Source organism: Dasypus novemcinctus, chromosome 4, assembly GCF_030445035.2.
Source record: "Dasypus novemcinctus isolate mDasNov1 chromosome 4, mDasNov1.1.hap2, whole genome shotgun sequence".
NCBI lineage: Eukaryota > Metazoa > Chordata > Mammalia > Cingulata > Dasypodidae > Dasypus > Dasypus novemcinctus.
In genome coordinates, this window is record NC_080676.1 from 78,005,256 (window position 1) to 78,260,757 (window position 255,502).

The 255,502-nt window shown below is 38.7% G+C and overlaps 6 protein-coding genes, 1 long non-coding RNA gene, 1 other non-coding gene and 2 pseudogenes across 11 annotated transcripts; 4 read left to right on the forward strand and 6 right to left on the reverse strand.

Moving 5' to 3' along the window:
- Nucleotides 1–6,345: 6,345 nt before the first annotated feature.
- LOC131278244 (uncharacterized) lies at nt 6,346–9,299 on the reverse strand. Its single transcript, XR_009185543.2, has 4 exons — nt 8,957–9,299; nt 8,434–8,601; nt 7,552–7,618; nt 6,346–6,690 (listed from the first exon to the last, which is right to left on the reverse strand). It is a non-coding gene; the product is annotated as an uncharacterized lncRNA (long non-coding RNA).
- On the forward strand, nt 9,260–93,341 carry KPNA1 (karyopherin subunit alpha 1). 2 transcript variants are annotated; one of them, XM_004467159.4, is made up of 14 exons: nt 9,260–9,465; nt 29,948–30,081; nt 50,341–50,448; nt 57,791–57,890; nt 59,261–59,355; nt 65,914–66,045; nt 67,121–67,209; nt 67,563–67,662; nt 68,094–68,257; nt 69,429–69,507; nt 74,291–74,416; nt 85,661–85,788; nt 89,010–89,188; nt 90,762–93,341. In XM_004467159.4, exons 2-14 carry the CDS (start codon nt 29,953–29,955, stop codon nt 90,947–90,949), a joined length of 1,617 nt encoding a protein of 538 aa, XP_004467216.1. In that variant the 5' UTR covers nt 9,260–9,465; nt 29,948–29,952; the 3' UTR covers nt 90,950–93,341. The 2 variants fall into 2 exon arrangements, with proteins under 2 accessions (XP_004467216.1, XP_004467217.1); XM_004467160.4 differs by having other exon boundaries at nt 9,260–9,406.
- A 7,394-nt stretch (nt 93,342–100,735) lies between these two features.
- On the forward strand, nt 100,736–107,465 carry WDR5B (WD repeat domain 5B). Of its 2 annotated transcripts, none has more exons than XM_004467167.4 (2): nt 100,736–100,922; nt 101,135–107,465. In XM_004467167.4, exon 2 carries the CDS (start codon nt 101,212–101,214, stop codon nt 102,334–102,336), a length of 1,125 nt encoding a protein of 374 aa, XP_004467224.2. In that variant the 5' UTR covers nt 100,736–100,922; nt 101,135–101,211; the 3' UTR covers nt 102,337–107,465. The 2 variants fall into 2 exon arrangements, with proteins under 2 accessions (XP_004467224.2, XP_071070850.1); XM_071214749.1 differs by having other exon boundaries at nt 100,749–100,922; nt 101,109–103,321.
- On the reverse strand, nt 103,817–135,558 carry FAM162A (family with sequence similarity 162 member A). The gene is made up of 5 exons (XM_004467166.4): nt 135,343–135,558; nt 116,745–116,867; nt 114,520–114,628; nt 111,005–111,113; nt 103,817–105,619 (listed from the first exon to the last, which is right to left on the reverse strand). Exons 1-5 carry the CDS (start codon nt 135,374–135,376, stop codon nt 105,527–105,529), a joined length of 468 nt encoding a protein of 155 aa, XP_004467223.1. The 5' UTR covers nt 135,377–135,558; the 3' UTR covers nt 103,817–105,526.
- An 815-nt stretch (nt 135,559–136,373) lies between these two features.
- On the forward strand, nt 136,374–171,730 carry MIX23 (mitochondrial matrix import factor 23). Of its 2 annotated transcripts, none has more exons than XM_004467169.5 (5): nt 136,374–136,441; nt 158,463–158,588; nt 163,833–163,979; nt 168,856–168,915; nt 171,431–171,730. In XM_004467169.5, exons 1-5 carry the CDS (start codon nt 136,391–136,393, stop codon nt 171,479–171,481), a joined length of 435 nt encoding a protein of 144 aa, XP_004467226.1. In that variant the 5' UTR covers nt 136,374–136,390; the 3' UTR covers nt 171,482–171,730. The 2 variants fall into 2 exon arrangements, with proteins under 2 accessions (XP_004467226.1, XP_058151692.1); XM_058295709.2 differs by having other exon boundaries at nt 136,437–136,557.
- A 1,227-nt stretch (nt 171,731–172,957) lies between these two features.
- Nucleotides 172,958–173,377, forward strand: LOC101418812 (zinc finger protein 580-like). Its single transcript, XM_004467190.2, has one exon. It carries the CDS (start codon nt 172,958–172,960, stop codon nt 173,375–173,377), a length of 420 nt encoding a protein of 139 aa, XP_004467247.2.
- A 4,114-nt stretch (nt 173,378–177,491) lies between these two features.
- On the reverse strand, nt 177,492–180,257 carry LOC101419265 (ATM interactor pseudogene; annotated as a pseudogene).
- Nucleotides 180,258–184,359: 4,102 nt separating this feature from the next.
- LOC111766241 (U6 spliceosomal RNA) lies at nt 184,360–184,465 on the reverse strand. Its single transcript, XR_002798335.2, has one exon. It is a non-coding gene; the product is annotated as a U6 spliceosomal RNA (small nuclear RNA).
- A 19,718-nt stretch (nt 184,466–204,183) lies between these two features.
- CSTA (cystatin A) lies at nt 204,184–225,722 on the reverse strand. Its single transcript, XM_004467172.3, has 3 exons — nt 225,627–225,722; nt 207,040–207,141; nt 204,184–204,421 (listed from the first exon to the last, which is right to left on the reverse strand). Exons 1-3 carry the CDS (start codon nt 225,690–225,692, stop codon nt 204,293–204,295), a joined length of 297 nt encoding a protein of 98 aa, XP_004467229.1. The 5' UTR covers nt 225,693–225,722; the 3' UTR covers nt 204,184–204,292.
- LOC139438781 (dnaJ homolog subfamily C member 16 pseudogene) lies at nt 211,349–213,928 on the reverse strand (annotated as a pseudogene).
- Nucleotides 225,723–255,502: the final 29,780 nt, after the last annotated feature.

Sequence of the window (255,502 nt, forward strand, 5' to 3'; positions counted from 1 at the left end):
ACGCAGGGGTGTCCCTGCATAGGGGAGCCCCACGCGCAGGGAGTGCGCCCCGTAAGGAGAGCTGCCCCGTGCGAAAGAAAGTGCAGCCTGCCCAGGAATGGCGCCGCACACACAGAGAGCTGACACAACAAGATGACGCAACAAAAGGATACACAGATTCCCATGCCGCTGACAACAACAGAAGCGGACAAAGAAGACGCAGCAAATAGACACAGAGAACAGACAACCTGGGTGGGAGAGGGGGAAGGGGAGAGAAATAGATAACTAACTAACTAAATAAATAAATCTTTAAAAATAAATGAATAAAAGAGAATGGAGAGGGCAGTAAATATGGCTCAAGTGGTTGAGCACCTGCTTCCCACATGGGAGGTCCCAGGTACATCCCCGGAGCCTCCTAAAAAACAACAACAAGCAAACAAAGGAAAAGACCAACTCGGGGGGGGGGGGGGCCTGTGTGGTTCAGTAATTGAGTACCAGCTTCCTGGGTTCAATCCCTGGCCCCGGTACCTCAAAAAAAAAAAAGAGAGAATGGAGGCCCCTGGGTAGGTTGATATACATGAATACTCACTCAATCCTGCCATGTGACAGAAAGGAGAAGGCGCAAATAGTTAAAGCCCCAGGAAGAGAGATGAGCCGTTTGCCTGATAGTTTGCAGCTGAGAAACTCAAGTTTCTGAGCCTTGTCAGAGACTGATATAGGAACCCCTGAGAGACCAAGTAGAGATCATCCACCATCTTGCTTCAGCACGTGGCAATAGACTTTGATAAGAAAGTAGCCTTAGGTTGGATTCTTTAGGGCCTTGTAACTGTAAGCTTCTACCCCAAATAAATACCCTTTATAAAAGCCAACAGGTTTTTGGTACCTTGCATCAGCACCCCTTTGGCTGACTAATAAAACTATTAATACAACTTGTGAAATAAGGCAGAAAATTAATGAGCTAACCATCCAAATCCAAATTAAGAAAATCAGAATAAATTCAAGGAAAGAATAAAAATGAAAACAAAATAATGAAATAGAAGCTAAAGCATACAATAAAGGCAATAAAGTCAAAAGCTGGTTCTTTGTAAAGAACAGAAAAATATACTTTTGGTAAGAATGATCAAGAAAAGAGGTGAAAAGGCACAAATAAACAATTTTAGAAATAAAATGAGGATGTAACTAAACAGATTTAAAGGTAGTAAGACAATACTAGAAAAATTTTATGCTAATAGATTGAAAATGTAGACAAAATGTACACTTTCTTAGAAAAATACAACATAACAGAATTCACTGGGGAAGAAAATAGAGAACCTGAAATTTCCAATACCTATTAAAGAAAATTGAATCAGTAATTAAAAACCTATGTACTTAGCAAACAAGTAAATATAAAAAGTTAAGATGGTTTTATCAGATCTTCAAACAGTTCATTCTAAACTTACATAAAATCTTCTAGGGAACAAAAATAGAATGAACATACATCAACTCTTTTCAAGGCTACTATAACCTGTCATCAAAAATAGGTAACTGGGGAAGTAGATGCGGCTCAAGCGATTGGGCTCCCGTCTACCATATGGGAGGTCCAGGGTTCGATTCCCGGGCAGGCTGGCCCACACAGGTGCTGGCCCACACAGGAGTGCTGGCCCATGTGGCAAGCTGGCCCAACTGGAGAGTTGGCACAGCAAGATGTTGCAATAAAAAGAGACACAGAGGAGGGACAATAAGAGATGCAGCAGACCAGGAAGTTGAGGTGGTACAAAAGATTGAGCACCTCTCTCCCACTCTGGAAGGTCCCAGGATTGGTTCCCAGTGCTGCCTAAAGAGAAGACAAGCAGACACAGAAGAATACACAGCAAATGAACACAGAGAGCAGACAATGAGGAGAGGGGGATGAGTAAATAAATAAATAAATCTTTAAAAAAAAAAAGATAACTGTATAAGACTAGAAAATATAGGTCTATTTATAAAAATAGAAGTATGAATCCTAAATATAATATTAACAAATATGTCAGTTGTGTATAAAAAAATAAACACAATCAAGTTGGGTTTATCCCAGAAATGCAAGTATAATTTTTGAAAATCTATTTATGTAACTTACCATATTATTATATTAAAAGGTATGCTTGGGGAGCAGATATGAGTATGCTTGGGGAGCATTTGAGTGCTGTTTCCTATATGGAAAGGTCCCAGGTTTGGTTCCTGGTGCCTTCAAAAAACAAACAAAAAAAAGCAAACAACAAGCAAACAAACGAGAAAACTAACTCAGAGAAGCCAATGTGGCTCAGCTGTTGAGCGCTGGTTTCCCACATACGAGGTCCCAAGTTCAATCCCCAGCCCTGATTAAAAAAAAAAAAAAGGAAAAAAATGTGTGCTCATCCCAATAAAGAAAAATAATTTGATAAGTAATTCATAAAAGTATTCCTACAAAAAACCTAGAGCAAGCATTGTATTTAATGGTGTTTTAGTTTGCTAAAAGCTGCTGGGAGCAATATACCAGAAATGGGTTGTCTTTTATAATGGGAATTAGGTTAAAAGCTTATAGTTCTGGGAAGCGGATTTGGCACAACAGATAGGGCGTCTGCCTACCACATGGGAGATCCAAGGTTCAAACCCAGGGTCCCCTGACCCATGTGATGAGCTGGCCCACCTGCAGTGCTGATGCGCGCAAGGAGTGCCATGCCATGCGTGGGTGTCCCCCCGCGTAAGGGAGCCCTATGTGCAAGGAGTACGCCCCGTAAGGAGAGCTGCCCAGTGCAAAAAAAGTGCAGCCTGCCCAGGAATGGCTTCACACTCACGGAGAGCTGACTCAGCAAGATGACACAACAAAACGAGACACAGATTCCAGGTGCCGCTGACAAGAATATAAGCAGACACAGAAGATGACACAGCAAATGGACACAGCAGACAACTGGGGGGTGGGGGGTTGGGAAAGGGGAGAGAAATAAATAAAAATAAATCTTTTTTAAAAAAAGCTTATAGTTCTGAGTCTGTGAAAATGTCCAAATTAAGGTATCATCAGAGATGCTATCTCACGGAAGGTTGGCTGCTGGTGATTCTGGGCTCCTTTCATGTCGCAAGGCTCATAGAGGCATCTGCTTCTTTTTGGGTCTTCTTGCTTCAGTTTCAGGCTACTACATCTGTGGCTTCTTCTCTCCCAGGTTCCTCTCTGAGCTCCTGGGTTCCCTTCTCTCCATCTCTGCAGCTTTTTCTCTCTGTACCTCTGCTTTCAGTCCTCTGTTTATAAAGGACTCCAGCAAGAGGACCAAGACCTATCCTGGGTCACACCTCACAGAGGCAATCCTATCAAAGACACCCCCAACTGAATCCAGTCCAATCAAAGGGTCCCACAACCACAAGACTGGATTAGGTCCAAGAACATGATCTTTTCTGGGATCCACAAAAAGCTTCAAACTGTCATAAATGGTAAAACATTAGAAACATTCTTTATAAAATCAGGAATGAGACAATAGATGCCCTCTATCATCACTTAACTTCAGCACTGAATGGCAGGTCCTGTCCAGCACAGTGAAAAGAAAGAAAGAAAAAAAAAAAAAAGAAAAGACTAAAAAATGAAGAAATAAAGTGTCCTTAATCATAGACAATATATTTGTCTAGAAAAATTCAAGAATTTGGAGACACATAAGTGCACTCAGCAAGGTTCTAAGTTGAAGTTACACATAAATAAGTGCATTCCTTTACATGAAAACAGTAAATATTGAAAAAATTTTTTTAGAATTTACAACAGCCAGCAGTCACAACAACAACAAAAATAAGCTAATAAGGAACAAATAAACAAAAGACATACAAAAAATCATGAATAAAATGACAAAACTTTTCCATGTCCTCCACTGAAAGGAAGACTCAGTAAAGACATCTAGTCCCCAAAAATTATTCTATCAATTCAACTGTAATTTCTTTTTTTAAAACTTTTATTTTGTACATTTAATTATGGAAAACATAAACAATAATTGGAAAATACAAAGAACACGGTTGAATACAAACATTTCTCAACTAAATGTACTGGATACTGTAAGTTTTTTTTTAATCATACAATGTGTTACACAATGTATTTGGTTCATAGTAATGAATTCGTACAGTATTTGTCCTTTTGTGTCTGGCTTGCTTCACTCAGCATAATGTCCTCCAGGTTCATCAATGTTTTCTTATGCTTTATGACTTCATTTCTTCTTATAGCTGACAATGGAATTTCAATCAAAATCATAACAAGATTTTTTTCATAGAAATTGATGGGGTGATTCTAACCTTTATACAAAAGAAAAAGGCAATTTTAAAGACGAAAAACCAAGTGGAGGGGATAAATATACCAATTGAATAGAAAAAAAGCTTCAGAACAGACCTGTACCATAGGGAAACTTGAGAAATCCATGTCCATAACTTTTTCTGCAGTATTTATGATGCACATTTTCACACTGCAGGCTTTATGATGTCAATAAATTTATGGTACATTTGAAATTTCTCAGCAAATATTTGCAATTAGAAGCTAATTACCATTTAAAAGTCAGAATTAATGTGATAAAGAATACAACTGATTTCTTATTCAGGTTTCCATGCTCAAGTCGAAACTGTTGTTTGATACTTGAAATTTTGCTCACTGGTCCCTCTGTTTATTTTCTTAATATCGTGTGACTATATTCATACTTTTCACAAATATAAACATATATATATATATTCATATATATATAGGATTGACAGAGATGAAATTGCAGATCACTAGGAAAACAATGGACCAATCTCAATAAATGGTCTTGGATAACTGGCTAAGGAAATGGAAAATAATAAATTTGAATCCTGTCTTAAGTCAGTTTCCCTAGAAGCAGAGATTCAGATGGGGATTCTAGTTCAAATGATTTATTGGGGGAGTGATCTGAAGAGCATGGGAGTAAAGCAGAAAGGATAGGGCATGAGAAAAAGCTAAGCAAGAGTATGGTCTAGGCTCATGGGTTAGTTTCAGTCTGATTCCAAGCACAGCTCTAGAGCATAAATTGTACCTTTAAAGTAAGTCACACCCTATGGCAAGGTTTGGCCTTTTGAACCCTGATGTAAGTTATTGGCCTTGGGAGAGTGGGGTGGGAGGTAAGGTGGCTCCGGTTAAGCCTAGGGCAGTGCTTCAGAGAACTGGTTATCAGCCAACACTCATAGCATTTGGGGCATGGGTATAATGGCCAGATGAAGGAAATCTGGAAAAGGGTGAGCAACTGTCCCAAATTGCCTGAACTTTCCAAGTGTTTTTTGTTTGTTTGCTTTTTTCAGGATGTAGTGGAAATTGAACCCTGGACCTCCCACATGGAAATCAGATGCTCAACCACTGAGCTACATCTGCTCCCCTGAACTTTCCAAGTGTTAGCATCTAAAGTTCCACATCCTGGGAACCCTCCCAGTCTGGGTTTTCTGCATTGGGTGCAGAAGGATAGGGTAAAGTACAAACACATATGATAGCTTAAAAAATTGGGCCTGAAAGCAATACTGTTTTTAACATTAAATGGATATGGCATAGGTTATCCACTTTCTGTGGTCACTGTTGCTGTTTTCTCCTCTGACCACAGATGTTGGGTACTATGATGTGCAGTTCACAATAATGGATCATCATCCACTTTTGAATCACTCCAACAGATCACTTAAGTGTGAAGTTTAAGTGAGTTGTAATCATAAGCATTAACAGTTCATCTTTGGCTTTGTGGATTTACTGTTGTGCTTCTTATCAGTTGATTTTTAATGAGAATATTATGAACACATTATGGGAGTTCAGATAATGAAAATGAGAATGGTTGTAATACTAATACCAGCATGTAATACTAATACCCAGGCATAACAACAACAAAAACGCTAAACAACTACCTAATGTTTATGACAAATAGAAAGTCAATACAACTGGATTAGGGAGGCAAATAACCAAAACAACATACTGTACAAAATGCAGAAAAAATAATCTGGGATTGAGTATGGTGGAAAAAGGGATGTGAGACCATGTATGGAGAATGAATCTCCATATTTGGAATGAGACAGTCAGGTACTTCAAAATCAGAGGTTTTTAGTAACCCCAAAAGACACCAAAGCACAGGTGAAATTAGTGGCTGCTGCATTAATTTGGGTTTATCACACTAAGAATCATGCATTATTGTATGATGCCCTTGATTGCCCTATGAAAGTAATAACACAAGTTTATTATTTATTTTGCCATAAGATTGGCAAAAATAAAAATAGACATTTCCAAGTTTTAGCAAGGATGTTTAGAAAAGAGGGTCTTATATATTGTTTATGGGAATATAAATTGGTACAACCACTTTGTGAAATAATCCAGCAATATCTAATATATTAGTTTTCTATTGCTGTGTAACAAATTACCACAAATTTAGTGGCCTAAAACACATTTATTATCTGACAGTTTCTGTGGGTCAGGTGTTCATATATAGCTTACTGGGTCCTCTGGCTGCAATCAAGGTGACAGCCTGACTGTGTTCTCATCTGAAGGCTTGACCAGTGAAGAATCTGTTTCCAAGTTCTTAGGTTGTTGGCAGAATTCATTTCCTTTTGGTTCTATGAATGAGGGCCCAGCTTCTTATTGGTTGTCAGCTGGAGGCTGCCCTTAGGTCCCAGAGGCCACTACTGGTTCCCTGACATTGGTCTTCTCTTTAGACAGTTCACAACCTGGCAGCTTGCTTCTTCAAGACCAGCAGGAGAATCTCTTGCTCCAGTCTGCTAAGGCAGAGTCTTATATAGTGAAACGTAACCAGGGGAGCGACATCCCATCATCTTTGTCAGATTCTCACTCAAAATGTGAGGATTATACAGGGCAACACCATGAGCTAGAGATAATGGGGACTATCTTAGAATTCTGCCTAAGACATCTAGTAAAGTTCAAGATAGGATGTTCTAGGATCTAGGGCTTTCCTTGTACCTAAGTAGAGATGTACAAGAATGTTCATTGCAGCATTGTTTGTAATATTAATAGCAAAAGTATTCTATAATTTTTAAGTTTCTCAAAATACAGAAAGATATGAGATATTAGCTTGTAAAACACCATATATGTATTATAACACTTCAGTAAAATTAATATATAAAGGAATTCTGCTTCCAGCAATAGCATACTGTTATTTTAGATTAACTTTTCCACTGAGAACAACTAGACAAAATATTAAAAATATTAAGGCACTGAAGAGCTACCAGAGCAGTAAGAATCTGTGGGTCCAAGATCTGGAAGAAAAGGGAAGCCAGGAGAGGTGAGTCTGACATTTGCCACCTCTCTTCTACTTGATTGTGATTGCTAATTCTGAAATAAGTGGCTGAAAAACTGAGCAGAGCCTTAGACTGTTTCAAAGAGGTGGGAAGGAGGGGCCAAGGAGGAGAGGCCCTAGTAAATACTCCGACATTTGCTTGGGCCCTCAAGGGCTATACGATGGCTTGGGGTAAGAGTGAACTGGAAATAAACTAGCCTTCAAAAAGACTAAAGTCCAGCTTTGAATAATCCAAGTACCTGATTGGAATAAGTTGATCTGCCCTTAACCTAGCTTTGGTCAGGTATACTAACCCCTAAGTCTTTCTCACAGAATATCTTACCTTTCCAGACCCCTTGCTCAGATTTCACTTCTGATCCTCATGAACACACCATCAGTGGGGAAGGCTCCTATGGCAGCGAGAGATTCAGGTCATATGAATGTTGCAGACTTAGATTCAGGTAGTGCAGTTCTTCACAGTGCCCACCCTTTACCACCTACAAATGAATTAACCTACCCATCATCTCTTTTTCCTAATTTCTTTTTTTTTTTAAAGATGTATTTATTTATTTAATTCCCCCCCTCCCCTGGTTGTCTGTTCCCTGTGTCTATTTGCTGCGTCTTGTTTCTTTGTCCGCTTCTGTTGTCATCAGGGGCATGGGAAGTGTGGGCGGCGCCATTCCTGGACAGGCTGCACTTTCCTTCGAGCTGGGCAGCTCTCCTTACCGGCGCACTCCTTGCGCGTGGGGCTCCCCTACGCGGGGGACACCCCTGCGTGGCAGGGCACTCCTTGCGCACATCAGCACTGCGCATGGGCCAGCTCCACACGGGTCAAGGAGGCCGGGGGTTTGAACCGGGGACCTCCCATGTGGTAGACGGACGCCCTAACCACTGGGCCAAGTCCGTTTCCCATCTTTTTCCTAATTTCTTAACATGTGCTTAAAATTGCTTTGATAAACCATGTTAGTTGTGAGACTTTCTATTTTGTGACCTCTGTGTGGTTGTCTTCAGTCTTCTTTTGGAGACATTGCTCCCCCAAATTTAACAGTAAGAATTATTTGGCCCAAATTTTCTTTTGAGAGCACTTAGAGTAAAGCAGGTATTTTTGTTTCCATTAAATTTCTGAACTTTTTATTCATTTTTTTTAGATTATTTATTTCTCCCCCCCTCCCTCCATTGTCTGCTCTCTGTGTCCATTCCCTGTGCATTCTGCTGGTATTCTCACCAGGTGGCTTCGGGAACCGATCCTGGGAACTTTAGGGGTAGGAGAGAGGCTATCACTCTTTCGCATCACCTCAGCTCCCTGATTTGCTGTGCCTCCTATTCTCTCTCCTCCGTGTCTCCCCCTGCGGTGTCATCCCACTGTGCCAGTTCTCTGGATGGGCCAGCACTCCTGCGGGGTGGGGGGAAGTGGGGAAAAGCACTTTGTCACAGGCCAGCTTTCCACATGGGCCAGGGTGCCTCCACTAGGAGGCCCAGAGCATCGAACACTGGACCTCCCACATGGGAGACGGGAGCCCAATGGCTTGAGCCACATCTGCTTCCCCTTAATGTTTTTTTATCCTATTCATACATTATCAGGCAAAGGGGATGGGAAAGAACTAAGAATGGAATACCCAGATTTCTGCAAACGTGGAGCATGTGGACGCATTCTTACACATGACCCCACTCACTTTTAACACTTATAATGCTCCCCCGTGCTTCAATCATTCCATCATTCATATAGTAAACATGTATTAGGTACCCACTATGTTAGAGGCTAGGTAGAGATAGAGGTGAGGGAGGCTTGATTCCGCCCTGGAAGAAGAGTTTAGTGAACACAGGTTTGTAAACATAATTTTTCAATTCAGCGAAAAAGCACCGTCTCACTGTCACTCTTCTACGATTCTCCAACCCTTTCCACTGATTGCGAACTTCGTCGTCAGTGAGACCATTCCTGGATCCCCGACTCTTTACTGGTTTGGGGCTAATGGCGAGCTGCTGCCGGTGAGATCGTTGGAAGACTACATCTCCCGGCAGTCCCTGCAGCGGGGCAGTGGGAGGGCACGCGCAGGCGCGCTGGCTAGTCCTTGTACGCAGGCGCGCTGCGAACGCCGGCTGAGCTGAATTTTGCTGTTCGGTGCGCGGCGGCGGAGAGTGAGGCCTGGTGAGCACCGCTGAGGCGCGGGGCCAGCTCTTCGGGGTTGTGCACGGAAGAGGTACGGCGGGCGAGCAAGCGGCTCTACTAGTGGCACCGGGATCGGTTGCCTTGAGCCTGGTGAGTGCGGGGGCCCTGTGTTCCCGGCCCCTCCCCCTCCCGCCGGCGGATCTGTGCAGTTCTCTGCGGGACCCGGGAGAGGCCCGGAGACTAGGGCGGGCGCCGGCTGAGGCTAGAGCTCGGGTTCCTGAGCCTGGACCTTCTCGGCTGGTCCGTGCGTCACGAGCCCCGCTGTCCTAACGGCCGCAGGGTCGGCTGTGGGGGTGGGGTGGGGGTGGGGATAGGGAGTGCGGTGTGATCGCCGTCCGGAGCGCGGGTCAAAGCCCCGTGGCCCGGCAGCCGCCGCCGGGCTGGAAGCGGCGCCGGGGACTGCGGGGCGCCGAGGCGGCCGGGCGGGGATGAGGCGCGCGCGGAGCCTGCGCGGCGACCGGGCACGAGCTGGCGATGGGGCGGGGGTGGGCACCGCAGAGTGCTGTGACAGAGACGGGAAAGAACCCGGGTGGCGTGTAAAAATTCTACCGACACAGGAAGGGACCGTCTTGGGACTTCAGAAGCTCGAGCCGGAGGTTGGGGTGGAGGGTGGGGGACTGCAGTTTACAGATGTCTTAACAACATGGGCTTGAAGCGGCTGACAGGGGTGTGGTAATTATAGGAATTACGGAACTTCGTGTGTTCATAGCGTGTGTAAGTGGTGATATGGGTGAAACAGCGAAGTAATAGATTAAGCTCAGAATGTGAGGAGAAAACTGAAGGATGACTGGAGTGAGGGAAGTCGTCATGTCACGAAGGAACGTTTTAGGGTCGAATGGAAATAATGTTCCACCTTTTAAACGAAAGATTAAAAAAATAGTTGGTGTTTAAGTTGTAAACTTAGAGGAAACAGTTGCAAAGTATTTTTAAAGAACTACTAAATGATATTAATAACTTTTTAATCTTTTTTTTTTTTAAATAAAACTTTCCTCCCAAACCCCATTTCTTACCAGTAGATGGTTAGGTGGTTCCTCTCCTCTCTTAACTCTGTTAGTACTCTTTTTTTTTTTTCCTCTCTCCTGTTAAATTTTTTTGGATTTTCTCTCTCTCTTTTTAAGGACTCATTCTTGACATTGTTTTTTCCTTAACTTGTTTTTGCTTTTGTAATATTTTGAAAGTAATCAAAAATTGTTCCCCCCCTCCCATTTTAGAGATTGAAGAGTTGAAATTTTGTTTTATTTTTTCCCAAAAGAAAGTGCGAATGAGCTCCACTGTGTTTTTACTAGAAAAAAAATATTCTTGGAAGGGACTGTTTTATATGTAACACATGATTTTAAGATGGAGGACATGAGAGAAAGTAAAGGAATTAATATTTTTTTAACTACTTTCCAGGTATATAACATTTTAAAACATTTAACACTTACTGTAACTCTGAAATAGATATTAACTTTTCCTGTATTACAGATGAAAGCATTGAATGTCAGGGAAATTAATTGACTTAACCAAGGTCAGTCATCTCTTATTGGAACCAGTTTTAGAAACCAAAGTTACTGCCATTTTAAGAACTCTTTCTGGGAAGCTGATGTAGCTCAGTGGTTGAACCCTGCTTGCCAAGTAAGGTGCTTCCTTAAAATAACAAAAGAACTATTTCTCTTCTTTCATACTTCTTGATTATATTTTCTTTATTTAATTCATTCACCATATACTTAGGAGTGATTATATGCTTGAGGCTGGAATAGTCATAATAAAGACATACTGTCTGTTTCCTCATGGAATTTATAGTGTAGCAGGGAAGACTAACAATACAAATAATAACCACATAACATTTTATTAAATAGCAATGGAAGTTCAAATAGAAGCAGACAGCATAAGCCTTGAGAATCTCACAGTCTGCAGGAATACAGAACATTACATTTGTAGAAACGTAGGATAAACCAAATGCCAGAAATAAACCTGTTACCTGAAATCTTTATACTTTTTGCATTATGGTACTTTAGCTCCTCATAGACATTTCTTCACAGAACTCTGATTTAATATTATGTAACATGACATTTATCTAGAATTAGATATGTAAGGACAACATGAAAAAAAAATCTTGTTCTATTGCTAACCAAGATATTGTTTCTAATTTATTCCTTATAAATCCTTATATAATAGAGACCTTAGAGACAAATCCTAAAGAGGTCAGACAAATTCTAAAAGACCTTTTTCTTTTGTTTTAAACAAATAACTGCTTTTTATTAGAGCAAAATTGTTTTATAAGTCCTCGTGTTTTTGTTTGACTGTCAGGAGGCTCAGAGCTGACTTCTCTTCAATTTTTGTAATATATTTTGCCTCATCTATTATAACTTACGTTAGATAGTGTGGAGTTGTGCTCAATTGTTTCTTGGACTATTTCCTTTGTTCTCTATTGCTCCTCCATGTTTTATTCTTTTATCTTTTCATTTGAAGACAGGAGTTATATAATTTTCTTTTTATTTCCAGTATCGTAGCATAATGGTGAATTAATGATAAAGTCTTGCTGTTTTTTTTAATGCTCATTCCTTTCAGTCCATCAGATTGTTTTTAGAAGTATATAAACACTGTATAAAATCAAGTATGACTTTTGATTGACCATGCAAGTAAAGATAGTGATTAAAAAATAATCTATTACTGTTATTTTATTTGCTTATTTATTTATACATACACATACATACATACATATATACATACATACATACATACTGGGGGCGGGGGATTAAACCTGGGAACTTGTATGTGAGGAGCCGATGCTCAACCACTAAGCCACAATGGCTTTCTTGAATTGTTTTTTTTGTTTGTTTTGCTTGTTGTTTGTTTTTTTTGCTTTTTCAGGAGACACTGGAAACCGAACTGGGACCTCCCATGTGAGAGGCGGACACTTAACTGCTTGAGCCTTGTCCACTCCCTCTGTTTAGTTTTAAGATCTCTGTCAGCCATCTAAATGGAGAAAACATTGGAAATGTAAACAATTCAGTTAGCTGATTTGGGCTGATTTCACTCTTTTGCTGCAGTGAGGAGGAGGTTGCTTTAGACCAACTGAGTAGGGAGTTGAGGACAGAAAAGGCTTGCATTAGAAAATTTTGAAGTCAGTGAAAGATCAAGGATGAAGTGTGATGGAATGTACAATTGTTGCTGTTTTTTAAGGTGTTACAACCTTACAAAACAGATCTAAGTGAAAAAATAGTTCTGATCTATTGTTGGAGACTAATTGGGACATTTCTTGAGAGTAGATGATAATCCAGCATATATATAATGAGAATAATCTCTTTCACATAGCAAGAATAAGGCTGTGCGTCATGTACAAAGATAACTCTGCTTACTCATTGTAATTTATTAGCATAATTTGCAACATGAAGAGGGATATATATTAAATTGCTCATGAGTCTCTACTGTGTAACTAACAAGGCAGCCTGCAGTCCAAATAGGGGTTTGTGTTAGAGAACAGAAAGGCAGATAGAAAATAATGTCTATTGAGCACTTTTTTCCTAAGAACTTTTCATCTTTTAATACTTTTCTTTCTCACATTAAAAAAAATACAATTTTACAATTAGAATAATATCCAAAAACTATCCTCCCAGCGCTCTAGAGCCTACCATTTTCCTTTTGCCTATTTTATCTTTAGTTTCATATTTATAATTTATTTGCTTTTATTGTTATTTCTTTTTTTTTTTTAATTTATTTTTAATTTATTTTTTATTTAATTCCCCTCCCCTCCCCCGGTTGTCTGTTTTCTGTGTCTTTTTGTTACGTCTTGTTTCTTTGTCCGCTTCTGTTGTCAGCAGCACGGGAAGCGTGGGCGGCGCCATTCCTCAGCAGGCTGCTCCCTCCTTCGCCCTGGGCGGCTCTCCTTATGGGTGCACTACTTGCGCGTGGGGCTCCCCTACGCGGGGAACACCCCTGTGTGGCACGGCACTCCTTGCGCGCATCAGCACTGCACATGGGCCAGCTCCACATGGGTCAGGGAGGCCCGGGGCTTGAACCGCGGACCTCCCATGTGGTAGACAGACGCCCTAACCACTGGGCCAAAGTCCGTTTCCCTGTTATTTCTTGATATATCAGTTTAGCTATTAATGAGATAAACAAGATGTTTTGTAGTGTTCCATACATACCCATTTCACCTATCACTTATATACAACTGCTTCTCCCATCATCCTGATATTATTGTCATGGGTTTTTATTAAGTCTGTATTCAGTATTTACATTATTATACGATGTAAATATTCCCAGCTGAACCATATAGTGTACTATAAGGTCACTTCCTCTTGTAAACACATTTTTGTTTTCTATGAGTTAACATGGATTTTTTTCTTTCATTTCCTGAGATAGCTATCCTGGAACCCTCTGTCCTCTGGAATCCTCTGTCCTATTGATACAATTTAGATTTGGTTACTTTGTATGTCTGCCTCCTAACTGTAATTGTGGGGCTTTTATTTATGTCACCCTTCAAATTCCCTTTGCCCACTTCTGTATTGGATCTTTCCTTTTCCATGTTTTCTTTCTTGGTTTACTCATTTTCTTAGAATATATCTTCCAGTACTTTTCTGAGAAAGGATGCATGGGTTGTAAAATTTTTGAGATCTCACATATCTGAAAAACAGCTACTTTCATATTGATCAATAATTTGGCTGGGTATAAGATTCTAGACTGAAAATTATTTTTACTCAGGGTTTTAAAGCTATAGTTCTATTATTTTCTGGCTTGCACAGTTACTGTTGAAATCCAAAATCATTGTGATTCTTCTCCATTTTTATGTGACCTTCCCTCACCTTCTCCCAGGTTTTTAGGATCTTATTTTTTACCCCTGAAATTCCCTAATGATATACCTTGATATGGGTCTTTTTCCAGTTAAAGTACCTCCCTGGGCCCTTACAAGAGGGGAATTTATGTCCTTTATTTCTGGGAAATTTCTTTTATTATTTTTTCTTTTGGATCTCAGGTGAAAAGAGAGTTAATTATGTTTTTCAGTTCTTGACATACTATATCAGACTAGAGATTCCTTAAAAATTTTGCCTTTCATTTCTGAGCCCTACTTTCATTTCATTATCCATTCCCATAGGTATCCATTCCATTAATTATATATGTATCATTGTGAAAAATATATGGTGTGTGTATGTGTAGTTTAAGTATTGTGCTGTAGACATTGTCTTTTTTTTTTTAAACTCACCATTGGTTTGGGGACCTTTCCATTTTGTTGTGTGTACATTTGGTTGTGCCTGACATAGAATTCCATGATGTGCATCTACCACATTTTACTTCCTGTGCTCTAATGATTGACACCTGAGTTGCCTTTCTGCCTTCACAAATACACTATAGTAAATATACTTTTACTTGTACTTCCTTATGCACCTGTGTGAGAAATTCTCTAGGATATATACCCAGAAGTGGGATTTTTGCATCAAAGAATGGGTGGACTAGTATATGTGCCTACTAGCAGCACAGGAGAATTCTACTAAAGAGTTGGAGCATGTCTTACTCATGTGAGTTTTCCCTTTTGATATTGCCTATTTTATCCAACTTTCCTTTGAGTTTCCTGTCTTTCTTATTGGGTCACAGAAGTTCTGAGTGTAGGTTAAATTTGAATGGTCTATCGATTTTAGACTTGGAAAATGTCTTCTCCCAGCCAGGTGTTTTTCCGTTAATTTTGTCCATTATATCTTTCATTGAATAAATACTCTAAATTTGATACATTTTCTCTGCTAATCTCTTCCTCCTCAATTTCTTTGTTCTCTTTGTATTTGGAACTGTAGGTTGATCTTTTTTTTTTTTTTTTTTTTTGAGTGATTTCCTCAGTGTTATCTTCCAGCCCTTCTACTGAATTTTTAAAAATTTTCTATCTATATTTTAGATTTCTTCACATTCATTCTTTTAGTATCTTTACATTGTTTCATGGATGCTGTGATCATTCCTTGGATATTAATAATTATATATACATACAAAATTTTTCTTTTGCTTCCCTCTGTATTCCATTTCCTCCTTGTCCAACTTTGTTTCTTTCCATTGCTGTCTTTCCTCTCTAGAGGCTGTTATGAGTTGAATAGTGTCCCTTGAAAAGATATGTTCAAGTCCTAACTCCCAGTATCTGTGAATGTGACCTTATTTGGAAATATGGTCATTGCAGATGTAATTTATTAAATTAGAATGAGGCCATACTGAAGTAGGGTGGATCCTTAATCCAATATGATTGGTGTTCTTATAGAAAGGGGAGAGGGGCAAAACCCACAGGCTGAATCTGGCCCACAGACTTTTTTCTTTGGCCCATGATATATTTTAAAGTTTTGAGTCAACTGCCTACTGATATAAATCAGACAGAAAATAAAAACACACCCCCAAGGGGAGGCCATGTGAAGACAGAGTCAGATGTATCTACAAGCCAGGGAATGCCAAGGATTGCAGGTAAATTTCAGAAGCCAGGAAGAAACAAGGAAGTGTTCTTCTGTATAGGCTTTAGATGGAGCATGGCTCTATTGATATTTTGATTTTAGAGTTATAGCTTTCAGAACTGTGAGACCATAAATTTCTGTTTTGAGTCATCCCATTTGCAGTACTTTGCTCTGGTAGTCCTAGAAATGAAGATATAAGTTTTTCTGGATGTCTGGTAATCTCTTGGCTGTTCATTCATATTTAAGAGTCTTGGAAAAGGAGCTGAAATTCTCATTGTTAATTATATTCGTGTAATCCTGTGTTAAGTATGGCACTTTACTCACATCTTCATGCTCCCTCATGTCCCCCATTTTACAGCATCTCTAGTTAAATTCCCTTGGAGTAATCATCTCAACTTGTGTAGAAATTGGGAAGAAGAGTTGCCCAGTTGTGCAGAATGGCGGAGGAAATCTGAGTATCTAACAGCTGTTAGATAAAAGAAAAATTTTGTATGTATATATAATTATTAATATCCAAGGAATGATCACAGCATCCATGAAACAATGTAAAGATACTAAAAGAATGAATGTGAAGAAATCTAAAATATAGATAGAAAATTTTTAAAAATTCAGTAGAAGGGCTGGAAGATAACACTGAGGGAATCGCTCAAAAAAAAACCTCCAGTTTTTACTTAGCCCTGCTCCTTACTCTACCTTCAGTATACCTGGGGTCTCTTGCTTCTGGGCAGTATGAATTAGCTTGCTTTCTTAGGTGACTTCTCCCTTTGCAGGTGCTTAGGCTTCTGAGTGCTTCACATTGCTAAGTATAATATCTTCTGGCCATTTCTTTTACAGCTGCTGTAAAGGTTTTGGCATTTCTCATTTGTGATTCTCTCCTATGCTCCTATTCTCGCTATTCTTATAGCTGATACCTTAAAAGAATTGTTTCTTATAATTTTAGTGCAGGTTAATCTACTATGTCCATTATTTTATTTCTTTACATAAACGCTTTACTTGCTGGTCTGTTCATTCTTTCCATAAACAGCATTTTCTTAATTTTTCCCCTACAATACCACCTTATTATTAGCACTTTGCATTAGTGTGGTAGATTTGTTACAATTCATGAAATAACATTTTAAAATTGTACTGTTAACTATATTTCCACAAGCATTTTGAGTGCTGTATGCTTAGTACTGGATTAAGTAGTAAGATTAAGATTAAATTGATGCCTTTGAGTTAATGTGATTTAGGAGGAATGATACGTACTGTATGTGCTAATTCTGAATTTGAAATAGGAAAACCCTTATAAGTATAGGTATATTACAGTGCTTATTAAATTCAGTAATCAATATGCATTGGGTAGAGACAATTTTTTGCAGTTTTACCATGAAGGAGCACTTTTTTGCCTTCTTTTGGAAAGATATGTCTATTAAAAAAAAACTCTAAAGGAAATTTCCTCCATTACCTAAGATAAGAGTAGTTCTCTTTTACACAGCTTTAAAGTATTCAGTCAGAACTTTTGATGAAATAACAGCATGTTGAAATTGATAAAATTCTAGCCAAAAGTAAAGAAATTCAATGATTAAGGAGGCTGGGAAGCTTCATTATAGTAAATATATGCTTTCAGTTCTACTTTTTGAAATTTTTTCTTATTTTATAACTAGTATATTGCTATGTAGAAAATTTGGAAGGTAAACAAAATATTTCTTTTAGGCAGTTTTATAAGTTATGAAATATTTAAACAGTGCTTTTTCTTCACTAATTTTTATTAAAATCTTTTGAAAGGACCTCCCACCGTTTGACTGAAATCAGATGATAATAAATGAGTAATGTTTACAAATAAACTTGAAAATAGCATTCATACTTAAATTTATAACTTGGTTATTTTGTACTCATACTTTCTTGTGGTTTCTTTTTGAATAAATTTTTCTTGATGTCTATAATGGAATTAATATGTTAGCATTTCATGGTGTTCCACAGAGCATTGTGGATGTTAAATGCTTAGAAAGTGTTTGTGATTTTACTGACTGGGTAGGCTGATTCAGAAAACTGAATTTTCACAGTCTTGAATGTAATAAGGTTATAAGAAGGCTAATCTCAGTGTGTTTGGGGTATAGGTTGGTGGAGAATGGACAGAAGAGTAAATACTGAATGAATCAAGAAAAGGATCTTGTAGAACCAAGAAGTTCATACTTGATCTGAGAGGTGGTAGAGACTCATTGTATTGAACTAACTACAATGAAGAATGGACTGAAATTAATCTAAGAGCTGTATGAAGGATAACTTCAACAGCAAAGAATCTGAGGTTAGGAAGGATGATTTAGAGCTGTTGTAGACACCTAGGTATAGGATGGCAAGGACCTGGGCCAGACTGGTGGGAATAGATAGTAAGAAATAAAACTAAACAATTGGGGTGGAATAACCAGCAAAATTTGATAATTGACTAACTGAAAATGAAGAAGAAAATGGAGGCTTTCCTTTGGAAAAATGTACTGCATTTCTATTTTAATAACCAGAGAGTTGCATCTTGCTTTTAAGTTTAATGCTTTTTTTCTTTTTTTTTTTTTTCGGTTTGTTTCTCTAGAAAACAAGAATAGGCATAATGCTTTAGTTTTTTTTAAAAAAAAAATGGCTTTAGTTTTAAAGGCTTCTGGTTCCTGAGAGGATCAAATGAGAAGTTGTTGACAATAACTTACAAGTTTTAGTTAACTGCTTAGGTGATACCTAAAAATATTTGTTTAGACTACCCTATATTTTCACATAACTATTGTTTTGTTATTCCTTTTATAAACTTCTATAGATTAAAATTCCTTTCTACTATCAGAGCTGTCTTCAGTCCAGTTTAAGCCTATACTTTCAGCTGTATTTTGTATTGCTTTCTGTGTTAGCCAAAAGGGGCGTTGATGCAAAGTACCAGAAATCTGTTGGCTTTTATAAAGGGTATTTATTTGGAGTGGAAGCTTAGAATTCAAGGCCCTAAAGAGTCCAACTCAAAGTTACTTCCTCACCAAACTCTGCTGCCATGTGTTGAAGCAAGATGGTGGGAGATGTCTGGAAGGGTTCAGCCTTCCTCTTCCTCCCAAGGCTCCTTGGGCCCAACTTCTTCTGATCTCAGCTGTAGGTTGGAGGACTCATTTCTTTCTGGGCTCAGCTGGTCTGGTCTCTTCACAAGGTCAGCTGTAAACTGTCAGGCTCATCTCTCTTCCTGGGGCCTCTGCCCTGTCTATGGAGCTGTCTCTCTTCCTCTGTGGTGTTCTCTGCGTATCTACTTCCATGTTCTTGATTGAGTGTCTGTTTTCTTTTTTTTAAAGATTTCTTTCTCTCTCTCTGCTTCTCTCTCTCCTCACCCCCCCCCTCCATTGTCTGTTTTCCATGTCTACTGATCCTAGGACCTTCTGGAGTGGGAGAGGAGCAGTCGTTCTCTTGCACCACCTCAGCTCCCTGGTCTGCTGCATCTCCCATTGTCTCTCCTCTGTGTCTCTTTTTGTTGCATAGTCTTGCTGTGCCAGCTTTCCATGTGGGCCAGCATTCCTGCGTGGGCCAGCACTCCTGCGCAGGGCAGCACTCCGCACAAGCCAGCACTCCGCACAGACTAACACTCTGCACAGGCTAGCACTCGTGTAGCTCGCCACACGGGCCAGCTTGCCTTCACTAGGAGGCCCCGGGCATTGAATCCTGGACCTCCTGTATGGTAGATAGGAACCCAGTTCCTTGAGCCACATCCACTTCCTGAGTGTCCGTTTATATAGCCTACCAAGGGGGTGGGTATTCAACCCTGTTCACCCTAATGATGTTTTTGAATCAAAGTCCTTATCTTGATTTAATGGAATAAAAGTGAAACCTCTGATTTTAATACAATCAAAGAGGTATCAGTGCCCAGCGGAACAGACCAGTTTACAAACATAATTAATATTTCTTTTTGGAATTCATCAATCTCTAACTGCCACACTTTGCAACAAAATGTTTGCTCCATTATAGTGATTTTCAACTGCACTTGTATATCAGAATTTACCTGGGAATCTTAAAAAATACAAAACAAACAAATAAAACCCCAGAGACCTAGTATCTTCCTCAGACTATATAATCAGAATTTATGTTAGAATAGTCAGGACATGTGTTTTTCAGAAAGTTCTGCAGTATGGCAAATAGAACACCACCCACAAAGGGGAAACTGTATTATTTATGAATACTAGTGCCAAAATCTTTAAGAAAATATTAGCAGATAAAATTTTGGAAAGGATGCTATACCATAAGTATGTTTACTCCAAGAATCAAGGATTACTCAGTATTGAGGAATACATTAATATAACTAACCATATTTAATAAGTCAAAGTAGAAAAAGAGTGAAAATTTCAGTAACTGCCAAAATAATTCCACATACATTTCAGATTTTAGAAACTGTGGTAAAATAAAGTATCTGAAAACAATAGCTGGCACCCAGCTGAAGCTATCAAACATGGCTGGTAAGAATGCATGATGATATTGCCATATTTGAAATCAGTTTGGCAGATTCTTATAAACTAAATATACTTACCATATAACTCAATAATCTCACTTTTAGGTATTTACCCTAGAGAAATGAAAATATTTGTCCACACAAAAACCATATGTGAGTGTTTATAGGCTTTTATTCATAATCACCCGAAACTGGAAACAACCCAAGTTCCTATCAGTTGGTGAATAAACAAATTGTAGAATAGCCATTCAGTGCAATACTTCTCAGCAATAAAAGGAATGAATTACTGATACATACAATAATGTACGAGTCTCAAATGCAGTATGCCAAGTGAAAGAAGCCAGACTCAAAAAGGTACATTCTGTATCGTTCCATTCATTTGAAAATTCAAGAGTGTAGGGACAGAAAACAGATCAGTGGTTTCCTGTCCTAGGGAGTGTAGATTTTTTTAGAAAGAGGACTGATAGAACTTTTGGGAGTGATGAAATGTTCTATATCTTAATTATGGTGGTGTTGATATGACTATGTGTTTCTCAAAAGTCAAAGAACTTGAAAATTGTAAATTTTAATATGAAAATTATATCTCAGTAAACCTGAACTTAAAAAAAAAGACAATACTATAGTTAATATAAAATACTAGACATAAATCAAGATCAGAAATGAGACCAAAAAATGTCAGTTCTTTCTTTTATATTCATCTTTGACCTGGAAGTATTAGTTTATAGTTTAAAAAGGAAAATGAATTTTTAAAGTAGTGCTTCCATAATTTGTTAAGCACTTTTTGTCTATTATTTTATTTTTGAAGTTGAAATAAAGTTTAAAAAAAAAAGGGAAATGAAATGGGATACAAACAATGCCATGAAGAAGGCAAAAATTATCTTTTTTTTTTTTTTTGATATATTAAATACTAAGGTGTTAGCTGAAAGTATTAGAAACAGAAGTCAGTAGCTAGTTTAGTGACTGGTTTAAAAAATTAATATATAGTAATGGGTAATTTTCCTATATATAGACAGTAGACAGAATGTAATGGAAGGAAATTCACATTTATCATTGTACCAAAAAAAGATAAATAGAAATACATATTTAATTCTTGACTGAAAAGACACCGTATTATAAAAATGTTAAATCTCTAAACTATGAATTGAATACTTTCTATCAAAGGATTATTATTTTTTTAACTCAAGAAAACAAATTAGACCATTGGTTCTCAAGTTTTTTTAGCTAACAACTTCTTTACATTGTTAAATTTTTGAGGATCCCAAATGCCTTTTGTTACATGCATTATATCTATCAGTATTCGCTACACTAGAGGTTAAAACAGACATTTTAAAAACAGGAACACAGGTATACATTCCATTAGGAATCAGAGCGATGATGCCATACACGTCTTGAAATTCTTGAAAACTGTGAGAGAGTGAACATGAAAAAGATATATAACATTTTAGTAGTATTATGAAAATGGTTTTGACCTCTTGGTACCCCTGAAGAGTCTTAGGGAACTCTTGGTAATTTCATATGTTTTGGTGGCAGATCAGATCGGTGTGGAGAGATGGATAATGACTAGCTGTCTGAGGGAAAATTATATTCCTGCTTCTCTCTTTACATCAGTATAAATTCTAGATGGATCAAAGACTGAAACACAAAAATAAAACCATAAAAGAACTAATTAAAAATTGGTGATTGTGGTTTTCTGGTTTGTTTTTTTTTTGTTAATTTTTGTTTAGGGAAGTCTTTTATAGGCATGACACAATCCAGATTGCATTCAGAAAAGCAGTCATTCTTTTGACAATACAAATATTTAAAACCTTTGTTGTCAGGGAATAAATAACCATAAATAAAAGTTAAGAGATAAAAGGTTTTAATATGACAAAGGACTTTTTAAAAAAGTTTTAAAAATATGACAGAGTTCTTAGAAGTCAGTTAGACAGAAAAAAAAAAAAAAAAAAGAAAAATTGACCTAGAAAATTAACAGGGGCTTTCTCTGCCTAGAGAAGCCTGCATCAAATCTTGGTGTATATTTGTCTTTCTCTCCCCTTTCTCAGCAAACTCTGTTCCTTCCCCCAGTTCCCAAATTCTTTTTACTGGCCTAAAAAAAAGAAAAAATTAATAGGATGTTGAGAGAAAAGTAAAAAGGCCTGATAAACTTAGAAAAAGATGCTAAATTAAATGCATAATTATAAAATTCCTTCCCAAACAGGGAGAAACATTTTTTTACAATCACTCTATCAAATATGGTAAAGTTGGATAGTGTCCTGTGTTAGAAATGAGGAGGGAAACTGGAGTATTCATATGTTGGTATGTTGGTGCAGCATTTTAGAGGATGGTTTAAAAATATCAAAATTTTAAGTTCATTTGTCTTTTGACCTTGAGATTCTGCTGTAAGAATTTATTCATGGATATAATTGCATAAAAATGCATATATATGAAAAAGAATATTTGTTGGAACATTTCGATAGAAAATTGGAGACAAGCTTAATTGTCAGGTCTGATTATGGTGGTATAAAAATTAAATACTGGGAATCAGACATGGCTCAATTGATAGAGCATCTGCCTACCATGTGGAGGGTCCAGGGTTCGATACCCAGGGCCTCCTGACCTGTGTGGTGAGCTGGCCCACACGCAGTGCTGCTGGTATGCAAGGAGTGCTGTGCCATGCAGGGGCATCCCCGCTTAGGGGAGGCCCACGTGCAAGGAGTGCACCCTGCAAGGAGAGCTGCCCTGCATGGAAAAAAAAAAGTGCAGTCCACTCAGGAATGGCATCGCACACACAGAGAGTTGATGCAGCAAGATGATGCAACAAAAAGAGACACAGATTCCCAGTGCCACTGCCAAAAAATACAAGCTGACGAAGAACACACAGCGAATGGACACAAGAGAGCAGACAGTGGGGAGAGGGGAAAAGAAATAAATAAAAATCTTAAAAAAAAAAAATTAAATGCTATACTAGTTAAAAGATGATTTAACTCTGTAGGCAAGTGATAAGGAAGGTTCCCCGAAATTGAAGCAAAAAGTTCAGAACTGTATATATAATTATCTTGTCAGTGTATAATAAAAACAAAAGGATATGCATATACTTGTATAACAGTTTTTGAAAAGATATTCAGAGAATTTGATGGTTACCTTTGGAAACCAAGAGAGGGACAAACCAGGGAAGGTACACTTGGATTTTTTTGTTTATATCCTTCGGTATGGTTTGGGTTTTGTATTGAAATTGTGAGTTTTTTGTAATTTAAAAGGAAAAATAGTTCAAAGGCACAAGGGCACACTGTATGGGTGGTAGAAAAGATTTGAGTTTTGAAAGCATTTGTGAGTTCTTTGATACAATTTAACAAACATAAGAAAGAAAAGAAAAACCCAAGATTTCTCTTGGTACTTCTCGAGTCTGTGTATTCCTGTTAAGGAATGACTGCTCTAATAATAGTGGGCCTACTGCTGTTCCTCTTCAATTGCTCTTTCTAACTTCTGTGTGTTGCTTTATACTCTTTGTTTTGCAGGTCTTTCTCTTTGAACTGCAAGTGCTGAAATACTATCTTTCACAACCTAGCTGAGACACCATCTCCTCTCTGAAGCCATCCCTGATCAGCTTAGTTCAGAAGATATCATTTTTTGAACCATTAGAGTTATTTACAGCCATTTTTTCATTACACAGACATCAAGTATGTGCTATATATGGGCCAGGCAGTGGGAAGAATGCTTTTACTACTTCTCTTTACCTTATGGGGTAGCTTTATCTCCATTGTGCAGATGAGGACACTGAGGCTCATAGAAGTCTAGTATCTTCCTTATATTATCCTACTGAGAAATAAATTTGAACACAGGGCTTCAAGGCCAGGCCTCTTCTCTGGACTTTATTCCTATGGCACTTTAATAAAAAGAAGTGAGTAGTTAATTTTTGTGTAAACATGTCTTTCTAGAATTTCTTGTTTTTTGTATTTTAATTTTGAAACAATTTCAAACTTATAGAAGAGTTTCAGGAAGAATATAAAGATCTTCTGTATACCCTTCATCCACATTCACCAACTGTTAACACTTTACCTTTTACCCCATTTACTCTCTCTCTGAACTGCTTGTAAGTTGCAGACATAATTTTTTTACCCCTAGTTACTTCAGGGTTTATTTCCTACAAATAGCAATAATTCTATTCCATACTTACATTGCGGTTTTCAAAATCAGAAAATTAGTATCAATGTATTAGTCTGACTTATAGAACCTATTCAAATTTTGATAACTGTTTCACTAATGTTTTTTATAGCAAAAGAAATCTGATGTTCATGTGTTGTACTTCATTATTAAGTTACTTTCATTTCCTTTAATCTGGGATGGTTCCTTATTTTCTTTGTCTTTCATGTCTTTGGCATTTAGAAAGTTTAAACACCGTTTATTTTCTAGAACATCCCTCAGTTTGAGATTATTTCTTGTTTCTTCACTTATTAGATTTAGGTTATGCAGTTTTGGTGGGTGTACCACATAAGTGATGATGTGTTCTTTTCAGTGCATTGCATTCGGAGGTACTTGATGTCCATTTGTCTCATGAGTGCTGATGGCAACTCTGGCAACTTTGTTAAGGTGGTATCTGCCACCTTATTTGTTATGAATATAGACATAAAATTCCTCAACAAAATTTTAGCAAGCTGAATCTAGCAATAAAATAAAAAGAATTATATGCCATGAAAAGTAGGGGGTTATCCCAGGAATGCATGGTTGGCATCACACTTGAAAATCAATGAACGTAATGCATCATATCAATAGATAAAAAACAAAAGTCACATGAAATGCCAATAGACTCAGACATTTGACAAAATGCAGAATACTTTCATGATGAGAAGACACAACAAAAGGAATAGAAGGCAATTTCCTCAGCTCATAAAGGCTATTACAAAAATCTCACAGCTAATGTCAGACTGGATGCTTTCCCTCTCAGATCTGGAACAGCACAAGGATGTTTGATCTTACCAATTCTATTTAACTAATATTCTAGCTAGGGCAGTTAGGTAAGATGAGGAAATAAAAGGCATCCAGATTGGGAAGGAAGAATTAAAACTATATTTAGGAAAATAAAATTTTTAAAAAAATTGATGAAACTGTACAAAGCAAATAATGAACTGTAGTATAAATCAACTTATATTAGCTATAGTTAATAGTGCAATTACAAAAATGTGTTCATCTCTTGTTAACAAATTTACCATACCAATGCAAGTTGTTAATAATAGGGTGGTATGTGGGATTCCTGTATCATACATGATTGTGTTTTGTAAATCCACAACTTCTCCAATTAAAAAGTAACATTTGACCTTTCTATGCATGCCTCTTCTGTTACTTTTACTGGACCTGTGGTTGGTGTTGGGGTTGGTGTATACTCAGGAGACTTGGATCTCTTGACTTTCCATGTGACAGCCAGGCCCTGAGCCTCAGCAGACTTGCAACTCCTACCCTCTGGTTTATTCGACTTACCCCAGCCAGCTACAGGGAGATGAAGAAGGTCAGCCACCACACCAGGGAGCCAAGAGTGCCTACAACTGCAAGCAGGAGAATTTCATCCATCATCCATGTGGAATCTAAGCCCTGTCTTGATGTAGAGGGAGACTGAATATAACCATCCCTTGGTCCACAGGATGACTAGAGTATGGATTAGAGTAGATTTACTGGTGTTCCGCTGTGGAACTGTTGTGATTAGTAATGGAAGAAATTGTAGCATTGATGTGGAGAAAGTTGCCATGGTAGCTGCTGATGGTAGGGAGAGGGAAGAAGAGATATGATGTGGGGGCATTTTTATTTTTTTATTTTTTAAAGATTTATTTATTTTATTTAATCCCCTCCCTCCCCCGGTTGTCTATTCTCTGTGTCTATTTGCTGCATCTTTTTTCTTTGTCCGCTTCTGTTGTCGTCAGCGGCACGGGAAGTGTGGGCGGCGCCATTCCTGAGCAGGCTGCACTTTCTTTTGCATTGGGCGGCTCTCCTTACGGGTGCACTCCTTGCGCGTGGGGCTCCCCTTGCACGTGGGGCTCCCCTATGCGGGGACACCCCTGCGTGGCGCAGCACTCCTTACCTGCATCAGCACTGCGCATGGGCCAGCTTCACATGGGTCAAGGAGGCCCGGGGTTTGAACAGCGGACCTCCCATGTGGTAGACGGATGCCCTAACCACTGGGCCAAGTCCGTTTCCCTAGGGGGGCATTTTTAGAACTTGGAGTTGTCCTAGGTGATGCTCCAGGGACAGATGCTGGACATTGTGTGTCCTGCCATGGCCCACCGAGTGGACTGGGGGAGAGTGTAGACTACAATGTAGACCACTGCCCATGTGGTGTAGCAGTGCTCCAGAATATATTCACCAGGTGCGGTGAATGTGCCACAATGATGGAAGAGGTTGTTGATGTGGGAGGAGTGGGGTGAGGGGGGGTGGGGGGCCTCATGCTTTTTTAAAAGTAACATTTAAAAGAAAATGAAGAAGAAAAAAAAAAGTAACATAAAAATCCTTTCTGTTTGCATGTGACATGATCCTAAGATTGCCACTTAAAACCTATCATAACTAGTAAACACATTCAGCAAGGGTGCGGAAGTTATAGAAAAAAATTCACTTATACTATTAATACCATTAAAAAGAATAGGGAAGCAGATGTGGCTTAACCACTTGGGCACCCACCTACCACATGAGAAGTCCTGGGTATGGGTTCCAGTCCCTCCTAATACAAGACAAGCAGATGCGCTTCCTACCACAACAAGCTAGATGTCACTTCCTGCTGCAGTGAGCTAGACTCCACCCCGCTGCTACAAGCTAGACTCTGCCCCACTGCAACAAGCAGGTGCCGCAAGCCAGCAGACGCTGCAGCCCACAAAGAGCAGATACGGAACATGCCATTGGGCATTCCTCTCTCATGTGGGAGGTTCCTAGGTTTGGTTCCTGGTACCTCATGGAGAAGAAATGAGCAGACAGAGGAGCGAACCATCTTGGGGAATGGGGGTATAAATAAAAATAAAATAAAGAATAAAATACTTAGGAATAAATTTAACAAAAGAAATGTAAAAGTTACTCTCTGAAACTGTAAAACATGGTTGAAAGAACTTAAAGAAGGTCTAATATAATAATGTCCTGTGTTTATGGTTCAGAAAACAATAATTGTTAAAGATGGCTTTACATATTGATCTACAAATTCTACCTAATCCCTTTCAGAATCTGAGCTGACTTACTTGTAGAAATTGAGAAACTTATTCTAAAGTTCATATGAAATTGCAGAGGATCCAGAATTGCCAAAACAATCTTGAAAAAGAATAAAGTAGATGGACTTAAACTTCTGAATTTCAAAACAATACAAAGCAGCAGGAATCAAGACATTGTGAATTTGGCTTAATGATAGACATATTAATCAATGTAATAGAATTGAGAGCTCAGAAATGAAACAGTGTGTCTGTGGTCAACTGATTTCAAAAAGAGTGTGAGGATCATTCAGTGGGAAGGAATTGTGTTTTCAGTAAATGTTGCTGGGACAATTGGATAATCACATGTAAAAGAATGAAGTTGCACCCCTATGTCATACCATATCCAAAAATTAACTAAAAATGGATCAGAAGCATAAATGTAAGAGCTAAACCTATACAAATGTTAGAAGAAAACGGATAAATCTTTAAGATCTCAGACTTTGTAAAGAATTTTTAGATATAATAACATGAGAATGAGCAAAAAAATAGAAAAATTGGAAGTCATCAAAATTTAAAGATTTTATGCTTCAAAGGACATTTATGATATAAAGGAAATGAAAAGACAATTCACAGAATGGGAGATAATATTTGGAAATCATGTCTCTGATAAGGGACTTTTGTCCAGAGTATATAGTACTTTATAGTGTAAAGTACTATAAACCCAATAAAAAAAAGACAATCCAGTTAAAAAAATGGGCAAAGTATCTACATAGACATTTCTCCATGGAAGATATACAAATGGCTAAGAAGCGTATGAAAAGATGCACAACCTTTTTTTTTGTTGTTTAAGATTTATTTTTTATTTCTGTCTGCTTCTCCGCCCTCCCTCCCCGCCGTTGTCTGCTCTCTGTGTCCATTCACTTTGTGTTCTTCTTTGTCCACTTGTATTCTTGTCAGCAGCACCTGGAATCTGTGTCTCTTTTCATTGTGTCATCTTGCTGTGTCGGCTCTCCGTGTGTGCATTGCCACTCCTGGTCAGGCTGCACTTCTTTTTGTGCTGCGTGGCTCTCCTTACAGGGTGTACGCCTTGTGTGTGGGACTCCACTATGGGGGGGACACCCCTGCGTGGCATGGCACTCGTTGCATGCATCAGCACTGTGCATGGGCCAGCTCATCACACGGGTCAGGAGGCCCTGAATTTGAACCTTGGACCTCCCATGTCATAGGCGGATGGTCTGTCCGTTGAGCCAAATCCACTTCCCTCAACTTTTTTAGTCATGCAAGAAATGCAAGTCAAAACCAAGAGATACTACTTTACTCCTGCTAAGATGGCTAGTTATCAAAAAAGTCGGATAATAACAAGTGTTGGTGAGGATATGAAGAATTTGCAACCCTTGAACACTTCCAGTGTGTAAAATGGTGCACCACTTTGAAAAACAGTCTGGCAGTTCCTCAGTTGATTAAACATAGAGTTATCATATGACCCAGCAGTTCTACTCCTAAGAAATTTCTAAGAGAATTAGAATCATATGTCTACCCCAAAAACTTGTCCATAAATGTTTAAAGTGGCAATATTTTTAATCAAAATTGGAAACAACCCATATATCCATCATCTGATGAATGGATAAACAAAATATGGTATATCCATACAATGGAATATTATTTGGCCATAAAAAGGAATGAAATACTGATACATTTTACAACATGGATGGAACTTTAAACATTATGCTGAGTATAAGAAGCCCGGCATGAAAGACCACGTATTACGTGATTACATTTGTATGAAATGTTGAAATGTCCAGATAGACAAATTCATAGAGTCAGGAAGTATTAAGAGAACAGTGGTTGCTTAAGATGGTAGAGTGTGCAGTTGGGTAGATAAAGAGTAATAGCAAAAGTGTACAGTGTTTTTTTTGTTTTTTTTAAGATTTATTTTTTATTTATTTCTCTTCCCTCTCCCCCTCCCCCATTGTCTCCTCTCTGTGTTCATACGCTGTGTGTTCTTCTTTGTCCGCTTGTATTGTCCGCGGCACCTGGAATCTGTGTTTCTTTTTGTTGCATCATCTTGTTGTGTCAGCTCTCCATGTGTGCGGCGCCAGTCCTGGGCAGGCTGCACTTCTTTTTGCGCTGGGTGGCTCTCCTTATGGAGCTCACTCCTTGCATGTGGGGCTCCACTATGTGGGGGACACCCCTGCATGGCATGACACTCGTGTGCATCAGCACTATGCGTGGACCAGCTCATCACATGGGTCAGGAGGCTCTGAATTTGAACCCTGGACCTCCCATGTGGTAGGTGGACAGTCTATCCATTGAGCCAAATCCGCTTCCCCAGTGTTTCTTTTTGAGGTGATGGAAATGTTCTAACATTGAGGTGATGATTGCACATATCTAAATACACTAAAAGCATTAAATTGTATGCTCGAAAGGGGTGAATTGTATAGTTCGTAATTTTTTGTGTGAATAAAAGTATTTTAAAAAAGTAACTATTCCTGGGTTTCTGTGGTTTGGGGTTTGGTATGTGTATTTTTAAAGGCTGAACTCTTAGAATAACAGAACTCATTACAGTCTGTTCATCTCTTTACCCACCACCCCCAATTTTGTAGAAATCATGACTACCCCAGGAAAAGAGAACTTTCGCCTGAAGAGTTACAAGAATAAATCCTTGAATCCTGATGAAATGCGTAGAAGAAGAGAGGAAGAAGGACTTCAGTTACGCAAGCAGAAAAGAGAAGAGCAAGTAAGTCCTTTACCTTTACTGATTTATTTAAAATAAATGGTTCATTTTAAACCTGAAATCAACTTCTTTTATTTATTTATTTTACAAAGTTTATTATATTTACAATCCGCAGTAGAAAATCTGTGCTGTTTTTGGTGGGGGAGGGAGGAGGTAGAATAAAAGAATAAGGATCTATCAGGCCCCCATTATCCCAATATAACCACTGTTTAACATTTTGGCCTATTTCTTTTAAGTCTTTTTTATTTTTCTAAAATTGCACCATCCTTAAGATTTTATGAAAATGTTTCTTATAGAATTCTTGAATGGCCAATAAAAACATTGCATTACTTTGTAAACTTTAATTTGAAAGTTTTCAAACAGACACAAAAATAAAGAATAGATAATGAACATCATAAACCCAGTTTTTGGATTTAACCATTGTCAGCATTTTGCCACATGTGCTTAATGTCTGTTTATCTTTGCATTTCTTTCTTTTATAGTATTTTAAAGTAAAATCTTAGATAATGTATCATTTCAAACCTCTAAAGGACATTTAGCCATCATTTTTAAAATCTTTTCTAACCCAAGAAGGTCTATAGAAATACCTAAGATTTACCCTCAACTTATTCTCCTCTGAAAATGCTTAGGACAAATGGTCCATCACTTCAGTCAAAAATAATTAAAAGACAAAGGGCTTAAATGACTCTTTTTTTTTTTAAGGAGAGGATTTTGAACCTGGAAGGACCATTGATCCCACACTGTACAAGCTTATAATGAGGCATATAAATGAATTATCAGGTCATAATAGTAATTCTATCTATAACTTTCTGAGGAACCCTCATACCTGAGAAATAAACTGTCAAGAATTTTTTTTTTTTTTAAGATTTATTTATTTATTTAATTCCCCCCCTCCCCTGGTTGTCTGTTCTTGGTGTCTATTTGCTGCATCTTGTTTCTTTGTCCGCTTCTGTTGTCGTCAGCGGCACGGGAAGTGTGGGCGGCGCCATTCCTGGGCAGGCTGCTCTTTCTTTTCGCGCTGGGCGGCTTTCCTCACGGGCGCACTCCTTGCGCGTGGGGCTTCCCCACGCGGGGGACACCCTTGCGTGGCACGGCACTCCTTGCGCGCATCAGCACTGCGCATGGCCAGCTCCACACGGGTCAAAGAGGCCCGGGGTTTGAACCGCGGACCTCCCATATGGTAGACGGACGCCCTAACCACTGGGCCAAAGTCTGTTTCCCAAGAATTTTTTTTTATAGCTATAATGGGAGATCTTCAACACTACTCTTCTTTTGAGAAACACTGTAATAGAAAAATCTAGTTAATTGATGTCTAAGAGTATATTACAATCTTAGTGTTTTTATTAGGGCTGTAGATGTTTGAAATATTTTATTATTATTTGGCATGGTGTGGGTGAGGCAAGGAGAGTTTGTAAAAATGTAATAGAGTTTATATGGAATGAAGCAAATTAAGTAAGAGTTCCTGACATTTTGCTTTATGATCTTTGCAGAAGAAGTAGCCATATATTCATAAAATGAACTGCTTTTGCCTTCTTATTGCCTCTTTATTCAACGTGTTTCACAGTGATGGAATAATAATAACCTTTGTCATCTATTTAGAAAAGTTGCTGACTTATGCCAAATGAACTGCTAGAATTGAGGATAGCGATAGTAAGGGAGTTGATGCTGTCAAGGATAACTGCATCTTTTTGGGGTAGGGTTTCTTAACCTTTTTTGTTCTTGGACCCCTTTGCCAGTCACTTGAAACTACAGACCCCTTACTGAGTCCACACTATACTGTGTATTATTTAATAGATATATCATACCCACACTAACACGTCCCCACAAGAATAATATTTTTTTGAATTTCACTTCAACCTCACAGACCCCTGGTTAAGAACTCCTGTTTAGGGCTATGCTGTTAGCAGACTGACACTTCATATCTGTTTCAAGGTAGCACTGAATAAATACCTCTATCCCATTGGCATTGACCAAACTAAAGTTACTTTTGGCAGAATAGTTAACAAATTGATGTTGTTCTTTCCAAATGCTTGCAAATCTTCTTTTACAAAATGATGAACATTTTACATTTATTGTTAAAATATTGTGAATTAAGTAGACTCTTGCCTAATTCAGTGTGAGTAGGTAATATAGTGCTAATAAAAAGTTTGTAAAATCCATAGTGATAAAGAATGGAGGCTTGCTCAATGTGTTGATAGTTATAGGAAATATCTTCTGGAATGAGAAAGTTGATAAACTTACAGTTAACTCTACCCATCATTTAACTTGGTTGACAAGGTCAGTCAATATGAGGTCTATTAATGAGGTATACAAATTATAATTATTTAGGCAATTTAAAAAATAAAAACCTTAATTTTTGTCAAGTAATACATGCACATAGGTGAAAAAGGTAGTGCTAAAATACTTGAAACTAAAACCATCTATATTCCTGGTCTCCTTCTTGAGTAAATTTAACTGTTCAGTATGGTTTATACTGCTATAGTTCCAAGTAGCATGCATAGGTGGAAGGTGAATATGTAACTCTTATACCACTTTTCCCCTTACATTCATTCTCCTAGTATAGTTTTTTTTTTTTAAGGATTTATTTTTATTTCTCTCCCCTTCCCGGCCCTCCCCGCCCTCCCCCCCCAGTTGTCTGCTCTCTCTGTCCATTCACTATGTGTTCTTCTGTGTCCGCTTATAATCTTGTCAGTGGCACTGGGAATCTCTGTCTCTTTTTGTTGTGTCATCTTGCTGCGTCAGCTCTCCATGTGTGCGGTGCCACTCCTGGGCAGGCTGCACTTTTTTCGCGTGGGGCAGCTCTCCTTACGTGGCGCACTCCTTGCATGTGGGGCTCCCTTACACGGGGGACACCCCTGTGTGGCACGGCACTCCTTGCGCGTATCAGCACTGCGTGTGGGTCAGCTCATCACATGGGTCAGGAGGCCCTGAATTTGAACCCTGGACCTCCTGTGTGGTAGGTGGATGCTCTATCCATTGAGCCAAATCCGCTTCCCCCTAGTATAGTTTTATTACAACATGTAAGTACTGTTGATTGCTGAGCTGAGTTACATGTGCTATGGTTACATTTCCTTTCTTGTATTTTGTTTTTCCTGGAATTAATTTTTCATTTTTCACCTGCTTGGCTTTCTTTGAATTCCTGCCTATGGCTTCTCATTCCCTCCTACAGCTGTTGTATTACTTTTTGTCTGATTATCCACTTTTGTTAAACTTCTCAGATAATCACTCAATTCCATTTTTTTCCTCTGGAGATGATCTATATCCTACATTTCTGTTCTCGTACTCTAATTAGTAATGGTTATCCTATGAGCTTGCTGTACAATTGTAATCCTAGGACTCCCCTTTGCTGGGAATTTCACTTCTCCTCTGATGATCCTCTACTCCCTGATCCTGTTTTCCTCTCTCTGATTTACTTCCTTTTTTTCTTAAGCACATCCTTTAGTTGATTTCTCAGAAAAGGCATGTGGGAGACACATTTTTTGAGCCCTTGCATAGCTGAAAATTATTCTACATTCCATTTTTTATTTTTATTAAAAAAAATTTTTTTTGAGGAACTGGGCCAGGAATTGAACCTGGGACACTAAGTAGGAAGTAAGTGGGAAGCTGGCGCTGAACCACTGAGCCATATTGGCTCCCCGTTCCTTTTGTTTTTTTAGTTATGTATTTATTTTTAATTTTGGTTAAATACACGTAACATAAAAGTTACTTTAACCATTTTTTAGTGGATAATTCCTTGACATCAAGTACATTGACAATACTGTGTAACTTTCACCATTATTCCAGACTATTTCATCATCTCAAACCAAAACTCATACTCATTTAACAATAACTCCCCATTCTCCCCCATCCCCCTAATCATGGTAACCATTATTCTGCTTTCTGTCTCTATGAATTTGTTTATACTCTTTCATATGAGAGAAATCATATAATAGTTGTTCTTTTGTGTATGGCTTATTTCACTCAATGTGATATCTAAGATTCATCCATGTTGCAGCATGTATCAGCACTTCACTTTTTTTTATTGCTGAATATTTGATTGTCTGGACATAACACATTTGTTTATCCATTATCTCTTGATGGACACTTGGGTTGTTTTCACGTTTTGACTTTGGTGAATAATGCTGTAATGAACATACAGCTACAAATATCTGTCCAAGTCCCTGCTTTCAGTTCTTTGGGGTGTAACCCAGGAGTGGAATTTTTAGGTCATACGGTAATTCTATCTTTAACTTTCTGAGGAACCACTAAGCTGCTTTCCATGGTGGTTGCACCATTTACATTCCGTGTTTCTCCTACTTTCCAATACTTGTTCTTTTTCAGGTTTTTTCTAAGTAATAGCCATCTTAGTGGGTACAAAGTGATAACTCATTGTACTTTTAATTTGCATTTCTCTAAGGGCTAATGATGTTGAGCATCTTTTCATATACTTATTATTTGAAGAGCTGCTTTGGAGAAATGTCTGAGTCCTTGGCCCATGTTTTAATTGGATTGTTTGTCTTTCTTTCATTGGGTTGTAGGAGTTCTTTATGTATTATGGATTTAAAACCCTTATTAGATCAGAAACATGGTTTCCAAATATTTTCTCCCATTCTGTAGGTTGTCTTTTTACTTTGTTGATAATGTCCTTTTTATCTGCTTTTTTTTTATTGCTCATACTTTTGTATAAAATCTAAGAATTCATTTAGATTTTACAAGGTCCTGCAGATATTTCCCTACATTTTCTTGTAAGAGTTTTATAGTATTTGTGCCTCTATTTAAGTCATTGATCCATTTTGAATTAATTTTTGTGTATGGTGTGAGGGTAGGGGTCCACATTCTTCTTTTGCAAGTGGATTTCCAGTGTCTTAGCACCATTTGTTGAAGACACTATTCTTTTCCATTGAATGGACTTGGGATCCTTGTTAAAAATCAACTGGCCACAGATGTGTGGAATTCTCTCTAGACTCTCAATTCAATTCCATTGGTTTCTATATCTATTTTTATGGCAGTACCACATTGTGGGTTTTTTTTGTTTGTTTTTTTTTAGGCCCTGAGAGCCAGGGATTGAACTCAGGACCCTGTATGTGGGAATCTAGTGCTCAACTACTGAGCCACATCAACTTGCCTGTGTTTGTTTTTTCATTTGTTTTGCTTGTTGTTCGTTTCTCTTTTTTTAGGAGGCAGTAGGAACTCAACCTGGGACCTCCCATGTGGAAGGTGGACGCTCAACCGCTTGAGCCACATCCACGTCCACATTGTTTTAATTACTGTAGCTTTGTGGTAAATTTTGAAATCAGAAAATGTGAGTCCTCCAACATCGTTCTCTTTCAGCTTGTTTTTGGCTGTTTGGGTCCCCTTTCAATTCTACATGAATTTGAGGAACGCCTTTTCCATTTCTGCAAAAAAGACTGCTGGAATTTTGATAGGGATTGTGTTGAATTTTCAGATTGCTTTAGGCAGCTTTGCTATTTCAGCAATTTTGTAGTTTTTAGTGTACAAATCTTACCTCTTTAAGTTTATTCCTGGGTATTTTATTTACATAAATGAAATTGTTTTCTTGATTTCCTTTTCTAGGTTGCTCATTACTGGTGTATGGAAACCCAACTGACTTTGGTGTGTTTATCTAGTACCCTGGAACTTTGCTGAATTTGTCTATTAATTTTAGTAGATTTCTTATGTATCTTTGGGATTTTTATATATAGAATCACATCACCTGTGAATAGGAATAATTTGAGTTTTTCTTTTCCAATTGGGATGCCTTTTATTTCTACTTCTTGCCTGATTGCTCTGGCTGAAACTTCCAGTACAAGTAACAGAGGTGACAGCAGGAAGTCTTATCTTGTTCCTAATCTTAGGAGGAAGGCTTTCAGTCTTTCACTACTAAGTATGATATTTGCTATGAGTTTTTCATGAATACCTTTTATCATGTTGAGAAAGTTCCCTTCTATTCCTAGTTTTTTAAGTGTTTTTATCAAGAAGGGTGTGGATTTTGTCAGATGCCCTTTATGCATCAATTCATATCATTATATGGTTTATAATCTTCATTATAATAACAAGTTATATTTATTGATTGCTTTTCTTATATTGAACTACCCTTACATTCCTGGAATAAATCCGACTTGATCATGGTGTATAATCCTTTTTTTTAAATTTTTTTTAAAATTTTTAAATTTTATTTATTTCTCCCCCCTCCCTCCATTGTCTGCTCTCTGTGTCCATTCACTGTGTGTTCTCCTGGTCTGCTTATATTCTCATTAGGTGGACCTTCTGGAATGAGAGAGAGGTGATCATTCTCTTGTGCCACCTCAGCTCCCTAGTCTGCTCTGTCTCATTATCTCTCCTATGTGTGTCTTTTTTTTTTCCCTTTTTTTTTATTGAAGTGTATCATTCATACATGAACGCACATAAAAAATAAGTGTATAGTAAAGATTGTGAACGTACAAAATAAACATACATAGTATCACACAGGAGTCTCATACATCACCCCTCCACCAACTCTTTGCATCGGTGTGAAACATTTGTTACAAACTATACTATACAAGAGCATCGTCAAAATATTACTACCAACTATATTTCTTAGATTTCCCGTACAACTCCACACCCTGGTGGGAATATTTGTTACAGATTATGAGATAATATCATCAGACTATTACCACCTATCATGGTCCATAGCATACATTTGGCACACTTTTTCCATACACCTCTATTATCAACACAGTATAGCTTGGCATTAATGCAAGAATATTATAGTAGTTCTGTTAACCACAGTGTATAGGTCACACGACTTGTAGTTTTCCCATGTTTCTCCATATTCCCATCACCTGTAATAGTGATGTACATCTGCTCTAGCTCACAGAAGGACTCTTTTGCATTTGTGTCCTTAACCACAATTCTCAACCAGGATCACTGTGTTACTGGATCCCTAGATTATTCTTTAGCTTTCTTTCTATTGACATTTACTTCCCCGACTACATTTTTCAGTCACAATCCCATTTATAAACCAGTTGTTAGTCACTATAATCTGTTACTATCAACTCTATCCATCTCCACACTTTTACAGTCAAGTTAATAAAACTTCCACATACATTAAGCAGCCATAGTTCTTTTCAACCCTCCTCTTATCTCCTTGTAGCCTATACTCTAGGTTCTAATTCCATGTGTTTATTATTTGTATTTAGTTCATATTAATGAGACCATGCAATATTTTTCCTTCTGTGTCTGGCTTACTTCGCTTAATATAATGTCTTCAAGACTCATCCATGTTATCACATATGTCCCAATTTCGTTTCTTCTTTTTGCAGCGTAGTATTCCGTCGTACGTACATACCATATTTTGTTCATCCATTCATTGGTGGATGGACACTTGGGTTGTTTCCATCTTTTGGCAATTGTGTACAACACTGCTTTGAACATTGGTGTGCAGGTGTCTGTTTGTGTCATAGTTTTTAGTTCTTCTGGATATATTCCTAGTAGAGGAATTGCTGGATCATATGGCAGTTCTATCTTTAGCTTCCTGAGGAACCGCCAAACTGTCTGCCACAGAGGCTGCACCATTTTACACTCCCACCAACAGTAAAGGAGTGTACCTATTTCTTTACATCTTCTCCAGCACTTATTGTTGTCCGTTTTTTTAATATTTTAATAATGGCCGTTTTGTGTAGTGTTAGCTGATATCTCGTTGTTTTAATTTTCATTTCCTTAATAGCTAGTGCTATGGAACATTTTTTCATGTGCTTTTTGGTCATTTGTATTTCCTCTTTGGAGAAATGTCTATTTAAATCTTTTGCCCATCTTTTAATTGAATTACTTGCTCTTTTATTGTTGAGTTGGATGATCTCTTTATATAGAATGGAAATCAAATCCTTGTTGGATAAGTGGTTTCTAAACATTTTCTCCCATCGACTGGGCTGCCTTTTCACTTTCTTGATGAAGTCCTTTGAATCACAGAAATGTTTAAGTTTGAGGAGGTCCCATTTATCCATGTTTTCTTTTGTTGCTCGTGCTTTTGGTGTAAGCTTTAAGAATCCACCACCTACCACCAGGTCTTGATGATGTTTCCCTACATTTTCTTCTAGGACCTTTTTTATACTTCCTTTTATATTTAAGTCTTTTATCCATTTTGAGATAATTTTTGTATAAGGTGTGCGGTAGATGTCTTCTTTCTTTCTTTTGGCTATGGATATCCAGTTCTCCCAACACCATTTGTTGGATAAACTGTTCTGCTCCAACTGGGAGGGCTTGACAGGCTTGTCAAAAATCACTGGGCTGTAGATGTGAGGATCTGTTTCTCAACCATCAGTTCGGTTCCATTGGTCTATGCGTCTATCTTTGTGACAATACCATGCTGTTTTTACCACTGTAGCTAGGTAATATGATTTAAAGTCTGGAAGTGAGAGTCCTCCAATTTCACTTTTCCTTTTTAAGACATTTCTGGCTATTTGGGGCCTCTTACCCTTCCAGATAAATTTGTTAATTATGTTTTCCATTTGCTTAAAAAATGCAGGTGGAATTTTTATTGGGGTTGCATTGAATCTGTATATCAATTTGGGTAGAATTGACATCTTAATGATATTTAGTCTTCCAGTGCATGAACATGGAATGTTCTTCTAATTATTTGGGTCTTTTAAAATTTCTTTTAGCAATGCATTATAGTTTTCTGAATACAAGTGCTTTGCATCCTGGTTAAGTTTATTCCTAAATATTTGATTCTTTTAGTTGCTATTTTTTTTTTTTATTTTTTTATTTTTTAATATTTATTTATTATTATTATTTTTTAATTACATTAAAAAAAATATATGAGGTCCCATTCAACCCCACCGCCCCCGCCCCCCACTCCCCCGACAGCAACACTCTCTCCCATCATCGTGATACATCCATTGCACCTGGTAAGTTCATCTCTGAACATCACTGCACCCCATAGTCAATGGTCCACATCATAGCCCAGACTCTCTCACGTTCCATCCAGTGGGCCCTGGGGGGATCTACAGTGTCCCGTAATTGTCCGTGAAGCACTATCCAGGACAACTCCACGTCCCGAAAACGCCTCCACATCTCATCTCTTCCTCCCGTTCCCCACACCCAGCAGCCCCCATGGCTACCGTTCCCACACCCATTCCACATTTTCTCTGTGGACATTGGATTGGTTGTGTCCATTGCACACCTATGTCAAGTGAGGGCTTAGATTCCACATGGGTACTGGATGCACTCTTCCCGCTTCTAGTTGTAGACACTCTAGGCTCCATGTTGTGGTGGTTGACCTTCTTCAACTCCATGTTAGCTGAGTGGAGTAAGTCCAATAAGTCAAAGTGTAGGAGCTGAAGTCTGTTGAGGCTCTGGGCCTGGGTGTCATATTATCAGTCCAGAGATTCAAATCCCCTACATATATCTTAAACCCAGCACCAACTACAATTCCAATAAAGTAGCATGCAAGTCTTGTGAAAAGAGATCCCCTCTGAGTCCATTTCCATCACGCAGAAACACCAGCTCCAAAGAAGGGCCATCTGTCATGGCAGTGAACCCCTTCTGCCATGACCATTTTAGTTGCTATTGTAAATGGAATTTTTTTTCTGACTTCCTCCTTAGATTGTGCATTATTAGTGTATAGAAACAACACTGAGTTTTGAGTATTGATCTTGTATCCTGCCACTCTACTGAAATCATTTATTAGCTGTAGCAGCTTTGCTGTAGATTTCTCCGGATATTCTAGATATACAATCATATCATCTGCGAATAGTGAAAGTTTTAATTCTTCCTTCCCAATTTGGATGCCTTTTATTTCTTTTTCTTGTCTGATTGGCTCTAGCTAGAACCTGTAGCACTATATTGAACAACAGTGGTGACAGTGGGCATCCTTGCCTTGTCCCTGATCTCAATGGGAAAGCTTTCAGTCTTCACCTTTGAGTACACTGTCAGCTGTGGGTTTTTCATCTGTGGCCTTTATCGTGTTGAGAAAGTTTCCTTCAATTCCTATTTTTTGTAGTATTTTTATCAAGAAAGGATGCTGTATTTTGTCAAATGCCTTTTTGGCATCAATTGATAAGATCATGTGATTTTTCTTCTTTGATTTATTAATGTGGTGTATTATGCTGATTGATTTCCTTGTGTTGAACCAGCTTTGCATGCCTGGTATAAAATCCACTTGATCATAATGGATAATTCTGTTAATGTGTTGTTAGATTCGATTAGCAAGTATTTTATTGAGGATTTTTGCATCTGTATTCATTAGAGAAATGGGTCCATAATTTTCTTTTTTTGTAATATCTTTACCTGGTTTTGGTACTAGGGTGATATTGGCTTCATAGAATGTGTTTGGTAGTATTCCTTCTTGTTGAATTTTTTGGAAGAGCATAAGTAAGATTGGTGTTAAATCTTCTTTGAATGCTTGGTAGAACTCACCTGTGAAACTATCTGGTCCTGGGCTTTTCATTTGGGAAGCTGTTTGATGACTGTTTCAGTCTCTTGTGATTGGTTTGTTGAGGTCTTCTTTTTCTTCTAGCATCAGTGTAGGTTGTACATTCCTAGGAATTTTCCCATTTCATCTACATTGTCTAGTTTTTTCACATAAAGTTGTTCATAGTATCCTTGTATTATTCTCTCTTATTTCTGTGGGGTCAGTAGTAATGTTCCCCTTTTCATTTTTTATTTCATTTATTTGCATCTTCTCTCTTTTTCTTAGTCAGTCTAGCTAAGTGTTTGTTGATTTTGTTAGTCTTCTCGAAGAACTAACTTTTGGTTTTGTTAATTCTCTCTATTGTATTTTTGTTCTCAATTTCATTTATTTCTGCTCTGATTCTTGTTATTTCATTTCTTCTGCCTGCTTTGGGATTAGTTTGCTGTTCTTTTTCTAGTTCCTCCAGCTGGTGTGGTTAGGTCATTGATTTTCACTCTTTCTTTTTTAATGTAAGGATTGAGGGCTATAAATATTCCTCTCAACACTGCCTTCGGAGCATCCCATAGTTTCTGATCATTTGTATTCTCATTGTCATTCATCTCAAGATATTTATTGATTTCTCTTGAAATTTCTTCTTTAACCCACTGATTATTTAAGAGTGTTTAATCTCCATATGTATGTGAATTTTCCCTTTTTTTGCCGCTTGTTGATTTCCAACTTTATTCATTATGATCAGAAAAAGTGCTTTGTATAATTTCAATTTGGTTGAATTTATTGAGATCTGCTTTGTGACCCAGCATATGGTCTGTCCTGGAGAAAGATCCATGAGCACTTGAAAGGAATGTATATCTTGCTGTTTTGGGATGCAATGTTCTGTATATGTCTATTAGGGCTAGTTCATTTATCATATTATTCAAGCTCTCTGTTTCTTTATTGATCTTCTGCCCAATGCTGAGAGTGGTATATTGAAGTCTCCAACTATTATTGTAGAGATGTCTATTTCTCCCTTCAGTTTTGTCAGTGTTTGCCCCATGTATCTTGGGGCATCCTGGTTAGGTGCATATATATTTATGCTTGTTATTTCTTCCTGGTGAATCGTCCCTTTTATTAATATGTAATATCCTCCCTTGACTCTAATAACAGTTTTGCTTTTAAAGTGTATATCATCTGATATAAGTATAGCTACCCCAGCTTTATTTTGGTTGTTGCATGCATGGAGTATCTTTTCCCAACCTTTTACTTTCAATTTATTGGTATCCTTGGGTCTAAGGTGAGTCTCTTGCCAACAACATATGGATGGCTTATATTTTCTCATCCATTCTGCAGTCTGTGTCTTTTGATTGGCGAGTTTAATCCATTAACATTCAATGTTATTACTGTAAAGGCACTTCTTATTTCATTCATTTTGATCTTTTCATTTTATCTGTCATTTTATTTTTGACATTTTAATTACTGTTACTGATACAGTTGTCATTTCTAGACTTTCTTCCAGGCCTCTCTCCTGTAGGTTCTTTATTTTCTTATTCATATGTTTAGTTATTCTGTCAGTTATTCATAGTGCTGTATTGAAGTGTCTTATATTCATATTTGATTGACAGTTTGCCTGAGACACAAGTCTTACTGGAAATTATTTTCCCTCAGATCTTGAGAAACAGTTTTTTGTGTTTTAACTTCCAATGCTATTACAATTTCTTTGTAACCTTTCTTTTGAAAGCTGTTACGATCTTTATTCCTAGTTCTGATATTGTATAATGATGTGCCCTTGTGGTTTTTTTCATTTTAAAGACAGTTTTCATTCATTGTGCTGGACTTTAGAAAGACACTTTCAATCTGAAGACTCAATTCTTTTTTCCTCTATTATTTCATTGAGTTAGACCTCCTAGACTGGTCCTTTTAATTCTATCTTTTCCAAATGAAACCCATATTTTCATTCTTCTTCCTCATCTCCATCCTTCTGTTCTTTTTTTTTTTAAGATTTATTTTTTATTTATTTCTCTCCCCTTCCCCACCCCCCCGCCCCATTGTCTGCTGTCTGTGTCCACTTGCTGTGTGTTCTTCTCTGTCTGCTTCTGTTCTTGTCAGCAGCACCAGAAATTTGTGTCTCTTTTTGTTGCATCGTCTTGCTGTGTCAGCTCTCCGTGTGTGCGGCACCACTCCAGGGCAGGCTGAACTTACTTTCACTCTGGGCAGCTCTCCCTACCGGGTGCATTCCTTGAGCGTGGGGCTCCCTTACACGGGTGACATCCTTGCGTGGCACGGCACTCCTTGCGTGCATCAGCACTGTGCGTGGGCCAGCTCCACACAGGTCAAGGAGGCCCTGGGTTTGAACTGAAGACCTTCCATGTGGTAGGCGGACGCCCTATCCATTGAGCCAAGTCCGCTGCCCCTTCTGTTCTTTCTTGATCCTCTGTTTCCTGAACCTTGCAAGACTCTGCTTAGGTGTGTGGGCTTGCTTCTTAATAGTATATTACTCCATAGGTTCTTATGTTTGTTGCTTCCTCGGTTCTAACTCTGTGCCATTCCTCTATGTTTGCTAGTGTCACAGATACGATTTAAGATTACTTGTGTCTCCTAATTTGAACAAAGATGAATGTTTTTTGTTTCTTGTTCTTTTTGTCATCAAGGGGTAGTCTTTCTGAAGAGAAGAGGATAGAAAGGCCCAACTCTACTATTTTTAATCCTTAAGTCTCATTAAATAAGGTAAAATGTGTTGATTATTCTAAATTGACAAAAAATCTTACTGACTTTGGGGAAAATGATAAATATGTATATTTTAATTATTCTATGTATAATTAAGATTTAGTTTTCTGTTGCGAATAAGAGTTATAAGTTCTAGAATAGTAAAATGCGGTGAGTTAATTTGTAATTATGGGAAACGGATTTGCCCAACTAATAGGGCGTCCACCTACCACATGGGAGGTCTGCGGTTCAAACCCAGGCTCTCCTGACCCATGTGATGAGCTGGCCCACACACAGTGCTGATGTGCACAAGGAGTGCCATGCCACACAGGGGTGTCCCCTGCGTAGGGGAGCCCCACACGCAAGGAGTGCGCCCATTAAGGGGAGTTGCTCAGCACGAAAAAAGTGCAGCCTCCCCAGGAGTGGTGCTGCACTTATGGAGAGGTGACGCAGCAAGATGACGCAACCGAAAAAGAGGCACAGATTCCTGGTGCTGCTGACCAGAAAACAAGCAGACACAGAAGAACACACAGCGAGTGGACACAGAGAGCAGAGAACATGTGGGGAGGTGGGAAAAAGGGGAGAGTGAAAAAAATCTTTAAAAAAATTTTGTAATTGTAGGTTATGGATAATAATTAACTGTTTAGTGTATTGTTTGTGAGGCTTGGTTCTGTGTACTTTACACACTATTGTTTTTAACCCTTATAACCAGCTATGAGTTGTAGATTATTATTTTATTATATTTTGATGCTGTAATTATGTGTGTATTAAAGTGCCCAAATGATCCTGGGTAAGATATAGTTAAATATCTATATAAAACATTGAAAAGGAAAAATTGCATATTTTCATCCATCTTTTTACTTTCGTTATATTTGTGTCTTTATATTTAAATTGCAGCTCTTAAAGACAGAATATAACATGACTTAATCTATTTTTTAGTGGTTGCTTTAGAGGTTAGAATATGTATTATACTACTCCATATTGTTATCGGATTTTGTCTAGATTCTTGACTGTGCTGCAGAATTTATTCGGGTAGGCAGGAAAGAGAAATGAGAGAAAATAACAGGTCATGGGTCCCAGGTAGGAAGGAAGGGGCTGAAAAGTGATAAAGTGGGCTGATTTACAGACTACAAGTCCCCATTATAGGTTATAAATGCCCAGGTTTTACTTGTGTGGCGACCTTGGCAGGGGAAAAAAGGTGAGAGTAGGGTGCAGAGGGCAGAAACAGGCACAGAGGTGCAGAGGGCAGGAACAGGCACACGGACTGGTACCAGGACTGGCACTGGGACATGGTGAAGGCAAGAGAGAGTGTTCAGGCTTTGTGCCTGCTTTTTAAAAATTTTTATCCCCTGCCTTTGCTTTTGCGTGCTGTCTGCTCTCTGGCCATTCACTGTGCGTTCTTCTGTCTGTATTTATTTTTTAATTTATTCCCTCCCCCTCCCCTGCCCCCATGGCTTGCTTGCTGTCTGCTCTCTGTGTCCGTTCGCTGTGCACTCTTCTGTGTTTTGGCTAGTTTCCCTTTTAGTTGTGTCACCTTGCTGAGTCGGCTCACTGCAGGGCTTGCGAGCTGGGTAGCACTCCGCAGCACCCAGGCCGGTGGCTTTCTGCAGCATGCTGTAGAGCCTGCCTTCACAAGGAGGCCCTGGGACGCAGACCCAGGGACAGGAGCCCAACTGATTGAGCCACAGCCCCTTCCCTGTGCCTGCTTTTTGAACCATTAATTATTTCACCCTTTTGCTAATGGCAGGGAAGGAGTTCCAGCTGTCTGCTGTTTTGATTGATTATCCCACCCATCAATCCCCTGGGAGGGTCCAGTGATAAAGTCCTTGGGAATATCCAAGGCTTCTCCTGGCTTCTGGAGGAAATCTTGTTCTGAATGGCAGAACCTTGTGTGTGTGTGTCTGTGGGGGGGGGGGGCATTTTCCAGGGGACATCTTCCAGTACCCATCTTGGGGCTGTTGGTGTCCATGTGGACTAATTGCCAGGTCCCAAATCTATCTGTTGATTTCCTGTCTTACTAGCTGGCTTCAATGTTGTCTTAGTTTTTACTTCTACATTTACATTGTTTTCCCCCATCTGTTTTTACTTTTGCTTTAAATGGTCAGGTGTCTTTTTTTTTTTTCCTGTCTGGTTGCATCATTTGTCTGGGATGCCTTTTTTCTTTCTTTTTTTTACCAGGAGGTCTGGGAGATTGAACCCAGGTCCTCCATATGGTAAACAGGAGCTCAATTGCCTACGCCACAGCTGCCTCTCAGGTATCTTTTTTAAAACAGCTTTATTGAGATATTCACATATACACACTTCATCTATAGTGTACAATTCATGGTTTTTATTGTGTTACAGAATTATGCAACAATTACTATAATTAGTTTTAGAACATTTTTGCCACCCTAAAAAGAAACCCTGTATCCACTAGTAGTCACTTTCTATTCCTATTCCGCTGCCCTTCCTCATTCCCCCTAGTCTACTTGCTATTTTTATAGCTTGTCTATTCTGGATATTTCTTATAAATGGAATCATAATGATATTTGATGTTTTGTGATTGGCCCCTTTTACTTATCCAAATGGTTTCAAGGTTCATCCATGTTGTAGCACATACTATTACTTCATTTCCTCTTATTATCAAATAATATTCCATCATGTGGATATACTACTTTTTGTTTACACATTCATCAATTGATGAACATTAGTGTTTCCAGATTTTGACTATTGTGAATAGTAACTATGAACTCTTATGTACATGTTTTTGCGTGGACATTCATTTTCATTTCTGATCCCCTGAGTAATAGACTAGGAGTGGATTGCTGGCTAATATGTTTAATATTTTGAGGAACTACCAAACTGTTTCCCAAGAAGAGGCTTTGTCATTTTACATCCTCACCAGCAATGTTTGAAGGTTCTAAACGTTTCTCTCCTTCCTTGCCGACAATTGTTATTATCTTCTTTTGATAGTAGTAGCAATCCTAGTGTGTGTGAAATGGTCACTGTCTTCAGAAGAGATTGTTTTAAACATAAGAAAAGTTTGAAAAGTATATCACCACATACGTACCATTTCTGGTGCTCTTTATTCATTTTTTTAAAAATATATTTTTAATTCTTAAAAGGTGCTGCGTACATTGCATAATAAAAAATTATAGGGGATTCCCATATACCCCACTCCCCACACCTCCCACTTTTCCCCATACTAACAACTGTTTTCATTAGTGTGGTACATTCATTGCAATTGATGAACACATTTTGGAGCATTGCCACACAGCACAGAGTATTGCTTACGTTGTAGTTTACACTCTCTGCCACTCCATTCTGTAGGTTATGGCAAGATGTATAATGGCCTGTATCTATCTTTGCAATGTCATAGGCGATTCCAAGTCCTGAAAATGCCCCCATATTACACCTCTTTTTCCCTCTCCCTACTTTCAGCAACTCTTATGACCATGTCTCCACGTCAATGGTATAACTTCTTTCATTGCTAGAATCACAACAAGTCTATAGTACAATATCAGTAAGTCCATTCTAGTCCTTCTTTCATTCCCCAATCCTGAGGATTCTGGGATGGTGATGCCCACTCCACCTCTAATTGAGAGGGGGCTTCCATCCCATATGGAAGAGTCCCATCCATCTGATGAACTGATGGATGGGGCTCTTGCTTTCGGTTGTAGACTCTCTTGGTTCCTTGGTGTGGTACTGTCCATACTTGCCTCCTTGTTAGTTGCCTTGGGTGAGTACAATGAACTGGAGAGTAGGTGTTGCAACCTCACTGAGGCTCAGGGTCCAGCTGGCACATGGACAGCCCAGAGATTCAAGTCTCTTGGGCATGCACCTACCAACTTTGGTGCCAACTGTAGGTTCAATAAAAAGGAAAGAAGAGGCATGTGTAGAGAAGTTATATCTGAGTCCAACTCTGTCACACTTGGGAGCACAAACTCCTAAGTAGGGCCCACTGGCAAGGCACCAAACTCTGGAGCTATCTGCCATGACCATAGGACCTGAGTATCTCTGTAGCCCTCAGGAGCCCCACTCTTTGGGATAGTATCTACTTTGGCTGTTTATGAAATCCTACTGAGACGTGCTTAAGTGTTACCTCTCTGATGACCTCCTGACTCATTTTGAAGTCTCTTAGCCATATGAACTCATTTGTCTTTATCATTTCACCCTTTTATTCAAGGTCTTTTTCCAGTTGCATCTTTATTCCTTTTTGTAGATCTGTATTTTTATCTGGTATTCTTTTCCTTCTGTCTGAAGGACTTCCTTTAACATTTTTTTTACAGAGCTCATCTGCTGGCAATGTATTCTTTCAATAATTGTATATCTGAAAAAAGTTTTTATTTCATCTTCTTTTTTAATGGTGTTTTGTTTTTTCTCTTTAGTACTTTAGATATGTTTAATCCACTCTCTGACTTTTGAGTTTCCTTCTGAAGTCTATTGTCATTCTTATCTTTTATTCTTTGTCATGTAAGATGCCCCCCCCACCCCCAGCTGCTTTAAGATGATCTTTCTGTTGCTGCTTTTAATCAATTTGATTTTGATGTACTTTTGTGTTTTCCTTCATGCTTCATGCTCATTGATGTTTTGGATTTGTAGGTTTGTATTTTTCACCAGATTTGGAAATTTTTCATCTATTGTTTTTCCAAATATACTGCCCCTTTCCTATCCCAGGGATCCAATGCAATAAGCTGCTTCAAGTCCCACTGTTCACTGGTGCTCTGTATGTATTTGCTCAGCATTTTTTTTTCCTGTCTTTTATTTTGGAGTTTTTCTGTTGTTATATCTTAAGTTCACCAATATTTTCTCCTGTAGTGTCTAACCCGTTTTTAACACTATCCAGTGTACTCTTCATCTCAGACATTGTTTCTTTCATCTCTAGGTGCTCACTTTTTTTTTCATGTTTCCCGTATTTTTCCTTTGCATGGCCATACTTTTTCCTACCTTTTTGAATATGTGGAATATATTTATAACAGCTGTTTTAATGTCCATGTGTACTAATTCTATTGTCTGTGTCCTTTCTAGGTGGTTTTGATTGATCTGATTGATTTTTCTCTTCATTATGGAATAGTCTCTTCATGCTTGGTAATCACTGATTGAATGTAAGGCATTGTGAATATTATCTCATTTACTGTTGGTGTTTTGTATTCTCTTTTTTTTTTTAATAATAGATTTATGTGTTTCTCCCCACCCCCTTTGTTTGCACTTGCTCTGTCTGTTTGTCCTTCCTTGTTTCTTCAGGAGGCACTGGGAACTGAACCCAGTACCTTGGATGTGGAATGGAGGCACCTAATTTGTCTCTCTATTATGTTTTCCTTCTTGTGTCTCTTGTTGCATCATCTTGTTGTGTCAGCTTGCCACGCCTGCCTTTTGCTTCAGCTTGCTGTCTTGCTCATCTTCTTTAGGAGGCACCAGGAACCTCTGCTCCCTGCTTTGTTATGTCTCTCATTATGTTTTCCTTCTTGTGTCTGTGTTGTGTCACCTTGTTGTGTCAGCTTGCTGTCTTCTTTAGGAGGCACTAGGAACCCAGGCACCGCAGAACTCCCATGTGGTAGACAGAGCTCAGTTGCTTGAGTCACATCTACTTCCCTGTATTCTCTTAATACTTAGCATTTGAGTTTGTTATTGGATATAGTTAAGTTACTTGGAACCAATTAGATACTTTTGCAGCTTGCTTCTGTGCTTCATTGTTCTGGACCAGAACAGCTTTTAATCTAGAACTAATTTAGCCCCATTACTGGGTCAGTATTCTTCTTAGTATTCTACTCAAAGCCCTGCTTATTAGAAGGTCTTTCTGCTCCAGGTAGTGGGACATGAACTATTCCCAGACCTCTTTGACCATAAGGAATTGTTTTGTATGCTCTTTTAGGCAGTTCTTTTTCCAGTTTTGGATATTTTCCTTATACACGTGTATTGATCAGTACTGAACTGAAGACCCAAGGGAAATCCTCTGGAGGTCTTTGAGTAGTTTTCTCTATTTAGATCTCTCCTCTTCATTACTCTGGCCTGTGAATTTTAGGTGTCTTTACATGCCCACTTCTAGATTCTGTCTTCTCAGGGAATCTCTAGGCTCTGTTTGGGTTCCCCCTCTCTGTGCTATAGTCTAGAAACTGTTCTGGCAATAGCCTGGGGCAGTCATGGGGTGATGTTATTTCTTCTCTTCTCTCAAGGATCACTGCCCAATGGCTGAAACTTTTATTTTTTAAAAATGTATTTGGGACGGCAGACTTGGCCCAGTGGTTAGGGTGTCGGTCTACCACATGGGAGGACCGCGGTTCAAACCCTGGGCCTCCTTGACCCGTGTGGAACTGGCCCATGTGCAGTGCTGATGCGCGCAAGGAGTGCCGTCCCACGGAGGGATGTCCCCACGTAGGGGAGCCCCACGCACAAGGAGTGCCACCCCATAAGGAGAGCCACCCAGCGTGAAAGAAAGTGCAGCCTGCCCAGGAATGATGCTGAAACAACAAGATGACGCAACAAAAAGAAACACAAATTCCCGTGCCGCTGACAACAACAGAAGCAGACAAAGACGACGCAGCAAATAGACACAGAGACCAGACAACCTGGGGTGGGGGTGGGGAGGGGAGAGAAATAAATAAATAAATCTTTTTAAAAAAATGTATTTGGTTTACTTTTTAGTTTAAGATGGGAGGACAAGTTTTTATTACTCCATCATGGCTAGATGTGTAAATATTGCCCAGGACTCTCAAGGAAGTAATATAAGGCAGCTTAGTGGGCTGCCTTTAAAAAGCATTATTCTTCTTTGTCTGTACAAATTAATGAATGCTGAAAAGATAGTGTTCAAGCAGTAGTCATTTTGTTGTCATTGTACAGATTGAGAGCAACAGGAAGCCTCAGTCCATCACCTCTGAGGGTTAGGAGGAAAATATTAAGTCATCCTAATATCATCATTCTAAATTTTTCTGATGTATTAATAAGATACTCTTTCTTGCTTCACATAGAGGAAAGAGGGAAATGACTAAACATGTCCCATCCCCTTTTTCCAGCCTTCTTTTTATGCCATGCAGTATCAGATAAGTTTTACCTCATTGAGTGTTGACAACAGCATATTGTGATAGTTAATTGGATTATAAGACTGGATGAAATCTGAAATAATCCCTCATTAGGTAGTAGGCATAAGCTTTGGAATTTTTAAAATGTGTTTTGAATCAATCCATCCCTATTGCTCTTTAAAGGGGTGCTTATAACTGTCCTTTTTTTTTCTTTTCTAGTTATTCAAGCGAAGAAATGTTGCTACAGCAGAAGAAGAAACAGAAGAAGAAGTTATGTCAGATGGAGGTTTCCATGAGGCCCAGATTAATAACATGGAGATGGCACCAGTAAGTAAAATAATGAAAAGAGCTCTTTAGGGAAACGGACTTTGGCCCAGTGGTTAGAGCGTCCATCTACCATATGGGAGGTCAGCGGTTCAAACCCCGGGCCTCCTTGACCCGTGTGGAGCTGGCCATGCGCAGTGCTGATGCGCGCAAGGAGTGCCCTGCCACGCAAGGGTGTCCGCCGTGTGGGGGAGCCCCACGCGCAAGGAGTGTGCCCGTGAGGAAAGCCGCCCAGCGTGAAAAGAAAGTGCAGCCTGCCCAGGAATGGCACCGCCCACACTTCCCGTGCCGCTGACGACAACAGAAGCGGACAAAGAAACAAGACGCAGCAAATAGACACCAAGAACAGACAACCAGGGGAGGGGGGGCAATTAAATAAATAAATAAATCTTTAAAAAAAAAAAAAAGAAAAGAAAAGAGCTCTTTATATTTTCTGGTGAAGATGTGAGGTGTAGCTCTCTTTTGACTTGAAAAAGAAATGTTAAAGGGCTACAGAAATTTCTTGGCATTTCATTTTAAAAAGAAGCAATATACTTACACTTAATCTCATGGTTCATTAAATGTTTATTATATTTTGAACACATTACAGTTAAAATTTAATTATGAAAATTGATTATAAAAACAGTAATAATTATAAGATAAATTTATTCCTTAAAGTTAAATGGCAAGAGATACTTTAAAGGAAATCACAGCTTGTCATTCATTTCGTTTACAAAATTGGACATGTTCTGTATCATGATTACTGAAATTTTCTGTTGTAACCTATTTTGTAGCTTTTTTGAGATTTTAAAAAGATAAAAATTATACTTTATATGCCTCAGATCTATCTAGATTTCCAGTTTATTGTAATTTTGTCTTTTCATAATGATTATATATATACAGGGTTTAAAAAAGGAAAGAATATGGTGAAAAATAGCTTTCTTCCCCTCAGTCCTTTGTTTCTTTCCCCGGTGGCAACCACTGTTATTAGATTTTTATTTTTTTAAAGATCTTTTGTATATTATAGAAGATAAATTTTCTCTTTCTATCCCCACCCCCTTTTTCCCAAATGGTAGCATATTTTTACTATTTTAAGTTTTTTTTTTCTATTTTTTTCACTTTCTGCATCTCCAGGTTATCTGGATGAGCTCTCTTTTGGAATTGGGAGGGGAGTAATATAATTTACTTTGGATTAGAAAGGATATAGACATTATACCTAACACTCATTTTGCGAGGAATTTTATTTTTTTATTTTTTATTAGAGAAGTTACAGGTTTATAGAAAAATCATGCGTAAAATAGAGTCCCCATATATCACCCATTATTAACACCTTGCTTTAGTGTGATACATTTGTTAAAATTCAGGAAAGAACACAAGGTATTTTATGAGCCCTTTTGGTCTCTAACTTTCTTATTTCAATTTTTATTAAATGTCCTTAACTACTAGGACTCTCCATGGTATCTGCTATGGCATCTGATTTGTCCTTTGGAGGTGTTTCTTTGGTTTTGCTTATTGCTGCATTTGGGATACTCAGCATATTAACCTTTCAGGTTCTAAATGTTTAGAAAAGGTATTGAAGTTTACAGCATGGTGATATGGTCATCTTAAAACACTGGGGATAGCTTTTAAATATCCTGACTTTTTTTTTTTTTTATTGACTTTGTAATAATATTACATTAAAAATATATATATATGTGAGGTCCCATTCAATCCCACCCCCCCCACCCCCCCTCTCCCCCCCCAACAACACTCGTTCCCATCATCATGACACATCCATTGCTTTTGGTAAGTACATCTTTGGGCACCTCTGCACCTCATAGACAATGGTCCACATCATGGCCCATACTCTCCTCCATTCCATCCAGTGGGCCCTGTGAGGATTTACAATGTATCCTGACTTATTTAAAAAGAGAAAGAGATTAGAGAGTTATAGAGACTGGTATAGTCTTAACCATTTGCTGATAACTTTGTTCTAAGAGCCTAATGAGCTTACAATCACTGCTGAGATTAGTGCTTTCACTTGCTTATGAAAAAAAAACCTTTAAAATTTAATCTCTGTAGTCATTTAAAAACCTCTAAGGATGAGAGTGTATTAAAATAAAAAGGTGACATTAAATAAATTCACAAGGGGAACATATTCAGGAACCGAGGTAAATGAGAACAAGAATTAGTCAGTGTATTAGAGTCCTACCTGCTAAAACAAATACCATACAGTGGGTTAGCTTAAACAATGGGAATTTATTGGTTCACAGTTTTGAGGCTAGGAGAAGTCCAAAATTAGGCTTCAGCAAGGCTCTGCTTTCTGCTTGAAGACTGTGGCATTCTGGGGCTGGCTACTGGTGATACTTGGTCTTTGGCTTTTCTATCACATGGCAGTGTACATGGCGACAGTCTTCTTTCTCTTCCCGGGTTCATTAACTTAGAGCTTTTGGCTGTTCCCCATGACTTCTCTCTGTGTGACTTTCTCTATAAGGCCCTCAGTAATAGGATTAAGACCCATCCTGATTCACTTAGGCCACACCTTAATTGAAGTGACCTCATCAAAAAGTCCTACATACAGTGGGTTCACACCCACAGGAATAGATCAAGATTAAGAACATGTATTTCTGGGACAGATAACTCCAAGCCAGCACAGTCAGTATCCCTTTAGTGTTGTATATCAGTCCTTGTTTCAAAATATTTCTGTTGTAGGGAAAGTTAATCCATTATTATTTGACAGTAATAATTATTTTTCAGAACTGTTTATCTCACTATTCTGACTGTAGTCAGCAAACAAGCATTTTATATTTGTTTCCTAAGAATTTACAAAGTTGCTCTCAGAATGCTATCTATGCAGGTAATAAGCTTTATGAATGAATAAAGTATGAATTATAAATGAATTTTGATTGGCTACTGTTAACTATAAGTCTTGTTCACTCCTTTATGAACCTGCCTATAAACGTAGTAACTCTGCATTCAGGGTTTTTAGGGATACTTCAAATTTTGTCTATTTCATTGTGTGCACAAAACATGAGAGTCACATCCAGGTTCAGATAGTTCCTTTGTCACTTAATACCTGTGTAACCTTTCCTGAGTTTTTTCCCCAAAAGCAAAATAAGAGTTATACTACCTACTTCATTGTGTGATCATGAGGACTAAATTGTAAAATAGAGTAGATCATCTAGAAGGGAGGAAGAGAACAGAAGTGTCAGGGGAAAAGTCTCCAGGAGGGGACTTGATAGCTTGCCTGAAACAATGGAAAATTGAAGTTGTGGTGGGGAATGAAGATAATGTAAAATACAATACAAGGGAAAAGAAAAGGCAACTAGTAATTTCAAGAAGAACAAAGCTATGTGAGACAGGAAATATAATACACTAGTAGACTCTGTGGATAAATAATATTTATATAGTTATATGAGTATCAGCATTGTCTATTGACTTCCAAATTTTAGAATCATTCCTAGACAACACACATAAAAACAGAATATAAAAGTGTTATCAACTTTAACAGTCTATATAATAATAATAGTATAGATGACAAATGGGGGGAGGGGAGATAAAAAGGTAAGGCATATAAATAGCCTTACCTTACAAGTGAAGAGTTGAGTCTGTAATTGATTGTATATTAAGCTGAATAATGACAGAAATAAAAGATAGTGATACAGGGAAGTGGACATAGCCCAATGGATAGGGCAACCGCCTACCACATGGGAGGTCTGCGGTTCAAACCCTGGGCCTCCTTGACCCGTGTGGAACTGGCCCATGCGCAGTGCTGACACGCGCAAGGAGTGCTGTGCCACACAGGGGTGTCCCCTGCATAGGGGAGCCCCACTCGCAAGGAGTGCTCCCTGTAAGGAGAGCTGCCCAGCGCGAAAGAAAGTGCAGCCTGCCCAAGAATGGTGCAGCACACACGGAGAGCTGACAAAACAAGATGACACAACAAAAAGAAACACAGATTCCGGTGCCGCTGATAGGGATAGGATAGAAGCGGTCACAGAAGAACAGAGAGCAGAGAACTGGGGGGGGGGGGGGGGGGGCTTAAAAATAAATAAATAAATAAAAATTACCAAAAAAAGTGATACAGCTATGTTGGAGGTAGATTGGTGATACGAGTAAATACCTTTCATAACAGATGATCCTATAGCTAATGTTTAAAATTATTAAATTGGGAAATATTGGTGTATTGTTTAGAATAGGTGTAGCTACTAGAATAACTTAAGAGGTAACAGAGGTTATCTCTTGAGAAATGGAACAGTGGATAGGAAGGAGTAGAATAGGGGATTTCTGCTTTCATTGTAATTCCTTCCATATTAAGTTGATTTGAGTTTTTTTGAATTACAAAGCTTTTGGCCATGAACACACACAAACCATCTCAGTAATTACTGTCTGACTTAAATGGTAGCTGTTGTTAAATATTACTGTTGTTGTTAATGATAAGACCCCCACAGTATTTGATTTAACGTCAGCAATATCTTATCCACAATTCAGAAATCCAGAGAGTTCTAAAACCAATAACTTTTCTTATAAATTTATGGCAAATTCATGTACTGGCAAAACCTGACCTACCTTGATGTGAGGCAACATGTAGTCTTCATCACATTTAGTGTGAATACTCATACTTTTTGTGGGAGAAATATTAATATATTTATTTATAGGGTGATTCCCTAGACTTTTCTGGGAGTATTATATGTATGTATTATATTATCTTACTGAAATCTAAAAAATTCTGAATTCTGAAACTTACCTGGCCTCAAGTTTTTCAGTAAGGGATTATGTATCTCAGTAGTTGGGGAAATGTATGAATCATGTAAGTGGTTTGAAATACCTCCTGTATCGAAGTAACATTTATTTTATTTATTTTTGTGGATGAGTAAAAGTTGATGGCCTCTTCTTTAAAAAGTTTTTAAATAAAGAATATGGATTCTTTGTGTAAATTTAAACAGGGATAAAGCTCCTTTCCAAACACACCCTACTGTAGAGGTAACATTGTTTCAGTTTGGTGTATATCCTTCCAAACCCTTTTTAATGTAATTCCATATACATTATTTCTTTCGTTAAATCATCTTTCATAGGATAGTTACATTTGAATTACTAAGAGTTTAATTTACTTGTAAAAACTGAGTTGTTTTGTATTTTCTTCTTTTCCTGTTCCCTGGAAGAGTGAGTGCTCTGTAGGGAAACAGGCAAGGGTGCTTTCTGATGGTGACTCCCTCAAACTGCAGTAAAACACTGGAACTTTGTAGAAAATTGTGAAGTCATACTGTGTTTACTTGAGAAGGCAAGACAGTGAATGGTTAGGAACATGAACTCTAGAGCCAGACAATACACTAGCTGTGGCATGGTAAACTTCTGTGGTTGACATGAGGATTAAATTCATGTAAAGTACTTAGAACTGTGCTTGGTCCATAGTAGGCATTTAATAAATGTTGGTTAATCTATAAAGTTTTTTATTTCAGAAATACGGTGCTAATATATAGCTAAATAGCTAATGTGCTCTTTCTGTTCCTTAATAGAGTTTTACATAGCTTAATGTTGGTGCCAGGACCCAGTCAGTAGTCTTTACAGTAAATTGCTGTAAGGTTCTAGAGGATCTCCATCACTGTTAAATAATGTACCTTTTTCTTCTGCATCTGTTTTTGTTTGTTTGTGTATTTGCTTTCTGACTTAATCTAGATTTGTCTGTGCTACAAAAGCCTTGTTAGCATAAGCTTTGGAGTCGAGTAGACCTGAGTTTAGAAAGGGTATGCTCTGTTTCAAAAAGAGGCTTTTGGAAAGACTGGTAAGTTCTTATAGGAATACACTTTAATAAGCTGATAAGGAAAACAAAATGCATTTAAGTAGATATAACCAAAAAGAGAGGTCCTAATTTATGCTAAATAGACCAAACTTTAAAGGAAATAAAATCATAATTAAAATTTATTCTTTCCCAGCATTTGCAACTTAGTACAGCTTTCTTCACAATTCATCATGTAAGTAACTGCTAATTCTGGGGATGGGTTGCAGTGGGAAACTGAAAAGTTCTTAAGTAAAGGAAGAAAATAGTGGGAAGCTAAAACAATTTAATAAATCAAGAAAAGAGAAAATTTAAATAAAATTTTAAAAAATTTAAAGTCAGCAGTTGAATTTGGCAGTAGTGCGAATCTGTGATTTATACAAGACCATTCTATACTCATTTAGTAAATACTCATTTAGCACCTACTCTGTGCCACCGTCATTAGTGATGAGAGTGGTAAGGTTGATACAGTCTTTTGGCTGAGGGGAACCCAGGCAATGCACATATAACCAAGAAAAATATCTAGTAATCCTGGGCAAAGGATTAAAATAGGGTGATTTGATAGAAATGGAGTTACAGCTTTTGGTTTTGAGGTAATGGAAAGCCTTTTTAAAAAAAAGTAACATTTAATCTGAGAAATGAAAGACAAGAAACAGCCAGCCATATGATGTGCAAGAAGGAACAGTTCAGGCAGGTAGTTCAAAGGTTATAAAACAAGATAGAACTTAAAGTCTCTACTCTTTATTCAAACAATAAAAAGCAACTGATGTAACTTTCTGACTAATACAGAAGTTTCAACCTGTAGTCATCTTTGTCAGCCTTGGGATTCACAGTGATCTTGAGGTGTACCTCTCATGAATGTCAAAGTCGTATAATAATTGATTTTTTATTAAAAATATTAATATAACTGTTAATTTTTGGTATTGCTTTTTTCCCCCCACATTTTTGTCTTTGAGGATTTTTTTTCTTTACTCTTAAGAGGTATTATGGAAGCAAATTATTGTATAGGGAAAACTTCCTGTGTCTGATAGAAATCAGATGAATTAATGATTTGCTTTTTTGGTCGTTACACTCTCTGTTCCTGAATGTGAGAAATACTTGAGTTTTCCTATTATTTTGTGAATTCTGTTCTTGTGTATGTCTTTTATTTTTCTTTTTTGTTATTATCCTTTGTCTCTCACAATCCATTTGACTGGTGTTCTTGGTTAATTTATTTAGGCCTCAAATTCCCAATGAAAATAATAAACCCCTTTTCTTAGTATTTGCTGACGAAGATTATTTTCTCACTGTTGTGGGGTTTTAATGATAGGGAATTGGCCACAAGTATCATATATGCTCACCACAATACTATTAATCATTGCATGCTTTTTTTTTTTGAGGCTCTGGGGATTGAACCCGAGACCTAATAATACATGAGGAGTAGGCACTCAACCACTGAGCTACACCCCTTCCCCATCACATACATTTTCACATGTAAGGATTATTCTACCTTTGTGTAACACTTCTAGGCAAATAGGATTAATTTAATAATTTGGCCACAATTTATATTATCTTGGTTTTCCTTTGAATTAAGATTAACATTTTATTATATTTTCTTTTTGTTTTTGATCCCAGGGTGGTGTCATTTCTTCTGATATGATTGAAATGATATTTTCCAATAGTCCAGAGCAACAGCTTTCAGCAACACAGAAATTCAGAAAATTGCTTTCAAAAGGTAAGCTTTGAACATGTTGATTTTTAAATATATCTATAAAATATTTGTTTCCCATATTATTTTTCATTCCACAGATAACTAATTTTGAAGTTGGTCAACTAAAACAAAAAGGATACATATGTATAATGTTGAGCAATGCCTAATGCCTGAATTTCCTTGTTTATTTGCGGAATCTTACCAGGACCAGAAAGCATTACTTTTCACTTCTGAGCTATATTATAAAAGACTGTATAATGATAGGAGTAATAGTCAATATGTCATAGATTTGAGAAACTACAACCTTTTTTAAGAAAAAAAAAACTTTAAAAATATCGGTTGAAGAAGCAAGAAATATTGACTTTAATGTTAGCAGTTACCTTTGATGTTAAGTGGGGCTTTATTGGTAGGCAGGGTAACTATCTTTTTTGCATAATTATTTTAGAATGAAATAGGATACTTCTTGTCATCTTTTATCCTTGTTTTATTGCCAAATTTGGTTTATTTTTCTCCTGAATATATTGATTTCTGTTATCCAGCATATTAACTAATTCATCTTTATTATAACTCTCAAGTTTATTACTTTTATTTATCTGAATAGTTGCTAGAAATCTTAAACCAGGCAAATGACATGTCATTAGAGCCTTCTCATGATTAACATTTGAACTATTAGTCACTTCTTTCAGTAAGTCCATTGACTTGGCTAAGAATCTCTCTAGTAGCACTATAATCCAAATGCCATTTTTCTGGCATTGACACATGAATGGCATAAAAAACTTGGTCAAATCTCTTGCTGAAATTAGCATGCTAATTGTCTATGACAATTTTTATCTTTCTACTTAACGAGTTTTAATTGCATGACTTCATTTAAAAGATTATGAAAATGAAATTGATTTGGCATATCATCCTTACTTTCTGGCTCCTACTTAATACTACAGGGGCAAAAATAAATCCCCAAGTACATTCTGAATCCCCTAATGCAGTTTTGTAAGACAATTTATGTTAAACAAAACAGACAAAAAGCCCATGTAGGGTTAAAAAGCTAGAAGGAAGAGTATCAGAATACTAAGTGTGGTTGTGTTTCAATACTTTCCTCCTACTTTCTAAATTTTCTAAAATAGTGGTGATTGTAATTTTAATTCTTAAGAATTCTGTCCATCCTTCATTCCCACTGTAAGGCTTACTTTTCTTTGTGAAAACGTTCTAGTTACTCTAGTCCAAAGTGACTGAACTCAATTCTATATATAATATATATTTTTTGTGGATTTCTAACATAAAAGATGGTGAAATTCGGGGGTGGGGTGTGTTATGAATTAATTTTGAGCTATAAACAGTTCTTGCATTGAGATCAAAGTATTGTTTTTCTTTTTTCCTTTTCCTTTTTGGGGAGACAGAGCCTAATCCTCCGATTGATGAAGTTATCAGCACACCAGGAGTAGTGGCCAGGTTTGTGGAGTTCCTCAAACGAAAAGAGAATTGTACATTGCAGGTGCGAACCATTTTCTTTTCTTGCATTATACCTTTAATTCTCTTTGCAAACTTACGTATACAAATTTGTTACTTATTTTAGTCTATGAAGTGTTAATTTGTTTACAATAATATTCCTGTCAACCACTGCAAAGCTGCTAACGTGTAGGTTTTGTTAATATTCAGGCCTTGATTTTACTCTTTAAAATTGTTGTCATTTTTAATTGCTTAACAAATTGTTTGATGATGATTGTGGGTAATACTTGTCTAATAGGGAAATGTTTGCAGTAGAGGAGTCATTAGAGGATAGTAACTTATGTGTGGTCTACATAAAATTTGTTTTTTAGGGCTTTTAAAATTATAATCGCTGACTATCTCAGGCTTATACAATGTGGCATAGACCAAACATTCACTAATCTTAAAACCTGGTCCTAATTACAACTCCTGGACTAGATAATTTTCACAGCAAATTATCAGCAAATGTCAACTGAGTCTCATCCTGGGAGTTATCACAAGATTTAAACTACTATTTTTTCCCCCTTAGTAAAGTTGGATTTTTAGTAAACTGATGGTTTCCAGGATATAGACTTCCTTAGACTGACCAACTGAATCAGTATCTATTAATATATTATTCTTGGGCAGCGGACGTGGCCCAGTGGTTAGGGGGTCCGTCTCCCACATGGGAGGTCCGCGGTTCAAACCCTGGGCCTCCTTGACCCGTGGGGAGCTGGCTCATGCACAGTGCTGATGCGTGCAAGGAGTGCCATGCCACGCAGGGGTGTCCCCTACTTAGGGGAGCCCTGCGCGCAAGGAGTGCGCCCCGTAAGGAGAGCTGCCCAGCGCGAGAGAAAGTGTAGCCTGCCCAAGAATGGCGCCACATGCACGGAGAGCTGACACAACAATATGACACAACAAAAAGAAACACAGATTCCTGTGCCGCTGACAACAACAGAAGCGGGCAAAGATGCAGCAAATAGACACAGAGAACCGACAACCGGGGTGGAGGGGGAAGGGGAGAGAAATAAATAAATCTTTAAAAAAAAAAAATATATATATATATATATATAATTCTTTAGCAGGTATATGAGATCTCTAAATCCTCAGGGATCAGGCCCTTTAGAGAGATGGAAAAAACTATAAAAATTAGCCAAGTGCCAAATGCATCACAAAATGGGATTTTTTTCCCCAAGTAAATATTTTTTGATATTTATATTGTAAAGAAATTTTCTCCCTTTGTTTGTTCCCGCACCCTTGTTTTCTCTAAGGCTAGTGCCATACAGGGACTGGGACAGTTTTGTAAATAACATCTCCTATCCCCAGGTTCCTTATTATCTAGAGCATTGTAGATAATTCATAAGACTGATGTTTCATCTTGATATTTACTCTCCTTTCCTCCCACCCCCATCTTTCTTCTTTTACACTCTGTTGCGGTGATGAGTTCCTTCCAGAGGATAAACAAGATATCCAGAAAAGGTACTTCAATGTCCCATCAGCTTTTCTTCTCCAGTTTGACATTTACCAATTCCTAAATTCATTTGAATTAAGATTCTGTTTTGCTAGCTGCCATCTGGATTATAATTCTGGTCCCCATCTAAGGCCAGGATCACCAGACACCTGAAAGTAACAGGTTCACCTAGAGAGAAAGGAAAGAGAGAGACTTCTCTCAGAAAAATGAATCCAGACAACCAACACTGCAGAGAACAGAGCCTGAGCCCCCAAGCAACCTGCCAAGAGAACCAGAGGAACCCAATGGAGGAGCTATACTGCAGTTTATCACTTGAAATGCTTTTTAGGAAGAGGGGAGGTAGGGAAAATTATCACTTTTTCATGCTGAAAAAAATGTTTCTTTCCTATCTAAGGGAATGAGCGTAGCCAAGAGAGATAATGTTTATTCCTGAGTCTAATCAGTTTTTAATAAAGATGGTTGAAGAGGTCCAGTTTCTTAATGCATTAAAAATAGCTGGTATAATTTCTCAGACCTAAGTGAAAAAAGTCACAGAAGGGTTTTTACCCATGTCTGCATTCTTCAAGTACTCCCCGAAGCGTACAGTATGTTCTCTCAGACAGTGCCCTCTCCTGGCTAAAACATGTAAATCCTACATCATTTTGATTCAGTGCTCTGTAATCCTAGAACTTGTATCTTAACACAGCTGAAGGCTTCAGAAATGTCTAGTTTACTTCTCTGAATTCCAAGATTCCACCTTCGTGTAAACTAATAATTTGGTCAGAAGATTGGCAAATGATTCCTCTGGGACTGACCTTGAGCCTGGCATGTGGCACAGATCACTTTAGTGGATATATTCTACCTCATGATTTTCCCCTTAACTGTCAGAAACTCTGAGAAATAACCAACCTGTTAATTACTTAAAAGTTCATCATCTCTAGCTTTCCTTCTGTGCATTTTTAAGCACAAATAGTCTTTTCTCTCCGTTGTGACTAATGAGTAACCTTGACCACCCACGTGGGAGGAGCAAGGATACCAAGGATGTTACTGAGCCAGGAAGCTTCATGCTCTTGCACTTCTCTAAATAATTAGAGTTGCATGCCCTGGAAAGCTTGGAAGGTACTCCTTCTTTTGTCTTCTTGAAGAGTACTAAGATATAAACCATGATATTCTTCTCTGCTTCCTAGAAATTTGTATATCCATATTTGGAATAGGGCTTTTGCCATTTCTCTCCAGAAAGAGAGTCATAATAGGAAATTTGATGGCTCAACTCACTAGTAAGTTATGTGGGCAAACTTAATCCCTTCATTCCATAGATAAAGAACTCTGAATCCTAGTGAAAGTTCTCTTTCTTTCTGGCTTCTCTTATCCGTAAATGAGTGAGGTTCCTCAAACGAGAGAGAAAAATGTCTGCTTTGGATAGTGCTATGCAAGTACTCACTTGTCCTCAAACTTTAGATGGACATGGGTGGAATCTAGGATTTTGGAAGCACAGAATGCCATTTAGTTAAGTATTGTCAAGCTCAGTGACATCTAACTTTCAGACATATTTGAGCCCTTGAGACTGGTCTGCTTTTTTTTTATGTTCTTAGGATCTAGTTTTTTGGTCCTTTGAGTCCAGGCCCAGCATCTTTATACTGTCATTTGCAGTCTGAGATGTTGTATTCCCAGTCCTTATAGTAGCTTATTAAAATAGCTAGAATCAAGTAAATTGCTTCCTAGTTCCAAACATTAGAGAGGTATTCCTTTTAAAATTGTAAATTTGAATTAAATGGGCTGTTTCCCCTTTCCTGCCTTTCTTGTCCCCTCTAAAAGCTTAATGTGATAAACTGCAGTAAGCCTTCATCCTTATGCATCTTTTCTCATCTTCATTGATCCTCTACCTTTTCTTGAAGGTTGCTCAGATGACTCAGGCACTGTTCTCTACAGAGTTTGATATCTGGGTTTATTTTTCTGATGTGAGCCTTTCTTTTCACTTGCTCTCCAGGTGAGCCTGGCATTTGTTAGGAACCAGAATGGAACCGGCAAAGTGGCCAGCAACAGAGTCGTGATCCAAATGGAGAAAGGGAACCAGGCGTACTTCAACCTGGAGTGGGAAACTTGATAGGAGGTCAGAAGTACTTCAGTTTTGGATTCTCATTTTCCTTATTTAAGGAACTGAGCACCGGAAGGTAGAGACTGAGAAAGGGGAGAGATAAACCATAAAGTCTTTAGTGTGCCCTTCAGATTTCTCAGTTTGTAGCCTTAGTTAGTTCTGCACAGTGAAAACCATAGCAGAATTAAAATTTATAAGCAATCGCAGCTGCATGACAGGTTATTTCGTTGCATGATGCCATTCTTGGAACACTAAGGTTATATTAGTCAAAAAACAACAAAGTATTCAGCACCATATGTATATATGTGTGTTTTAATGCACTATTATTGCATGAATCCACATGGTCATGTTATCAGTGTTCTTTGTCGTATAGTTAATGAGTTATTATCTTCTGTCCCTGGCTATGGCAAAACTTTCTGATTTCCATTTTTACCGAAAGAGGCCTTGAAGGTTTTTTCCCACCCATGTTTAGGCTATTATTAATTTGTTCATTTTCCTAATCATTTGTCATTACTCAATTTTGTTTTGCTTCTCCATTTTATTCACTTGAGTAGTTTCTGGAATTCCCTCTCATTTCCTCCAAGACCTTTGGCGTTAAGCATCATAAGACAAATAGCAGCCTGAACTCTGGCATCAATTAGCATGCCAAGTAATTCATTCTGATAACTCTTTAATATACCATTATCTTCCTAGGTTATTCTTACCATTTCTTTTATACCAAAATCTCACTTCAGTACTTCTCTTCAGTGTAGATAGGTAAGTATGCTGATCTTGCTCATTCTTTCCAGATTGCTTTTTCTCACAGTTTTCATTTCTCTGACTTCATCTCTGAATTATCTCTTGAACTTTTGAGTCTGCATTCTGGTAGGACAACTTGCTTTTATACCCAAACTCTATGTCTCTGTTTTACAAGTGGTTTTCTGCATAAGGAAAAGCAACTACATTTTAGGTGAACCATCTTTTCGTTTAGCATCCACTAAGTAACTTGGCATACCGCTATAATACAGAATTTCTTGTGCTAGATACCAAAACTACAAGCAACTGAAAGACTCAGTGTTACACATATGTTTCAAAGAGGATTGGCTGGGTTTCAAAGTGTACTAGATGAAAAGGCTGTGATCTCATCCTTTCTGACTGTGTAACATTACTCAAATCATTAGTCAAATTGTTGGATCTTTCTTTCTGACAGTTCTTCATTCATAAACTAGAAAGGCCAGGTATTTTACTTCTCTGATTACATTCATATCTTCTGTTTAGCATTACTGTAATGGTGGTTGTAGGGATCACCTGAGAGTGTGCTTTCAAAATATAAAGTACTTTACAACTGTAAAGATTTAATTCAGACAAATTGAAAAGGGTTTGAGCATTGGTTTCCATGGTAATTTAATTGCAGAAATGATGTGTGATACATTTTTACTCGATGATATTCAGTGTTGAATTTACAAGTCTCCCAACTTCACAAGCAAAATATCATTTAAAAAGTAAGACTTTGACTGTGGTGCTCCGAGTCTGGACCTCTCTGCTGTTGTAATATTAGTGTGCAATTAGGCTGTCAGACTGTTTCATCTTACTCATATCTATGTTGTATTTATAGGTTTCTTAACTGTCCTCTTCTTTAAGAGTCTCCTATGAATGCCATTATTCATAGAGCTGTGGACTATGCTAATCTAATTGTCTTCCCATTTCTTTCATTTTCCCCCCATCCCCAATGATTAATGATTTAGTTTCCCATATAATTGCCTTTTAACTGAAGAGTCACAGTTTTATGTTCAACAAGCATACCACTGATTTTTTTTTTTAACATATGTTCGTTAAAGGATAAAAAGAAGACTGAAGGAGAAAAGGAACCAATCCCAAAATTCAATTAAGAAACCTTATCTAAATAGAAATGTAAAAGTTCATTTTTGGATTTCTTAATATTAAGCTAAAAATTAAGTAGCTGTAGAGATGGATGTATAGAATTAGTAATACATTGTATTTTTTGTTGGCCTTAATTATCTTCATACCTTCTATTTATCATTGCTATAATTATTCAGTGTACCTGCTTTTTCTTCCTATTAAGAATGCTCTTAAAAGGATAATCTTATCTTTGTATCTTGGTTTGGAGACTTTTCCTTTATTGGAAGCTCTTATGCTCTGAAGACACAAATTTTGTTAATTGGATACTCATTAACTCCCTTCCTACTTACCATTTAAGCTATCTTTCACCTTCTTCACTATGCTTATATTTTATGTTTTACCTTAATGTCCTCTTTCCATTTCACTTTTCCCATCCTATAAAAATTAATTTTAAAAATTAGGTCATGTACATAGGGCTTTACAGTAAAAAGTGTCTTTCTCACTCTTGTTCCCTTGTTACCCACACTCCTCCATGGAGGCAACAAGTATTTACAGTTTCTTATGACTTCTTCCAGAGATATTTTGTGCAATAAGTAAATTAATGTGTGTATTCCCTTTTAAACTCTTTTAGAAAATATACTGTGTTACCATTTTAATTTAAACTGTTTTGCATTTGATTTTTTCATTCATACCTTGGGAGATCATTCTGTATCAGCACATAAAATGCTCCCTCATTCTTTTTTTTTTCTTTCTTGATGTACTGGGGCTGGTGATTGAACCCCAGATCTAGTACATGGGAAGCTGACTCTCAACCACTGAGCCATATCGACTCCTCTGAATTGTTTTTTTTTTTTCCCATTTGTTTGCTTGTTGTTTGTTTTTAGGAGACACCGGGAACTGAACCCGGGACCTCCCATGTGGGAAACAGACACTCAACCTCTTGAGCCACCTCCACTTCCCTCCCTCATTCTTTTTATGGTTGCATGAAAGCTCTTCCTTGGTCTGAAATTTTAGATAACCTGAATATTCCTCTAGGCTGAGGTATTTTTTCTGGGAATACCTTTAAAATTAATAAACGGTATTCAACTGATAGGTTGAATGATCTCAGGCTCTTTTCTTCATGTGCAGAAAACTTTATTGTTGTAAATGAACAAAGTATTAAGTTCTAAGGAAATAATGAAAAATTATTTTTATTTTTATAGTTTGAATCAGCTTGGGTACTGACAAATATTGCTTCAGGGAATTCTCTGCAGACCCGGATTGTGATTCAGGCAGGAGCTGTGCCCATCTTCATAGAGTTGCTCAGCTCAGAGTTTGAAGATGTCCAGGAGCAGGTAAAAAAATAAAACAAATAAAGAGAAGCAGATGAAAGAATATAACTTCTCCCTTTGGTCTTATAAGTCAGGGCCTGAGTTTTACCTCTAGGCCATGACAATCTATGATTCATCACAGGGAGCGTTCTGTAAATCTAAAATTGAAGGAGAGAATTTCATAGAGAATATAGGGAGAGTCTTCTCAACACATAAAACCATTTTTTCTCTTTCAGCCCTGAAATTCTGTAAGCCATCTATATATACTTTTTTAGACCATGTAAGCAGTTATCTGATAGAGCTTTTCACTGTAGGAATCTCTAGTGTTGATTGAAATAGCAGGTCTTTGCAGCTTTCATGCAGAAAAAGATATAGAAAAATGAACTTTATTACTGCCAGTTTTATCAAATTTGTGAATATATAAAAAAACATAAAACCAAAAATAAAAGAAAAAACAAATTTGTAAATATAAATCAGTGCCAAGTAAGTATGATTTTTAACAACTTTATGGGGTATCATTGACATACAATAAACTATATATATTTTTAGTGTACAATTTGATAAATTTTGACATGTGCATGTATCCATAGAACCATCACAATCAAGGTAATATAACCCTTACCCCTAAAGTTTAATAAAGTTATATGCGTTTTTATTGCTCTTAAATTTTTTGTTAACTGTTTTCTAATGTAAACTAGCTTAAAATGCACTTTTAATCTGGGTAAGCCATTTGAATCTAAGTTATGTACCAAGAACTTATGGAATGTTACTTAGGGATGGGTGTTGGGTGCTGTAAGATAAAGAATATAAGAAATGATTCCTCCCTTTAATAAGCTTACTGCTATGAATGTTCACATTTTCCTTCAGTTTGTTGTACACTTTAGAATGTTATTGTTCTTCCCCCAGCCACAACTATTTCATTTGACTCCCTGATTAGTGAGTGTAAAGATGTTAATAGTTAATGTCCATGTGTATAATATTTTGATTAATTACTGTATACTTTTATAAAGTTATTGTGATGTGCTGGCATCTTTTTTGTAAGAATTGTGAGGGAATTATACTGTAAAACCCATGATTAATTAATGTAACTCTTTCACAGGCAGTCTGGGCTCTTGGCAACATTGCTGGAGATAGTACCATGTGCAGGGATTACGTCTTAGACTGTAATATCCTTCCCCCACTGTTGCAGTAAGTTTTTTTTTCTTTTTCTTTTTTCTTGTTTTTTTTTTTTTTTTTTGAGTAATGAAAGCATGGGAGGTTCCCTAGAAAGTAGTATATTTTTTGAAACCATTTTGGATTTTCTAGTATTATTTTTCAGACTAGATGATTTCTTATTAATTTGTACTCATTTCTTTAAGAATCTTTCTTCTTTCCAGTGCCAAAATTCTGAATTAGTGGAATTAGAATTAATGAAGCTTCACTCTTCTAGGGAAAAGCTATTTGAGGAATCTTTGTTCAGTAGAATTAAGCAGTTTAATATTTATCACATCACTGAATTGATATCTTTCATATAGCTTACAATTGTATCATCATGCTTGTAGGTTATTTTCAAAGCAAAACCGTCTGACCATGACCCGGAATGCAGTATGGGCTTTGTCTAATCTCTGTAGAGGGAAAAGTCCACCTCCAGAATTTGCAAAGGTAAGAATTATGTGTTTAAAACAAGTCATAGTAACCAACTTTAATGTGAACAGAAAGATAGACATTTTTTAATAAAATATAAAATGTTAGAATTCGGTCTGTTTCTAGGGAAACAGGTTTTTTTTTTTGTGTGTGTGTTTTTAATTTAGAGTAATTTTTTACTCCATGTAAAAAGCCCTGAATTGGTCTTAAAACCTATCACTTTTTATTCATAACAGGCTTCTAAAATACAGAATTTCCTAGTTTTAGCACTTCTGAAAGTTCTTTTATCTTTTTGGTCCACAGAGTGTTTTTGCAGGAATCTCTCTTAAATATTGTATATGAAACTTTGCTCCCTGAAATTATTTTACTTGGGCTCTGACTATATCATAAAAGTAAATTGCAGGGCTGCTGATATCATTCATAACTCCTCTCTCATCTTCCTTTTACAGGTTTCCCCATGTCTGAATGTGCTTTCTTGGTTGCTGTTTGTCAGTGACACCGATGTGTTGGCTGATGCCTGCTGGGCACTCTCATATCTATCAGATGGACCTAATGATAAAATACAAGCAGTCATTGATGCAGGTGTCTGTAGGAGACTTGTGGAGCTGCTGATGTAAGATATCTTTAAGAAAGTGTGTCTGCTCTTTTTTTCTAGTTGTTCATATATTGATTGTACATTATGTTATTTTTGTGCTTTGGGTTGCTATCTTTTGTTACTTTTGTTTATTTTAATGCCCAAATCTTATTGTTTTTTGATGCCTATAAAAAACCTCTGTCTCTTCTGCAGTTAGCTAACAAGAATCACTCCTCATCTGTTTGTTTCACTTAGAGTTTGATGTCAGATGTCACTTGATGTCAGATGTTGACTTTTATTTTGCTTTTGATAGATCTTTTTGTGATGCCTTTGATTATGGAGTGGGAAATTAATTAACTGATGGCAAAAGTAATTTGGAACTGTATTAATCAAATTTTGGAAGATACTGTAGCAGAAAAAGATAAAATTTATAGAATGATAATATTGGAAAAATGGTACAATTACAAGCATGCGCAATTTAATTGAAATACGTACAAAGTAGTTGCAAGGAGACATTTTCCCAAGTGAGACATTTGATAGTCATCATATCTTAGAATAAATGTGAAGGAACTGAAAACGTTTTGAAAAGAGTGATTAATCTTATTAATATAAGAGGGAGAGAAAATAGAAACTTTAAGGAAAGTTTAAACAGTATTCAGGTTAAAACCTGCCAGAACTTGATATCTGTCTTCATTTGTATAAAGGGCTTTGTAGAGGGTTTTTTTGACCAGTAAGGCAGCTGTGGTTTGGTAGAAAGAGGTCAGTATTTGGAATCTGAAGCCAAGCTTTCATTTTTATGTTAGTTCAACTGTTGACTCTATGAAAATTGTAAAATTTATAAAACTGCAAAGCTCTGCATAAATGTTAACTATTGCTCTTCATTATCTCAGCAACCAACGAGGAACCAAGTAAAGAGGAAATGAAACCTATATTAAAGAATGAGAGGGAAAACTTGAAATCCAGGTGATGGATACTCTGGTAAAAAGATTACTAGGAAAGATTTGTAGTAAAATATTAAATAAAGGGAAAGGCAGCTCTTCTAGGGGACACCAAACATTCTATCAGCATAGTAACATTCCCTTAATAACCACCATAGGAACCTTTCTGTTTTCAAAATCCTATCACATACTATTTTTTTTGGATTTTGACTTTAAGGAGAAGAAGCTAAGGATAGAACTGGTACATATAACATTTCTTTTTATGGTTGCAGGCATAATGATTATAAAGTGGTTTCTCCTGCATTGCGGGCTGTAGGAAATATTGTCACAGGGGATGATATTCAGACACAGGTATGAATAAGTGGTAACTAAGTTTTTTTCCCTTAAAAAATAGTACTTTGAACCATGATCGTGCTTTTAAGATACTATTTAACTCCATATTATTAGGGAGAATTGACATCCATACTTCTTCTCATTAATATTTGTTGAAAGTTTTGGCTTAGGTAACTACTCATTAACTTCAGTACCTATGTCTTGACGTGTTGCTTATAGCAATTTTGGGTTCCTCTGATTTGATGTTTTGTTTCCAACTTCTCTTTATAGTTGAAACGGTTCTCTGTGAGCATCAGAAGTCTCTAGTAGCATACTTTCTCTGTCTCTGTTATCTTCATCTCATCCTTTCTGATAGTTTCCTTCCTTTTGTACCTATGCAGGTCCCCTATATAAAGAGAAACTTTCTGTTTTATAATTTCCTCCTTCTTCCTAACATTACTCCCTACTCCACTCAATAGCTATAAAAAGGCACACCACTTACAGTTGATTGCCCTGATCTCACAGATCATTGATAATATTTTAAAATGATTTCCTTAGATTTTTATACTGAAATATTTGGATTTTCCTGCCCCAGTGACCATTTATTTCTCTTTAACAAGCTCCTTTCACTCCTGATTGTAAGCATCCTCCATGAGTCAGTCCTACAGTCTCATTCATCGATCTTATTTACACCGTCCATCATAACCTTTGTGATATCACCTTTGTGGATTAAGAATTGAGAGTTACATTTTAGCCTCAGCGCTGACTCTGAACAAGACATTTAATGTCTTCAGTTTTCTCATCTCTGAAATTAAGGAATGTTGGGTTTGTTCTCTAAGGTTTCTTTCAACGCTAATATTTGCTTTAAATTTATCATGTCCATATGGGAACTCATTATTTTCTCCTGTATATCTGGACCTCCGCTTATGTTCCCTACCTCAGTGAATGGCACTAATCTTTTCCCAGGCCAGAAACCTGGACACCAGCTTAATTCTTCCCCCTCTTTTATCTTCTCATCAGTGATTAAGTACTATTACTCCATCTCTGTCTATCCCTGCCAGTGCTTGGTTCAGACTTTTCTTGTACTGTTCCCACATAACCAGAATGATGCTTGTAAAAGGCAAATTTGACCATGTTATTCTCTTATCCTTTTATGGCCCCTATTGTCCTTGAGTGGTTTTTATGGTTTTTAAGATCCTTTGAAATTTGGCCCCTATTCAGGAGAATGCTATTCAACAGGAAGAAGAAGCCCTTATCTATTGATATGGAAAGATCTCCAGATGAAATTGTTTAAAAAAGAAAAACAAGGGGCAGAATAATGTATAGAATATGTTGCCTTTTGCATAAAAGGGAAAAGGAGGAGATGAGAAGAATATGTATTTGATTGTATCTATATAAAATTTCTCTGGAAGGATACACAGGAAATTAAGAACATTGGTTGTCTTTGGTGTAGAATTGGGTGTCTGGGGTATAGCAATGGGAAGAAGACTTTTAAGTATGTAGTCTTTACATTTTCTGAGTTTTTGAACTATGTAAGTGTATTTGCTATTCAAAAAAAATACCCAACCCACCACCACAGCCACCAATATCCTGTCTTGCCATGTTTTTCCCCCTTTGTATGAAACATATGTCTTTAACTCCATCTCTGTGGTGACAACTACTTCAGATCCATACACCATCATAGTACTTATCACATTGTATTATAACTAATTGCTTGTAAAGAAAGATTGTGTCTATTTTGTTCTTTACTGTGCTTCTAAAATCTTGCACAATGTATAGGGACTCAAAAATATTTATTGAATGAATGAGTTGCTGGATCTATACATCTAGTTCTGACCTCTCTCAAGTTCCATTTCCGTGTTTCTAGTAGCCTGTTAATTCCGTAATCAATTTTATTGAAACATATTAATAAAGCATATAGTCCATCCAAAGTATACAATCACTGGTGTTTGGTTCCAGTAGCCTGTTAGATATTTATGCTTGCATGTCTCATATTTCTCTCTCTCAAAATTGTATCTTCTTTCCCTACAAAGCAAATCCTGATTTTTTCTGTTTCTGTCAATGGTATATGTAACTAACTGATCACTTATTCATCCATTCTGGAAACTTTTCCATCATATTTGGTGCCTCCTTCTCCCTCCTTTCTGTATAGCAAATCACCAGCTCTTGTTGATACTTATTGTTGCTAGAGCTATACCTATTTACTTTATTTTGGTCTCTGCTCACACACAAAGGTTGTAGTACACATCTAATTTGTTTTGTACCTCCCCAAGCAATTATACTGCTCAATTTAGTTTTTCGTAACATCAGTTTATTCTTTCCTAAAAAAATCTTCTTCACATTATCTGTTTTCCTCTTAGGAACAGTGAGTTTTTTTGAAAGACACTAAGAAGTTTGGACTTCAAGATTTTAATCTCATTCTTTTTTTAAGATTTATTTATTATAAATGTCACTCATAACTCCACTACCTAAAAATACTATCATTAACGGTTTGCTGTCTATCTTTCTAGTCTTTTTCTTGTTCATATATATATATGTTTTTCACACATTTATTGTAGTCTGTACAGTTTTATGTACCACTTTTCATGGTGTTCACGTAATAATCTGATGTGAGCTTTATAATTTCCTCTGGGTAGATTTCCTAGAAGTAGAATTATTTGTGGCAAATTGTGAGCATTTTTTAAAGCTTCTTGATGCCATATTGATTTTAGAAAGATCTTACCTGCTTAACCATAAGTTATTTTGATTTCATCTTAATTTGCATTTCTTTCATTACTTATAATTTTCTACTAAAAATTTAGTATCTCAACAATTTACACATTAAAGTTAGCAACTTCATGTGTTGCAAATATTTGTTCACATTGTGTAGTGTGCATTTTAATTTTGTTAAGATTTTTGACATGCATAAAATTTATTTGATAAAATTTTGATTTTTCTCCTGTAATCTGAATTTTTATGCTTAGAACGTCTTTTACCATCCTGAAATCAGCTGTATATTTAGATATTCTTCTTTTTTTTTTAAAGATTTTATTTTTATTTATTTCTCTCCCCTTCCTCCCCCCTCCCCCCCCAATTGTCTGTTCTTTTTTTTTTTTTTTTTTTTTTTTAAAGATTTATTTTTTATTTATTTAATTCCCCTCCCCTCCCCTGGCTGTCTGTTCCCTGCGTCTCCTTGCTGCGTCCTGTTTCCTTGTCCGCCTCTGTTGTCGTCAGCGGCACGGGAAGTGTGGGCGGCGCCATTCCTGCGCAGGCTGCTCCCTCCTTCGCGCTGGGCGGCTCTCCTCATGGGTGCACTCCTTGCGCGTGGGGCTCCCCTACGTGGGGGACACCCTTGCGTGGCAGGGCACTCCTTGCGCGCATCAGCACTGCGCATGGGCCAGCTCCACACGGGTCAAGGAGGCCCGGGGCTTGAACCGCGGGCCTCCCATGTGGTAGACGGACGCCCTAACCACTGGGCCAAAGTCCGTTTCCCAATTGTCTGTTCTTTGTATCCATTTTGCTGCATGTTCTTCTTTGTCCACTTCTGTTGTTGTCAGAGTCTCCTTTTCTTGTGTCATCTTGCTGTGTCAGTTCTCTGTGTGTGTGGTGCCATTCCTGAGCAGGCTGAACTTTCTTTCCCGTTGTGCGACTCTCCTTACGGGGCGCACTCCTTGGGCGTGGGGACACCCCTGTGTGGCAGGGCACTCCTTGCACACATTAGCACTGTGCATGGGCCAGCTCCACGCGGGTCAGGGAGGCCCAGGGTTTGAACCATGGACCTCCCATGCAGTAGACGGACTCCCTAACCACTGGGCCAAGTCCACTTCCCAGATATTCTTCTGTTTTATGGTTGTTGTTTTTTTTCTCATATCCTTTAAATTGGTTGCAAATTCGTTTTGATGATTGGGGTTAAGAATTGATGCAAAAAAATATTCTTCAACATTACCTTTATTCTAGAGCCATCAATTAAAACCACCAGTTGTTGGAGGAAGAAAGGATTAACTTTCATCATATACTTAATTCTTTATAAATACTTGCATTTGTTTTGGAATAAATACCTAAGTTCAATGATGGATCTTTTTTTTTAAGGAGGTACTGGATATTGAACCCAGGACCTTATACATGGGAATCAGTTTCTCAACCACTGAGTCAAATCTGCTCCCCAGTGAGAGTTGGTCCCATATCCCGGGACTTTGTATATGGGAAGCAGGTGCTTAATCATTTGAGCTGTATCCACTCTCTAGTGATTGATTCTTAAGCACACCACATACTTATTTTCATCATTATAATTTTATGATTTTAGTTTCTGGTGGAAGTGGTCTGTTTCTTATGTGTATTTGCCTTATCTCCTTCAGCTGTTCATTAGTTGGGGTTATAGCCTTTCTTTTTTATTCTGCAGAACACTTCATTAAGCATATAGAAGGTACTCATTAAATGTACTGAATCATTGACTACTATGTAGAGAGTTGTCAAATGACTTAAAAATCTGAGAATATTTCTGATTTACTGAGCACTGATAAATTTACCCATCTGAAAGACATTTTAATATCCTGTAGGGATATGAATAATTCTGTTCTTATCACTAATTCTAACATTCTTTATTGTGCCTCATTAAGTACAATTTTAGCAGTTGTCAAAAAGAGTACATTGAAACCAGTTTGTTGTTAATCTTAGAGACTAATTGTTAATAGCAGTGAGTCCTTTTTTATGTTTTTAAAGTTACTTATTTGTCTCTAAAACTCTTAAGTGGAGGTATTATTTCTCTAAGTATGGTCTCTGAATTAAAGGTTTACTTATATTTGGATCTGTATAGTAAGTAAAATTTTCCAATTTTTTCTTATAGGTAATTTTGAATTGCTCAGCTCTGCAGAGTTTATTGCATTTGCTGAGTAGCCCAAAGGAATCTATCAAAAAGGAGGCATGTTGGACAATATCTAATATCACAGCTGGAAATAGAGCACAGATCCAGGTAATAAAATAACACCTGTCTTTCTGTATTTTCATTGAAAAATAAGGTTTTTCAGTTAGACTTTAAAATATATATATTTTTCATGAATGCCTTGAAGACCCAACTTCCAACATCATTGTCTTGTTTCATAGTCTGCTTACTTTCTTTATGCCGATAATTCATCATAACAACTTTTTTCCTTTTTTTTTTTTTTTAGCTTTATTTAGATTACAGAAAAGTTACATTGAATTTATAGGGGTTCCCATATACCCACGCCCCCACACACCCTCTCCCCCCCTGCACATTTTCCCCTATTAATAGCATCTTTTATTAGTGTGGTACATTTGTTAAAATTAATGAACAAATATTGAAGTTTGTGCTAATTTTTATCAAATGCTTTTTCTTCACCTGTTAAGATTATCATATGATTTTTCTCCTTTGTTAATGACATGAATGATAGGAATACATGTTTTTCCCATGCCATTTTTTCCTTTATTCCTAAAAAAATTTTTGATTACGGAAAAGTTACATTAAAAATATAAGGGATTTTCCTATATTCCATCCCCTTCCCCTTTCACTTTTTCCCCTATTAACATCTTTAATTAGTGTCATATGTTTATTACAATTGATGACCAGATATCGAAGCATTGCTACTAACCACGGTCTATAGTTTACATTGTGGTTTACACTTTGCACTGTATAGTGTTACAGGTTTCGGCAAAATGTATAATGGCTGGTATCTGTCATTGCAATATTATTTAGAACAATTCCAGTGTTCCTAAAATGGCCCATGTTATACCTATTCTTCCCTCCCTCACCTTTCAGAACCTCTGGTGACCAATATCTTTATATCAATGTTATAAATTCTTCCATTACTAGAATAATAAGTCTACTTTGGTCCATAGATGCTTTCTCCCCTTATGTTTCTTCCTCATTTTTTTTTTTTTGGTGGTTTTATTTTTTAATAATATTTACTTTCCTGATTTTTTTTCACCTACAATAGTGTAACAAAATCTTTATGTAAAATATTAATTCATTTTCCTTTTAACAACTCTAATAAGTGGAAACACTTATTCTATATAAATTTTATATAGTTTTCATTTTTCATCTTATGTTAAAAAAAAAAACTGTGCTTCAAAACCAGAATGCAGGAGAACATACCTACAAGGGAGGTGCCATGCATATCTAGTTTTAGCACAGTCAGCATGAGAGTGCAGGCTGAATAAAGTAAAAATAATAAAATTGACCCTTAATAAACCAGAAAGCCACAGGTCTTCAATTTCCACCATAGTGGTATCCATAATTGGGGATGTAACTCTTCAAAACATCTCTTCATTGACTGATCCCAGAGGAAAAAAACAATGAAATGTCTACTTCATTAAAATAATAGATGATGTATTTTAATATCATTCTAAACTCTGTGTGTGTGTCTCTAAAGCCAAGTAAAGACTGCATGATTTTTTTTTTACTCAGTTCTTATCATTCCTGCATACTATAGTAGTATATACCATACACTTTTCTGGTATGAGATATAGAACAGGAATGGGCCTGCATACATTATAACTTCAATAGTATTTGAAAAATAAAAATCAAATTAAGTGCTTTAGCTGCTTCTCTTCCCAGTTTCTAGTTTTCTTAACCCAGTATTGAAATACTGCCATAAATAGTTGTGTGTTTGAGGATCACATTTAAATATTTAAAATATATCTACAATATGTCTTAATTTTCTTTATATTTGAGTCAATTTTTGAATCACCATTGTTAACAGTTCATCTGTTTCCTTCAAGGAATATTTTTACAAAATAATTTCTTACACAAAACTAGGTATATGTATTCTATTTAGATTTGTATTTTTTAACAAATCGACTTTATTGATACATATTAATAAAGTATGTAATTCATCCAAAGTGTGCAGTCAGTGGTATTTGGTAAAATCACATAGTTGCACATTCATTGCTTCAATCATTATTAGAGCATTTTCATTATTTTGATAATAATAAGCAAAAAAACAAAGAAACAAAATTCTTTACCTCTCAAACTGTTTGTTTCCCCTGCTGTACATAGCTATTTCTGGCTATTCTTGCACAATTATATATTTATTTATTTCTCAATTTTATTTGAGAAATATTTACATACCATATGATCTAAGGTGTATCATCAGTGTCTTTTTGCATAATCACAATATTGTACACTCATCACCACAAAACATTTGAGAACAATTCATTCCTCCAAAAAGAAAAACTCCACACTCCTTAGCAGTCCTTCCCCAGCCTTACATAAAATAACCACTATCTAATTCCGTCTTTATAAACTAATTTATTACTTATATTTTATATAAATGGGACCATATAATAAGTAGTACTCTGTTTCTATTTTTTTCACTAAGAATGTTTTTTTTTTTGTTTTGTTTTGGTCTGACTAATATCTTGTAATATTAACAAATTTATTCAGTTTCAAAGAAAAACGGTCTTAGATATGGAATTTTACCCATATTTATATTTCACATGTGGTTTTACTATGCTATACTTTACCAAGTTAAAATTTTTAACTTATTTTTTAGTAATATATATGACCTTAGACTTTACCTTTAAACCACTGTCATACTCAAAGTATCGCTAGTTACAAACATTATGTTGTCACCTTTCTATTCATTTCCGAATAATAACACACATCATTTATACCAATTCTGCACAAGGTACCACTCAGCTTTCTACTCTCTAACCTCATTCTGTTTCCTGGTGACCCATATTTAAGTTATTAACTCCGTGAGATTACACAATATATTTAGTTCATAGTAGCGCAGTCATGCTGTATCTATCCTTTTGTGTCTGGCTTGCTTCATGCAATTCATGTCCTCCGGGTTCATGCATGTATTCATATGCTTTACGACTTCATATCTTTTTATGGCTGCATAATATTCCTTTGTGTGTATATACCACAGTTTGTTTATCCATTCACCTGTTGATGGACAACTGCTTATTTCCATCTTTTTGCAATCATGAATAATGCTTCTACTAATACCAGTGAGCAGATGTCTATTGTGTCACTACCCTCAATTCTTCTGGATATATACCCAGTAGTGGTTTTGCCCAGTCACATGGCAAATCTATATTCAACGTCTTTAGAAACTGCCAAACCATCCTTCACAGTGGCTGTACCACTCTATATTCTTACCAACAGTGAATAAGTGTTACTCTCTCTCCACATCCTCTCCAACACTTGTAGTTTGCTGTCTTTTTTAATAGTGGCCATTTAAATAGGTGTGGAATGATACCTCATTGTAACTTCAATTTGCATTTCTCTAGTTGCTAGTGAGGTTGAACATTTTTTCATGTGTTTTTTTGCCAGTTCTATTTATTTGGACAAACGTATTTTCAGATCTTTTGCCCGTTTTTTAATTGGGTCGTTTGTCTTTTTATTTTGAATTGTAACATCTTTTTATATATCATGAATATGAAACCCTTCTCAGGGAAGCAGACTTGGCCCAGTGGTTAGGGCATCCATCTACCATATGGGAGGTCCGCGGTTCAAACCCCTGGCCTCCCTGACCCGTGTGGAGCTGGCGCATGCGCAGTGCTGATGCGTGCAAGGAGTGCCGTGCCATACAGGGGTGTCCCAGCGCAGGGGAGCCCCACGCGCAAGGAGTACGCCCCTTAAAGAGAGTCGCCCAGCGCGAAAGGAAGTTCAGCCTGCCCAGGAATGGCGACGCACACATGGAGAGCTGACACAGCAAGATGACACAACAAAAAGAAACACAGATTCCCGTGCCATTGACAACAGAAGCGGACAAAGAACATGCAGCAAATAGACACAGAGAACAGACAACTGGGGTGGGGGGGGGGGGGTGGAAGAAGGGGAGAGAAATAAACAAATCTTAAAAAAACAAAACCTCTTCTCAGATGTGATTTCCAAATATTTTCTCCCATTGAGTCAGCTACCTTTTCACCCTTTTGACAAAGTCCTTTAAGGTACAAAAGTGTTTAATTCTGAGGAGGTCCCATTTATCTGTTTTTTCTTTTGTTGCTTGTACTTTCGGTGTAGGGTCCAGGAAACCACCACCTACCACAGGGTCTTTAAGATGTTTCCCTACTTTTTCTTCTAGTAGTTTTATGGTCCTGGCTTTTATATTTAGATCTTTGATCCATTTTGAGTTGATTTTTGTATAGGGAGTGAGATAATAGGGGTTCTCTTTCATTCTTTTGGTTATGGATATCCAGTTCTCCCCGCACCAGCTGTTGAAAAGACTGATTTTTCCCATTAACATGGACTTAGTAGGTTTATCAAAAAACCAGTTGGCTATAGAGGGCAAGAATTACTTCTGGACTTTCAGTTATATTCCATTGATTAATGTGTCTGTCTTTATTCCGATACCATGGTGTTTTCACCACTGTAGCTTTGTAATATGCTGCAGGATCAGGCAGTGAAATTCCTCCCACGCTGCTCTTCGTTTTTTTAATACTTTTGGCTATTCAGGTGAACTATTCCTTCCACATAAATTCGGTAATTGCCTTGTCTATTTCTGTAAAGTAGGCTGTTGAAATTTTGATTGGTATTGCACTGAATCTATAAATCAATTTGGATATGACTGACATCCAGTCCATGAACATGGAATGTCTTTCCGTTTGTTTAGGCCTTCTCAGATTTTTTTAAAGAATTATTTTGTAGTTTTCTGCATTTAGGACCTGTACTACTTTGGTTAAAATTGATTCCTAGGTGTTTGAGTCTTCTTGTTACTATTGTAAATGGAATTTTCCCCCCGATTTCCTCTTCAGGTTTTTCATTAATAATATATAGAAACATTACTGATTTTTGTACATTGATCTTGTATCCTGCCACTTTGCTGAATTCATTTAATAAACTCAAGTAGCTTTGTGATAGACATTTTAGAATTTTCTAAATGTAGGATCATGTCGCCTGCAAATAGTAGTAGTTTACTTCTTCTTTTCTTATTTGATTGTTTTCTTCTTTTCTTTTTTTTTTTTTTCTGGTCTAATTGTTTGCTCTTCTTTTTCTAGTTTCTCTAGTTCAGTTAGATCTTTGATTTTAGCTCTCCTTTTTTTTTCTCTTCTTTTTTAAAATAGAATTTTAAGGCTATAAATTCCCTCTAAGCACTGCCTTTGCTTTATCTCCTAAGTTTTGATAAGATGTATTCTCATTTTCATTCATCTCAGTGTATTTACTAATTTCACTTAAAATTTCTTCTTTGACCTAATGGTTATTTAGGAGTGTATTGTTTGGCCTCTACACATTTGCACATTTACCTCTTTCTGGTAAGAGGTAAATTCTGAGAAGGTTCCTTGTATAATTTCAGTCTTTTTTTAATTGAGACCTGCATTGTGACCAAACATGGTTTATCCTGGAGAAAGATCCATGAACACTCGAAAAGAGTGTATAACCTGCTGCATTTGGGTGCAGTGTTCTGCATATGTCTGTTAGGTTTAGCTTATTTTCCATATTGTTCGGGTTGTCTTTTTCCTTTTTGATTTTTTAAAAAAGATTTATTGTATTTGTTTACTCCTCCCTTCCCGCCCCCCCCCCCCCCCCATTGCTTGTGCTCGCTGTCTGCTCACCTTCTCTTTAGGAGGCCCTGGGAACTGAACCCGGGACCTCCCATGTGGGAAAGAGGTACTCAGTCACTTGAGCCACCTCAGCTCCTTGGTTTAATGTGTCTCTCATTGTCTTTCCTCTTTATGTCTTTTTGTTGAGTCATCTTGTTGCATCAGCTTGCTGCACCTGCCCATTGAGCTATATCCACTTCCCCCTTGTTGATCTTCTGACTAGTTGTTCTATCTTAAGATGGGTTATGTTGAAGTTTCCAATAATTATTTTAGAGATATCTGTTTCTCTTTTCAGTTTTGTCAGAGTTTGTCGCATGTATTTTTGGGCATCCTGGTTAGGTGCATAGACATTTATGATTATTTTTCTTCCCTGTGGATTTCCCTTTTTATGAATATATAATGGCCTTCTGTATCTTTTAGGATGATTTTGTATTAAAGTCTCTTTTATCTGATATTAGTATATCTTACCCCTCTTTTTTTTGGTTAATGTTTGCATGGAGTATTCCTTCCCAGCCTTTCACTTTTATCCAGTTTGAATCTCTGGGTCTAAGTGAATCTCTTGTAGGCTGCATATGGTTGGCTCATGTTTTTTAATCCATTCTGTCAGCCAGTATCTTTTGATTGGGGAGTTTAATTCATTCACATTCAGTGATATTACTATATATGCATTATTTACTTCCATTTTATGCTTTGGTTTTCATATGTCATATGTTATTTTCATCTGTCTTTTTACTCTTTTGGTTATCCTTTCTGCTCTTCTTGTCTTCTGTACTCTCCTTCAGTCATCTCTCTACTGTTTTTTTTTTTTGTTGTTGTTGCTTGGTTGTTGTTGTTGTTGTTTTTTCAGTCTGTAAGTCTCCCTTTAATATTTCCTGCAAAGGCACATTCTTTTTTACAAAACCTCTTACTTTCTGTTTGTTTGTGAATGTTTTAAACTCGCCTTCATATTTGAAGGGCAGTTTTGCTGGATAAAGAGTTCTTGGCTGGCAGTTTTTCTCTTTCAGTATCCTAGTTGTATTATACCTCTGTCTTCCCACCTCCATGGTTCTGATGAGAGATCTTCACTAAGTCTTATTGGGTGTCCCTTGTATCAGATGGTTTGTTTCACCCTTGCTGCTCTCAATTTTCTGTTTTATCTTTCATGTTTGACATTCTGAGTAGTATTTGTCTTGGAATAGGTCTATCCACATTTTTTCTGATGGGGGTACGCTGTGCTTCTTGGACATATAAGTTCACTTCTTTCATGAGATTTGGGAAATTTTCAGGTATTATTTTCTCAAATACTCTTTCTGCCCATTTTCCCCTTCTCTTTTCTTTCAGGAACTCCCGTGACACACATATTGCATTTCATGTTCTCCTTCAACTCCCTGAGCCCCTGCTTAATTTTTTCCATCCTTTTCTTTCCATTTTCTGTTCCTTTCTCTCTTCAATTTCAGCTGTTCTGTCTTCTGCATCACTTATTCTTTCTTCTGTCATTTCAAGTCTGCTGTTGTATGTCTCAAGTATGGTTTTGATCTCACCTATCATGTCTTTCATTTTCCCATTAGTTCTATTACTTTTCTATTCAGTTTTTCAGCTTCTTCTTTGGGCTTGCTCAGTGTCTTCTTGATGTCTTTTATCTCTTTAGCCATATTGTCTTTCAACTCACTAATTTGATTTTTGAAAATTTGTGTGTATATCATTGTTTAGTTGTCTTAAATCCTGTCTCTAATCTGGGGCTTTTATATATTCTTTGCTTGGGCCATTTCTTTCATTTTCTTAGTATGGCTTGTAATTTTTTTGGTGTCTAGGTGTCTGATTGTAATGGTGAGTTTACTCAGATGCTCAATTTCTCTCTCTCACTGGGATTTAGTGGCAGGAGGCTGTGTTGTACTGCTGTTCTCTGACTCTTGGTTGAACCTGTTCTGGGTCTTTAGGATTTTCCCTTCTAGTTGCTCACATCTGGGCCCTGGACTCAGTAAGGGGTTGCAGACCCATCTCCAAGGGCCTTGAGGAGGGAGGTTGGAAAGGCTGGAAAATAATCTCTCATTTAATTTTAATTTCCTCATATGCATTTCCTTCATCTGCCAGCAGATGGTGCTCTTTGGCAGCATGCTCAGTTCAAAGCCTGGTTGTAGTGTGTTTGCTGCAACACAGACTATATCATTGTGATAGAGAATCCTTCCTGGAGGCTAAGAGCCTCATAATTCAAACTTTCTCAGAAGCAGTTCTCTGACCTTTGCTGGCAGCCCACTCCCTTTTTCCCAATAGGAACTAATTCCACTCCCCTCTGCATTCTCAGCAACCAGTTCCAGTTAGTAGAGTGGGAGAGTGAGAGGTTCCAATCTCTTTAGTCCAGTGCTGGCTCCCAAGGCAAACAATGTTTTGGCTCTACCTGGCCTGGAAGGGCATCTGGGACACAGCAGACCAAATTTGTGGGTCAGTAGTTGAGTCATTCTTAGGCTGTGTCCTTCTCTCTCCCCTTTCCTGGAGAGGTAGGTCCCTGGGGCTCCCTTTGTTTGTAGCCCTGATATCTGAGAATTTGAAAGTCTCTATAGAGTATGGGGTAGGATTCTGACAGTTGCAGCTGCTTCTTATAACTCACAGTTTTGCTGTCCTGATTCTTTTCTTTTGACTCTTTCTCTTCCTGTTGGTGTCCAGCTTTCTCCTGGTGTCCTAAACCCTAGAACATTTTTTCTCCAGGCTGTTTATGCCTCTCCTCTAGGTGTTTTTCAAGGAGAGAAGAGAGTCCTATGTCTTTGTAGTCCAATATCTTCTTGAATCCCCATTTCTCAGTCTTCAGAATTTGAGATGGTGATGCCCACTCTTCTTCAGATTGAGTGGGGCTTAGATCCTATGGGCCAGATGGATGAAACTGTTTTCTCCCTGATTGCAGATATTCTCTCTTTTTTGGTATGGGCGTTTTCCGTCATCATCCTTTTGTTAGTTGTCCTGAGCAAGTCCAGTTGACTAGAGAGTAGGTGTTGGCTGCAACTCTCCTGAGATTCAGGGCTCAACTGGCATATGTATAGACCGAAGATATCAATCTCTGGGACATATGTTTAACAGGTTAGTGCTAATTATTGATTCAAATAAAAGGGGCAGAAGAATCATCTGTTAGGAAATTATAAATGTGTCTAACTGTAACATTGGAGAAATGGGTTAACATACATTTCATGGTAAGGCCTACCAACAGGGTCCCAATTTCCTTGGGTTGTGTGCTCTTCCTGTAGTGTCCAAATGTCTCTAGAGCTCTCAGGATCACCCCTGCTTAAGGCATTGTTTACTGTGGCAGTCAGTGAGATCCCCCTGGGAGGTGCATAAGGATAACCTGACTCACCTTGAAATGTCTTAGCAGGGGGAAAAAAACCGTCTTTTGTATTTAATATTTCCCCTTTTGGTCGAGGTCTTTTTCCAAATGTATTGCTAATTGATTCTTGGTAATAATCCCTCCATGCCTGGGAGGCCCATCCCCGTGATTCATGTCCCACGCCAGGGGGAAGGCAGTGAGCCTATACGTTATGTTTGGCTTAGAGTGAGGCCACATTTGAGTATCGAAGAGGTTTTTATGTTAATTCTTTTGAAACTTAGGCCTTGGTTTTTCTCTTTTCCTCTACTATTTAATGATTAGCCAAGATCCGAAAAACTATGTTTTATATTTTCAAAGTGTTTTGCTAAACAGAAAAACATTTATTTTCTAGGGTATTGCTTAAATTTTTCTTGAACTTTTGGGGACCCGTTTTTCTTTATTTTTTACTTTTTATTGTACTCTGTTCAGTATGGGAATAAATAAAGTGGAAGACAAGCAGTCAGTGGGCTCACTGTAGATCAGGATCCAGGTTGGAACAACGGTTTAGGAAAGATATGACACAGTCTTATGGGACTTTGAGATGAGTGGAATTATAGTGGTCATCTAATCCAACATTTTCATTTACAGATGAAACAGACTCAGAGAAGTAAAATGATGCTCAAAGGCATCTTTGCTAAATAAAAACCAGGATTAGGTGTCTTTAATACTAAACTTTTCTGACTTCCTTCAGTTGTATAATGGAAAGAGTTCTTGACCAGGAAGGTATGGTTCGTCATCCTAAAAATGCTTAGTGGGTAATGAGATTGATCACTGTAGCAACTACAGCTACCTAGGAGGTGATTTTGGCTGCAAAAATTGGCTGCCACCATCAAGGTGTTTTGTTTTTTTTTTTCCTATCTGTTGTGTCATCCTCTTTTTGGTGCAGTGTTTTGCTGCTTGGGGCCTATGCCTCTTGGACACCCTTTTTCTTTTTTTACCGGGAGATCCCAGTGATCTAACCCAGGTCCTCCATATGGTAAATGGGAGCTCAGTAGCTTGAGCCACAGCCACTTTCCAACCACCAGGGTTTTATGCAGAGGTTCTCAATACTTTTTGCTACAGGATGTGACTTGAAGCCCTTTTAGTTAGGTACTGGAGCCAAGGAGAAACATGAAGAAAGTAATTTGGAAGTCTTCTCTGGTGTTATGGTATATGAAAGGGATTGAATAAAAGTTTTCTATCCAACTAGAGTGTTTATCTGGTTATCTAGTTGGGAGTTGATGGTTTGGAATAGGATGGCAGTAAAGGAAATGACAAGTGGATTCAGGACATTATAAATTGAGAATGGAAAGGGTTACTTTCACTGGTAGCTGATTGAATTCAGGATAAATTAATGGTCTTTGTGAACTAGAGAGGTTTAAAAGGAGACCTGATACAGAAGGCAGAGGGTGTGTTTGAGGTTACTAATTGACCTAAAGTAAGTTGCAGGCCATCCTGGGTTTGAGTTCCTGTGAGAAATGAGGACTGGAGAGTTATAGCACACATGCTAGGGTAGATACTAAGAGAGAAATGACATTTGCAGAGGAACAGAAAACTATACTTTCATAATTTAATATTGTGAGCCAAATTAGGATAACAATAGAAAAGAGATTAGGGAGAAACTAGATTATAAGGTTACAGACTCTAGGAAATGTATTATTAGTGATACCAAGTATAGCTAAAAGGTTAGGGTTTATGAAGACTTAACTCTTTCCAAGTTTTATTTTAACAGAAGGAGGGATGTAATTAGTGAAGCTAGCCTGAAAATTATAATTAGTATCAAGAACTTTTTTTCTCAAATTCTGGTAGCATATATACAACACAAAATTTCCCAATATTCCACAGTATTGTGAATTTAATTAATATCCCTAAGTTGTGCACATACATGTGGGTTAAAATGGGAAATTAAGTTTCTGTTGTAAATTTTATTTTGAAGTAAGTATAGTAACGTAAAAAAAATACAGAGAATTCCAATATACTTCCTAGCCAGATACCCATATTTACCAACTTTTAAAACATTTTGCCATTTTCTGTCTTCTAAACGTTTAGGGTTGGTTGCATACATCTTGCTACTTTTTTTTTTTTTTTTTTTTTTAGGAGGTTCCGGGATCAAACCTGAAACCTTGTATATGGGAAGCAGGTACTCAACCACTGAGCTACAACTGCTCCCCATTATGCTACTTCACCACTTAATTCTTTCATGTATATTTCTTAAAAACAGCAATATCTACATTAAATACAGTTATCAAGGTTAGGAAATTTAATATTGTCTCTTTAGTCTCTCTCTTTTTTAATTGTGGTAACATCTATACCCTATAAAATTTCCCACCTCAACCATTCCCAAGTATCATGAACATTTTTACAAATGTTGTAGTTCCTTTCTCATTTCTTGAATTTCAGACTGTGATAGATGCCAACATTTTTCCAGCCCTCATTAGTATATTACAAACTGCTGAGTTTCGCACAAGGAAAGAAGCAGCCTGGGCCATCACCAATGCAACTTCTGGAGGATCAGCTGAACAGATCAAGTAAGTACTAGCTAGGTAGTATCTTGTAAATTAAAGGAAAACATTACTGTTTCTACCATCTTACCAACTGCCTACCCTTTCCCCAGCATTACCTAGAGTGAAATATTATCTACATTTGAGGATAAGGTGAGTGAGAGAGGATATTATTAAATAAGAATGTTCAATCCCAGTCCTCTGAAGTCTTCCTAAGTCCTTATACCTTTACTTCTTGCTGACAGTAATACATGAGAAGTAAGGCATAGTTGAAGTTGGAGGCAATACAGATACTTATAGTTTGGCTTCAGGCTACTCAGAAGCTGCATGATCACAAACATCTGGAAAGTCCAGAAGGTTGCTTGTAGAATCCTTAGAGCCCAACACTAATAGCTGACTTGCTGTTTCTAGCTTAGCAGTTTTAGCAATAGAATTGAACCAGATTTGAAAGAAAAGTATGTCTTAGAATAATATATGCAAGTGCCTCCTAAAATACTCTGGTATTCAGTAAAGGGAGAGATCAGGATTGGCTTGAGACTTAAATAGCCCTCTTGCGAGCAGTTTATAATCTTAGTGACTAGAGAAAGACATAGGAGTAGATTGGAATAAGTTCCCAAAGGAACAGTATATGATTAAGTACTAAAGTCTGGACATCCCTTATTTCAGATAGAAATATAGACCAATGTTGAAGAGAAAAATGGAAACTAGACTCTGCCTGCCTTAACTTTTTTTATGGTGAATCCAGTTAAAGAGAAGAAAGTTTCAAATGAGTATTAAAACATTATTCTTCCTTCATATGTAGTACCAGGGTAACATAGCAACTTCTCATATTGATAGTTGTGGATTAAATGGACAAAAAACAGGTGTATATTAATTGTCAGGCACTCAGAAAACTTAGTGCTTTGTTGGGAATTTAAAAAAGAAAAAGGTAAAGAAGCCCTATATAAGTTACAACAAATTGATCAGGTAGTTAGAAAAGTTAAGAAATATATATTATGTTTCATCAGAAAGTATTCAGAAGTATTTTCCTCTCTTAAAGAAGAATGTAATGATGACTACTATCAATTTTTAAAAATCATCATAGCTATATATGATAATGAAGTTAATTATCAACCTCCTAGCAGTTTCTTCTTAACCAAATGAAGAGTTATCTTGCAAGATTTACTACAAAAATACTGTAGCCCAAATTAAGGAAAATAAACTGATTTCATCACTGATGAAAGACATCTGTGTGGCTTCTGCTCATTCTTGTTGAGAGAAGATTTGGATGCAACAACCAATTAAAATAATTTAAGAAATAGCTACAATTCTAGGTGGCATGTAAGCAAATGCTGATACATACTGTTTCCTAAAATGAGGGAGAGGCAGTGTTGCCTGGAATTAGAGAAAGTTTCATGAAGGAGATGAAACTTGTAGTTGGGTAGAGATTTGGCAATTTTTGTAATGCTATTCTCCAGATAATATATCTTTCTCACTCCAGGTTGGTTGTTCAGTTGTTTTGCTCTTAGATGCAAATGATGTATTTTCAGAAGTGAACTAACACTATAGTGGTCTTAGTTCTTCCATGATGAGTGGCTGCATCAGAAAACACCACTTTAAATTGTTTTTGTAAGGTACAAACTCTTCTCTATTTTTTAGGATCACCTTTATACTCTATCTCCTATATCATCAAACACTGGAGCCATTGCCTCTTTTAAGGGAGAGGTATTTAAAGAATATTAGTATCAGCTGACAAAGGGATGCCACCACTGGCCTGAAATAGAGGTTTGATGTCCTTCTTGATGTGATGGACTACATTGATTTTTTTAATGTTGCATCCCTGGAATTAATTTCACTTGGTTGTGTATAATTCTTTTTATATTAAAGTGTTAGATTTGATTACTAATATTTTATCAGGGATTTTTGCATCTGTGTTCATGACAGATAATTGGTTTTTTGTTTTCCTTTCTCATAATGTCTTTAGTATTCAGGTAATACTGGCCTGATAGAATGAGTAAGAAAATATTCCCTCTGCTTATCATTTTCTGGAACAGAATGTAGAGAATTGGTATCATTTCTTCCTTCCATGGTTGGTAGAATTCACTAATGAAACCGTCTGGTCCTGATGCTTTCTATTTTGGAAGGTTATTAATTACTAATTCAGTTTATTTAGTAGAGTAAATAAAGAGATTAGCACTGCCAGGGCAGTAAATTCTAAAATAACCTTATTAAACTTCTTAAAAAATACAACCAGTTCATTAAGCTCCATGCACACTTGAATTTGAGAAACAAGAATGATATAAAAATGATATGAATATCTGCTATAATTTGATGCAGTAATCTGGTGTCTCAATTCCATCATTATTAATCTTGACTACATCTTAAATTCTTCCTGAATTTAAAGAAAAAGAACTAGCTCTTTAAAGTTCTAAAGTCCTCCTTATATTTTAAAAATTCTAATCATGTTCCAAAGAATTGTACTATTGAAGCTGTGCTGGCTTTTAGAACCAAGTGTATAATGTTTGAGAGGTTAGAGAATGAAGATAAAAATTGATACATCAGGGAAGCAGATTTGGCTCAATGGATAGAGCGTCTGCCTACCACATGGGAGATCCAGGGTTCAAACCCAGGACCTCCTGACCCATGTGGTGAGCTGGCCCATGCGCAGTGCTGATGCACGCAAGGAGAGCCGTGCCACGCAGGGGTGTCCCCCGCATAGGGGAGCCCCACGCACAAGGAGTGCACCCCATAAGGAGAGCAGCGCAGTGTGAAAAAAGTGCAGCCTGCCTAGGAGTGGCCCTGCACACTCATGGAGAGCTGACGCAGCAAGATGACACAACAAAAAGAGACACAGATTCCAGGTGCTGCTGACAAGAATACAAGCGGACACAGAAGAACACACAGCAGATGGACACAGAACACAGACAACTGGGGGAGGCGGGAAGAAATAAATAACTAAATTTTAAAAATTGATACATCAAAAATGTATTTTTTAGTTAGCCTACTGAAAGTAAGAGTATTCCAGTTTTTTGGAGTCCAAATTGTGGAGGAAAAGAGGACTGGAGATAGTGCGAGAGAACCGGTTTCGTTGTGGTGTTTTGTTGTTTTACGTTTTTTTTTCCCCTTGCGTAAGCAGCAGTTTGTGTGGTGATTGGATGCTCGTTTTTACCTCTTTGATTAGTTTAAGGGTGACTCATCCAACCAATTTTGTAGAAGTTTTAAGAAATTAAAAGTTTTGTTTGACTACATTGTTCTTTGTATTAATTTAGGTATCTAGTAGAACTGGGTTGCATCAAGCCACTCTGTGATCTCCTCACAGTCATGGACTCTAAGATTGTACAGGTTGCCCTAAATGGCTTGGAAAATATCCTGAGGCTTGGAGAACAAGAAGCCAAAAGAAATGGCACTGGCATTAACCCTTACTGTGCATTGATTGAAGAAGCTTATGGTGAGTCTGAGTGTTTTAATAGATTGTCCTGGGAGCATATCTGGCTCAAGCAGTTGAGCACCTACTTCCCACTTGGGAGGCCCTGGGTTTGGTCCCCAGTACCTCCTAAAAAACAACAACAAGCAAAACAAATGATAAAACCAATTCAGGGGAGCCAGTGTGGCTCAGTGGGTGAGCACTGGCTTCCCACATACAAGGCCCTGGGTTCAGTCCCTGGCCCTTGATAACGTCAAAAAAACAAAAACAGATTGTCCTGCAATTACTTTTTTTTTTTTTCCTACTTGCTGTTCTGGCCTTTCCATATCTGTCATTAGCAAGCTCCTGAAAAAAAAAAAAGATTATTTTATGAGTGGTAATGTTTAGAATGCAGAATTGGAAAGAATATGTATTGTATGTGTGAAGAGAAAGTACTCTTTAGTTCAGCCATTTTTTATACTGGGCTCTTAAGGTCTTCCTACTTGCCCTTGTGGCCACTCTTACCTTCTACCAGTCATTGTCAGTATTAACCTCCTAGGATGGCTGACTCTACCCCTTTTCTCTTGTAACAGAATTTTGATTTTGAACTGCATTCCTCAATTCCTGTGTCCCAATTCCATGGGGTTTCTAAGCCTTTTGGTCTCCTCATTATTTTAATCTCAGACCCCTTTATCATTGGTACACCAGTGTACTTAACTTTTTTTTTTTTTAATGTTCCTTTCATTGATTTTAATGTGCAGCCAGTGATGAAACCCCCTGCTCTAGGTTTTGTTTATTCCTGAGATGGAATTAGGGGTCATATTACCAGATAATACAAAATTGTTTTCCAAGATGAATTTAACAATTTACTTTAAACAAAAAAAAAAACCCCAGTAATTATAACAGCTATCCTTGCTTAGTGTGAGAAATTCTAAAAAGTATATTAACAGTAGAGTTACTCTACTACCCAGATATCTTATCCGCAGAGATAACTGTTACTAACTTTTTAATGTATATGTTTTTGTTTTTTGTTTTAGTTTGTATTTTAAAGTGTAGGAATATATATATATGTACTTTTTTTCTCTGAGCATTGTTAACATTTATTACTAGTGTTGCTGTAGCAAGATGCTGCTGGCTGCAAGTAAAAGAAAGCCTCACTCAAATGGGCTTAAATTTATTTAAAGGGACCAGTTAACTAATTATTCTAGTCTACTGCTTCTTTATTTAAGCAATAGAAATTGATTCTGGTTGATTTAAGGAAATAATACATTTTTAAAATGATGTTGGATAGTTTAGAGGCTAGGTAGATAGAACCAAAATCAAGAATTAGGCCACATTATAGTCCAATAAGAACATCACTGCTATTGGCCTGGACACTGGATGATGTGATGGCTGTTATTAAAACTGTTTCTAGGTGTTGCATGTTGCTTGCATGTATGTTTAAGATGTCAGTTTGTAATGCTAGTTTTCAGAGTATCAGCAATAATTTCTATGTTATTAGAAAATACTTAGGAGATGTCAGACAATTGTTTCTTTATACAAAGGCCTATGGCAAAGTATTGTCTCATCGGAATTTCCAATAGATATACAACAGATTTTCCCTTATTCTTCATTCCAGGTCTGGATAAAATTGAGTTCTTACAGAGTCATGAAAACCAAGAGATCTATCAGAAGGCCTTTGATCTTATTGAGCATTACTTCGGGACCGAGGATGAAGATAGTAGCATTGCACCCCAGGTTGACCTTAGCCAGCAGCAGTACATCTTTCAGCAGTGTGAGGCTCCGATGGAAGGTTTCCAGCTTTGAAGCAATACTCTGCTTTCATTTTGCTGTGTCAGACCAGGCTACCTAGTCAAGTCCTCTTGTGGAGCCCACAGTCCTCATGGAGCTAACTTCTCAAATGTTTTCCATAATACTGTTTGCGCTCATTTGCTTGCCTTGCGCACTTGCTCTCTTACACACATCTGGAAAACCTCTGGCTCTCTGTGGTGGAATACCCTTCTAAATAAAAGGGTAACCAGAACGGCCTCCTGTCTTATGGAAAATCCCTAGGCTTTGGAGATCTGCGCTTATAGGAGTCATGGGGATATACACTTATTAATGTGGCTCCCTTTTTTTTAGGGGGAATAAAAGAGGACTCCTCTTCATTCCCTTCAAAGTGGGAAAAAATACTGACATTAAAAGATGAAACTAAACCTTTATCTTGAATTTCACACAACTACTTGCAACAAGGGAGATGTTTAGAACTGTTGTGTATACTTCAGAGTACTTTTCATGAGTTCTTCCACAGTGAACCCTTGGATTACCTGGTGGCTTTTTCCAGCCAAATTTGCATTAATCCTTAACTGAGATTGGATGGTTTTCTTTCCTCTCTTGGTACCATTCTTCACAGATATTAAAGTTAACTACCATCCATTCCCTCACCTTCAGCCTTCAGTGAATGTGCTTTCTAGTTGTCAGGAATGCTGAAGAATTAACATTTTGACTCTTCCTAAATGTTATACTGGTTTGCAGATTTCCTCAGAGCAGAATGGAGAGGGGCACATATTAATTTTTATGGCTGTTGCTTCTCTTTGATCTTAGGTGTCTTAGGATTTGGAAGTGCTTCAATTCTAATGCTGGTATGAAGATTTAGAATCCTTAATAATCAAAAACCATATCCTATAATTCAATAAAAAAGTAAAACAAACAGAATACCTCTACTGCCCCCAAAACTCAACCAGTGTGACTAGAGGCTGTGTTTCTGCATTAAAACAAATGTTTCAGGCTTTGTGATACTGATGAAGGACATAGCTAAATTGGAGTTCACCCTAGGTGCTTTTTCCCTCTGTGAATGGCAGATAACACACACCATTAAAGGTTATTTAGGCTTTTTTTTTTCCTTAACCAAGTGCAGCTTGATTTTAATGTACTCTTGCTGCATATGTGATATCTTTGATGTAGCGTCCTTATCTTAAAACAATAACCATCTTCTCAACACAACCTGTTTGATTTAAGTAAAGGCAGTGATCTTTTTCTTATATAACTCATTGTTCTCTAATTTTATTTCACCTCCTCCTAGAAATGTCCCCATAAAATACTAACAGTGTCCACCTTCTGGCCCATTTAACAATGACTGCAGTCTGTATCTGCAAATGACGCTTCCAGTACTGTGTTCAGTGATCCACATTTGTGCTTGGACTGGAATGAAAAAATAAGCTTAATTGCCAAGAGAACTGCAAATGAGTACAATTTGACTTCTTGGTGCTAGTTGGCCATCTTGACTCAATATTGGAACACACCATCAAAGAAGATTTTTTGTTGGTGTGCTGTTCAAAATGAATTCCAAAGGAAATGTTGCAGAGCATACCCTTGTAAACCTTTTTAGACTTGTACTCTTCTAGAATTCATTATAACTCCAAAGTGTAAACTATTTGGAAATTGCCCCTGACAAGCTATTATACATCTCTGGTAAATCCTGCTGGATGTTAGGAATATTCAGAGCTTTCATACCTCATCATGATGTTATTTAAGCAGCCAACTTAAGTGAACTGATTTAAACTTTTTTTAAAAATCCACTTCATTCAAACAAGAAATATTCAAAGACAAAGGACATTTACCAGCCAAGAGTGTGACGCATTCTTCGCATCTAGTCTGTAGTTGTGTCTGTGCTCTGGGATGGATACCGTCTAATGTCTTTCTATTAATGATGGAGCAACCAATGCAAAACTAGTCACCTCCCATCTGTAACTGTTACTTTTTTAGTGCTGCTTTGTGCTGAAAGAACATTTTAGTTTACTGCACTTGACCTGTAAAAGACTTTGATTCTTTGTAATTTTAGGGATAAATTAAGTGGTTAATTTAAAGAAAAACTTTCAATGTTGCCTTTAATTCACATTAAAGTATAACTTCTTTTGGAAGGGTAATAGAAGCACTGATTCCTAGTAAAAATCTTGTTTTTAGCTTTTTCCTTTTTTGTGGCTGAGTTTTTTTAAAATTGTAAATTACTGGTAGCACTTCATTTCTATAGGATGTTTTAAATTATGTACCATTTGTTGGATTGTTTAAGAATTATCAGTTTATTTTATAAACCAGTTTGAATGGAAAAAATATAAAGCACACAAAGTTGTCTCCCCAAGTTAGTAAGATTAGTGTATTTAGGGGCTTTTGCTAGCAATTGCAGGTGTTTCAATGAATGAATTAAAGAAAGTCCATTTAACTGATGTGGTCTATTTTCTGTCTAGAACAGGAATTTACCTTGCTCCTAGCTTAGAAGTTAATGAGCCATCATATGTGAGCTAAAAATTTTTTTGCAATAAAATGATTTTTTATTTAAATATAAAGATTGGAATTTGCTAAAAGTTAAATCCCAGAATAACTCAGGTGTGTTGTAACTCCTTGGTCTGATATAGTGTTTTGGGTAATAGAAATGGCATTTTAAGAGTTTATGATAAGTCCTAGTTTTAGTTTTCTGCCTGACAGATTTGAGTAATTTAATTTAAGCTTATTGAATGCCCTATCACTAAGTGTTTACCATTACAAAAACATGCTAATTTTAAAGATTTGTTTTTTTAATTTATTCCCCCCCTCCCCCCCCCGTTTTCTGCTCTGTGTCCATTGGCTGCATGCTCTTCTGTGACCACTTCCATCCTTATCATTGGAACCAGGAATCTGTGTTTCTTTTTGTTTCATCATCTTGCTGTGTTAGCTCTCCGTGTGTGCGGCACCATTCCTGGGCAGTCTGCATTTCCTTTCTCCCTGGGCAGCTCTCCCTACAGGGTGCACTTCTTAGGCGTGGGGCTCCCCTATATGGGGGACACCCCTGCGTGGCATGGCACTCCTCGCGTGCATCAGCAGTGTATATGGGCCAGCTCCACACAGGCCAAGGAGGCCTGGGGTTTGAACCGCAGACCTCCCATGTGGTAGGCGGACACCCTATCCATTGGGCCAAGTCCACTTCCCGTACATGTTAATTTTAAAACTGAGGAAAACTCTTGCAGTTTTGTATACTGATGGTGGAAAAGTGGCTTTGTTTTTCCTTTCCTTTTTTTTCCCTCCTCTAAACCTTATAAGTATATTCTTTGTAATGAGAACTTAGGTGGAGAAAAATCATTGAAAGCATTTGGGAAGTAAAGGCACCATTTATTTTAAGGACCACTGGCTAGTTATGGTTGGATTGAGAAATACGGAGGAAGGTAAAGATTTTACATATGAAGAAAAGTGAGATTTAGGATACAGATTTCTCATTGGCACACTTTAATTCATGTTCTTATCACTAATTAGTCAGGACCCTTTTAAAATTTACATTGTCAGTTGTCCTGCCTTTTAAAACACTATTGCCCTAGGATTGTTTTTTTCATATGCCAGATAAAGCTGACTGGTTCTGGGTCCTTTTTCTATCGTTAGCCTTATTGTCAGAGAAGTTAATATTACCAGTTTTCCCATAATAAATCTGAATTGGTCCATTTTGTTGCTGATTTTACCTAAACAAAAAATGTAGTATATTTTATAAACCAAACTTTGTCAACTAAATCATGTTATACATGGTCACACACAGGCAACTTTGAATTTATTTCTTTAGTGCTAAATAAACATTTCGATAACTTAATCCTTTAACTTGGGGCTGCATTATGAAAGGATTTTCCTTAGGTTGAAGGATATCTTTTCTTTCTTACAGACTAGTTTTGTGAAATTTTTTATATCAATAGACAAGTCATTATAGCTGTTTTAGGGTTTAGGGCTTTTCATGTATATTGAAAATTGTAGTGTCTAAGGATAATGTTCAGTAAAGAAAAGGGACCTTTTAGAAAGGGGGGGGGGTGTTGCTTGCTTTTCATATTTATATACTATATACGACCTCCAGTAATCCAAAATTTGCTTATTTGTAGACAGGTATACCTGTATGTGGAAGTTTCAAACCTGAATTTTTTCCCTCCTAAATTAATAGGACTGTTTCCTTCTATCATGAAGTGAGTAGATTAAATATATATGTATATGCCCATTTGGGTTGCCTTTTTCTATCATCTAAGGTTAGAGAAGGCCAGTTGTAGTCTAGTACAGTAAGCCTTCTGTTATATAGAGAATATTCTATAACACGTTGTGTGTCAGGCAAGGACAGATTATAAAAATGAGTACCAGGGCATCAGAAAAATGTGTGATAAAATAAATATAATTTTATGCTAATTAATAGAATATAAAATTGCTGCTTGACAAAAATGCATCTGGAAGTTTGGGGTAAGAATAAAGGACTAAGGGTAGGTTAAGTATACAATTCAGTGGCATTAATTACTTGTACAATGTTGTGCTATTGTCACCACCTTCCATTACTAAAACTTTCATCACCCAAAACAGAAACTCTTTACCCTCCATTCTGTTTTCAACCATGGGTGGACAAAGAAGTCCCAGTCTATTTTCATATAGGTAATAAAGGCAAGTCGGTTTTTAAAAAATATATTTTTGTTAGAGAAGTTGTGAGCTTACAAAACAATCGTGCATAATGTGCGGAATTCCCGTACATCACCCCTGTGCCAACACCTTGCTTTGTTAACATTTGTTACAGATTAAAAACATCATTAGACTATTAACACTAACTATGGTCCATAGCTTACATTTGGTTTATTTTTTCCATACACCCCCTATTACTAACATCATATATTAATATTGTACATTTATAATAGTTCATGAGAACACTTTCATATTTGTACTGTTAACTACAGTACATCTTCCACCATGTAGTTTGCTGTGTTACACAGTCCCATACCTTGTAGAATCTTACCATGTCTTATAGAATCTATCTAAAGTGTACCCTACTCAGTGGCTCATTTCATCATAGAGTTGTACAGTCATCACCTCAGTAAACTTTTTAATATTTTCCTTAGTCTGAAAGAAAAAAATCTCATATCCCACTATCATTGACCCTTAGAATTGATATAGTACCTTCTTTGATATTGATGCAAGAATATTACAGTATTGCTGTTAACTCTAGTCCAGAAATTACATTAATAGTATTTTTCCCATGTATCACCATATTCTTATCACCAACCCCTCTGGGTTCATTACGTTTGTTACTCAGTCTCTAGATTATTCTCTAGCTTTTTTTTTTTTTAAACAAATTTTATGGATACATATTAATAAAGCATACATTCCATCCAAAGTGTACAATCAATGGTATTTGGTATAATCACATAGTCTTGCATTAATCACTTCAATTATTAGAGCATTTTCATTATTCCAATAAAAACAATGAAAAAAACATACAAAAAACCTAATCTCTCAATCTATGCTTCCCCTGCTATACATAGCTGTTTCCACCTCTCTAGTATTTGTATTTTTATTTTGTATAGATGGAGTCCAGCAATCTATAGTAGTACCTTGTATCTAGGTTCTTTCCCTTAATATATATATATTTTTTTACCCTTAATGGAAGCTTATTACTATACTACTGTACATAGTTTGCTTTGGTTGTATATTTAAGGCAGCTTGTTTTTATTTGAGCATCTGTTGTATGCTAGGTGCCTGGCCAAATTACCACTATTTTGTAGATGATGAAATCAAGACATAAGAGATGTTACTTTGCCTCGAAGACACAACTCTGAGATATTGATTGTCTAGGAGAGGACAGGAAACCTGCTAAGAGCAAGGCAGGTTCCAATATCTGTGGTCACAGGATAGGGCTTCAGTGTTCAGGAACTCCCAGAACTAGACTTCCAGCAACCTCAGCTGGACCAGCAATTTTGGTTGGGCCGTTAATACTGACTTTTCCTCACTATCAATACCCTTAAAATGACTAACTTAGGCATTAGTTGCTTTTATGTTTTATAGTCTGGTATGGAGATCCTCTTAACCCAAACAGCTTTTCCCTCTGAGTTGCTAAAAATCCCTATGACCAGAGAGGTGCAAAAGCAGAGATTTGAAAAACGAAAACAAAAAACTTGTTGGTTTTGAGTTTAGTAACACAATGGCTAAACTCAGAAATATGTTTCCACCTAAAACACAATCTCCTAAGGTAGTGACACAGAAAAGGCTTTGGCATGAATTACTGTCTTAGCAGTGCCACAGGTATGAATGTAACAACAGACTTCTGGAGGAGTATCCCAAGGAGTACCAAAATGTAAAAAGACCACCTTTTGATTTGTTGGTTGCTGAGTATGTCTCGCTTACCTGAGGTTATTTTGACCACTCTGTCCTCTTTCAAAATATTCTAACACTGATTTGGAATGGCTCTAATGATTCTTTGTATTTGATAGGTGTCTGTTGGGCTGTGGGTGAGTGCCTTGCACACAGACATTGAGTAAATACTTAACTGAATGAAGGAATATGCATTTATGCATGTTGTTAAAGGATACTTGATTAACAAAAGAGTTCAAAGGAATTCCTTTATTCTATTGCTGAAGCCAGGACTAACAAAAAGTAAGTCTCTAAATGTCTGAGTATTTTATATATAGTCACCTTTCAGAAGATATTTGACTTGAAGTTTACAAAAGCAAACATTGTCATAGTAGAGGTCCATTGTTTAAAAAAAGAAAATCTTGAGAAAAGTTGTTGGACGTATTCCACAGGCAGCTAATATAATCAGCCGCATTTGTTTAAGAATAACAAAACCAGCTCGTCAGTCTCTTCTGGCATATTTTAAGTTTAAAAACCTCTTTTTGTCAGTTATATCCAACTGATGTGGAAGCTGTGCTGGTTGTCTTAGGCTATTAAACAGGAATTTTTCATTTAAGTGACAGATGAATAGAAACAGAAAGATGGTATATTTCTTCATTCCATGATTGCTTCTCTTCCCATTTTCTGAGATATTCCACTCACTAGGTGTTTTTCCTGAAAACAAAATCTTAAGGCAAAACATAGTCTTAGTTCCTGCAGACTACACTGTTCCATCTACAGTACAAAATGTGTTGGGTTTACTAGTTGAATTTAATAGTTGATTAAAGCAAGCTTGGATGATTGTTGCCCCGATTTTACTTGACATTTTGAAAAAGGCTTTTTGTTTTCTCTAATTTTAAAGTCAATGTCTGGTCATGTCTATGATCTTGAATGTTTTTGCAAAGAATAGAATCTCTGAATTCCTTTATCCACATCTGCTTCACCATAGGAAGCCAATGGAGTACAGTGAGGATCCACAATAACAGTCACTGTCTATCTGAACACTTGAGTCTGGCCATTTGTCAGCCATTATTCAAATAGAATGCTGGGTAAGGAAACCCAGAAGACCACAGTGGCGAGGAGAGAACTGTACAGGGTTCATGAGAGACCTGGGCTGGCTGGGGTCAACACCATATAAAAAAGTGTGGAATTCTCCAAGATTAAGTTGTGATTATGATGAGAGTCCTCTTGGGAAGTCAGCAGTGACTAAAAAAAATATTCCCAGTTTGGATAAGTTATACAGTCACCCCATATTGAGCCCAACTGGATTTCCATACATTTAAATTAGCAGTGCTCCTAAGTAACTGGATAAGTACATAGTTTTATTATGCTTGACTTGAGAACTATTTTTGGTAACCAGAATTACTATGAAGGAAGTCAGTCAAGACATTCCTTAATGTAGGAATCACTTGGGACATGGTTAGGTCTGACACACATACTACAAACAAAAACAAACACATAAAAACAAAATAAAATGTCCCATTTGTGGCAACACGAATTCTATTCAGAATATTTGTAAACTTTGCTGGTGGACAATGGAAACAAACCTTGAGAAATGACTTTGAATTCTCAGACTTTTAGGGGAAATGTAAAGAAAACTAGTTGATTTCTCAGGGAGGAAAAACTTAAAATTATCACCTGTCTGGTGAAGATTAAGGACAGCAGCAACAATGTTTTAAAGGGGTCCTTGTAAGAAATGTAGCTTGGGAGCTCAAAATGTTACCTTATTGTGTTTTGTGTCACTTTGGATTTACTTGTATTCCTGCTCATACACACTTGCCCATGTATCACCTCCTCAAAAGAAAATTATGAAATTCTTAGCCCTAGATCATGAGGACTATGAAGTTAGGACCACGTATTGATGTCCAAACAACAAATGAATAAAAAAGATTTAATAGTCATATTCATAGGCTCTATTTTCTTTACACACATTCTTGATGCTATTTGTAACAAAAAAACCCAGACATCAAGAAATAGATTTGTAATAATGAATATTTGTTCAAATTCTGGGAAAACCTGAGGAAAAGTCATTTCTAGATATTCCTACTAGCACATTCTTAATTATGTGTCCCCTGTCTCCTTCATAATTGTGGTATTTCTAGTGGTCTAAATATACTTCAGCACTAATACTGTGTCCTAATCTAAATCTGACATGTTCACTTTGCCTAGTTTCCTGGCTTCTAAAGCAAACACCATGCAGTGGGTTAGCTTAACAACAGGAATTTATTGGCTCATCGTTTTGAGGCTAGAAGAACAAAAGGTGTCAAGGTGATGCTTTTTCCCAGAAGACAGTGGTGTTCTGGGGCTGGCTGCACACGATCCATGGTCCTTGACTTTTCTTTCACATGGCAATTCACATGCAGCCTCTCCCAGCTTCTCCTTTTCCACATTCAGCTGATTTCCAGCTTCTCTGCTCCGTGTGTGTGTGTGTGTGTGTGTGTGTGTGTGTGTGTCCTCAGTAAGTGGATTAAGACCCATCCTAATTCAGCTGGGTTTACCTTAACTGAGGTAACCTCATCAAAAGGTTCCATTTACAAGAGTTCACACCCACAGGAAAGGATTGAGTTAACGTGTATTTCTGGGGTGCATAGCTCCAAACCACCATGCTCTCCTAGGGCATAGAACATTTGCTGGGAAAAGACGGGTTCACTTGAAACAAAGCTTAAACTTTCGTCTGTGAGGTGTCTTTTAATGAACTGATAAAAATAGAAATAGTTCCAATAGATGCAGAGTAAGTATGTCTATGCTTCCCAGTAAAAACCACACTAATTCAGGTTAGTCGGAGGAGGATAGGAGTGGGAAGAGGCAAAGTTTAGTCAGAATTGAGCTTCAAGATATGCTGAAGGACAAAGTTTTCAAATGGTATACAGGGTACCACACCACGATATGTGAGACTAGATCTCTAAGGGTCCCAAAAAGACACGTTCTCTATCCTTTCCTAAATGTTTTCAGGAAAACGTTTAAACTAGGAGTCTTACAACCGGGGCATAAATTGTCTCCTCTTTCCTACTTGCGGCCTTGGCTACACACTGGCATACTGATCAAGTAGACTCTAATGCCAGCAGGCTCTTCATTACAACAAATGGAAGCAGAACGAAGGGCACCTGCGGAGCCGAACCTTACACAGGGCTGCTGGAATCAGGGCCGTCACCATGGATCGATGTTAGCTACGTTTCCTAAATGTGTGCAATTTGGGCAGCGTAAATGTTTGTAATTTGCAACAGCAAATTCAGTCCTTTCTCATGGCACTCAGTTTCCAAAAGAAAAATAACTATTCTTTGAAATAAAGATTCACTGCTTGCCATGCTAACCAGTTGGCTTTGGCTAGTTAGCTTTCTCCTTCGATAAAGCAACCTAACCGCGCGTCGAGGACAAGTGACTGACAACACGACGGGAAAAAAAAAGCTCTGCGCCTTCGTTTGCGCAAGCGCAGGCTTGTCTCTCCTATTGGTCACTCCGGCTCGGTGAATGGCGGCTCCCTTCGCGCGTGCGTCCAACTGCCCTTCCGGGTTGTTTTGTGATGGATGGGGCTGTGCAGACTTGGCTGTATCCGCAGAAAGTAGCCGCTGGCCCTGGTACCAGGTTTCAGGAGCCACGCAGGTGTTCTTTTTAATTTCTGAAGTCTTCTCTACGGCGGTGATTCGTGAAATGTCAAGTACGTAAAGCCTGTCCGTTCCTGGATGTTCTAAAAAATTTCGGGGCTGGGGGGAAGGAAGGGCGGTGAAAAAATAGTTTTTGTAGAGATCTCCGGCCCCGCCCCGCTTTAAATGGCTTACTTAACGAATAAAATACCTAGCTTTAGTATCTTACTTGTGGACAGATCACGGGATCCTGTTAATAGTATTTCTCAAATGTTTGTTTACAAAGGAAGAAAAAACGGAAGTAGTCCAAGCTGTGCTGATTCCGTATCTACCGTAAATTAGTTTGAAGACGATCCAGAATTTATGATTAAAACCATATATTTTTTTGAGTCTGATGTTTTTATCTTCATTTGGCCTGGCAAAAAGCCAAAATGCTGGACTGTCTGGTTCAGTACGGGATATCTAGCCAACCTACTGACCTGGATCTTGAGAGCCATGGCAACGGGGGAGTTAGAAGATGCTAAAGCAGAACTGGCCCTCTCCTCAGAAGCCAGTTGGAAGAAGCAAGTGCCTGAAAAGCCAAACTATGCTCTCAGATTTACTCTCCTGGGACATACGGAAGCAGTGTCATCAGTTAAGTTTAGTCCTAATGGAGAATGGCTGGCAAGTTCTTCTGCTGATACACTGGTTAAAATTTGGGCAGCCTATGATGGAAAATATGATAAAACACTGTATGGTCACAATCTGGAAATATCAGATGTTGCCTGGTCATCAGATTCCCATTATCTTGTTTCTGCCTCAGATGATAAAACTCTGAAGATATGGGATGTGAGAGCTGGAAAATGTTTGAGAACGCTGAAGGGGCATAATAATTGTGTCTTTTGTTGTAATTTCAACCCGACATCCAACCTTGTCATTTCAGGATCTTTTGATGAGAGTGTGAAAATATGGGAGGTGAAAACAGGAAAGTGCCTTAAGACTTTGTCTGCTCACTCGGATCCAGTTTCTGCTGTTCATTTTAATTTTAGTGGGTCCTTGATAGTGTCAGGTAGCTATGACGGTCTCTGTAAAATATGGGATGCTGCATCAGGTCAGTGTTTAAAAACGCTGGCGGATAGTGATAACCCTCCTGTGTCTTTTGTAAAATTTTCTCCTAATGGAAAATACATTCTCACTGCAACTTTGGACAATACTCTTAAACTATGGGATTATAACAGAGGAAGATGCTTGAAGAAATATACTGGTCATAAGAATGAGAAATACTGCATATTTGCCAATTTTTCAGTTACTGGTGGAAAGTGGATCGTGTCTGGTTCAGAGGATAATCTGGTTTACATTTGGAACCTTCAGACTAAAGAGATTGTACAGAAATTAGAAGGTCATACAGATGTTGTGATCTCAGCAGCTTGTCATCCCACAGAAAATATCATTGCATCAGCAGCATTAGGAAATGACAAAACAATTAAACTGTGGAGGAGTGACTCCTAAACCTTTTTAAAGTCAAGTAGTAGAACCAAGTTGGGAAAAAAAAAAAAAACCTTGGATATTGAAAAAGATGGTTTCTTTTAATTTCATCATGATTTTCTATTTCTTTTTAAAATTGTCTTAGATTTTAAGATTGTAAGACTTATAATGTAAATTTACAAAGCAAGACAGTTGCAAAAGCAAGTCTAGAACCTAGGACTTCTGATTTTAATCTAGAGGCTTATTAATCTTTTGTGTATGTCCCTGGACAACTTCCCATTCAGATCCTAGAGGGTCAGTCTATTTGAGAAATATTTAGAAGTAAGGTTGACAAGACAGCATGGTTGATTAAAGGAGGAGAAGGGGGAGTTTGGAATAACTCCAAGGTTTCGGTTCAGGAGATCAGATATGAATAAAGGCGTAAGTCTGGGATGGTGATGGAGGATTAGAAATACATGTCAGGTGCCACCTACACACATTAAGTGATCTCCTACATGATAGGACTTATAATGGTACAAGGAATCAAGTCTGTAAATTGTGGAAAATAAGTCATGGTTAGACTCATTCCATGAGTGTAAAAAGTGTAAGTTTTATCAAGATTAAAAAAAGAGAAAAACAACATAGATGGTGTTTTACTGAAGGACCTCTTGTGTTCTGTCATGATTTTCAGGCTATCTAAATGTCTGGTAAGGCTGCTCTCCTTCATTATGTGACTGATGCTACTAACTCCTACCTATCCTTCCTATTCAGTTTAGAAGTCACCACTTTGTGAGTCATCACTGCTGCCTGCCTGCCTCCATCCACAGGAACAGCTGAGTTAGGTTTTCCTCCTATAAAATTCAAAATGTATCATTTACCAATTTGTTTCCTAACTGTTTCATTGACCATACTTCCACTAGATTATGAGGTTTGTGGAATCAGGAAGTATGGTTTATTCTTTTATCCTCAGTTTTAATTCAGAGAAGGGAATCGACCAATGTTTGATGAATAACAATGAATACCACCACAACTCTGATTCACTCCTTGCCTCATTTCAATACATTTAGTAGTAAGTTCCCAAAACTATTATTTTTGTTGATTAAAAAACAAAAAGCATCTGACATTAATTTTATGTAGAGGGCTTATAAGAATTATAAAGTAGTGGAAAACAGTTTGTCTCCTTTACACAGACATGGTAAGCATGCAAAAAACCTAGACGCTGAACAAAAACAAAACTAATTTAACAAAATAATGACAGAACTCTTCTTTGGATTCTATAATACATTATACTAGTCCCTATTCAATTTGATTTGCTTGGAAAGTGCTGAGGAATGTAAGATACTAAAAGTACTAATAGGGTATAACAGTCATACCCTATTAGTAATTTTAGTATGTGAGGAGGATATTGGCAAAGGTGGAATTAGATAGGGGCAATTCTGAAATGCTGTCTAAGAAATTTATAATAAAGAGATAGTCACTATAAATTATTGAATAGAGGAATGACACAAAATGAGAAATGACTAAATTTGTGCAGTATTATCACATTTGTGAACTTTAGTTTAATGAAACATTTTTTATTACAAGATACAACACTTTTAAATGTTTTAGAAGTTAAAAATCATATTGTTCTGTGAAGACAGACAAAAGAAGTACCACATTAAAATTTACCCATATCTAAAACATTGGTTTAGGTAAGATAGTGTTCCAAAATTGGCAAAAATAAACAAAAAACCCTAATCTGCCAAAATATACAAGAAACAATGCCATTTGATGATAAATCAAAGTGATAACCTCCAACTTCATATCTATAAAGAAACTAAGGCCAAATTACTCAAGTATATAGAGAAACATCAGCAACATTACTGGATAGATTATGAAGCTATTTAGTAGTGCATTACATTTTACAGGGTAATTAATTAAATTCCTAAAGAGCCACTTAGGGGAAACGGACTTGGCCCAGTGGTTAGGGCATCCATCTACCACATGGGAGGTCTGCGGTTCAAACCCCGGGCCTCTTTGACCCGTGTGGAACTGGCCCATGAGTAGTGCTGATGCGCGCAAGGAGTGCCGTGCCACGCAGGGGTGTCCCCCGCGTAGGGGAGCCCCACGTGCAAGGAGCGCACCCTGTAAGGAGAGCCACCCAGCGTGAAAGAAAGTGCAGCCTGCCCAAGAATGGTGCTGCACACACTTCCTGTGCCGCTGATGACAACAGAAGCGGACAAAGAAACAAGATGCAGCAAATAGACACAGAGAACAGACAACGGGGGGGGGGGGGCGGGAATTAAATAAATAAATCTTAAAAAAAAAATTGCCATCTAAAGAGTCACTTAGAATACTTTTTGATCTCTGTTACAACCTGCTGAGGAGAACTAGCATGTTGGGATGGCTATGAGGACTTGTCCTCGTCCATTGTTACATATGAAGTTGAGAATAAATGAAATGTTTAAAGTAGAAACCCACATCCATGAGACAACTTAGTATCCTAAAATCAGACTAAAGGAGATACAAACCAAGCGCACATGCTTACCTTTCAACACTAGTAAGAAAATTCGTTAGATTTTCACAGCTGAGAAATCTAGTGCAGGAAAAAGATGAGTTGGACATTCTAGGCATAGTAGCAGAAGAGGTGACTGTGCTGGCCTCAACTTTATGATGCTGGATTTCTAAGTCATCAGAAACTCAGGGGCAGACCACTTTCAGGATTTTTTAGAAAACTTTCTTAAAAGCCTCTACCTCCCAGCCCTCTGGAATTTAGATGAAAGACTACAGTTAGATACCTTCACCCCCACTCCCACCTCCAGAAAAAACACTACCTGCTAACATGCCCTAAGATGACAGTCGTTGTCTGTGAGTACACAGGGAAAAAAGAGAAAGAAAAGAACCAGAAGACATTGTGACCTCTGGGGAGAAATCACTTTGGTAATGGGAATAAAAGATGAGCTATCAGACTCTCAGAGAAGAGCTATTAATAAAATTAAGTTGTTTCATTTTTCATTCTTTCATTTTCTCCCAAAGGCTGAAAGGCAGCATTTGACTTGAATCAAAGCCATAAAATATCGATGTCATTCTATAAGAAAATTTATTGGTACCCCTAGAGCAGAAAACAGTAAATAGAATAAGTTTGTGCAAAGCATACTTTTATGAAATACATCTTTATACCAAATTATTTTCAATAGTCTTGTTGCTGCAACATTACTCCTGGATTTTCAGAATCCAGCCAACATGGATATCTCTGCTACTCTGTTTTGTCCTTCATAGTTGCTTCCTCTCTTAGACGAGCTTTCTTTTGCAAGTTGAGGCTTGTTAAAGACTCATTTCTTTTGGCAGCCTAAAGGGAAACAAATTTTAACAGGTGATTACTTATGCCAGTTTGGGAAGAGTGTCATGACTTTGCACTGGTGACAGCAGGTTAGCTACGACAGTATAGGCAGGGAGTGGTCTGCTGCTTGGACTCTGGGTACAGCAGCTCCCTCATGTGCTCCCTATTTCCCCAAAGTTTCACGATCTAGCAATCCCTTCATTAGGCATGAGAGAAAAATGCCACACCTCTTCCTTCTCTTTCTTCCTAGCCCCTTTAAACTGTCTAGCCTCTCTTCACTCCTGTTTTTTTAAAATAAAATATTATTGAAGTAAATCATTCATACATGAACATGCATAGTGTATAGGTAAAATTTGTGAATTTACAAAACATGCATCATCACACATACCTCCCATATATCTTCCTATCACTAACACCTTGCATTGTTATGAAACATTTGTTACAAACTATGAAAGAGTATCGTTAAAGTATTACTGTTAACTATGGCTCATATCTTATATTTGGTGTATTTTCCCCCCAACCCACCCAATTAACATCCTGTATTAGTATTATGTATTTATTATCCTTCAGGAGAAAAGTTCTCATATTTGTCCTATAAATCACAGTCCATCATCCACCACTGAATTTCTTTTTTTTTTTAATTTATTTTTAATTTCCCTCCCCTCCCCTGGTTGTCTGTTTTCTGTGTCTTTTTGCTGCGTCTTGTTTCTTTGTCAGCTTCTGTTGTCGTCAGCGGCACGGGAAGTGTGGGCGGCGCCATTCCTCGGCAGGCTGCTCCTTCCTTCGTGCTGGGCGGCTCTCCTTATGGGTGCACTCCTTGCGCGTGGGGCTCCCCTACGCGGGGGACACCCCTGTGTGGCAGGGCACTCCTTGCGCGCATCAGCACTGCGCATGGGCCAGCTCCACACGGGTCAAGGAGGCCCGGGGCTTGAACCCCGGACCTCCCATATGGTAGACGGACGCCCTAACCACTGGGCCAAAGTCCGTTTCCCCACCACTGAATTTCTTGTGTTTAGTTCCATGCTTGGTACAGTCCATTTAAAGTGTACACTCAGTGGCTCTCATTTTCATCAGAGTTGTGCTATTCTCACCTCAGTCAAATTAAGAATATTTTCCTTAGTCCAAAAGAAAAAAATCCCAATACCCTCTTATACCCTTGTAGCAGCTGGATATAATTAAGAATTCTAAAATTAGAATTCTAAAATTAGATATTGGATTATGTTTATAAACTGGTCTGTACCTGGGTGTGATTAAATTATGATTAGGGCTTTGACTGGCCCATGTCAGTAGGGTGTTGAGTCCCCACCAAGGGATGGGGACTCAGATAAAAGGCATGGCAAAGGACGGAGTTGGAGTTTTTCTTTTTCTTTTTTTTTTTTTTTTGAGGTACCCAGGGTAGGGGATTAAACCTGGGACCTCATATGTGGGAAGCCAGCACTCAACCACTGTGCCACAGTGGCTTTCCACAGGTGGGGAGTTTTTGATGCTGGAGTTTTGAGCTGAAGCCCCAGGAAGTGAATACATAGGAGATGAACACAGAGATGGCTCTTTACTCATGGCAGAAGCCCCAGGGAGAGAGACAGAGCTGTTCACCTGAGAGTCTACAGCTGGCCTTATGGAGAGAGCACAGCAGCTGAGCCCAGAGAAAAATGCAGCCCCAGGAAGAGAGGAACACTCAGCCCAGAGAGAAGCAAGTCCCAGGAAGAGAAGAACCCAGGAAGACTGTACCCTTGGAGATGTCAGCAGCCATCTTGCTCCAACACATGGCAAAAGACTGGTGAGGGAAGTAACTTATGCTTTATGGCCTGGTAACTGTAAGCATGTACTCCAAATAAATACCCTTTATAAAAACCAACCAATTTCTGGTATTTTGCATCAGCGCCCCTTTGGCTGACTAATACAATCCTCCATTGTTGTCCCTTAGTATTGATACATTTTCTTGCCATTGCTGCAAAATATTACAATACTACTGTTAACTATTGTCCATAAGTTAATTAGTTGTAATTTTCCTATGTATCACCATATTCTTAGCACTTTATAAAAGCATGGCATTCTTTTTTTTTTTTTAATATTTTTTTTCTCGCTGTTTCTGCTTGTTGCTTTTTTTTTTAGGAAGCACAAGAAACCAAACCTAGGACCTCCTGTGTGGGAGGTGGGTGCTCAACTGCTTGAGCCACATCCACTCCCAGCATTCTCTTTTTTAAAAAAATATTTATTTATCTTCCCTCCCCCCCACCCCAGTTGTCTGTTCTCTGTGTCTATTTGCTGCGTCTTCTTTGTCTGCTTCTGTTGTTGTCAGCGGCACAGGAATCTGTGTTTCTTTTTGTTGTCATCTTGTTGTGTCAGCTCTCCATGTGTGCGGCACCATTCCTGGGCAGGCTGCACTTTCTTTCGCGCTGGGCAGCTCTCCTTATGGGGTGCACTCCTTGCGCGTGGGGCTCCCCTACGCAGGGACATCCCTGCGTGGCAGGGCACTCCTTGCGTGCATCAGCACTGCGCATGGGCCAGCTCCACATGGGTCAAGGAGGCCCGGGGTTTGAACCGCAGACCTCCCATGTGGTAGATGGACGCCCTAACCACTGGGCCAAGTCTGCCACCCCAGCATTATTATATTTATACTATTAACTACAATCTTCATCCACCACTAAAATCACTGTTATACATTCCCTAGATTTATTCCCTAGTTTTTCTTCTCAATTGACATTTATGTCTACAGACTACTCCTGTCCACCACAGTCACACTTATAAATCAGCAGTGTTAGTTATACTCACTATGTGTTACTCTCAAATCTATTCATTTCCACATTTATAATTTATAATTAAACTTATTAATAACGCTACGTACATTAAGCATCAGCTCCCATTCTCAACCCACATTCTACTTCTTAGTAACCTATACTCCAGAATTTACCTCCATGAGTTTACTCATCATATTTAGTTCAGATTAGTGAGCCAAAACAATATTTGTTCTTTTTTGTCTGGCTTATTTCACTCAACATAATATCTTGGAGGTTCATCCATGTAGTCATATGCATCCCAGTTTCATTTCTTCTTACAGCTGAATAGTATTCCATTGTGTGTATATATACCACATTTTGTTTATCCACTCATCGGCTGATGGACACTTGGGCTGATTCCATATTTTAGCATTATGAATAATGCTGCTATGAACATCAGTGTGCAAATGTCAGCTTGCTTTCAGTTCTTCTGAGTATATTCCTAGTAACTAGTAAGGGGATTGCCCTTCTATTTTATCCCCTACTCTTTCTCTTTAGTGTTAACATACCTCATTTCCAGTTTAACCCATTTTTCCATATTTTACTTTCCTTCTGTTGATACCCTTCATTTCTCCTTCCCCTATCCACTTGCATACTTTCATACCCTTCCAGCTCCTTGCTCCTCTCACCAAAAGCATTCAGCTTTGGGAAACCCAAACTTTACTAAAATGCTGTCACTGATGATTTCTAGCAGTCTCTATGTTAATACTTCATCTTCTGAGAGCAAACTGCAATGGGGGAAAGCCAACAATACTTTTCCTTTATTTCTCTTCATATGAACTATTGGATTTCTGAGAGGTTTACATAAACAGGCCAGTTTCAATATTTTTGTAAAAATAAGTAAAACTAGTGCCTCATAAGATAGTATTTTCTTATATCTGTGTAATTTCACATGTAAAGAATTAGGTATGGGGAGGCAAGTGGGAATGGGAAATTGATGGTGAGAAGGACAAAATAATACAACAAATTCTCTCTTCTAAATCATATCAAGTTCAACGTCTCTCCATTCCAGTATATTTACCAATTTGGAACTGGAAAGTTCTATTAAGGACTGAAATATTTTTGTGGTATAGATCAGGAGGGGAATTTTCTATATAGCATATATACTGGGGAAGACACTAGAAGCAATTATATGGGAATAATTTTTTTAAAAATGTTTAAACTCATACAAGTATGCAAAATCAGTGCAGATTTCTCAGAAGTCTGGAAACTCCTAAATCCCTTCCACAGGTTTCTGCAGGTTTCAATCTAAAAACTAAGCATGAAGGATCAAAGAAAGAGTGAGAAGAAAAACTAAAGTGGGACAGGAACAGTTTTCAAGAGAACTTCATGCAGGTCAGCACATTTGGCCTTAGTATTCCCATAAGATCCACCTAAAATGGTCAACATTTTCTTATAACTGCAAAACTCTAAAGAGAGCCTAAAGGTCATTTCCTTTTACTCTGGACCTAGAGTATAAAGGTAGTTTACACTGGGTCTGCAGAAGAATGCTTCTAATATCTGATAATAGTTATAAGTCATTTCTTTCCATATAGAAGCTGTGGTATATAGAAGTAGGCATGGTAATAAAATAAGGGTTTGACCAGTGCTGTTGAATATAAAAATAATGAACAAAAAAATCCTTCAAAATCAGGGAGGCAGATTTTTGGGCCCTTGGTCCACTGACCTCTTTGTTAGACTGCCAATAAACTTTCTCACTTGTAAAAAAATTTAAAAAATAAAAAGAATAAAAAGAATGACTATGTCTTAATCATAAGTTACTACAGTATGAGGTTTGGTAACCTGCAGACTTCCTCCTTCATGAAACAGGGGTATTAAGAGAACATATCTTACATGGGTTTTGTGGGGGTTAAATGAGAATAACAGTACCTGCTACATAGTAAGCATTCAATAAATGAGAATAATTACTACTACTTCAACTAGACGGGTCTAAGTTCAAAGTGTGGCTTTGTCATTAGTGAGATGTGTGACCTTTGGCAAGTTACTAAACATCTCTATAGTAAGTTTCTTCATCTATAAATGAGGCTGTAAGAATAGTAACAACTAATGTGAGGTTCAAAGGAAATAATAGCTGTCAAATTACCTGTGACACAGAGAATATTCAATTAATAGCAGCTATTCATCCTTATCTGTATTAAAGATTGGACTTGAATTCCTATGTACCACGTAGGAGCTATGTTCCTTTGACATATGGCCCATTTTGGCTGAGCCCCATGTATGAACAGTGATGAAAATGTTTACCATGACTGAGGTGGCATAGTGCAGCTATGTAAGCCCATGTACTGAAAGTGCTTTATAAACATGTAGGAGATTACCACTACATATGCCAGTATCATATACCTTGGTTTACCTTATTTATGACATCTGGGATAACACTCTTTTTTTTACTTTATATAAAATTAATTTAGTCCTCTTCATACCAGAGTTAGGATTTGCTATTCACTCCCAAGCATGATATCACAAGTTTGTCCCTACTATATCTTATTTTGTTAACTTTTGATAATTCCTTGTTGAGAAAGTAGCTTCTGCTCAGAGAATAAATACAAAAGGGCCAATCCCTGCTTCCGTACCGGTCCTTTGTGAAAAACAGAGAGATTAAGAGAAAATCGATACCCACCTTCTTTCCCTCAATAATCATAAAGATGCATCCTGCCACCGTCAGGGCAATCATTATGTAGCTGATCTTCACTCGGATCTTGTTCTTTGCAGCATCAAGCATCTCAAACCTAATACAGTGACATCATGAGAGAATGTTATTAACTTTTCATTTTATGAATCCAGCAGTAGGATACCAAGTTCTGTGTTGCACAAATAAGAAGTGCAGTGGTGCCTATAATTATAAATGGATGTGCAGTCAGGAGATCTTGTAGGATCTTTGGGGAGGATGAAGTAGTTCCATAACTCATTTTATTTATAGATAAGACGCAAGGAGATTTCACAGATTTTAAGTAGGACAAAAGAAGTATAAAGAAAGTATGAAGATAGAAAGTGGAGCCAGGAATGAGGGCCCCCCAAATTACAAGGCATATTAATCTATACTTCCTATGGTAAGCCCCAATTTTTACTCTAAGGATTCTAGCAGCCAATGCAAAATAAGACCTGGTAAGGCACATAATTTAAAATGTGAGGGGTGGGGGCGGTTGGGGTAAATGGGGACCTCATATTTTTTGAATAATATTTTTAAAAAAATGAATAAATTCAGTAGAATTTGGAAAAAAAAAATGTGAGAAAACCAGCAGCTATTTCTCCCTGGTGTTCTCATGAAGACAATATTATATGATATAAGGATTGTCTGAACCACATCCTTAAAACATATTGCAGGAAGTGGCTGTGGCTCAATCAGTTGGGCTCCCGTCTACCATATAGAAGGCCCTGGGTTCGCGTCCTGGGGCCTCCTTGTGAAGGCAGGATCACCACCCGGCCTGCAAGCACCACAGAGAACCAACTCAGCAAGGTGACACAACAACAACAAAAAAGGGAGGGGGGGACAAAAAAATGCAGACGAGCACACAGCGAATAGACACAGAGAGCAACAGCAAGCAAGCCATAGGGAGGGGGGTAGAAATGAATAAAAATACAAACAGACACAGAAGAATGCACAGTGAATGGACACAGAAAAAACTGCAACTCTGGGGGATAAAATTTAGAAAAGCAAAAAAACATATTGCAATGAGCTTCATAAGTTTCAACAAAAAGCATGATTCAGAGAGGAAAAACAAAAAACATGTGGGAAGAATTAAACAATGTGCTATAATACCCAGGTTTTTGCTCCATGCCTCTAACCAGGAATATTTCAGAACAGTAGAAAGATCCTTCAAGCAAACCTTCCTGAATGTTTCTTTTAACTAATGTTTTGCTAAAATTGAGTGATAACGACCTTAAGTGAGTATAGCTCTTCTAATCTCTCCACTAAATACAGACCCATGAGCCTTAACAGACACTTGAAGGTTGGATGATCATTCTTAGGTAAAAGCTAAGAGGCCTAACAAGAAAGAGCCTAACAAGAGCCACTCCACCTTGGTGATTCAGTGGATCACAGTTCTATTACCTGGGTGCCTAGTACATATGAAGTCCTAATGAGGCCCAGGATAGAGAAATTTTTGGCTTACTTGTAAGGGTATACAGTGAAAGTGATTAGATAATGGGATCGGGGTGATTTTTATTTTATTTATATTTTACAGATTTTTAACACAACAATACTTTTGAAATCGGGGGTGCTTAAAATATGATTGGAAGGAGGTACAATGCTGGTAAGGATAGGAGGACACCAAAATATATACACTGTGATGTAAAAAACTGAGACCCAGTTAGGCAGCAAGTGGATAGAGTTCTCCAGGCACTGAAGCTGAGCCTGCAGAGTGGTGGGAATTGGGGACAACTGTTAAGAACAGTGGGTAGTTCAATCAAGAGAATCTGAGATCCCACCCACCAACCACAAACTAACCACGCATGTTGACAGTATTTTATGTAAACTGGTATTTTCTAATGAAGTACTGTAATCCTCATGAAATGGGATATATTTTACATTTTGAAGGAATATCTTAAAAGTTACATGCATTTTGGGGAGCAGGTATAGCTCAGTGGCTGAGCACCTGCTTTCCATGTACAAGGTCCCAGGTTCAATCCCTGGTACTGCCTAAAATTTTTTTTAAAAAGTAACATGCATTTAAATTAGGCTATGGCTCCAAGGGAACTATGAGAATGGCCACGTTAAAAGAACCTGTTCAGAACTATCAGCAGGACAAATAGTTGCCTGGCCTAGAGAAGAGCCTTCCAGAATGACTCAACAGGCAATACTCTTGTGCCTCAGGAACTCTACCTACAAGACAGACTGGCAAAGGTGTTCTACAGCAAAGTCTGTACAGCACCAATTATGGCCATGAGTGTATATCTGCTGGCTTTCTGCTGGGATATTCTAGGGGAAATTAGGGCATAGGCAAGAATTATTAATGTCATTCTTATTTCTGGTGTGTTCTTATTTCCCAGCAGAGTACATGGTCACTGAGGCTAAGAAGGACCACAGCTTCCTACTGAAATAATCCTAGTAAAAATATGTATTATCTATTTGACTGGCAGAAGCAGAGGGCTATTATGTAGCTGCTATAAACAGAAAGTAAATACTATCTACCTTCCTGGAGAACATAGTCTAAATGGGTCCAGATTTTTTTTTCAACCCTGACTTGAAATCAGAAGCCAGAAAATAAAGGAATAGTTTCTTGCTGTAAGAAAACTTCCAGGAGCTAGCTCCAAAGTCCTTGTCCTGGAATAGGATAATGCCCCACAGGGGATACTGCATCTTTTTCTCAGACTCTCTCTTGGCCAGGACGACAATCAATAAGGGCCTTTAACATCAGGCTGGAATAGTGGTTCTCAACCAGGGTACATGTGACAATGTCTGGAGGTATATTTGCCTCCAGTGTATATGTAGTGGGAAACATTTTTGATTACCACTGGAGAAGTGCTACTAGCATCTGGTAGGCTGAGATAAGGGATGCTGCAAATAAGGGATCCTACAAAACACAGGACATCCCCCTACAACAAAAAATTACGTGGTCCAAAAGTTAATAATGCTGAGGCTGAGAAACTCTGGGCTTGAGGAACCTGTACTTGTAATCTATAATTCTGAAAAAGCCCAAGATCCCAGCCAGAGCTAGGTTTAAGGAAGTAGTTACAGGAGGCACTCTTTCCTATATCCTAGACAGAGACTGTGTTGAATTTAAATGCTTTCATGTCTAAGACTTAATATGTGAGTGGATTTTGTAGACAATGGTTATATTCACTGGTACCTAATTGATTTAATTTCACTGGTACCTAATTGATTTACCCAGATTAAAAACAAACTTTAAAAAGTGAACATCATTGTTTAGTCACATTTCTGCAGCTAGGAGATTAAATGAAACAATCAGTTGACTCCAGAGTATGTGACAGTTCTTCACAAGGCACTGTATGACATAAAACAGTAAGATACAGATTCTGTAGAACCATTTTTATTCCAAGTACTTGCCAAAGAGAAAACATTTAGACAAGTGAAAAATATTTTAAATTTGGTTGAAAGTTTTTAAGAGATTGGAATGTTTTTCACTTAGATCAGTGAAAAGTAAAGCTGCTTACAACTTGAAATTCAACACTCACGAGATAGTCTCTGGGATTTCATCTTCCTTTTTGAAGCGACCTGACCATATCAGGATCTTCCTCTCCCAATCAGTAGGTTTGTGTAATGGCACTCTGTGGCTGTAAGAATCTATGAACAAAACCAGGTATGAAATCTTACTTATTTGAGATTATGACTCAAATTTAGAAACAGAAAAATGCTGTTTGTTGCTTTTTAGCTATTCACTAAACAGAATACACTGAGAACCCTGAAGCTAATTAGAGCTTTATTTGAATGGAATTTCTTAGGTGTCTTTTTTCTTAACGAGATTCCAAAATTCTGTAAGGTCAGAGTTAAAATAAAAGCATTATTTCCCAATAAAGCATTAGTCATTGAAAGCTAAAAGAATACCATGAGCAAAGATATGATAGCAAGGATAAATTAAGAAGGAAACAGTGAGGAGCTTGTCTGACTTCAGTAGAATAAGAAAAAGTGTGAAAGGTAAGTTCAGATTTAAAAAGACCTTGAATGCCAGGCTAAGACGTTTAAACCTGATTTGGAACTACTGTATATTTTGAAGCAAGGAAGATCTTAACATTTTAGGACGATTAATCTGCACAATGGAAAGGGAAGCGCATGAATGCCATTTTTAGATTTGTTGAGTCCAGGGAATTTATGCCATCTGAGTGGACTTCATTAATGAGTCAGGTTGGAGATTGGTGCTAAGGGAGAGGTGGTAAGGGTGACAAAGAAGAACAGAAGGCCATGGACTCAGCCTTAGGGCATGGCCAAAGAGGGGTCAGAAGAAAAGCAGCTGAAGAAGATGGAGTGGCCAGAGAGGCAAATGAACAAGAAATGTGCAGAATCACAGGATGTAAGGGAAAGCAAGTCTTCTAAAGAAAAGGGTAATCACTAAAGACTGGAGCAGAAAAAATTAGATAATCAGAGAATATCAGGGTTAGAAGTGACCTTGACTAATCCAACTTGCATCTACTACAGACTATGTCCTTGACTGTAACCTACATGTCATACTCATTCCCACCTCCATACCTCTGCTTATACTGCTCCTTCCACCTAATCAGAACATAACAGTGAAAGGAACAAGAAAGTCACTAGGGAAAAAAAATACAGAAAGAACCAAAAGAAAGAAAAAGAGGTTTAGAAGTATATAAATAGTGCTGCTGTCCTTAACTTTAACCCTTCTAGTACTGGGCACAATTCTCTCCAGAATTTTTTTCCCCTGATTTTAAAGTAATATATGCCCATTAAAGAAAATTCAGAAAAGACAGATGTGAAAGAAGAAAAAATAAAAACCAGCCATAATCCTATTAACATGCATAACCACTGTATTTTTATTTTTGTGTTTCCCAAGTCTTATCTCCATAAGCACATACGTTTAATGTGTGGGCTTGTGTATCATGGTATGTATATGATGTCTATGCTTACATACAATATAAAATCTTGTCACCTGCTTTGTTCATTAATATTAGAACAAATATTTTTATGGTTTTTGAAAGCACCATTTCCCACACTAGATCTAACGTAGTTATTCATTCCCTGATTATTTGGTAGATTTATTTCTAATCTCATTTTATATAAATAATGGGAATACCTTTAACTCAAAGTTTTTTCCATATACATTATAGTATTATTACTTAGGATAGATCCTCAAATGCTGAATGCCAAGTGAAAGGGTCTAAACATTTTTAAGCTCTCCATAAAGATTCTTTGGGGCTGGTTCCTCTCCACTAACAAAGACTGCCTGGTCCAAGGGTACTCTATGAAGAAACAGTGGGGCAAATAGTGCCCTAGACCCTACAGTTTATATATTATACTCCTTTCTGCCATAATGGTAGACTTTGGCAAGGGTTTGAGTGGAGCAGCACTGGACATAGCCAGAGTCAGTGCCCAAGCCAGGGGTTAGCCCTGGTTATATTTTATGTAAAACAGCAATTCTTGATTGATTCATCTTTGGGGTCCCTGAAAAGATAATTCCTAGACCTCTATTTACTTTGGTGCTTTTATTCTCCTACAAAAAGCTCCAGTCCAACCTTTGAAGTAAGAAAAAGTTGAAATGACAAATGAAGAAATCTCTGCTACATGTGGACACAGCTGATTTAAGTACAATTTGGGGCTCTGACCTGCCTGGTAAAGTGTGATATGGGAACCCCTACGACTACCTCTCTTTTAGGTTCTTTCGATTCCATGTTGTCTGGTTTTGGGGCAGTTGTTTAGTCCATAACTAGAAAAAACAATAAAAACTTACGAGATGGAGCTTTTGGACTTTCCTGTGGTTTGGTGCAAAATCCACTCATTGTCTTCAAATCAGTGTTTCTCGTGAGTCTTAGAGATGAGGAAGCATCTCTTTGACATAACCTAAAACAACTTCCTAGGAGAGAGAGAAAAATGTTTCAGAGAAAGGAAATATGATGTTTTCTCAAAAAGAGAAATGCCTGCAAATTTTATATTTTATTTATCAAACTCAACTCATTAAATATACTATACTATAAAGTTAAGGTACTATGTATGCTTGGTGCTGTTTTAGAATACGTGTGCTTTGCTGATTAGGAAATTAGGAATTTATAACAAAAGTTTTATCAGCTGCAAATTTTATATAATTAATTCTCACATGTATCTTGTCAATAACAATACTAGTTCTGGTGGCAACATTATGTATTATGGCACCTGGGATGTTTAGGTAAAGATTAACAACTTCCCAGAAGTGATAAACCAGGACACCAAGATGCCATTATTATCCTGGCAAACTCTAGTGGCTGTAATGGTTAGCAAGAGCTCCAGAAAGCTTCCAAAGCCACAATTCATGAATTATGTGTAACCTTAGAGCTATATAATTATATATATATATAATTACTATGTACATATATATATTATATATATGAGGTTAATTTTTTAAATGTAACATATCAAACACATACAAAATAGAGGACTTGTATTAAAACTCCCATCATCACCCAGTTTCTACAATTACCAATGGCCAATCTTGCCAATCTTGTTTCATCCAAATATTGCCCTGTCCCTACCCCTGGAATATTTTAAAGCAAATTCCATACATATTTTTACCAATAAATATTATTCAGTATGTATCTCAAAGTAACATTAATTCTTCAAGAACATATGCAAAATAACATCAATAAAACCAAAAAACCAGTATATTACTAGCAAATTTCTCAAATGAGTTCATATTTTTTTATAGTTGGTTTGTTCTAACAGGGTGCACACACTGAATATGGTTGATGTTTCCTGAGTTTCTATCAATTTGTAGATCTATCCTCCCTTTATTTTTTCTTGTCATTTATTTGTTGTAAAAACTTGGTTATTAGTTCTATAGTTTTCCTCATTATGGATTTTGCTAATTGTATTCCCTTGGTGTTGTCAAACTTGTTCTAATTTCTCTTACTTATAAACAGACATCTGAGGCTTTATCAGATTCAAGTTAGAATTTTTAGCAAGAATACATCACAGGTGGTACTGTGATTACCTCAAGAGGCATATGTTTGTCTTTTTGTAATATTAAAATTGATAAATGGAGGCTATCAGCCTTACTCACACCTTTTAAACTCCCCCAACAACTTTTCATCTAACATGTTTAGCAGATAGAGATGATTGTTACCTAGATGCAAAGTGGTGGTATTCTTTCCCACATTAAGTATGCGATTATCCTAAGGTACAAACCATACATGAAATGTGTAATTAATGTAGGACTCTTTCCCTTTATTTGCCAATATTCAAAATAATGATTTGGTTTCCTTGCATCTCCCCAACTGATGGTTTGTTTAAAAGCAGCATTAGGAACTCTTGTATTTTAATACATATGCTCTTATCCATTTCAGAAATTTTTTTTTTTTTTTTTACGATTTTATTTCTCTCCTCCCCCCTCACTGCACTCACTGTCTAATCTCTGTGTCTGCTCATCTTTTTAGGAGGCACTGGGAACCAGACCTGGAACCTCCCATGTGGGAGGGAGGTGATTAATCACTTGAGCCACCTCTGCTCCCTCCTTGTTGTGTCTCACTATGCTTCCTTGTTGTTTCTCCTCTTCGTGTCATCTTGTTGCATCAGCTCACTGCACCAGCTTGTCTTCTTTAGGAGGCACCGGGAACCAAACCCAAGATCTCCCATGTGGTAGGTGGGAGCCCAATTGCTTAAGCCACATCCACTTTCCTTGATAATTCTTTTTCATTGTCATAATTTCCCATCTTCAGACATTGCGAATCCTTTTATGTTGGCTTCTGTGTCCTTTCAACATGTCCTCAGTCATCACTGATAACTTCCTTATTTTCTCACAGATGTTCCAAACTCATTTTGAATGCTTCCTGCCCTTGACTTTCAAGATTCAGACATTTCTCCAAGGAGCTCTGGTTCCTTTAAAGAGGGAATGTTTTTAGAGAGCCTTTGGGGATGCTGATTTTTACTGGGTTTGTCATTGTTTCTAAGCTTTTTCAGTGAAAAAAGCTAGGAAATGCATACCTTCTTAAAATAAATATAACTATATATATTTTTAAATAAAAATGATTATTTTAAAGAAGGTTTAGATTACATAAATGTTATGTCAAAAATATAGGGGATTCCCATATTTCCCACACTTTCCCCCATTAACGACATCTTTCATTAGTGTGGTGCAATTTGTTAAAAATGAACAAATATTGAAGCACTGCTACTAACCATGGTCTATAGCTGACGTTATGGTTTATACTTTGCACTGCACAATTTCATATTTTTTGGCAAAATGTAAAATGGCCTATATCCATCATTGTAATATCATGCAGTACAATTCCAATGTCCCAAAAGTGTCCTAAGTTATACCTATTCCTCCCTCTCAGAACCTCTGGTGACTACTGTCTTTGTATCAGTATTACAAGTTCTTCCATTACTAGAATAATAAGTCTCCTTTAGTTCCTAGTTGCATTTCCCCCTTATGACTGTTTATTCCTCAATTTTGAGGATTTTAGGATAGTGGTGCCCACTCTGCTTCTGAATGAGAAGGGGCTTAGAGCCATTGGAGCAGATGGATGGAACTGTCTGGCTTCTAGGTATTACTCTCTGGTTTTGGGAATGGGCAATGTCCATCATCATCCTTTTTTTTAGTTGTCTGGGTGAGTTCAGTGAATTGGAGAGTGGTTATTAGCTGCAACTCTGTTGAGAGTCAGGGCTCAACCAGCCTATGAAGTCAGAAGATTTACTGTCTGGGACATATATTTAACAGATAAAGTGCTAATTATATATTCAAATAAAAGGGACAGGACCATGTTAGGAAAATTATAAATGAGTCACACTCTGATACACTGGGGAGATAGGTTATCATATATTCCAAGGTAAGGCCCACCAACAGGGTGTCCATTTCCTGGGGTTGTCTGCCCTGCCTATAATAAGTTTAGATGTCCCTAGAGTCCTCAGGAGCACCCCAGCTTGAGGCACTGTTTACTGTGGCAGTCAGTAAGAATATCCTAATGAGTGCATAAGCATAACCTCTGGAATGACCTCCCGACTCACTTTGAAATCTCTTAGCCATAAAAACTAATTTCTATTTAATATGTCCCCCTTTTGGTCAAGGTCTTTTTCCAAATGCATTCCTAGCTGGTGCTTAGTAATAATCCCTCAGTGCCAGAGAGGTTCATCCCTGGGAGTCATGTCCCATGCCAGGGGGAAGGTAGTGAGTTTATATTCTGAGTCTGGCTTAGAGAGAGTCCCCATTTGAGCAATAAGGAGGCTTTCAGGAGGTAACTCTTAGGCAATTTATATTACTAAGTTTCAGTTTCACAAGAACAAGTTTCATAAGTATCCATAACAAGGGCCTGGTGTATTGGTCTGTCCTCCTTCCCTAGGCACTGCCCATATACTCTAAGGATTCTTGCCACTCTATTAGAGAATGCAGCAGGACTCCTCAGGAAGGGAATTCAATTTTCCTTCGATTACTGACTGGGTCTCCACCCAGCAAGACAACACCCCATGACCATATGAACACATTCATATTCCATAGAGGCATGCCCCAGGTGCACTCCTCCCCATGTATCCCCCCACCACTGATACCCTGCACCAGGACTCCTCCCTGCCATAGTGCAACCTTTCTGCAATCCAAAACCTCCCCAGAAACAAAGCAAAAAAAAAAATGAAAATAAACTTTAAAAAGTTTTTGCATTATGCCTTTTGTCACTCTAAGATGTTATCTTTTATATATTTTGACAATTCCTTCTGTATTTCCCTAGTTTTTTTTTTTTTTTTTTACTTTATTTTCCAAAAAGCTTTAGGTTACAGAAAAGTCCATAGAAAATATAGGGGGTTCCCACATACTCCAAACCCCATAAATTTTTAAGACATTAGTTTTGGTTAGTGATTTTTACCTTTAACCCCACTGTGAATAATTTTTTAATCAATTGACAATCAGCAGAATTGAAAACAGGGACAGCCAGAAATGGTTTTAATGAGGCTGGGAGAAAAGGAGAATAATTCTAAGAGTGGAGGTGGTGGTATAAAAGTGACCAGGGGGAAGCAGATGTAGCTCAAGCAGCTGGGAGCCCACCTACCACACTGGAGGTCCTGGGTTCGGTTTCCGGTGCCTCCTAAAGAGGATGAGTGGGACAGCAAGCTGATGCGACAGGCTGGCATGGCAAGCTGACAAAACGAGGAGAGATAATGAGGAAACACAATGAGACACAACAAGGAGGGAGAAGTGGCTCAAACAACTGGGCACCTCCCTCTCACATGGTAGGTCCTGGGTTCGGTTCCCAGTGCCTCCTAAAAAAAAAAGAACACAAGCAGGCACAGAGAGGACACAATAAACAGACAGAGAAAGCAGACAGCAAGTGCAAACAAAAAGGGGGGATGGGAGAGAAATAAATAAAATAAATCTTAAAAAAAAAAGTGACCAGGCCTGGTATAGGCTTCTTAGAAGCAGAGTGTCCTAGGATGTAGAAAAAAAGATAATACCATGAAGTAGAATGGAACAGAAAACTGGAAAGGCACCAGTAATAAATCTGACCAGGGAACTGGTACTCTGTGATGCTCTGGGACTTGCATTGAATGTAGCTACTCAAAAGTGTGCCCTCACAGCTTTGTGGTTAAAAGGCCACAGGAGACTATGTATTTTCAATCTATTTGCGGATGGATTAAAAGTCTGTACCTCTGGAGTTCTAAACTCCTACTTGGATGTCTTTGTAGCTTTGGGTATTTGGAGTAATCAGGAGAGATGGGAGGGGTAGGAGTGAAATGTTTTCAGAGGTGGACCTCCCCAAACTGGTGAGAAACATTTCCCCATTTTCCCCCTTGTTAAAAAACCTTTTGAATATAACAATTTTAAAAATAACCTCTGTGGACTTCTCATTGGAATATGTATTTGTATAAAGACCTTATTTTATTTTTTTATTTAAAAAAATTTTTTTGTATAAAGACTTTATAATAACACTTTTATTGATACATAATTCACACAAATACATAAAAGATAAAATTCATCCTTTAAAGTTTACAGTTCAGAGGCTTTTAGTTGTGCAACTATCACTACTGTGGCAGTTTGATAGTATTTATGAATTCCACAAAAGAGAGATGTTTGTAAACTGGTCTGTTCCTCTGTGGATTCTGGTCAGTAGTTTTCTTGAGAGGTCTTTGTCTGATTTTGGTATTAGGATAAAATAACTTCATGAAATAAGGTTGAAAGTGACCCCTCCTCTTCTATATTTTGGAAGAGTTTGTGAAATTAATTCTAATTTTTCTCTGTTTGGGTATAATTTACCACCAAGGTCACCTAGGCATGGGGCTTTTCTTTGTAGGAAGTTGTTAAATTACTAATTCAATCTCTTTACTTGTTATATGTCTGTTAAGATTTTCTATTTCTTCTTGACTCAGTTTTGGTATTTTTTGTTTGTCTAGAAATTTGTCCATTTCATCTAGATTATCTAGTTTTCACATACAGTTGTTCTTAATATTCCCATACAATTCGCATACAGAAATTTACAATTTCTGTAGAGTCAGTAGTAATGTCCCTATTTGATTCCTGGTTTTAGTCATTTGAATCTTCATTTTTCTTGGCCAGTCTAGCTAAAATTTTGTTGATGTTTTCAAAGAACCAGCATTTATTTGGCTTTGTTGGTTTTCTTTACTCTTACTCTATTCTCTCCTTCATTTATTTCCATTCATACTTATTCTTTCTTTTCTTCGACTTGCTTGGGTTTAGTTTGCTCTATATTTTCTTGTTTCTTATGATGGAAGGTTACATTATTGATGTGATATCTTTTTTTGGGGGGGACAGGTATTTACAACTATAAATTTCTAAGCACTGTTATATCTGCATCCCATAGCTTCTGGTATATTCTAAGTTTGTTTTTTTTTTTTAAGATTTTATTTAACCCCCTCCCCCCCATCCCTCATTGGTTTGTGCTTGCTGTCTGCTGTTTGTCTTCTCTTTTAGGAGGCACTGGGAACTGAACCTGGGACCTCCAATGTGGGAAGGAGGCACCCAATCACTTGAGCCGCCTCCACTCCCTATGTATTGTATTTCCTTTGTGATTTCTTCTTTGACCCATTGGCTATTTAGGAGTATGTTGTTTAATTTCCAAATATTGTTCATAGTTTTTGTTTCTTTTATGGAGGAATAATTTTCAGAGTGATTTTTCATTACTTCAACATTTCAGAAGTTGGAACCTTCTATTTGCATAAAGGTTTATGGTTACCTGCAGTCTTATTTCTTTCGTGGTGTCCTCATTTCAGTTTTCTGTCTATAATCCCAGAAAGCTTTCCCAGGGACTGGGTGACCACAACATCAGCGCCACCTGGTGGCAGCAAGTGGACACTATAAGGTAGTAGATAAATTACAATTGCTTTGAATTTTCCTCCTTTTAAATGTGGAAAATGCAGTATTTACTTCAACAGACCTGATTTGTCAGTTAAATGGAAAAACAGGTGTGAGAGCATCTGGTAAGATGCCTGAAACACAGCAGACACCCTAAATGTTAATTTCTGGTTGTTTTTTTAAAAGCACTATTTAAAACATTAATCTTCAAATATTCCCAGAACACTTTTCAGTTTTATGTTTAGGTGGTCAGAATTTCTGACTAAGGTAATTATACAGCTATAGAGGGTATGAGGAAAGTCTATGAAACTCTTCAGTAGTTTTCCACAGCACTCAGGATTAAGACAGAATTCTCTAATGTTGCGGTACTATACTGTGCATCAGAACCGCCTGAAGGGCTTGTTAAACTATGAATCACTGGGGCCCTCTACTTCCAGAATTTTTGAGTCAAGAGTTCTGGGACAGAAGTTGAGAATTTACATTTCTAAGAAGTTCCTAGATGAGGCTAATGCCAATGCTGTTAGTCTGGACACTACATTTTGAGAACCATGGCTCTACTGTGTCTTGCAAGGCCCCATCTTCCACCATGCTGCTCCATCTTGTCGCTTTGGCAGGCTCTCAGAGTTAACAGGCAATTAACTAGAAGGACTCTGTTCTCTAAACAGAAAAAGCAGCAAAAATTATTTCTTGGGTAGCAGCTCTTTCCCACCCCTCTTTTTAGAATAGAGGCAGTTTAGGAGAATAGAAAACAATCAGTTGCCTCTCAGTTTAGTGTGGGAAATAATGATAAAGCAAGAATGTGAACATACATACCCAGTTTAAACATGTTCCTAATCTTAATCTGCATTACTGTGGGTGTGAATCCATTCTAAATAGGATCTCTTGAAGGTATTATTTTTAGTGAAGGCAGGCCAACTGAAAGAGGGTAGGCTTTATCTGTATTACTGGAAGTCTTATAAAGAGAAGACCACAAGCAAGCAGTCGAAGTCAGGGAGAACAAAGGAGAGCCACCACATGTGACAAGAGGCAGAGGAGGAAGCCAAGGAACCGTAAGGATCGCTGGAAGCCAGCACCAGAACGCTAGACTCTAGGACCAGGGGTACTTAACCTTTTTTGTTCCATGGACCCCTTTACCATTCAGGTGAAAACCAGAGACCCCTTACTAAGTCCACACTATACTGTGTATTATTTAATAAATATATCACACCTGCACCAACATGTTCCGACAACAATAATGGTTTTTTTGAATTTCAATTCAAGCTCACAGACCCTGTAGCAGTTTGATATTATTTATGAATTCCAAAAAAAAGGATATTTGATTGTTGTAAACTGGCCTGTTCCTCTGGGCATGATATCCTTCGATTGTATTAGATTCAGCTGGGATGTCTCTGATTAAATTATGTTAAGATTAGGGCTTTGATTCGACCACATCATTAGGGCATGCAGGGTTGAGTCCCTGCCCCCTTGGTGGGCTGATAAAACAGACTCTCACATGAAAGTAGATACAAAGACAAGAAGAACACAGAGGAAGAGAGATATCTCCCCAGACAGAGCAGAGGCCCTGGGAAGAGAGATTAGCCTGATAGTTTGCAGCTGAACAGAGCAGCTGAGAAGCCCTGAGATAGGAACGAGGTGAGATAGGAACCACAGAGCCTTAAGAGGAAGAAGGAAGGCTGAGCCCTCGCAGACATTACCCGCCATCTTACATCAACATGTGACAAATGAATTTGGGCAAGAAAGTACCTTTTATAGTACCTTGATTTGGACTCTTCAGGGCCTTGTGACTGTAAGCTTCTACCCCAAACAAATATCCTTTATAAAAGCTAACAGAGTTCCGGTACTTTGCGTCAGCTCCCTGTTGGCTGACTAATACAGATCCCTTGTTAAGAATCCCTGCTCTAGGAGAAATCAAGCCTTGCTGATATCATGATTTTGGACTACTTCTAGCCTCAAAACTGTGAGTCAATAAATTCCTGTCATTAAGCCAACCCACTGTGTTGATATCTGTAATAGCAACCAGGCAAACTAACACTTCCACTCACTATCATTCATGTTACTACCTGTCTGGAAATATTAATTCATTCCCTCAACAAATAATAACTAAGTACCTACTATGGGCCAGGCATTGCTCTAGGCAATATTCAAAGGAGATAAAAATCTGTGTCATAATGGAACTGGCATTTTACTGGGGAGAAAGTAAAATAAAAAAATAAGTAAATAAAATATATAGTATGCCAGAGAGAAAAAATAAACAAGACAGACATTAAAAGTTTGGGTGTATGGAATTGAGTGTATATATGAAATTTTACATGGGATGGCCAAGGAAGGTCTCTTCTAATTAATTAATTAATTTATTTTCAGACCACTTTTGCAGGCAGTGAAGGAGCTAGCTTTGCTAGTAACAGAATATTCTAAACAGAGGAATGGCAAGTACAAAGGCCCTAAAGTGGTTCTAATGGCCATAAGGAGGATACCAGTGTGATGGGAGTGGAGTGAATAACTGCAAGAGAAGTAGGATTTAAAGTCGGAAAGGTACCTGGAGTGAAGGTGAGGGGCACAAGGAGAGGTTTACCTAGATCAGGAAATAGCTACCAACTTTTTCTTATTACACTTCATTCTGAATGTGAGTAACTTTTATCTCCCTAAGGCGTAAACACCAAATAAAACATGTACAAAAAAGATACATTATACATCTTAGAAATAATAGACCATTATAAAAAACAATTTTTATAAACATACATCACTACAAAATATGAATGCCTGATTTGATCTTGGTTTTTATTTTGCAATTATAATAAAATGAAAACATAAACAAGTTTTAGTATCACTATTATGCCCTCCTTTTTATATCTCAAAGAGATAAAAAATATTCCACCAGACAGCCATGCCAGAAAATTTCCATGCTCTGGTGGATCACAACTAAAAACAAATAAAGTAAAAGAAAAACAGCACTTAACTTTCTGGCTTCTCTTGCAGTCTGTCCCAGGATGACCAGCTCCTCATCCCCAGGGCCCTAACAGGAAGTTAAGATGAGGCCTCACAGTTGCATCTAAGGTATTTATTTAATTTATTTATTTGAGGTACCAGGGGCCAGAGATTGAACCCGGGACCTCATATGTGGGAAGCTGGCACTCAACCACTGAGCCAAATCGGCTTCCCTAAGTCGGCCCTTCTGTCCATTTTGCTTTTTGTTTTTGTTTTTCAGGAGGTACCAGGAACCGAATCCAGGACCTCCCATGTGGGAGGTGGGCACTCAATCGCTTGAACCATATTCACTCCCCTGGGTGGTTAATATTAAGAGTAGAGGTTGTCAAACTTTAGCATGTTATTAGAATCACCAGCAAGTCTAAATGCAACACAGATTACTGGACCCTATCCCTAGAGTTTCTCTTTGAGTAGGTATGATGGTGCCTGAGAATCTGTATTTTTAACAGGTTCCTAGGTGATGCTGATACTGCTAGTCTGGGGACCCAAATTTGAAAAATAGTACTTTCAAGGAATGAAGGCTACAGTGAGTAGGTTGGCTGTGATGAGGTTGGTTCAAGTACTGACCTCTCCCCCACTAGCACCGACTCCCCTTTCCATAAAAAGCCTTTCCAACCCCATGGTGGACAGTGGAAAGAGGTGGGGATAACTTTTTTTCTCAGAAACTTTCAAGACCCTCCTGTGACCAGCAGTGACACAACCTAGGACATGTCCAATCTCTGGGAACCAGTGGTGATGAATGAAGGTTCAATGATTGCTGGAAGAGAAAGGGACCTTTAGAAAACCATCTAGTTTAGTGTTTCTGAATCATGTGTCAAGATCAGTTGTCAGGTGTGTTGCATCTAATTAACTGCTAGCTATGAAGTTTTTCAATGATTTACTTAAAAAAGTAAATCATAGTAAATCATAGTATTTATCAAAACCCATTAAACTGTAAATCACAAAGAGCCTTAACACATGCAAATTTTTAAAAACCTCCCACGATGTCCGGAGATCCCAGGATTGTGCAGACTGTGATAAATTTATCTAACTGTATTACAAATGCATGACATAACCTCACCTCATAACCTCATAACCTTCTAGGAAGGGAGGGAGGGGGAAGAGCTGACCTAAGTAACTGTGGAAAACAGTGTTTTGATTGAAAATTGTTAAGGCTAAAGATAAAGAACTATACATAAACACTGTACTCTTAGTTGATGAATTTGTTTCTCACAGGGGCATGGGTTAATACTTCTGAAACTACTTTACAAGTATACCAGGATTGTACAAATAAGTAATAGAATACAGATAATGGGAGCCAGGTTTCTCAGAAAGAGCTCCAAAAAGCAAGGATGGCAGGTAAGAATGAACCCTGTAGTGCTGGATTAGAGTTGGAAACTTCGGTATGAACTTATGTATAATAATTATTATAAACGTATGTACACGTGAGTTAGAGAGTTATTAATATCTCTATCCATTGAGAGTACCTAGAAGCAGTGATGGCTCAAACACCAATGAGCACCCCAGCACCCAGATCTTGGTTTTTAAATAGCATTCTTCAAAAAAGGAACTGGGGCTCCTTGGAAAAATGGCCAATGCTAGGCTGGGGCAGAGAAAATACAGGATGGGCCTGAAACATCTTGAAGTGCCAGAAAGTAAGGAAGTGTTCAAGAAACAAATGGGGCATGTGAAAGGGACACAGGAACCAAACTGAAGGAGTTTCCAAGGGCCAAAGCTGGAACAATTAAAGCAACAATTTAAATAACGTGGTAATGGTATAAAACATACTCCATACTGATATATATAAGTAACTGAATGAATGAAGGGAGAAGGGACAAATCTTCCTTACATAAAAATTCCAAATAATGTATGTGGATACTCCTCCATTCTGGATTACTTTCTACTTGAGTGTGGGGTGGACTTAGTGACTTGCTTACAAAGAACGGAGTTAGGAAGTAAAAAAAAAATTGTAGCTTTACAATGGAGAAATATGGCAGATAGCACCTTAACAGAGTATCCAAAGTTAACACCACCAGCTAATAAATAGTGTGATCTGATCTGATGAGGAGGACTTTACTTTCTTCTCCCAAGCCTATACCTGTACTATTCTTCCCCAAATGTTTAACTCTTGTCTAGTCGTGAGGAAAACATCAAACAAAACCACACTGAGGAACATCTATAAAATACCTGAGAAGTACTCTTCAAAACTGTGAAGGTCATGAAAATCAAAGACTGCGAAACTTCCTGTGTGTGATGGAGCTGGACTCAGATGTGACCTTCCTACACATGCCTCTTCCTTCACTTACGGAACCTGTGGTTGGCGCTAGGGAAGGTAAATACTCAGGGGACTTGAATCTCTGGACTGCCCATGTGCCAGCTGGGCCCTGAGCCTCAGCAGAATTGCGACTTCTACTCTCTGGTTCATTGGACTTACCCAGGTCAGATAAAAGGGAGGTGAAGATGGTTAACCACCACACCAGGACATCAAGAGTGCCAACAACTGCAAGCAGGAGAATTGCATCCATCATCTATGTGGAATCTAAGCCCCCTCTTGATCTAGAGGTGGAGTAGACATCACCATCCCAAGGTCCACAGAATGGAGGAATGAAATATGGATTAGAGTGGACTTACTAATGTTCTACTATAAAACTGATAGTCTATTATAAAACTATTGTGACTAGTAATAGAAGAAATTGTAGCACTGAGGTGGAAAAAGTAGCCACAGTAGTCGCTGAGGGCAGGGAGAAGGAAGAAGAGATATGATGTGGGGGCATTTTTGGGACGCTGTCACACCACTGTAGTTCAAGTGGGCTGCTTAAAGGAGATAGGTTAGCCATGGTAATGGAGAGCATCTAACAGATGTGAAAAAATACTAGGGAGAAAAAAATGGACACAACTGATTGACAGGATGAACTTTGATGGACTGGCTAGAACCCTAATAACCCTTTGTAACACTATTTCTATGGGAAAACTTCAGGAGTACAAAAAACAGATTTATAAACAAAATTTTGGAACCTGGCCAATTTTTAAGTTGCAAGCGTAGTTGGAAGTTTTAAGCTGCAGACTGTATGGAAGAAGTCTTGTATATATCTAGTCAAACTACAGTTAAGTTGGACCCACTCCTTGCAGGATCTTTTCAACATTCCAGCCCACAGAGGCTATTTGAAAATTTCTCTCTCAGGCTTTACTGTTGACCTAAATCAGCTTTGTGGGAGAAACAGATTCCCTATCTTTCCATCTGTTTTCTCATCCTCCACATTCTTAGAAGGACACCAGTCCTTCACTCTGAACTAAAGAAACTTTCTAACTGTATTCCCTCTTATTGAGGGATACTGTACCAAACTAATCTCACGACATCTAATTTCTTTCTTTCCACTGCCTCCTTCCTGCCAAACAGTCTCCCCATCTTTTTTTAAAAAAAATTCAACTTTACCATTTTGTTAATTTTAAAAGTAACACTTGGGGAGTAGATGTAGCTCAGTGGTTTAAAAGCCTGCTTCCCATGTACAAGGTCCCGGGTTCAATCCCCAGTACCTCCTAAATATAAATAAAATAAAATAAACATTTGCTCATCATATAAAATCTAGAAACTAAAAGTATATGAAGAGAAATAAAAGCACCCTTAATTATACCACCCAGTGGTAATAAGTTGGCATATTTCTTTCTAAACTTTCTCCTATTTTTATAAACAGCATATATATATTTTTGAAATCAGATATATAGTATATCTTACTTGTCAGAAACATTTTCCCAAGGTACTAATTTTAAAAATACTTTTGATAGCTGCAAAACAGTCCAGCACATGAATATAACAACGATTTAATCATTCCCTATAGCTGGATTTGTTTCCCATTTTTCACTGCTATAAATAATGGTTCAATGAACATTGTTCTACATAAATATTTGAAGGCATTTCTGATTACTTTTTAGAACAGAATCCTGGCAGTAGAGGGTTAAAGGGTATAAATGTTAAAGGATGTAGCAGTTTAATATTATTGATGAATTCCAAAAAGAAATATTGGATTATGCTTGTAATCTGATCTGTACCTGGGCATGACTGAGTTATGATTAGGGTGATAAAAGGCATTGCAAAGGCATTGCAAAGAACAGAGTCAAGGGTTTTTCTCATGTTGGAGTTTGATGCTGAAGACTTATGCTGGAGCCCTGGGAAGTCAGCACACAGAGGAAAGAGAAGCCCGCCCCAGGAAGAAGGGAACCTTGAACCCAGAGAAAAGCAAGCCCCAGGAACATAGGAGCCCAGGAAGCTTGAACCCTCACAGATGTCGGCAGCCATCTTGCTCCAAATAGACTTTGGTGAGGGAAGTAACTTATGTTTAATGGCCTGGTATCTGTAAGCTCCTACCCCAAATAAAAACCCTTTATAAAAACCAACCAATTTCTGGTATTTTGCATCAGCACCCCTTTGACTGACAAATACAAAGGATATGAAGCCTTTTAAAGTTCTCAATATATATAAAAACTGCTTTCCAGAAAGGCTAAAGCAATTTATACTCTATCAGTCGTTTGTGAGAATTCCTAACCTATTAAACCCCAGTAGCATTGAGGTTCCACTAAATCAAACAAAACATTCACTTGTTCTCAACAGGTCCTATAAATAAAATCCTAATCTCCTTTCCACAGCCTAAATAACTGATTAAGTGGCATGTATCTACTACATTCACCTCACCACCCACACTTCATTTTGCTACAATGTTTTTACCCCAATCACTTTACTAAAAATTGCTCTAATATTAGAGCTCTCTTTCCAGAAGGACAATGCATATTTTAGATTCCCGTCATTGACTCTACTCTTTCCATCTTTGTGACCATTCGACTTTATGATGTCATCCTTCCACCAGGACTAAGTCCCTTTATATTACACCACCACCTTCTCTCACTTCATTTCCCACCTCTATCTTCTTTAAAGTCTCCTTTGTCATTTCCTATTCCTCATACCAGGCCTCCAAGATTCAATCCTTGCCCCTTCCCCACTACTCTCTGGGAGGACTCATCCTTCTTGTTTCAATAATCAGCCTCACACTGGTGGGCTCTCATATCTTTATTTCCATAAGTATACCTACCTGTCCTTTGTCCTCAGCTGTCATGTCCTCCACTGAGAGGTCCAATTCCCCTTTAAAACTCAATAATGTACCATTTTCTCTGCCAAACCAGTACCTCTTCCCAAGTTTCTTATTTCTGACAATGGGGCATTCTTGAGTCCTCCATGCTCAAAATTTATTGTGTCTTTAAATCCTTCTTTAAATTACTCAATGTCCCCAAATTCATACTAATAATTTCTTCAAACAACTTCTAGATGCACTCCTTTTTCATCATTTCCATCACCACCTTACACAGTGATTACTGGACTATCCTTTCAAGTAGCAAATCATCTTGAATGAAGCTACCAGGTTAGTTTTCCAAAAATGCTTCCTTGATAACTTCTGCTTAACGACTTCCTGTGTTCAAATTCATCTAGTGAACTAAACTCCTCAAAAGGCCACACCTTATCTCCTATTACCTTCCAACCCAAAATCCAAGGCAATCTGTTCTCCTCCCACAGCCTCTCCAGATCGAATATTGTCCCTGCCTTTGCTCAAACGACCCTCCAAGCCCTTCCCACTGTTTCACTGGAACCTACAGCGCAAAATCCTGACCTACTCTGCATGAAGCCAGCAGTGTACTAGCTCTTGGGAGGGGCGTGTTTGCTGATTAACTCCCTCCATGGCAGATTTCAAGCTACCAGAGTGGCACCATTAAACATGGAACTGGAAAGAGATTTGCACAAAGCCAACTCCAGTAAGAACTGACTCCAGGACTAACTCCAGCACTTATGTCTATTCTATAATCTAGAACTTAATATATGCTGTCCTGTATAAGCATTCTGGATGTATTTAATAGGTATGTTTATTCAATGCAATAAATTCTAGTCCTAGGAGGGGCAGTCCACTATTTTAGAGCTTTCAAAGATTAAAACATTGTATACTGTACAAGGCCCAGCATGTGCTCAATAAAAACCTATTAGCAAAACCTGCGGATGGGTGATAAGCAAAGCCAAAGGTTGGAGTAGTAAAAACGGGCCATATTTTCATTTAGGGTTGGTGAGCAAAAGCGAACAAAAAGAACAATGAAGGAGCAGGATTAGGGAGAATAAAATCAGAATGGGAGGCAGGAAATTTCAGTTTTGTCCCAGCTTTGTACCTGTGTGACCCTGTCCCTTCTTGTAGTTTTCTCATCTGTAAAATTAGAAGACTAGACTATTTGATTTCTAAGATACCTCTCCATTCTAATGCTCTGGGATGTGGGCTAAACTGACAAGGCCATGGTCCATTGCACTGGTAATAATGATAATAAACTCATTTAAAAATCTGACAAATCAAAGGCACCTAGGGAAGCAAAACTTTTCTGAAGGATGATAAAACATTTTTGTAAGAAAACCATTCCATTGTTTTAACCTAATATTATTCTGCAGAAAGATACAAGGTCCTTGAAGTCTATCTTATTTTTCAGAAGAGGTACGAAAACTCAGTTTATATTTGCAGCCTATTTCAAGATATTGCCTAGTGTATGTTTCTTTCTGTTTTTCTCTCTTTTTTTTTCCCTAGTGTCTCTTATCCACAAAACATTTATTTCCTGTCTACTATGACCTAGACACTGGCTGGTCAGTGCTAAGGACTTTAGTAAAAACAAAACATACCCATTCTTTGCTCTCATGGAACTCACAATACTGTGGGTCAGTGACCACTTAGCTCCTAATTACCTGTATCAGAACTTTGTAACTTTTGAGCACACTGCTCAAGCTATGGACCCTCTCTTCCATAAACAGGTATATAATCATAAAAGTCTGAATAAAATCGCAGAGGTTCACAGGCACTCTCATTTGTGGAGAAGACCACGAATCTCAAGTTCACAACCCTGATTTATATCTACAGCTCATCTATAAAACAATACACGAATTCAAGCCCATAAAACCCACATTCTCTTTGCTATATTGTGCTTGCTAAGGGAGTATAGCAAAGATGTTTAACAGAAACATTAAATAAAAAGGTCCATCATTTAAAGGATTAAACTTTGGCTATTTGAAATGTCATTTGCCTAGAGTATTTAATGCCTTTCTGAATCAGTGAGGTATAGAACATTACATTCTGAATAAGTGAGGTATGCCTAGATTATGTTTCTATCAGACCTACCATTCCCTTGGTTAAGTGACTTATTAACTCAGTCTTCTTGCCTGGGAAAGCCATCAGCACATGAATATGTGCTTTCATTTCATGATGATGATGCTTCCATTTCATACCAAAAGGACATACTTTGCCATAACAAATATATATACACACACATACTTAATAAGCATCCTAAACAACACAAAGAGCACAAGTTCCAGAATTAGAGGATGCTGACCACTCTCTTGGCTCTAACATTTTCTGGCAAGGAGATTATAGTCAAGTCATTTTACCCTCTGACCTTAATTTCCTCATTTGTAAAATGGAGACAGGGTGAGAAGACTTAGCTAAGAGGACTGTTATGCAAAATCAAATAAAAATAATGTATGAGAAATTCTTAGCTTAAAAAAAATGGGCAAAAGTGGGTGAAAGAAAATCTTCTGGAGTTACTCACAAACCATCAGGCATTCAGAGCAGATCATCTGAGAGTTGCTCCTATACTATCCTCAGTGCACTACTAAAAATTTACTATCTGGAGTAAAATAAATTATTCTTAAATTCCTCAAGGAATTTTGTTTTGATTAAGTGCCCAAAAGTGAAGTTCTTAAACATCAGCAGTCTGCAGAGAGGCTTTGGAATCTGCATAGTACATTTATTGTCAAGGCAAGAAAATGAACTATCTAAAGCATAGTTTTTTGTAGTCAAAGTCTTTTTCAATAAGTCTGTTTTAGCTTTTTTTCAACAGAACGATGATTTTTTTGCTTACCTTGCTGAAAAGCTTTATAACAGTTAACAGGATGTATATAAAAAATTTTAGGTGACTTAGTAGAGCTGAATAAACCAATGAAATCAGTAAGCATATCAGGGCTTTCTTTTTGGGGAGGGTGGAGGGAGCTTTTGCTTTTAAAGGAAGTAAAAGAATATTTCCAGTCCATTCTCCATTGGTACACAAGATAAGCTATTTAAAGTATAATTTTTTTTGCTACAAATTAACCTTGTTCAGCTATCTAATATTCACTATATATTTTTTAATTACATCATTTACATTTTCAATGTATATTTACCTTAAGTTTCAATAGCCAAGTTTGGGTCTATTTTTCATTTGGTAACATGGAATATAAATCTCATTACACCAAAATTCATAAAAGTGACCAGAAGAATGAGTGGTTCTGGTCCCTAAAAAAGAGCCAAAATGCAAACACTCTGAATTCTCAGTGTCTACTATTAGGCCAAGGGTCTGCTGGTTCCCCAAGAAGACGAATTAAGGTCTCCACCTACTTCCCAAAAACCCACTACACATAGGGGCTAAAGTTTGAAAACAAACGGCAGATCCTGAATTTACGTAACACTTCCCACAAAGAAATTCAAAGAACTTAATTGTAGAATTGTTTAAAAATGTAATGTATCCTCCAGTTTGAGAAAATAATTACTATTATTCTGTGAAACCTAAAATCTTTTCCCTCATCAGACACTAAATAGGTAAGAAAGCCCCGACTCGAGGTTTCCTCTAAAAGGAGTAAACTCTTGAGATGGTGGACAGGGGTAGGGGGGACAGGATGGACTAATATATAGGAAAGGTTACAGTAGAAAGTTGAAGGTGGAGTTCCAATGATGGCAGGTGGCACAATTTTTGACCTCAGAGATTATGGATGGAGTGGGGGTAGAGTTGGGGGTAGAACAAGGGTTCGCTAAATTGGTGGGTGCTGGGTGAACGGTGGAGAGACAGACGCGAGGGCCACTAGGGGCCGGCCCCCAGTAACTGCTCGCTCAGCCCTGACTCTCTCCCATTACTGCCACCAAGGTGGATAGGAATCCAAGCAACGAGAAGGGAATGCACCGTGGAACGCAGCAGCTCCGGGATTTAGGGAGGCCGCAGAATTCTCCCACCTCCAGCGACCGGACTGACTCCCCACCCTCCCCCAGCCCGGCCCGCGTCTCACCCGCCGCCAGGCGCAGGCCGCGGAGGCTCTCCATGGCCGCCCTCCTCCGCCGACTAGCACAGCGCCTCAGAAAGCAGCGGCGGCGCGGGAGCGCTGAAGGTCACCGGGCGCCACCGACCGACCCGGGCGGCGCTGGTGGGCGGGGCGTGGGACCTGCGGGCGGAGAGAGCGGGACGTGCGGTTCGCGTGGGGCAAGTGGGTCGGTCCTGCGCGACGCGCGCAACGTGCGGGTGGCGCGCCCTCTTTGGCCCCGCGTTCGGGATTGATTCATTAAGGAAAGAAAGCTTTGGTGGAGTCTGGATATCATGGGCGTTTGCATCATTATTCTCAGTATTTGAGAAAGTACCAGCGTCAAAAAGAGGAAAAGTAATGCATTCATTATAGAATTTTTGTGAGCTGTAAGCTCCCTAAATAACATTACCTAGGTACCACCAGAATTTAAGCGCTCTTTTTCCAGTATTTTCAACAAATAAGGCCTTCATCAAAAACACATAATTGGGATTATGGTGCCCAGTGGCCTTCATCTCTTCTTGGCTTTGGGTGAATCCCTCAATCTAATCTGAGATTAACACATTTTCCACTAAAAATTTTAAAAACCAACAACTAAACTAAACATTTTATCATTTCTCCCACTAAATACCTTACTCAACCCCTACCCACCCACACTACCGAGAATACTTTTTCTTGACTTTTAGTGCTCCCAAATTCTTGCACAAAGGGCCTCTGCTTTATAGACGGGAGGTAGACACTGGATTGGGAGGATTAAGAAAAACCTCACTTCCACTCCAGATTTTCTCCTTGAACTTTTAGAATAAAGAATCGAAGTAAATAATCCCTCCAAGTCTGACATATTCTGATTCATACACCTGGACCAGCACCAGGAGAGTATTTTAAAGGAGTGGGAGGAAGAGAAAGAGCAGATAGTACTAACGAAAAAACGTCCAGTTTTTTCGCGGATTCCCCTCTAACTATTTCTTGTCAGGCGGTTCCGCGAACACCTTTGCTCCGCGGTGATTGGCCCGCGGCGGGGGCCTTGGGCTTGTCCAATATGGCGGCGCCCAGTGGCGGTGTGAACTGTGAGGAGTTCGCCGAGTTCCAGGTGATGGGGTGTTCTTCATGAATCAGGCGTGTCCCTTCTTTTGTCCCTGGATCCTGTTCCCTGTTTTGGCCTGGGAGGGACTGTGGAAACGTTATGGAAGAATCGGGCAGTTAAAGGTTCCTTTTTCGATCCATTGGAGGTCATGGGGGGCGCAGGCTTGGCCTTAGGAAGCGAGGTGTTTCTGTGCGGGTCATGGTTCGCCCTACGCTTGATTAACTGCACTTGGGAATTCCGGGCGCTTTCGTGTTAGTAAAGCTGAGTTTGGTCTCCGAAGTAAGGGAATGCAACTCTTGTAGCTATCCCCTAAACTCAGTTCACTGGCTTTGCCGTTTTCTCTCCCCCCGCCCCCCCTTTTAAGTTCAGCTCTTGTGGGAGAGAAGAAAGTGAAGTAGAGAACTTACTTGATAAAACAAAAACAACTTTGGTACAATTTGCTGTCTTGGTGGGATAGAACATTTGGAGACTTGGAGGAACGATTAATTCTAGTACTTGTTCGGGTGCTACTGCCTTCTTAACCACTAGAGAAAATGTAACATTGAAGAAAAAGGCTGTATCTTTTATATATTCAGACACCAAAGGTCTAGGTCAATCATGAGTTAAAGACAGGGGTCGGAATTTTTACCAAGTTGTTGTGAAAGTTATGTGTTCAATACTGGCATCAGTGTGCTGCTGTATAGTTGAATACAAAATCATGGACTTTAAAAATATATTACCTTTTAAACTAAGAAGAATGAAAAACTAATTTCACCTCTCGTTCACCTGTGAAATAGCTGTAGTAAGATATGTGCTTTGAGCCGTTTTGTAGGTAGTGGTATTCCTGAAGATAACTTCAACAGATGGAATTATTGGTCAAACAGCATTTGGCCAAAGAAGTTTTATGTGGGGTCTTCCCATCATTACTTGCACCTCTTCACTTGAGCTGCTCTTCAGACTAAATCAGCACAACAGCAGCCTACCATGTGATCATAGTGCCTAACAAATAGAAATACTTGTAAGAACTTTAAATAGGATTGAAAAAGTATATGGAATATTTAAGGTTAACCGACCCATTCGCTTCCTTGGGCTTTTTGCTTTAGTATTATGATGTAATTTGAGTTAATGAGCACAGATAATTGAACAATGGTAGGTTAAACCCTGATGCTGAGTTAGGAGTTCTAGGTGCCATTAATATCTTTGTGAACTTCAGCTAAGCATATAATCCCTTTGGGAATCAACTTTTGAATCTGTAACATGAGAAGACTGTATGAACATTTTTTGAGTCAGCAATTTTTTAAATGTCTGAAACCAAATTTCAGAGAATCTCTTTCAGCTGTTAAACCCAACAGTACTTAAAGGACATCTTGATTTTTCTTTTGGAAGGTCAGATAAGGTGTTATAAGTGGGGCAAAACCTAAAATGTCTTTCAGACCACTCCATACATAGAGATAATGTAAATTAGAAGGTCATAAAATGAGTTTCATTAGTGAAACTGAGTTAAGTTTTTAGGTAGTTTTCCTAGGTTTTTCCAAATGTGTGGTTTATAATAAGTTAAGAGCCAGAAGATCTGATTTTCTGAAGCTGGCCTCAGTATATCATTTAACCTCAGAGAAAATGCTCTTGCCCCTGCTGCCACAGAGGGTTATTAAACAAAAGAACATAAGGGTCTTTATAGATGAAAAATTTTACTATAAATCATTTAGGTTTAAATGAATTTAGTAAAATTAATTGTAAAATGTCAATTTATTAATCAAGGTTTACATTTCTTAAAGCTTTTACCATTCCATTTTGGATATATGTACCCTAAATGTTAAAAGCACTGTATTAAATACTGTGGAGGAGAAACAGGAAGTCATCTATTCTTTATTTTAAAGATTAGATACATTTTTTTCTCAGAATTTTGTTATGAAAATGTTCATGAAAATGTTCAAACATTACAGGAAAGTTGAAAGGCTTATACGGTGAACACTCATGTACCACCACATAGATTCTGCAGTTAAAAATTTACAATCTTTATTTTATCATATACCCGCCAGTTTTTTTTTTGATGAATTTCAAAGTAAGTTACAAACGTCACACTTCTCCCTTATTCATGGCAGCATTCCTGTCATTTACTAGAGTTCAATATTTGCTTACTTTTATTTGATAGAATTTGCATACAGTGAAATACACCAATCTTAAGCTTCTTATTAAATGAATTTTGACATATTCTTTATGCAGACCCTCACCAAGACATTCAGAATAGTATCATCAATTCCAAAAGTTCCTTTATGCCCCTCTTAGTCCCTAACCTTATCCCTACACATATACCCCGCCCCCACTACTGTTCTGATGGTTTTCAACAGAGGGCATATTTTAAAGTTTAAGGATTTTGAAAGAGTTGTAAATTTTTGCAATTCTTTCCATTTGCAGTTTTCTTCATTATAAAAGTTGGACCTAGTACTGCTGGAAAATATCCTGTGTCGAAATGAAATAAAATGTAATGTTTATAATTGAGTGTCTAGAATTCTATTTTAACAGTCATCAAGAATTTATTGGAGGGAAACGGACTTGGCCCAGTGGTTAGGGCGTCCGTCTACCACATGGGAGGTCCGCGGTTCAAACCCCGGGCCCCCTTGACCCTTGTGCAGCTGGCCCATGCGCAGTGCTGATGCGCGCAAGGAGTGCCCTGCCACGCAGGGGTGTCCCCGAGTAGGGGAGCCCCATGCGCAAGGAGTGCCCCAGTAAGGAGAGCCGCCCAGCAGGAAAGAAAGTGCAGCCTGCTGAGGAATGGCGCCGCCCACACTTCCTGTGCCGCTGACGACAACAGAAGCGGACAAAGAAACATAGACACAGAGAGCAGACAACTGGGGGAGGGGGGGAATTAAATAAATAAATGAATCTTTAAAAAAAAAAAAGAATTTATTGGATATCTACTAGGTACCCAGCACTTTGGGAGATCCAGTAGATTGGGTATAAAACGGAACTTTAAGTCGGTATATAAAACATGTAGAAGATACTGAGAATGAGAATAAAATGCTTTAAGAGTTTAAAGAGTAATCAAGAGAAGGTAACTGAGTTGGACCTTAGGTGGACAGGTCCAAGGGAATTATAGGCAGAAGATTGTATATATTTGGGGGAAATTGCAAATCCTTAATGCAGGAATACAGGATTCGTACAGAGGCACATTGGTATTACACAGAAGACGAACTAGAGTGTGGAAGGCTTCAAATGCCAAATGTAAATTTAGTCATTTTTGAGCTGGAGTAAGATGATCAAAGAGGTGCTTTAGGAAGATTCATCACAACTGCTAATGTCTTTGTTCAGGTCTTATCATTTTTGCAACTTGTTTTCCAACAGTTTTCTACCTTCAGTCACCCCTTTTTCTAATACATCCTCTGTCAGTCTAATCTCCATAATACTGTGGCATTATATTGTTATCTCCTAAATTTGAAAATCTAAAACATGCCTAATTTTAGGCTTAAATGACTAGGTCCAAACCACTTAAACATGGCATACAAGACCTTTTAAAATTCAATCCCAAAGAACCTCTCCCTAGCCATATCTCTTATTACTGCTCTTATTTTCATCCATGCCTCTCCACCCCCACCTCCAACATACATTTGAACTCTCCTGCCCAGCCACATAGGTTTACTTGCTTTTCCCTGAACATATCATTCTCTTTGTCATTTCTGTGCTTTTTTTCATTTGTTGCTACTCTCTGAAATCCTTCCTCCTGACCTTAGCTGAGACCCAGTTCATATATCCCCTGGACAAAATCAAGTAAGTATTTCTTCTCAGAATGTTCAAGTCCTGGTATTTGTTAAGAGTATTCATTAATTTGTATTCTCAAGAGTGCAAAGGCCCCTGGAGACTAATGATGTAAAGGAACAAGTAGGGAGCAAATTAAAAATAAAAAAATTAATTTGTGCTTATCTGATAGTTAGGTACAGACTAAACAGGTTTTTTTTTTTTTTGTTTGTTTGTTTTTTTAGCATCAATGATGGTTCCTTTTGCAGTATACCTAGCTGCTCTTTTCCTGTCCTCAGAGTGCTGAATGACAGAGAATTCTGACTGGTGTGCAAGGTTATTTGTGGCCTGGGAAAAGCGTTGTATGAACATTGCTGTAAAAATGGAGTTTGAGGAACCTGGTCTGTCTGAAAAGTGTACCATGCAAATAGTTTCTACTTCTGGGCACCTTTAGGCAGATGGTGAGGAGAAGAATAATTAGGGGAGTTCCAGACAATTTTTTTGGAGCATTCTTTATTGTACACACCCCCCCCCCACTCATCCCCCATATACCCAAAAAGCCACCCAAAATCATGAAAAGAATTTACTTTAGGATTAACCTTAGAAATAGAGTATAGTATACTTTTAGGGGCAATAGAAAGGTTATTTTTCCTCACCACTAAATATGGGTCCTTCTTAAGTACCCAAATTACCTTTAAGGAAGATGAGATTTTTCACTCCACAATTAGAAATAAGACATAAAAGGCAATTCTAAGAGAAGTGCATGAATAATTAAATGGTCAACCATGTATCAGAATCTCTTGTTTTGTGGAGGATAAAAAGATAGGAGAAGCTGGAGGCACTGCAAAATTTGCCTTGACATTTAGAATCTGATTACGGTCCCAGGTCCTACATAAAGATGTGACTTAAGAGAAAAATGAACTGTATGTGTTTCTGTATTATCTCTATGGACTTGTGTTGTAGTTTATTTTGATGTATGTTTAAGGATGTCTTCTATATATTTTCTTGGTGAACTTATGAGAGATACAGATATGCCATTGGGTTAAGCATCAGGTAGGTTGTCAGTAATTCCTTGTGAATGATGCACATGCATTTACAGCAGTAGGACACTCTTGTTCTTGCATATACCTTCATTTGTTCTTAGTTTGAGGGCACCCAGGCTTTTCTTTGTTCCCCGCCCCTTCCCCAGATGGCTTCCTCATCTTTCTGCTTGCTGTCTGCTCGCTGTCTCTGCTCATTGCAAGCTTTTCTCTAGACCATTTGGAGTTCCTTAAAGCTTTAGCACTTTTTCCATTATAAATAAATGTGTGCTTACCGAAGTGGTAGTTCTTTTCCTTCTCTCTTTCCAATTTTGAAAGAAATCTTTTCCTGCATCTTTATTCCTTTTTTCCTTATCTTTAGCTTCTCCACTATCTTTTTTTGTGACATTTTAGAATAGCTCACAGTTCACCGTAACTAGTACATTATCATGTAAAGATTGTCATATTTTCTATAATTTAATACTGTTCAATTGAACTTTCTATGATAGAAGAAATATTCCATATTCATGCTGTCCAATATGATAGCCACTAGCCATATGTGACTCTTGAGCCCCTGAAATGTGGCTAATGAAACTAAGGAAGTAAGTTTTTAATGTTATTTAATTTAAATTGTTGCTAGTATTTATTGAAAGCCAAGCTCTAAATCATATGTGAAAAATTGTCTAGCACACAAAGAAAATTTGTTATATTTGATAATACACATTTGTAGGTTCTATCAATAAGATTGTGAAATCTGATTCATTACATTCATTGTAGTTAATATTGCTGCATAAATTCCCTTTGCAGTATAAGGAACTTATACTCGTACATGGGAAACAGGTTCTCAACCACTGAACTATATCTACTCCCCAGTGAGAGTTGTTTTTTTTTCGTTTGTTTTTAGGAGGTACCAGGGATCCAACCTGGGACCTTGTACGTGGGAAGCAGGCACTCAGCCTCTTGAGCTATATCTTCATCCTCATGCCTCATCTTATACCATGTTTTCTCTTACTCTGTACTTAAGCCACATTAACTTTTCAGTCCATTGAACAGTCTGTTGAAATGACTCTTGTCAAAGTCACACATGGTTTCCATCTGCTAAATCTAAAAGTTAATTTCTGTCCTCATCTTTCTTGACCTAGTAACTTTGAACACAATTGACCATTCCCTTCTTGAAACCTTTCTTCTGACTTCTGTGACATCACAGTCTTCCTCCTCTACTTTTAGTTGCTAGAATGCCTTCTTGATCAGTAGCCCCAATTTGTTCTCTACAGTCTCCCACAGTGATCTCTTCTAAGTCTTATGGCTTTAAATATCAATTTGTTAATAGTTCGCTCTAGCACTGATTAATGTCAGACAGGTATATTCAACAATCATTTTCATGGCCTATATGGTCCTTGGACCTAATCACATACCAGTCTCTTTTATTTACTCCAGGGCCACTTGCCTCCTTTTAATTCTTCAAACACATCAAAGTTTGTTCTTGTTCAGAATATTTTACTTCTACTCATTCTCATCATTCAGGTCTCATGTTAGATGTTCCTCTGAGAGGCTTTCAGTTTTTTTGTTCTTGTTTTTTGCCATTAGATACTTTTCAGTATCTGCAGTTATCTTGTTTATTAGGGTACTTGTTTGTGGTTTACCTCCCCCATATGCGTTTAAGCTCCATGAGAGTAAGAACCTTTGCTGTTTTATTCACTTCTGTTTCCCAGTGCATACTATTAATTGACACACATTAATAGTAGGCATTAGTAATTTATTCATTTATTATTATTATTAGAGAAGTTGTGGGTTTACTGAAAAATTATGCATTAAAATACAGAGTTCCCTTATACAATCCTATTATTAGTACCTTGCATTAGTAAATACTTCTTGAATGAAGAGTGAGATGATAAATGATTAAACTCTGTGGCACTGCTGCATGTATTGAAAAAAGAAAGGTTGCCAAGGGCTCTCATAGCCAAAGATAGTTTTATCCAAAAGGTAAGACTGAAACTTGGCCTCAGAAGGTCAGTTTGATTTAGATAGGTATTTTTATTCTTGTTATTTGTTTTTTTGAAGTACCAGGACTGTCCCCAGGACCCTGTATGTGTAAAGTAGGCACTCAACCACTGAGCCATATTGGCTCCCTTGATTGTTTCCTTCTTTTGTTTTAATTATTATTCGTTCTTTTTGTTTTTAGGATGCACCGGGGACCAAACCCGGGACCTCCCATGTGGGAAACAGGCACTGGTTTTGTTTTTTTTAACAAATCACTTTTATTGATACATATTAATAAAGCATACAATTTATCCAAAGTGTACAGTCAATGGTATTTGGTATAACCACGTAGTTGTGTGTTCATCACTTCAATCATTATTAAAGCATTTTCATTATTTCAATAATAATAATAAAAAACAAACATAAGAAAATTCCTCACCTCTCAATCTCTCTGTTTCCCCTGCTGTACATAACTGCTATCTCTGGCTATTCATGCACAATTATTTATTTGTTTATTAAGCAGTTTTATTGAGATATTCACATACCATGTGAGCTATTCAAAGTATATAATCAGTTGCTTTTTTTTAGCTGTTAAAAAGTCCTTTAATGCAAAATTGTAAAATAAATAGAAAAATAGCTTGAAAGAAATCACAGATTTCGAAAGAGTGTGAAGGCCAGTTTAGATTTAATATAATCAATTATAAAAAATAGCATAGCAACAGACATTTATAAATATAAATAATAATTCAAATATAATAGAAATTATAACAATTCTAATTTTTATATTGCAGCTCTATTGGACATAATCTCTAAGAATGAAATAAATTATTTCAATTTAGGTCATAATTCTTTCTAGATAATCAAATTCCTATTTGAGTATGCTTCACATCTTAAAACAATGAATTACAACACATAAAAATTTGCCAGCTCCTAATTTTATGAGGCAGAAAATCTCAAAGTCTTGTTCAACAGTAGTCATGCTAAATCATTGTTGATCCAGATAGATTATTTTAGAGGGTATGAATAAGAAAGAGTTAAAGAAAAATGAAGTATCCAAAAATAAATCTCTTCTCCAGCCCTTCTCAATTAAAAGCAAATGTTTATTTTGTATGAAAAAAATTACAGAATAGTAATCACAGGAACAGTTTGCCAGTTGCATGAGTAATTATCATTCATATACTATAATGCTATTTTACATTTTTCTGGTCTACTCCACCTCTTCTTTGGCTGCTATTTGCATGGAATACCTTTTTCCAACCTTTCACTTTTAACCTGGTTGTGTCCTTGACATCTGAGGTGGGTATTTTATAGACAACATATAGACAGCTTATGTTTTTTTAATCCAATCTATATCTTTTGATTGAGGAGTTCAATTTATTAACATTTACTGTAAAGTCATTACAATTCGCTAACATCACTGTAAAGTTGCTACTTAATACTTCCATTTTGACCTTTAGATCTCTGTTGTCATATTGTTCTGTTTTCTGTTGTCTTATCCTTTAGTTTACCCTTCCTAATAATCTTCATTTCTAAACTCTTCTCCAAATCTCTTGCCCCTGTTTTTCCCTTTCAGACTGCAGCACCCCCTTTAGTATCTCTTGCAAATATGGTCTTTTGGTAACATTTTATCAGTTTTAGTCTGTCTGTCTGAAGGCTTGGAACTCACCCTCTTTTTTTTTTTTAAGATTTAGTTTTTATTTATTTCTGTGCCCCCACTCCATTGTCTGCTCTCTGTGTCCATTCGCTGTGTGTTCTTCTGTGTCTGCTTGGACTCTTGTCAGGGGCACCAGGAATCTGTGTCTCTTTTTGTTGCGTCATCTGCTGTGTCAGCTGTCCGTGGGTGTGGTGCCACACCTGGGCAGGCTGCACTTTCTTTATGCAGGGCGGCTTTTCTTACAGGGCACACTCCTTGCATGTGGTGCTTCCCTGCACGGGGGACACCCCTGTGTGGCAGGGCACTCCTTGCATGCTTCCACTCTGTGAGTGGGCCAGCTCACCACATGGGTCAGGAGGCCCTGGATTTGAACCCTGGACCTCCCATGTGGTAGGTGGACCCTCTATCTGTTGAGCCAGATCCACTTCCCTCACCCTCATTTTTGCCAGATATAGAATTCTTAGCTGACAGTTTTTCCTTTTCAGTACCTTGAATACGTCATACCACTTTCTTCTCTCCTCCATGGTTTTTAATGAAAGGTCGGCACTGAATCTTATTGAGGTTCCCTTTTATGTGATGCTTTGCTTTTCTCTTGCTTTTGGAATCCTCTCTTAATGTCTGATATTTGTTATTCTGAATAGTAGGTGTCTTGGGGTAGGTCTGTTTGGACTTATTCTGTTTGGGGTGCATTGTCCTTCATAAGGGTTGGGAGTTTTCAGTTATTACTTCCTCAGATATTCTTTCTGCCCCTTTTCCATTCTGTTCTCCTTCTGGGACACCAGTAATGTGAATGTTTGTGCATTTCCCATTGTCATTCAGGTCCCTGAGACTCTGTTCCATTTTTTCCCATTCCATTCCCATTCTGTTCTTCTGATTTTCCAGTTCAGATGACCTGTCTTCAGAATCACTAATTTGTCTTAAAGCAATTGACATCTGCTCTTATGTGCCTCTACTGTATTTTTAAAAAGACTTATTTATTTATTTATTTATTTATCCCCATCCCGCACCGTCATTTGCTCTCTGTTTTCATTCCCTGTGCGTTCTTCTATGTATGCTTGTTTTCTCTTTAGGCAGCACTGGGAACCAATCCTGGGACCTTCCAGAGTGGGAAAGAGGTGCTCAATCTCTTGCGTCACCTTATTTTCCTGGTCTGCTGCATCTCTTATTGTCTCTCTTCTGTGCCTCTTTTTGTTGCATCATCTTGTGCCAACTCTTCCCTTGGGCCACTGTGCCAAATGGGCCAACACTCCTGCACGGGCTAGCACTCTGCCTGGCCAGCTCTCCACTCAAGCCAGATCACTGTGTAGGCCAGCTTGCTTTCACCAGGAGGCCCTGGTAATCGAACCCTGGATCAAACCCTGGACCCCCGTTATGATAGAAGGGAGCCCGGTCACTTGAGTCACATCCGCTTCCCATCTATGTATTTTTTTTAAATGTGTTTTTTATTGAAGTATATCATTCACACATGAACATGTATAAACAGTAAATGTAAAGATTGTGAGCTTACAAAATGAACATACGTAACATAATACAGAGGTCTCATATATCACCCCTCCACCAACACTTTGCTTTGTTGTGAAATGTTTGTTACAGAAATTTACTACTGTTTATAGTCCCTATGTTACATTTGGTGTATTTTTACCTCAACCCACCCTATTGTGTAAAAATACATTTTTATTATGGAGGTTGTGAACTTGTAAAACAATCATACACATGTGTAGAATTCCCATTCAACACTCCTTCACCAACACACCAAACTGTGGTGGAAGAGTTGTTATAGATTATGAGATAATATCATCAGACTATTACCACCAACCATGGTCCATATTGTACATTTGGCACACTTTTTCCATTATCAACAGTGCATCTTTGGAATTGATGTAAGAATGTAAGAATATTATAGTATTGTTTTAACCATGGTCTATAAGTCACACCAATTGCAGTTTTCCCACCACCCTCCAATAGTGATGTACATCTGCTCTACCTCACAGGACACTCTTTGATTTGTACCTGCAACCACAATTCTCATCCACCTCTTGGTTCACTGTGTTCTTCAGTCCCTAGGTTATTCTTTAGCTTTCTTTCAAGTGACATTTACTTCCCCAGACTACCCTTTTCAACCACAATCCCATTTATAAACCAATTGCTACTCACTATAATGTGTTACCATCAACTCTATCCATTTCCACACTTTTACAGTCAAGTTAATTAAAACATTTACATATTAAGCATCCATAGTTCTTCTCAAGTCTTCTCTTACCTCATAGTAACCTATACTCTAGGTGTTAACTCCATGTGTTTGTTCTTCGTATTTCATATTAATGAGACCATGCAATATTTGTCCTTATGTGTCAAGCTTATTTGCTTAGTATAGTGTCTTCAAGATTCATCCATGTTATCATATGTGCCCCAATTTCATTCTTATTACAGCGTAGTATTCCATTGTATGTATATACCACATTTTGTTTATCCATTCATTGGTTGATGGATACTTGTGTTGTTTTCATCTGCTGTGAACATTGGTGTGCAGATGTTTGTTTGTGACATAGTTTTTGTTTTTCTGGATATTTTCCTAGTAGAGGAATTGCTAGATCATATGGCAGTTCTATATTTAGCTTACTGAGGAACTGCCAAACTCGTCCACAGAGGTTGCATCATTTTACACTTCCACCAACAGTGAAGGAGTGTTCCTATTTCTTCACATCCTCTCCAGCATTTATTGTTGTCTGCCATTCTATGTGGTGTTAGATGGTATCTCATTATTGTTTTGATTTGCATTTCCCTAATAGCTAGTGGTATGGACCATCTTTCCATGTGCTTTTTGGCCGTTTGTATTTCTTCTTCTGGAAAAATGTCTATTGAAATCTTTTGCCCATTTTTTAATTGGATTGCTTGCTCTTTTATTGTTGAGTTGTATGATCCCTTTATATAGAATGGAAATCAAACCCTTATTGAATATGTGGTTTCCAAATTTTTTTTCTATTGAGTGGACTGCCTTTTCAACTTCTTGATGAAGTCCTTTCAATCACAGAAGTGTTTAAGTTTGAGGAGGCCCTCTTTATCCATGTTTTCTTTCATTGCTTGTGCTTTTGGTATAAGGTTGAAGAATCTACCACCTGCCACCAGGTCTTGAAGATGTTTCCCTACATTTTCTTCTAGAAGCTTTATAGTACTTGCTTTTATATTTAGGTCTTTAATCCATTTTGAGTTAATTTTTGTATAAGATGTAAGATAGGGGTCTTTCTTTGTTTTGGGTATGAATATCCAATTCTCTCAGCACCATTTGCTGAATAAACTCTTCTGTCCCACCAGGGTGGGTTTTGAACAGGCTTGTCAAAAATCCCTTGGCCTTAGATGTGAGAGTCTGTTTCTGAGCCATCAGTTAGTTCCATTAGTCTATGTGTCTATGCAAATACCATGCTGTTTCTACCACTGTAGCTAGGTAATATGATTTAAAGTCTGGAAATGAGAGTCTTCCAACTTCACTTTTCTTTTTTAGGATGTTTCTGGCTTTTGGGGGCCTTTTACCCTTCCAGATATATTGGATAATTGTGTTTTCCATTTGTTTAAAAAATGCTGGTTGAATTTTTATCGGGATTACCTTGAATCTGTATATCAGTTTGGATAGAATTGACATCTTATGATATTTAGTCTTCCAGTCTATGAGCATGGAATGTTCTTCCACTTATTTAGGTCATTTTTTATTTCTTTTAGCAATGCATTATCGTTTTCCGAATACAGTGCTTTACATCCTTGGTTAAGTTTATTCCTAAATATTTGATTCTTTTAGTTGCTATTGTAAATGGAATTTTTTCCTGACTTCCTCCTTAGAGAGCGCATTACTAGTGTTTTGAAATGCCACTGATTTTTGCCTGTTGATCTTGTATCCTGACACTCTACTAAAATCTTTTATTAGCTCTAGCAGCTTTGTTGTAGATTTTTCAGGACTTCCTAGATATTGTTTCATGTCATCTGTGAATAGTGAAAGTTTTAATTCTTCCTTTCCAATTTGGATGCTTTTTAATTCTTTTTCTTGCCTGATTGCTTTAACTAGAACCTCTAGCACTATATTGAACAACAGTGGTGACAATGGGCATCCTTGCCTTGTCCCTGATCTCAACAGGAAAGTTTTCAGTCTTTCACCTTTGAGTACAATGTCAGCTGTGGGTTTTTTATCTATGGCCTTTATCGTGTTGAGAAAGTTTCCTTCAATTCCTATTTTTTGTAGTATTTTTATCAAGAAAGGATGCTGGATTTTGTCAAATGCCTTTTCTGCATCAATTGATAAGATCATGTGATTTTTCTTCTTTGATTTATTAATGTGGTTTATTACGCTGATCGATTTTCTTGTGTTGAACCAGCCTTGCATGCCTAGTATAAAACCCACTTGATCATGATGAATAATTCTTTTAATGTGTTGTTGGAGTTGATTAGCAAGTATTTTATTGAGGATTTTTGCATCTATGTTCTTTAGAGAAATGGGTTGTAATTTTCTTTTTTTTAAACCTCTTTATCTGACTTTTGTATTAGGGTGACATTGGCTTCATAGAATGAGTTTGGTAGCATTCTTTCTTGCTCAATTTTTGGAAAAGTTGTGTAAGATTGGTATTAAATCTTCTTTGGTATTAAATCTTCTTTGAATGCTTTGTAGAACTCACCTGTGAAACTGTCTGGTCCTGGGCTTTTCATTTGGGGAGCTGTTTGGTGACTATTTCAATTTCTTTACTTGTGATTAGTTTGTTGAAGTCATCTTTTTCTTCTAGAGTCAGTGTAGGTTATATGTTCTTAGGAATTTTTCCATTTTGTCTATATTGTTTAGTTTTTTGGCATAAAGTTGTTCATAGTATCCTTTTATGATTGCTCTTATTCTGTGGGATCATTAGTAATGTTATTACCAATTTCATTTTTTATTTCATTTATTTGCATCTTTTCTCTTTTTTTCCTTAGTCAGTCTAGCTAAGGATTTTTTTATTTTGTTAGTCTTAAAGAACCAAGTTTTGGTTTTGTTAATTCTATGTTTTTTTTGTTCTCAATTTTATTTATTTCTGCCCTGATCTTTGTTATGTCATTCCTTCTACTTGCTTTGGGATTAGTTTGCATTTCTTCTAGTTCCTCCAGCTGTGTGGTTAGGTCATTGATTTTAGCTTTTCTTTTTTAATGTAAGCATTGAGGACTATACATTTTCCTCTCAATATGCTTTTGCTGTATCCCATAGGTTCTGATATGTTATATTCTCATTGTTATTCGTCCCAATATATTTATTGCTTTCTCTTAAAATTTCTTCTTTGATCCACTGATTATTTAAGAATATGTTGTTTAATCTCCATATGTATGTGAATTTTCCCTTTTTTTTTTGCCACTTGTTGATTCCAACTTTATTCTTTTATGATCAGAGAAAATGCTTTGTATAATTTCAGTTTTGTTGAATTTATTGAGATCTGCTTTGTGATCCAGCATATGGTCTATCCTGGAGAAGGATCCATGAGCCCTTGTAAAGAATATATATACTGCTTTTTTGGGGTACACTGCTCTGTATGTGTCTATTAGGTTTAGTCCATTTATCATATTATTCAAGCTCTCTATTACTTTATTGATCCTCTGCCCAGATGTTCTATGCAATGCTGAGGGTGGTGTATTGACGTCTCCAACTACTATTGTAGAGATGTCTGTTTCCCCCTTCAGTTTTGCTAGTGTTTGCCTCATGTATCTTGGGCCATCATGGTTAGATGCATATACATTTTAAGGTGGTTATTTATTCCTGGTGTGTCTCCCTTTTATTAATATGTAGTGTCCTTCCTTGTCTCTAATAACAGTTTTGCCTTTGAAGTCTGTATCATCTAAGTACAGCTACCCCAGCTTTTTTTTTGGTTACTGCATGTGTGGAATATCTCTTTCCAACCTTTCACTTTCAGTCTATTGGAATCCATGCATCTAAGGTGAGTCTCTTGCAGACAGCATATAGATTACTCATATTTTCTTATCTATTTCTTAGCCAGTCTGTGTCTTTTGATTGGGGAGTTGAATCCATTAATGTTCAATGTTATTACTGTTAAGGCAGTTCTTATTTCATCCATTTTGATCTTTGCGTTTTATCTGTTTATTTTTTGACACTTTTATTTACTATTACTGACAGTCATCATTTCTGGACTCTCTTCTCAGCCTCTCTCTCCTGTCTTTTCTTTTTAGCCTGTAATACTCCATATAGTATTTCCTGCAAAGCTGGTCTTTCTCAGTTTCTGTTTATCTGTGAATATTCTACTCTTGCCCTCATTTTTGAAAGATAATCTTGCCGGGTATAAAATTCTTGGCTGGCAATTTTTCTCTTGCAGTATCTTAAATATATCACACCACTGCCTTCTTGTCTCCATAGTTACTAATGAGAAAATGGCACTTAATTTTATTGGGTATCCCTTATATGTTATGCATTGCTTTTCTCTTGTTGCTCTCAATTCTCTTTGTCTTTGGCATTTGACATTCTGATTAATATGTGTTTTGTAGTTGGTCTATTCAGATTTATTTGGATGGGGTATGTTGTGCTTCTTGGACATGAATATCTGTGTCCTTTAATAGGGTTGGGAAAGTTTCCACCATTTTTTCTTCAAATATTCCTTCTGCCCCTTTTCCCTTCTCTTTTTCTGGGACACCCATCACATGTATGTTTGCACATCTCTTGCTGTCATTTAGTTCCGAGACCCTTTTCAATTTTTTCAATTCTTCATCTGTTCTTTTGTATGTTCGCTTTTGGAGGCCATGTCTTTGAACCCACTGATCCTTTCTTCTGCTTCCTCAGATCTGCTGTTATATGCCTCCTATAGCAGTTTGATATAGTTATGAATTCCAAAAATAGATATTGGATTATGTTTGTAAACTGCTCTGTACCTGTACATGATTAAATTATGATTAGGGCTTTGACTGGGCCACAGATAAAAGGCATGGCAAAGGACAGAGTTGGAGCTTTTGATGCTGGAGTTTTGCTGTTGGAGTTTGATGCTGAAGTCTTAAGCTGGAGCCCTGGGAAGTAAGCACACAGAGAAAAGAGAAGCAAGACCTGGGAAGAGAGGAAACGTGAACCTGGAGAAAAGCAAGACCCAGGAAAAGAGGAACCCAGGAAGCCTGAACCCTCACAGGCATTGGCAGCCATCTTACTCCAACACAGGCAAAAGACTGTGATGAGGGAAGTAACATGATTTATGGCCTGGTAACTGTAAGCTCCTACCCCAAATAAATATCTTTATAAAAGACAACAGATTTCTGGTACTTTACATCAGCACCCCTTTGACTGACTGATAAAGCTTCCATGTATTTTTAATTTCATTTATTGCACCATTCATTCCCCATAAGATCTGTTCTTTTTCTTTGTATGCTTTCAAATACTTCTTTGTGCTCATCCAATGTGTTCTTAATATCCTTCATCTCTTTGGCGATCTCATTGAATTTATTAAGGAAATTTGTTTGGACATCTTTGATTAGTTTTCTCAACCTCTTTATGTCATCTGCAGGCTTATCTTGTTCCTTTAACTGGGCCATATCTTCCTGTTTCTTGGTATGGATTGTAATTTTTTGTTGGTGTTTTTGCACCTGGCGTGCTAGATGTATTTATTCTGGGTACAGTTTCTCCCTTTAGTTTAGGGTTTTCTTGTCTTTTCTCCCTTGCTGGTTGGAGCCAAGGATGTAGTTGATGTTGTAAGCTATGGAGGCAGAAGCTGTTCATGTTGCCCCAGGAATTGATGAAGCTTCTGTCACCTTTCTCTTTCAGATGTAGGGTCAGGGCTGCAGCTGTGTATAATCATCCAAGTTGGGCAGGACAAAACTGTCTGTAGTTGCCTGGAGAGACATGAAGCTTCACACTCTTTCCTCCCCTACCTTGGGCAGGGATGGAGCTATAGTTGTGGGCAGCAATCTCTGTCGTATGGGTCCAAAATGACCACAGTTGCTCAGGTAAACTGATGTAGCTCCAGACCCTCTCCCTGCCGGGAGTGGGAATGGACCCTCTGGAGTGCCTAACAATCTACTCTGTGGGCCAAATACACCTGCAATTGCCTAAGAGGCTGAGGGAGTAATGTCCCTTCTGCCCTTTAGCAGTGGAAGCAGAACCACCAATGCCCAACAGTTCAGTCCCTGGAGGCTGAAAGTACCCACCGTTTCCCAGAGAGGCTGAGGAAGTACCAGCCCCCTCCTCTCCTTTTGGGTGGTGGGGTGGTTCTGCAGGCACCCAACAGTTCAGTCCCTTTAAGCTGAGAATACCTGCCGTTGCCTGGAGAGGCTGAGGAAACAGTAGCTTCCTCCTATTTTATTAGAGTATTGGGTTGGATCCACAGGCACCCAACAGTGCAGCCCCTATAGACAAAGTACCGGCTGTTGTACGTAGAGGCTATGGAGACACCAGACTCCTTCTATCCTCTTGGGGGTGGGAGTGGCTCCACAAGTACCCACCAGTCTAGGCAGGTAACAGAAAGTCTGGGCAAACAGTCCATCTCTTGTCCTACTGGGGATGGGGGTGGAGCCACAGGTGCCCAACGGTTGGGTTTGCGCAGGCCAAAGGTGCCTTGAGTTGTCCTGAGAAGCTGAGGGAACACCAGCCCCCTCTTATCCTATTGGGGACAGAGGTGGAGATGGATTTGAAGGCACTCAACAAACCAGTTGGTATGGGCTGAAAACTCTTGCCACTGCCCAGAGAGGCCAAGGATGCCCAGCACTTCTCCTATCCTTTTGGGGTGCAGGCATGCAGCCCCATGTGACCAACTATTCAGTCTGTGCTAATGGAGAGCACTTGCAGTTGCCTGGAAAACCTGGTGCAGGTCCCACCAGCTTCCTCTCTGCTGGAGATGGGGCTGGAGCCTAGGCTAGGGCTGCATTCAGATCTTGGTGGAAAGAAGCCAGTCTCGAACTTCACTGGATTTTCAGTCAGCCAGGCTTCCCCTCATCCCGGAGGTGGAGTCAAATCGTGGCTATTGGACTCTTTCCAACTTGGACAGGCTCAAACCCTAGCTGTTTCTAGGATTATGCTTAGCCAGCTGAGTCTACTAATAAGAAGTAGCTACGATCCCTGGACAACTGTCTCTTTCTCTCCCGTTTATGGGAAAAGGAGCTTCTAACTCCAGCCATGGAATAGCTCCTGAGGCAGTTTGCACTATTAGAGTAGGATAGGCACTGGCCTCTCCAGTGTGGCTTGCAGTTTCCCAGAGAGGTGGTACAGGTTCCCCCATCTTCCTCCTTGCCCCACGGTTAGGTTTTAGGCTAGACCTGCAATCTGACCTGGAGGTAGAGAAGCCAGTCCTCCAGCATGGTGATTTTCAATCAGCCCTACTTCACTTCATGCTGGGGGTGAAGTAAAAATGGCAGCTACCAGCCTCTTTCTGACCTGGACAAGCTCAAAGTTTAGTTGTTCCTAGGATTGTACTTTAGTCTGCTGAATTTACTAATCAGTAGCTGAAGTTGGTGCCACACCACATCTTCCTCCCCCATTTTTTGGGAAATGGATCTTCCAACTCTAGCCACAGAATAGTTCCTGAGGCAGCTTGCGCCATGGACACTGACCTCTGCAGTGAGGAGGGTTCTACTCATGAATCCTCTCTGCAGATGGGCAGTTTCCTCCTTCCATACTTACAAAGGTGTTGCAGGATACTCTTTTGGTCTCCTGGGGCCCCCAAACAGGTGCTTTATGTAGCTCTGGGTGATTACTAACTGCCCTGTAACACAAGCTGACTTCAGGAGCTCCTTATTCTGCTGCCATCTTGGCTTCCCTCCCATCTAATGTTTTTTATTTTTTTAAGATTTGTTTTATTTATTTTTTTCCCTTCTCCCCATTGTCTGCTCTCTATATCCATTTGCTGTGTGTTCTTCTGTGTCCGCTTGCATTCTTGTCATGCAGCGGTGGGAAACTGTCACTTTTTTTGTTGCGTCATCTTGCTGTGTCAGCTCTCCATGTGTGCAGCACTACTTCTGGGCAGGCCGCCCTTTTTTTGTGTGGGGTGTCTTTCCTTGCGGGGTACACTCCTTGCCCATGGGGCACCCTAATGGCACGGCACTCCTTGCACGTGGCAACACTGCACGTTGGCCAGCTCACCACACGAGTCTGGAGGCCTTGAGTATCTGAACCTTCCATATGGTAGGCGGATGCTCTATCAGTTGAGCCACAACTGCTTCCCCTAATGTATTTTTAATCTCATCCATCATGTCTTTCATTTGCATAAGGTCTGTTACTTTTCTTTGTAGGTTTTCAAAATTGTTCTTTATGCTCTCCCATTGTCTTCTTAATATCCTTTATTTCTTTAGTCATATTTTCTTTAAATTCTTTGATTTAGGAGAGTTGTGTGGTTATCATGGTTAATTGTATTAATTTCTGTATCTCTTCAGGATATTTGGTTTGTTCTTTTGGCTGGGCCATCTCTTCCTGTTTCCTAGTATGGCTTGTAACTTTTTGCTGATGTCTAAGCATCTGAATATGTTGGTGAATTTACTCTGATGGCTAATTTCTCTCTTGCCTATTTTTTTTTTCATAGTTCTTCTTTGATATTTGGTTCAACTTATTCCCAGTCTTTGAAATTGCCCAGCTTAAGTTTTCAAAATCAGTCCAGGGACTCACAAATTGGGTGCAGATTTTCTCCCAGGGGTTGGATAAAGTGTGCTGTTTTTGTCCATGCAATTTCCATGGGCCTGCAGATGGCGCTTGTCAGCACATTTTCCACAGAGGTTTTCAGTCTTGCCTTTGCTGTGTTCCAGTGTTGAATCTCCAGATCTGAGTTTCAAAATGGGCTCTCTGGCTGAATTCACTGAAGGAAAGCACCCCAACCTCCCCTCCCTTTCCCTTGAAACAGCTGACGGAGAGAAAGATATCTGTTCCCTGCTCAGTCGGCTGCAATGAGCCAGGCAGGTGGCTTATCCCAGCTTAATATCTTGGGGGTGGGGGAGGGGAACCCTTCCTGGCACCATACGGGCTTGGTAACTCACGTTTGTTGTTTCAACTTCTTTGTCTCTCTGTCCCTCACTATCCAGGGAGTGTGTAGCACTGTCCTAGTCTGCTGACCCCTAAAGCAGGTTCCTTGGACAACTTTTTGCTCTTTCTCTGTTGTTTTTGTGAGAGCTTTCAGCTCTGCCTGTTAATCCATCACCATCTGCCCACAATGCTCAATGAAAATCTAGATAGGTTTTTGAGAGAGATTTTGAAGGATGCTTTTTAAAATAGGTAAGTTGGCAAGGCGGTCTGTTACTTACCTATTTTTTTGACTCCTTAAGTTGCAGCCACCATTTCTTTGGAATTTACCACTACTGTCATTGTTGTTGTTTTTTTTTTAAAGATTTATTTTATTTCTCTCCTCTTCCCCCCAACCCCAAGTTGTCTTTCTCTGTGTCTATTTGCTGCATGTTCTTCTTTGTCCACTTCTGTTGTTGTCAGTGGCACAGGAATCTGTGTTTCTTTTTGTTGTTCATCTTGTTGTGTCGGCCCTCCGTGTGTGCAGCACCATTCCTGGGCAGGCTGCACTTTCTTTCGCGCTGGGCGGTTCTCCTTATGGGGTGCACTCCTTGTGCATGGGGCTCCCCTATGCAGGGGACACCCCTGCGTGGCACGGCACTCCTCGCACACATCAGCACTGCGCATGGGCCAGCTCCACATGGGTCAAGGAGGCCTGGGGTTTGAACTGCGGACCTCCCATGTGGTAGACGGATGCCCTAACCACTGGGCCAAGTCCGCTTCCCTACTACTGTCATTGTATATTCTTCAACATATAAGTGGTGGTTGCCTAGTGAATGTGCTGAGATTATTATCTAGCCCCTAAGAAGTCCAATACAGGAAGAAGGGTTAAAATAATGAGTAGTTTTAGACCTGTCATTTACCTTTATTTTACTGACTCAGAGTTATGGGGTTAGCTTTCCACAAGCTGTTTTCCTTTAGAATGAAGTAAAAAAAAAGACCATTAAATTTGCTAAGTAAAGGTCAGTGGAATGGTAAGAACAGAACCTAGCTGCAGACTTAGACTAAATTGACTGGTTATTTATAATTGATTATAAACCTAATGTTCATTAATGGCAAAGTGGCCAAATAAATTATGGTACCGCCACAGGATAGACTATTTGTGCAACTTTTAAAGATGTCTTTAAGACATTTTTAGTAAGAAGGGCAAAATGCTCATGATATAATATCATACAGCAGGACTTTAAAATGTTACATATGAACTTGATAACTACTTATTTTGGCTACATAAGTGCATATTCTGCTCCTTAGGAAAATTACATGGGAGTATTATGTATTCAAGGAGCATGATGTGTACAGCCTACTCTCAACTGATCAGAATACAGATAGGTGGATAAATGGGTCGACAGGTAGGTAGATAGATTGGTAGTTGGATGATAGAATGATAAAATGAATGTGGCAAATGTTAAAATTGGTGGTATCTTTGGTGGGGGATATGTTGGATTTCTCTGTATAGGTTTTGTATTTTTTGCAACTGTCTTGTAAGTTTTAAATTATTTTGAAATTATATCTACTTATTAATAGATACAATAGGTAGGGAAAGAAATGGAGGAGTTGATTTAGGTCATGGATTTAAGTTTAGCAAGGAAAAAAAATAGGATAGTATATTAAGGAAGATAAATTATGGATCAAGTAAAGTCACTGTTAATATGCTTTACTGTTGAATACCAGCTTCTTGGATGTTTTCAATAATAAGTATATTTCCAGTGTAATATTCTTCTGTTTTCTTGATGATTTTTCAGTTAGTCATAATTTTGTGTGTGTGTAAATTTAAGAAATAAATAGAGAAGCAAAACCTTTTCTAGGGTTTATATTAGCTGAAGACAGAGTGTAGCGGATACCTAGCTTTTTCTAGTGACAAGTGAAAGTATTATCGTAATCCAAATGTGGTGAGAAGGGACTGTGCTATGTAGGTAAACTCACCAGAGTCTTTTTAAATCTCACTGCCACCCCTCATTGGTATTATTTTTCTTTTGATTGGTTTTTGAGACTTGGAGACTCTTTGAGAGGGATCCTTGTGAAATGTGAGGTAGGACTACTAAGCAAAGGTAAAATTAATTCCCGTTTGATCTATGAACAAGAAACCCAGGAAGAAATTTGATGTCTTCTCTGTCAGCATGTTTTGTTTTACTGATTATTTTACAAAACTATTATGTGGTCATGGTAAAAGAATTTTAAAGTTTGAAAGGGTATGGGTATAATTTTGCAAGTTTACCTCTAATAATATTTCTTGTATATCTTTACAAAAATTTTCTACTCAACATCACATTTTAGAGTGGTAGGAAAAGAGGGAATAGAGCAAGCAATTATGCTGGATCCTTTTGGAGAATTTATGGTAGTCAGGTTCAGTAGCACCTTTTATTGACTGTATGCTGAAGATGGAAAGAGCACATGCTGTTTGCTAAAGCACCATGCCAAGAATTGGAATTCAAATTTGAGTAAAACAGTCTTTACCCTTAAGGGGATCACAGTTGACCAAAGAAGACAGAGTTAGTACCCATCGTTAGAATTACTATTATATAACCTATCATTCTTTGAATAAAGATTTTCCTATGGTTACCACTGTATTTGGCATGGTTTTCTCACTCTAACTTAAAAGATTGTAAAATAACCCAGAGCTTTATTTTTTATATAAATGCTTTTTCTCACTTTTCATTCAAGTTATTATTCTTTTATTTTAAATGTATATAGGAATTACTCAAGGTGATGAGGACAATTGATGACAGAATAGTACATGAATTAAACACTACGGTTCCAACAGCTTCCTTTGCAGGGAAAATTGATGCCAGCCAAACCTGTAAACAACTTTATGAGTCTGTAAGTGTATCTTTTGAGTCTTTCTTTTTAAAATACTTTCCTTTGCAGGCAGAATAAGAAATTGATACATAATTAAACTGTGGGTTTAAAGAATGACATCTTCATATTTCTTTGCCCACATTTGAGGGTGTGTATTAGTTTTGATCTGGTATCTTTAAATGAAAGAAAATGTGATCTTATGCACACATTTGTGAAGATACAGTTCTAAAGAATGGGAACAGTCCTGTTTTGGCCTCCTCATCTGCAGCTTTTAATTTAAGCAAACCTGCTACACAGTAGAATGAAGGGGAGAATGAAACATTGAAATGGAACAATGAAACAGGAGCAATGACTTTGAATGAATCAGTTCTGTGGAGCCTAACAGCTGATTTAAGAATTAAAATCCTTCATACCTTCTCTATCTTTTTTCTCCCCTCATTTTTCAGAAAGGTGCACAACAGCATTTGGGGGTTGGGAGATAAGGAAAGCCACAGATAAATTGTTCCTTTCTGAGGATTTGGTTTCTCAAATAGAAGATATATTTTTCATTGCCACTTAAAAGATTTCCTTTATCTTTCTAATTTCCAAAAGCAGAAGGAAATAAGGATATAGCTAAATATTTTTTATAGTTTATTTTTATCCTTTTCATTAAGGTAGAAACTAAAGTTCAAATAATACTTGCTATTTTAGGTTCTGCCACAAGGTTACTATTTGGATTCATTTTTTATTACAAAGAAATTAAAATCTAAAGTCCATTTCTCAATTATGGGAAAAAAATAAGTTTGGATAAAGTTTATATCAAATGAATTCAAAGCATTAGCTCCCAGTATTTTTACTCTACGTTTATATTAAAATGTTATTTTATTGAGTGACCAGGAAATTCTTGTGTATTGAGAAAATTGCAAGATTGGGGTCTTTAATGAATAGATCCAGTATTAAAAGTAGAAAGTATGAGTCCAAGTCCTACTGTGAAGTTGTTTGACATTTCACTTCATTTTTTTGGGGTATCTGTGTAGAAACTTAAAATGTTTATCATCTCTTCAAATGTTTCCATTCAAAATTTTCTCATTAACCTAAACATTTATAGTATAGTGTTGAACCATACAGATTCTAGATTTACTTTCAGATTCCACCTCTGCTACTTCCTAGCTGGGTAACCTTACACAGGTTATATAATCTCTCTTTGCCTGTTTGCTTATTTATAAAATAGTATAGTAATAGTACCTAGTTAATAGGGTTATTGGCGGATTTAATGAGTTAATATAAAACGCTGACTGCACTAAGAGTTTTACTTACGTGTTTACTGCTGCTGCTATTATTATTATTATTTCTTATCCTCTTCTCAAGCCAGGATAACCTTGCAGACTAGATTTGGTACCTTTCTGTTTTGGATATCTTTGTATACATGTTTGGGTTTTCCTCTGTGTCTGTTTCCTAGAAGGACCCAGCAATATGAATGTCATGTAAAGGATTGTTTATCAAGTAGCTTTGTGGCAGGGATTGGGCCTGCATCAGAGTGCCCATACCAATAAGTACTACTGAGTTCCCTTAATTATTGTCTCAGTCAAGAAGTGATGAATCCAGGTTCTCATGTTCACCCTGATGTACTTTCATCCCTGAGCCTTCCTTTAATAGTGGATGAAAGAATTTCAGACTCTGATGATAACACTTTTTTTTAAAGCAGTTTTATTAAGATATACTCACATACCATATAACCTATCCAAAGTGTACAATAAATGGCTTTTAGTACAATCACAGTGTTGTGCATTCATCACCACAAAAAATTTTAGCACAATTTCATTACTCCAAAAAAACTCCACACCCCTTAGCAGTCATCTCTTAATCCCTCTGATAATACTTTTTTTATAGGAGATTATCAGCAAAGTTATTTGAAGCACTAATTTTGGAAATTCCAAATCTTAACAATATACTCATACTAAAAATTAAATAATTTCAATGAAATTCCCTTATTAAGCATACCTTCAATCCATTAAAGTTTTCTAGTTTTACAATGCTTACCACCAAGATAAACATAAAAATCAATAATGAACAGTAAAAACAGTGTTTTACAAATGATTGATTTAGGGTAATTCTTAAAGGCATCTCTTTAATCAAGGGTCATTGTCAAGACTCTAAAGCAAGTGATGCTTGGGAAATTTAGGTTAATTTAGAATCAACCTTTATTATAGTAATGAAAACACCAAATAACTATAATCAGGGAAACTGTTGGCATTATAATTCTCTTAAAGGTAAAAAGAATTGTTTGGAAATAATGATTAAAGCAGTATAGGTAAAAATTTTACACTAAAATAAGTTCTCAGTAGTCCTAGTAAAATTTATAAATTTGGGAAGTCCTAGATATACCCCCTTTAGACTAGTTTTTGAAACATTCTCTTCCCCCACCCCAAATGCCATCATTTCAAAATTGTTTACCTTGAATTAAAGGCAGTATATATGATAGGGTTATTATTTAGGATTTTTTTCTCTTTGACTAGAGGCCTTGCCTTCTATCTCACTGTCTTAATAAAATGTATCCCAATGCTTTAGATAAGCACTAAATATACCAGAAACAATTCTAATGTGACCAGATCCTTAGGCATCTGAATTACTAATGTGCTAAGCCTTGTTTAGTCCTATTTTTAACCTACTAGGTTCATGCCAGACAGTCTTTTTTTTTTTTTGAGGTACTGGGACCTCCTATTTGAGAAACCAGTGCTCAGCTACTAAGCATGAGCCACATCAGCTCCCCTGAGTTGAATTTTTCATTTGTTTGCTTGTTGTTTGTTTTTGGTTATTTAGGAGGCATCTCCCATGTGGGAAGCAGGTGTTCAACTGCTTGAGCCACATCCAGTCTCCCACAGTCTTTTATTTGTTATCAGTGTCTCTATTTGACATACATATACACAAGTCCAAGTGTGTTCCTCCTGCATATGCCAGTTAATTGGGAATTTTATAGAAAGATGGCTATGAAAACCAGACTAACATAATTGATAATACAGAGTAGAAAGTGATTTGCCTAGTAATTTCTGTCACATGGGAGTGAGTTCACACTGGTGCTTATCTGAAGGAAAGGTAGGCAGGTAAGAATAGGAAGGTGGTCAATAGCTAAAAAATGTGTCCACAGAAAAGGAGCCAACTTACGGAGAGAAATGGTGGAGGATAGCCCAAACAAGGAGGTGAAGAATGCTTTTGGTGAAGGAGACCCAAAGGAATGACAAAATGCCAGGCTTTTCAATAAAATGTACAAAATGGGACTTTGATTTTAAAATGCAGATTAAAAAGACTATTGTGATAGGCTTCTAGTTGGTGCTAGTGCTGTTTCACCAATTGCTGGTATGTTAGACAAAATTTCAAAATGATTAAATACCATCTGGTGGGAAAAAAAACAAAAACCATCTGGCATGTGAATGTGTATTTTGAGTTGTATAGCCCCAAAGTTTTAGGGTTGGAAAGGTATTAGAGATTATTTAATTATAATCTGTAATTTTACAGAAGAGGAAACTGAAGCATGGAAATACTTAGTTTTACACAGCTACAAGGAGAGTTTCTTAGCTTTGAGGATGGCTCTTATTCTGTTTTGGAAAGAATAGTTTCCTCCTCTAAATGGCTCTTTTAATTATCACTAATTAACCTGCAGGAGTAAACAAGGAATGGAAGTACTGTATTAGTCAGTGGAATATAGTGTGCCTTGAAGTTGTCCTTGTGAATCTTAAATGTTACAACTGAAAAAAAAAATCAGAATATAAAAGAAATTTGCTATATATAGGTGGGGTTAATGTTAGGTAGCTTAATTCTATTTATATGGGTATAGTTTATAAGTAATACCTTTTTAGTATTGTACTTTAGCAATGCAAAGGTTTGTTCTTTCCTGGGATATATTTAGACCAGCAATTCTCAGCCACAAGGTCCCAATGTGATCATTTGAGAAATTTAGTTCAAATAATTTATTGTGAGGAATGGTTTTAGTGCAAATGTTTATGAAAGATTTTCCTTTTAAATATGAATTAGGCCATATTAAGTTATCCTTATTACAGTTATACTATATTAAACTATATAAAAATATATATTAAATATATATATATTAAAGCAATATTAATATATGCTTTCTTCAGATGGAACAAGTTGACACATTACTTACATTTAGTGTCTTTACTTATATTTAGTGCATTTTACTGGGGAGTGGATGTAGCTCAAGTGATTGAGTGCCCATGTACGAGGTCCTGGATTAAATCCCTGGTACCTCCTAAATAAATAAATAGAGCATTTTACTTACAATTAGTGCATTAATGCACCATTAATTTTTTATTATTTCTATTTTTATCTATGCACCATTAATTGTAATAGCAATTACATATTATTTTAGTATTTTGCTTTGCCTCTCCCCCAAGTTTTGGGAATGTCAACAATATTTAGGTATGTTTGGAATATGACCATCATTCTTCATATATCAAGATAGAAAATAGATGAGAACTGTTATATTAGATTTGTTACACTAAGAAGGAGGATATTCCCAAGTTTTGGGAATGTCAACAATATTTAGGTATGTTTGGACTATGACCATCATTCTTCATATATCAAGATAGAAAATAGATGAGAACTGTTATATTAGATTTGTTACATTAAGAAGGAGGATATTAAAGGGTTGCCCTTACTTTCAGTCAATACATACAATTGATGGAACCAATAATCTGTGCTTCATATGTAAATTTTCCTTAATCATGCTTAAACTTTAAGATCTTGGCTAGGGCTCTGGCTTACCTAGATAGATGTAACATTCTTTATTATTTATTGTACCTCACTTAGTTTATAGAGATTTTGTACCTCACTTAGTTTATAATTTCTTTTTTTTTTTTTTGGTGATAATGTGACACTAGAAAAATTATGAAAGAATAAAAAAAGAAAGGAAGAATAACAGTAAGAAGTGGCCCAATGTCTGAGAGTAGGATAGAGGAAAATGTGGATGGGATATTGGGAAGAGAGAGGGATATAGGATTAAAGAAAATCAAGTGAAAATCCAAATTGGGGGGTGGGGTGGAGGAGAGCAGCAGGAAATACTGGGAGCATATTGAAGAAGAAGACAACCCCTTGACCTTTCACCTTCAGAGATGTTAACCCCTTTGCTGTTTTTAGGTGATTTATCTGGCTCTGTGCAGTGTTCTTCTCTATATTTAAAAATGATTTTAGAAAGTGTTCAGTGTCGATAGCTTAAAAATAAGATGCAAAAAATTGATATGATTCTTCCCTTTTCTTCCTTTGTTCTTTTAGTTGATGGCGGCTCATGCCAGTAGGGACAGAGTCATAAAACACTGTATAGCTCAGACCTCAGCAGTAGTGAAAGATCTCCGAGAAGAGAGGGAAAAGAATTTGGACAATTTAACATTATTAAAGCAACTTAGAAAAGAACAGACAAAGGTAAGTGAGCAGAATTTACATTCCTGAGGCAAAATTTTTCCAAGTTTAGCCTTCAATATAAAGACAGGCTTTAATATTAAAGATTTAGAGTAAGGTAATCTTACTTAAGAAAAATTTGATCAGAAGATTAATACTTCATTTTCAGTGGACTTTATTTTATTGCATTTAGATATTAATGGGTAAATTAATATGTATTTCACAAACATACAGTATAGTAGCTTTAGCTAAAATAAGGATGTAATCACTTATTTCTATTCCTTTATTCCCCATACTTTTAGAGACAAAGAATCAATACACACTAACACCGCATCAGAAAATCTAGGGACAGAAATTACCTGTTAACTTGAAAAAAAGCATTTCTTAATGTATTTTTATTTTGAAAATACTTACCTCTGGTTTCATTCTTTAGTAATCTGCTGAAGTGTAATACAGGTTATTTGACTTTAGGATATTATCCTCTTCAGCCATAAAAATATAATACTATTTAAATATAATCAGATACACTATAACCTCATTATATTTCATTTCTCTGCTGTATAGAAGTTGCTATGGATCTTTGACTCTTTTTTTAATACTTCTTTGTTTCCACTTTATTCCCTCATCCCTGCCATGTTTTATTTTTAAGAAAATAGCATGTGCCCACTGACAGAGGAAGCTTTATATTCCCAAAGTCAACTGTAATCTAGATAGTGTGTGGACCTCCGAATATAGTTGCAGCAGAACTCTTTCTTTGTAGACCTTGTATAAGACCTGTCAAGAGAATATTTGAAATGCATTCAGCAGAATGTCTTTTGAAAGGAGGGGTTTAGGGGATAACTTTTTTATTTTGATATACTCTTGTACAAACTTAGAAGAATAATACAAGGAACTCCCATGTGCTTTTTGCCTATAGTCATCTATTGTTTACACTTGCCCCACCTACTTTATAATCCATTCATTCCTTTTTGCTCTCCCCTCCCTCGCAAACGCATTTATTTTCCTGAACCATTTGAGACTATTTTGGACTCATTATACCCCTTTATCTCAAAATATATTGATTATTTCCTAAGAACAGGAACTTTTTCTTCTTACATGTTCACTGTACATTTACCAAAATCATGTCTGTGTTTTGAGATGGTGCAATTGGTGACACACAAATCCTTGCATGTATGACTGAAAATCCAATGTGGACTTTGTTACTGTATAGTCATAAACTTTGCCCTATGTTTAGTAGATGTAGCCACACTTTGAAAAGCGAAAGTCTTGAGGGTTGTCTCATCTCTGTCAAACCGTGGAGAGAAAAGAGAAACCCTATAACCTTATGTACCTTGTAGCTGCACATGTAAGCAAGCTGGGCTGTTGTGCTTTCTCAGTCATCCCACTGCTTCAGCTATGTCTGCTGGATACAGGGTGCATCCCCTGACTTTGCTATTGCATTCATGACTACAGCTTCAGCCCACCTTGCCATTTATGCTCATTCCTCAGGTAGTGGTGGAGTCCTCAGACAGTGAACTTATGGTATCATGTTTATCTTACCCTATCCTCAATATTCTTGAAGGCTTATAAATAATTTATTTAAAACTAGTCAAAATTTATGTAATTTTGGATTTTGCTTTTTGAGAGGTTCTTGAAGGTATTGATAAAGGCAACTGCAGGGTAGTGCTGTTAAATCAGAAACTGAAAAATCACTCTTTGCAAATTAAGTCAAACAGAAAATAAAGTGGTTTCTACTGGAGAGCAAAGTTCAAAAATCTAAATCACTGAGTTTTTTGGGGTGAGTATGTCAGCTCTCAGGTTCTCTCCCTTTGCTTAAGGCTCCAGAGAGAATCACCAGGAAAACAACTGCAAGGAGACTTTTTAGAAACTAACTGGTGAATTATAGAGAGTTAGCTTTCTAGCCTGATTTGTATAGGGCTATAGGATAATCATGAGCAGTTCTTATGCAAATAAGGAAATATGAATTTTTTTTTCATGTTTGTTCTGAAGTTTATGGAATCAGAAAGAGACAGCTCTTAGAGATGTTCCAGCTCTACCTCTTCATTTTCTGAATTCCTGAGGAAACTGAGACTCAGAGATACTAGCTGGCAGCCCCAAACTCTCAAGCTAGTAAGTGGTAGAACTGGGACTTTAACCCATCTCTTCTGACTCCATCTGGATTCAGTCATTGTCTTTATGTTAAGTTGTGACTAATAGTCAAATTCTGCTTATTTTACTGAGCATATTTTATATACAGAGATGCCAATCTAAAAATCCCCAGTTGTTTACTGAAATACCTTCATCCTTAACTCAGAAAAAGCATGTTCCTTGCTGAAATTATGTAACTGCTATCAGCTATTAGTGGCCTTTAAGAGGTTGTTTACCTGATCGAGACCAAAATCCTCAAAAACAGCTATGTCAGAGGTGACAGTTTATTGGCAAAACTGATGAAATTGTATTGGAAGTTGGCTGTAATATTTGCAGTGTTGTAGAATGGGGAAAAAACATGGATTATGAAGGTGGACCGCTCTAAGGAAATAAATCCCACCTCTGCCCCTTGGTGGCTTTGTAACTTTGTAAATTTATTGCTTTGAAGCTTCTGATTTTTCATTCTGTAAAATGGAGTTGATACTTAGTAACTTCTTAAATTTTTGGTAAGGATTAAATTTCCTAAGAGTTTATTTGCTGGTAGAAAGTAGCAATTCTGTTGCTTTCCTTTTTGAGTCTCTTGAGGTCCTTGTTTGCTGCATTGGTCCTCTTTATGATGTGTCCAACCAGTGATTTCCACCTTTTGTTTAACCATTATTTAATGAGGGGAAAGACTCACTATCTTCTGTGACAGTGTGCTCTCTTTTTGGACAGTTCTAATTGTTCATTGGTTCCCTGTAATGTGTACTTACTGCTCTTCCCTCTGGAGCTATATAGGATAAGTCTAAGGCCTTAACATTTGTGAGCAGTTATGAAGACTGTCTTAGTGGCATGTTGTCACTCATTATGCTGTTACTGAAGTTGTACTTCTTTGGCAGTCAGTCCAGGTTTTAATAGAGTAGTGGCACTTTAATCATTTTTGACTCCACGTAACTGCTTAAAATCTGAAACTGAGCTTGCTTTGTTATAAGCAAATCAGCTTCTGGTCATTATTATTTCACAGCACCAGTGGTCAGAAGTGCAGGCCTTCCTCTTGCTGCAAAGTTCCAGTCATTATGTACTGCCTGTGCTCGGACACTAGTTCTAAGGTTATAAGGAGTCACTGGATCAGTACCAAGTTTCAGTCTTAGTTGTGTTACATGGAGATTTCTCACCTCTTGCCTGAGCTGTACTCCTAATTGATCAGCTTATTTGGCTTGGGTTCCAGACTCCATGGTTGCCCAGATCTTGTCTGGCTATCTGGCATTTTGCTCCCAAATCTCCTGGCCTGAGTTCTTGACTTTGCCTGAGGAAATTGTCCTGGTTTTAACCTCTTGGCAGTATTAACCTATAGTTCATGTAGTTTTTTTTTCCTCCTAATTTTCCCAAGTATTTTCAAATCCTCTTCCTAGAACTAGCTAGCTTCTTTTCTTTCAGATACCTTCTGACTAGATGTGATTAAGAGTATTAAGGGGCTTGCCTTCTGGCCTGGTCAATGGAATTGGCTACTTTCCTATATATTGATTAGATTGCAGTTATAAAAAACAGAAAGACTTCAGCAGTTTTTAGCCTCATTCCTCTGGCTATATGTTCAAGGTATGGACAAACTCATGCCTTTCTGGATTACTTTAGCTCTTCCTTTAACTCTCCACCCAGATGAAGTTGCTACTTTCTTCCCCTTTTTATTCCTCTGTGCTGTCTTTGAAATTCTGGTTATATAGGATGAATTCTTAGAACTAGAATTGTTGGATTCAAGGACCTGTGAATTTATACTTTTGATAAGTCCTACCAAATTTTCCTCCACCAAAGTTGTACCAATTTATATTCCTACCAAAATTGTATGTAAGTATATCTTTTCCCACACCCTCACTAATATTAGGTACTATCAGACCTTTCCATTTTGGTAATATTATGGCTTAATTTGCATTTCCTTTACATTAGTAAGATGGAGCATATTTTTACATGTTTATTGGCCATATGTATGTCCTCTGTGAATTGCCTGATCATTGGGTGGTTTGTTTTATTTTTTAAGTTCCTTTTTTTTTTTAGATTTATTTTATTTGTTTAATTCCCTGCCCCCTCCCTTATTTTGCACTCGCTGTCTGCTTGTTTAATTCCCTGCCCCCTCCCTTATTTTGCACTCGCTGTCTGCTCTCTGTGTTCTTCTGTGTCTGCTTGTCTTCTCTTTAGGCAGCACTGGGAACCGATCCTGGGACCTTCTGGAGTGGGAGAGAGGCACTCAATCTCTTCCACCACCTTAGCTCCCTGATCTGCTGCATCTCTTACTGTCTCTCCTCTGTGTCTCTTTTTGTTGCTTCACCTTGCTGTGCCAGCTCCCCTGTGTAGGCCATCACTTCTGCATGGACCAGCACTCTCTGTGGGCCAGCACTCCACTTGGACAGCACTCTGCATGGGCCGGCTCTCTGCTCAGGCCAGCTCACTGTGCGGGCCCGCTTGCCTTTCACCAGGAGGCCCTGGGAATTGAACCTTGGACCACCTATATGGTAGACAGGAGCCTAATCACCTGAGCCACATTCATTTCCCATGTTTTTTTAAGTTCTTGAGATGGTTATGATATGCAGTAAAGTTTCAGAACCACTGTTCTATAAGATTTAACAATTGATTAGATACAGGGAGAAAGGGCTGTATCCAAGAAGGTTCCAAAATGTAGCCTGAGTATTTTAACAGACGGAATGCAGATGCAGCAGCTGTTTTGTTGGGAAAACACGATAGAGTTTGTTTTTAGCTTTTTGACTTAAATTTTCGTAACAGTTTACTTTTTCTTTTCTTGCAGTTGAAATGGATGCAGTCAGAACTAAATGTTGAAGAAGTGGTAAATGACAGAAGCTGGAAGGTACAAAATAGCGTTGGTTCTTCATAAGAATTTAGGACTTAACTGTACTAGCAAAGGGAAACCAAGCATAAGGAAGTCATGAGCCCCTTGAGATCCTGAGGAGAATTAAGATCACACATTCATAAGCAAATGAAGGTTTTAACTCTTTTTGGGTGGGTGAGCATCTATATAGAGCCATCTTATAAAAATTAGCCTTACAGTCATTCAGTAAAATTGTATAACCTATCAAGTAAATAGAACTGTAGAACATTCCATACGTCTCTTGTAATGATTACAGGTATATTCAATATTCAGAGTTATTATTCTGGTTAACTCTGAAGCTTCAAGGAGGTTATTTGTTAAAATTAGCCTTTCTGGGCCCAGTTAATTCCCATAAATTTGCATATCACTTAGCCGCCTTTTCACAGTTGCTTGTCTTCTAATGTATTTGATCATGATGCTTTTTTTATACATAATGTTATGTGTGACTGACAGTAGGATGTCTTACTGCTGGTGGAGTAACATGTTCTTTATCCTATTCTTATTAGGAACTAGGTTGAAGAACCAGATTCCAGAACTTTTACATATAGTCAGAAATTCTGACTTTGCTTTTCTGAAAAGAGACATAAGTATACCCTTCTATAAAAATTCAGAGATTTCCAGAAAAGGCAAAGTATGTTAAATCTGAAAGAATGAACTGAAAACTCTGTATTTTAGCCTTTGAAATTAACTAATAGAATGAGGTTAACTAAACCAAAAACTAGAATGTACCAACTTGCTAAGCCATGAATAAACTGAAAAATATAAATTGCTTTACCTTATCACATTTTTTTGGTCAGGATTTTTTGTTAAGATATCCAATTCTTGGCCTTCCCACCAACACGATAAGGTGTTTCCTACTTGATACAAGGTTTTGGCAATATTTGTCCATTTATATTCTCTGGAGATAAAATATTTACTCTTGATCTGAGATAAGCTGTGAGGGTGTAAAATGAACATTTGGCTTGAAATACCAAGTACAGAGGTTTATGATGGATGTAAAATATATTGTAATGGCAAGACTGAAGCATTTTGGATTTAATGTTAGTTTTAAGAGAAAATATACTCTATCCAGCCCACAGAAAGTAAGATCCATATTTCTTTTAAAAAGAAGAAAATGTAGCTGTGGTGCAACAGGCCAGCAAAAGTGGATATTAAGTCATTTAGGAAAAGGATTTGGAGAGGCTCAGCTAACATCACCCCAGCCATTATGTCAAGGCCACTCATCTGAAGCCTCTGATCTGAACATTAGCAAGATCAGAGAGATGTCAGGACTGTGAACTCTAGTGAAGTAAGTTATCTGAGGAAAGGCCAGAGGGAATCTATAATTTCTACATGTTTTCATTATAAAATATGTACAAAAAGTGTATATAACATGTAGAATTTAAAGAATCTTAGTAAAATGAACACTTAGGTATCTACCACCCAGCTTCAGAAATTTAATGATACCAGTCCCTTAGAAGCCCCCTGTGTAGATTTTTCTTCTATTTTTATGATAGTCCATAGTAGCTAACATAGTTAATATTTTTTAACCTTGAAAATGATTTGTTCCTTACAGTGGTAAAGTATAGGGGTAAATCCCAGTAAAAATTTCTTTTAGATTTTTATAATTTAAAAAAACAACACTTAAACTTTTTAGACACATGATACAAAGTTTTTAAAATATTAAAGGATATACAGTAAATTTTCTGCCTCTCTTCCCTGATTGTTCAACCATCCCCTTCTGAAAGAATATATATTCTCAGATCTTTTCTAATTTTATAAATATATATATTTTTCTCCATTGTTACACAAATGGAAGTGTACTATCCACACCTTCCCCTAATCCCCTTAGTATATCTGAGAGGACTTGTCAAATAAGAACATAAAATTTCCCTTCTTCTTTTTAAAATTTGCATTGTATTCCATTGAATGGCCATGCCAAAAATTTTATTTAACCAGTCCATATCAACAGACATTTAGAGTGTTGCTTTAATATCTATGATATGTTGTTTTGATAAGTTTTTAAAGAAACAAGGTAAATAGAACAAAAAGTTGTATGAATTTGCACAATTCTACAAAAAAACTGATCTACCTATAAAGGGTAACTACTTGTAAGAAGGTTCTGGCATCATTTAGAAAAGCACATTAAGAAATATCTAAATAACAAAATTTATTTTAAAAGAATAGGAAAAAAGTGTTATCTTGAACTTATTTTAGATATTTTTGTCCAATATACGTTCAGAATATGGAAATAAAATGTTAGTTACTAAATAAGCTGGTACTTGATGTTTTTTCCTTGAGTCATTTAAATTATTAAAATATTGAAATTATTTTCTAAATGGATATCAAGGCCTTCTGTGCACTTTTTACCTGGTAAGTTGAACGAGGGTCCTATATCTGTTGACCTGGGACAAAAAAGGTAATATCCTCCTGAACCATGCCAAATGTTATTTAATTCTAGGCCTAATTTATACAGGATGACTCAGCAGTTTCTGTTGCTGTTTAAATATCTTAGGTATTTAATGAACGCTGCCGAATTCACTTCAAGCCTCCAAAGAATGAATAATTGAAGAGAGATACTTTTTTAAAAGGACCGGGTCATCTCAGAAGAGCTAAGCACGGCACATGTCAAGAGGGTGGGCTTCTAGGATGATTTCTGAGCCAACAGTCCAAGACCTTTTGTTGATTTCAGCCACACTTAGCCAAGACCTCAAGTATAAATAATTCTAATAATTATGGAGAAATCAACTACTATTTTATACTGATTCTGTAAAAAAAAAAAGTTTTGTAACTATTAAAATAATTTTCTGATTCAGTGTGAATATTTATTTGTTTTCCAAGCTGAGGCAGTAAGTTCTCATAAGAGAATTTGAACACACTTTCAATATCTGATTTGATTTGTATTATATCTTCCTGATTTTTACAAATTTATTTGCATGAATATGGACCTTTTTTGGTCACTGATGAGTGACCTTTGTCTTTGTGGGTTTACTGCTTTTAATTTAAAAGGCAGTATTTATAACCTGGACACTATCCAAAGAAGCTTTCTCTTAATACCTTAACCAATCTTGCTTGTTGTCAGATTTAAAAACTAATTTTGGGGAAGGGGGAGCAATATAAAAGAAAGTAGTAAAATTCAGAATAATTGCAGGATTTGGTCATTGCAAAAAAATCCCCTTCTAATACAGAATGATTGTACTGGTTTTTTTTTTTTTTTTAAGATTTATTTTTTATTTATTTTTCTCCCCTTTCCCTCCCTCCCCAGTTGTTTGCTCTGTGTCCATTTGCTGTGTGTTCTTCTGTGACCGCTTCTATCCTTATCAGCGGCACTGGGAATCTGTTTCTTTTTTTTTTTTTTTTTTTTAAGATTTATTTATTTAATTCCCCCCCTCCCCCTGTTGTCTGTTCTCTGTGTCTATTTGCTGTGTCTTGTTTCTTTGTCCGCTTCTGTTGTTGTCAGCCGCCTAACCACTGGGCCAAGTCTGTTTCCCAGGTAATCTGTTTCTTTTTGTTGCGTCATCTTGCTGTGTCACCTCTCCGTGTGTGTGGCGCCATTCTTAGGCAGGCTGCACTTTGTTTCGTGCTGGGCGGCTCTCCTTACGGGGTGCACTCCTTGTGCATGGGGCTCCCCTACGCGGGGACACCCCTGCGTGGCAGGGAACTCCTTGTGTGCATCAGCGATGTGCATGGGCCAGCTCCACACGGGTCAAGGAGGCCCAGGGTTTGAACCATGGACTGCCCATGTGGTAGGCAGATGCCCTATGCATTGGGCCAAGTCCACTTCCCGTACTTGTTTTCTATTACTTCTTAACAGTGTCCACAAATTTAACAGTTCAAAGTCATACCTGTTTATTATCTTAGAGTTTGATAGGTCAGAAGTCTGGACTGACTCTACTGAGTTCTCTGCTTAGGCCTTGCAAAGTTGAAATCAAGATGTCAGCCAGTCTGGACTCTTTAGAATCTCTGGTGGAAGAATCTGCTCCCAAGCCTGTTCTGGTGGTTGGCGAAACTCATTTCCTTGTGGTTTCCCTGGACCTGTGAAATGGGTGGATTGGAGAAGACTATGAGGTCCCCACTTCCTCTCTGGCTTCAGATGCTGCTGCTGCCGCTCCGCCTTCAGCCTTCCTCTCCGGAGGCCATGGGCCCTTGGCCTCCAAAGGCTCCCCCTGTCCCCAAAGTGGAAGGCCCTTCCCTCACCCTTTCCTCTGCAGCAGAGCTGCGATTCCTGGGGCTGGGCCTCCATCTGCACATCGACACCAAACGGGTTATCTTACATGCACAGGGCCCGCTGAAGGAGGAGCCCCGGGGCCTGCCACAACTTGAGGCGCCCACAGGAGAGTGGCCATTGCAAGGGCTACACCTGCCTGAAGTGCACCAAGTCTGCCAGCCATTGCGCTCTGACCTCAGGCCCTGCAGGTGTGGTACCTGTGGCAAGACCTTCAAGTGCTCCAGCCACCAGTAGCAGCACTGCACCCACACTGGTTCACTGCATACCTGACAGCTCTGCCCACACTGCTTCCAGGCCACAACTGAACTTGCACTGTAGATGCACCTCCTCTAAAGGAAAAGCTGGGAGACCCATCGTGCGCTGCCCCTCTGAGCCACTGGGAGTATCCCACACAGCCTCCCTCCCCAACATGCTCCCTGGCTCTACTTAGGTTACCTTGCCCACAGTTTCCCCATCTGTCCAAAGGGAGAAGCATCATTACCCCTCCTCCTGGGTGTGTGATGTAGGCCAAGACATTAACCCTCCCTGGGCCTGGGAAATGGGTGGATTGGAGAAGAGGCAGAGGAGAGAACGGGCCTGGTATTCTGTCCAGCTGAGCTGTGTGAACTTCTGCTAGTGATATAACCTCTCTTTGAACCTTAGTTTCCTGCTCTCCAAAGTGGTGAGCACCTTGTCCAGGTGGAAGAAATGACAAAAGAGCAAGAGCACTGTCTGGTTCATTAATGTATCTTCCCCCCTTCTGCCCACTACCCCTTCACCTTTTGCTCTCAGCTCCTGGAGGTTGCCTCCATTCTTTGACACATCTTCAAGGCAGCAACAGTGCATTGAATCCTTCCCATACTGGGCTCTCTGACTTCCATTTCTCTTACAAGCCAGACAAAACTGCTTTTAAAGGGCTCATGTGATTTTATTAGGCCTATCAGGATAAACCCCACTTTTATTAACTCAAAGTTGTAAGATGAGTAACCTTAATTACGTCTGCAAAATCCCTTTTGCCATATAACAATAATCACAGGCATAATGTATCATATTCACAGTCCTGAGGATGAGGGTGAGAACTCTTGGGAGGCCATTATAGGATTTTGCCTACCTCAGTGACCTAAAGACAAGCCACCTGCTGGCACAGTGAGATCCACTGCCATTACTTGGCCTGTGTCTCCAATATATAAGCCCTCATCAGAGCGTGCTCTTGGAAATGAACATACCCCATTCCTGTAGGTGTGGATCCATTGTAAATAAGATCTTTTGAAGATGTTACTTTTTAGTGAAGGTGTAGGCCAACTCAATCAGGATGGGTCTTAATCCTATTACTGGAGTCCTTATAGATAGGAGCAGGAAGCTGGAAGTCGTTGGAAACTGAAGAGAAAGAGAACATCAACGTGATGGGAAAGCCAAGGAACCCAAGGATTGCTGTCCAGCCAGCATGCTACAGACTGTGGGAGGAAGCAGGCCTTCTAGCCTCTGAAACCATGAGCCAATAAATTCCTGTTGTTAAGCCAACTCATTCAATGTTATTTGTCTTAGCAGCCCAAGAAACTAAAACAGGATTTAGAGGAAAAAAGAGAGAAAACAATATACAGAAGATGAGAGATGAGTTTAGCTCTTGATTGGCAGGACAGAACGCAGACATATCACGAAACTGATGAAATCCACTTACAAATTCTTTCAACAAATATTTCTTCAGTGCTGTCTTAGTTTGTCAAGGCTTTTATGGCAAACAGTACACAATAGGTTAACTTAATAAGAATTTATTGCCTCACTGGAGTCTAGAAGTCCAAAATCAAGATGTCAGCAAGCCTAGGCTTTCTTGTTGAGTTAGCTGGGGTCATTAGTGTTCTCTCTAATGGCATACTCTCTTTCTGCTCTGGCTTCCGACTACTGGACTGACTGCATCTGAATGTCCTCTCTTTATAAGGCCTCCAGTAATACAGATTAAGGCTTATTGGGATGCGGACTTGGCCCAATGGATAGGGCGTCTGCCTACCACATTGGAGGTCCGCGGTTCAAACCCCAGGCCTCCTTGACTCGTGTAGCTGGCCCATGTGCAGTGCTGATGCACATAAGGAGTGCCGTGCCACGCAGGGGTGTCCCCCACGTAGGGAAGCCCCATGCCCAAGGAGTGTGCCCCGTAAGGAGAGCTGCCCAGCACAAAAGAAAATGCAGCCTGCCCAAGAATGGTGCCACACACACGGAGAGCTGACACAACAAGATGACGCAACAAAAAGAAACACAGATTTCCGGTGCTGCTGATAAGGATAGAAGCAGTCACAGCGAAAGGACACAGAGAGCAGACAACTGGGGGGGAGGGGAGAGAAATAAAAAATAAATCTTAAAAAAAAAAAAGACTTATTCTGTTTCAGTTTGGCCACACCTTAACTAATAATGACATCTTCAAAGGTTCTATTTACAAATGGGTTTATACCCACAGGAACACAGATTAGCAGCTCATGTGGGGTACATGATTCAATTCCTTACAAGTGCTTTATATATTCTAGGGACTCTTAACCAAACAGATGATGATGCCTGTCCTTAGAGGGCTTACATTTAGTGAAGGGAGATAGATAATAAGAAACAATTAAAATATACAGTGTGATGGTTAGGCCAATGTGTCAACTTAGCCAGGAATGGAGCCCAGGTGTTTGGTCAAGCAAGCACTGGGCTACTTGTAATACAAGGACGTTTCACAGACTTTAATTATCAATAAGTTGATTGCATATATGGCTGATTACATCTATAATCAACTGAGGAGATTGCCATTAGCAATTATTGACATCTCATCCAATCAGTTGAAGACCTTAAAAGGAGAGGTGATTTCAGAATTCAGGGAGAGAATTCCCATCTCCACTTCAGACAGCCAGCAACTCCTGGGTAACTCATTGAGGATCTTCATCAGAGTCCCTAGCTTGCAACCTGCTCTACAAAATTTGGACTTGTGCATCCCCATGGTTACATGAGACAGTTTTATAAAATCTCATACTATTTACAGATGTCTCCTGTTGGTTCTGTTTTCCTAGAGTACTCTGACTAATATAGCTTGGTATCAGGAGTGATTCTTGAGAAACAGAATCTTAAAAATGAGATTTTTTAATTGGTTCTAAGATTTTTGCTATTGGCTCTCTACTCTGATTAGATGCAAGGGCACTAATAGCTCTGTTTCCAATAACCAAGACACCACTGACAGTCTGTGGTGTGAGTTACACAAATAGAGATAAAATATCACCACTGAATAATGACACCTTCCATACTTATAAGAGGCAAGGCTCTGGGTGAGAGTGTTTTTAAGACCATAAAAGAGTTTTATGGAGTTAAGAGTTACAGTGATGTTGGCTGGCTGTTCCTGAATACACTAGATACAGTCACAAAAGAAAGAGATGAGCTGAAGACTTCAAATTTGCAGCTTAAGTTCCACATGAATGATGTAAAGGTTTCTATGTGTGTCCTGAAAGAAAATCTTGTTTTATTAAGCTGCAGGCTTGAGATCTCTGAAAACCAGACTCAGAGTCTTATTGTACAAGTATCAGAGTTACAACAGAAACTAAAATCTCTACCTTGCAGTGTATCTGCTGTTAAAGTGAGGGTACTGATTGGAAAGGAGTGGAATCCTGAGAATTGGGATGGAGACATATGGGTAACATTTCCAGAACAAGTCTAATTTTATTCTTAGAGCATCAAGTTGGGGAGGAAACCCAAAATGTTAATGAGGTGAAAGCAAAAATAATTCCTAGCTCAGGGCACCCGTGTCAAATGGAAAGGAACTTGGGCTTAGGTGAATTTGTGGATCTCCTGGTGCATGGAAAAGACACGACAAATCCACTGGCACTTAAAGATAATTGCTCTAGATTGATTTTTCCACTCCAGTTGTAAACACTAGCAAGCAAAGCCTGTCTCCTGTTTAAATTTCATTACTGGCTTGTCATTGCCTTAATGATAAGTACAGATTCCTTAAAATGACTTATGGAGTCCTTCATGCTCTGGCCCCTGAGTATCTCCAACCTCATCACTCTCTACAGCATATACACTATTTTACAGCAAGACTGAACAACTTTCTGTTCCCAGAAAAGACCCAATATCACCTCTCAACATCTGCATGTGCTCTCTTCCCTGGGCTACATTCCATGCCTGGTGTCTCAGCTGCCACTTCCTTCAGTAAGCCTTTCCTGATCTCACAAATACAAATTAAGTGACCCTTTTATGTGCTCCCATGATAGTACAAGTTTGTTTATTTTTATATCAACATCATACACTTTATAATACACTCACATTTATAGACAAATTTCATGTTTATAAGTATAATAGGCAAAGAACCTCAAAGAATCTAATCATCTGCATAATCAACCACATTCAATAGTTAATACTGTTGTCCCAGCCCCCCATTGTCTAAATCCAGAAGACAACCATAAATGCCATCCTGCACGTGGACTTCACTTTTACAAGTTGGAGACTGTATCTTTGCCCATGTCTGGGTTTCCACAGAACTGAACTGAGATTCCATCATGTTCCAGGACAAATTGCTGTTTGAGTTTCATTGCTGGTGAAAAACAAACTCCCTAGGGTTTCAAAATCAGAATTCATGGTCTTTGTTCCGTACTGTTCAACTGAACTTTGGTTTCTAAAGCAGTAGGTTTTTAGCAGTGGAAATCCCTTCTGTTTGGTTTCACATGAATTAGCACTCCTGGAAAGGCTGGAGTGTTTCTGAATACTGCCCAGAGGGCTACTGTCTAAGAAGAAGTTTAAGTCTGTGTCTGTGCATGAAGCATTTCAAGGCCTAAGAAGTTAGCTTTTCTCTTACCACTGTAGGACTGAGCAGAGGTGGCTGCAAGTAAAAAGTCAGTTTGTGTCTCTATGTCCAGGGATTCCAAGACTGGTTCAGTGTTCATATTACTAAGTTCACTCTTTTCCATTTGAGTTTGGATACTGGCAGCTGAAATATCAAAATCGATTCCAGGATTCTGGGTTGGGCCAGATGGGAGCTGTGTGTTGGGTCCAGTGTTTGTGTCAGACAAAAGACAGTGTCTGACCCGGCAGGTTACTTGACAAGATGTTAAAATCTGTGTTTTGGGTCTGATCATCTGTCATGTTTGGTTTTTTTTTTAATCTTTTATTTATTTCTCTCCCCTTTCCCCCCTCCCCAGTTGTCTGCTCTCTGTGTCCATTTGCTGTGTGTTCTTCTGTGACCGCTTCTATACTTATCAGTGGCACCAGGAATCTGTGTTTCTTTTTGTTGTGTCGTCTTGCTGTATCAGCTCTCCATGTGTGTGGTGCTATTCCTGGGCAGGCTGCACTTTCTTTTGCTCTGGGTGGCTCTCCTTAAGGGGTGCACTTCTTTCATGTGGGACTCCCCTACGCGGGGGACACCCCTGCGTGGCATGGCACTCCTTGCGCGCATCAGTACTGTGCATGGGCCAGCTCATCACTTGCGTCCAGGAGGCCCGGGGTTTCAACCGTGGACCTCCCATGTGGTAGGCAGACGCCCTAACCACTGGGCCAAGTCCGCTTCCCTCATCTGTCATGTTTTGTGAAGGACACATACTGTTCTGTTCGCTGACGTTTATAATTGGTGCAGATTTCTCAATATCTTGATTTAAAGTCTTAGTGTCATTTTGAGGTAACAAACCATGTGTTTGTCTCTGCTACCAAACTGTTGCTTGTAATATTGTCTGTAGAAACCCTCTGTGATGAATGGACATTCTCAAAAATGTCTCCACAATTCACTGCTTGGTCCATGTGTACCTGGTCGTCTGTGGAACTTAGCGCTCCGCTGGTTTGCGTTTCCCTGGAGATCCCACCTGACTGGAAACAAGCATCTAAAAAAGCATCAGTCTGAGCAGCTATCGATGAAGTTACTTTAGAACTGGGTAACAGTGTTTGTGAACACTAATGGGACACAAAACTTGAGAACCAAAGGTCAAAACAGTTTGAGAACAAGACGACACGGAGGAATCTGGGGCAGCCTGCTGTGCAGAGGGCATAAAGCTCTGTGAGGCATGAGGCAGCTCCATCTGCACATTGAAGAAAAGCTGCTCCTCTGACGTGTTCCCTAGTTGCTGAAAAGTGTTCACTTGAACACCTGTGCGAATTAGCTCCTCAGCAACGGGATTCAGTCTTTGAGAGGGGCAGGCTCCCATGAAGAAGGCAAGCCTCTGAATCTAGGCGGAGGATCAGGGGTTCTATGGACAAGGGAAGTGAGTGGACGGCGCCCAGGATGAGCCCTGATGATGGATGATCGACGCCGACGTCCACAGGCACAAAGACAGGCAGGCGCAGGAGAAACTGCATGGCAGGCAGTTTAACCATGGCCACTCTGGGCTTAGGTAAAGGCGACTTCTGAGGATATCATGGAGCTGTTGTAAGAGTCTGTTTTCCAGCAAGAGGCCTCAAAGGAAGCACTAACTTTATTTCTGACATTTCTAGTTCTTGAGTGTCTAGTCTACGGGTTGTTTTATTGAGTAATGATCCGATGGTCTTTTTTTTTTTTGACAACTTCTGGTTGTTCATGGAGTTCTCCATTTTCCTTTTCTTTTTCTTCCTAGGTGGACCCCTGTGCTCAGCAGGGATCTCATGGCCAGTTCGGTAGATGTGAGACTGCAGGGCAGTTCTGCTGCCTAAGGAGAGCCACATGTGCACTGGAAGGTCTTCCCACAGTCCTCCACTTGTCTTTTCAAGTCCCCTTCAGTACCATATGAATTGCTGCACTTATACATGTATGCTTCTTTTCAGCATGCATTTTTAGAAAGGGTCTTTCCCCAACTGGGGGACACTCGGGCCTCTGCTCTCACAAGCCACTTTCTGCTGGCACCTATAGTTATGTTTGGTTATTCATTAGAACACTCACTAGGTTCGTACCACCTGCGTTTCATCCTCAGAGAAGTATATGTAAGACACATAGAATACCTGCAGGCTGTGGCTCTTGACCACGTGCCTGTTGAGCACAGGGCTGTTGGGCAGGATCTTGCCCCCACACGCGGGGCACAGGCTGTTGGTGCACAGGGCCCAGGACAGCTCGCTCACCCATTGCTGGATTGGATCCCCGGCAGGCAGCGCTGGGGCTGCAGGTGGCAGCCTTGCCACCGGGGCCTGGCCGCAGCCGCCTCAGAGGCCACCATGGCTCCCACATGGCAGCCCTGCACCAGTTCTTGAAGACCTGTGAGATACCACTAGTTTTCCAGCATCCTAAACCAACAGAACCCTGATTTTGTTTAGGGTGCAGTGTGCCCGGCCACCAGGAGGACCCTGTCTGCTAGTCCCTGCTACCTAAGCGTACTACGGCATGTGCACTACTCAGCCAGGGGCAATCTCTTAGTGCATTTATGGAATGTCTTTATGCTAGGAAACAAAGGCAGATGAAGAGGGCAGTTCCTCTACTGTGAAGCATTACGAGTTGCCAATGGTTGTGAAAAAACAGTCACTATTTCAACCTCACACCACTTACCTGCTTCTGGGTCAGAATAGCTGAGCAAATGAATTCTGAGCAAGTATTAGAGCATGGGGTTTGAAAGTATTGGTCCTAGAGGCAAATAGTTGGGGATCAAAACCAGCCATGCAGCCTTGGGCAAGTAACTTAACCGCTCTGTGCTTCAGTCTTCTGTAAAGAGAGGATGATAGGGAAGTGGATTTGGCTCAGTGGATAGAGCCTCCCCCTACCATATGGGAGGTCCAGGGTTCAAACCCAGGCCTCCTGACCTGTGTGGTGAAGCTGGCCCATGTGCAGTGCTGATGAGCGCAAGGAGTGCTGTGCCACGCAGGGGTGTCCCCCGCGTAGGGGAGCCCCATGCGCAAGGAGTGCACCCCGTAAGGAGAGCCACCCCGCACGATGAAAGTGCAGCCTGGCCAGGAGTGGGGCCACACACATGGAGAGCTGATGCAGCAAGATGACACAACAAAAAGAGATACAGATTCTAGGTGCTGCTAACAAGAATACAAGTGGACTCAGAAGAACACACAGCGAATGGACACAGAGCAGACAACTGGAGGGAGAGGGGAGAAGGGGAGAGAAATAAAAAAGAAATCTTTAAAAACAAAAGAGCATATTAATTACCTCTTGGGGCTGTTATGGAGATTAAATGTGTAAAGGCCTGAGAACTCTGCATGGCATATAGTAAGTACTTAATTTACATTGCCAACTATTATTTGGCAAGTGGCACTAGCAGGGCTGTGAGCAGAGTGCAGCGCACAGAGGGAGACTTCATTTAGAATGCCTTTAAAACAAGTTTCGCCCTCCCTCATTCTCTCGTTTCTGTTCCCTTCTGCTCCTCCTTCCCTTCAGAAACAAGTCTGTTAAAAATTTCCCAAACCATGGATTTGGGAAAGGCCACGGGGTCGTTCAAAACTAGATGTTGGAGTTTGCGTCCCCACGGAAGGTCGCCCCCCAGGGAGTCGGAGCACAGGCCGCTGAGCAGGGCCCTGGCCAGAAGGCAGGCTTGTGGGTAGCCCAGGGCAGGGCGTCAGAGCCTGCGCCTCCCAGCAGGGTGCATGGGAGAGGGGGGCAGGCAGCAGGGGAGGAGGGCACCTACACCGGCTGGGCAGCAAGGGCAAGGATGGAAAACTGTTTACATACGGAGGGCTTGATCAAATATGCACAATGACTAAGGGTACTAGGGGCCAGATTGATTATTCACTGTCACAGAAGGGAATAGCAAATACTGAAAGGGAGAAAAGTAGGATGAACTCTGTGCTTTTGGATTTGAAATGGGGTATTAGTATGAAACCATGATTTTCAATAGATACAGAAATAAAATGGTAAGTGGATATGTATTCAGCCTATGAACAGGAACAATCCATTAGCAATGAGCTTACCTAATGCCCAGATCTTACTTTCCAAGTACCATTCTCTACTAAAAGGAACTTAGGCTCCTTGGGAAAATGCTGACTTCAGGGAAGGGCCTGGGAAAGTAGCAGATGAGCCTGGAAGATCTCAATTTGTCAGAAAGTAAGGAAGTGCTCAATGATTGATATCCAAAGCACACATAGGCTAGTGTGAGCAAGCATCCTCCTGCCAAATCTGGGGCAATTTGAGGGAAAAAAATGAGAGTTATAGATTATAATTCCCTGGAAATAAAAGCCCATGTGACCTTAATGATAGGAAGAAGGGTAAAAGAATTTTCAATTTGGACTAGGATATTTACATAGTTTCAAAGTACCTTTCTACAAAATGTTTGTTAGAAAAGGAAGAATACTTTTACAGCAGTTAAGGCTGGCAGACCCATTTAAAACTAGTTCTCAAAGTTAACATCACCAGTAGTAGGACAAATGGTAATCATGAGCTGTGTAAAGAACATAGTACCACCTCTGTGATATTCTAATCAAATCATAAGGAAACATCAAAGAAACCCAAATTGGGGTGTATTCTCCAAAATAGCCTATTATCTTTACAGTTGTCAAGGTCATAAAAATCAAGGAAAGACTGAAGAACTATTCTGGATTAAAAGTGATCAAAGAGACCTGGCAAATAAATGGAAGACATGGCTTTAGACTGGATATTTTTGCAATAAAGGGCATTATTGGAACAACTGGAGAAACTCTCATGTGGCAAGGATTAGGTAGTAGCAATGTATCAATATTAATTTTCTGATTTTGATGGTCATAGTTATATATGAGAACATTGTTGTTTGTAGGAAATGCACACCAAAGGATTTTTTGGTGATGGAGCATCATTGTGAGTAACTTAATTTCAAATGTCCATGGGAAAAAAACTTTTTTTGCAACTTTTCTGTAACTTCAAGTTTGTTTCAAAATAAAAACATATTTTTTAGAATACTGATTTAATTTTTTTAAAGGCTTATTTATTTATTTCCCCCCACCCCCACCGCCACCCCCACTCCTTGTTGTCTGCTCTCTGTCCATTCACTGCGCATTCTTCTGTGTCTGCTTATCGTCTCTTTGGGTGACATTGAGAACTGATCCTGGAACTTTCCGGAGTGGGAGAGAGGTGCTCAATCTCTTGCATCACCTCAGCTCCCTGGTCCGCTGCATCTCTTATTTTCTCTCCTCTGTGTCTCTTTTTGTTGTGCCATCTTGCTGCGTCGGCTCTCCCCTTGGGCCAGCTCTCCGTGTGGGCCAGATTGCCACACGGGCCAGCTTGCCTTCACCAGAAGGCCCTGGGAATCGAACCCTGGACCACCCATATGATAGATGAGAGCCCAATCACTTGAGCCACATCTGCTTCCCCCTGATTTAATTTTAAAATGTGCAGGTAGAGAAGGAATGTTGGGCTCTTGGTAGTCACAGGGAACAAGGAAGTTGGTTAACTGACAGCCCATGGTTTAGCTGACTATGGTGGTAGGGGTACTAAAGGGTCGTTTGCTGTTCTAGTTCCCATGGCTGCTCAAGAAAATAACATGCTATGGGTTGGCCTAAACAATGAGAATTTTTTAACTCAGAGTTTTGAGACTAAAGGAAAATCCAAATCAAGATGTCAACAAGGCATTGCTTTCTCCCTGAAGATTGTGGTGTTCTGGGACTGGCTGCCAGCAATCCTTGGTCTTTAGCTTGTGTGACAGCTCGAAGTTCTTTTACAGATCCCCAAAAGAAAAAGATTATGTTTTTGAACTAATCCATTCCTGTGGGTGTGGGCCCCTTTTGACTGGACAATTTTAGGGAGTCATGACTCAGGTTAGGTCTCCACCCTCTTACTAGAGCTTTATATAAACAAAGACACACAGAGAAAGAAAGCTTCCATTTTCCACCCTGCCATATGATAGAGGACTTCAGGATAGCTAGCAGCCAAAGCACAAAGCCTCCAAGAGGCTGTGCCCATGAAGCAGCTCAAGGCTGAGGAGAAAGAGATGAGCCACATACCTGATAGCTCACAGCTGAACTCAGGAAGAAACCAGAGTAGCTGAGACTGAGAGAGGAGGCCCAGAAAGAGAAAAATCCTATGCCTGGTTGCCCACAGCTGAGCTTTGGAAGATGGTAGACTCTGGAGGGGAAGGCAGTAAATGGCAGAGATGAACTGCCATCTTCATCATGGCACTGGGATCACTAGTAGCTGACGTTGGTGAGCAAACATCTCTTTTTTTTTTTTTTCTTTTCTTTCATTTTTAATGAAGCTTTAGATTACATAAATGTTACATTGAAAATGTACCCACATACCTGCCCCCTCCCCACTTTCCCCCATTAACAATATCTCTCATTAGCATGGCACATTTACCACAGTTGATGTACACACATTGAAACACTGCTAATGACCATGGTCTACAGTTTACATTATGGTTTATGCTAAAAATACGGAACACTTCATGAATTGCATGTCATCCTTGTGCAGGGGCCATGTGAATCTCCTCTGTATCATTCCAGTTTTAGTATTTGTGCTGCCAGAGTGAGCACAGAAGGCATCTCTTGATGGTACTTGCTCTGGGCATTTCACAGCCTCAGAACTGCAAGCTTAACAACTAAATAAAATCCCATTATAAAAGCCAACCTATTTCTGGTACTTTGCACCGGCAGCCCTGTGGCAAACTAAGACATCTTGTCACATGGCAAGGCACATGGAGGCTTCTCCTAGCTTGTCTCTTCTCTTCCAGCTTCCACTGACGTTCAGCTTCTGGTTGCTCCCTCTGGTTTTCTCTCTCTCTCTCTGAATTTCTTTCTACTCATAAAACACTCCAGTGATATGTGACCCATCTTGATTGATTTGGGCTACTCCTTAACTGAAGTAACCTCATTAAAAGGTCCTACTTATGGCCCCTCTCATAGGAAGCAGAGTGGGCATCACCACCCCCAAATCCTCAAGATTGAGGAATGAACAAACATAAGGGGGGAATGCAAGTATGGATTTAAGTGACTTATGGTTATTCTATTAATAGCAATGGGAGAACTGCTATCACTGATATGAAGGCAGTGACCACCAGTGGTTCTGAGGGGAGGGAGAGGGAAGAATAGGTGTAATTTGGGACATTTTCAGGACATTGAAATTGTCCTGCATGACACTGCAATGATGGATACAGGTCATTATATATTTTGTGGTAACCTATAAAATTGTGCAGGGCAGAGTGTAAACTATAATATAAACTATAGTCCATGGTTAGTAGCAATGCTTCAATACATGTTCATCAATTATAACAAATGCACCACACCAATGAAGGATGTTGTTGATGTGGAACGTGTGGGAGGGGAAGGGATGCATATATTGGAATCCCTTTTTTTTTTTCCTATTATCTTTTTGGTGTGTTGGTTTGCTGCATGGGGACCTGTGCCTCTCTGTACTGCACAGATCTGGGAAGACTTTTTTCGTTCTTTTCACCAGGAGGTACCAGAGATCAAACCCGGGTCCTCCATATGGTAAATGGGAGCTCAATTGCTTGTGCCACAGCTGCTTATTCCCTATATTTCTGATGTAACATTTATGTAATCTAAAGCTTCTTTAAAAATAAAAAATTAACAAAAAAAAGGTCCTACTTACAATGGATTCATATGCATAGGAATGATTAGGTTTTAAGAACATGTTTTTCTAGGGTTTGTACAACTTCAAATCACCACAGTTGCATTAGGTCTCACCAATGTATTTATAAAATTTCCAAATGACATCAATTTGTATAGAATTTCTATCCTAAAGCAATAGCATTGACGTTTTTCCCTTCTTCCTCTCTACCTCCTCCCTTCTTTTCATTGAGATAAACTTCATATATCTTCCTGTTTTTTCTTATTTAACTGAATGTTTTGCCTTTGCTCCCCTTTTACTTTTTAAAAAATCAGGTTTATTGATACATATTAATAAAGCATACTATCCATCCAAAGTGGACCATCATTGGTATTTGGTATAATCATAGTTGTGTATTCATCACCTCAATCATTATTAGAGGAGTTTCATTATTCTAATAAAAATAAAAATAAAAAACAGACAAACAAAAAAAAGCTCTACCCTTAATATCGACCTCTCAGTCTCTCTCTGCTTCCACTGCTGTACATAGCTGCTATTCCGTTTCCATCTCATTATTTGTAATATATTTTGTATAAAAGGAGTCAAACAATATGTAGTACCTTTTGTCTAGTTTCTTTCACTTAGCATATTTCCTTTTTTTTTTAACCTTAATGAAAGATTTTTAATATATTACTATACACTGCTGTCTGCATTTTGCTTTGGTTGTATTTTTGCCTGATATTAACATCTTGTCACATTAACATACATTTGTTCGGTTTCAAAAAAACCAGCCTTAAATATGCAGTCTTACCCATACTCACTGTTCACAGAAGGCTTCACTATGTTACAAAGGTCAGTACAATATAATGAAAGCTTTCCTTTGATTTTCCCTTTTAACCATTCTCATACCCACATAGTAGCACTGCTAGTTACTAACATTATTATGTGCTTTCACTTTTTCTATTCATTCCCAAAGAAACAAACAACTTTTTATTTTATTTTATTTTTTACCAATTTTGTGCAGATTAACCATCAGTTTTCCATCTGTAACTTCCTTCTATTTTCTGGTAGCCTATATTCTAGTTACTAATTCCTTGAGTTTATACAATATACTTACTTCATAATAGCTCAATCATACAGTATTTGTACTTTTATGTCTGACTTGTTTCATTCAACATAATGTCCTTCAGGTTCATCCTTGTTGGCATATGTTTTACGACTTCATTTCTTTATACAGCTGCATAATATTCCATCATGTGCATATACCACAGTTTGTTGAATAATGCAGCTATGATTATCAGTGTATAGATGTCTGTTTGTGCCACGGCTCTCAGTTTTTCTGCATATATTCCCAGTAGTGGTATTGTCGGGTCACATGGCAAATCTATATTCAACTTCTTTAAAAACTTCCAAACAGTTCTCCACTGTGGCTGTACTATTCTACATCCCACCAACAGTGAGTAAATATTGCTATCTCTCTACATTCTCTCCAATACGTCTCTGTCTTTTCAGTAATGGCCAGTCTAACAGGTATGTAATGATATCTCATTGTAGTTTTGATTTGCATTTCCCTAATCACTAATGATGTTGAACATTTTTCTTTCTTTTTTTTTGCCATTTGTATTTCCTCTTTGGACAAATATTCAAGCTTTGGCCCATTTTAAAATTGGAACATTGTCTTTTCATTGTTGAGTTGTAGCATCTTTTTATATATCATGGATATTAAACTCTTATCATAGATATGTGATTGTCAAATACTGTCTCTCATTGAGTTGGCTGCCTTCTCACCCTTTTGACCAAGTCCTTTGAGGTGCAAAAGTGTTTAATTTTAAGGAGGTTCCATTTATCTATTTTCCCTTCTTTTGCTTGTGCTTTGGGTGTAAGATCCAAGAAACCACCACCTATCACAAAGTCTTTAAGATGTTTCCCTATATTTTCTTCTAGTAGCTTTATGATCCTAGCTTTTATATTTAGGTCTTTGATCCATTGTGAGTTGATTCTTGTGTAGGGAGTGAGGTAGGGGTCATTTTTCATTCTTTTGGTTATGGATATCTAGTTCTCCGAGCACCAATTGTTGAAGAAACTGTTTTGTCCCAGTAATATGGACTTGGTAGGTGTATTAGTCAGCCAAAGGGGTGCTGATGCAAAGTACCAGAAATCTATTGGTTTTCATAAAGGGTTATTTATCTGTGGTGGAAGCTTACAGTTACAAGGTCCTAAAGAGTCCAACTCAAAGATACTGCCTCACCAAACTCTGTTGCCACATGTTGAAACAAGGAGGCAAATGGTGTCTGTGAGGGTTCACCCTTCCTCTTCCTCTTAAGGCTTGTAGTCCCAGCTTCTTCCAATCTCAGCTGTAGGCTGGAAGACTCATTTCTTTCTGGGCTTAGCTGCTCTATTCTCTCCACAAGGTCTGCTGTAGACTATCAGGCTCATTTCTCTTCCCCGGGTCCCTGCTATGTCTATGGAGCTATCTCTCTTTCTCTGTGTTCTTCTCCATGTATCTACTTCTTCATTCTTGATTAAGTGTCTATGTATATAGCCTGCCAAGAGTGTAGGGAGTCAACCCTGCATGCCTTAATCTTGGTTTAATCAAGTGAACATAAAGTCTTTGAATTTAAATCAATCAAAGAGCATCATGCCTAGAGGAACAGATCAATTTACAAACACTATCAATATCTCTTCTTAGAATTAATAAATAATATCAAACGGCAATAGATTTGTCAAAAACCGGTTGGCCATAGAGGGGAGGGTTTATTTCTGGACTCTCAATTTTATTCCACTAATCAATGTGTCTAACTTTGTGCCAATATCATGTTGTTTTGACTACTGTAGCTTTGTAATATGTTTCAAGATCAGGCAGTGAAAGTCCTCCCACATTGCTCTTCTTTTTTCAAATGATTTTGGCTATTCAGGTGTACTTTCCCTTCTAAATAAATTTGGTAATTGCCTTTTTTATTTCTGTACAGTAGGTTGTTGGAATTTTGATTGGTATTGCATTGAATCTATAAATTAGTTTGGGTTGGATTGACATCTTCATGATATTTAGTCTTCCAGTCTGTGAAAATGAAAAGTCTTTTCATTTGTTTAGGTCTTCACTGATTTCTTTTAGCATTGTTTCATAGTTTTTTGCATTTAGGTCTTGTGCTTCTTTGGGTAAATTGATTCCTAGGTATTTGGGTCCTTTTGTTGTTACTGTAAATGGAAGTTTTTCTCTTAATTCCTCCTCAGATTGTTCAATATTGGTGTACAGAAACATTATCGATTTTTGTATCTTGTATCTTGTCATTTTTTATTAGCTCAAGCAGCTCCGCCATAGACATTTCAGAATTTTCTAAATATAGGATCATGTCATCCATGAATAGTGAGAGTTTTACTTCCTCTTTTCCTTTTTAGATGCGGTAGCAGTTTGATATGGTTATGAATTCCAAAAATAAATATTGGATTATGCTTGTAATCTGGTCTGTATCTGGGCATGATTGAGTTATGATTAGGGCTTTAATTGGGCCATGTCATTAGGGCATTGAGTCCCCAACCCTTGGTGGGTAGGGACTCACAGAAAAAAGGCACAGCAAGGACAGAGTTCAAGCTTTTAATGTTGGAGTTTTGATGTTGGACTTTGATGCTAAAGCCTTAAGGTGGAACCCGGGGAAGTAAACTCACAGAGAAAAAAGAGAAGCCAGCTCCAGGAAGAGAGGAAGCCTGGGCCCAGAAAGAAGCAAGCCCTGGGAAAAAAGGAACTTTGAACCTAGAGAGAAGCAAGACTCTGGAAGGGAGGAAACCAGGAAATCTGAACCCTCTCAGCTGTTAGCAGCCATCTTGCTCTAACATGTGAAAATAGACTTTGGTAAGGGAAGTAACTTATGCTTTATGGCCTGGTATCTGTAAGCTCCTACCCCAAATAAATGCCCTTTATAAAAACGAACCAATTTCTGGTATTTTGCATGAGCACCCCTTTGGCTAACTAATACAGATGACTTTTATTTATTTATATATTTATTTATTTTTCTTGTCTAATTGCTCTAGCTAGAACTTCTAGTACAATGTTGAATAACAGTGGTGACAGTAGGCATCCTTGTCTTGTTCCTGATCTTAGAGGGAAAGCTTTCAACCATTGAGTGCAATGTGGCTGTCAGTTTTTCATACATACTCATGATATTGAAGAATTTTCCTTCTATTTCTTTCTTTTGAAGTGTTTTTTATCAAGAAAAGATGCTGGATTTTGTTGAATGCCTTTTCTGCATTGGTCGAGATGGTCTTTTTTTCCCTTCAATTTATTAATGTGGTGTATTACATTAGTTGATTTTCTTATGTTGAGCCACCCTTACATATCAAGAATAAATCCCACTTGGTTGTGAAGTATAAGGCTTTGACATGCTGTTGGATTCTATTTGCAAGTATTTTGTTTGGAATTTTTGCATCTATGTTCATTAAAAAGATTGATCTGTAATTTTCTTTTCTTGTAGTGTTTTTATCTGGTTTTGGTATTAGGGTGATGCTGGTGTCATAAAATGTGTTGGATAATTTTTCTTCCTCTTCAGTTTTTTGGAAGAGTTTAAACAGGATTGGTGTCAGTTTTTCTTGAAATGCTTGGTAGAATTTGCCTGAGAAGCCATATGGTCCTGTACTTTTCTTCACTGGGATATTTTTGATGACTGACACCATCTCTCAAAATGCGATTGGTTTGTTAACTTCTTGTATTTCTTGTAGTGTCTGTGTAGGTTGTTTGAGCATTTCTAGGAATCTGTCCATTTCATGCTGGTTCTCTTGTTTTTTGGCATACAGTTTCCCATAATATCCTCTTATGATCATTTTATTTCTGTGGGGTCAGTTTTTTAACTGCCCCCCCTACATTTCTGAGTTTTTAAATTAGCATCTTCTCTCTTTTTTCTTTGTTAGTTAAGCTAGGTGTTTGTCAATTTTATTGATTTTTCTCAAAAAGCCAGCTTTGTGGATTTTCTCTATAGTTTTGTTGTTGTTGTTGTTGTTGTTGTTCTCAGTTTCATTTATTTCTGCTCTTATCTTTATAGTTTCTTTCCTTCTGCTTGTTTTGGGAATTGTTTCCTGTTCCTTTCTAGTTTCTTCAGTTCAGTTAGTTCTTTGATTTTAGCTCTTTCTCTCGCTCTCTCTTTTTTTAAAAAGATACTTTCCTTTTTATTTTATTTTATTTTAAAGATTTATCATTTTTTTCTTATTTCTCTCCTCTTCCTCCCCCCGCCCTCCCAGTTGTCTGCTCTCTCTGTCCATTTGCCGTGCACTCCTCATGTCCGCTTGTATTCTTGTCAGTGGCACCAGGAATCTGTGTCTCCCTTTCTTGTGTCAGCTCTCAATGTGCAATGCCACTCCTGGGTGGGCTGTGCCCCTTTCGCATGGGGCGGCTCTCCCTGAGGGGCACACTCCTTGTGCGTGGGGCTCCCCCATGCGGGGGACACCCCTGCATGGCACAGCACTCCCTGCGCGCATCAGCACTGCGCATGGGCCAGCTTCACATGGGTCAGGAGGCCCTGGGTTTGAACCCCGGGCCTCCCATGTGGTAGGTGGACGCTCTATCAGTTGAGCCAAATCCACCTCCCAACTTTCCTTTTTAATATAGGTGTTTTGGGCCATAAATTTCCCTCTCAGCAGTCCCTTCCCTGTATCCCATAATGGATAAGTTGTGTTCTCATTTTCTTTTATCTTCATATATTTACTAATTTCTCTTATAATTTCTTCTTTGACCCATTGATTGTTCAGGAGTGTGTTGTTTAATCTCCATACATTTGCAAATTTATCCCTTTCCCATCTATTACTGGTTTCCAGTTTGATCTGAGAAAGTGCTTTGTATAATTTCAATCTTTATATTTATTGAGACCTGTCTTGTGACCCAACATGTGGTCTATCCTGGAGAAAGATCCATGAGCACTTGAGTAGAGTGTATAACCTGACGATTTCAGTTATCATGTTCTGTACATGTTTGGCTCATTTGTCATATTGTTCAAATTCTGCTTCCTTGTTGATTTTCTTGTCTAGTTCTATTTAATGATGTGAGTGGTGTGTTGAAGTCTCCAACTATTATTGAAGAGACATCTGTATCTCCCTTCAGAGTTTGCCTCTTATACTTTGGGGCACCCTGGTTAGGTGCAGAGATATTTAAGACTGTTATTTATTCCTAGTGGACTGCCACTTTTATTAATGTATAATGGCTTTCAGTATCTCTTATAACTTTTTTTTTTTGCATTTACAGTCTGTTTTGTCTGATATTAGAATAGCTACCCTTGATCTTTTTTGGTTACTATTTGCTTGGATTTTCTTTTTCCAACCTTTCACTTTCAGTTGATTTGTATCTTTGGGTCTAATATGTGTCTCTTATAAGCAGCATATGGATGGCTCATGATTTTTTATCTGTTTTGTCAGCCTGTATCTTGTGGTTGGGGAGTTTAATCCATTTACATTCGATGAAAATGCATATTTACTTCCACCATTTTATTCTTTGGCTTTCAAATGTCATATCTTATTTTTATCTGTCTTTTTACTCTTTTGCTTATCCTTTTTGCTAGTCTTGACTTCTACACTCTCCTCCAAGCCTCTCTCTTTTGTCTTTTTCTTATGGGCTGTAAGGCACCCTTTAATATTTCCTGCAAGGGTGTATTCTTTTTTATGAACTCTCTTACTTTCTGTTTGCTTGTGAATATTTTTAACTCACCTTCATATTTGAAGGACAATTTTGCTGGATAAAGAGTTCTCAGCTGGTAGTTTTCCTCTTTCAGTATCCTAATTGTATCATACCACTCTCTTCTTACCTCCATGGTTTCTAATGAGAAATCCACAGTAAGTCTTACTGGCATACTGGCGTCCCTGGTATGTGATGGTTTGCTTCTCCTTTACTGCTGTCAGAATTTTCTCTTTATGTTTGATTTTCAACATTCCAAGTAGTATTTGTCTTGGAGTAGGTCTATTTGCATTTATTCTGAGATGGAAGCCACACCCGTTTCCCTTCTGCTTTTCAAATGTTATCATTTAACTCCCTGAGCCCCTGCTCAATTCTTCCTTTCTTTTCTCTCTTCAATTTCAGCTGTTCTGTCTTATGTATTCCTTATTATTTATTCTATCATTTCAATTCTGCTATTGTATGCCTCTAATGTGTTTTTTTAATCTTTTTTTATAAGATATATAAATCACACAAATGTTACATTAAAAAATATTAGAGGTTCCCATATACCCCACTCCCCACACCCCTGACTCCTTCCACATTGATAACCTCTTTCATTAGTGTGGTACATTCATTGCATTTGATGAGTACATTTTGGACCATTGCTATACAGCATGGATTATAGTTTATGTTGTAGTTTATACTCTCTCCCAGTCCATTCAGTGGGTTATGGTAGCATATATAATGTCCAGCATCTGTCCCTGCAATATCATTGAGGACAACTTCAAGCCCCGAAAATGCCCCAATATCACACCTCTTTTCCCCTCTCCTGTTTTTTTGATCTCACCTTTTGTGTCTTTCATTCTCATGAGCTCTATTACTTTTCTATTCAGGTTTTTAAATTCTTTGTGCTCACTCGGTATTTTCTTGATGTCCTTTATCTCTTTAGCCATATTGTCTTTCAACTCATTAATTTTAACTTGGAAATTTGTACCTATCTCATTGGTTAATTGTCTAAATTCCTGTGTCTCATCTGGGGCTTTGACATATTCTGTTGCTTGGGCCATTTCTTCCATTTTATTCCTTTGGCTTGTAATTATTTGCTGATGTCTAGGCATCGGATTAGGATAGTGAGTTTACTCAGATGCTCAATTTCTCTCTCTTTTTGTAGGGATTTAGTGACAGGAGGCTGCGTGATACTGCTGCTCTTCGATTCTTGTTTCAAACTTTCTGTTAATTTTTCACATCTGAGCCCTGGACCCAGTACAATCCATTACATTTCCAAAGACCTTAGGGAGGGAGGCTGTAAAGTCTGGAAAAAGGCTCTCTTACTTACTTTTTATTCCAAATATATTTTTATTACAGAAGTTGTGATCTTCCAAAACAATCATGCACATATGTTGTCCTATACAACACCCCTTCACCAACACATCACACCATTGTGGAACATTCGTTACAGATTATGAAATAATATCATCAGATTATTACCACTCACTATGGTCCATAGCATACATTAGGCATATTTTTTCCATACCCTCCTATTATTAACACAGCACGTCTTTGGCATTGATGCAGGAATATTACAGTATTGCTGTTAACTACAGTTCATAAGTTGCATTAATTGTTTTTTCCCATGCTTCTCCACATTCCCACCACCCTGCAATAGTGACATACATCTGTTCTAGCTCACAGAAGGAAATTCTTGCATTTGTACTATTAACCACAGTTCTCATTCACCTTTGGGTTCACTGTATTACTCAGTCCCTAGATTATTCTCTAGCTTTCTTTTATTTGATATTTACATCCCTAGACTACCCATTTCAGCCACAGTCCCATTTATAAACCAGCTGCTACTCACTATATAATGTTACCATCACTCTATCCCTTTCCAACTTCTACATTCAAGTTAATTAAAACTTCTACATACATTAAGCATCAATACTTCTTTGCAGCCCTCCTCTTATCTTCTAAAAACCTATACTCTAGGTTTTTAACTCCATGCATTTATTCTTTGTATTTAGTTCATATTAGTGAGACCATGCAATATTTGTCCTTTGTGTCTGGCTTATTTCACTTAGCATAACACATGTCTTTAAGATTCATCCATGTTATCATATATATCCCAATTTCATTTCTTCTTACTGAAGCATAGTATTTCATCATATTTATTTACCACATTGTGTTTATCCATTCACTGGTTGATTGACACTTGGGTTGTTTTCATCTTTTGGCAATTGTGAATAACGCCGCTATGAACATCAGCCTGCAAATGACTGTCTGTGCCATGGTTTTCACAGTTGAGGAAATCCTGGATCATATGGCAGTTCTATACTTAGCTTCCTGAGGAATTGCCAAATTATTTTCCACAGAGGCTGCACCACTTTACATTCCCAAAAACAGTGCAAGAGTATTCCTATTTCTCCACATCCTCTCCAGCACCTTTCTTTCTTTCTTTCTTTCTTTCTTTCTTTCTTTCTTTCTTTCTTTCTTTCTTTCTTTCTTTCTTTCTTTCTTTCTTTCTTTCTTTCTTTCTTTCTTTCTTTCTTTCTTTCTTTCTTTCTTTCTTTCTTTCTTTCGCTATTCTATGTAGTGTGAGATGATATCTCATTGTTGTTTTGATTTGCATTTCAAATAGCTAGTGATATTGGACATTTTTTCTTGTGCTTTTGGCCATTTGGCCATTCTCCTCTTTGGAGAAATGTTTATTTAAATCTTTTGCCCATTTTTAAATTGGATTGCTTGCTTTTTTATTGTTGAGTTATGTGATCTCTTTATATAGAAGAGAAATCAAATATGTGGTTTCAGATATGTGGTTTCCAAACATTTTCTCCCCTTGAGTGGACTGCCTTTTCATGTTCTTGGCAAAGTCCTTTGAATCATGAAGTGTTTAAGTTTGAGGAGGTTCCCTTTATCCATGTTTTCTTTTGTTGCTCGTGCTTTTGGTGTAATATTTAAGAATCTACCACCTACCACCAGGTCTTGAAGATGTTTTCTTACATTTTCTTCTAGGAGCTTTGTGGTTCCAGCTTTTTTATTTAGGTCTTTGACACATTTTGAGTTGATTTTTGTATAAGGTGTGAGATATGGTTCCTCTTTCTTTCTTTTGGATACGGATATCCAATTCTCCCAACACCATTTTTTAATAGATTGCTCTGCCCCAGCTGAGTGAGTTTGACAGACTTGTCAAAAACCACGTGACCATAGATGTGAGAGTCTATTTCTGAACGATTAACTCGCTTCCATTGGTCTATATGTCTATCTTTTGGCAGAACCATGCTGTTTTTACCACTGTAGCTAAGTAAAAATAGTTTGAAGTCTGGAAGTGAGCGTCCTCCAACTTTGCTTTTCCTTTTCAAAGATGTTTCTGGCTATTCGGGACTGTTACCCTTCCAAATAAACTTGATAATTTTGTCTTCTATTTGTTTAAAAATTGGTGGTGGAATTTTTATTGGGATTGCATTGAATCTGTTTATCATTTTGGGTAGAATTGACATCTTAATGATCTTTAGTCTTCCAATCCATGAGCATGGAATATTCTTCCAATTATTTAGGTCTTTTTAAAAAATTCTTTTAGTAATAATTATTGTTTTCTGAATACAATTTATTTACATCCTTGGTTAAGTATATTCCAAAATATTTGACTCTTTTAGTCACTATTGTAAATAGAATTTTTCCCCTGACTTCCTCCTCAGATTGTGCATTACTAGTGTATAGAAACACCACTGATTTTTGCATATTGATCTTGTATCCTGACACTATACTGAAATCATTTATTACGTCTAACAGCTTTGTTGTAGATTTTTTGGGATTTTCTAGGTGTAAGATCATATCATCTGTGAATTCACATCATCTGTGAATAGTGAAAGTTTTACTTCTTCCTTTCCCATTTGGATGCCTTTTATTTCTTTTTCTTTCCTGATATCTCTAGCTAGAACCTCTAGCACTATATTGAACAATGGTGGTGACAGTGGACATCCTTGTCTTGTTTCTGATCTCACAGGAAAGCTCTCAGTCTTCACCACTGATTACAATGTTAGCTGTAGGTTTTTCATATATGAACTTTATCATGTTGAGAAAGTTTCCTTCAATTCCTATCTTTTGTAGTATTTTTATCAAGAAAGGATGCTATATTTTGCCAAATGCCCTTTCTGCATCAATTGATAGGATAATGTAATTTTTCTTCTTTGATTTATTAATGTGATTTCCTTGAGCAGATCCACCTTGCATGCCTGGTATTAAACCCATTTGATCATAACAAATAATACTTTAATGTATTGTTGGATTTGATTAGCAAGTATTTTGTTGACAATTTTTGCATCTGTATTCATTCAGGATTTGGGTCTGTAATTTTCTTTTTTTGTAATATTTTCATCTGGTTTTAGTATTAGGGTGATACTGACTTCATAGAATGAGTTTGGTAGTGTTCCTTCTTGTTCATTTTTTTTTTTTTTTTTTGGAAGAGCTTGAGTAAGATTGGCATTATTGTAAGTCTTCTTTGAATGCTTGGTAAAACTCACCTGTGAAACCATCTGGTCCTGGCTTTTTATTTTGGGAAGTTGTTTGATGACTGTTTCAATCTCTTGTGATTGGTTTGTTAAGGTCTTCTGTTTCTTCTAGGGTCAGTGTAGTTTGTTCATATGCTTCTAGGAATTTTTCCATTTCATCTACATTTCCTAATTTGTTGATTTACAGTTGTTCATAGTATCCTCTTATGATCTCTTTTATATCTGTGGGTCAGTAGTAATGACCCCATTTTCATTTTTTATTTTATTTATTTGCATCTTCACTCTATTTTTTCTTTGTCAGTTTAGCTAAGGGTTTGTCAATTTTGTTAATCTTCTCAAAGAACCAACTTTTGGTTTTTGTTAATTCTATTTTTTTTTTTGTTCTGAATTTCATTTATTTCTCTGCTCTGATCTTTGTTATTTCATTCCTTCTTTTTCTTTGGTACTAGTTTGCTGTGCTTTTTCTTGTTCCTCCAACTGTATAGTTAAGTCATTGATTTTAGCTCTTTCTTCTTTTTTTAAAAAATACTTTTTATTTTTCAAGTACTTTAGATTACATAAATGTTACATAAAAACATAGAGGATCCCTATATGCCCCATTCCCTACCCCTCCCACAATTTCCCACTTTAACAATATCCTTCATTAGTGTGATACATTTGTTACAATTGATGAACACATATTTGAGCATTGCCACCAAGTGTGGATTATAGTTTACATTATAGTTTACACTCTGTCCTGCACTATTTTGTAAGTTATGAAGGACAAATATTACATGACTTCACTGATATGAATTAAGCAAATTGTGCAAACTCACAGAGCTAGAGTCTGGAAGATAAGTTTACAGGAGGCAGAAAGAAAGTAGAGGGTTGTAAGTCTTTCTTCTTTTATAATGTAAGCACTGAAGGCTATAAATTTCCCTCTCAGCACTGCATTTGCAGCAACCCATCAATGCTGATATGCTATGTTCTTGTTTTCATTTCTCTTGAGATGTTTACTGATTTCTCTCATGATTTGTTCTTTGACCCATTGATTATTTAAGAGTGTGTTGTTTAATCTCCATGTGTTTGTGAATTTTCTCTTTTTCCACCTCTTGTTGATTTCTAACTTTATTCCATTATAATTGGAGAAATACTTTGTATAATTTCAATCTTGTTGAATTTATAATTTATTGAGATCTGCTTTGTGACCCAACATATGGTCAATCTGGAGGAAGATCCATGAACACTTGAGAATATATATCGTGTTGTTTGGGGTGGAATGTTCTGTATATGTCAATTAGGTTTACTCATCTATCACCTTTTCCAAGCCCTCTGTTTCTTTATTGATCTTTTGCCCAGATTTTTAGCAAATGCTGCAAGTGGCATATTGAAGTCTCCAACTATTATTATAGAGGTATCTATTTCTCCCTTCAGTTTTGCTAGCATTTGCCTCATGTAATTTGGAGGATCCTGGTTAGCTGCATATATATTTATGAGTATCACTTCTTCCTGGGAATTGCTCCTGTTACTAATATATAATATCCTTCCTTGTCTCTAACAACAGTTTTGTTTTTAAAGTTTATTTCATCCAATATAAATATAGCTACTCTAGCTTTTTTTTTTTTTTTTTTAAAGCCATATCTTTTTCCAGTCTCTCACTTTCAATCTATTGGTATCCTTGGGTCTATTCAGGGCTCATATTTTCTTATCCATTCTGCCAGTCTGTGTCTTTTGATTGGGGAGTTTTCATCCTTTAACATTCAATGTTTATTACTGGAAAGACAGTTCTTATTTCACCCATTTTGACCTTTGGGTTTTATCTATCATATTTTATTTTCACCACTCTTTTTGCCTTTTTACTGTTATAATCTTCATTTCTAGACTCTCTTCCAAGCCTCTCTCTCCTGTCTTGTCTTTTCAGGCTTATCACTCCCTTTAGTATTTTCTGCAGAGCTGGTCTCTTGATTACAAACTCTTCCAGTTTCTGTTTATCAGTGGATATTCTAAACTTGCCCTTATTTTTGAAAGATAATCTTGCTGGATATAAGATTCTTGGCTGGCGGTTTTTCTCTTGCAGGATCTTAAATATGCCATATCACTGCCTTCTTGCCTTCATGGTTTCTGATGAGAAACCAGCACTTAATCTTATTGGGTATCTCTTGTATGTTATGCATTACTTTTCTCTTGCTGCTCCCAGAATTCTCTCTTTGTCTTGGCATTTGACATTCTAATTAGTATGTGTCTCAGAGTAGGTCTACTCAGATTCATTCAGATGGGAGTACCTTGTGCTTCGTGGATACAGATATCTAAGATCCTTCAATAGGGTTGAGAAATTTTCTACCATTATTTCTTCAAATATTCCTTCTGCCCTTTTCCCCTTCTCTTCGCCTCTGGGACACCCATGCCACATATGTTTGCAAATCTCTTGCCATCAATCATTTCTATGAGACCCTGTTCAATTCTTTCCTTTTTTTCCTCATCTGTTCTTTGTGTTTACTTTCAGAGGTCATGTCTTCAAGCTCACCAACCCTTTCTTCTGCCTCCTTAGATCCGCTTTTATATTCCCCCAATGTATTTTAAATTTCATTTATTGTGCCTTTCATTCCCATAAGATCTGCTATTTTTCTATGTATGCTCTGAAATTCTTCTTTGTGTTCACCCTTTGTCTTCTTAATATCCTTAATCTCTTTAGCCATCTTGCTGAATTTATTAAGAGATTTGTTTGAACATCTGTTAGTTGTCTCAACTTCTTTAAGTCATCTGGAGGATTATATTGTTTCTTTGACTGGCCATATCTCCCTGTTTCTTGGTATGGATTGTAATTTTTTGTTAGTGTCTTGGTATCTGGTTTACTAGATGTATGTATTTTGGGCACTGTTTCTCTCTTTAGTTTAGGGCTTTCTGCCCTTTCTCCCTTTCTGGTTGTATAGTAGGAACCAAGGATGTAGTTGGTACAGTAAGCTGTGGAGGCTGAAGCTGCCTGCATTGTCCCAGGAACTGATGACGCTTCTTCCACCTTTCTCCTCTGCCAGGGGTTAGGGCCTGCCATTGCCTGGAAAGGCTGAGGAAACACCAGCCCCCACCTATCCCATTAGGTGGTTGTTGTGGATCCATAGGTGCCCAACCGTTCAGTCCCTATAGGCTCCTAGTGCCTGCTGTTGCCTGAAAAAGCTGAGGAAACACCAGTTCCCTCATATCCTATTGGAGTGGGTGTGAATTCACAAGCACTCAAAAGTTCAGTCTGTGCAGGCTGAAATGCCTGCCCTTGCCTGGAAAGGCTGAGGAAATACCAGAGCCTCCTCCTATCTTATTGGATGGTGGGTGAATCCACAGGTACTGACCAGTACAGTTGGTCCAGGCCCAAAATACCTACCATTACCTCAGAAAAGTCTGAGGAGACCCAGCTCCTCTCCTATCCTACTTGGAGATGGGGATGGAGCTACAGGTGCCTAACTATTCAGTCTGTGTGAGCCAAAAGCACCTGCAGTTACCAGAGAGGCTGGAGAAACACTGACCCTCTCTTGTCCAGTGTCGATGGGGATGAAGTCACAGGTTCCCAACAGCTGAATTTGTGCAAGCCAAAAGTGCCTGCAGTTTCCCTGAGAGGCTGAGAAACACCAGCCTCCTCTTATTCTATTAGGGTGTGGGGATGGAGATGGAATTGAAGGAACTCAACAAACCAGTTTGTGCAGGCTGAAAGCCCCTGCAGTTGCCTGGAGAGGTTGAGGAAATGCTCATTTTTTTTTTTTTTTAAATCCATTGTTTCAGCCTATATATTTTGATTGGGGAGTTAAATTCATTCATATTCAATGATATTACTGTAAATGCATTATTTACATCCACCATTTTATTCTTTGGTTTTCATATGTCATACCTTATTTAATCTGTCTTTTTACTTTTTTGGTTATCCTTTCTGCTAGTCTTGCCTTCTACACTCTCCTGCAAGCCTCTCTCTCTTGTCTTTTTCTTTTGGGCTGTAAGGCTCCCTTTAATATTCATGCAAAGCCAGGTTCTTTTTATGAACTCTTAGTTTCTGTTTATTTGTGAATATTTTAAACTTACCTTCATATTTGAAGGACAATTTTGCCAGATAAAGTATTCTCTGCTGGCAACTTTTCTCTTTCATATTCTAATTATAGCATACTGTCTTCTCACTTCCATGGTTTCTGATGAGAAATCTGTACTAAGTCTTACTGGGCATCTCTTGTATGTGATAATTTGCTTCTGCCTTGCTGCTCTCAGAATTTTCTCTTTATGTTTGACATTTGGCATCTGAATAGTATGTATCTTGGAGCAGGTCTATTCATATTTATTCTTTTTTTTTTTTAAGATTTATTTATTTATTTATTTCTCTTCCATCACCCCCACCCCTCTCCAGTTGTCTGTTCTCTGTGTCTGTTTGCTGCATCTTCTTCTTTGTCCGCTTCTGTTGTTGTTTGTGGCATGGGAACCTGTGTTTCTTTTTGTTGTGTCATCTTGTTGTGTCAGCTCTCTGTGTGTGCGGCACCATTCCTGGGCAGGCTACACTTTCTTTCGTGTTGGGCAGCTCTCCTTATGGGGTGCATTCCTTGCGCGTGGGGCTCCCCTATGTGGGGGACACCCCTGCGTGGCAGGGCACTCCTTGCGTGCATCAGCACTGCGCATGGGCCAGCTCCACATGGGTCAAGGAGGCCTGGGGTTTGAACCGCAGATCTCCCATATGGTAGACGGATGCCCTAACCACTGGGCTAAGTCCACCGCCTCATATTTTTTCTAATTGGGGTATGCTGCACTTCTTGGACATGTAAATTCTTTTCTTTCATGAGAGTTGGGAAATTTTCAGTCATTATTTCCTCAAATACTCCTTCTGCACTTTTTTTCTCTCTGTTCTCCTTCTGGAACTCCTATGATACCTATATTGTTGTGCTTTATGTTGTCATTCAAGTCACTGAGCTCCTGGTCAATTTTTTCCTTTATTTTCTCTCTCTATTCTTCTCTCTCTTCAATGTCACCTGTTATGTCTTCTGCATCACTTATTCTTTCTTCTATCTTTTTGAGTATGTTGTTGTATGCCTCGTTTTTTGTTTTTTGTTTTTTGTTTTTTAGGTATCAGAGTGGGAATTGAACCTGGGACCTCATATGTGGGAAGCCAGTATTTAACTACTGAGCTACACTGGCTTCCCCCTCTAATTTTTTTTTTTTTTTTAAGATTTATTTATTTATTTAATTCCTCCCCCTTCCCCCGGTTGTCTGTTCTCTGTGTCTATTTGCTGCGTCTTGTTTCTTTGTCCGCTTCTGTTGTCGTCAGCGGCACAGGAAGTGTGGGCGGCGCCATTCCTGGGCAGGCTGCACTTTCTTTCGCGCTGGACGGCTCTCCTTACGGGGTGCACTCTTTGCGCGTGGGGCTCCCCTACGTGGGAGACACCCCTGTGTGGCGCGGCATTCCTTGCACGCATCAGCACTGCACATGGGCCAGCTCCACATGGGTCAAGGAGGCCTGGGGTTTGAACCGCGGACCTCCCATGTGGTAGACGGATGCCCTAACCACTGGGCCAAGTCCGTTTCCCTTTTTTTTTTTTTGAGGTACTGGGGCCCTGGGATTGAACCCAGGACTTTGTATGTGGGACACTGCTGCTCAATCATTGAGCCACATCAGCTTTCCTAAGTTGTTTTTTTTTGTATGTTTTGTTTTTGTTTTTTCAGAAGCACCAGGAGCCAAACCTGGGACTGGCCATATGGGAGGCAGGTGCCCAACCACTCGAACAAACCCTGTTCTCTGCTTGTTGTGTCTGCTTATTATCTGCTCATATTCTTTAGGAGGCACTGGGAACTGAACCTGGGACCTCCCATTTAGGAAGTGAGCACCCAACTGTATATGCCACATCTGCTCCCATCTAATGTGATTTTGACCTCACCTATTGTGTCCTTCATTCCTTTATTCCCATAAGTTCTGTTATTTTTCTATTCAGATTTTCAAATTCTTTTTTATGCTCAGCCAGTGTCTTCTTGTTGTACTCTAGCTCTTTAGCCATACTGTCTTTTAACTCAGTGATTTGATATAGGAGATTTGTATGAACCTCATTGAATAGTAGTCTCAAATCCTGTAACTTATCTGGGGCTTTGACATATTTCTTTGCTTGGGTCATATCTTCCATTTTCTTAGTATGGTTTGTAAATTTTTGCTGAAGTCTAGGCATCTGATTATGATGGTGAGTTTATTCTGATGCTCAATTTCTCTCTCTTGGGTAGGGATTTAGTTGCAGGAGGCTATGTGTAATTGCTGTTCACTGATTCTTGGTTCAACCTGTTCTAGCTCTTTAAGATTGTCTCTGTTAGTTGCTCAGATCTGGACCATGGACCCAGTAATGGGTTGCAGACACACTTCCAAAGACCTTAGGGAATGAGACCATAAAGGCCCAAGAAAGCCTCTCTTAGGGAAATAGATGTGGCTCAAGTGACCGAGCTCCTGTCTACTACATGGGAGGTCCCTGGTTCAGGTCCTGGTTCAGGTCCAGGTCCTAAGAAGACAGCAAGGTAGCATGATAGGCAGGCACAGAAAGCTGACACAACAAGATGATGCAACAAGAGACAAGAAGAAAAAACATAATGAGAGGCACAATAAAGCATGGAGCAGAAGTGGCTCAAATGATTAGGCACCTCACTCCCACATTGGAGGTCCTGGGTTCAGCTCGAGGTACCTCCTAAAGAAACAAGGAAGATGAACAAACACAGCAAGTACAGACAATGAGGGGGTAGGAATAAATAAATAAATAAACGTTTTTAATAAAAATCCTCTCATTTATTTTTAATTTCCTCACATGCACTTCCTTGATCTGCCAGCAGATGACGCTATTCAGCAGCCCTGTCTGTTCAAAGTCTGGTCTGAGTGTGTTTGCTGCAACAACTGACAGTAACAATGTGACAGGATCCTACCTTGAGTCTAAGAGTCTCATAATTCAAACTTTCTTTGAGGCTGTTCTCCAGTCGTTGGTGGCAGTCCCCTCCCTTTTCTTGGGTTGGAAATAATTCCAGTCCCCTCTGTATCCTCATGAAGGTCAGTAGGGAGGGTGTTGATGAGAGTTGGATCTCTTTCATCCCCTGCTGGGTCCCAGGACCAACAATGGTGCAGCCCCACCTGGCTTGGAAGGGCTCATGGGTCACAGCAGACCAAATTTGCTGGCCAAGAGCAGAATCAACCTTAGGAGCTCATTTCTCTCCTCTTTCCCAGGAAGGTAGAGCCCTGTGGCCCCCTCTACCTGTAGCCGCTGGCCAGAGGCTGGAGAATTCAGATCTGTCTGCTCTGGGAGTAGAGGATGTGTGCTGACAGCTGCAGCTTCTACACACAAAATTTTTCCATAGAGATTCTTTTCCCTTGTCCTCCTCTCTTCTGGGTGGTGTCTAGTCTTCCCCTGTTTCCCCAAACCCTAAAAATTTTTTTCAGGCCAGTTCTGCCTGTGGTCTAGCTATTTTTCTGGGAAAGAAGTGAATTCTGTGTCTCTCTAATTGTCCATCTTCCCAGAAGTCCTCAATAGCATTGATTTTGAGAAAGAAAAGGTAATTCTCATTTAATAAAATAACAGAGCAATATTTGGAGAAATCAATTTATTTAAAAAGCAATGCTTATTTTTTGAGAGTTAATTTACTAGCAGGTGCCATTAATCTTTAGCCAGTGGAAGGAATCAGACCACTTTTGGAACATGCTGCTAAAAAGGGTTCAGCTCATCACTCCTGCTTTTTCCAGTCTGGTATGCAACAAGGCTCAAAGAAGACCCTTGTCCAGGAAGACTTCGGAATACTTTCACATGAATGTATCTATTGCCAGATACTCGGATCTGAAAGGTTAAAGAGAGAGAGATTCATTCCCTGGATCCATGTCAAGGGAAAGATCTACAGGCCTATAAAGACTTCACTCCAATGAGCTTTTCTTGGTTTTCTTGAACAGCATTCTTGGACAAGCATTCTTAGAACCTTGGCTTCTATGAACTCACCCCTTTATTTTACAAAAGAAAGAACAGGATAAAAGCATGACAAGAGGCATGGGGCCTAGATTTAAAATTTTATTTTCCTTTAATCTGGGCACAAATAAAAGTCCAGACTTGAATTTTATTTTTAAAGATGCACAGAGCAAGACAATAAAGGACAGTCTGTCTATTTGGTGATTCTGATTTCTGACTCCTAAATTGGGACACATGGCCTGATAAAGGGGAATGAAAGTCAAAATTGTCCTACAAAATTTGGGATGTGCAGCTCCCCCACCTCTACTGACACCTCCTGTATAAATGCCCCGTGGGAGGACTGAGCAGGGCACAGGGGCCATTCGACACCTTGCACCTTGAAGGGTCTGTTGGGGAGACTGGTTAAAAGGTTGAAATGATAGTTTGGGGATAAATCTAGGACATGAAAATCATGGCAACAAAAAAGGCAGTGCAGCCACTGGTTAAGCATCAGATTACCTGGGTTCAAATCCTGGCTCTGCTCTTATAGTTGTATAACTTTGTGGGTTACTTCATCTCCCTGGGGCTCAGCTTTCTCATCAGTAACACAGGTAAAATGATAATACCATGAGGGAAAGGAGAATACTGTAAGGGTTAAAGGTAGTGACATGAGCACAGTACGCAGAACAGTGTGTGGTGCATTGTGAGTGCTCAGTATACTTCTAGCTCCTTTAATCCTCAAAGCACCCTGCAGGTTGTCATGAATGATGAGTCCCTGCAGTCACACAGACTTTGACTTGTAGAATAAGTAGAGCAAGGATTCAACCCCAGAGCTGTCTGACACCAAGCCTGCAAACTTCCACTCTACCACTTGCCTCTTGACAGATTCTGGAGGCAGAAAAGAGAAAGGCACATCACTGGCAAGACCTTAATTGTAGGGAGAGGCCCAGGGCACAGAGAGCAGCAGCTGGACTGCCAGGAAGTAAGGAGGGTGGGTGGGAGGAAACTGGGGTCAGTGGCTGTGATCCAGTAGGATGAAATTAATAGCAGAAGGAAGCAGCAGGTGGAGAAAGGGGAGAGGAAATTGTGGTTCAGAGAGGGCAACGAGGGCAAGGGAAGACATTTTCAAGATAGTTTCCTGGTGCACTTTTTAAAGAAATGTGGGAGAGCTGATTAATACATGAAGTGTATCCTTATATACTTAGACTAATCACAATATTATGATAATAATGATCCCAATTTTGGTGGGATATTTATTTGAACAGTCATTTAAAAATTAATTAGAGAAATTGTGGTTTGCAGAAAGAACAAAATCATTTTTAATGGAAAACTTTCCTTTCTGGGTATGAAAGGAGCAGGTTGAGAAAGGGGAAATGGTGTCATAGTTTTCTGAGCTACAACAGGGTCTCTCATGTGTCTTTCAGGGCCTGGCATTTGGTAGGAGCTCAAATTTGGTAGGACTGGGCTGACCCCATCTACATTAGCTAGTACTGTAAATTTCTCATGCCGAACTGGCTAGCTCCACTTATTTTTTTGCTGAAAAAATATTTAAAATTTTATATATATAATTAAGTGGTTAATTGTTGGTTAAAAAGAAATGTCAGGCAGTGCCCTGGTCAAATGATTAAGTAAAGGTTAAGTGCATTTGAATGTCTGTTTAGATTTTTTTTTTAGTAGCAAGAGAATTTAATGTAAAGCAAAATCGCACACTTAAGATGGGAGCGAGGGCATGTTCGTTTGAGTCTCAGGAGTTGCCTATTATGATTTTTGAAATCAGAATTCTCAGCTTCTTGAAATAAAAGGATGAAAATGACTCCCAAATATCCAGGCTGACATGTTGAGTTGCTTCTTTCCCAATAACTTCACAAGTATTTACTTCAATTAGTGCTGGATAGCTGCATCATTTGAATTTTTGATATAGTTATGAAATTAATTTTAACAATATTTAAAATACTTCACTGCTTTAAAATATGCAGTGCCACAAATTCAACCTACTTACGTGAGTTACAAAAATAATTACTTAATTCTATTAATCAAAATGCTTATTCAAAGGGCAAAAGAGATATAAATGATCTTCTCAGCTAAGGATTCAAGTCATTCCTTAAATGCACTTAATTTAGACATATAGAAGCACAAAGCTTTGAGGTGCAGTAAGCTTCAAGACACCATCTGGTCTAGCCCCATGCTCTCAGGCAGCTGAGATAGTATCTTCCTGCCTTACACAAGAGGCAGATGTGGTCAAAAACCAGACTGTAATGCTCTAAACTGTCATGAAATCTTTTTTTCTTAACAATTTCTGGAATATATAAGAAAGCTTTCTAAATTCATAAGGAAGGGATGGTATAAGTATACCATTATCTGCCAAATTTGAGAAGCTACCACTTGGGATGTGTTAACTAGACATCTTGATTTAGTATAATCAGAAGGAACGAATTACATGGCAGTAGAAATGGCATGTTGTGTAAAATGAGGAATATAGTATCTTTTCAGTGCCAAAGTGGATGTTGAGCTCTAACCTTAATGAGGTAATTTGTTCCAGCAACCACTTGAGATTTATACTCTTCGGCTTTAAATTCTCCATATTTCTCATTCGTTCTTGCTTCAAGCTGTGGCTTTATCTTAAGAAAAGAAAAGAGAAAACAATCATCAAAGTTGTATTGGACTTTATGTGATTCACAAATGTGGGAACTTCATACTCCTGAAAATTCTCAAAGATGGTAATTAGAACGTGAGTTATTTTCAGTATTTCAAAAGAAAAGAAACCACCTATCTTTAATAAAGTTGCATGGGTTAACTAAAATGTCAAATATTGTTGTTTTAGACTGAAATTACATCAACCCAATGTGGAAATACAATATGGTAGTTTGATAAATTTCTAGAAATTATATATGTCATTTTTCTTTTTGGAGGTACTGGGGATTGAACCTGGGACCTCATACATGTGAACCAAGTGCTCAGCCACTGAGATACATCTGCTCCCCATTGTGTATGTCTTTGATTAATAAAACATAGGAAAGCAATAATTCCTTTGTTTTGAAGTAACTTCAGAATTAAAACAAGTTGCAAGAATGGTATACTGAATTTCTTTATATTGTTCACACAGCTTTCTCTAATGTTAACCTTTTATATAACCTTAGCACAATCATCAAAACCAGTAAGTTACCATGGTATGGTACTAGTAAGTAATCTCTTGACCTTATTTGAATTTTGCCAATTTGTCCCCACAATGTCTCTTTTCTGGTCCAGGATCCCATCCAGGATTCTGAATTGCATGTGGTTTTATGTCTCCTTCGTCTCCTCCAATCTGGGACAATTCCTCAGTCTTTCTTTGTCATGCATGACCTTGACCCTTTTGAAGAGTACTGGCCAGTTAGCATGTACGATGTTCCTCAACTTGGAATTGTCTGATCATTTCTCATGATTAGATGGCAGATGTACATTTTTGGTAAAAATACCACACAAATGAGGCTGTGTTCTTAGAGCATCCTGTCAGAAGCTACATGTGTCACTGCTGGTGGTGTCTGCTGGCTCGAGTGGTAAGGTATTGTTTTTTTCCCTTTGTAATTAATAAGCATTTTGTGGGAAGATATTTTGAGACTATACCCCTATCCTGTCTCATCATTCTTTCATCCACTAATTTTAGCATGCACTGATGATTCTTGCCTATAGCAGTGACGACAGTTGTTGTTTTTATCGAATGTTGATTTTCTATTTCATTCATTTATTAATTGAGATTTTATTGTAAGGAAGAGCTGTCTTCTCTCATTTATTTATTCAAATATTTGTTTATAATAGTATGACTCATGGATATTTCTTTTATTCTGTGGGTTATAGCCCATTTCTATTTAATTTGTCACTCAAATTGTACTAGATTTGGTCATGTGAAGGTTCTTTTTTTTTTTTTTTTTTAAGATTTATTTATTTAATTCTCCCCCTCCCCCGGTTGTCTGTTCTCTGTGTCTATTTGCTGCATCTTGTTTCTTTGTCCGCTTCTGTTGTCATCAGCAGCACGGGAAGTGTGGGCAGCGTCATTCCTGGGAAGGCTGCACTTTCTTTCACGCTGGGTGGCTTTCCTTACTGGCGCACTCCTTGCGCGTGGGGCTCCCCTACGCGGGGGACACCCCTGCGTGGCAGGGCACTCCTTGCACGCATCAGCGCTGCTCATGGGCCAGCTCCACACGGGTCAAGGAGGCCCGAGGGTTTGAACTGCGGACCTCCCATGTGGTAGACGGACGCCCTAACCACTGGGCCAAGTCTGTTTCCCTGAAGGTTCTTTAAGTTGGTTTTTGTGTCATTTCAAAAAGCTGCCATCATTTTATGAGCATTTATGAAACTCCAATATATTCCAGGCTCATCTTCAATTTTACCTGCTTCAGCCCTGAAATAAACAATTTCTCCAGGGAGCCCTGGCTCTTTTTTATTGGCAAATGATATTGAGTCCCAAGATTTGGAAACCTAAATGTTCACTGTTACTGTTATTGCTTTGAGGTCCTTTCAGTGGAAAGAGCTACGAAATGTATGTATACCTGCTACACATACACACACAACACACCTCTATCTCTTATGTGTTTCTTTCTCCAACAGGGAGAAGCCTGACTGTCATTATTCACAATGTTTTCACTTATTAATTTAGACCTAGTATACACGTAAGATAGTTTCAGAATTGCTAATCCATCCACCCATGAAAATGAATTTCTTAACTAGAGCATAATATTTCGGTATAGTTCTTTTTGTCTTTAACCCTGTATTATATAGTCAAGATACTGTATTTTAAAATTAGTTGGGTTGATTTTCTTTTCCACCTTCTTTAGAGTGGTAATGTTATTAATTTGTAGTGTATTTCATTTGTTATGGTTCATTTGTTACAGTTTGTACTCAATTTTGGTCTCCCCCGCATTCTGGTTGATCTAATTATTTATTTATTTTTGGGTATATGAAGCTTACCATGGTTGTAAGTCAAAACTTACACGAAAGTATACTCAGAGAAGTGTCTTAACCACCTCATCCTTCTACCCTGTTTCCATCCATCCCCTGTAGGTAACCAATTTCATTGGTTTCTAGTTTAGCTTTTCTGTGCTTTTTTTCACACAAATAAGCATATACATGCATATTTTCTTATGTTTCCTTTCTGACACAAAAGATACCATACCATAGATACTCTTGTCTTTGTTTTTTTTTTAAATCACACATTGAAATAGTTTCTTTCTGTTTCTAGTCTGTAATATTCTTAAAACAAAAATGACATCAGCTTCAGTTCCTGTTCACAATACAAAAAAACACCAAACATAAAAAAATTAAAATTTTCCAAATAAGTTATTTGTTCCTACGAGTATCAAAAGTGCAAAATATTCACCTTCTTTTCAGATCTGTCTCCCAAGTATAACCTTCCTCCTTGACAAACTGAACAGATAGTTTCAGCAGCTGCCACACTGTGTTTGTTTCAAGACAATGTCAGATATTTTGGACTTAAACATTTCATCTGTAGAGATGTTTTTCATCACTTTTAGAGAGTTTCACTTTAAAAAAAGATTTGTAAGTTTGCTTTCAATCCCTACTCCCAAATAAAGCAAATCACTTAAAGCATATTCAGATCCCATTTTGTTCTATATCCAGCAAACATTTCTACTGATGGCAGCGGCAAATCGATTTAATGATAATAAATAAAATGGTACAGGTGTGAATAGTCTGGGAATCAGGAGAAAATCAGCCTATTTACTGGAGAACTGTAACCAAGCCTTCATGATTGTAGCAGTTTGATTTAATTGAGGAATTCCAAAAAAAAAAAAATAATACTGGATTATGCTTGTAACCTGATCTGTACCTGGACATGATTGAGTTATGATTAGGGCGTTGCATCCCCACTCCTTGGTGGGTGGGGACTCACAGATAAAAGGCATGGGGAAGAACAGAGTGGGGGATTTCTGATCTTAGAGTCTGATGTTGAAGACCCAGGAAGTCAGCACTCAGAGGAAAAAGAAGCTAGCACCAGGAAGGAAGGAACCCTTGCAGACGTTGGCAGCCATCTTGCTCCAAATAGACTTTGGTGAGGGAAGTAACTTATGCTTTATGGCCTGCTATCTGTAAGCTCCTACCCCAAATAAATACCCCTTATAAAAACCAACAGGTTTCTGGTATTTTGCATCAGCACCCCTTTGGCTGACTAATACAATGATCAAGAAATGATGGCAGCAAGACCATGTAGTTCAATGAAAGCTGGGAGAGTTTTACTTAGTGAAATGTTGCTTAGTTGGAGCTGACGACCTTTATGTTAGACAAATTATGCAACCAACATTTGAGCAATTAAAAAATACTTTTGTGATGGGAGACTTGTTTGGGACTAGTTGCCATTTTCAGCCCCATCTGCTAAATATGATATATATATATAATCTGTACAAACCAGGAAAACCCACCTTTAAAAATAGCAATGCTGTCAGTTTCAAGATATTATATTTGAAGACTAGAAAGTTAACTTAAACCAAAATTGGGTTTTGTATGATGATTACACATCAGAAAGAGAAATGGTGGCATTGGCTGAGCGTGAGAGTGGCTCATACATTTGAGAAAAGTAAACAAATTTATGGAAATAACATTAAGGAAGAAAGACTTCAGTGGTCAAGGGTAAAGTACAATTAAAAATAAAAGCTCCCTAGAGTCCAATAAGACTGAAAAAGTATCTCTTTTTGGGGGATACATCTACCAGCCCCCAAACAGATCTGTAGAAGAATTTGTAGACTGAAATATTTTTCAGGAATGTTTTCAATCCGATCACCATTTTCATTTCCTAGTATAAGTGGAAGGTGCAGCTGTCCGAGGGGCCTTTTTATTTTAATGATTTAATGTCACACCTGTGAGTTCAGTCACCTCCACAAAGCCTTTTTTAGGAATCTTGCTGCTGTTTTCTTTGCGCAAGCTCGCCTGGGTCTTCCCGGTCCTCTCAGGGGCTTTCTCTTTACCTGGGTGGTTTGACTTTCACTCATCATTTGAGTCACTGAAAACCTGCATGACCTCAGTGCAGAAGAGGGTCAAGGGCATTAGGGACAGAAGGGGCAGCATCTCCTGCCAGTTGCTGTGAAACACACTATCCCAGGAGCCTGAGATGAATTCAGAAACAGAGCAGAGCCACCGACGAGAAAAATAGGGGCAGTGCATCGGTCAGTTCAGAGGATCGAGGAGCGGGATCTTTCCGCAACTGCTCGAGGTAACCCCAAAGGATCAATTTATCCCTCTCATTCCCAGTTCAGGGACCTTCCAGGGTTCTGTACACCTTCCTGCTGTGTTGCACCTTTGAAAGAGAGGCTGATTTTCCTTGAAACATTTCACCGTCTGGTATAATAGTCGGATGGTGCTCCCGCTGCTGACTGCGGTAGACAGGAGCGAAGGTCACCAGGGCAAAGGACAGGAATGCCTCAAAAGGCTTGCTCAGCTTGGTCCTCTCAGCAGTCAGTGAAACCACACAGGACCTCCTCTGCTGGCGAGACAGGTCGACAGGCAGAGCTCTGGAACAGCTTCTGGCTGGTGAGCCTGGCTGCCAGGAGAGACCTGTTTTGGGAGATGAAGGCATCGGCGACCTGCGTCTGCACACCTTGGGCCTGCCCAGAGCAGCAGGCTTGTTGACGTGTGCCCTCGAGATCAGGCCGGTGCGGGCCGGGCCATGGGTGCTGTCCTGCCTTGTCATCAAGTCCACCCCTCCTGAACTGGAATACACGTGTCCAAACAATAACCTTTGGATACAAAAGCAGTCAACTCGTAGAGCAGTGGCATTTGGACACATTGAAGGCCACGAGGTTTATTCTGGCATTGCCAGCCGGAAAGGAATCTGACATAATTTTTATTTGTAACTTTCTCCATCTAGCTCTCTGGAAGGAGACTTTCTAAATTGTCATAGGTTCTCATGGACAACTGCATTATGGAAGGAGGAGATCTTCTCATTTATAGTTCCCCGGATGACGGCGTGCTGTGTGCTCCCAGATGATGGGCCAGGCATCTCTTGTAGCCAGCATGGACCATCCTTCAAGTCCTTGAACTACTTCTTTCCAAACAGGCTGACTATGAATATAACTAAAACACCAATCAGAGATGATCTTAATGAGGTTTCTTGAAGCTATCTGGAACCACTTCAATCACATAATGTTAAAAGCACAATAAATACTTTTCATCAATTGCATCCCACTGCTCAGAATTAAAAGGGAAATGAAAAAAAGATTCATCAAAATAAAAATTTTCTAGAAATGATGGAAATGATACTTTCATAGTTGGTGCTGCTCTGGTAGCTTTAGTTCTCTCCAGTGTCTCCATAGTGACCATAATTTGATTTCTTTTCTTCATTGGAAAGAATCTCATAAGCCTTACTAATTTGAATGAACCTATCTTCTCCTCCAGGATCTTTATTTTTGTCAGGATGCTGGGAAAGCGCACAACCTAACTGGCTGCAGTGTTCATACTCCAGTAAGTCCTCCTGGTTGGGAGCCTTCAGTCCAGTCCAGTGTGTACTTTGCTTTTTTTTTTTTTTACTTCATGTTATAGCCTGGAAATTAGTCTACATCAGTTCATAGAGATCTTTCTTGTGCTTTGTAGAGCTGCATAGTATTCCACTGTGTAGCTATACCAGAGCTTATTCATTCACTAAATGTGGACATTTAGGTTATGTCCAATATTTACAATTACAAACAATGCTACAACAAATAGTCTTGTGGATATGTATTTTTGAATTGTTAGAATTATATTCACAGTCTATTCCTAGAAGTGAAATTGCTAGGTTCAAAGGCAAGTTCACATGTAGTTTTGTTAGATATTGCCAAATTCCCCTTCTGAAAGGTTGCACCAATTTGCATTCCAATCAGGAATGTATGAGAGTGGCCCTTCCTCCATGTGCAAAACACATCACTTCAACCTCTGCTTTGTTTTGACATCTCCTCTTTCATTCTGTCTCTCCTGCCTTCCTTTTATTCAGTTCACCTAGATAATCCAGGATAATTTTCTTTCTCATTATCCTTAACTTAATCACACTTGCAATCACACTTGTGCTATGTAAGGTAACATATTCACAAGTTCCAGGGATCAGAATGTGGACATCTTTGGGAGACCATAATTCGGCCAACCACAGGGGTTCATAGGCTTGGATGCCAGCATTCCTGACTGTGATGGTTAGGCTATTGTGTCAACTCTGCCAGGTAATTGTGCCCAGTTGTTTGGTCAAGCAAGCGCTGGGCTAACTTTAATATAAGGGCATTTATTCACCATTGACTTTATGGCAGTGGTAAATCATAGATAGCTGTTGATAATTACATCAGTCAGGGAGATTGCCATCAGCAGCGAGTGACGCTTAACCTGATCAATTGAATCGCTTAAAAGGGGAAGTGACTCCAGCATTGAGAATTTCCCAGCTTGTCTTTGGACAGCCAACATCTCCCAGAACTTGTCAAGAATCTTCATTGGACTTTCATCGGAGCTCCTGTTTGCAGCCTGCCTGCGGAACCTGGACTTGTACATCCCCCCAGCTGCGTGAAAGACTCTGATAAATCTCTTATTATCGACAGATATCCCTTGTTGATTCCGTTTTCCTAGAGAACCCTGACTAATACTGACTCAAGTGGGAAAGGGAGCTAGAGTGACGCAAATTCAATACAGTCATTACTCCTTTTATTGCACTCCACTTTATTGTTTCTCACTGATATTGCTTTAAAAAAACAAACAAACAAGTGAAGGTTTGTGTCAACCTTGCATTGAACAAATCTATTGGCACCATTTTTCCAACAGCATGTGCCCACTTCATGATCCTGTGTCACATTTTGGTAATTCTCACAGTATTTCAAACTTTTTCATTATTATTATATCTGTTATGGTGATCTGTGATTTGTGATCTTTGATGTTACATTATAATTGTTTTGGAGTAACACAAATCATGCCCATATAAGACAGCAATCTTAATTGATAAATGTTCTGACTGTTCCAATGACCCGCTGTTCCCTGTCTCTGTCCCTCTCCTCAGGCCTTTCTATTCCCGAGACACAAGTGTCTTGAAATTAGGCCAGTTAATAATCCCACAATGTCCTCTAATTGTTCAGCTGGAAGGAAGAGTCACCCGTCTATCACTTTAAATAAAAAACTAGAAATGACTGGGAAGCACATTTGGCTCATCCACCTACCACATGGGAGGTTAAGGTTCAAATCCCGGGCCTCCTGACCCATGTGATGAGCTGGCCCACGCAGGCAGTGCTGATGTGTGCAAGGAGTGCCCTGCCATGCAGGGGTGTCACCTGCGTAGGGGAGACCCATGCGCCCTGTAAGGAGAGCCACCCAGCTCGAAAAAAGTGCAGCCTGCCCAAGAGCTGCCCAGCATGAAAGAAGTGCAGCCTGCCCATGAGTGGTGCCACACACACGGAGAGCTGACGCAGCAAGATGACGCAACAGAAAGAAACACAGATTCCCGGTGCCGCTGACAAAGAATATAAGCAGACACAGAAGAACACACAGCAAATGGACACAGAGAGCAGACAATGGGGGGTGGGGGGGGGGCGGAGGAGGGTGGGAAGGGGAGAGAAATAAAATAAAATAATTTAAAAATCTTAAAAAAAAAAGGCTAAAAATGATTAAGCTTAGTGAGGAAGGCATGTTGAAAACTGAGATAGGTGTAAAGTTAGGCCTCTTGCACCAAACAACTAAATTGTGAATGCAAAGGAAAAGTTCTTGAAGGAAATTAAGAGTGCTACTTCAGGGAACACATGAATGATAAGAAAGTGGAACAACCTTATGGCTGATATAGAGAAAGTTTTAGTGGTCTGGATAGAAGAGTAAACCAGCCATGACATTCCCTTGAGCCAAAGCCTAATCCAGAGCAAGGCCCTAGCTCTCTTCAATTCTAGGAAAGTTGAAAGAGGTGAGGAAGCTGCAGAAGAAAAGTTTTTGTTTTTGTTTTTTTTTTAAAGATTTATTTATTTATTTTTAATTCCCCCCCGCCCCCTTCCCCGGTTGTCTGTTCTCTGTGTCTGTTTGCTGCGTCTTGTCGTCAGTGGCATGGGAAGTGTGGGCGGCGCCATTCCTGGGCAGGCTGCACTTTCTTTCGCGCTGGGTGGCTCTCCTTACGGAGGCACACTCCTTGCACGTGGGGCTCCCCTACGCGGGGGACACCCCTGCGTGGCAGGGCACTCCTTGCGCGCATCAGCACTGCGCATGGGCCAGCTCCACACGGGTCAAGGAGGCCCGGGGTTTGAACCATGGACCTCCCATGTGGTAGACGGACGCCCTAACCACTGGGCCAAGTCCATTTCCCAGAAGAAAAGTTTGAAGCTAGCAGAGGTTGGTTCTTGAAGTCTAAGGAAAGATGCCATCTCCATGACATAAAAGTGTGAGATAAAGCAGCAAGTGCTGATGGAGAAGCTGCAGCAAGTTATCTAGAACATTTAGCTAAGATAATTTTTTAAAAAAGATTTATTTATTTCTTTCTCTTCTCTCCCCCCCAGTTGTCTGTTCTATGTGTCTGTCTGCTTATTTCTCTCCCCTTTCCCCCCCCACCCCGGTTGTCTGTTCTTTGTGTCTATTTGCTGCGTCTTCTTCTTTATCTGCTTCTGTTGTTGTCAGAGGCACGGGAATCGGCGTTTTTTTTTTTTGTTGCATCATCTTGTTGTGTCAGCTCTCCATGTGCGCAGCGCCATTCCCGGGCAGGCTGCACTTTTTTTCGCGCTGGGTGGCTCTCCTTACAGGGGGCACTCCTTGCGCGTGGGGCTCCTCTAAGCTGGGGGACACCCCTGCGTGGCATGGCAGTCCTTGCGCGCATCAGTGCTGCTCATGGGCCAGCTGCACACGGGTCAAGGAGGCCCAGGGTTTGAACCATGGACTTTCCATGTGGTAGATGGACGCCCTAACCACTGGGCCAAGTCTGCCGCCCTAGCTAAGATAATTGATGAAGGTGACTATACTATACAACAGATTTTCAATGTAGGTGAAATGGCCTTCTATTGGAAGAAGATGCTGTCTAGGACTTTAATAACTAGAGCGAAGAAATCCATACTTGGCTTCAAAGCTTCGAAGGATGGGCTGACTTCCTTGCTAGGAGCAAATGCAGCTGGTGACTTTAAGTTGAAGACCATTCTCATTCACCATTCTGAAAATCCTAGGGCCCTTAAGAATTAAGCTAGATCTATTCTGCCTGTGTTCTATAAGTAGGACAACAAAGCCTGGATGACAGCACATCTGTGTACAACACGGCTTCCTGAACATTTTAAGCCCAGTGTTGTTTTGACCACTGTAGCTTTATAATATGCTTTAAAGTTAGTAACTGTGAGTCCATTGACTTTGTTCTTCTTTTTAAAGATATTTCTAGCTATTCGATGTCTCTTTCTCTTCCAAATAATTTTTGTAATTGACTTTTCCATTTGTGTAAAATAGGCAGTTGGAAATTTGAGATTACGTTGAATTTGTAAATCAATTTCATTGGATTGACATATTAATGATATTTAATCTTCCAATCCATGAAGATGAATGTCCTTCCGTTTGTTTATGTCTTTTTAAATTTCTTTTAGCAATGCTTTTTAGTTTTCTGAGTACAGATCCTTTACATCCCTGGATAAATTAATTCCTAGTATTTGGTTCTTTTAGTTGTTGTTGTAAATGGAATTTGTTCCCTGATATCCTCAGATTGTTGATTACTAGTGTAGAGAAACACTACTTATTTTTGTGTGTTGATCTTGTATCCTGCCACTTTGCTGAATTCATTTATTAGCTCTAGTAGTTTCATTGTTGATTTTCCAGAGTTTTCTAAATATAAGATCATGTCATCTACAAAGAGTGAAAGTTTTGGTTTCTGATTTGGATGCCTTTTATTTACTTTTCTTGCCTAATTGCTCTAGCAAAAGTTCTGGTAGAATGTTGAATAATAGTGGTGACAGTGGGCATCCTTTTCTTGTTCTGAATCTTAGACATTTCATGTAAGGCCAAACTCTTGGTTACAAACTCTTCAGTTTCAGTCTTAAAGGGAAAGCTTTTAGCCTTTCACCATGGGTACGATATTGACTGAGGGTTTTTCATATATGCCCTGTATTGTGTTGTGGAAATTTCCTTCTGTTCCTATTTTTCAAAGTGTTTTTACCAAAAAAGGATGCTGGATTTTGTCAAATGCCTTTTCTGCATCAATAGCAATGATCATGTGATTTTTCTCCATCAATTCATTAATGTGGTGTATTACATTAATTGATTTTCTTTTGTTGAACCACCCTTGCATACCTGGTTAAAACCCACTTGATCATGGTGTATAATTCTTTTAATGTGCTGTTGGATTAAATTTGCAAGTATTTTGTTGAGGATTTTTGCATCTATGTTCGTTAGAGAAATTGGTCTGTAATTTTCTTTTCTTGTAGTATCTTTATTTGGCTTTGGTATTAGTGTGATGTTGGCTTCATAGAATGAATTAAGTAGTGTACCTTCCTTTTCTTTGGAAGAGTTTGAGCAGGATTGGCATTAATTCTTCTTGAAATGATTGGTAGAATTCAGCTGTGAAGCCAAGTGGTCCTGAGGTTTCCTTTGTTAGGAAGTTCTTGATGACTGAGTCAATCGCTTTACTTGTGTTGGTTTGTTGAGGTCCTCTCTTCTTGTGTCAGTGTGGATAGTTTGTGTGTTTCCAGGAAGTGGTCTGTTTAATCTAAGCTGTCTAATTTGTTGGCATACAGTTTTCATATTATTTTCTTATGATCTTTCTAATTTCTGTGGGAATAGCAATAATGCCCCCTTTCATTTCTGATTTTATTTAGTTGCATCTTCTCCCTTTTTTTTTTTCTTTGTGATTCTAGCTAAGGGTTGGTCAGTTTTGTTTGTCTTCTTAAAGAAGCAACTTTTTTTAAAAAAGATTTATTTTTATTTATTTCTATTCCCTCTCCCTGCCCCATCTGCTCTCTGTGTCCATTCGCTATGTGTTCTTTTTTGTCCGCTTCCATTCTTGTCAGTGGCACTGGAAATCTGTTGTCTCTTTTTGTTGTGTCATCTTGCTGCATCAGTTCTCCATGTGTGTGGCGCCACTCCTAGGCACACTGTGCTTTTTTCACACTGGGTGGCTCTCCTTATAGGGCGCACTCCTTGCACGTGGGGCTCCCTTACGTGGGGGACACTCCTGCATGGCAGGGCACTCCTTGTGCACATCAGCACTGCGCATAGGCCAGCTGCACATGGGTCAAGGAGGCCCGGGATTTGAACTGCAGACCTCCCATGTGGTAGACGGACGCCCTAACCACTGGGCCAAGTCCGCCGCCACAACTGCCATTTTTAACCTGCCATGTAAGAGAAGACTCCAGGATTGCTTATAGCTGCAGAAAGACAGGGAAACCTGAGGAGGCTAAGAGAGAAACCAGAAGTTGGAATCAGCAGAGAAGTGGAGGCAATGAGGCCCCCAAGAGACTAAGCCCACATAGCAACTTGAAGCTGAAAGAGAAGGTGAGCCTGGAGGAGGAAGTAGAGAGAGACTGGCAGACCTTCCATCTTGCCTTGCCATCTTGCAGGAGTCCAGGTCCAGCAGCCGACCTTTGGTAAGATGCATTGATTTGGACATTTTCACAGGATTGGAATTCTAAGATTTTACTCCAAATAAATTCCAATTATAAAAGCAATCCCATTTATGGTATTTTGTTTCCAGCATCTTTAGCAAACTAAAACAGATCTGTTACTTTTCTTTGCAAGTTTTCAAATTCTTCTTTATGCTCACCTAGTATCTTTTTTTTTCCATTTTTTTTTCTTAATATATTTTATATCTTTAGCATATTTTCCTTAATTCCTTGAATTGATTTAGGATGTTTGTGCCAACATCACTGATTAGTTATTTTAAATCCTGTGTCTTGTCAGGATTTTTAATTTGTTCCTTTGGCTGAGCTGTATCTTCTTATTTCTTAGTATAACTTTAAAAAAACTCTCCCACCCCCTCATTATTTGCACTTGCTGTGTCTGTTTGTCTTCTTTGTTTCTTTCGGAGGCACCAGGAACCAAACCTGGGACCTCCGATGTGGGAGGGAGGCATCTAGTAACTTAAGCCACCTCTTCCCCGCTTTGTTGTGTTTCTTTTTTTTTTTTTTAAAGATTTATTTATTTATTTAATTCCCCCCCTCCCCTGGTTGTCTATTCTCTGTGTCTATTTGCTGCGTCTTGTTTCTTTGTCCGCTTCTGTTGTCTTCAGCGGCACGGGAAGTGTGGGTGGCGCTATTCCTGAGCAGGCTGCACTTTCTTTTGCGCTGGGCGGCTCTCCTTACGGGCGCACTCCTTGCGGGCGCACTCCTTGCACGTGGGGCTCCCCTACGCGGGGGACACCCCTGCGTGGCACGGCACTCCTTGCGCGCATCAGCACTGCGTGTGGGCCAGCTGCACACGGGTCAAGGAGGCCCGGGGTTTGAACCACAGACCTCCCATGTGGTAGATGGATGCCCTAACCACTGGGCCAAGTCCGTTTCCCGTGTTGTGTTTCTTATTATGTTTTTCCTTTTATATTTCTTGATGCATCATCTTGTTGCGTCAGCTTGCCACGCCTGCCCATCATGCTAGCTTTCCATCCATCTTGTCCTCTTTAGGAGGCACTGAGAACCTTTGCTCCCTCCTTTGTTGTGTCTCCCATGATGTTTTTCTTGTGTCTCTTATTGCATCATTTTGTGTTAGCTTGCTGTGCCTACTCATCATGCCAGCTCACTGTCTTCTTTAGGAGGCACAGGAACTGACCTATGGACCTGCCATGTGGTAGGTGGGAGCCCAATCGCATGAGCCACATCTGCTTCCCTTAGTATAACTTTTAATTTTTAGTGACGTCTAGGCATCTGATTATGTTGGGGAGTTTACTCTAATGGTCAATTTCTCTCTCTTGCCTAAGATTTTACTGTTGAGTGCCTCTATTTCATGGCTCTTCTTTGATTTTTGGTTCAACTTATTCTAAATCTTTAAAATTGCCCTGTTTAAGTTATCAAAACAGGGCCAGGGACCCACTAATGGGGCACGGACTAGAACCAAGGGGGCGTGGGAACATCGACGGGAGATACGCAAAAAAGCCTTTTTTTTTTTTTTTTTCACTTTTCTGGCCTGTCAGCAGATGGCAATCTTCAGCAAACCTTCCCATAGATGTTTCTCTTCTACTCTCCTCCAGCTGGTGTTTCTAGGCTGGTTAGAGCTGGGATTCTAAGCTGGGCTTTGCTGTTCAAATGCTGAAGAGAAACCACACTCAGCCCTTCACCACACCCTCCCTCTTCCCAAGGAAGAAAACATCCACTTCCTTCTCAGTAAGTGGTAGTAAATGGGATTTACTAAGGCTGTTTGCCTTGAGGGTGGGGAATGGGCACCATTCCCTGATGTGGGGGTGAATGACTCACAGTTTTCATTTTAGCCTCTTTGTCTCTCTGTCCCACTCCCTCCTGGACAATGCACATGACCCTCCCCTCATCTGCAGATCCCCCAAAGCAGCTGCTTCAGACAGCTTCTGCCCTTCTGCTATTTTGAAAAAAATTTATTCTCCTCCCTCATTGCAGCTTGCTTGTTGTCTGCTCTCTGTGTCCATTCACTTTGCGTTCTTCTGTGTTTTTACTTGTCTCCCTTTTCGTTGAGTCACCTTGCTGAGTCGGCTCTCTGTGGTGCACACGGGCTGGTGGCACTCCACGGCACCTGGGCCGGTGGCTCTCTGCAGTGTGCAGGTGAGCCTGCCTTCACAAGGAGGCCCCAGGATGCGAACTCAGGGCCTCCCATATGGTAGATGGGAGCCCAACTGAATGAGCCACAGCTGCTTCCCCCTTCTGCTATTTTTGCAAGAGGTGAGCCCTGCTGATCTACTCCAACACCATTTTTCCAGAACTTTAAGTATGTTTTCAGTCTTTTGGTGGTTTTCAGTCTTTTGATGACTTTTACTTTTCTATTGTATCCATGCGATTCAGAAGTCCAGAATTTTCCAGGAAAGGGTTGGTTTTAAACGCCCTGATTTGTTTTCTTGAGTGTACAGTTGCCTGCCAGACTGTGTGGCCTGAGCTGGGTCTCTTTACTTATAATCTGCACCCTTACTGCCTATTTCCAGTTAAACACTTTTGCGTTTTTCTAATTTATTGCTATAGACCTAGAGTAATGGGATTTAGGCTGGAGAACAGAGAAAGGAACAGAGTTGGAAAGGTCTTGTCAGTGAAACCTTGAGTTTTAGGAGGTAGCCTGGTGCTTAAAGACCCTCCCGGATGGACACTGGGTGAGGAAGGGCAGCAAGAAAGGATGAAGGACAGCTGGGAGCGGTGGTCAGCAGCTCCAGGGTCTTGTCGCAGGTGTTTGTAATGAATTTCTAGAATTGTAATGGACACGTTTTCTGTTGTCCTGCATCTTCCTTGATCAAAGTTCTCTGATTCAGTTGAGGAGGAAGTGGTGGTGTGGGAGTGATCTATAATTGAGGATTTGGAATGCCGTGGAAATCAAGGAAATCAAACAGATGCTGATCAAGTAGGCCTGGAAGAGTTCTGGTGTGGCTGAATAGCAGGTTCTTTGTGTTTATGACATGGGTGTGTGTGTGTATTGATGTATATATATGTGTGTATGTTTTTGTGTAGGAAGAGCCTTTATTTCTAAAAGTAATTATTACAATAATATTTTCCTTATGGCACAGAAACACACTCAATTCTCATCCAATGGTTATTTACATACCATATAAGGAAATGGATTAGCAGTATTGATCCAGAGGATTTTGCAGTTAGGGTCTTTCATTTGGCCCTTATTTACATATATCATGGATTTTTATAAGAGGGCCTTGTATGGCTCTTTATTTCTTTTGTGTATTTCATACATCTAATCTATTTTGTAAATTTCCTGAGGGCAGGGACCATCTTTATACCTCCCCCTCTGCCATTGCCCCAGAGTAATTCACAATTCATACAGTATTGTATACATAATCAATGTTTTTTGAATGAAAAGACCATGGTTGTTTTCCTTCATTATGACTTGTCTCCCCAAATAGGAAAAAGTATAGAAGAAGGGTCTAGCAATGACCATCAACTAATACAGAGAATGTTGGAAGAAGGGTTTTTTCCCAAGTGTGCGCTGGACCTAAGTACATTTTCCTTCCTTTAATACATGATACCATAATTGCCCATTCAGTCTCTACTATCTTCAGAAGGGGGAAACCCTTTTCTTTTGCCAAACCAAATCCATTGTTTGACTTTTTGCTCTTTCTGACTTTATCCAACTCTCCTCTTTTATTTTGATGTCCTTGAACATGAATTCATCATTTTTCTTTGATGCTTTCCCTCTCTATGCTTTGTGATGACCATTTCCTTCCTTCTTGCCCTCCCTCCCTAGTTGGGTTCTTCTTACAATTGGCATTCTATTGAAAAGTTCTCTGGTAAGGACAGAGAAAGCTGATAAATTTTGGTTCCTCCAAGAATACTTGCATTTTAACAGGTGATTAAAAAAATAGAAATACATTTTAAAAAATCAAATGAATACATCCACAAGGTAAATTACAGTTAGCGGAGGTCTTCCCTGGGACCCTCAAATCATACTAGGTAGGTGTTACTAACGTCTAACCATTTGCCTGGCCCTGAGTGGGGACCTAACTAACCCTATAATCTTGGAAAAGTTGCAGATTCAATTTCCTCGCATATTAAATGGCTATAATAACACCTGCCCCTTGGGAATGTTTATAGGGGTATAAGTGATATAATTGATGTGAAAATGCTCCTTAAACTATAAAGAAGTTACTGACTGTTCCTCTACCTTCTAGCTCTTCATTGAAACTGTGCCCTAAGGCTTTCTCCTGTGGCATCGGGAAAATAAGTGATAATTGGGAGTTTAACACCTGAGAAGCTGAACTATCAAGCAATAATTGTTTGCCTGAAAGTAAGGTGGTTTGACAAGACAATTTCTAATGTCCTTCCTGGTCCAAAATCTATAATTATGAAAAATTACTTAATTGTTATATAGTCCATCCCAGATATCTTGACTTCCCCAACTAGACTGTAAATTCCTTGAGGGCAGGGATGCTATCTTACAGTGCTTATGTATCTTCCATAACATTTAGTACAATGCTGGAGATATTCAAGAAATGCACTTACCATGAAATGACTCCTTGGTATTAATTTTTTTTTTCATATTGATTTAAACATGCAGCTGGCTGCTTGACCAGAGAAGGCAAGTTTACCATCCACTCTCCCACTCACCCCACCTACTTTCTCCACGTTCCTGCCACTATATGGGGGAAAGAGCAGGAGGTCAAAAATCTGGTGGGCTAGCTCTTAGCTAGGTGACTGTTAGACTTTTTGAATCTTGGTCTCATCATTTGGAAAATGGACATAATGCCTTCCCTGCCTATCCCAAGAGTTATGAAAATCAAATGAGAGTTTGAATGGAGGACAATGCTTTTAAAACTGCCAAGCACCTCTCTGGCCCAGGGTAGCTATTATTAATACCTCTCTCTCTACTTCTCTGACAGAACTGGAATCTAAGGTCATCAAGAAATTAACTTTCAAATTAATTTTGTAGTTCAAGATGTGGCTTACAGATAGGTGTTATTTGTTAACAATGCAAGGCCTTCTGGTAGCTTCTTTTTTTAAAATTTTAATAATGTTTTTGCTAACGACATGATAGGCTTTTAAAAATCATTAAAATTTTTAGCACCTTTAATATTTCAAACCCTAGTTGTACCCCATCCCCTTAGTGCTCTGGTCCTTGGAAAGCCTTGGGATTTTCCAGGATCGGGGCTGATTCCAGCCACAACTCTGAAGCTAACAATTGTAATGTCTCACTTCTGCGTATTTCTTTTCTGTTTTCAAGTCATTGTTATGTGCATTGTCTCGTTTAATCCTTCCAGTTTTGAGACTGGCAAGGTAAGAGATATCTTTATTTTACAAACAAAATTAATAACTTTTATTTCAGCACTATGATTTTGGAAAATCCCATCTCCCATAGGTAGGTGCTAAGGATATCATTTTTCAGGTCCTAGAGTCAGGTGAGGTCGGTAGACAGCAGCAGCAGTCTCACCTGGGAGCCTGGTAGAAATGCAGTCACCCAGGCCCCACCCCAGACTCTACTGAATCAGAATCTGCATTTTAACAAGACTCCACGTTATTCATATACACATTCAGGTTTGCAAACACTGATCTGATACAAAGAATCAAACAAAGGTATTAGTGACTTAATATTAACTTCTCCAAGAAAAAGACATACACTTACATAAATATATTTATATATACTTAAAGAACCCTGGAAAGGGAATATTTAGCCCCAAAGAATAGGAATTCCAAGCATCTGATCCCACAGAGTGTTCCAGTGCCCTTCAGTTTAGAGGATCCCATCTCTTCCACTCACAGAACACATTATTTTGTTTTCCAGTGTCATGGAATGATGTTTCAGAGAGCAAAAAACAGGAAGGAATAATACAAGAAAATAAAGTAACAAATTATAACCCTAAAATAGTGATTTATGTGTATTTTCCTTTCACAGAATAGGTAAAACAATAAATTTTTATTATGTAGGTGATAGTTAATTAAATAATCCTAGAGTAATGTATCAGCTCTCTGAAAACAGAATTCTATTTTCACCATCATTAATGGAATTACCTTAGACTATGCCACTTCTCTACTATTTTTATCCTCTAACTACTTAGATTAAAACACTGTCTATTTAAACAAATATGTGGAAAAGTTTATAAATGGATCACTTTTACAATATTGTTCTTCATTCAAATCATTTAAAAATAATCTCTCTCCAGTGCATTTGAATTCTAGTTTATCAACTTGTTGACAACCTTAGACCTTAATTACATGTTAGCTCTACCCTGTGAGATAACAAAAGTTTCAACAGAAACTAAATTGGTAATCCTAGAATCATACATTTTAAGAACTGGAAGATTTTTATAGATGACCACATAAAAATTTCTCTTTTACAAATGGGGGAACTGAGGTTTGCAGAAGGGATGTGCCTAGCTCTTAGTCACTCTGAGAGTGTTGGGATTCTTAGAGGTTTCATCAGAAAAGCTCAGTATTACATTTTGAGTTGTAAGGATGCCTGTACAACACCACACATTTCCCAACATTCTGATTTACGTGCTCACTCACACCCTTACCTTGAGTCTAACCCCAGAAACCAAGATTCTGGACACACCTTGTCATGGGATGCATCAACTCACCGTGTTAGCAATCTCCTGGATTTCTGGCGTGGCAGGTTGAGGTTCAGTAAAGCCTCCAGGTATCATTTTGGCTAACTGCGTCTATGCACAGCAGGATGCTGGAAACTAAATGGTCAGGTAAGCGTGGAGACTCTGGTTTTTAAAGAGGGTGTTCACAAGCTCCGCCTATAGAATGCTTTGTTCTCCATGAAGAGAAGAGCAAAAAGGTACCGCAAAGAAGGAAATATTCAGGCAGTTCTTCCTGCTATGTTATGAAATGTTATGACAAAACGTGGTCAAACAAATTTAGGGGTCTGGGGCTGAACAAATAAGTGTGAGCGTGGAGTCCTGCTGTAACAGAATCAAACTTCCCTGCCTTCTCTTTGACCATGGTTCCATCCTGTTGTGTCAGAGTATGAAATCTGAAGCCACAACTGGAGCTTCCAAATGTGTTAAAACCTCTAACACCACATTTTATTTTTTTAAGGAATACTTAATATTAGCATCAAGTCTGCTTGAATTTATACAGAAAGAAAAAGGATCTATCTGGAAACCTCGTACTTTATATGTGTTTATATTTCTAGAACCATTCAAAGTATGTAAACACACAAAGAATAAAACAACAAACCGTTATAGTCTCACCACCCAGAATTAAAACTTTTAACCTTTTGTCATATTTGCTTCCCATCTTTTTGGTAGTTTTTCTTTTTCCTTGACTGCAGTGTTTAGAACACTTTATTAAAATACAAAATTGTTAGAATTAAGCTAAATAGAAAAACATAGTAAATATTTGCAAAAACATTGATGACATCGCTCAAGTCACACACATATAATAATCCAGAAAGGTCTTAAAAAGTTTATAAGCTTAAACTATGGAGATTTCCCAACTCGGATGGAAAACTCACTGCTGAGCATGACAGCAACATAATCTGTAAGATCCTTGAGAGAATGTTGTTCCCCGCTCTTGAAGGATCCAGTGCTCCCGTGGAGTTTTGTCCTTGGGAGGTTCAGACTCAGAGGCAGCCAGAGAGGACAAGTCAAGAGTTGAGAGAATCATAGAACTGGCTTAATTTTCTTCATCCTATTGACTATTAGGGCTATACAGGCAGAACTGGAAGTTTTTCTTCAGCCTCTGATGATATTCAAAAGGATATGAAAAATATAAACAAATTCTCATTGCTTAGAATGAAAAGTCAGCACATAAGAGGCTGGAGAGGGGATATTTACACAAGAACTATAAAGTTCTATCTGATGATTGTTGTTTTATTTTTCATTGTTTATTTTCTTTTGAGGATAATCGTTTTAAAGAAATAAAATATTACTGGTATACCTGACTGACAGGAAGAGTTTTGAACAAGAACAAGGAAGTGCAGCCAAGCCAAGCCCAGCAATTAATGTCTTGATGTTAATTATTTAATTACTCAAACATGCAAATAAAAACACATTTATCTATTTGTTTACCTCTTTTACATGTGATAAAATTATTGTAATGAAATACATGTCATGAATAGTGTAATGTAAAGGCTGGCCCTCAATATAAGGCAGGTACTTTTTATTTTTTAAGCAGTTTTACTGAGATATATTCATACACCATTCAATCCATCCAAAGTGTGCAATCAGTAGTTTTCATTATAATCACCGAGTTGTGCATTTATTACCACAATCAATTTTAGAGCATTTTCATTACTCCAAAAAGAAAAATCCCATACCTCTTAGCAGTTACTTCTCAATATCTCCATCCTTTTCTAGCCCTCCATAACCACTAATCTAATTCTGTCTCTATAGGTTTATCTATATTTACATTTGATACAAATGGAATCATAGCATATGTACTATTTCGTGTCCATTTTTAAAAGTACCTATAAGATTGCTCTGTTGTCTGTCATTCTTTGAGTTGGAATTATTCACGATATCTTTACACAGCTGGACATCCTTGTAAATTTTGTATTTCATGTCTTTGAGCTCCTCTGCCACAGAAATTATCTTTATGGTAGTTTTCTCTCCTGTGAGGCAGGATTGTGGGGCTCCCAATGAGGTTGTTGACTCTTACTAGGTCTTATGGGGTGAACAGTTCCACAATCCATTCTTACTTTGCTGTTTTGGCTTAGGGCTCTTAAACCATGAAGATGCTGGGAATTTGGGCTTGTCACTAGCTTTTGGTACAGGTCTGGAGCCCTGGCCTTCCCCAGGTAACTGTGCTGCCCCCCATGACCAGGGATGAAAGTTTGCACTCCAGGGCAAACCAGAAGCTCCATCATGGTACCCATGTCAGGAAAGGGCAGTGAATTCCCACTCTTAGCCTTTGCAGAGACCCAAGGTTACTATAATTAGCCTCAACTTTGTCTCCTAACCTCACATGGATACCAAAAGTCCACTTCCTCTAGTCTATAGTGGGCCCCTCACCACTTTTGCCAGTGACCAGGAATCTTAACTCCTACTTACTGGATACTATGGATACTATGGACTTACCCCAGTTTCTCATTTTCAAATATCAATTATTTAATTGATAATTAAAATACATTTTATTTAGCATTCTTATATGTTGGGAGTAGGAAGGGGTATTTTATAATGTACTCGGACACCACATTGTGAAATGTTTAATTCTGCCAACGTTTCAGAGGAAGTAAACATTTCCGGGTAGGGAGCTTGTCTTCCAGGTCTTTGCAGACTAAGCAAAAGTACCTGACACCTAGTAAGAACTTGGTAATTGTTTGTCAATGATGCTAGTGACCTTCTGTTGTTTGCGAAGAGCTGAAAAAAACTATCAGGTTTTTTTTTTTTTTTTTTTTTTTTTTTTTTAAAGATTTATTTATTTATTTAATTTCCCCCCCCTCCCCTGGTTGTCTGTTCTTGGTGTCTATTTGTTGTGTCTTGTTTCTTTGTCCGCTTCTGTTGTCGTCAGCGGCACGGGAAGTGTGGGCGGCGCCATTCCTGGGCAGGCTGCTCTTTCTTTTCACGCTGGGCGGCTTTCCTCACGGGCGCACTCCTTGCGCGTGGGGCTCCCCCACGCGGGGGACACCCTTGCGTGGCACGGCACTCCTTGCGCGCATCAGCGCTGCACATGGCCAGCTCCACACAGGTCAAGGAGGCCCGGGGTTTGAACCGCGGGCCTCCCATATGGTAGACGGACGCCCTAACCACTGGGCCAAAGTCCGTTTTCCATAAACTATCAGGTTTTAATGGTCTTTTTCTTTTTAAAAAAGTCTAGTTTTTTCTTTATATTTCTTTGTATTTTTTAAATACATTTCTTTTTTTTTAAGATTTTTATTTATTTATTTATTTCTCTCCCATTCCCCGCCCCAGTTGTCTGTTCTCATTGTCTATTGCTGCGTGTTCTTCTTTGTCCACTTCTGTTGTTGTCAGCGGCATGGAAATCCGTGTTTCTTTTTGTTGTGTCATCTTGTTTTGTAAGCTCTCCATGTGTGTGGTGCCATTCCTGGGCAGGCTGCACTTTCTTTCGCACTGGGTGGCTCTCCTTAGGGGGCACACTCCTTGCACGTGGGGCTCCCCTAGCGGGGGACATCCCTGCGTGGCACAGCACTCCTTACGCACATCAGCACTACACATGGGCCAGCTCCACACGGGTCAAGGAGGCCCGGGGTTTGAACTGCGGACCTCCCATGTGGTAGACGGACGCCCTAACCACTGGGCCAAGTCCGCTTCCCTCTTTGTATTTTATATAGTCTTTTTATTTTGGCTTTAATTAACAACATCAACCATTTATTGAATACTTATTATATTTCAGGTCCTGTGCAAGGCCTTTTTTATACTTCAGTTCATTTAATCCTCATTTAATCCTGCCGCTCTCTCTGTGCTTTTGGAATTGTTTTGAGAGGGTGAGCTGATTGTAGTTGCTGCAGGTATCCTGTGACCATGAGGGAATATTTGCTTACATCTTGAGGGTGGCAGAGCAGAAAGATGGAAAGAGGGTCTTGATGATGTAAAAAGAAATGAAACAAAATAGAGTTACTCTGGCTAAGAGATTTGAAGTGGAGTTAGGAGGTCATTTTGGAGATAACTCTTAGGCAATATTAGCCAGATATCACAAACTGCTGAAACACGCAAAGCCTCAAGCTACATGTTCCTTAAAACCCAATGAACATCAGGATGCCATAAAACAAACCACAAGATAAAGAACTTAGTTAACTATCTACCCTGAAGGATAATTGGGGAACCCCAAATATCCACTCAAACAATTTATCTAATCTTCTTTATGTTTAAAAACCCTTGCCTAGAAATGCCAAGATATGACACCATTTGGGCTGCTACCTGAATCTGTTCTTCCTGAATTGCCGTCCTGAGACCCCAAATAAACGCCTTTGTTACCTTGCAGCTCAGTTTGTTATTCTTGGTTGACAAAACATTATTGAGTCATTGAATTGGGGCCACCTAGTCCAGGCTTCTTGTTAAACGAGACAATAAATGTCCTTATTGTTTAAGCCACTGTTGAATGTTCTGTTACATGTCCCAAAAAGCTTTCTAACTGATACACTCAAATGTATTACTAAATGGGTATGAGTAGGGTCTAGAGACTGAGGGTGTAGAGAAAATGAAAGATGCAGCATCTGCCTTTAAGGAGTTTATAATCTAAAGGAGAAAAAAGAAGCAATACAAGTAAAGGTGTAAACTATATATATATGTATATATATAAACAGCAAACTATGTATGAGTTAGAAGGACAAGGTATATATGAAGTTATATTGGAGCATGGAGGCAGGGGGTGGAAAGGGGTGGTAGGTGGGGGTTGAATCATGGTTGGTGTGAGAAAATGCTTCATAATATAACATTTCACTCTCACTTGAATGGTTATCAAAAAGACTGATAATATCAAGTGTTGACAAAGATGTGGTACAATTGGAAATTTCATATGTTGCTGGTGGAAATGCAAATTGTGCAGACATTTGGAAAACAGTATGGCAGTATATTATAAAGTTAAAGGTTCACTTATCATTTAACCCATCATTCTCACTTCTAGGAATTTATGCAAGAGAAATGAAAATATATGTCTACACCAAGTCTTATACACAAATGTTCACAGCAGCATTGTTCATAATAGCCCACAAATGAAATGAACCCAGTGTCATCAACTGGTGAATGAATAGAAACAAATTATTGTAGATCCATACTATAGAGTAATACTCAACAATAAAAAGGAACAAAAACATTAATACATTCAGTAACATTGGTGAAACTCAAAAACAAGTGAAAAGAAGTCAAATGTAAGAAGCTGAACACAAAACACTATGTACTATATTATTCCATTTATATGAAATCCTAGAAGAGGCAAATTTTAGTGACAAAAGCAGATCAGATGTTGCCTGAACTTGGGGATGGGGGAAGGAATACGCTGTACAAGGGTGTAAGGAAACTTTTTAGGAGCTGCAACTGTTCTATTAATGGATTGTGACAGTGTTTAGACAAAGTATACAAGTGCCAAAATTCATCAAGTTGTATACTTACAATGGGTGAATTTTATGCCCCCAAAGAACTGGAACAAAAAAGCATTACTTTGTCTCGCTTCTACATGGCTTCCTGTAATTTTTTTCATTAGGTTCTTAAATAACATTTGTCAACATATTGCTTTAAACCCATTTTATTTTATTTTATTTATTTTTTTGAACTATTACGTGGGAATCAATATATTTTTTGAGATTTGTTTACACTTTTTTAAGTTAAAGTTAATGGATCACAAAGAACGGTTACATTAAAAAACATAAAAAAACATAAAAAATATAAGAGGTTCCCATATACCCCACTCCCCGTCCCCCACTCATCATTTTTGCAAATTGTATTTTTTGAAGATATATACATCCCAAAAATGTTACATTAAAAAGTACAAGAGGTTCCCCACCCCACTCCTCCCACACCAACAACCTCCCCTATCATTGCGGCACAGTCATCGTGCTCGGTGAACGCATTTGGGAGCACTGCTGTTAAACCCATATTAAAGGCCCCATTTGAAGTGTGCGCTCAAGAGAAGGCCATAGTCACACCTCCTGGCTATGGTCATGGTGAAGGGTGACAGCAGAGGTAAGGACAGCTTGATTGCAGATGGCTTTTGGGAAGCCAGGTGAAAGATTGCACACTTTAGTTGTCAGGGAGTGGCGGCCACTGGCAATTTTGAGCTGTACAGAAACCATTTGTGCCTTAGGAAGATAACACCGGAAACCATGTGTAGGCTGTGTTGGAGGAAGGAAGAAAGATCAAGCATGAGGTTACCACAATGAAGCAATGAAAAGTTTATGAGAGGAGGCAGCGTGAAAGGACCGAGAGCTTGACTCGCCCGCTGTGCGCTGCCCCTGCCTTCCCGCTGCTGCCCTCAGTCCTGTCCAAGGAGCCCGAGGAGGGAGAGAAGACAGAGAATGACCACATCAGTCTGAAAGTGGCTGGGCAGCATGGGTCAGTTGTCCAGTTCAAAATCAGAGGCACACTCCTCTGAGCAAGCTATGCAGGCTACTGTGAGAGGCGGCTTGTCAATGAGACAGATTCAGTTCAGGTTTGATGGAATCTAATGGAGATAGAGGCCGAGGACACACACCACTGACCTGTTCCAGCAGCAGACAGGGGCAGTGTGTGAGACATCTAGAAACACTATTGCCACACCATGCCATCTGTCTTTGCATTGGCTCTTTTAATTTTAAATTTAAAAAAAAATTAAAAAAAAAAATAAGGGATTCCCATATGCCCTACTCCCCACACCTCCATTTTCTTACATTAACATCATACTTCATTAGTGAGGTACATTCATTGCAATTGATGAACACACTTTGGAGCATTGCTGCTAAGTGTAGATTAAAGTTTCCAGTGTAGTTTACACTCTCTCCTACACAATTCTGTAAGTTATGGCAAGATTTATAATGATCTATATCTGTCTTTGCAATGTCATTAGGGCAATTCCCAAGTCCCCAAAACACCCCTATATTATACCTGTTTTTCCCTCTCTCTGCCTTCAGAACCTCCAGTGGCCACTGCCTCCACATCAATGATATAATTTCTTTTTTTGCTAGAATCACAGTAAGTCTATAGTAGAATACCAGTAAGTCTACTCTAGTCCATTGTTCATTCCCCAGTCCTGATGATTCTGGGATGATGATGTCCACTACGCCTCTAATTGAGAGGGGCTGTGAACCTATAGGGCGGGTGGATGCAGTGGATGCTTGCAGTTGTATACTCTCTGGTTCCTTGGTATGGTAGTTGCCCATCATTACCTCCTTGTTAGTTGTCCTGGGTGAGACCAATGAACTGGAGAGTAGGTGTTGCCAGCAACTCTGTTGAAAGTCAGGTCCCAGCTGGCACATGGCCAGTCCGAAGATTTAAGTCTCTTGGATGCATTTGCTCTTAAACAGTAAACACGTGAACATGCCAATCACAGAGGAGTCTGTGGAAACTTGGGGACACTCACCAAAATTATTTTCCTCTCTGATGTACTGTGAGTGAAACTCAAAACTATACCTGCAGGGATTAATCTACAATTTAAATTAGGCCAACAAGAATTGTTATCTTTAGGTAAAATCAGTTGCCAGGTTTTTGGGGTTTAATTTTTCCCCCTACTGTAATATTTCACCCTTCAACTTGTGACCTAAATGTCCACTTTTAGTGGATGGAGATCTTATTCCCGGGTGCTGAGATTCCCCTCCCCCCTTTTTCTAATCACGTGGCCAACCCGTGTTCACTGCAGTGGGGTGCTTCAAGGGGATGTTGGGATGATGGGGATAGAAGGCACAGTTTGACTTATTATTTGTTATTAAAATGCTAAATATTGCAAATTTAAGTTTAGTCTGAATATGGTAAAGCTGAAGGGAAAATACTGGATTGCTTCTTAAAAGGTAAAAGCAGGAAAATAGCAGAGTCCTTCAGTAGTGTGGCCCTGAGTATCCCCTGCTCCTCGAGGCCCAGGATCCCCCCACCCCTGCTGGGAGCACTGGGCAACAGCTGCCATGACTCAACTGGCTTTCCCCCTTTCAATTAATATCAAAGAAAAGAATCGTCACAGTTCTCATTTGGTAATAGTGTTGTGGCTTCAGATTTCTTCTAGTATTTGCTTCTGATGAGTAATTATGGTCTCTATATAAAAACATAAGATTAAGTATTGCTGAATTTGTCATTATGTCCTCATGTAAAAGAGCTACTTCAAAGTCTTGTGAAAAACAAGACTCGTGGGCAGATGACGGTGTTACATTCCTAGATCTCACGAAACTTTGCTCTGCGGCTTTCTAAATATGCATTGAATTTATGCATTAGTACAATGATTTTGGTTCTGTGAAATATTTTGGGATCCGTTGCTGCCTGACAGCCATTCTCTGCCTTTTTTATTGTCACCTGAATGGTTGGACCATGGCCAATCATCACTTGCTTTCTTGAAATCTTGCTGAAAACATCCTCGTTTCCTTGACATTTGACCATATGGGGCTAGGGTGGGATGCTTTGTTGGCTCTATTTTGTTGTGTTTATTTGTTGTCCTTTATTGTAAACAGTAAATATAGTTTGGTTAAAAAAAAAAGCTTATAAGTGTCTGACCCAATGCTGTGGTAAATGGACCAGAGGAATTGCACAGGCAATGAACAACTTACAAAGATAATGTGAGCAGGGACGGGCAAGGCCCAGCGAGTCAGGTGACCGACCGAGGTATTTTATTTGGATCATGAAAAAGATGATTGTTCTATTAATAGAATCTGGGACTACAGACAGAAGAGCAAGTTTAGACAAGAAGGTCAATAGTGGAGGCATTAAAATATAATTGGGAAAAGAAAATCACCTCTCCCTTTCTTCCAGGCAAAAGCTGGGAGAATGAAGAGCTTTGCAATTTAATCAAGTTTTTATTAATGTAACATGGAAATCAGAAATGATGGGCCTAGTTATAGAAATTTAATTTTCAATAATTTTTAATAAAAATTATTGTGAAATAAAAAATGCTAGGCTGGTCATTACCTTCTCAGTAAAGACAAGGAAGGAGTTGGAGAATATTAACATGCACATGACGTTTGGGGGACAAAGGGCAATAAGCAATGCTGGGTGGGTAAAGATCTTGTTTAGTTTGAATCTATTCAGTCTTAGTATGTTGTCACCAATAATTTCAATTTCTGTTTGGTTTCCTTCCTAAGAAGTACAAGAATCTCTCCTATAGCAGTCAGATGTTAACTACCATAAAATAAAAAGAAATTCAAATATGGGTTAGGACAAAACATTTTTGCATGACATAATTCATAACCTCTGGGAAGAAATTATGTTTCTTGATAAAATGCCTGAGCAATTGATGATGAACTTTAATAAGATTAAGGTTTGTTCTGGGAAGCTAGTTTTTTTCTCATCAAAAGCCTAATTAATTTGAGCTTCCTAATTTCCTACCCTGGCTATATGGATCTGGCAAATTATTACTGTTTCAATAAAAGGTTTACAATTCTAAAAATGTAAAATTATGTTTTCAACTAAATTGAATTATAATTGCTATCTTAGAATGGTTTTTTAAAAAATTATTTATTTATCTCCCCTTTATAGCCACCCCTCCCGTTGTCTGCTCTCTGGGTCCATTCCCTGTGTGTTCTTCTGCGTCTGCTTGCACTCTCAGTGTTACTGGGAATCGGTATCTCTTTTTGTTGCATCATCTTGCTGTGTCAGCTCTCTGTGTGTGCAGTGCCACTCCTGGGCGGGCTGTGTTTTTTTTGCATGGGGCGGCTCAATGCGGAGCACACTACTTGCGCTTGGGGCTCCCCTACATGTGGGACACCCCTGTGTGGCACGGCCCTCCTTGCAGGCAGCACTATGCATGGGCCAGCTCACCACACGGGCCAGGAGGCCCTGGGTTTGAACCCTGGACCTCCTATATGGTAGGCGGATGCTCTATCAGTTGAGCCATGTCCGCTGCCCACAATGGTTTGTTTTTGTAAACTTCTTTGCTGCAAATCATAAGGATCTTAGCTATTTCATTTACACTGTCTGGCTAAAAATTTTAAATGCCTTTTTACCACTTTCAGTATCAACTTCTGTTTCTCTGCAGCTCATCATACATAGAAGAGCATTAATAAGTGGAGTAAGATTCAAGGCACAGTTCTTCCTGAGATTGGCAGGGGGGAGGAGTGGTGGACCAGAATAATGAAATATTAAAAAGAAAAAGAACATTTATTGTGGAGGATCAAAGCCAGGGAGAGGCAGGGGCTCGGGCAGGTCAGCTTTGCAGTCAGGGAGTTTCTGGAATGATTTAGAGTTGAGGTCATTAAGATCTGGGCCAGAAGCAGTGACTTTGGCATGAATCATTTTATGTAGCTTGTGATGGCTGTAGGGCAGATGTCAGTCTTATGGTAAATAGACTCTTTCTGGAGCCTTCTACCTTCCAGTAAAGGGCACTGTCATCCCCCCAGTTGCTCGGAAACCATGAAGTCATGCTTTATGTCCCAATGAAATCCATCAGAAAATCTTGTCTTTTCTTGCTCAAAAAAGACTGTATATCTTGTCTTTGTCTATTTATGCCACTCTTCTTACCCAAACCACCATACCCTAACCCAGATGTCTGTGAAAAGCCACTCTTCCCTTCTTGCCCCACCGCAGTGTGGTCCCCACTGAGCAGTCAGAGCGAGCTTTTGTAAGCACAGATTAGCTGGAGTTACTTCCCTGGATAAAGTCCTTCAATATTTTCCTCCTGACTGAAAAAAAAAAAAATTCCAAAGCCCTTACCAAGGACTACCAGGCCTTGAATGATTTGGTCTTTTCTTCTCTCTAACCTTATCTCATGCCACCTCCCACCTCAATGCATTCCAGATGCGTTGGCCTCTTGCTGTTTCCAGAATGTGCAGAGCTCTCGCCACCTCAGGCTCTGGGCACTTAATGTTCTGTGAGCCAGGAATGCTCTTTCCCAGGTTCTTAACTGAGTCGTCTTAATAAGCAATGCTGGGTAGGTAAAGATCTGCATATCTGAGACATATTTCAGCAGAAATGTCATGTTCTAAAAGAGGCCTTCTCCCACCTGTCACTAGTCTCTATTCAATCACCTTTGTTTCATTAATAGCACTGTTAACAATCCGTGCTTATACTGTTTATTTTTTACCTGTTTTTTTGGCCTGGAATTTTTGCCATATCCCTAGAGCCCAAAGCATAAAACAATGCTTGGCAGATAGTAAGTGTTCAATGAATGTCTACTGAATGAATAAATAATTGCCTCTTAACTCGTCTTTCTCCTCCGTTAGACTGCAAGTTCTGTTTGGGATGGAGAGCCCTGTCTGTCTTTCCCCCTGTGGTCATCCTGCTGCCTCACAGAATCCCCAAGCACACAGGAAATGCTCAGTGAATATTTGTTGAAGGAATGCATGAACTCAAGTTCTCCATCTGGAACGGATCTTATTCAATAGAACCCTTTTCTAACATGGGAAGTGGAAATCGGAGCTGTCTCGGCGGCCTCCTGGGGGAGGTGGGAGAGCAGAAGAGGCAGAGGGATGGGACTCTGGCTCCCCACCCCTACCTCCACTGGAGCAACTCTTCCCTGTTTTGTAAACCGAGGTTCTGTGGAAAAATTAGTTAAATCAAGAGGTCTGCAGCACCCACCCACTCATCTTTGTGTTTTTATGAAACCACTGATTTAAACTAAATCTTTCTTTTAAAAAACAGACTTTATTTTTTATGTTGTACAGCAGTTTTTGGTTTACAGAAAATTAAGCAGATAGTACAGAGAGCTTCCATACACCTTCACTCACAATTTCTTCTATTATTAACATTTTGCATTAGTGGGGAATATTTGTTATAACTGATGAACCAATGCTAGTGAATTATTGCTAACTAGTGTCTGTAGTTTATATGGGGGTTCATTCTTTGTATTGTACAATTCTGTAGGTTTTCACAAATGCATAATGTCATGTAACTGCTGTTACAGTGCTATACAGAATAGTTTCACCACCTTAAAAATTCCATGCTCCAACTTTTCACCACCCCCCCCCCCTTGATCATTTTATTGTCTCTATAGTTTTTTGCTTTTAAAAAAAATTGTCGGGGAAGGGGAGAGAAATTAAAAAATAAAAAACAAAACATTGTGGGAAGTGGATGTAGGTCAAGTGATTGGGCGCCTGTCTACCACAGGGAGGTTCAAGGTTCAATTTCTGGGGCCTCCTGGTGAAGGCAAGCTGGCACATGGGGCAAGCTGGTCCGAGTGAAGTGCTGGTGCAGCAAGATGATGCAACAAAAAGAGACACAGAGGAGAGACAGTAAGAGATGTGGGGAAGCAGACTTGGCCCAATGGATAGGGTGTCTGCCTACCACACGGGAGGTCTGCGGTTCAAACCCCAGGCCTCCTTGACCCATGTGGAGCTGGCCCATGCGCAGTGCTGATGCATGCAGGGAGTGCTGTGCCATGCAGGGTTTCCCCCGTGTGGGGGAGCTCCATGCGCAAGGAGTGCGCCCTGTAAGGAGAGCCACCCAGTGCGAAAGAAAGTACAGCCTGCCCAAGAATGGTGCCACACACACGGAGAGCTGACACAGCAAGATGATGAAACAAAAAGACACACAGATTCCCAGTGCCGCTGATAAGGATAGAAGCGATCACAGAAGAACACACAGCGAATGGACACAGAGAGCAGACAACTGGGGGTGGGGTGGGGTGGGGTGGGGGAGAGAAATAAGTAAATAAATAAAAAAAAATAAAAAAAAAAGAGATGCGGCAGACCAGGGAGCTGAGGTAGAATAAGAGATTGAGCTCCTTTCTCCCATTCTGGAAGGATCGGTTCCTGGTGCTGCCTAAAGAGAAGACAAGCAGATACAGAAGAATGCACAGTGAATGGACAGAGAGCAGACAACGCGGGGGGTGGGATGGGGTGGGGGGAGGAATAAATAAATCTTTTAAAAAAACCCAACATTGTGATAAAATCTAACAAAAATTTTGCCATTTTAAGTATACCATTCAGTAGCATTAATTGCATTTACAATGTTGTGCTACCATCACTGCCACCCATTACTGAAACTTCTGTCTTTCTTTTTATATATGAGGACACTCAAGCCGAGAGTGCTTTAGCACACAGTGCTAGAGATGGTTTTAGTCTAGGCCATCTGATTCCCTGTGCAGTGCTCTCTTTGCAGGACCTCCTCATCTCCTTGGGTAATCTTTTATTTATTTATTTAAAGATTTATTTTTATTTCTTTCTATCCCCTTTCCCCCTGTGGTCTGCTCTGTGTCTGTTTGCTGTGTGTTCTTCTGCATCTGCTTGCATTGTCAGGCGGCACTGGGAAACTACATCTCTTTTTATTTGTGTCACCTTGTTGTGTCAGCTCTCTGTGTGTGTGTGGCTCCACCCCTGGGTAGGTTACACTTTTTTCACGTGGGGTAGTTCTCCTTGTGGGGTGCACTTTTTGCACGTGGGGCACCCCTATGCGGAGGCACCTGTGTGGCATGGCACTCTTGGGTGTAGCAGTACTGAACGTGGGCCAGCTCACCACATGGGTCAGGAGGCCCTGGGTTTGAACCCTGGACCCTCCATATGGTAGGCAGATGCTCTATCAATTGAGCCACATCTGCTTCCCTTCTTGGGTAATCTTTGATCTGGTCTGGTAATGATCTGTGCCCCTGGGCTGAGAGAGAGGTTGGGTTTTGTGTGTGCACTGAGAAGGCAGAGGGGTGCTATCCTCCTGGAGTGCTTTTTTTTGGTGTAGATGGACTCCGGTGGGACTGAAATCATCTGTCAATCCACCAGCATAGGGGTTGGGCATCTCTTGAGCAGAGCTCTGAGCTAGTGCTGCTCCCACCAGATTCCCATGAGCTCAGTTAGGTGCGAAACTGGGTGAACAGCTACGGCGTACACCCATGAGCCTCTGGTGAGCCAGGGGCCAGGGCCAGTAGCACGGTGATTATCATCTGCATAGACAGGTCCCTGCTTGCTCTATCTTAATCACAGGTCTAATGCTTATATTCAATAGCAGCCTATTTTCAACTGGTGAACCAAGGTTGCTTATAAGTCAGTTGGACGAAACTTGACATTTTCCCTCAAAAGGACCATCTGCATAAAAGCCCATGTAACCCAGAATATATCTATCTGCCTGCTGCAGGGGAGTTTTAGTCATTGATTATTTTCACTGCCATGTCCTCGGCACTTTGCCATGTGCCAGGAACACAGAGATGGAGCTCAAAATTCAGAAAGGAAGATGAACACATGAAACACTGCAGTTATTGTTCAGTAAATGCCATAACTGGGCCTAAACACACTTGGGGAGTTGGGGGAGGTATCTGAGAGGAGAAGACTCTTGAGCTGGCCCTTGGAGGATGCCTGGAGTTGGTTTCCAGTTCTTTCGAGTTTCCCAAAATGAATTTTTAAAATTAAAACATTTTAAACAGCTACATTGAGGTATAATTGACATACAATAAATACAAAATATCCAATTTGTTAAGTTTTGGCATAGATAAGACAGCCATAAAACCATTACCATTACAGAGATAATGATCGTGGGAAGCCCACGCTCAGTGCTGCCGTGTGCAAGGAGTGCCGTGCCACGCAGGGGTGTCCCCCGTGTAGGGGAGCCACACGCGCAAGGATTGCGCCCCACAAGGAGAGCCGCCCAGCGCGAAAGAAAGTGCAGCCCACCCAGGAGAGGCGCTGCACACATGGAGAGCTGATGCAGCAAGATGATGCAACAAAAAGAGACACAGATTTCTGGTGCCACCTGACAAGAATGCGAGTGGACACAGAAGAACAAACAGTGAATGGACACAGAGCAGACAACGGCGGGGGGTGGAGGGAGAAGGGGAGAGAAATAAATAAAATAAATCTTGAAAAAAAAAAGATAATGAACATATTCTTCATTCCCAAATGCTTCGTCATGCCCCTTTGGAATCCCTTTCTCCCACACATTTCCCCCTCTTTCTCCTCAAATAACCACTAATCAACTGTTTGTCACTGTATATTAGTTTGCATTTAATAAAGTTTTACATAAATGGAGTCTTACAGTATGTCTTTTTTTTGGTATGGCTCTTTTTACTTGACATAATTGTTTTGAGATTCATCCATGGTTTTGCATTTGCCAATATTTTTTTCTTTTTTATTGCTATGTAGTATTTTGTTATATGAATGTACCACATTTGTTTATTCATTCTCCTGCTGATAGGCTTATGGTTAGTTTCTAGTTTTTGACTATCATGAATGTCATTTCTATTAAGCATATACTTGGGAGTGGAAATCCTGAGACACAGGATAGGTGTATGTTTAACTTTTAAAGAAAAAACCAAATAGTTTCCAATGTGATTGTGCCATTTGAATTCCATCAGCAATTTATGAGAGCTCTAGTTGCTCCATCCTCCCCAACATTTGGTATTGTCAGTCTTTAAAACAAATTTTCAGCCATTTTTATGGGTATATAGTGTATCTCACTGTTCTTTTAGTTTGCATTCCCCTGATAAGTAGTAGTTTTTAGCACTTTTTAATATGCTTATTGACCATTTGGAGATCTTCTTTTATGGAGTATCTATTTTAAATCTTTTGCTCATTATTTTTTGTATTGGAAAAGTTCTTTACATAGTCTGGATGAGAGTTCTTTGTCATATATATTATATATATATATATATATATATATATATATATGTTTATTGTAGGTACTTCACTTTTTCTTCCTTTCTGCAAATATGGTGACCATTGTTACTTCACATTTGTGGTGGTTTGAAGCTGTAAATATAACAGAAAAAAGTGTTCTTAAATCTAATCATTCCTGTTGGTGTGAGCCCACTGCAAGTCGTAACTTTCATTGGTGCTACTTTAGTCAAGGTGTGACCCACTGCAGGAAGGAAGGGTCTTAATCCTATGACTGGATTCCTCTTTAAGTGAAGGAAATTCAGACAAATGTCATATACATTTGATAGGTATATTTTCTCCAATTCTGTAGCTTGCCTTTTTTCTCTCCTAATGGTTGGTTTTTTTTTTTTTTAAGGGATAGAAGTTTTTTTATTTTTATGAAGTCCATTTTTTTCCTTTAATATACTTGCCCACCTCAAGGCTCAGGAACATATTTTCCTACATTTTATTTTAGATGCTTTATTGTTTTAGCTTTTACATTTAAATCTATGACCCATCTGAAGTTCATTTCTGTATGGTTTGTTTGGTCTGATGTAGAGTAAAAAGGTTCCTTTGTTTTTCTTTGCAGCTTCAATACTACTTACTGAAAAAAAATTTCCTTCCATGGTTGAATTTTATTGATGCCGTTATTGAAAGTGAATAGACTCTATAAGTTTAGGTTAATGTCTGCTTCATGTAAAGGATTATTATTAAGTGCCCCTGTTTAGTGTGTTAAAAGCTGCCAAAGCCATATACCAGAAATGGATTGGATTTTACAATGGGGATTTATTAACTTATAAGCTTACAGGTCTGAAGCTGAAAAAATGTCCAAATCAAAGCATCAGGCAAAGCTTTCTCCCCAAAGATTGACTGCTGGAGCTCTTACTCCAGTAAGAGGATTAAGAACTTTGATTTATCCTAAATGATATTGCAGGGTCAGATGCTGGAATTTATATATCCTGCCATAACCCACTGAATGTACGGGGGAGAGAGTGTGAACTACAAGGTAAACTGTTATCCATGTGGTGCAGCAGTGCCCCAAAATGGGTTCACGGAATGTGATGAGTGTGCCGCAATGATGAGGGAGGTTGTTGGTGTGGGAGGAGTGGGGTGGGGATGGCGGGGTGGGAGGTATATGGAAACCTTTTATATTTTTTAATGTAACATTTTTTTTGAGATGAATACATGTTCAAAAAAATACAATTTACAAAAATGATGGGGCGGGGGGTGGGGAGTGGGGTATATGGGAACCTCATGTTTTTTTATTTTTTAATGCAAAGTTCTTTGTGATCTATTAACTTTAATTTAAAAAGTGTAAAAAAAAAAAGAAAAAAAAAGAACAACCCCCCCCCACCTGAGTTACACTTTACTCAAATAATCTAATCAAATGGGCCTTAACCAAATCTAATCTAATCTAATCACACCCACAGGAATGGACCAATTCAAGAGCATAATTTTCTGGGGTCCACAAAAGACTCAAACTACCACAGCCCCCCCAGCCCCAGGGTCCGACAAGCCAAGAGAAAGAGGGAAAAGGACAGCAGATTTCAGGTATTTGTAAAGGATATCTCGGTCCAAAGAATAAGGCATGTGGAAGAAAATGGTAGATGGTGATTAAGTTTATTCTTCCTTTGCTCCTAAAAATGGTAGACCTATTGTGTTTATAGCTCTTCTGTTGATAAAGGCATTATCTTAAATCCAGGTTATCTGGACTTAGGGATGGCCATAGCCAAAACTGTGAGGTGAATCCCTAGACTTTCAGGTTTTTACCCCTTCTAAACCCTCTTAGGTGGTACTGTACCCACTTTTCTTATCTTGTCTATTAAAAATTCCCATTAGGAATTATCTGCAAATCTTTCCCAGAGAGATACAGATGGCTATCAACTTAAATCTTTCCGTGAAAATTTAAAATTTTGGCATGTTTTGAGATGTAGAAATATATGCTGATATCTTATGCATGAGTGAACAAATATATTTTGGAATATAAGAGTTTTTTATAGTATCTATAAATCACATCAGATAATTGCTCACCTTTCCTTTTTACTTATAAAGTTGATGTTGCCTTGGTTTAAAAACTTGTTCTGACTTGTGAAACCATAAGTATCTATTCTACTTCTGTGGGACCCACCTGTAATCCATTCCAACAATCCAAACTTGGCAAGGATGGCAATTCAGAAGTTGCAGTTTTATTCAAAGGGTGTTTTATTAATATCTGGGGGAAAACAACATTGGATTAAATAATACTAGAGAGAGTTGAAAACCTAACAATAATGAATCTAATTGTTCCTAGGTGCTAATATTTTTTGCTCTAGATTATAAATTCTACTTAAATATACAGTCTAGTGATTGGTGAATGTGTACATTAAATCTTCTTTAATGGTTATCCTGAATTGATCTGATAGTTATTTTTTCAAGCATAATGTCCATATGAATTTCCATCTCCTAGTCAAGCCATCTTTGGCTCATGGCACTCTAGCTACTTGGAGTTTCCTGAATTTCCCTGACTTCTCTGACCATGGAATATTCCTGAGACACAAGATAAATTTAGCTATTGCAAAAGGTAACAAAAATTCTAGCCAAGATGAGGCAAAGGAAAATACTAATTCCGAGGGCTCTGGCTTTCCACTGGGGATGGTTAGTAATGGGCTAGAAGTAAGGCCCCAAAGAGATCCCCAAAAATAGGCTCTAAGCCTGCCTGAGTTAGGGATAGTTTCTTCCAGCAGAAGGGATGGAGCTTCACTGGGGGTGATTGACTGACAATGGGATGTAAGGCAGGCTGTTTAATCCATATCTGCTTCCATGACCCTAGACTTGGCTAACTTCAGTGAGACTTATGCAGATGGGCTGAGACTGAATATGAGACTAAAATAGCTGAAGCCAACAAGTTTGAGTCCTGTGCCTGCCCTAAGCTCCCCGCATGGGTACCAGGACACTAAGGGTGGGAGTGGGAACATAGTTTGGAGGGCTGTAGAAACAAGGTTGTCAAATAACCTTTGAGAATAACTCTTTCAGCAACCCACAATTTTATTCACTTCAAAATGAGTGTAGCCATGATCTTTTTCTTTCTCCACAGGACAAGGGAACCAGTGGTCTCCACATCCCCCCACAAGCTTTTTTTTTGGTTTGTTTGTTTTGTTTTGTTTTAGCTGTTTTTTCCCCATAGCTTTTGCGTACTCTTGTGACAATGCATAGAAGCTTCTATTACCTGGGGATAATTCTGATCTCTGCTTAGTAGCCTGGTCTTTGAGCTGAGTTGCACTTTTGCCCTTTGAGGCGAGAGGGAAGGGAGGTGGAGGAGCCTGGCTGCCCTGGATACTCATCAAAGAACCTGGCACTACTGGAACCAGCTTACTCAACTTTTATGAAGGTGATTAATAATAAATGCCAGGGTGGAGTACTACTAAATAATGTCGCTGTACCTGATAATTCTGTCCCTGCCACAAAGGCACTAGGATAATAGTGGGACTTTACGTCAGCTTCTGCCTGGAAAAATTGGGTCCAAATACTTACACATATGTTCAGGGCCATGCTCTCAAATGTTTCTTGGTTAATATTAGTTTATGAGTTTGGCATTTGGCATTGATTAACATGTTGCTGGATTCAATTTAGCAGTGCTTCTCCCTGTATGATCTGGGGCCCACCTGTACTAGAATCACCTGGGATGCTTGATAAAGGCAGATTATGGAGTCTTAACTCATATTTACAAAATTCCAGTCTCTTGGGGTGGGCCCCAGAGTCTGCATTTTTAAAAAGCTCTTAGGTGATATGCATATTAAACATAGAGGCCCACCAGTAAACAACGTTGGTGTCCTAAGTTTACAATTGCAATAGGGAGGTAATAATGTGACATCTGGAAGAGTGGTCCATTGCTAGATAGAAGCCTTTTTTTACAAAAATCAAACAAATGGAAACAGTCCAAGGAAAGCGCTAAAGCACACGTTGGCCACATGTACATCCATATTGAGGTAAAGCAAGTCAATTCTGGGTTCCATTGTAGTACACCAACTGAGGGCATGTGATGTGTCAGTTCTTGATAGGATTTGTCCCAGTCCAATGCCCATGCCCCCATTCCTAGCTGAGGATTCTGTGACTGGGAAAATGGAACTCTTTGACCAGCAGGAGGACAGATGGTGTTCACAGCACCACAGAGGTTCTGAGGGGAGGGAGAGGGAAAAATAGGTGGAATTTGGGGGCATTTTGGGAACTTGGGAATTGTCCCAAAGGACATTGCAATGACAGATACAGGCCATTATATATCTTATAACAACTTAGAAAAATGTGCAGGAGAGAGTGTAAACTACAAGGTAAACTATAGTCCATGCTTAGTGGCAATGGTCCAAAATGTGTTCATCAATTATAACAAATGTACCACACTAATGAAGGAATTTGTTAATGTGGGAAAGTGTGGGAGGGGTAGGGAGTGGGGCACATGAGAATCCTCTTTATTTTTTATGTAACGTTTATGTGATCTAAGTACCTTTTAAAAAAAAATTATAAAGTACATTTAAAAAGAAAAAGCCAAACTGATCAATATTTCTCCACAACCTGTCTTCGCAGTCCCTTTGCCTTCTGAGCCATTTTCTGTTTGGAACTCTTTTAGTGTTACTTTTCCAATACACAGACTGAGCCACTCTGGGGGAGAAGGGAAGTCAGGGTCAAACTTTAAACCCTCTCTTATTTTATATATTTGCAGAGAGCCTTCTAAAGACTGAAATACAGCATTAACAACCCTAACGTTTCACTGGATGGCACAATACCCCTGAGATGCTGGAAACCTTCAACTTAAAGCTCATTGCACAGAAATTTACAGGCAACATTGTAAGGAATTACTCAAACACGCTGGCAGTAGTGATTTCACAAGGTCTCTCTTTCACAAATTCACCTTTCCTTGTTATTTCTAAGGCGCCACACCTTCAAAGCTTTCATCACCTTGCTGGGTTGTAGCCAACATTTACTGCCTGGGTTCCACCCTTCTAGTTCCTTCTGAAAACCAAATTATTTTTCATACACTTTTTTTTTTAATATGTTGCCCCATACCCTGGGAACTTCCTGTTATTTTTCAAATCTATTCTAACTTTTTAAGAGACTAGCACTCAAATACTCAAGGTCACCTTCTTGAGTCAGTCTTCTCTCTCAGAACTCCCCTCTAGGCGGGTCTTCTTAGTGTCTTTCCTACCTCTTCCTCGTCATTTTTACTTCCATGCCGCTGTTCATACAGTGTCCATTGCCGGGGTCTCATTTCTCCTTTTCTCCATCAATCTGCATCTAGCACTGCTTTCAAGAACCATGCTCCATGGAGCGTTCTGTGATTCCCTTAGCTCTTGGCTTTCAGTATGTGTTCCTGTTATTTGAGTTACTACATTTGTATTTTTGCTTATCTTTTCCACAATCTCATTGTAATCTCCTTCACAGTAGAGTCTGTCATTCATCCTATCTTGTAGAACATGGAACACAGGAGCAGCCCAGGAAATGGGTAATAAGTGAAGATTCACAGATCTCACCACTTTCTTATTGTGAGAATGGACAAGTAGCCAACACAGGCTTCTAGAGTCTTTGACTAGGTCTTGCTCAAGTCCTCCATTTTACAGTTGAGGAGACTGGGGCTCAGTTTGGGTTCACAGTGCATGTTAATCATAGGCCTGACACTAGACTTTACCAGTTTAAATTATCTTCTCTGCTTCCTTAGGACTCCGGTTATGTTTCACAATAATCCAGGATAAAAAAAAGTCAGTAAATAATTTCTGCCTGGTAGGTTGAAACGCTTTCAGGGGCCTGTATGTTGCCAGGGAGCAGGCTACAACTGAGAAACCTGTGGAACATTGAAGAAGGTTTGGAAATTGAAAATGGAGATTTATTTGGCCCTGGTTATCATTCTTCATCTATCTGGCTTTCAATCCACACAATCCTAATCACAACCTTGAATCTTCCTTCTTGAAGATCATCTATTTCTACTGTATTATATTCAAAGAAGGATTTGAATCAGCATGCCTGGGTGCTTAAAGCACAGCAATAAGAAAAACTTGTACCATATGTAATTGAAGAAATTGGGAATGGAGGAGGGAAGAAAAATAAGGGCAAGAAGAAAAAAAATTGAAGCCAGGGGGAGGTTATTTAACCAAAGCAGCTGCTGTAGGGTGGGGCGAGTTGTCAGAAACAAGCAGAAGATTCATTTTGTAACATCCTTGGAGCCAAAGATCAGGTACACAATTCATAGTGAAGAGAAAATTAAAACGAGCTAGTTTCTTAAGGTGAGCACAGCTACTTCCTGATACCAAGGCCTGATAGCCACTTCTCCCATGTCCTGAAAAGAGATTATGTCAAGTACTCTTTACATAATTTCACACCCCTGTGGTAAATGCAATTCTATAGGACTTTTAGAAATTCTGTTTATTATATACTGACATAAGTTTGAAGAATAGTTCAGAAAGAGTAATTTGAGCGGTAAAATGATCAGTATAAAAATCCTCAATGAGCTAGTTGCCTTAAAGGATGATAACTAAAGTATCTAGAAAATTGGATTCCTTGGATCTTCTTTAGGCAGTCTTCCATAAATATTATTTCTTACAACTGGGCAACCCGAACCTTGAGGTAGTTCTCCCTGATGATCAGCTGTGCTCCAGAATCTCTGTGCTGTTGGTCAACGACTGGTCCAGATGCTTTGATGGTTTGATCAGTCACCGGTATGATCTATTCTTATCAATTAGTTGTTCTGCTGACGTGGCTTGAACTTGGATCTAGGAGCTGGTAGTGTGATCAAAACCAGTATGGTTATGGGACAATTCTAGGGGGCATTATTCATATTCTATTCTGAAATAGAACTAAAGTTTGATTTTAGTAAGGAGACTTTCTTATTTTTCAGTAAAATTGTATGCCAGAGGCAAGAGGACCTTGGTGGGATGGACTTAAATTCATCCCAGTTCTCAAAGGAGGCTCATTAGAGGTAGAATAGCCAGGGCGTTAAGAGTAGGGGCTTTGGAGTTAGAGACGGCTCAGTTCAAGAATCACTGTGTAACCCTGGGCAATTACTTCACCTTTCTGAGCTTCAGTTTCCTTATCTGTAAGATGGAAATATAATAACTACCTTGCAGGGTTTGAGGATTAAATAGAAAATGTAGGTAGAGTGCTTAGCACAATGCCTGGCATATAGAGAGAGTTATATTTAGTGTTCCATAAATGAAACTTAGTTGTATTTTCATTTCCAGACATAGTAGCAACTAGAGCCACCATCCCTACTTTGCATCCTCAGCTGCTTCTTGAAGATGTAAAGAAGGAAGAACAAATTAAAACAGAATAGAAGAATGCATTTGGGTTTGGGGATTAATTTTTACTATTTGAAATAGATGTGATAAAAAACCCTCATCATCATAATCAAACCAGGCTGGGTGTCTAAGGGCTCTTTTCTTTCTTCCTTTCCTAATATAAAGTGTGTCCCTTGGTACAAACACGTCTCTGGGTTGTAGGGTACTTCTGGCTGACCCCTTCATCACCTGGCCAGCTGGTTCTCTTCCTGCCATGTGCTATGGCTCAGGTCCTCCCCTTTCCCCAGTCAGAAAGATGGGGGCCATCTTTCCATCTTCCCTCACCCCCAGCCCTGTCGTCCGCTCATGCCCGGGTCTCCTCCATGTCTCTGGAGTCCCTCCACGTCTCACCACCTGGCCTGCCCTCCCCAGAATAGCAGCCATAGCTTCCGCTAGCCTCCCCCTTCAACCATGCCCCTCTAGGAGCTATTCTTTGCACAATAGCCAACTATTTTTTTCTAAAAGGCACATCTAATTATATTGTTTCCTTAATTAAAATCCTTCAATAACTTTCCCGAAGGACCTTAGGATAAAGTTCTCACTCTGGAACTTGGCTTGCCAACCCTTTCTGGTTCCTGCCAGGCCCTCTCAGGATGCCTTTCTCGCTTGTCTCCGGGCTCAGTGCTGGAAGCCCCTCCCTGCACTTGCTTTGCATGGCCGACTTTCCATTAGGCCTAAGCTGAGGGGACAGTCTCCTCAGAGCACTCCCCCATCCTTTTGCTGCTGCTTGTATTCCTGGAGCACTTTGTAACCTAATTCCTCCATCAGAACTCTTACCACAGGGTGTTGGAATTGCCTAGGTTTTTTCTTTTTGGATTTTTTTTGGTCTCTGCTTCTCTTTAAACCATAATTTTCACGAGGGCAGGGACTGTGTTTTGTTTCTCATTTCATCCCCAGTGCCTAACATTGACTCTCACACATCCCAGGCACTCAGTAAATAGCTGAATCAATGAATCAATGAGTGAATCGGGATAGTGAAAATCCTGGAGGTTAAACTCATGTTAACCAAAAGTCACCTAGACCTAGAAACCCAGGGTGTGATTTTGAGATTTTCCCTGAAGATTCAGAATGTCAGAGATAAAGTTGTACAAGTGTATAAACGAGGTTATAGTTCTCAGCTCAAATCACTCTGGTGTGCCCCCTCTGCCACTCCACTTATATGGCAAAACCAAGCAGAGAACAACGGAGGCCTGGCATAGCTGATTGACACAAACCACTTTAGAACCGCAGATGGAACAAAAGATAACTGATTCAGACATACACAGAAAAATATAAATAAATTTATATGTGAATCCGGGCTCAGATCCAGTGATGTGGTCAAGAGTTCTTATCCTTTACATTTATAATTCTTCACTCAACACATCTGGAGACAAGTGCCATTCCTTCTTTTTTGAGTACCATCACTCTGCCCTACTGGCCTGCAAGCCTGTGCAAGAAGGCAAGACAGTACAGTGCTTGGAGAAGGAAGGTGGGGTCAGGAGGGAAGGACAAGTACTCAGACCAGATTTTTACCCAACAGGTTCTTGGTGACTCACTTAATCTGTGAGTTCATAACCTATTTCCTGGTTCTGTAAGTCAACTGTGGGAAGACAGTACAATTATAATACAGTCTCCTTTTCAGGTCAGCAATTAGTGCACACACTATTTACAAAATAATTTTGCAAAGCACATATATCTCAGAATTAAAAGAAAAATAACTGAAAGCAGGAGGATTGCATCCAGTATCCATGTGGAATCTAAGCCCCCTCTTGACATAGATGTGCAATGGACACAACCAATCCAATGTCCACAGAGAAAATGTGGCATTGGTGTGGGAAGGGTGGCCCTGGTGTCTGCTGGGTGCAGGGAATGGGAGGAAGAGATGAGATGTGGAGGCATTTTCGGGACTTGGAGTTGTCCTGGGTGGGGCTTCACGGACAATTACAGGACATTGTAGATCCCCCCAGGGCCCACTGGATGGAAAGTGGGAGACTGTGGGCTATGATGTGGACTGTTGACCATGAGGTGCAGCGATGCCCAGAGATGTACTTACCGGGTACAATGGATGTGTCATGATGATGGTGGGGAGTGTTGCTGTGGGGGGAGTGGGGGGTGGGGGCGGTGGGTTTGAATGGGACTTTGAATGGGACTTCATATTTTTTTAATGTAATATTTTTTTAAAAAATGAATAAAAAAAAAGTAGAAAAGGTGAAGAATATTGAAAAAAAACAAAAAACAAACAAACAAAAAAAGATTGATAAATAGATAAATGGAACAAAATAGAAAAAAAAAAGAAAAATAAGACAGCACATTTTCTATGGGACAGCCAAGAATTCTAATTTCTTTGGTGTGTAAGGAAACCCAGTATGGGGACCAAGATGCTCTCAGGAGATGTTTCTTCTCTTTTTCAGTGTCATTGTTAATGATCCCAGCTTTAGTTTATCATTAACAACTTTTAATTGAAGTACAACATATATAAGCATATAGATCATAAGGGAACAGCACAACAATCACTTTGACTTTTAAAAATAACATTACTTTATTTCTCAGCATGAAAATAATACCTGCACATTGTAGGAAATCTTTGAAAATATGGAAAGACAATAATTATTAACATCCTACTCATCAGCCCACCACTCAGAGATCCCTTTCATTCTAGTGAGAAACTTTCCAGACTTTTTCTACAGGCTCTATTCAGGTATGTGCTTTATAAAACTGTGGTTGTACAGTTCATACTGCCCTATTTTTAAAATACTAAATATTTACCCATATTATCACATATTTTTCTATAATTTGCCATTTAAAAGCTGTATAGAATTTTATCATTGAGCTTACTTTTTTTAACCAATTCCCTATTATCGAGTATTTTTGGTTTCCTTTTTTTTTTTTTGCTTATATAAATAATGCTGTGGTGAACATTGTCCCATATAAATGAACTCCCGTCCACATAAGTTTGTCAATTGGGGCATGCGCCCACTATAAGGAATCATATTCTCACCTCCCTTAGTTAAGATGATCAGATGCCTTGATCTTTGGTATTATGAAAAAACAGGGCCACAGTAGAGAGAAATACTAAATTGGGGAATATGGGGTTAGAAATAAAAAGTGAATTTGTCAACTTATATCTGCAGATCAGATGATGACAATAGATTCAAAAATATGCAAGCAAGGCATCTAAGAATCTGTATAAATAATGAAAAATAAATCTGTGGCCCGAAAATATTTCAGATATTTACCTATAGTTTTATTTTTCTTATACTTCTCCCTTGCCCTTTCCCCATTCAGGCCTGGGATGGGGCAGGTGAAAAAGCAGGGTTCTGCAAGGTTTTCTGGCTTCTGTTTTAAGAAGTTAAATGCTAGACTGGAGAGAGGGAAGACAAGGTGTCTACCTGAAGCATGAAGTAAAACTTAAAGGCTACGGAGAAGGAAGTTGATCAATGCACAGAAGTCTGTAGCGCCTGGAGCTAAGGGGGGTGGTTGTCAAAACCCCAAAGAGGAAATGACTTCAAGATGTGTCCAGGCATATGGGATCCTAGGCAGCCTTGCAAAGAGCCCTGTGCCCTGGTGTGGGGTGGGGCTGGAAGGGACATGCTGATGGGAATGGTGGGCCACAGCCGTGACTGCCCCCGGGACTTGGAACCAGATGGCACTCCCTATCCCCCATCTGTGGGCTTTTTTTATAAGATGCTGGAACAATGACACAAATCAAGGGGAGTGGCGGGAACCCCAAAGATGGTTAAGTTTCCCTATGAGGTGAGAGCACAAAATAGAAACAGAAATATAGAGAATCATGTTGTGTTTATTTGGTACTTGAGTTTATGGGTTGAGAGTTATATTTGCATAATCAGTTTTTTAAATTTTCTGTAGAAATAAAAAATTTTTTCAGAACTCCTACTAAGAGTACAAATAGGGGTCAGTGTCATTTTTCATTGCTTCAAATTCAGGCACATATTTTTATGGGGCATACAATTTTATGGGGCAGAGTTGTGAGGTATAATCCATGCAAATTCTGATAATATCATTGATTTATTTCAACAAAATAGTTACTGTTCCTTCACACTACTATTAAGGAAGAGAACAATGATTTAGGTACTTTAAAAATTAGCTTATAGTATTTAGAAGCTTTAGAATTTGCTTTAGAACTTGAAAGTACAATTCAGCTTGTTATATTAACTTTCAGTGCCAACTCAGGATGACACATGTTTTACAATAAGTCAGAATAGTGGCTTGTGAGTGACTCTAGGGGTCTGGCTTGATCTAAGGGTCAAATGTGGTGCATTTAAGGGATGAATGCTATTCTCCCTGGCTATCCTGCAAAAATAACATTTCTTAAAACGGGTTTGTGACAAAGATCGGACAGAAAAGAATACTGCAGATTATTTGATCTGGTAATTCCCAGAGGCCAACTCTTCTCTGGAGACTTTTAATCTGGTTGGATTGGCCAATTTACTCCCAAAGGACTTTAGTTTTTCAAACATAGGTGAACTAATGCTTTACAGAGTTGAGATGAGATGAGATGTGATGCGAATGCCATAGATAGATAGAAAGCCAGCTAGCTAGCTATAGATACAGAGACAGACAAATAGAATGAACAGATGACGTATTTCTAACTTATGTGCTTTTCACTTATGTGACCTCAGGCTACATTGGTTAGACCTCTAGTCCCTGAGTCCGCATCTTCCCCAAGAGGTAGTCTTCAAAGTGAGATGATGCGATCCCTCTGGCTCGCCTTTGGGCACACCGTCTTCATGTCCCCAGGACCTACTCATTATTCCATGAGGCTCCTTAACAGAGACTTATTCCTATAACCCCAATATCCTTCCAGGAGAGATTTTTAAGGCCTCTAGTCACCAGGTTTGGGTCTAAAAGCAGCTAACTTCTTTCTTTCCTATACAATGTATAGATTTAACATAACTGCAGATTCCCCACACTTCTTTCTTGTAGCTATTTTAACCAGTTATTTGGTCATTGAGCTGATCAGATCTTGGTCAGACAATGGGCGTCTCATGATCTTAGATGAACAGGGGAAAAAGACAGAAACATAGATTCTTTTTCCTTCTTCTTTGGATTCTGATGATGTAGAAGTAAGACAGACTGAGAGGAAGTCAAGTCAAGGCCTAGCTGTTCCATAAACATAATAGAAGTAATTTTAAGTTGTATATTCTCATTTACAGCACTTATTGGAAAGTTGATGTTCTTTTATAGCGGAAAGGAGAAGTGAGGTTTTTGGGGGGCTTTCTAACTGGGAATTTTCAAGTTTAATCAATGGTGACTCAGTGATTCTTAGATGTGTGAGGACGAGTCTGGAAATCTCTTTGAGGTGAGGTGGGGGGTGAGGTGGGATGAGGAGGGAGTACATGGGGAGTTTAAAAACCAGCCTTAGGGAAACAGGTGTAGCCCAGTAGTCGAGTGTCTGCTTCCCGTGTACGAGGTCCCATGTTCAATCCATGATAACGCCTAAAAAACAAACAAATGAAAAAAAGCCAACTTTTATTAGGGAGTGGATATAGCTCAAGAGGTCGAGCAGCTGATTCCCACGTACAAGGTCCTGGGTTCAATCCCTGGTACCTCCTAAAAAAAAAAGAAAACAAATAAACAAAAACATAAAACAAAAGCATGCATTTAGTATTTGAAAGACCAAAGAAAACTATATAAAAGTTGTGAAGTCTTTTTAATTCTTATATAAAGGCAATTTGGGTAAAGTTTGAGAAAATACTTTGGACTGTGAAAGAAGGTACAGAGTAAAATGTAATCCTAAAGTTAGTTAAATATTAATGATTAAACTATTACTAATAGTTTAATCACCATACAAAGCTGGAAAGGAGCTTAGCATCTAGTCTGAAGGTTGGCAAACTACCACTCTGTGAGCCAAATCCAGCTCCTCTGCCTTATTTTGTAAGGCCTGCAATCTGAGAATGGTTTTTACATTAGAAAAAAAGTGGTTGGAAAAAAAAATCAAAAGAAGAATATTTCATGATGTGAAAAGTATGTAAAATTCAAGTGTCAGTGTCCATAAATACTGTTTAATTGGAACACAGCCATGCTTCTTCGTTTATGTATTGTCTATCACCACTTCCTTTCTATGAGGACAGGTTGAATGTTTGCAACAGAAAAGATCTGGTCCACCACAAAACAGTGAGCTGATCCCTGAGCTACCTCAGGGCTCTGGTAAAGCAACTGATGCCCTAAAAGGGTAAATGACTTGTTCAAGCTCAGACGGCTAAACAGTAGTAAGGTCTTAATATTTTTCAAGATATCCCTTTTCAGTCCATGCCATTTTATCTCTATTATATCAGAAGTTCTTTCCCTTTGAACTTTTTCTAGTTTCAAAGAGCATTCCTACATTTTTTTTTTAAAACAAAGATTGGATATGTTTTGATTGTCTTCTAATGCCCTTTTAAAGGACATTCAGCATTTTGCTGACCTTTAAACTAAACCATCCTGTGACCTGCCTGAAAAGGTCTCTATAGGTTAAAGCCTCAAATCTATTAGCAGGCTGCTTATTGCTTTTAAAGAACTTTGCATGTAATTAGGATATATTGCCACCAAGTGGCCAATAAAACCTTGGTTATGGCTTGCCCTAACTGAGCTATCATAGAATCATCATAGTATCACAGGATCTCATAGTTTTAGTGGACCTTAAATTCCAACCACTTAACTATGAATCATTGGTTAAAGAGAACATAGGGAAACGGACTTTGGCCCAGTGGTTAGGGCGTCCGTCTACCATATGGGAGGTCCGCGGTTCAAACCCCGGGCCTCCTTGACCCGTGAGGAGCTGGCCATGCGCAGTGCTGATGCGCGCAAGGAGTGCCGTGCCACGCAAGGGTGTCCCCTGCGTGGGGGAGCCCCACGCGCAAGGAGTGCACCCCTGAGGAAAGCCGCCCAGCGTGAAAAGAAAGAGCAGCCTGCCCAGGAATGGAGCCGCCCACACTTCCCGCGCCGCTGACGACAACAGAAGCGGACAAAGAAACAAGACGCAGCAAATAGACACCAAGAACAGACAATCAGGGGAGGGGGGAAGTTAAATAAATAAATAAATCTTTAAAAAAAAAAAAAAGAGAACATAATGCTATGACTAGTCAATTGTTAGAAAATAAAAGTAGAGTTG

Bases quoted from the DNA above. Each gene is read 5' to 3' on its own strand.
- WDR5B (XM_004467167.4), top strand. From the start codon at position 101,212: ATGATTAAAACCATATATTTTTTTGAGTCTGATGTTTTTATCTTCATT.
- LOC101418812 (XM_004467190.2), top strand. From the start codon at position 172,958: ATGGGTGGATTGGAGAAGACTATGAGGTCCCCACTTCCTCTCTGGCTT.
- FAM162A (XM_004467166.4), bottom strand. From the start codon at position 135,376: ATGGAGAGCCTCCGCGGCCTGCGCCTGGCGGCGG. The intron at 116,868-135,342 runs GTGAGACGCGGG...TCTCTCTCCTAG, and splicing joins CGGCCTGCGCCTGGCGGCGG to GAAGTTGTTTTAGGTTATGT. The intron at 111,114-114,519 runs GTGAGTGTTGAA...TCACTGTATTAG, and splicing joins GAAATCCCAGAGACTATCTC to GTTTGAGATGCTTGATGCTG.
- KPNA1 (XM_004467159.4), top strand. From the start codon at position 29,953: ATGACTACCCCAGGAAAAGAGAACTTTCGCCTGAAGAGTTACAAGAAT. The intron at 30,082-50,340 runs GTAAGTCCTTTA...TTTCTTTTCTAG, and splicing joins AGCAGAAAAGAGAAGAGCAA to TTATTCAAGCGAAGAAATGT. The intron at 89,189-90,761 runs GTGAGTCTGAGT...TCTTCATTCCAG, and splicing joins ATTGATTGAAGAAGCTTATG to GTCTGGATAAAATTGAGTTC.
- CSTA (XM_004467172.3), bottom strand. From the start codon at position 225,692: ATGATACCTGGAGGCTTTACTGAACCTCAACCTGCCACGCCAGAAATC. The intron at 207,142-225,626 runs GTGAGTTGATGC...TCTTTTCTTAAG, and splicing joins TCCAGGAGATTGCTAACACG to ATAAAGCCACAGCTTGAAGC. The intron at 204,422-207,039 runs GTTAGAGCTCAA...TTAACCTTTCAG, and splicing joins GAACAAATTACCTCATTAAG to ATCCGAGTATCTGGCAATAG.
- MIX23 (XM_058295709.2), top strand. From the start codon at position 136,459: ATGAATCAGGCGTGTCCCTTCTTTTGTCCCTGGATCCTGTTCCCTGTT. The intron at 158,589-163,832 runs GTAAGTGTATCT...TTGTTCTTTTAG, and splicing joins GTAAACAACTTTATGAGTCT to TTGATGGCGGCTCATGCCAG. The intron at 163,980-168,855 runs GTAAGTGAGCAG...CTTTTCTTGCAG, and splicing joins TTAGAAAAGAACAGACAAAG to TTGAAATGGATGCAGTCAGA.